This window comes from Toxotes jaculatrix, chromosome 19 (assembly GCF_017976425.1).
Source record: "Toxotes jaculatrix isolate fToxJac2 chromosome 19, fToxJac2.pri, whole genome shotgun sequence".
Taxonomy (NCBI): Eukaryota; Metazoa; Chordata; class Actinopteri; family Toxotidae; genus Toxotes; species Toxotes jaculatrix.
Window position 1 is genome coordinate 20,670,555 of NC_054412.1, and position 240,651 is coordinate 20,911,205.

Below are 240,651 nucleotides of genomic sequence, written 5' to 3' on the forward strand. Positions count from 1 at the left end.
AAAAAAGCCCCTAGAAATCAATAACGATCATACCTAATGCCTCAGAGATTCTTTGCATGTAGAAAGAGAATCCAGAGCCATGAAATGGTTGTGGACAGGAAGGATGCGGCCTGGAGTAATTATTTATTTGTTTTGTCAGCTCTTTCTTTTTTGAACTGAGAAAACACGTAGAATATTAAAACTGTAGCTGACAAACCTCTAGCAAAGCTTTACAGAAGCCTTAAGCCTTAAGAGCCCTCCTCCTCCTCCTCCTCCTCCTCCTCCTCCTCCTCCTCCTCCTCCTCCTCCTCCGTCTCCTCTCCTGGCTCCTCTGTTCTCTCTCTCCCTGCTTCACACTCTGATTAATGCTTGTGGCCTTATGCCATCGTCAGGAACTAAACAGGCCACTCCACAAATTGCCTTTTTGCAGCCTGAAGAGGCGGGGGTGTGGGGGTGTGTGGGGGGGGGGGGGGGGGGGCAAAACTTTTATCTCCCCGTGATAAGCACGGCCATAGGTTTCTCTGGACTTGGGCTTTGTTCCTATGAATTTGAAATGAATTAGCCGGTCCATGCAGATAACCTGAAATCAATTACACCCAGGCACAGGAGCAAGCAGCACACAAGCAACTGGCAACACCAGGCTACATCATTTCACTCCCAAGCCCAGGCAGCCAATTAGAACAGTGTAATGAACTGTAGCACAAGTTGTTGGAGAAGTACCGAACTTTTGTCCTGGAAAACAGCTTCATTTGTTTCAGCTCTGGTGACTAATTGGAATAAGGCCAATCCTGAGGTGATGAGGCTTTTGGTTCTGGACACGTTGAATTTTTTGGTTGCGTGTCAGATAAATGTCCTTTTGATGGTAGAATGTGACAGAAATTCTCCCGTCACAATGAGCAAGTGAACAAGTGAAGGGTCAAACACTCAAACACATATGAAGGATGTCATGTGGCAGATTTCTGCATGCGTGTAGCATGAACTCAGAATCTGTCCAACCAAGCAGCAAAATACATTTAGTTATGTTACTTTCACAGAAGCTCTCTATTGTATGTGACTGATGGGAATCCCACACACAGACCATTACAGCTCTCCAGAGCTTAATACCTAACACCCTTCCTTTGTGTTGTTGTTTCTGCCTCTAAGGACCGGTCCCCCCCCCACCCCCAGTTCCCTGTCTTGGGTTTTGCCAGGCCAGTCAGAAATGTGCTTCACTCCTCAGTCTTTCTTGCCTTGGGTTTTCTACTCATTTATTTATCACTGCGCCCAGAGCTCCCAGATCAGATGGACCCTCTGTTCACGGGCAGCAAGACAGATGGCTCTGAGAGATAAAGCCAATTACTGTTGACTGGCTAGTGGAGAGAAACTCCAGGGAATGTAAATGGAATTCCTTGATCCTCTTTAACAAAAAAAAAACGTGCACAGTGAACGTGCACGCTGTTTAGATGCTGATGGATAAATCATTTATAGCGTTTACTGTATCACTCCACTGTTTTCACAGCTGCCTCTGTCTTGAAGAGAGATATCAGTCCAGGGTGTTTACAGAGGGAAGCCTCTTTATCGTTGCACGGTAATTATCCTGCAGGTCTTAATTGTTTTTCCTGTCCTTGTTCAGGATGATCCCAGCCTCCAGCAAAGCCTTTTTGGTGACGAATCTGGTATCGGGGACTCGCTACGATCTGTGCGTGCTGGCAGCCTGGGATGACACAGCCACCACGCTCACGGCCACCAATGTCGTGGGCTGCACACATTTCTTCACCCAGGACGATTACCCGCAGTGCCAGTCTCTGCCCAGCCAGCTGCTGGGAGGCACCATGATCCTGGTGGTCGGGGGCATCATCGTGGCCACCCTGCTCGTGTTCATCGTCATCCTTATGGTGCGCTACAAAGCGGCAGATACTGAACCCCCCGTCGGGAAGCTGACCAGCGTCAGTGACACGCACTCTCAGACCAACGGGGGTCGACTAGGGCAAAATGGACTTCTCATGTCCCAGTCTCGGCCTCAGCCTCAGCAACAGCCTGAGCCGAAGTTCAAGGCCAAAGTGACTCTGCAGGACGAGGTTGTGGAGTTCAAGTGTGGCTCCCTCCAGAGCAGCCTCTCCTCTTCCTCCTCTTCTTCAGGTTCCACGGCTGGGGGGTCGTACAGCCCCAACAGCACACTTGCCAACATTTGGAGGTCAGCTCCCTCCAAGCCCCGGTCCAACCTGGACCACCTCCTCGGGGCCTTCACCTCGCTCGAGCTGCGTGGAGCGCAGGGCCGTGACCCGGGAGCCTCCGGTAGCACTTCGACGGCAGCGACGAAGCCACAAACAGACAGGGTGCCGCTGCTGGGCAGAACGCTGGACTCCAGCCTCAGCCGGCTCCTCATGCTACCTCTGGACTCCAAGCTGAAAAGGAGCCAGTCCTTCGACATGGGAGATGTAACAGGCGGCGGCAACTCCGCTCAGCTGTGCAACAAACCACGCAGGATCAGCAGTATCTGGACTAAGAGGAGCCTTTCTGTCAATGGCATGCTGCTGCAGTGCGAGGAGGAGGGGGACACGGGAGGGAGCAAGGGGACGATAGACAGCGCTGACTGGGTGATGGAGAGTACTGTGTAGGACCGTCATACTGTTAAACACAGCCCTGATGGATGGCCAACAGTCATGTCAAGACACAGCTGCTGATCGAAGAGCCTTTGTCCTGCATGAAACGCACTCATTTTCCTCTCCGCCGACACACTCTGAGCGGGACGAGGGGTTTACACCCTCACAGCCAAATACAAATGTTTGGAAATTAGACCTTGGATTACACTTTGTACAGAGATGACTGATCAGCCTGTAGAGCTGACAGAGAAATGACAGAGCAACGCCGCCTGTTACAGAAACGTGCGGTCGCGTCCATGGACCGCGACGATACTGTATACGCTCAAAGTTATGTTCTGAAATGAAAAGTTTTATATTTTTTATTTTGCTGGTCAAACACACAAATGATATATATATATAACTGGTCTCTGCTATGACAGGAGAGAGAGGCGGGACCAGAGGTTACACTATACAATCTTCTACTGTAAATTGATCCTCCTTTTAGTTCCCTACTTATGCAGTTGAACATTTTCGGACTGAATGGTGCCGTAGATGTGAAGCTTTGATCCATTAAGATTTATGGGGAAAAAAAAAAGAAAGAAAGAAAAAAGGATTTATTCACGTTTTGTGTGAATATATTTACTTTCTATACAGAGTATATATATTTGAGGGGGGTCGCTCTATGCTAATCATATCAAATTTTATGTGACTGCATAGATTATCAAAGTCCATCATCTCCTAAACTATGGTTGTATTATATGTGAAGACTTAGGTAATAGTTTAAAAAAAAAAAAAAAAAAGCCAAATTATTGAGGAGGAAACAGGTGCCGACATTAAGCCTGTTCAGTTTGTGTACATTAGATTAGATACATCCAGAAGTTAAATCATTTTTAACTCATTTTTCATTGGCTTTATTATAACTTTTTTTTTGTTTTAAAGATGGATTCCCTGTATTATTATAGCCCCCGTGTAATGAACATAATCAGGATGTATATTTTTAGGGAATAATTTTGGATTATTACAATTTGAGTCATTCTTCTATACTATTATTGGCCAGCATCTCTTTCATCAATGATAACACTGTACCCATCAAAGACACTGAGTATATGGACACATGGGTCATATCACGGGTCGAGAAACATGAGCAAGTCAGACCATCGGACAGGTCGGTTAATAAACTAACAGAATATCCAGATTATTTAAACCAAAAGTTCCTGATCTGACTCGAACTGAGCCGCAGAACAGTTTCCATCAGGCTGCAACAAGGAAACAATATGTTTTACCTCCCAAAAAAATTCAGTACGTATATTTTCCCTCATCACTTCATGTCACACCACCAGCGAAAAATATTCTAAATCTGACCCTAAACAGGTCCTAACCAGTCCATCATCACCAACCTTCAGCCTTTTAGCAAGGCAGGAATTCTGTGCTGCTGGTTTTCATAAGTAACCACAATCAAACTGGCACATCCCTGTCCAGGTTGTATAAAACTAGAATTACCCTTTGAACTCTGTTCATTTTTTTTTTTTTTTTTAATATTTGAAGTAACTAAAGTGTAATGTTCAGTATCTTTAAAATATACAGGTCAGGTTAATAAGTCTCTCATTTTGGCTACGAAGCTGTAAGTTTCCTACATCTGTCAACAAAAAAAAAAAAAAAAGCCCCAGAACTTGTTTTGAAGTTGTGTCATTTTGTATGAATACTAATGTCAGGATCACTTTTTTTTTTTTTTTTTTTTTTGGGAACTAAATTCCTCCATGTTCTCCTCACACTGCTCAGTGTTCATAGATATGGGCTTAACAACTGTTGAATTAGTTTAAAAGTGAAACTAATAATGAAAGTTCATTGTCAAGAGAGTTTCTGTTAAACACGAGGCTGTTTGTTTTAATTGTCAGATATTGCATGTTTCTGCTGAACTAACCCACGAGGCAGTTCGGTCCAGTGCAAGACACTCATGCTGTCACTTCTCATGTGTTCTCTGACTGACTTTTTTTTTTTTTTGGTGATATTTCTGATATGACTGCGTGTGTACAGTGTCTCTGTATATTGAATTTTTTTTTTTTTTTTTTTTTTTTTTTTTGTACCCTACTCCAGGTGGAATTTGTGTGGCAGTTGAACATCACAGCAGGAGCAGAGCTGAGGAGCAGCAGCTTCGTTGTGTTGTTATGATTCCAACTGTGGCGATTTCTTATCTGGAGCTGTAAAAGATATTTGTGTGGTCAAATATGTTGTTTTTGCTACTAAGATAAAACTAAAAAAAAAAAAAAAAAAAAATCTCCTGAGACAGCGATGTGACGTCAGAATATTTCTTCTATGACAGCAGGGTTATATTTAAAAAAAATCACACACACACCGTATCATACAGATTCATTCATTCATTTTCTACAGCTTAATCCGTCAGGGTGAGCTGGAGCCTATCCCAGCTGACTATGGGTGAGAGGCGGGGTACACCCTGGACTGGTCGCAAGTCAATCGCAGCGCTGATACACAAAGACAGACAACCACACACCTACAGGCCATTTAGAGTTGCCAATTAACCTAACCCATGCATTTTTTGGGGGGGGGGGGGGGGGTGTGGGAGGAAGCCATAGTACCCAGAGAGAGGCACAGGGAGATACCCCGATAGGGGTTCGAACCTGGAACCTGGAACCCTCTTGCTGTGAGTGCTAACCACTGCACCACCGTGCCGCCCATGTATCATTCAGATGAATATTGTAAATCCTGACAGAAGATCATCAAAAAATGCAACCAAGAGGGCAAGAAACACAAAGAGTCTGACACTCAGACAGGTTAGAAACGAAGCAACACTTTACCCACATCAAGCTGAAAGTGAGGGGAAAGTGTGGTCATAAAGAAGTCACCAGGTTTGGTACCATCATGTCTCTACAGAGTCCAAGTCCAAAATGTGTGCTCACAGATTCTGGCAACCCACGTTATCAAGAGATGCAGCGCAGAAGTTCTGGGCTCTGCTGGCTCACGCTGCAGCAGAGTGGAGACCGCACCAAAGCAGGAAGTGCACGTTTTAAATTGTCTGAAACGGAGTGAACACTCACATAGCAGACATGTAATGTGATCACACCTTTAGTCCGTGATGTTTACAGGTTTGGTATGTGACCAGTACCTTTGAACTCTGGACAGAGCTAAGCTAGCTGTTTCCCCCCTGCAACCATGCTACAGCAAGCTAGGCTAACCACGTCCTGACGCCAGCTGTCTTCTTAATACACAGGCAGAAGACATGTCAGTCCCCTTATCTCACTCACTCATGATCGGAAAAAAATCTTTATCACGTACAGTATAAATAATACAGTATATAACATATTATTTACCCACCCATGTAGCTGCTGTAGAAGAAAGACGTAAGAATAACGAGGAATAGGCTCACATGGTGCTTGTGTCATCACAGATCAGTAATATCCACAGACAGACCTTCACACACAGTGATGGTCTCTGGTGTGCGGGACATTATATTTCAAAGCAAGCTAAAGAGCTCCTTGAGCCAGCTCATTCTGACATTTCATTCAAGCGGTCGGAACAGAGAAGTGTAATTACTGGGGATAAAAAGGGACGTGGTCGGAGCTGAAACACGCTAACTGACTGCCCACCCAACGCAGATCCAATCAAAGGCTTAAGCCTGAGGTGATCAGAAGCTGCAGCTCTAATCAAAGGAATCTAAAATAGTCGTGGCCAATTTAATCAGTCACGCTGATATATGAAATATTCACAGCCATGTTCTGCTTTGTGTGAGATCCACGGGGGAAACAAATAAATCGGCCACTCAGAGCTGAAGACAATGAGGCAGACGTCCTGTGTGCAGAGAGCTGTGACTCAGCAGGGCGGCTGTGTATTAGATGACATGTGATTAGATTACAGCATTCTAAAAGCAAAAGGTCAGTAACCCCTGAGGAAGAAAGAAGAACCAAATGTGCAGTTACACTTATTCTGGTAACTGTACTGTTTGTTAATACTTCTCAGGAAGACTCGTTTAAAGTGAGAAATGGAATCAGACTGGTTCAAATGAAGAAATTAAAAAATATGACGTGCAGCCATCAAAGTGTTAGGTTTCTTATAGCTTTACATATTAAGGACTCTTTGAGGACCATCATTGTAATATGACTCTATTTGTTGAAGTTTTGTTTATCTGATGATTTTATGTTTTAACTCCATCGATGTTGCCCGAGACAACAGAGCCAACTCCATCTGCTGGGGAAGAGAAGTCTGAAAGTTCCTGAAATAGTAAAGAAGTGGAATGGGGGAAAGATTTTTCTGTCAAATTATATAAACTGTGCAATTAAAAGTAAAAAAAAAAAAAACTGAGAAGTTCAGAGAAGGTCCAGTTTGATCACATCTGTCTCTGCTCAGAGATAATCTGTCAATATCAGATATGAAAGTCATCCTTGCTGTTTCTATGGTTGTCCGCTGACTCTCTGTAGATGACCTTTAACCCTATCCGCTGAGGAAGGTCACGGGATGGCGCTGGAAACTTCCAGAACAACAGTAAGTTTACAGTTTACAGTCAATTAAACTAGTAATAATAATAATCCTACAACTACATTTAGTTAAAACATATTTGCTACTGCAGTTTAGTTGTATATACATGTAATTTCTAGAGGACGAAGTTGATTTCCCATGATGTTCAACCACTGTTTGCACAGATTGCACAGATGTCATTTCCACCTGGCTGAGATCTGAACTCAGTGCAGATGTGCTCTGGACTATCCAGTTGCATTACATATTAATATCAGGTGTAAATGGAAACATATGACTGACAAGTTTCTGTTTGGCCTTTGTATTTACAGTAACTGTAACAGTGAATTCAGAACTACAGTGAGTAACTCAAACAATACAGCAGACTGATGAAGCTGTTACACGGTTAGATTCTGCTCACACTGTATATTAGTCACTGTGTCTGAGTGTCATACATGTACGGGACAGTGGAAGTCCACGTTCAGTGGATCACTGCTGCCTCAGTGTGGTCAACAATGATTACTACACAACAAGTCACACACATTGTACTGCTCAGAGGACACACTGCAGGAGTCCACTCTACGTTTGGTGCTGAACATTTAAGTAGCATTTTAATGTTGCAACCACTCCGCATGCAAGTGCACATGCAGAAAGTTATTAGTAAAATTAGTTTTTTGTTTTTGTTTTTTTTTTCCTGCAGACACTAAATATGTGTGTGAATGATAATTCACATCCAACACACAGGAGCTTTAAAAGTTTTGGGGGAAAACTTTGATACTGTAGCTGATTGTTGCTATGTAGTTTTCCACTGGCTAAGAAGGACCTGTTGCAAATAACCTTCCTTTGTCATGTTCAATAGATTTATATTTTCATATACAGAAAAATAAGAGTGTCGCACCGTTCAGTCCATTACTGAATGGATCCATTGGGTATATATATATATATATATATATATATATATATATATATATATATATATATATATATATATATATATATATATATATATATATATATATATATATATATATATATAGTCAAAGCAATGTCCTAACAAAGATGTCTGCACCACTTTGTGAAACAACTTGGGGGGTTAAGACAAAGCTCTGTTTGTCAATAAAGTTTCCCAGACTCCTTAGACATTATCACGTTGTGCGCATGCGCCCTAGCTCGGCACTGCAGAGAGAGCTCAGCTGTCAGGAGCGTCCTGGAATGTGGGTCTGTCGCTTTATAAATCACTTTGAACACAGAGCTGTTGACTTGTCTTTGCTCATTGTTTTGTGAGTAAACATAATGATTGTATGTTCTGTCCATGTAACTCCGCAGGTCTTGGGGTAATGGCTCCAGAGCGATGAAGGACGCAGTTTAACCCGTTGCGGACATAAGTTACTCGGGTCGCCATGGCCTCTTTAACCGTCAGCTCGGCGGCTCGGAGCATCGAGAAGCATCGGAGGTCCTTCTCTCTGCTCTTCTACCGGGCTGTGCGGGACCTGAAGCCGGTCTGGATGCTGGAGGACATGCGGACTATGGAGACGTTTTACCAGGAGGAGGACGCCAGTCAGAGGATTTACACCCCGTCGGAGGCGCTGCTTTACGCTATAGTTCACGACCACCAAGCGTATGCCCAGTACCTGCTTAGCCGGCACACCGACGAAGCGTTAGCAAAGCCCGGGGAGCGTTTCTGCTGCTGCCCGTCCTCCGCCCCGCACCTTGCCATGGCTGTCCGCTACGACAGGCGCTACATTCTCGGCCTCATCTTACAGGAGACTCACAGAATGTCCAGCACGACCTGCTACACGAAGCGAGCCGGATGTTTTCACGCGGAGGACGGCAGAACCCCTTTACATCTGGCCTGCGAGCTCCTGCGGCCCGAGGCGGTTATTATGCTGCTGGGGAACGGAGCGTCCCCGCACGCCCAGGACCACAGCGGGCTGACCCCGCTGGATATAATTCTGGAGAAACTCAGGGACTCCAAGGACGTGAACGGCGGGGAGAGGAGGCAGTGTCTGGACAACCTGCTCATGTTCATGCCGAAGGTTCACTTTAAAATGAAAGGTGCTCTGGGCAGAGAGCCGGAGCGCTGGGGCAAGGTGCTGGGAGAGGACACGTACAAGTACCTGGCGGGAAGCACCCCGGCGCCGCTGGTTCTCACCGCCATGCAGACTGTTCTGAAGCAGCTGAGCCCCGCGACCTTCCCGGACAGCCTGCATGAGCTTCCCATCCCCTCCTCCCTCAAACCGCAGGGTCTGCCTGTGACCCAGCGGGGCAGGCAGAGGGTGGTGTAGCATCAGCATGACAGGATGCATGCTCCGCTGTATGAAACGTCTTCTGTGTTAGCATGGTGTGTGTGTGTGTGTGTGTGTGTGTGTGTGTTTTCCAAGAGCCTGGGCTATAAAAGCGGTAACACTTCATTATAGGGCTGCACAAATAAACACTAACAGCAGGGAACAAATGAAGCAAATCCAGCAATGTGACTTTAACCACAGTGTCAGTCAGCTGATGGAGGCAGCTGGAGGGAGCAGGATGATGCAGCCAGCTGTGGGCAGTTGTTACAGGGAATCAGCAGCCATACTCTTACATTTTCTACACTAATTCAGGCATTAATAATCCGTTTATTTGTCTAACCCTCATTCTAAAGTGTTACCTACTCATACTACAGCTGTATAAAGCCACTGTATCATATCAGAGGGGTAGACCGACACTGATGACACGTCTGTGTGAAGTGTGTTACTGTTGATTTTAATTTATTTGGGTTGTATTTAACGGTAAGGTTCAGGAGAATGAGCTCATAGATCATCTGAAAACAGGTGACTTGAAAAAAAACAAACTCTATGGGTGAATGATTCCTTTTAAATAAATAAGAATCTAAGTGATGATCTCATTTTGTCTTTCTTTACTCCTTCAGTTTGCCACTGAATATGTTATATCACTTAACTAAAATGTCTCCACAGTAAATGACTGAAGAATTCAAATTCTTTTTTTTTTTTGTGTAAGTACTTAGGACATTTTTAGTCATATATATACAAGTCAAGTGTACAAGCTCTTTATTTCAGCTGGGAGTGAGAGAGGCTGCTCATGGTCTGACTCCCTGACTTCTGTTCAAGTATCACACCTACAATATTATCTTTTATGAGTTGTTCATTTGGCCTGTGAGATAAGGATGTCAGTGGGCTGTACCCTGCACCTATGGCCAGCCATGACCAGCCTTCTGTATGAGTGAGGATTCTGGTATTTTCTCACAAATCGATCCATCTGCTCTCAACGGGCAGCTGCAGCAGGCAAAGCAGCCCAGAGAAGTGGTTTGAAAGGACCGACTGCGGGTGGAGTCTCATTCACTTCATACCTTAGGTGCAGCAAGGCCTTCCCCTGCAGCTACAGGGACAACACCCTACCTCCATCCTGGTAAGGCAGGAGGAGCCGGATCTGGTTTTACCTTGTGTCAGATGCGTCGGATGAAGGGGACGTTGATATCCTGTGGTTTGACTCTGAGGGTGAAGACCTCCACCCTGGTCGTGTGTGTGTGTGTGTGGAGGTAAAAACAGGTAGAGTAGGAGCAGGAGCAACCACCTCCCCTCTATTGCCAATTCATTGCTCGAGCCTCTCAAGCATTGGAAATCGAAATGCCAGCAGAGGTCAGAGGGTTTCCTGGGCACAAGGCAGCTGGATGTGTCCTGACATACCAGGCCTCCGGGACCACTGACCTTGGGTTCATGTCCTTCTTTCTTTCAAAGCTAGTCTGCAACCTGGCAGGCTAAGTGGCCATCCACCCATTCACAGCTGGCCTTAGCATCTGGTCGGGCCAGCTAAGCCTTGCTGGCATCTTGCACCCAGGCTGTGGGTGTGTGAAAAGTCTACTGTATATCTGTAAATCCTTTACAGGAGCACATGGCTGAGCACTCTGAGAGACAGGAACATTTAGACAGTCAAACAGATGAAGGGATTTGCATTTTGTTTTTCATTTCTAAATAAGTCCTTATTTCCTTATTAGATCTAAGTTTTCTGTTTTCCAAAAGCTTGTAAAAAAAAAAAGGGACACATACTGAGTAGAAACTGCAACATGTCCTCCTTCTGTCTGTCCCTCTGACCAAACAGCTGATATCCTCAGCTCATCTGCTGAGCCAGAACACACGCGCAGGCTGACCGCTCCTCTACACGTCACTGCTGCTGTGTCACGCTGCTCTAATCTCCTGATAACTGTAACAGGGGGAAAAAAAAAAAAAAGTTAACAAGGGACAACAACATGCACACATGGAAGAGACAGATAAGTGAAGCTGTCGTCTGTCTGCAGCAACTCCTTCTACTGTAAGTTGCCAGGAGAGGGCAACACTGTCCATGGTTTATCACCACTGTCCCTACGGGCTCATCATGATGCTGCTGAAATGAGCAGCTGTTCAGTGTAAGTTCAGTTTCGGGACTGTTACTAAACAGGAACTCACCACTGGCTTCATTAAAGAGCTTTTTTTTTAATGCATGAATGAATCTGAATCTTATAAAGGAAGTCAAATAAACACTAGCATGGAAAAAAATCAAGTGAACATTAACAGATCCGATAAAGAGAAAGACTTACTCTTCTTCGGCAGCTCTCATGGCTGATTTGAACAGTGTCGTTGGCCACATGTGTTTGGCCTCTGCCCTCTGATCTCTGTGTGTTTGTTGTCTTCTTTCCAGAGCACGAGTCAGTCAGTCTGTCCATTTATCTCTTTAATCCTGAGGAAGACACTGTATCCCAGCATCTACTGGTCAAAACGCTGCTCTGGATGTTTGTGGCAAATATTATTATTTCAATTTTACACAGTACAAGAATTGCAGATGTTTCCATACAGATGTTCTGCATCAAACAATGAAGCAAAAAAAAAAAAAAAAACCTGTCCTTTACAGTCAGCTGTACAGACATGTAGATATGTATTAACACACATTCCTTTGGTTTGTCAGCTGTTTGTTATTCAAAGTTGTGGTTGAAAGGTCTGTAGTGACACCACTCACAGACAAGATGTGTGTTTTGTCAATGGAAGTGCTTTGTGTGAACTTTGCCCAGCCAATTTTCTGTCAACGCCGTTCCTGTAAAGTGATTCTGCGTTAGTGACTTACATGCAATGCCAACATTCAGTGCTTATTTGGCATGCAGCGTCATATTCACATGGCAAAATGAGTTGTTTACATCTGACCTGGGGTTTTCCAGCTGACAGGTTCTAACCAAACAGGTTAGGTGGGAGTATGACAGTGGAAGTATGTGTGGCATTGTCTAAGCATGATGACATGACATGTGATTAAGTTTAGGCAGACTTTGCCACATCCTTGATGGGGTTGATTAACTGGTTGTCAAGTCAATTCTGGTAATTGTCAGTTTTGTTTCTGTAGCCTAATATCACAAATCACTCATAAAACTCTAATTATAAAGACGTCTTTCTGAATGTTTTACGGCGGTCTCTTGCATATGCTTATGTGTACGTTTATTGGAACAGAGATGAGACATGCTCACAGTCTGCATAAAGCCCAGGTGGCTGCCTTTATTGGCCAAAATCATGCTGGTCTGGATTAGTTTTGTAAGGAGCTACATCTTTCCTATGGCCTGGCCTTGGTTAGCAGATAGTGAGCTTCTCTCTCATGAGCAGTGAGCAAAAATTAGATGCTGATACATGAAAGTCGCACAGTGTGCTTAGACAGATGAAAGTAACAAAGGATTGATGTGAAATGTCCACAGCAATGGACAGATATGCCATCAACACGTCCTCCAACCTGAACAAAAACTTCTCATTCAATGTCAGCCAAACTGAGACCACCTGACCACTGTTGGTGGACTACTGGTGTGAGTTTTCTTTGTCTTTATAATATTGTTACACAGCCATGCATACAGGAGATACAGCCTTTAAACTCATCAACATGGGGGCCGACCGTGGTGCTGCAAGTTAAGAGCGCGGCTTTGGACTTTGGATCGTCTGGAGATCAAAGGGTTGCCAGTTCAATTCCTCGACCAAGCACAATGGATACGCACAATGGATATGGGTGGTGGTGAAGGGGACGTGTATTCTCGTTTAAAAAAAACTTCAGTATCAGTGTTCTGTTGGGTGAGTGGGTTGGTGTGCATGTTCTGTCTGAGTTTGTGCAAAGTGGTAACCCACTGTGACGTCATCCACTGGTCTGTGGACTGCTGTTTTGAAGTCTCCGGTGTGGCACTTTGGCCGTTGCCATATTGTTTTTTGTTTTGTTTTTTTTTCTTCTGGAATAAGAAATCCATATTTGGATAAGAGGGTGAAGCTGGGGAGGAGAGAGGGGCGGGTCTGTCCAAGAACCAGTGGACACCAGACACGCCCACCCATACCAGCAATCTGACTGCTCCAAGCTCTCGACCACACAATGCTAAAACACTAGAAAAGAAAGCATCTATGATGCATATAGGATTATATAAAAATTATAAGTGTTAAAGTAATCTTAGTGATTAATTACATTCATGTCTACATTTAGCAAATATTACATACATAACAAGTACCTGTCAGACATAACAAATTATATTATAATTATAATTTAAAACATTGGATTTACATTCAAACACTCTCTATTTCCACAGCTGTATTTTTATTTTTTTAAGTAGTCATTTAATTCATCAGTTTATTACATTCTTTTAAACACATTTTTCAACTACAATAACTGTAGTTGGGACTAAAACTAATCTACATGAGCTATACTGCTCTGACAGCATGTCAGTCAGAGTTTGTACCAGTTTGTACTGGTTTCCTCCTAAAGTCCAAAGACACACTGGCCTAAAAGTTTGGGCCTGTTACAAAATATATCCTTGTAAAGAAAGACAATCCAAACGTGATCTGAGAACAGTCAGAAAAGTCCCATTGCATGAGGAAACTTCTTGGACAGGCATCTGACTTAATCTTGTTTTGTTTTTTTTCTAGGCACAATATGACAGTAAAAACACACCAGAGTTAAGAAGAGATAAAGATGAACTACGCTGACGGGACAGAGTCATCACTCTGGACCAAATCCCACTTTTTCAGTGCTGTTGTTTGTTTTAAAAAGAGATTCAAATTTATCTTTGTGATCTGACCCCAGTCCATTCCTACCTGCAACAGCAGGCCAATACACTAAAAGACAGACTGCTTACAAGACACGGCAAAAAGTATTAACGTAAAACTGCTTGTGATGACAGGCTGATTTCATCATTTGACTATTTATTTCTATTCTTGTGTTGCCTTTTGTTGTGTAACCACCAAAAAAAAAAAAAAAAAAGCTGTCCAGAATCAGTAGGATGACTCTGACAACTGCTGGGAGGCTCGGGGTGGATGTGTGTTGCTTGGCATGGTGAGAATGTTGCTCCGGTCGCTGAGTTTTCAATAGCTCTGGAGAAAGATTTCACGTTTGTCTGCACAGGAGAGACAAGACAGAGACGATACAACAATTCACACATTATCTTCCAGTAACACGGGATTTATGCCCATCCCCGTGTAACTGTAACACACAGCAAAACACAGCAGCTTTTTTTTTACATATAACTCAATACTGTCCTCATCTTAAAACAAATATGCACTAGGCGTACTTTTGGACCAGAAATTGAAATTGAAAAGGACCCTACATGGTCCTGGTTTTAGAGGGAAAGCAGCTCCACAGCAGTTTGGCTGGGCTGGGCTCCACAGCAAGAAAACCATATACCGATATAACATTTCAAAAATACACAGCTATGAGCATCCTATAGTTTTGAGACAATAAAGAGCAAATAAAGACATATTTTGGGACTTAGGTTGATGGATTCTTTTGCTGAGACACTCACTCTCAAGGCCACCCAAGGTCTTTGATCCCCACAGGAGGAACGGCTGAAACAGGCGTTTTCATGATTCTGCCCCACAGTCGTGTCACGTAAAGAAATTCTTTGGTACCCTACTTTGCTGTGCTCGCGCCTGTCAGGGTTATAGTTTGTGGAATGTTATCTTTAGCCTGCTTATCATGTCTCATGCTTGTTGCCCTGCCAACACATTTTCTTGTCACACCTGATTTATGCCTGACCAAATCTGGTCTGACTGCACATCACACAGTATTTGGAGCGAAGCTCCACCCTCACACTTACTGGAAAGAAAAGAAGTAAAAAAAAAAACAAGGCATGAGACTAGCCAAGCAGAGGACGCAAAAAAGATGAGCATCCTATTGTTTTCAGGTATTGTTTGATTGGTTGATGCATTCTTTCATTCATGCACACTGAGACACTCACTCTCAAGGTTTCTCAAGGTCTCTGAACCCCACTTCAGGAACCACAGAGACCGCAGTCTTCATGATTCTGGCTGACAATTGTGTCAGTGAAAAAAATTCTTTGGGACTTTGCTCATTTGTCCTAGCACCTGTCAGACTGGGAAATGCCTGGAGGATGACATTTGATCTATAAAACATTCATTCCACTTCTGTTTTAAAACAGGTTTCTTGCATTCACCGTGTCTAGCACCTCCCAGATTCCAAGCGAGAAATTAAAAGGGTTCCTGTGTGTCCTCTAAGAACTTTTGTCACCTTACTCCAGTCAAGATGCAGACCTGTCGTCTGCTGTGCAGCCTCCTCTCGGCCTCGATGATTCTGAGCGGCATCCCGGCTTGTGTGGATGGATGTGACGTTGGTCAGTCCGTTTGCGGGGCCCACGCTCCTGGGGATGTTGTTATAGGCATAATGTTGCCGTGTCATCAGAAAGTGAAGGCCATACAGGAACGGATCAGACCTGAAAGCTTCCACTGCTCAGAGTGAGTATAAGACCTGATGAATTTACATTAGATAGTATTTGTGAATGTGTCAGGAAGTTACGAGTCTTTCTACATTTTTTTGGTAGAATGTAGTGTAGCTCGTGTAGCTCAACTCAGCTTGATTTGAATTTTCCACACTGCCTCAAGCACAGAATCGAATGTTTATTTTATTTTATTAATGCTGTCTATTCTCAGTTTTGATCTGCCATCCTTTCTGAAATCCTTGGCTACAATCCATGAAATAGAGGAAGTAAATGCAGCCGGTTTCCTCCCAGGAGTTCGTCTTGGATACTTGATGTGCGACACATGTGCGTATGCGAGCAAAGCGCTGCAGAATGTGGAGCACATGCTTGCTGTCAACAACTCCCTAAATGTAGAGTGCAACTACACCAACTTCAGGCCCCGAGTCAAGATTATCTTAGGAGCACTGTACTCTGAGGAGTCCGTTGCTGTGGCCAGACTGCTGAATGTGTACATGGTCCCTCTAGTAAGTCACAAACACTTGATGTTCTGCAAAGGCATTTTAATGTGTTTCCTGGATGTTATGTATTACTATGGGAGCCTTCAGCGTTTAAGCTCTGTGCTTAAGAAATGCTACAATATGTTAGGAAATGTAGTTGGTTTCTTGAAGGGAGTTGGATGATCATTTTAAATTCCTAGATCGCATGTTCAATGCAGGCCCAGGACATGTTTAACTTCCCTCAGCACAAACAGTGGAAGCAGAGGGAAACAGTTAGCTAACAGTTATCAAAGATGCCCCTCTAAAACTGCAAAGCTGTCACATTAACACATGCAGATTTTTTCATTGTTCAACAGCAGCTGGGCCCACACAGCACCTTATAAGTCATGTACTCCTTTTAAATTTGCCCCCTATCCACCACCCATTCTTTGTGCTAAGCTAAGCACATCTTGGAACAATTTGCAGTATTCTTAAAGAATTTGCAGTATTGTACACATTACTGATTATTTTAAGATTTAAAGATCTATATTGTGCTGTTGACATTCAAAACAGTGTGGTGAGTAAAAAGATGGGGAGTGTAACTTTAGAGTGTGTAATTCACAAAGTTAAGCCATCTATCCAATATATATATATATATATATATATATATATATATATATACATATACTGTGTTTTGTGTGTGTGTATTTGTCCCATATGTATACACTTACGTTTATTTAAAATTTCTCTTGTCTAATGTCATCTTATCAGCTGAGTGGTTCATCATCTTCACCAGAACTGAGTGATAAGCTGCGCTATCCAGTTTTCCTGCGGACTGTTCCCAGTGATGTTCATCAAACCAAAGCACTGGCCAAAATTATGAGTCACTATCGCTGGAACTGGGTTGGGGTCGTGTATGGGGACGATGAATACGGCAAAGCAGCTTTCCAGAGCTTCCTCAGGGATGCCGAGGCGAATGAGGTGTGTTTGGCCTACCAGGAGGTGCTGCCTCATTACCTCGATAATTCCAACAGTAAGCAACGTATCAAGCAGGTCGCTCAGCAGATCCGTTCCTCCAGTGCCAAAGTGGTACTGCTGATCCTCAAGGCAGAGCTGGTGGAGATCCTCTTTAAAGAAATGATCAGGACCAACACATCAAGGATCTGGATTGCCAGTGATGTCTGGTCCAGAAGCTGGCCCCTTACCCAGATGGATGACATTAACAATGTTGGGGACATCTTGGGTTTCACCTTTGTCACAGGCAAGAGTGAATCATTTGAAAATTATCTGAAGAACCTTACAGTAACGCCAGGAGGATACAACCACTTCATTGAAGAATACAAGAACCTGAGATTCAACTGTTCTGCTGAATGTTTGGCAGACAAACCTCCTGCCTATTGCCCCTCACCTGATCTGCTGAAGATAAAATCTGACGATGCATGCAAATTCAAGGATCCCCAAGAGCAAAATGATGATTATCTTGGGACAGCTGTGGACACAAGTGACACCTACACTAATAGAATTGCGGTGTGGGCCGTGGCACATGCTCTCAAAAAGCTACTAAAGTGCAACAGTACCTCATGCTCTGGAGAAATTAACTTCCCACCATGGATGGTAAGTACTGATATCATCTTCAGATGAGAACAGATTCAAATTTGAATGTGTAGCTTCCTTGTATTTAAGGAATTCCAGTGTCGTGTATGTTTCCTTAGAACAGTCTTGCCTTGTGCTTCAGCCTATTCCTTTTTCAGTTATTGACTGTGATGTTTGTGTGAAATGATTTGTCTTTGTTTATTTTCTAAGATGTGTGTAACCGAAAGAAATTTTTTTTAAATCTCTGCAATGGCCCAATTTCAACTGAAATTCTGCTCTTCTCGCTTTGCAGCTTCTCAAAGAATTGAAGGAAGTGAAGTTCAAGTTTGACAACCAGAACTTCTACTTTGACAAAAATGGTGACTTTGTAAATGGGTATGATCTGATCACATGGGAAAAGCATGGACGCCACAGAACATTTAAAAGAATCGGGCAATACCACGTCTTTGACGAACAAATAGAACTTGATGTGGAAAATTTGACCTGGCTTTCAACGGGCAGTGCCATGGTAAGAAAAAAGTTTTTGAAAAGTTATTTTTTGCTTATTTCAAGGTTTTGAGCAAATGCCTTTGGAGACACAGAAACACTGTAGTTGTTGAATGCTAACCACATGATCGCAATTTTGTGTTAGATCCTCATTTCTCTGAATATTATCATAAAACTCAAGTATATTTCAGCTCAGAAATACCAAGTTTAAGCGTAGCTACAGGTTACTGACTTGTTTTGCTCTCTCAGACACCTCAGTCTAGATGCTCGGACAGCTGCTCCCCTGGCTCGGTAAAGAAGATCTTGAATGTGTCCTGCTGTTACATCTGCACCCAGTGTGCTGAGGGAACCTACTCCGATGGGATAGGTATGCCTGATTGACATATTGACTTTCTATTCAATATTAGCTTTAAAATGTTAACCAACTTGAGACACTGGGGCTCTTGCAGACAACATTTTGACTTTGCAGTATGTCTAAATAGTGCTGTCCACATGAGGTCTGTCTTCAGAGTAAACTACTTTAAGAGGGCTCTACCTCTATCTCTGTGAATAGAATATTTGGTGGGTTGATGCAGACCTTAGCAAATCCGAATTGCCTTAATATGTATTTCACTGTTTTTCTTTAATAGATTTTAATGACTGCAAAAATTGTTCCAATGGAACTTGGTCTCTGAAGGGTTCGGATCACTGCGAGCCAAGAGAGGAATCCTACCTGCGATGGGACGAAGCCCATCCCATCACCATGATGGCAGCTTCAGCCTTTGGCATTTTGCTTTTGCTGGTTACATTCATTATCTTTTTGGTGTACAGAGATTCTCCACCTATGAAAAGAGCCGAGGTGAGATTGTCCTGTGTGATGATGGCTGGTCTGGCAGTGAGCTTCACAAGTGTGCTATGTTTCATGGGCAAGCCTAATGTACACCTCTGCCGGGCCCGTCAGGTCCTGTACGCCATGGGCTTCACCTTGTGTGTGTCCTGCATCCTAGTCAAGGCCTATCGTACCTTCCTGGTTTTCCTTCCGTTCGGTCAGATAACAAAGAGGCGACTACACAAACTTTACAAACCACCTGCAGTTGTCATTGTAATAACCAGTCTCCAGGGGCTCATCTGTCTTCTCTGGCTGATCTTTGATTCTCCTGATGTCGATGACACACCCCCATCCCCCCAAAGCATGAAATACACTATCCAGTGTCGTGAAGGTCGCACATACATAGGTTTTGGCATCATGTTAAGCTACATAGCTCTTCTAGCACTGATTGGCTTCCTCTTGGCCTTCAAAGGCCGGAAGGTTCCTCAAGAGTTCAGTGAGACAGGCTACATCATTTTTAGCATGCTGATGTACCTGTTTGTATGGGTGTGTTTTGTCCCAGTCTATATTACCAACAATGAAGAGCGCACTCCTGTGCAGGCTTCAGCCATTCTAGTATCCAGTTATGGCATCATCTTCTGCCATTTTTTACCCAAGTGCCATGAAGCACTTTGGGGGTCAAAGACTGATACGCTGGAGGGGATTCTGAGGAGATGGAGATTGCGATTCCACCAAAGTCCGAATCCTGATTCAGAGACGGGCACCGAGACAGGCACCGAGACAGGCACAGAGACGCACGTAGATGTCCCTGATGTAAGCGCGTCCTCACAAAAGAGTGTCAGGTTTTCAATATCAAGCATGTCAACTATATTATGGAGCTCGGGGACATTAAACGAGATCAGCCCTACTGATCCAGAGCCAGTCATAATGCCTGCACCCAGTGAACAGGGTCGTGACTATCCCCTGTTTAAGAGGCTAGGAACAACAGTTACAAGGAGAAGGAGGAGTGTATCCTTCTAGAAATGGTTTGATTTATGCTACCATTTTCCCTTTTTAAAGCCAGTCTTCATTAAGATATTTGGTGCTGGAAATCCATGTAAAGTTAAAATGTGTGTTCTACTGAAAACTGTTCTATTCTTCATTATACAGAAGACCAAAGATGACTCATTTGTATTATTATAAAACTACAAGTGCTAATAAAGCTTTTTAAGAACTTGTTGTAAGTGATTTATATCATATGTATGAACTTTTTTTTTTTTTTTTTAAACCTGGTAAACTGAATTTGGTCTCAAAGGTGTCAAGGTGATGAGAAGTGACACAGAAAAAACTGTTTTTGCTTCAGGTACTAGTGAGATAATGAAATACGATCCATGAAGTCCAGTTGGAACAACAGATTAATGCATTTACAGGCTTAAAGGTGTTCTCACAAACAAACACACAGAGAAAAGCAGACGATTTGGAGCCCTCTTACTGCAAGGCAGCAGTGCTAACCACTGCAGTAATGTGCCACCCTAAATAAAACTCAGCCATCTTTTATTTTACTATATGAATTTGTGCTTTTCCTGTTTGATTGCATGCCAGAGGCATTTACCCATGACACAGGAAGGAATTATTTGTGCCCTCAAGAAGTGGCCTATATGTGAGTGTGGAATGATAATGTTTGATCATCAGAGTCATGTTTGTCTTGTGTTTGGTGGAGTGAGTGAAAGGAGTGTTGACCCATAATGATATATTTTCACGCTGAATACATGTCACAAATACAGGAACATGTGTAACCATTCAGATTGAATTTTAAAGTAAAGATTTCCCCAGTTGATCTACAGGAGTGAGGTCAGAGCCAATCCATGCTAAATACTGCGACACAGTGCATATTATTTTACAGAGTTAAATACAAAGGCTGCTCCAGTTTAAACTGTGTAATGAAATAAAGCTACTTAAAATGGAAAAAAGAAATGAAAGGATAAACACAGCAGCTCCACAGCAGCACAAACCGTATATTTTGCAAATGCTATGATGTTGAACATGATCTAATCGTTGAATGGAGTCAGTCAGACGGCAGAGACATTGTTTACTGACTTGGTTTGAGTAAAACTTCAGCAAAGCTGTGACTTCACCGTTCACAATAGACAGAGCTGGAAGGGAACCAGCTGAGAATAGCCCAGTAATATCAGCCTGAAACTGTTACACAAGCGTCAGCCAATCACTGCTGATCCACCTGAAGGGTATTAAAGCCTCTTGTCCTGTCAACACACAGACACAGTGGCGATGCTCAGCTACAACTGTTGGCCTGTCCTCACTGATCAGAAGACATCGGAAAAACTGTTTGTTTCTTCTCACTTCCAGCTGTCTCACTCAGAGCTTTTCAGAGATGCAGCCTATTGATAGTCAGCATCCACAGAAATGTTGAACACTTCCTTGTGACGGCAATGACTGGATATCAACATTCTGTTGTTTCCGGATGTCCATAGTTTATTTTGCACGAGAGCTGCTGAAGACACAATGCAGCTATTGTTACCAAAAGTATCTTCCTGTTTCTGTTCTCACACATGGTTGAACCAAGAGATTTAATCAAGTGTTTCAGTGCAGGACTTATTTTTACCCTGGTGAGCACATAGCATTTCTAATCTCAGCCAGATCACTTTTACGACACCTGTGCATTTACCAGAGAATCTAAGATTCAGTATGTCAGTATGTCAGTTCACAGTTAAACAGCAAACTAAACACATTGAAGGATGGCTTTGTGGTTTTTACTAGAGACAGGACTGGTCCTGATGGTGATTGCAATCCAGTTAGATCAAAGGTACAAATTAGTTCATTAGATCAGTAACATGGAAAAGTGAATTCATAAAAGTATTAACTAGTTGCCAGATTAGTAATATTTTGCCTCATCAGTGAAAGATCAACATAAAGTTCTTAGACAAAGTACAACACAGTAATTTATCTAGTAAACAAATACGTCCGCTGGAGTAAAATATACAACACTCACCCCAACAGTGTCTTTATTCAGCAGTTGGCAACACATTAGTTGACATTAGCTGGTTGATTTTTGTGAATTACACAACAGATCACACACAATGGTGCATGTTGTTTATGCTGCACTGAAGCAACATCAGCAGAACAGGAAGAACAGAAAAGGCACCACTTATTCTGATTCAGGAGCATTCACACATCATTTCAAGGTGGTTTGATGATGTAACTCAAGGCTGGTGTATTTGCAGCCATTCTGACAATATTGATGACATATACTTCTTTTCATGTACATATATAAAATAAAAGGGTAGAGGTATAAAGTAACACAAAACCCATGTAAATCATGTGCGTCATTACTGCTGCTACTACTCCAAGCTAAAAGACAACACATTCAGCAGACAGCAGACCTTCAACAGCTTAAGCTCCTTCTGCTTTGTTGACCAACAGCTTGCACTGCTCCTGTTACTGTTATACACCTGGGCGTGGGTGGCAAGGATTACAGAGATGCTTTGAGTCAAGATAGCATGGGGTCAGGCTTTCTGGGATTCTGTGATGCTGTGATTACTCCCTATTTTTTTTTTTATATACTCAGTTAATCCACAGGAGAGCTGGGGAGGCTGTGTGTTTTCAGCAGAGGCCTGTCTGTGGGGTTTTGGGTTATCTTTTTTTTGGATATGTGTGAAAATAAACTGTCGAGGATAAGAGTCAAAGGGTAAACAAGCTGCATTTCTATGGCTCTTTTCTAGTCTTATCTACCACTCAAAGCACTTTCACATTCCTTCATACACAGCTTTTACTAACACACACACACACACTTTCATACAGCAAATGGATCGAGCCACCAACCTTCTGATCAGTGGGCGAACCTTGCAACAGATGGAGAGTTTATATTAGACCCTATTATCTAATCATAATTATTATTATTTAATGTTAAGTAATATATTACAATATATTTTGAGATTGTCTATATTTTTTACATATTGTTCTTAAAGCACAGTGATCATAATGCAGATACATGCACTGTAAGCCTTCTTGTATAAAGGTACCTGCTGTTTTCTGTCATTATTGTAAGCGCTTGTTATTTGGCCTATCTAAGACCTGTTCATCCCCAGAAACACAGGGCTGCTTTTAGGCCTGACTTCACTCCCTTAACAAAAACCTAACACACAGGCGTGCCTTTGGAAGACTGCTGTTTTGTTAACAGCAAACATAAGTATGGTCTTCCTGATTTCACTTTCTAAATCTGGCTGCATCTGTGACCTATTGAGTTGTTTGAGATCCTGAAGTGCAATTATCATATGAAGCTCAACAGGTTTTATTTATTTATTTATTTATTTTATTGTTACATGTATTCACACCTGACACACCTGCTGGGATGTGACTAATAATTAAGTCCCTTTGCTCAAGGCCAATATTTACATTCCCTTTATATGACCATCTAGAAACAGGCTGTATCTGGACAATCATTTGTTAATTAATGATTTATTACTATTTACAACTGTAGATTTTGATTGTTGAACAAACCCATTATTAAATAGTTTAATGTAAGTGTTAAGTATTAATGACTCTGCAGCCTGACAGATTTTTCACAACCTGGCATTGCAAAAGTTGTTTTCACAGCAGATTTCAGTGGCTCATCACAGGTATGTGAAACATTATTAAGTGTTTATTAAGCATTATTAAAGTCAAAGTGGTACCATATGTTTAATTCAAACCACATATTTTTATCTAAGAGGAAAATTCTAAATAAATGTTGTCTACCTTTGTTAAGCCACTCATGTTTTATCATGCAAACCAGATGTTCAATGTGAAGGTGTGGTTTCTGTTTTTTTTATACCAGGTGAGAAAAATGCTTTTGTTGACAGTGAAGCTGTGGTTAGTCATGTTTTAGGTATCTTCAAATGAGACAAACGGGAATTCCTGTTTAAATCAAGATTGCAAACAGTAGCTTTGACCTGGTTTCACATGACAGGTGAGGGTAGAGCAGTGATCACTATCTTATTAATGTTCTAATCTTCATTTTCTGAAACACCGCTCAGAGCCTGCACGTTCACCTGGCATTTACGGGAAAGGCTTCTTGTGATTATCTGTGATCATCTGTGTGTGTGTGTGTGTGTGTGTGTGTGTGTGTGTGTGCATGCAGATATGCGTGGGAGAAAAAAAATGTAAGATGGTCAGGATACGCAATAACCACAAATTCAAAGTTTCTACATTTACATGAATTTAGTAATTTAGAATTTCAGTTTAATTTACTCATATAAACTAAGTATAGCCTGATATTCCTGGCAGTCCTATCATTTCAGAAAACAGAGTTGTTTAGCTGTGGAGCAAACCCAGCAGTTGCATGTAAACTTCATCAACAGCACAGTGGATGAGGCTAAAAACACCACCTGACAAACTCGGCTCTGATTAACCTGATGAGCTTAAAGTCTTACATGTAAATGCTTGTGTGTGTGTATGTGTGTGCAAGCCTGTGTGTGTGCTGATGCACTTTACATGACCATCTGTGTATGCTAAAGGAGAGAGAGGGAAGAAACCCCCTCAATCCGTCTTATCCTCTCAGCTCCACACCATTGCAAGCCCTGGTAGGCAGTCAGTTCAGGCCACAGGTTGCAGGCGTCTTTCCTGCACAACATTTTGAGGGGAAACAGCATAAAATGACCAAAGAAACATATGGAAACTAACACATGACGGCTGGACTGCCAACACAAAGACACTGAGGATTTTCAAAGACCTTGTCTAAAGGACTACAGAGATTACTTATGGACTTACACTTTTTCTCCTGACTCATTTTTCTTCAAAGAAAGAGAATTTTTCAAGTTATTCTTGAATTCTGTTTAGATGCAAAATGGGCTGCTCTCCATCCAAAGGAAAGTTATTTTCGAAGCCAGAAGGCCCTGGGCCTCAAAAGGCTCTGCTGGCTGAGTCATCACTGGACAGTGTTGATTCGAGATCTGCAGAGGAGGTAAGCAAATGTTTGAAGACCGATGAGAAAAATAACGAACTTCCACTATCCACTGAAGAACATCTTGCAAAAGATGCTGCATGGTCTCAGTTGGCCTCAGACACAGCTGCCCAAAATACAGAGGATGTTAAAGACACGGGGGTGAATGTGACACCCCAGGAAAAAGTCAGTGAGGTTGTACAAATAGATAAAATTAAAAAGATAGAGAAAAGAAAGAAAAACAAAGGCAAGAGAAGGTCAACTGAGAAGCAGAGGAAGTCATCTATTATCCAGACAAAGGTGGATTTCCCTCCACACATGGTGAGGGCTCATCAGGCAGCCTACGCCTTTCTGAACCCAAATATCTCCAAATATGAGACCCTGTTGGGCCTGCTGGACCAGGCTGCCCAGACACAATTGTCCCTCCAACCCATGATGTCTGCTTTGGTGTTTCGCTTTGAGGAGATCAACCAAGCACTAGAAGAGATGGCTGAGGAGGGGGAGCTGATGCTAAAGGAGCATGGGGACTACTTTTCCTTGTCTTCTGGGATGATGAGCCCAGCTATTCTGCCAGCTAAACCAAGCACTGACACAGCCAACTTCCATGATCCACCACCAGATCTTTTACAGCAACTGCTCCAGCATTCAACAGAGAAAATGAGGCTCATGGGGGGCTCGGTCCAGGCACTGGGTGAAACCACACTTGAGGAGGCAGTGGAATATTTTTCTTCCCTCTCTAAACTGCTGGTTGAGAAGCTGCAGGCCAAGCAGGCAGCAGAGAAGAGGCTGACTCACTTGTTGGCACAGGTAGAGGGAGCTGCCATGAGGAAGTCTAACCCAGAGGATTCGGCACTACACAGTGAGGACAGTGGTATTGGGGGAGAGAATGAAAGTCTGACAGGGTCTGAGAGGCACCGCCGCCACCGAGGGAGTGCTGGATCTGGAAGTTGTGGGTCTGGAGTCAACATTCGCACTACATTTGATAATCTCGCCAATAATTTACCCAGCCTTGTAGGCCGTAACAAAGAGGATGAGGAGGAGGACGACGACGATGATGATGATGATGATGAGGATGATGAGTATGAGGATGATGAAAGTGATAGGCCTGGAAGAAAGAGGTCGAACTCCTCCCCACCAGATCCCAGTCAACCTCTTCTATACATGCATGCAAATGACACACAGGATCGGCAGCCTACAATTAAACGACCCTTGACTGCTATCACTGCAACCAAGCCTGAACACTCTTCATCCACCAGATGTGTAAACATAGTAAAGGAACTACAAAAGAGCCAGAGAGGCTTGGATCAACAAATGAAAAAGATGTCTGAAATCCGAAGAAACAAAGCCTTAGTAGGGCCTCATTATAATCTATATAGAGCTGGACTAAGACGGCATTCATTAGGTGGATCAGCAGGTGCACAAAAAGGCCCCTTGAGAACAAATCAATCACCTGTTTGCTTTCCAGTGTTAGCACCCCAACCACCCAAGAGCCACTCTGTCAGAAGGCTAATAAATACCTTTAGCCAAGGGGTTGATGGTAGACCAGGGCAGAGCCTTGCCAATATTCCACCTCATATCAGGAGACCCAGGAAAAGTGGGATTCTTCAGTTATCTGACACAGTAAATGGTAATGAGGGGGGTTTAGTCACCAACAACAATAACAACAACAGCTGGCCTGATGGCAAGGATGACCTGGATGTAGACAATCTACCACCTCCACCTCCAGAGGTTCTGATGGACAACTCTTTCCAGACTACTGAGAACATACAAGGTAATGAGGAAGGCTCGCAGGAACATTCAGTTCAGACTCTCCCAATGATAAATCAAAAGGCTGGAGTTTCCCAGCGCCTGAAGGCATCTGTGCAGAATGTGGAAGTTCTGCCAAATAGAACCAGTTTGAAGCCAAGGTCGATCAGTATCTCTCCTGCCCGTCCAGTCAGACAGGATGCTCTTATGGGGGCACAAGATGCAGAGCAGCAACCAGAAACTGATTTGGATCCAGAAATGGTGAAGGCTAACTGTTTCTACCAACAGGCACGCAAGATCATCCACCTGCGCAATGCAGCAGAATCTCCTGACAAGAGAACTATAGCAGAACTGAGTGGCCGAGCCAGAATGGGCCAGCGGTATGAAAGCAATGAATTCTGTGAGGGTGACATGTCCTCTTGCAGCCTTCCTGTGACAGCACCACCCGTCTCTAGAGTCCGCCTACCGCCATCTTGTCCTTCTGTGCGCCACAGATTTCCAAGCCCTCCTGTGTTCAGACCTCAGTCCACCTCTAAGCCCTCATCCCGCCCAAGTTCTCCAAGAACTGTGACACGTGCCACAGATAACAACACGGAGGAGATCATTCCTTTGGTTCCCTTTTGTGAGGCCCGTTCAGTCTTTTGTCGAAATGAGTCGCAAAACTCCCAGGCCTGCCTCCCGTCTGGAAGTTCTATGCTTCCCAGGCCATGGGGAGAGGTCTCCCGAGGCAGGCTACCCACAAGAGGGACAGACAACTCTACCCGTCGCACCCAATCAGAGCAGAGGCCTAGTCTGACTTCGCATTCAGCGTTTTCCAAAGATGGCAGTTCAGCCTCTGCTCAGGCCAAGGACAGTGATCCTGCTTCCACTAAATATAGGTAATATCACAAAGCTGTGGGTCTAGGTAAACCTTGCTGCTCTTTGTTCTTTATTGTTATAAAAACAAAGTACCACTTTTTCCATTTATGACTGTATTCTTACCAATAAAGGTCATACTTGGCAAAAGTGTGCATCAAGTCCATTATTAAAAACTGGCTTATCAAGTCTTGACTACTTGAGCGTTGAGACAGGCATTAGAAAACATTAGGAGAATCTCATATACATATATTTTGTATACTCATATACAACATAATTTTTCCTTAAGCCTCAATATAGCTAAAAGTTTTAAAAATACTGACAGAATTTGAGAGAATTGTTAACTGGAAACAAAAAGATGGTTAGATCCTTGTGATTAGGGTATCATTAGCACATTTAAGGCAAACCAGTAAGGTTAGTTTGACCTTTGCTGCTGGTTTATTTTGAACTCAGACAGTTGGCTTTTCACTCAGTCAGCTGCCCGGTTTACTGTTTGGCCATTTGCATTGCCAGCACCACATAAAACAGATCCATTCCCAGCAGACACAGCCATAACACTGGTTTATCTACCTGTTGCCCAACAGCATCTACAACACCTACTTTATTTGTAAATTAGCCCTCAAGTTTTCAGGAGCTCACACCAGAGCTTGTCTTTTCTTTGAAGTTATATTTCTAACTATATTAAGAACCAACAGCATGAGACAACATGATTACATGATTCTTGTAACAATGTCCTATTGTCAACAAGCCTCAGGTAATAACACTCTCCGAAACTGAGAGTGTTCAGCAGAGTGTCCAATTTGCTGTCTGCTTTTAAAATTCATTATACTTCATTATACAAATTATTAGATGCTATGTACGCGAGGAAGGGTGAGATATAGTTTTTACTGAGCACTTGATAGGAGAACAGAGTAGAGATGGGACAGGAGGTGGAGACATCAAATAGATATCCACACAAAAACAAACCAAAAAACAAACACAGACAAGATAACTGTGTGTTTATATCTTTGAGAGTTGGAGAGATATGTCAGTGTCTCTATTTGTGTGTCCAGTATGTAATGATACATATGTATATGAATGTATGTTTGATATACTGCATATGAAAGTGTGATACAGAACATCAGATCTTTACAGCATCTTTCATTAGACCCTCTCTGTCTCCCCAACTCCACAACCCAGCAGGTAATGGTAATGCAGGGTTTATGTTAAATTAAAAAAAAAAAAAAAGTCCAAACTGAGATAAGCTTGATGACATCACTGTGACATTACTCTCAGATTTTGATAAGATAAGATACACCTTTATTAGTCCCACAATGGGGAAATTGCGTAGCTCTGTTTCATGTGAAAATTTTATTTTACATTGCGCTCACTTGGTTTCTGGTCCTAAATAAACTTAATGATGCACATAACACCTGGGGCCAGGAGTACTAGCTGAAGAACTCAATGGATTCTCAGCCTCTGGGCATATAATGATTCTACTATGAATAGCCCGATGTCTGCTGTGTACTAAATGGGGATTTGGAGTCAGCGGGGTTCATTAATAATTCACAGAAGTCAGGAGGTTGTTAGGGATGAAGGGGGTCAGTGAAGGCCCAACAGCAATTTTTAGTCCCAGAGACTCCCAAGTTAATCTGACCTTGCATTTCAGAGAAGAGTCGGGAGTCTGCTTTATCTTTACTTATCAGTCTTCTTTATTTTGTTCGTAGCAAAGTAAATAAAATCTTAGGCTTACATACTTGTAGAGCTTTACTTCTGAAGAGATTAGCAGGCAGGATTGAGTCACTTATCTCTTTTAGTCACCAGTTATTTATCACACAGTGTTTAGATGCCACCAGAAAAAAAAAACTTTTCAAACAGTTTCACTTTAATTCAAACCTACAGCCAGAATGGCCACTTTTATGTTACCAGCTCACCACTAGTAGAAGCCACTTGGCCTAATCCAGATTGGATTAGCCCTCCTACCCCACTCTCCTCTCCTAAGGTTAGATAAACTCCTCAGCCCGCTACCCCACATAATCCACTCGTCTGCTAATACTCCTTTTCCCCTCCTTTCTTGCTCTCCTATAGGTCGGGAAGCCCTCCGATGGCAGGGGACGACAACCAGTTAGATCCAAGTGCCACTGTGATGACAGCTTAGAGCCTGACTGTGATTGGCCACGGTTTCTAAAGCGAAATATGATGTGGGAAGAGAATGGAGAAAGGGATTATGGATTATCAGGATTCTTTAGCCCCTTTCTCTTCTCTTTCCTTTCCTTGTAAAATAGGTTTGTTCCAGTAGTGGGTTATAGATACTATTGTAATACTATATTAATTGGAGTGGTGGTTTGTCTCTGTCTGTTTTTCAATACTTGCATACTTAATCCATGCTGAATGTTAAATCTATAAGCATCTACTTTGAATTAGTTGTAAGTTGGAGATACATGAACAGATTTTGCCATAGCAGTTATTGACAACCCCAAATGTCCACTTACCTTGCTGCTGAGTCTCAGAGCTTGGGATTTGGGGGGTGCTATTTTCTGCTATACCAAAATCAAAGAGTACTTTAAATGACATAATCATCAGATGTACTCTTCTTTGTGTTTGAACGGTTTGTTGTAGCCTCCTCTCTGTGTTCATCATGTTTTCTACCTCGATTGTGTCCCAATAAAAGAGGAAAACCTGCCTAAAGCCAGTCTCATTATTTTCTTCATCATCCCCGCCCTGTGTGTCATAAGAAACATGTTACGTCAGATATGGCTGCATCCCAGCTCCTAACCTTTGCCTTGTATCTTGCTGAAAATGGAAGCTGAGATGCAGGAAATTGTGTGAGAAGAGAGGAATCGAGGAAACACGTGTTTAGAGAAATGAGGCGTCCTTTCCTTCGACCCATCAGCTGGAGTGACATGATGACAGAGTAGCTGGATCAGCTTTTTGTTTGGCTCGGAGTTTGTGTTTCCCCATACACGCAAATCCAAATACTAATAAGGCCGCACAGTTACCACCATCTGCAACAAACATCTGCATATTTACTAAAAACTAGCATTCTGCTGTACTGAGATCAGTCAAACCATGGTATGAAATCACATGCACATGAACCAAGTCTGATCAGAGCAACTAGTTCATTGAATGTAATAAATATTTCAAGGTTATGAGTAAAAAAAAATGTCTAATGTTTTGTAGAAATGATTTATCAGACCAAATAGTCTAGACAAAGTGTAAATTATTTAAATATATCTCACATCAAACTATGTTTCCATTGGGGACACAGGGACTTTCATGGACAGTAAATTCTGCTAAATGGGACAACTGTGCCACCTGCTGTTAAAAATGTGTACCCCCTTTGAGTAGTCATAGGAAAGGATTATGGGTAATCCTCAGCACAATAGAGGACTTGCTACGAGGTAACATCCCAGCCAGCACACCTATGTGGGGCCCAAATGGGTTGCACCTGGGGCCCAGCCAACTTTGTTTTCAATGGAGGCCCCCCACGTGGGTTAACCCAGATGGGCTGATGATGGGACCCAGCTAAGTCTTATCTAGTTCTCTCATGAGCCACAGCAGGTATATCTATGTAGACTATACCTATGTAAACCCCCAAATACTACTTTAGGTCCTTTAAGAAAACCTTGAGACAGGGGGGATGGTTCACCTTTCAGCTTGACAATGACATAAAACATACAGCCAAGACAACTCTGGAGACACTTCCCATTCAATCTGAGATACAGAATGGTGCACCAAAAAAATGTCCACCAGCAGGCAGCACTATAATCAAGGGAAAGGGCATTTTGGCCAATAACTCCCACACTGTACATGTACATTCAAAAACCTTACGTGCACACATTCCCTGAATGTGTAGCTAAAGTCGTGATATAGGCCACACCTGTTTCTGTTTCTGCCTGTAATTTTTTTTTTTTTCAAAATATTCAAAATATACTTTTTCGAGCTCATCCTAGGCTGATCTTTACGAAATCTTTACAAAACTTCTGTTTTGAAATAGGTCACTTTCAATTTGCTGTAACTCAAGAACACGTTGAGATATCAACGTGAAATATGAGACTCATATCAAAGCATATTGTGTCTTACCTATGTGGGGGCACCACACTACATGGATATGTACGAAATTTGATTTGGACGATCTAGGGTCATAAAATCTAGTAATGAGTGATTAAAGTGTGTGGCTTAATACAAAAAACAACAACAACAATAATAACAACAACAACAACACACAGTTACTTGTTACCTTTATACAGATCCCTAGAGTTTTGTTTCACAAAAGTCCACCGCACAAAATTTAGGTATTTACATTAGATAATAAGAGATGTCACTGATGACATTTGCAGTTTCATGTTAGTGCACTGAAAGTGGTCTCACTGTGACTGTGACACTGAGAAAACGTGTCTTATTTCTGAGCGCAGCTTGAGGCTGACTTTGTTCAAATCTCTGGTAATTTCTCAGGTATTCTGTGTAATTGTGTGGCTTCACACAAGTGTGTCTGGGTTTGATTATATAGTAAGTCCTGCTATAGTCACACCATAGGTTTTGACTTCACCTGTTGATAGAACTAGTGGAACGCATATCATACTTCTATATATTTCCTTTCCTTTAGATTCTGATATATTTAACACTTATAAATTGAGACTTTGGCCTGATGGTGGCAATAGAGAAAATCCACCTTAAAACATATGAATTATTTCTCTGAGGTCCATGAATTTCCACAGCTGATTTCCAGTCACTTCGTCCCACAGCATTAGAGATTCTCTCAGATGTTCTCAATTCTCAATAGTTCATTGCAGGCAAATCCTTCAATAATGCAGGGTTTCAGTTCAGTAACAATGTTGGCTTTGTTACAGCAGGAAACATTAAAATGTAGCATTTGTTAGATGCTTGGAAAGAGACCAACTCGTCTTTGTGCTGCAGAGCATCCTGCTGAGCTTCTACACTGAGGGTGCTGATGAGTTTCTGCAGCCTCCTACTGTACATTAGCCACAAGCACATTAAAGCTCATCAAGCTCATTAAAATTAACTACAGAGTCAACAGTGTGTATGATGTTTGGGTTACAAAGCTTCTGGAAATGATAATGGGCTGTCAGCGAGAGGCGGTGGAGTGCTGTAGATACGACGTGTCTGCAGCGTTGCATTTTAAAATAAGACAGAAACAAGGCAACATTCAATTCATTCCCAACTTCCTTCAAGGCTGCAAGTCAAATTCAAAGTGAGTTGTACCTATTGCTAGAAATGCTAAAATTGAATTTAGTTTGTTTAAACATTTCTGCAAAACAATTATTGAGAACAATAATTATTTAATTATTGAGAACAAACTAACATAAAAAAAGATTAAACTGCTAAATAATTAATCTTATTGTTTAAACTTGGTGTCTGTGTTGGAACAGCTGAATTCCAATGAGATTTAGATAATTAATGAAGGCACCTGCTGTGTGAACTATAAAGTGATGCCCTGTCAGTCAAAAACTGGAGACTGATTCCACAAAGCTTTTCCCCCCTGATGATCTGAGGTGGTTAGAGTAGCTGAGAACTGCACTCACAGTGACGATGGATTCATCTCTGCTGGGTTATAAACTACGAGAGTTAACATTTGTTTCACTCACCAAAGTCTCACATTTACAGTTATACTTCTGACAGAAGATCAGGGTCAAGATGTTGTCGTGTATTTTGACCACACATGATGATGACAACGACGATTAAAAGATGCAATTGATTAGGCCTCACCTGTTTTGTTCTACTTTAGCTGATAATCTGATTTGATCCATCAAAATGTGTCATAATCCGGTTTCCAGACCTTCATTATTTCCTTCTTATGTTTGCATGTTGCACATTAGATAAAAACACTTCAGATCTTGGTGGGAGGTGTTAAAATGCAGAAAAAGCCAACACCTTGCACAGAGCTTGAGGAGCAGGCTGTTACAGTTAGAAGGGTTCAACATCTAATTTGTGCCCCAGCACCCCTGCAGGTATTAACCCAGACATGCACCTTGACACCTCAGCCTAAGTGACAGACAGCGGTGAGAAGGTGGAGCCTTCTGAGATGTTCCAGCTTTCACACGTTGTCCAACAGTGTGAGAGATGATTTTGTTAAAAGCACAAATTGCTCCCACTGTTAGCGGACACTCCGACGTTTCCAGTCTCACCGCAAAGAGGTGAGGAGGAAAGATGGGTGTCTCTACAGTGATTTAGTTTAGTTTAGTTTTTTTATATAAAACCGGGCAACTCACTTGTTCCTTCTTCTTCCCCTCTGTCCTTGCTAATATGTTCTGGGCCTGATGGTGTGGGTGGGTGGGTTTTCTGTATATTTTGATATTGAGGCCTCTTCCATCCTCAGTGTGCTCATGGTCAGTCTGAAACGGAATTCTAATCAAGAATAGACAATGGAGAAATATGTATTGCTTTCACAAGTGACTCAAGGGCCTGAACAGCTGCAGACTTGACAGCAGCTCTTCTGCCACATCTGTAAATAAACCACATCCTTAGTGAAGCCTGTGTATTTGTCCTCTGTTAAACTAGTTCAAAGTATTTGTAGTCATAGAGAGCACAGCAGCTGTTGGGTTTGCATGTTTGAGATATAAATTTCATTTTCTGTGTGTTTAGGTGTAACTGACTTCAGGCTTTTTTTTTCATCACTCCATGAAATACTATTATATACTAAATTATGCCCCAGTGGCATATTTCCCAAAATGAGCGGTGTCCTGTGTCCTGTCCTGCTCACCTACATGACAAACTGTACAGTTATATATCACTCTCTGGAATAATTTCATCAGCAGTGATACACTCACTGAACTCTCTCCACACTTTCTGTCAAGCAGAAGGGACTAAATCACTGGACTATGGTGAAATGATAACAGTGCTGACATCCAGGTACCACAGATGAGCTCTGGTGATGCAAGTGTGTGACCTTTAAAGGAGTGGATATTTCTGCCTGAACCAGGTGTGTGTGGTCATTTGGCTGCTGTGTCAGGCTGTTATACTTTCTAATATTAATGCTGCTACTTTTTGTAAAAGAAAAAAGGCTTTGAGAACCATACCAACCATTTTCTCTGTGTGATTTCTGTGTGACTGCTAAAATTTTGGACATGAGTTTGATGTGCTGATTAATTAACAAATATTCCATTATGACAGGCTAGGAATTCAACTGACAACTTCGATTTCAGGCTATTTACCACCCTGTCAAATTATTCATGTGCCCAGGAGAAGAGGTTCATTTTTTTTTTCCGACAGGACTCGAAGGCAGCAGCAGCAGCAGCAGCAGCGGAGAGTGACGCCAGCCTGGGGAGCGGAGCAGAGGAGCCAGTAGCCACAGAGCGGGGAACGAACCCGGTCTCAAGGAAGTTCTCCTGTCTGCTCTCAACAGGTGGATGGATCACAGGTGACTCGCTCCGCGGATGTTAGCACGCGGCCATCATAAGTTTATAGTTTAATGTCTGAGCATCGCGTGAAGTGAGCAGAGGAGTCTGAGCATCTGGAGCGTGAGACAACACCTCACATCTGTCTCTGAAGCTCACTGACAGACACTGGAGACGGTGAGAGACGACGGAGGCTTAGTGACTAAACATTAATGGTAAGTGAGCTGAACTGGGAGCGGGGGGCGGTTAAGTGCATGGGTAGATGATGTGGAGTAGGACGTGCTGGTGCTGCCACAGGTGCCCTCACAGCCCGCTGCTGTTCTGCTGTAATTCAGAAAAACAAGCCTGATACAGTCAGTCCCTCCTCCAGCTGCTGCTCTTCTCTCTAACGCCTCTGTTTTTTCCGAGGATGCATCAGGTACAGTCAGGTAATATTTTCCATGTTTCAGTAAAACCACGCAGCTGTTACTGTTTCTTACTGCGGCTTAAATCATCTAATGTCCTACTGTAATGAAGAAACAGGACAAATTCCCATAAACAGTCTAATGCTGCAGCTGCAACATATTGACCTGATCAGTCAGTTGATCATTTCTATTACCAATTTCATTCATCAGAGTGACAAACTGTGCTGGGTACTGCTTGAATAGCTTTAGGTTTGTGGACTTGATTGTGAGACACCTCACCTTCAGGCTGTGGCAACTCATCATGGCCGTTTCTCTTTCTTTAATAAATGATAAAAAATGAATCAGTACAGTGGTCTGTTACTGAAGCAAATGGCTGATGAGTCAAGTGAACTGTTTAGTCGATCAACAGAGAATTAAACGCTAACAATTTTGGTAATTTATTTATCTCCAAGGACACCATACATTCTCTGGTTCCAGCTTCTCTAATCCTCATATCAGAGAAGCTGGTTCCAGCTTCTCTGATATGAGGATTTCCTCTTGTATCACTTTCCTCTGTTTTCCAGCACTGAAAATTGAATGTCTAAGTTTTGGACTGTTGGTCAGACAGAAAAAAAAAAAAGCATGTTTGGATGGACCGCAGCAGCAGAATGCCTGATGCTGACTGACAGTTTCTATCTAAAGCATCATCAGGGGCTGTTTACAGGCAGAGTTTAGCACCTTTGTCACTAGATTTACAGACTTTTCAGATGCTTTTTGTGGCTTTTTTTTTTTTTTTTTTACCCAAAAAGCACCCACGGACAATTCTATCAACTTTCCCTCCTCAGGCACACCTCCCTGTGGGTCTCATTCAGCTGACATGCACAGGAATGAGCATCCAGGTTTCTCACTGGCTGATCATTTTACAGCCGTTGACTTTAACTCACGTGTGGTGATTCTGTCAGACGACGACTGATTTTAGCAGCAGTAGAGCGGCAGCTTGTATAAATGTCTTGAAGTGGCTGCTGGTGAACACGGATCTTAATGAGCCACTTTTCAGTCTCTGTTTCATACTTAACTTACGTAACAGAGTGAGAGCAGCTTTACTGTGAACTCAGCTGGATTAAATAAGAGAAGCAAACTGATAAAGGACTGAAACCAGCTGAAACTAGGCTGAATGCAAAAATGAAATGATGCCATGAATATGTTAATTGTCATATTGTGTTACTTAGTGACATTTAGAGACTTTTCAAGGAGGCTTTAGCTGTTTCCTATTCAAAGATTTCCACAACACTGTGTCCACAGCTTTGCTCACTGACCATACGTGGTCTGGTCATATACAAGGTTTTGCTCTAGTCTTGTTAAAATGTCAACTTGGATGATATATTCAAGGGATATATTCCAAGCCTCCACCCACAGATAAAATCCAGATGTCATTTGAGACATTTTCATTTACACTTGGCCTCATATCTGGATTTTTTTGTTGGTAACATTGCAAATTTGATCAGAATTCATCATTGTTTCCTCGGATACATGTAAATTACAGTCGGCCCTCCTCCAGTCTGGAGGTGGTGGTGGGCATGAAGCTGTTTGCTCCATCAAAACAGTATCTGCTGGATTAAAAAGTATGTAGGAACAGCTTTTTGTCCAGCCAAGCACTGATTACTTGATGATTAGAGGTTTTGTTGAGCTGACTCAGTCCGTCTCTGCGTTTAGTGGATCATGTCAGACTGAGGTGAGGAAGGTAAGAAGCTAAGCTGAATGATCACTCTCATGGTGTGGTGGATTCAGCAGTGTTGTGTGAATTGGTGTGAGTGGAGAGTGGGTGCACGAAGTCATGGTGTGTGTGTGTGAGGGAGACGGAGCAGAGGGAATGAGTAGGAAGAGAAGGCCACTATGTGAACTGCATATTTCTTTCATTCTTTACTCATTACTTTTTTTACTCTTATGTAACTGCTATCAGTGAAGCTGTGGTGTCAGCGTGTCAGTGTGCACAACAAGTCCATTCAGATACATCAGTATTTGTTTCAAGTCTGCCCATAGATATTATGGGTTCACCTGAGATATGTATGGGAGGGGAGGGGCACTGTGTGTGTGAAATCAGTGATGTGTTCATGTGTCTTGGACATGTTTAACAGGAGGCTGTTGTTGCTGTAGCACCAAGTAGCTACCTGAGCCACCTGCTTCCTATAACTTTGCTCTCTGAGGTTTCCTGGTGTTGCAGGATGTGGATTTCCAGATGGTTCTGGTGTAATTAGATGTACACAGATGTTGTTTCAGTTTGGTTGTGTAATTTCATTTTGTTTCCCTGATTGCAAACCTTAGTTCTGATCTTACTCTTACTGTATGTACTGTATTGTTGTTGGTATTGTTGCTATATTGAATGGGTCCCAAGTGGACTACATTCTCCATAGCGAAAATAAAATGAAACTGTATCTAGCAAAGTGATCTGCATATATATGCACTATTGAAAACATTTGTTGTTGTTGTTGTTTAGACACGTTGGCTAATGTTATATGATAAAATCTAAAATTGCCACAACAAATTTCCTGCTCTTTGAAACAATCAATGCATCACTTATTGTCTCCTCTTCATCATATGAATCACAATGAGGAGCCTGGGATGGAACATCCTAGCTGTTGTAGTAATTACATCAGGATAAAGAATGAAGTCAGGGGACGTTGTTATAGAACAACTAAGATGGTGGAGGTCAGGGTGGATGAATGGATTCTTAGGGCCAGTATCAATCACATGTTAATATCATTACAGTTCTGTAAAGTTCTTACACATTTTCACAGAAGGCTCCACTCTGAAGAAGCCGTCTACTTGTCAGCAGTGAGACGTTACAGGGGTTTTGGTACATTTAGAAAGGGACTTTTTCTATTTTCTGCAGTGTATTACAGTTGGATATTTGTTTTTAACCATGGCATAATGATGGTGTTACTGCTGGATTGGCTTTCAATCAATGAATATACTTTTGCAGAAAAGAAAATGTAAGAGAGGGTGAAACAGACAGAGAGGAGGACGACAAAGAGGGGGGTATGAGAAAATGACACCTGCTGAGATAAAAAAAAACAGCTATGATTTCTACAATCTGACGCGCAGTGACACACGACAACAAGCCTCTGTCATGTTTATGTGTGAACATATTTCAGAGCACTGCAGCATGCGTGCTGCCTGATCCCACAAACCTGTTTGCTGATGTTTAGGAGCTTCCTGAATTCCCCCACACATCAGAGCCTTAGAAAAATACCCCTCTGACGACAGAGTGTGAATTTTTCTCACATCATAGGGAAGGCAAAGGTATGCCAGTCTGTCCTCGCACTTGTGCTATCAGGGCGTACTCAAGCGCAGCTCATTAAATGTGAAAGAGCTGGGCAGAGTGGAATATAAATCAGAGCAGATGGGGTAAATCACTATCCCCTCAGCCTGTCTTCAAGCTGAGGGGATAGTGACTGATTTACCACCACAGCGACTGCCTCAATTTAAAACCTTTCCCCCAGCTTTTCAGAACACAGCAGAGCTTCATGAAAATAGTTCAGCCAATAGGCAACACGCTGTTCTTTTCAAGTGTGAATGTAACGTTAACAGCAAGATGTGAATATACAATATACAGACCTATTATATAGCTAAAAGTAGTGGGCTTTCAGCTAAATGAGGCACATTATGACTCTTCCACTCCCCTACAGCACCAACAGGGTGCAACACTAGCAAACGTTAGCTTCGAAATAGAGTGCGGTGATGACCATCTATTTCACTAACTGTCATCTAGCAAATTTATCTATGCTGACATTGCTGAGCCTCCTGATTAAAGACAAACAGCTGCTGATAAAGCTGGCTGGAGAGCTAACGCTAACATATTATATAAATGCAGTCAATGTATCATGCAGTGAGAATGGGATGAGTTCAACATCACCAGCCTTTATTGTGCTAACTAGCCAGCCGAAAATATTATCATGCTTTATAGATCCTATTTCAAAAAAATATATAGTCAAACTATATTCTTGCATAGCCAAACCTTTACGCTTCATTTTAGCGTTGTGCCAATGCTGGAGAGTCAAATACAGTCTATAGTCTCAAATATGTTTTAATGTCAAACTTAAGTCAAACTATATTAACTTTAGTTACTTCATCCATCAACATGATGCTGGTCAGTCAGATCTGGTCCATCACACTCTGTTCTGTATTTCATGTCACTGTTTTGGCCAATTTGTAAAAAAAAAAAATGTGTGTGAAAAAAATTCTATCAGTGGTGAGGTTACATAAAGGCACTGTGAAAAAAAGAAGTGCTGCGGTGAACATCTGTGTACAGATACAAAGCAGAGAACTGCAGTATGGTCTTTGCAAAGACAACAAATAAATGCAATCCACCACTGAACACTGCGTTATGAACACGCGATGGCCTTGCACGCTGCCTGTCTTCCTCCACAACAGCAACATACTGTCATTCTTTGATGTGACTTCCGATGAGTCACTGCACTTACTGAACGTACCGTTTCCTTTGCTAATTTAATTGTGTAGAAAGTCAAAAAGCAGCATTTACTGAGCCGTCAGACCGAAAGGCTCACTAGTTAACACAACAGCTGTGCAAATGAAACAGCAGGGACGCTGTTTTGTGTCATGGGTCCTGTGCCACAGTAGATCTGATTACTGTCTGTAATTCCAGGAATTAAAGGCAGAGTCCACAGATGAAATATTGTTGCTTCAGTCTTGAATTTGTTTGTGTCATGATTTATTGGATAGGAGCCAATTATCAATTTAATTGTCGCTGTATGGTACGGTATGTAAGCAAGGACAGATAAGTATGTATGTCAAGAGCTGTATAAGTGCAGATAATCCTGGCTCCCATACACTAAACATAATGCTTCAGTCAGCATGTTCCCTCAGGATACTGTGCACCTTTTATGTGCTCGGCGCATTAATGTGGAACATTTCTGTTTGAATATTTGAGACTGTCCAAGCACTTCGCAAGACTCCACACCTGCAGGGGTGAAAGCATCGAATCTTTGACAGTAAATTATCACTCGTCCTTTGTGGTGTTTCTCATTAAGGACTTTAAATGAAATGGCTGGTATTTTTCTTCTTGTTGATAATTCTAATGAACATACCAAAACCAGCAATGTGTTGGTGTGTGTGTGTCTCAACAGTTTCAGGACTTCCCTGCTCTGTCTATGGTTTTCAACTCCAAGCCCTTTGGGTCCTACTGAAGATGTAAATCTTTAAGAAAGGCTCAAATATGTAGCTTCACTTTTTTTTAAACTCTCAGTAATTTCATTAAACAGGTGATCTCTGTCATTTTTTATAAACATCACTCAAAAAACAGAAAGTAGTGTGTGAGAAAGGAGAGGATAGAGGGGGCGTCATACGCTGTTCAGTGATCCAATAGTGACTTTGAAGTGTACCGATATCTTTACTTTCAACCTCACTAAAGAACACATCACTTACTTCATTGGCATGATCACAGAAATGTATTCACTTGACCTAAATTGTGTTCTGCAGAATTGAGATACTTGAAATACTGAGCTGATAGTCGACTAGAGAGAAAAAGTGCCTCTTTTCATAGACTTCTGTTCAGCTTTCCGTATTTTTGTAGGGCTTTTGTACTGTAGTTCTAGTCTTCTGATCCCAGGTCTAATAGTTAGCCATTGGCTCTTTTGTGCTGTACTGTTTCTCTGATACTACTGTTAATGCATACTGAATACTCCCCACTTCACATGTAAAAACCTTCCACCCACAAACCACCAGAAGGCTTTTATTGTGAAGCAGCTACAGGAGGTCCAGTCACCAAGGTTACCAATAAACAGCTGTCTTCTCATTTAATTAAAAACTGGTCTATATCATGGTGTGGACATAGTTGTAAACAGTGCCCTCCCTACATCACACACTGGAAAAGAACCAAAACAATGTGGAGTTACAGATTTAGTGTCTGTCTGACTAATCAGACATTTACAGCACCTTACCTACGCCTCCTTCGAGGACATGAACAAAAATATTTTGGAAAAGGACAAGGACAAGTGGTTTGAAAGAGGAGTGAAAGAGACACGCATTAAAACAGGCCTTGTTTAGACCTGGAGTTTAGACCTGAAGCGGACAGCTCTAAGCATGTCGGTTCACGCCTGGCATTAAAATGCATCTTCATCTGCGTCTTCACTCATGATCAGAGCTCTCTTCCCCGCTTTATTCGAATAAACACGTACATTGTTTGTAAAGCCCAAATGAGTTGTTTTAAATCAGCAGGAGGCAGCAAAACAAGAAGACATCAAAACTATACAGATTGGGTCCGTTCCTTGTTTTGTTCCCGGCAAATCAAATCACCCAAGTCTTTAGGCAGAGTTGTCCCATATCTCCATGGCCTGTTTGAAATTCTCACCTCTGAATGTGGTCTGAGTGATCAAATCTCAAATGCGTCTTGCATGCATTCACACCTGTACTCAGAGCTGCCCACCTGCGATCAGATCACCAGAGACACATGTTAATGCCAGGTCTGGCCAGAGAAGTAGACAAACCATCCCTCAGTGAAGGAGGAGATCTATGATACTACTTATTCTCCACCTACAATGTCCGTCCCTTCATCCCTCCCCAGGAGAATAAGCAACCACTAACACTTGACCTTACATGACTCCAGAATCTTCCAACTGTTGTTTATACTTGGTCTCAGGTGACTCCAACAGCTCTAACCAACCTCTAACAACTGTCCTTACAACACTAATGAACCAAGTAACATCAATGGCCATGATAATGGCCCCACAGAGGTTAAATACCTGGGACTCCCCACCTGTCAGTCAGAACTAAAGAGGATGAGTTAAAGTTAAACAAGCTGCAACATGTTTATTAGTGAGCTATAGAGATATTGTTGTGTATTTTTACAATTTTTTTCCATGTCTCTCTGTTTCTACTCATTATGCCCAAAAATGATCCAGATAAAACCATTTTAGAGCAGCAGACTTCACCACAGCTGCATGCTGGGTCAAAACCAGAGGATGTGGAACCAAATCTAAAATTAGTCCCATCAGCACCACAGTTACATCAAACAACAGAGAGCAAATCACTGAAGCAGTGCTGTTGATTCTCCACATGATAAATGTAGCAGCCTGCGTGGGGCTTGTCCTGATTCCAACTCATTTTGCAGAGCAACAGTTAAGGACGGCAGGAAGGACAGGTTTATGTCTCTGTGTAGTAAAACCCTTCACTGTCACACACACTGTCTCTGTCTCTCTGCGTTCCATGCTGATCTGTACTGCTGTTATTGATGGTACCAAGGTGTCACGTCTGTTTGCGGCGTGTTGTTTAAAACGGAAATGTAGCTACGCACAAATCAAAATGAAATGCTCTCTTTGCTGTTACACCATATGACAACCACAAGATGAAAGTGCCAACATGTCGCAGCGCCTTACTCAGCGTTTAACTGACCAGCAGCGACAGAAAATATATGACTGAGTGTTTAACATGATGCTAAAATGAAAAATAAAGAAACAATCTCTTGAAGTTCCTACTGATTTAAAAATTATTGTGGTTATTGTGGCCGTGGCAACTGTCTGTGCCGAGAGAGAGATCCATGCACTGACCCATCCATCACACTGCAAATTACACCCTGAAAGCAACTGTCACTCAATGTCTGAGTGACAAATTGAATGGGAGTGTGATATTAGCCTCCGCCTGGAGCTCTCACCAGGGTCCTCATCCCCCAGACACAACATGATGAAGCAGAGAGCCAAATTTAGAGTTCCACCACGAGAAAAAAAACAGATGTAGTTTTACAAAAGGTTTTACACACACCAGACTACATCAGGGAATCTGGATAGTTAATATTTCATAGATATTGAATCATAATTTTTTTCTTTCTAAAAATGGATTGTGGTTTGAAAAAAGTTTTAATAAATTATCATGGCCTCACTGTAATGTTACCGTAGTGGAAATGCTATCACAGACTCTGCATTTCAGATTTAGCATTTTTTTTTGGCAACTTTGGCTGTAAAAACACAACATTAACACAAATACTGTGGCTTTAACATTAATGTTCTTAAATTGTTTAGGAACATGTTTATGGTCGACTACGCGTTTCCCTCCAAGATTCGGTTGTAGTCAGCTACAACCGTTTCCCGGCCCAGTAACTTCATGCTTAGTGTTTACAGAGTGGTCAATCAGCTCTATCAGGGCTCTATCAGTGTCCACCACTCAAACCCACACATACAGTGGCTTCAGAAAGGCTGCAGACTCCTTCACTTTTTGCAGACTTTATTGTGCTGTAGATTCAGTTTTAAATAGACAGAATTGGCCTTTGTGCCCATCAATCGGCTCGCAGTAACCCACGGTTCACACTGTATGTGAGGACAAAAATCAAGCTAGAAAGTCCAAGGAGCTCTCTGTAGATCTCTGCAATGAAACTGTGCTGAGTTATAGATCAGGGCAAGGGTATAAAACCATTTCTACAGCTTTGAGCACAGTGGCCTCAATGATTGTGAAATGGAAGACGGACTAGAACTGGCCGTCTGACTAAACTGAGTAACCTGGCAAGAAGGGACTTGGTCAGGGCAGTGACTAAGAACCCTAACAGATCTTCAGAAGTCCTCTGCAGCGATGGGAGAACCTTTATGGTAGAGAGGATAGAAGCCACTCTGAGTAAAAGGAATATGACAGCCTGCTGGAATTTGCCAAATAGCATTTAGAGGACTCTCCTGAGAGTTTCTTTCTTTCTTGTGTAGAAATTTAGTAGAAATTTTTACCTGATGGTAGCAACAGATGAAAGGATCGTTGAAAAGTTCTTAAGGTGTTAGCAACCCCACATGAGGTCAAATACCTGGGACTCCCCACAGGTGAGTCAGGACTGAAGAAGACTTTTGAATGAGAGGTGAAATAACTTCAAGAGCCTCAAGCAAGTCCAGCTGCCTTTCTACAGAAGATAGAAATCAGTTTCTCAGTTTTGTAGAACTTTTTCAGATGATGGCACAGTAAAATATAAAGTACCTCTCAGCTTTTGAACAGAGCCCCCCCTTTGCTCTCTTTGCCCTGCGCCTTCTCGCTCGTTATTTCATCTTCTGATCCATTGTGCCTCGAGCCTGCTCTTTATATAATAAAGATGGAGTGTCAGTAATACCTGCTTGTCAAAACATCTCATTTGATACGAAATGAAAGGGAGCTATACGTGACCCATCCTTTCATCTGTTTCAATCTGTCAATCCATGTTTCTCATGTCATTTCATCACTCCATCATACTGTTTGTTCCATATGAAGCGACAGCACCCTGCCTGCCTTTGTGTTCTCAATTTTCTGACCTGCTCTGCTCTAATGTCTCTTCCTTCCCTCAGTAACATGTTTAGGATTGTCACTTTACCAAATAGTTTAGTTAAATTCAGTCATCACTGAACTGAAATCAGAGCCTTTAAAGGTCAGGATAGACTGTCTGGACATGGGCGTGAATGGCATCCTGATGCCTGAATTGCAGACATGCCAGAATGCTGGCTGCTGTATGATGATGTGAAATCACCTCTGCAATCTCTGCTCTGGAAAGGTCATCCATTTTCCAGGTGAGATGACAGCTGAGTAATGGCCCTCTGTGGCGGACTCCACAAGGCGTGACTGGCTGCTCCTCCAAATGATTTAGGGCTGAAGTCCTTCAAGAATCGCTCTGAATTTATCATTGTTGTAAAAGCCACTGTCATATCAGACTTCTTCTGCTAGGTTTGCTCCTACAAGTATTTCTATTTTAAATATAAAACTAAATCTAATATGATGAATGCCCCTTGTTCATGAGAGGCTGTCCATTCGTAAAATTTGATCATTGGGATAATCAACGACCCAATACCTGTTCAAAGAACGACACAGCACAGGGCCTGACGTTTTACTGTTAGAAGTCAGCAAACAGAAACCGCAAATTTAGTGTCAGCATCAGTAGTAATATTAGTGGAGGTTAAAAGAAATGACAAACTGTTCCCATGACTGTCTTCTCTCCAATCATCACAGAACAGCACTGTAACAGAGAGAAAGAAGGGACATGACACGAAGTTCAAGGGGACATGTAACAGTTATCCTCTATATTCGTCTTTCCTTCACTACTTCCTACCTTTCCTACAACCCTTTTTGTCCTCCTCTACAAGCTCCCTTCCTTTTCTCCTCTTTCTCCTTTATTACCTCCACCTCTCCTCTGTCATTTTCTTGTTTCCTTCATTATCTCATAATTTTATCCCTTATTTTCTTCACTGATTTCATCCTTCTCCCTCTTCTGCTAAATCCCTCTATATTCTTCATCTACCTCTTGAAGTCTGTGCCAGTATTACCTTGTGTTGGCATGTATAGGAAATACATTTTTAATCAAAACATCTATTGTAAATTATCATTGCTGTTTAATACCAGCAACTTCAAATGAAGACGTGGGCTGTGCATGAAACTTCAGCTGGCTTTGATGAGTCATATCATGGACTCTTTCAGTTAACGATAAAGCTGCTTCATCAATAACAGATGTCCAGTTTTGATGATGGAGTGACATAATTGTCCCAGTAGGCTTCATATTGACCCTCACGCTCTCTCCCCTTTCAATCGTGTCTCCTCAAAGTTGCAAACTGGGAGGTAGAGGAGGAGGGGCTGGAGGAGGAGGAGTGACACAGCTTTGGGACTCAGCCCATGTCTTCAGCCATAACAACGAGAGTCTCTATTGCAGAGAGAAAGCAGGAAGCCCACACCTCCACAAAGCTCTCCTGCTGAATTGAGAGACACTTTGAGAGATAAGCCACTGATGACTCATCTTAGATTCAGCAGAGATGGGTTTTTCACTTCTTTCTCTGAATTCTGCCAAGCACATAAAATCTCACCATGACACGCACAAAAAGAAGACTGTGATGCAGGTATTCTTTGTTCAGTGATTTCCATTTTGTTTAGAGGACAAGGTCATCAGGATTTGTTGTTCATTCATGAAAAAGCTTTAGTCTACAAATTTGATTCATGGCTATCTACTAGTTACAAGTTCCATATGAGGGATAGTAGTACTTCTACATTGTTCTATTTTCTACTATGAGCATGTGTCTCCAGGTGCTGGGAGTGATAAAGCATGTTTGAAAAAGGTTGTGTAAAAAAAATCTGGGGGGGTGGAGATAGAAAGAAGGGAGCTAACCAGACTTACTGCTACTGGTGAGAGTCCAGATTGAGATATTGGTCTGTCTGGTCTCCGTCAGCCTTTATCTTAATGTTGAATGAAGCTGCCAGTATAAGAGCGGTGCATCAGGGTGGATGCTTTGTTGCTCATTCATGAACAATAAACATGAAAGAGCTTTAGTGAAGGAACCATAACGATACATCCCATGATGCTGCTTCCTGTGATGAACATGTCCCGTGAGATCAGCATCTGCCGTCTGCTCCTCCTGCTACTCTACTTTAGTTCTCGTCACTCTTCTTAATCTCTTCTGTTGTTATGTTATTTATCTTCAGCTAATCACTGTGTGCTGAATTCATATCATTTTAGACTTGCTACATTGGGTAGCCTGCTGCTGCCTGGATAGCTTAGCTTTTAGCCTAGCCAACCAGCTTATGTCTTCTGTGGGAAAGGGTACAATCAGTACAATCACTACTCTTTAGTAGTGATGTGAATATATTAATTTACATTATTCTAGTGAGATCTGCATAAAGATTTACCCCAAGATGTACTAGTTTAACAAGTATAGAAGTTGTACACTTTTGCCGTAGTTAATCGGGGCAGCACTGAGGAAGTGAGCGGAAGTTCAATCAGTCACAATCAGGGGATCTGTAATAAAAAAAAAAAAGAAGAAGAAAAACTTGTCACACAATCAGAGAAGATCAGACAACTCTACAGGTCAGACACCAGGCTGAAGTTTTACAATCAGCAGCTGTACAGTCTGAACAGTCTGCATCAGGCCAGAGATTTTTCACAACCTGGCAAACCAAAAGTTATTCTCATTAATGGCTTATTAATCAGTCTTTATCAGTGTTAGACATTAGATACAACAACCGTCATAAATGGTAATTTTTTTGAAAGCGGCATCCTGATTTAAGATTTAAATGGTATTTAGGCTTAGGCTTGTCAAGAGCACCCCAAACTAACAGACAGCCCTAACCCTGATCATATATATAATATCAGCTATTTTCTATAAACAACAGTTAACGGTGCACACTCTGATGTCACAAGACAAACGTTTTCCCTGTCTACACATCACAACACTGAAAACACAGTTTTCAAAAGCTACATCAGTGACCTAAAAAGCAGCATACGAGTGGACAAAAGGCCAAAATGCATAGAAAAAGCTGCATTTTAAAAAATGCCCGTGTACATGTGGACTAGGCCTTAAATGATTAAAGACCACAGAGTCCATTCCAGGTGTCCGTGTCTAAATTAGTCTCCTGTCAGTGTCAGGGTGCTTTTCCCCTGGGGAGATGGCTGTATTCACAGCGTGCTACTGCTCTGGCTCATCTGGCTGTGATTATTGATTCAGTTGATATGCGTTGAGGGTTTTGTGGAGGAGCAGCAGTCAACCATGTCCATGGTGACAGCTGCCACTGAGCTTCTATTGTCAGTGACACTCAACACGTAGACTTAGACTTGAATCAACATGAGGAAAAACAGCACAGGGAATAAACAAAAGGGATGAGGGAGAGACCGTCAGTTCCTAACATTTTAACCTCCACCAGCCTTATTAACCTTTTAACTACAACTCTTGTTCTTAAGTGGCAGATGTAGATGGATCAGGTGAGGTTTAGTTGGAGTAAGTCCATTGCCTGAAGACTGTGAGAGCTGAAGGAAAGTGAGAGTTGACAGTTGCAGTTGAAAGCTCTGGAAAAGCGAAAAGCTGGACTTTGATTTAGGTTCGTTTGTGAGATCATTTAATTGCTTTACTAATGCACACATTATGCACATTTACAGGTTCATAATTTTGTTCTCAGGGTGTGCTAGGATGTGTTTAGATGCTTTAATGTTCTGTACATTTCTGCAGCACCACCTTTTCACCCTCTGTCCGAAACGCTCCGCTTAAACTCCTGTCTCTTTAAGGCCTCCCTTCTCCTTGAACCCATATACTGCAGAACATCCACAACATCCTTCCTTTGCAGTCTCCATTCTTCTTGTAATGCATCACAGCAAGGTAAAGAAAATTGTAAAGATTTAAACATAAAAAAGCATAAACATAATTATACATGTTTCAGTATGTTTGAAGCCTAAAAAAATAGAATACTAAAGATAAAAAAATAATAAGTCTAATGCACTTGAACAAGTTGAAGGTCGATTGTGGTGTAACTGTCCATATGCATCACAGTGTAGGTACCATACTGAGCTGAGTATTCTACAGGAGAAATAACAGATGGTGGCAAAGGCAATTCAACACAAATTGGATGTGTAAGTTGGACGCGTTCCAAAATAGACCTGTAACAAAGTTACAGTTTTTTGGGGGTTTTTTTGGCTTTCCTAGTGAAGCTATATGCATGTTCTCATCAACTGCAACCTTCCCCCCGATGTAGTCTTTGAAGAACCTTCAGCTTATCTGTATTCCACTTGAATGAATATGCGAAAAATAGGTTTGAATAACCCATTTTAACAGACAAATAGAACAGGTGTGGCAATGGTAACAGGAATGGTAATAGTGATTCCTTTTCCAGTGGTACCAGGGGTACTTTCAACAAACATCTGGCTCCGCCACTGTCTGTAGTTCTTCACAATTACTTGCGTTCGGAAAAACATATTTCAAGTACAATGTTTTTAGCAAGCATCAGCGTAATGTAAGATCATAGCACTGATTACATTTCTAGTTGAAATTAGCATTTTGGTTTGATTAGACGACCTCTCTGTTGTTTCTAACACTTGACTGACACATGACACACAAGATGGATTTACACACATTTCAACAGTTTTCACTGAAAATACTGTTTTAGTACAGTTTTACTCAGTAGAGATGAGGCAGTTCATTTAAGTTTTGAACTTGTGCTAAGTGTTTCTAGCTGAGTCCACACACACACAGACACACAATGTTTAGATCGCATTTCAATAGATTTTAACAATGTAAACCAAAATACAGGATGGTAATTTTTAGGATACGTTGATTTAAAAAATCATATTTTTTTAAGCTGCCATTAATGCAGCTCAGTGTGTGTTACTTTTAAGATACCTTTGTCATGGAGGGTGGACTTTGACTGTCTCTGATGTACTATTTTCCTGTTCTGTTGTTTCAGACTGATCTTTGACCCCTGAGAGAACGCTGCTATCCTGCGAGGGAAGGGAGGGAGCTGCCGGCCCATGTCCAGGGATGGACTTGGAGAGCTACCCAGGGTGGAGCACCACGGGGCCCAACATCACAAACTGCACTGGCCCACCTGCCAGCAGCCTGCCGGCGGTCCAGTTCACAGATAGGATGGCAGTGATAGTGGTTGTACTTGGCCTCCTCACCCTTCTCACTGCGTTCATCAATGGCGCTGTCATCATCGCCATCTGCACCACCAAGAAGCTCCATGTGCCTGCCAACTACCTCATCTGCTCTCTGGCCATCACAGACTTCCTAGTGGCGCTCCTCGTGATGCCTATCAGCATCTTTTACATCACCATGGAGACGTGGTACCTGGGTCACGTGGTGTGCGAGGTGTGGTTGAGTGTAGACATGACCTGCTGCACCTGCTCCATCCTGCACCTGTGCGTTATAGCCCTGGACAGGTACTGGGCCATTACCAAAGCTATTGAGTACACTCGCAAGAGGTCACCCCGCCGCGCCGCCGTCATGGTGGGAACAGTCTGGGTCATCTCAGTTTTCATATCTATGCCGCCCTTATTCTGGAGGCAGAGGCCCAGTACCAACAACCTCCAGCGGTGCATCATAGAGCATGACCACTTGGGATACACCATATACTCTACTTTAGGGGCATTTTACATCCCAATGATCATCATTCTTATCTTATACTACAAGATTTACAATGCTGCCAAGACACTTTACCAGAAGCGTGGATCTTCTCGGCACCTGAGTAGTCGCAGCATGGGCAGTCAGAACTCTGTGGACCATTGCCGTGTCTCCCATACATTTTGTGTGTCAGACTTGTCAAACTCTGATCCCTCCCTGGCTACTGACAAACTCAACGCCACTATCCGCATCCCATCCTTCGAAACGGACATAGATGGGCAGGATGAGAAGAACCAGATTTGTACCTCACGTGAGCGGAAAGCAGCACGAATCCTTGGCCTTATCCTGGGGGCCTTCATAATTTGCTGGCTGCCTTTCTTTTTGAAGGAGCTTCTGGTGGGTCTGCAAGTTTTACAGCCTTCTCAGCTTATCTCAGACTTCCTGACTTGGCTTGGTTATATCAATTCTCTCATCAATCCCCTGCTATACACCAGCTTTAATGATGATTTCAAGCTGGCTTTTAAAAAGCTACTCAAAAGAAAAGACCATGCATAGGTCTGAGAGAATGTATACACTTAATCTTATTTGCTGTCTGTCCACTGTGCTCTTTCTGCTTCAAATGATGAATTAGAAAAGCTGATGCTTTTTTTTTTAATCCTCATTTTAATGCTGCACTAGTCAATGTTGTTGGTGTGACTACTGATGTATTAGGGTAGTGGTTAAGATCGCTTCTTGCTGTCTGAGTGATTAGGGTTCAGTTCTACTTGCGTTGAATTAAATTTGACACTCTGGTAAAATGTATGGTTTTTCTTGAAGATGTGAAGTCATCTATCTCTACATTTCAGCCCTTCACCTGTCCCACCCCGAAAAGGCCCTTTCCCCTGATCCCAAAGGTGCAACACCCACATCAGCATTATAATGCAGCATTATTAAGCAAAATCTCTCAGGCAAAATTTACTGACGTGTTGTGGCCAAAAGTGGACCTCCACTAATCCTTTCATCCTCGCACCTTGAATGGTTTGAGCCACAGAATTGCTTTTACACAAATATGATGGTTGTAGGCTTACAGCAATGATAATAACACTAAACTCAGCAGAAACAACAGGGTTCTTCCACCAATTAACATTTGTTAATTAGCACTAAACACAATGTACCACTGAGGCTGATGGAAATGTTAGTGGTAGTTAGTTTTGCAGTTATTTGTTAGTGGTTTGAATAACCAAATTTTGACCCGATTGTGGCTCTAGAGAGACATCCAGGGGGCCATGTGCATGTCTATGAAGTTTAATGTCAATCCATCCAATAACTGAGGAGACATTTCATTGGAATTAAAGGGTGACCCCCTTAGAACATCATACGCAGTACAGTGGGAAGCTAGAATGTTGTCCATTCATCCCCAGCTCATCCACCTGTTAAAGTGTCTCTGTGACACTGAACCACAAATTGCTCCTGATGCTCAGACCAGCACCTTTCATGGTAGCTTTCTGCCTTCTGTGTGTGTGTGTGTGCTTGAATGGGTGACTCAGAGGTGTGTAAGCGCTTTGGATAAAAGTGCTTGTCAGCCACATGTCACCGCGCCCAGTTTTACTGTATACTTACATTTTCAGGTGAGATGAAACATCCCTGACCTTTTCTTCTTTTTCCACAATTGTATCACCTTTAAACAGCTCATGTTAACAGAACAAAGCTCAGATGACAGCTAGCTCCAGGTGTAAATGCTGGTCTGAAGACAGACAGCAGAAGGTTTGCCTGTCTATAAGTTTAAAATTATATACAGTATATCATGCATCAAAGCATTAAATATCTCCAGCGCTCTCTTGATGTGAGCACTGGTGTCCAACACAGCTGACAAAGTTTCAACTGCAGATTATCTTCCCCAGTTAATATTAAATATATACATAGAAAATTAATTATAAAAGGGCACACCATCATTATTATCATCATGTGGACAGAAACATGACTCATCACTGCTAATGTTGCTCTGTGTCTGCTGGATCTGTAATATTGTTTAACCAACACATTGGCAACATCAACTTTAAAAGGCTTCTTCTGCTGCCCCCAAGTGGCTAAAAAAAGGAATGGCACTTTCAGGAGAGCATGAACACACCACAAAACAGTAAACTCACAACACAGCAGAAATGAGAGGATGTTTTAGACCTGAGTGTAAAAAGAGGAAACAACGTACACATAGTCACAGGCTAATAATTACACTGTTTGTGTACAATATTTAAACACAAAATTTAACTATATTTTTCATAATAGAGAAGCTTTGTGCACCTTAACAATAACTGTTTTCTAAGTCATTAATATGACATATCACAAACGAGGATTTTTTTTTTCCTTTTTGTGTAACAGTCCTGCACGTAACTCACTGAAGCAGATGAAAAGTTTGAAAAGCCAAGGTCTTTAGGCAAGTGGTCGTACACAAGTAGTCAGTCTGATACAGGCATCCAAAAATCTAAAAAACAAGTCAAAGTCACAAACCACGGAATCACATACAAGAGGATGCTGGAAGATGCTCATATGAAGTAGAACAAAGACAATCTTGCAAGGGAGCAGGAGAAGCAGGTAAGTGTAAATACAGGGGTTAACTGACTGGAGCACCAGAGGCAGGTAAGTGACTGGTTACAGGTGATCAAAGCTGGGGACTGATAGAAGTATTTTGAAATAAAACAAGAAACAATACATGAAACGTTTAACGGGACATTGCATTTTGGATGGATAGCTTCTTGGCAATATTAATTACAACACCAATTGCATAAACTCTAAAACAAAATGAATTAGTATTGGTATTGGTGTTACTGATGGCTACATCTTCACAGGTCATTGTGTGTAGCAGCAATGTATGTATGCAGCACTATCCTAGTTCCTCAGTATTTCTGCACCATTGTTGTATTCCCAAGAGTGTGGAGACGTTTTTGAAATCAATTAGACTTGTATGTTGTGGAATTAGCCCTGGGGGGGGGGGGGGGGGGGTGGACTCGTGGCCTCACTACAAATGTTTAAAACGGGAAAACTGTGGTGCCTAATCAACAGTCTGTTCATGAAAAGGGAAAAGTTAAATTCGTTTTTTTTTTCTTTTTTACAGAATAGTCACAATGTAAAATATAATTAACACCACTGTTACACTGGGGGATAAAATAGCTCTCGGCTGCACTAAAAACTAAAACGCAATTTATCAGGAAGGATCTGAACCAGTTAATATGGAAATCAATGACCTGCAGAAAACCTCATTCTGATTTTTTCTCCAATCTACTCAAAATTCGACAGGTTTTTATTTGTGCTACAATACTGCCATCTACTGGGAGCTTTTGCGAACACACCACATTCAGTGAAGAAGTTGAGAATGATATTGTGTGCAAGCTACATATTGTTCTCAATAAGTAACCAATAGCCCACAAAAAAAAAGCATTTGTCAGTAATGTCACCGTAAATCAGTGTTATTTCTTAAGCATAATTCAATCTATGTTGTTTCTTAATCTCAGTTCGTACATGATAGGCTGAGTGGGGAATTATTTTCTCCCTTGCAGTGATTGTTGGCTTGTGTAGGGTTCCCCTCAGAAACCTATCAATGTGTACGCCGAAATAGATGCATTATTCTAATGCGACTTGCATACTCCGCAGCATGACAGCGTTTGCATCACCACGTACGCTGCTTACGCTGTTACGTAGCGACGCAGTAGTGGTACGCGCTGGAGCTGGGTGTGAAGATGGCGGACGAGGAGGCCGAGCAGGACCGTAGTCCTGAGAACGGTATCAGTGAAACGATTTGGGAACTCAGACAACGGTTGCAAGAACTGCACGAAGTCGTGGTTAGGGAAAGCGAAGACTCGCCGGTCCAGTCCTCTTCCACGTATTGTCAGGAGTTTTGTAGGGTGAGTTTCCCCCTCACATAGCCACCAAGCTAGCTATTTACCACTAACAATAACTGTACGTCCTGGGTCCTGGAGAATCCTGTGAAAGGTTTGAGCTCAGGGCCGTATGTATGCTTGAAGTGCTGGCTGTTTGTTGTTAAGAGTTTTGCCTAGTAACAGAATGAGCACACGAGTAATGGGCACTAACTTTAATCGGTGAAGTAGAACCTATATATTGAACTCAATCTGACCGCTGACATGGCTAGCTCAGCTAGCTCACGCTAGCTGACAGCTGTGTTTGCAGGAGGTAGTCGACTGTAATGTTACATGCGTTAAAGTCTTTCGAGCGTCTATGTAGAGATCCGCAGTTGACTGACTCCAAGAGAATCGTAGCAGCCTGTTTATCAGTTTCCCTCAAGTTGGTGACATTTTCCAACTACATGTTAGCATACCAGCAACTAGCCTAACGTTAGCGGTTAGTCCTGTATGTTTGGCTACGTGCGCGTGCTCGTGAGACAATTTTTGCGGATTGTCTCCAATGGTAGCCAGGTTTTGCTAATCCAAGCCTTCGGGATAGCAAAACCAATCGGTCTTGCTGTGTAAGGATTTTTGTTGTAGCCTGTGCCCCAGATTTAACTGTCTGTAATAACGTATTCTTTGAAAGTTGGCTGCTTCGGCTGAAATGCAGCGAATATGATAAATAAGAACAGGAGAACGGTGAGGGTTAGTGAGTTTTCCCGCGATGGATTTCGTGTGTGTACGTGCCGAATGGAACGCACGCCTTTGCTGAAAAGACATGCTGTTTCCCACATCAGCTGCAAACATAAACCTGAACAACATTTACTTAGACTTTCTTGAGTTCTGTACGTTGCCCAGTAGCAAGCGAGCAAGAGCTGTGTGAAGTGTGTTATGCCTCTATATGAGAGTACGGGGAGGGCGGATCTGCGCCAAGCATCTCGACTCACATTGTAGTGGTCCTCTCGATTAGCGGATTTGGAGAAAGTGTTGTCTGTCTCCAGAACCATTCAGCAACCATAATTGCTGAGAGGTGGTCGATATTAGTCTGATGCACAGTGACTTTATCTTCATCAGCATGATAACTGTAATGACTTCCATTTGAAAGTAACATTAAAATGTACTGAAAATTCAGTAAGATTTCTTGATCAGGACTCAACATTAACTTTAACAGTATTAACTACAGTTATTCTGTTTGCAAATACAGAATGCAATGTTCAGGTAGACAAACAGTTGAAAGCCAACTGAACACATATCTATTATTCAGTTTAGGAACTTCATTTGTCTCTACACAGTGTGTAATGTGTTCACCTCAACAAATAAAGCACATATATAAACTTAATTTTTAACACATATAACCAGTGAATGAATTTTAAAACTCTTTTTATTTGCATTCAAGCCATTACTCCTTGACCCCATTAATGCACCAGGAAACATTCAAAGCACTTTGTACAGTCTATTTCAATATGGGCTCTAGAGATTAATAATAATAATTGATTGATATTACTGTGATGGTAGTTTACAGGTACATGTGATGAATTTGTAGTACAGGCAGTATATATAGCCACAGCCATGAGTAATGGTTCAAGATCAAGAGTCTTTATTGTCATTATGAGAACATAACAAAATTTTTGCAGAGGTTGACAGCTTAAAGGCACATATATAAATAACACAAACATTTTCAAAAAACATAAAGTGAACAAAGTGCAGCTTAGTGCCAGTCCCAATCTAAGAAATGCTGTGAGTGTGTGATTGTCTTACTGCTGGGAACTGGTGATCCGTTTGATTGTCAGCAGGGTGTGTGTGTTAGGTGAGTGTATGTCGCTGGAGGGGGGAGGGTGCATGTGTGAGGGTTCTGTAGGGGGATGGGATGTGAGTGTTTTCGTGGTTTCATGTAAGAGTGATTCTGCATCCATTGATGGATAATTGTGGGAATATAGACTGGAGCTAGTGCATTTGGGCCCATTTCCACAATGATTGGGATTTATAAAACAAGAGGCTTTCATATGTGTTGCTTTGTAAATCTCACAAAATTAATGTGTATTAGAGTTGGGCGGTATCCAAATTTTCATACCGTCAAAGCTCCTCCACATTTTACCCCGGTATGCGCTATTACCGTGACCTGGGTTTCCGTTAAAATCTGTCTGTGTTTTATAACCCCGCCAGTCAAAATGTCAGGTGAAAATATTCCCTACAAGTACAATTTGAATTACAAGTGAGGACAAGTTGGCTGCAGCTACAGCCACGCTCATAGATGCCACAAATGCGCAACAAGACGGCATCGCTTCTCTGTGATTATGGAGGCTTGAACTTCTCAACAGCATGCAAATTTCTCATTGGAGGTTTCAGCGAAATTTAGCCCCGGAGTGGGCTAAACTGGCCAAGATACTGTCCAGAACCCCATCCAAACAGCGCCTATGTCCTCACGTTCATAAACTTTATCAAACGTCTCCAAAAGTAAAACATATTATACTACCGAAGTAAAACTGAAAATCAGAATCAGAAACACTTTATTGCCAGGTATGTTACACATACAAGGAATTTGACGTGGTATTGTTGGTACAAAACAGACGAATTGGACTGACAAGTCCTATAACACACTCAGTTGAACAAGAAAAAAAATTTCATACTAAAATAAGAGAAAGAATAAAGAAGTACTAAGAGGAAGAAACAGTCTGTACAAATAATAATAGTAATAATGTGCAATGTTGCAAAATAGATGTAGTGCAAAGAGATAATAATACCATAGGAACCTTAATATAACACATGCAGAGCTGAAATTATGTTAATGTAACAATCAACCACAAAAGGCATTAAATAAATTATGTTTAATATTTAATCCTTATCTCCTATATAAGTGCATTGCATTTTATTTTTACTGACGGTTTTGCAACCGATACCGTTGCAACCCCACAGTGTACCTTATTACCGTCCAACCCTAATGTGTATGCATATTTCTGTCCTTGTGTGTACACATAGTTGTGAATCGGCACAAACTTTTGCCTACATTTTCTCAGTCAGTCGTCTTGTCTGTATGTTTACGTTTCTCCCATCCTAAACAACAGCTAATCTAATCTAATCTAAAACAGTGGCTCTCTATCATTATAATGTGTGTAGAATCATGCAATTGAGAGACACTGTTCTGACATACTGTTAGCATTCCTTTAAATATTCTGAAATCTACATCATAACCCGTGTTTTTCAAGTTCATTTATGTAAAAAGAAATCCATCTAACGCAACATGTTACTAACAAATGTTAGATTGTACAGTGCATGCAATAATGGAAATGGAATTATACACGCCTTTTTAACAACAGCAACATGATGTCAGCATTATATATTGACTAAAAGCCACCCTGCTCTCTAAAAACCAGTTTATGTTGGGTAACATGAGTTTAGCTCTCTCCCCCCTCCAGTTAGCTGTGTTTGTAGCTTAGCTAACCTCTGAGGGTATTTTTGGGTCATTGTGACTGGTTCAGTAAGAGTAGGTCACAATTCTCTAAGTTGGTGCTTAGCTAACAGCTAATAGTTATCATTATAGCATATAGTATTATATAGTATTAAGTATATAGTGTTATAGGGAATTGCACAGCTTGTAATGCTAGCTTTCTAAAGTAATTTGCTTGTCTGCCAGGTTGCGTTAGCCCTGGCAGACGCTTCAGAACATTACCCCTTCCTCATAACACACCCAGTCAAATCCATCTCTCCAGTTGTTCTTAAAACATTTCGTTCTGTTTACGACTTGTACAGTGCAGGTGTAACGTTTCTTCTTCTTGTTGCACTTGGCAGGGCTTGAAGGAACATTTTACTCTGTGCAGTACTTGGATCAGCTCCTAAAGAGTCAGTGAAGGCAATCAGAGTTGGATATATTGTGAAGAAAATGCGTTCCTTTCATACTGGTATTCTGAATCCAACAGTTTAACTAAGTAGCAGAGTATTGAGCGATACGTAAAGTGAAGATACACAGTATTTTTTTGTGTGATTTTTTTTTTTTTAACTTGTCCATTTTTCTCTCCAGCTTTCCCTACAAATAAAGCCTTAATGCTTAGCCTTGTTACTGTGATTGTCTTCCCCCTGTTTGGTGAGAGGAACATCATTACCATAGTTTTTGACTGGCCATGGTCAAGCGCTACATCCCCAAATGTCCATGAGTGATAAAGTTAAACCATGGTCGGACAGCCTCACTGCTCTTTCAAAATGAATTGGAGCAAACAGTTTCTTATACATCATCTGGGGAGTATTCGCAGGCAGTGTTGGCAGCCTTTGTCAATAGATTTACTGACTTTTCGGACCACTTAATCTGCTATTTTTCACAAAGCCCCTTGTGACTTTTTGGACAAACCTTAACCACAAACCTTGACGTGTGCCTCCAGTATTGCACCACAAGCTCGTGGTTTGGTTTTCCCTCTGCATGCCCACCTGTGCCTGTTCTCATTCATTTGTTTGCATGGCATCACTTCATGAATGAGCATCCAAGTTTGTCTCCGACTGATCATTTTACAAGTAAATATATCTGAAATCACAGCACAGCCCTTGTCTTTAATTTATGTGTGCTTGTCAGATGACGCTGTTATAAAATCAAGATTTTAGCAGAACAACAGCCATGATATGGCACGGAGTGTTTGCTGGTTAACACGTAGTCTTGATGGGCCACATTTCCGTCACTATTTCATATGTTTAACATTGGCAAACAGAAAAACATGTAAATGAGAACCGCTTTATTGGGAATTTGGCTGTGTTAAAATGCTATTTATGTGAGCACAGAAAGTTGGAGAGAAGCAGAAAGATAAGGGATGGTCCGACCATACACCAGGTTTTAATACATTAATTAAAAAAATCTACCCTGTAGTTTTCATATGTGCCTTTACTTTTTTCATTTAGAGGCACCAGAGCCCCCCAAAAATAAGTTAGCCCAGCATTCTGCACTGGTAAAAGTTGACAGTACAAACAGGGTCTCTTTAAATTGCTGTTTAGTAGGTCAGTGACTGTTCTTCCCTCTCTGTAGACACTGCTTGAGTATGCAGGGCGTTGGAAGACAGAGGAAGAGCCTCTGCCTCTGGTGGAAGTGTACATAGTTGCCCTGCTGAGTTACGCCCAGGCCTCTCCATACCTCTGCCTACAGTGTGAAAATGTTCCTCTTGTGGTTGAGAGGTTGTCACTGTAAGTATCATTAAAAATGTGATTAACTGCAGTTGTAGGGTTTATAACTACCCATAATGAGTGACTATTGTATTGAATGCAACCCTGTAACAAAAGCTAAATTACAGCTTTCCTGTTAAGTCTATTAAAGATTATTTAAAGTAGGGGCAAAAATCAGTGTCTTGTTTTTGTTGATTTCCTGTTTGTTCTGCAGGAGTTTCGTGGAGCTTCTGCTCTCGTTGAAGGTGGACGTTCCAGATGGCTTGTGGAAAGAGTTCAAGTCATCTGTGCAGGTAAAGATTGTCTTTTTAAGAAAGACGTGGATTTGAAAGGCCAGAACAAAAACTTAAATCTTGCACTCAATGACAAAGCACCATCAGTTCACAACTTCCTTTGTTTATACAGCATCAGAGGTACACTGTGTGAACTCTGCACACAGTGTTTACACAGTGTTACAGCGTTTTTACACAAATTTAGAGTTGAAATATTTGAAATATTTCATCTTTCAAAAATGTTTTATCTTTCAAAGTGTCCACAACCGGTGCTAAACAGTTCCAATTCAAGTGAGGAAACAGGACTTCAGACTGTCATATATGAATGGTTCATGGCCTTTAATTTAACAATTTAATTAAGTTTCCATACACTTGCTTTGAAATTGAAAGTCAAAATCTACCAAAACCCTGACTGAATATCCTCAAACATCAGACTGTCACATAAGTTGTGACTTAAAGTAACAGAGTTTTCCCTGTTGTGCATAGTTTGCTCACAATAAGCTGCAGGAGAATGGACTCACTCAGCTGTCCCTGCTCGCTGCTCTGGGTCAATATGACGGTGTTTGGACCAACAGGATCTTGCAAGGCCTTCTGTCCAACGAAAAACTACAGGCGGAACAAGGTAAGTCCCTGCGCTGCTTTTCAGAATACAGTTGCATATGTAAAAATCATTAAAGAGCAATTTATGAAATCAGAATAAATTATCTCTAACAATATTGTCACTGGTCTTCAGTTGAGGAGTTCCTGGTGCAAGAGGGACAGGTCCTGTTGGAGATGAGAGTGAAACAGCTAATGAAGGAGAAGCAGCTGGGGAAGGCTGCACTGCTGGCAAAGACGTGCTCGGAGTCTCCTGCTTTCCAAGGGAAGGGACCTTTCAAGCAGATGTACCTTGTCTGCCTTTGTGCTACCTCAGAACAGGATCAGCTCATGGATGAGGTAAGCATAGCTCCGTGTGTGTGTGTGTGTGTGTGTGTGTGTCTCTTACTACTTGAAAATGATTGGCTGATGAATTTCAGCTTTTGGGTGTTCCCTTAAAGCAATATGTATTGTTTCTAGTGAAACGTACTTACTGTATACATTGCATCAATCTGTACAGCTTTCAAAGGAGGACTGCCGTGACGCATTAGAGATGATCTGCAATCTGGAGTCAGACGGAGACGAGACAGCAGCTTTTAGCCTATGCTCAGCCTTCCTGAGCCGACAGCTTCTCCAAGGAGATACATACTGTGCTTGGTAAGAAAACACAAGCCACCCTGGTTCATGCTTTAGGGTTTCCTTGTTTTATGGAGGGGGAAGAAGATGTAGCCCCGACAGGGCAAAAACTATACCTGTCTCAGTATGAAGTTAAGATGAAATTAATGGCTGTAAGTTTGTCCCACAAACAAATATTTATGCACTTGTACTTGAATAAACAGATTTGTTGTAGTTGTTACAAATGACTAGCATGTTTTCTCGTAATTACTCTGTGAACAAACACCAGGAACATCATACCGAGGACTGTTTAAGTATAGTTCACAATTGATCTGCATATGTTCATGAGTTGACACAGCACATGATACATCAACTGCACAAAATCAACAGAGGTGTTGTTAGTAGGGAGGGGAATTGAGAACCCGTTTCAGCTCGTGTCTTTCTGACTGTTGCACACTGCAAAACCGTAACATCAAACTCTACTATTTTTTTTTTCCTAAGGAACACATCTGCTCCTTTATTGCACTGTTAAAAATTTATCAGTTCACATGGTTTTACAGTGATGTTACAGAGTAGCGGTTTGTCCCTCCCAAACTCCTCTTTCACAAGTGCTGACAGGGTCAAGCAGGGAGCACACAAACCGACAACCGCCAAGTTTAACTTAGGCCTGTCATCGGGTTACTGACAGAATTAAAATGAATTAGTGACAGATGATATGGCGTACCACCAGCGACGTTTGTCATTTAAACCACTGAAAGCAGCGCTCAGCACCAGCTAAAAGGAGAAGCAGCAGCTGAATGTCGCCTACACTGCTTTGCTAAGGATTATTAGCACCAGAGTTTAGTGAACCTAAGTATGTTTCCACCTGAGTGTCGCTCACTTCTGCACCCAATTAATATTTCACATTCACACATGCCAGTTTTCACTGCCTTATGCATCGGGATGCTGCACTGTAGAGTATAAACTGTATGAACAGTATAAATAAAGTTGTGACCGCGTCACTATTCCGATTTTATGCAGGCCTACTTTTCTCTCACATAGAAAATTGGTATTGGTATCAATAAAATCCATTCCTGTCCCTGCTTGTCAGTGCCCCCTCTGTGTCCTCAGCTGATACAGCTCTTCTGTTACCTGTTTGTATCATAGTGGGCTGTTAGTTATTAATAAATGAGGTCATCAACAGTATGAGCCTAAAAAGATAAATTGATACGTAATAAACAGACAAGAATTGGGCTGTGAATTCCCTTTCTTCCCTTTTCTTCAAACCAGGGAGCTCACTCTGTTTTGGAGCAAGCTGCTGAAGCGATTGGAGCCATCAGAGCAGGCCTTCCTTGACAAATGCCGCAAGATGTCCTTACTTTCCAAAACCGTGTACCACATCCTGTTCCTCATCAAGGTCATCCAATCAGAGGTCAGTAAACAGTCAGCCGTGATGGTATTATCAAAGTGTGGGCACCACCGAAAAACATAAGTTATCATCACCATTTACCTTTTAACTGTCATGTCTTGTTACACTCCACATAGAGTTCCAATACGTTTACTGTAGTCTGTGTTTAAAGCAGTCTTTTTTTAGTGTGAAATGCATAGACAACAGCAGCCATGGTCTGCTTTAAGTCACGTGACTTACAGTGGGGTGACCAAGCTTCAGCTCCTATGTAACTTACGTTATTGATCTGAGAAATTAACTCATCTACCAAATATAGTTAGTTTTATGTTACTGCTGGTAACTTTGCTTTGCTGTAAAGGGTTAATCCTGGTTTATTTTGGATTAGTGTAATTATGTTGCATCTGTGTGGCAGTTTTAATCGATTTGTCTTCCTCCTTTTTCATAGATTGACAGCGTTGGACTACCTGTGTGCATTGAAATGTGCATAAGGGCTCTGCAGATGGAATCAAATGATGGAAACACCAAGGCCACTGTGTGTAAGACTATTTCCTGTTTGCTTCCTACTGACCTAGAGGTCAAGCGAGCCTGTCAGCTGACTGAGTTCCTCCTGGAGCCTACAGTGGATTCATACTACGCAGTGGAGACTCTTTACAATGAACCAGATCAAAAGCTAGAGGAGGAGAATATGCCTGTTCCCAACTCGCTGCGCTGCGAACTCCTGCTGGTTTTTAAAACCCAGTGGCCTTTTGACCCAGAGTTCTGGGACTGGAAAACACTCAAGCGTCATTGTCTGGCACTGATGGGTGAAGAAGCTTCGATAGTGTCATCCATTGACTTACTGAATGATACTGAGAGCCCCGAAGAAGAGGAGGACGTCCTCAGTCAGGAGGGGTTTAAGAATATCCCAGACCATTTAGTCAGTGGAACGTATGAACTAAAAGACATCACAGACAAGAGACAGAAAAACAGAGAAATGAAGAAACTTAGAGAAAAAGGTTTCATATCTGCCAGGTTCAGAAACTGGCAGGCGTATATGCAGTACTGCGTGCTGTGTGACAAAGAGTTTCTCGGCCACAGGATTGTACGCCATGCACAGACTCATCTGAGCAGTGGAGTATACAGCTGCCCTATATGTGCGCAAACCTTTACCTCAAAAGATACGTTGATTCCTCATGTAACATCACATGTTAAGCAGTCGTGCAAGGAAAGGCTAACTGCAATGAAAACAAACAGGAAATTGGCTAATCCCAAAACAGCTGCCCCGGTTATCGCAGCGCTGAAGGCCAAGACAGAAAACAAACTAAATGAAAATGGTGATTCCCTAGGGCAGAATGGGGGGTTGATTACTAACGTTCAGGTCAGAGTGGAAAGGTATAACATAGAGAGTAGTGAGGAGAATGTGTGCCCTGTTGGAAAATGCAGGAGGAGTTTCAAATTTTTCAAAAACCTCATTGCACATGTTAAAGCTCATGGCGACGACGAGGAAGCAAAGAGTTTTCTTGAAATGCAAAGCAAAAAGGTCGTTTGCCAGTACTGCCGCCGCCACTTTGTCAGTGTCACCCATCTTAACGACCATTTACAGGTCCACTGTGGTGTGAAGCCTTACATCTGTATACAGCTGAACTGCAAGGCAAGTTTCGTGTCCAACACTGAGCTCCTTATACACAGGAAAACGCACACTGTTTTTAAAGCTAGATGCATGTTTCCCAATTGTGGAAAGATTTTCAATGAGGCCTTCAAACTCTATGACCACGAGGCACAACATTACAAAACTTTCACGTGTAAAGCGTTGGACTGTGGAAAGGTATTCCATTCACAGCAGCAGCTGGATTTGCACCAGGAGGAGCACGCCACTCGAGAGGAAAGCCCATCTTCTGAACAGACGTCACAAAATACACAGCCTGGCCCTTCACTCATTGAACAAATGCTTTCAAGTCACAGTGCCCTTAAACGAGATGATTACCAAGAGACCTGGAACACTGAAAGTGCTGATCCAGATCATGGAAGGCTGCCGGTGTCCATTGAGAGTTTGCTGAAGTCTTCACCAGCACCCGTGGAAACCTTTGGACAGTATAAAGTCAAACATGAACCAGAAAATACACCTTTCTCAACCAGTCAGACGCCCGTTTTAAATCATTCTGTGATTCAGCCTGTGAATTCCCACTTGTCTGATCCTGATAGTCACAGAGATGGTTCAGCTGCTCATTCTTTCGAACATGTGAGACCACCTCAACAGAATCAACCAGTACATCCATTTGAACCAAATTTAGATAACGTGTCACTTAGCTGTAATACACACATCTTACAAGAGCAGCCACAAATGTTTCCCAGTAATGTGAATACTGGATCAATGAGTTACAACTCTGACTGCAACCTGTCATGTCCACCACAACAGCGGCCAATGTGTAGCGGCAACCTTTTAACAGTATCAGCACCCCAGAAATCCACAGAGCCAGCAATGTCACAACCACTTCCTCCAACGGTAACCCCTCAGCCACTTGTGGGGAACAGACCAGAGAACTGTGTGCCGTCCTCTACTACCACAGGTGCCACCGCAGGACAGAGAGAGCGATTTCACTGTGCATTTGAAATGTGTACAAGACACTACAGCTCCTACAGAAGTGTCACCAAGCACATGAAGGCGGTTCACCCAGATTTCTACGAGCAGTGGAAAGTTGCTCGAACTAAAATCAAGATAACCTACACATCAGCACCAAGCACGCCGTCTGTCGGACATCTCAGTTCAGTCTCCTCACTTCAGAATCAGCACGGCAACAAACTGCCAGTTCATGGAGTTCAGAGGCAGAATGTTATCCAGTCACCTCCTTATACTAACATGGGTACAAGCTCGAACTTCAATACTCTGCATTCCCATTCTTCATCTGCCCACAACCACAATGCTTCGCTCCTGATGGAAAATGTTTTAAATCCCATTGTTCTCTCTCAGTTAGGAACGGATACCAATCCAATAACTACACAGTCTCAAGTTTCTGGTAGTCAAAATTGGCACTCAGCACCTGGAAGTGAACAAATGCAAAACTGTGGCCCTCCCCAAGTCTATCCATCTAACTTGCAGGCGATGCCTCACGTCAATTCTAGCAGCTCTGCTCTGCCGCTCAGTGTCCCATCTTGCTCTATGATTGGATCGACAGTCAACAGAGGAGCAGAGTCCATGCAGTCACCGCTTATGGAAAATGGGCCCCAGTCAGTTTTCACCTCATGCATGAATGGTGCAAAGGAAATGTCACAGCAAGCGGAAGACCTCCTTCCACCTTATACGTCACAGATGCAAAGCAGCTTAGTCCCAGGTGCTAAGACAGCAGACAAAACGTCACTGCAAAATCATGTACAGGCCAATTTTCCCTCTCCAGACAGCGCAGGCCAAAACAGCAGTGACAGCCAACCTCAGAATGGCCCGGGCATCTCTGACAACAACCCGGAAAATCAAAAGAGAGCCAGAAGAAACAAAAGAACCAAATGGCCTGCTATTCTTAGGGATGGCAAATTTGTTTGTTGCAGGTGTTTTAGACAGTTTAACAGTCCAAAATCCCTCGGAGGTCACTTGTCCAAACGTGCAATCTGCAAACCGTACGAAGAGTCGGAGCTGAACACAGACCTGCCAACATCATTTCTTGACCTCCTCAATTCAGAGCAGACAGTTAGCACCTCGCAGCCACAGCTCTCCTATAATCCTGCTGCTGTGTATCAGGAAAAGCCTCATCAGTCAGTAGCAGGTGCTTCGACAGCCACAAAAGATTACCCCACTGCCAATTATGCACAGGAGAATCTGTCAGCATATGGGAATGGTGAGTCAAATGATGACATCCTGAAACAAATCATGGCCGAATCCAACATGTCCGATCTTTTTGTGCCCACGCCTGCTCCCCAGCCATTGTTTCAAAACCCTTGTGTTCCCTATGGAGGCAGTGAGCGTTTGCTAGGGAACTCAGTCATACAACGTACAGATGTCCAGCTGAAAAGAGGGGAGGTGCAGGAGGACAACTCATATAGTACAACCCATTATCCTCAGCCAAGCATTGATACATTTGCTGAAAGTGAGTTCCCTGACCCATTTCTTTCTCATATCCTCACAGAAAACCCTTCCACTTCTGTTCTTGGCAGTGTTCCCACAAACCATGTGACTCCTGGGGAAATTCACAGCGAAGGGTATCACTCTGAGACGACCATTCAGACACCAGATACAAATTCAAACCCACTGACGCAAACAGTGCTACCTGACAGTCAATTTAGTCCAGCAACCGCAAGCACCAAGCAGGCTGAGACACAAAGGAAGACTACTGATCAGGACATTAAAAAGAGACTGCGGGAGCAGATTTTGGCTGGAGACTTTCAACGTAGAAACAGCTTGTGTTTTTCAGGCAATACTGACCCCAGTGCCAATTCAAAGAATCCCATGTCTTTTGGCCCAGTGTGTAGTCCTTCCAATAATTCTGGACTTCATCTGACGTCTCGTGATGCAAAGAGCGACTCAGGCAATCAAGGACAAATCATTAAAGAAAACTCTGTAAACCCAGGAACCTCTGGTGACATTGAACAACTGCTGAACACACACAGCTTTACTTGCTTCAGAGAGACCTCCACCCCACAGCAGGAGGTGCTCAGCCCCACAGGTAATGTGGCAAACGATGCAGATCTTGAACCCGCTCAGTTATCTGCCAGTCAGCAGCAGTGGATGACAGAAATTCAACGTGCATTTGAAAAGCTCGACCTGGTCAGAGAAATATCTGATCAGGTGTCAGCTTCTGTGAAACAAAACACAAATAGTGCAAATATCCCGACCGGGCCCACCAAGGTCTGTCCGCGGAGCTTGACTTCGCCGACCTTTGTCAAGCCGTTTTCCTGTGAGAACGAGAACTGCACATTTAGTTCTATGTCAAGTGAAGCTTTTTGGAAACACCTGTCCAAAACTCACAACTACACACTTGAGATGGTGAATGTGGTTAAAAAAAGATATGGCCTGTACGCTCCCTTCAAGTGTCAAATGTGTAGTAAAACTTTCACTCGTAACTCTAACCTTCGCACTCATTACCAGTCGGCTCACAAATTATCAGCTACAGAAATTGCAGATCTAGATATGAAGCGCAGGCTGGCCAAAGATGCTGCATCTGCTGCCATTCAGAAGTGGCCTGTTAGTACAAACCAGGTTCCACTGGCTCAGACTACAGTGGCAACTCATCCATCACTGGAGAACAGAGCACATCTATATTCAGTCCAAGATGCAGTAAAACGTGAATACCCATCACAGCCGTTCGTACCACACACTAACATGCATGTAACTAATCCGAAAATTCAAGATGACAATCGTTCCACAGTCATTCATCCCCATCAAACAGCCCCCGTGCACAACCAGGCAGCGATTCCACCGGCACAGGCCCAGACCTCCACAGGCCCTGTGTCACAGCAGTGTGCTATTAACAGGCAGCCAAGCATCGACATTAGCAAGAAGACAAAGGAGAAGAAGCCCAACTCTGGTGATGCTGTGAGTCCATACAGGCCATACCGCTGTGTTCATCAAGGCTGTGTGGCTGCCTTCACCATCCAGCATAATCTGATCCTCCACTACAGAGCTGTTCACCAATCCGCTCTGTCGGCGTTGGAGGTGAACAAGGAACAGGACCAAACTGAGGGACTGGATGAAGTAACGGAACACAATGAGGAGGAGCCAGAGGCAGAGATCCCACAGATCTCTGAATTCAGATGCCAAGTCAAAGACTGCTCCCGAGTTTTCCAAGAGGTTCCCAACCTTCTGCAGCACTACCTTCAGTTGCACGAATTCAGTCTTGAGAAGGTTGGCAACCTCTTGTCCGGCATCAAGCTCGGCAAGTTTGCTTGTGGCCACCAAGGATGCACAGCATCCTTCACTGCTCTCTGGAACTATGTTGGGCACGTCAAAGAACAGCATAAGGATGTAAAGCTGGCCAAACCCGTACAGTTAAATGGCTCCTTCAAGTGTGAAATTGAAGGCTGTGATCGTTCATATGCAACAAAGTCAAACCTGCTCAGACATGTCATGAAGAAGCACCAGGACCTGTACCAGTCTAAGCTAAAAAATCAACAGATCCAAGAAGATGGGATGAAACAGAACTCAAAGACTTTGCATTACCAACTTACCAAGACAAGTAATGGGAAGGAAAACATTGAGAGCAATAAAAAGATCATACAGAGGGGAAATGACACAAAGAGAGTGAACAAGTCGAAAAACAATCACTGGACAAAATATGGAAAACCCTCCTTGAAATCTAAAGTGGAGGCATCTGCAATGTGCACGAAGAAATTTCCTCTGCAGTACCCCTGTATGATCAAAGGCTGCGAGTCAGTCATGAAATCAGAGCGCAGCATATTGAAACATTACATGGGGCACGGGCTGTCGGAGAAGTATCTGGAGCAGCAAAGGAGTCACTTCATATTCTGCAAGAAGGTCCCCAGGCAGAAGTGCCGCTCCGTCAGGAGCGACGACTCCAAGTCAGACAACACTTCTGACCTGTCAGACAATGAGCTGACGGCAGACAGTGGCGTGGAGGGAGGAGGAGGAGGAGAATATGACTATTCAAAGCCTGTCCTGCGCAAAAGGACCACAGCGAGAATCCCCACCGCACTGTTCGACAGCAAAATATCACACGACGAAAGTTCCGACGGCTCAGTGGTACTCAAACGCAAACGAGGACGTCCGCGAAAACTGATCGAAAAAATAGTCAAACGCAAGAAAATCCCACGCACGACCAAGATGGACATAGTTTACGACAAGGACGACGAAGAATCGGACTCCTCTTGCCCAGCAATACTGCAGGGGGACGTGACCGAGTCGAGCGCTCCTCTGGCCTCCTTTAAACCTATGGGTTTTGAAATGTCTTTCTTAAAGTTCCTGGAACAGTCCAATAAATCTGAACACGGCCTCACGAGGAAGGTGGATGTGGCAGAAACGTGGAGAAAAACATCCAGTCTGAACACCAAAGACATCTGTGTCAGGTTCAGCAACCGTCAGAATCTGAAATCGCTGAGTAAGGTTAAAATCATCCTAGACGCCACCTTTTCGGGCGTCACCGACCTTATGTTGAAGCAGCTGCAGGCCATGCAGCCCACAGTGGTATTAGAAAAAAGTGACTAACAGTCTTTTGTTTGTTGTTGTTTTTTTTTTTTTAAAAGCAGAATCTCAGGACTTGAATGAGTAAAATCTGCTGCAGACTGGTGCCCTACATATGAAATGGGGTTTTTTTTACACATGCAGTAAAAGGAAAAAAAAAAAAAAAAGCAGTTGTTTGGAATTATACTGTAATATGATCTGTACGATTTGTCTTTTTTTTTTTTTTTTTTTATATAGAAAAGCGTATAGCATGTTTTTATTTATGGACTGTCAAATCATTAACAAAACATTTTGCTGATAATTAAAACCTGGCATAAGCTTCGGGTGTCTTAATTATCCCTGTGGGACTTACAGACAAATGGATTTTGAAATGGGTTCTGTTGTTGTGTGTAGTTTGTGATTCGAAGATGTTGATCCTTGTGCGTTGTGTATATAGTTTGAAATCACCCACTGCCACCAGCAGTCTTACTATTAAACAAACTTGTTTTTTTTAACCACTTCTCTGATCCTTTTCATCATTTTCCATTTTACACAGCAAGTCTTGGATTTTCTATTTTTATATTTTTATGTATTGGTGCAGTGTGTAGTTGTTGTTTTGTGTTGTTAGTTGTGCTGCAGTGATACGGCTTCTGAACCACATCACTGCTTTATCTGTATTCAATTCTCATTAGTATTTTATATGTAATTTTAAGTGTTTCCTAATGAACCGTGTGCTTTTCTTTGTGGCTAGCTAAGCTTAGCTTAGCCCAATACAAAGACAGGAAGTATACCTATCAACACCTCTATGACCCGCTAATCAGCACATTGTCTCATTTGTTTAATCCACACACAAAATGTCAAGATGGATATTTATGGGTTTTTCCCTTATGGGTTTGAGTGTTGCTTCCTTTTAGAGGATGAGACAACTAAACAAAAGACATGTACTCAGAGCTCTATCCTGCTTTAATACACAGTCTGACAAACTGTCAATCAAAGCAGCAGCTCAGGCAGAGAAGCTGCTAAATAATGTTTTAACGAGAGCAGAGAAGGAAGAGCAGGTTCAGTTCAGGGTGTGTGTAGAAATTCTACATTTATTATTGCACGAAACGTGTTCATAAGAAGAACAATTGTAGCATTTGAATTGCGTGAATGATCTAAAATGTAATTAGTCACAATTCTAAACAAACCCCTGATATAAAAAAGTTTGGTATACATTAATAAATATACATCCATCACACACAGTGATCAGTGCTATGTGTTGCTTTAGATTATATCCAAACAATCTGAATAAATAAAACCCAACATTTCCCCCTGAGCAGCACTTGGCAACAGTGGAGAGAAAAACGGCCTTTAACAGGTAGAAACCTTGAACAGAACCAGACAATAACACTAATAGGAATAAGACAATAATAGGAGTAGGAATAGGGATGGTTTTATTACTGTTGTTGATGGTCTTATTATTAGTCCTAATATCAGGAATAATAACAGGACCTGTCAGCAGCATTAGTCCGTCATGTAAACACAGATTTCATTGTGGTTTCGTTTTGAGTTGGGAACCTGAAGTGTGAGTCAGTCTCAGCCTTCTAGGACTGGACAGGCTGGTTTTCGGCAACAGCGGATGCAGGCTGCGAGGTCCTGTCCTCTGTGTTTTCTGCGGGCCCGGCGGAGGCAAACTTGTTGCCGATGGAAACATGCTGCCGACTGTGGCTGAGCGCGCTCTCCTCCACGGGGATGTACCGCCTGGTAAAACATTTCCACAGCCGCTTCCATATAATGTACATGAGCTCCACAAGATTCAGAGCGATACACAGCATGGAGGTGCAGCCCATGATGTAGAGGAATATCTTCTTCTCTTTGGCTTTGGCGATGTAACAGTCCACCGTGTTGGGACAGGGACTCTGGCTGCAGGGGAGCAGTATGGGCACCTCAAAGCCGTTGTACAGGAAGTAGAAAGCGAGCAGGGAGCCCACCTCGAAGGCGATCTTAAAGACCAGGCTGACTGTGTAGGTGCAGAACAGACCTCCATCAATGCTCCCTTTGTCCTTGTACAGTTTCCTCTTGTGTTTGGCCTCGCGATGCTCCCTGTAGGCCACGTGCAGGGCAACCAGCAGGGATGGGGTGGACACCATGATGAGCTGCAGAGCCCACAGACGCACCTGTGAGATGGGGAAGAAATGGTCAAAGCAGGCGTTCTCGCAGCCGGGCTGCTGGGTGTTACACACAAAATCCTTCTGCTCGTCCTTCCACACTTGCTCGGCCGCCGCCACGTACACCAGGATCCTGAAGAGGAAGACCACGGAGAGCCAGATCCTCCCGATCACAGTGGAGTACTTGTTCACGCCACTGAGGACGTTCTCCAGAAAGCCCCAGTTCATCTTCCTCTGAGTCTCCTGTCAGGGGATAAACCCAGGTGGAACCGAAGAACTGCAGAAACCAGGATAACAGAAATATATTTACTACAGATGACACCATTCATATATAACAGCTCTGATGACCAGCTTCCTGGAAACGTCCACCATGGTCAGGATCCCTTTACATGTCAGGTCTAATGGAAGACTTGTCTCCTGGCCCTCATCATTTAATTGGACAAACTGATTTGCAAATATTCAAAAGATGCTTTTCCAGCCATGATGAGGCTAGAGACAGTGTTCAGATCGTGTGGCCTGACAAGGAAATACTGCCACATCAAATGTATTGTATCCTACTGTACTCTTCTAGTTTGACAAACATGGTGCCTCCGCAATGTTTAAGTGGTGTCCATCCAGTTTTTGCTATCAAAGCTAATGCAGATTAAAATTAAATTAAAGCCAAATTAAAGTATGTTATGAAACATGTTAAAGGACGTTTGCAGAGTCAGTGTAGCTGATTTTCTTTATCTGATGGGTCTCACTGCTAGGTGAAACACCAGCCAGCGTAGGTAGGTTGGTAATATGAGAAGGTGTATGTGTGTGTGTGTGTGTGTGTATCAGCTCTGACATTAAAGCATCTGAAAACACTTAATTCTGTTTGATAAAGTTCAGATTTATTGATGTATGTGGTCTGTGATCTGTTTGTAATGATGTAACATTTAGCCTGTTGTATTTCTGAGGACAGAGCTGATCCGTTACAGTCCTTCAGTAATTATTTTTATTACATTTATTTTTTTTTAAGACACTAAAAACTCATCTAACGAAGCAGTAAATGCTTTCCTAAAAAGCTGTGGTGGCTCTGAGTTTACTCACCGAAGGTGCTCGGAGGATGTCTCGTCTGTTTCGTCTCGTGTTTCGTGTCCTTCTGCCTGCACACCTGCAGGGGACAGGTCTGTGCCACACCCTATCCAGCCAGACTCCCTCCAGTTGGCACGTTATGAGAGACACGTTATGACTCACATGCTTTCTCTTTTGTTTTGAGCAGTTTACTGTAAATTAGAAAACGAAGTGACCATAGAGCCTTCCTCCTCTGGTTCACCTGTTCAACACACAATAGAACACGTCACATGAAGAGTGTGTGTGTGTGTGTACACAGACAACATCACCATGGAGCTGCCTAATGCAAATACTGTCCTGTAGAGACAGTAGGGGGAGGAGTGTCAGCTGTGTTTATTTGTCTATTCTTCCGCCTGGACTGAAACATGTAACTTTGATGAGAGTCTGATCACATTACACAGCTGATGAATTAAACATGTAACCTGGTGGCTGTGTCTTTTTTTAAAATCAGCCTGTAACTGGTCTCCTGTGCTTCATGTACATCAGCTGAGTCCACACTGTCCTCAAGTCATTGCTCAGTTTACAGAATATCACTATATGTTTCTACAAGCTGATGCCATGTGTGTCTGTAGCAGGTAAAGTTGTGTAATACAAATGTAGAACTGATCAATCAGCAGCATCAGGATCTTTGCAGTAGGTTATTCCAACCACTGAGTGGCGCTGTTCTGGTCCAAATAATTCATCTGGGTAAAGTGAGGACAAGTGGGATCATTGTGAACGCCATCAGAACAGTTTGGTTAAGTGTTTTTAATAAATGGATTAAACTGTGTATATTAGGAATAGATCCAGACAATGAACCTACTCTTCTTCCTTTCTGAGTACATGTTGATTAACAGATCAGACTAACTAGCCTAACAGTCCACTGAGATGTGCGGCTCCTAACCAGTGGGGGCGCTGTGACCTTTCACATCACATGTCCCTCACTCTCCTCTTCCTCGTCTTTGACAGTGAAACATGGCCGCGTTCATGAAGACAGTGTCGTAGTCTGAAGTTCTGCCTTTATTCATGTTTCCAGGTTCACTGTCATATATTTCCAGTCGTTCTGAACTTTGACCGGACGATGTCAGATAAAGAGGCCGGTGAAGGGAAGCAGAGCTCCGGGGAGAAAGGTTACCGGACCCCCGGGCTGAGGGGGGCTCAGACCACCACTCTGTTCCGAGCTGTCAACCCTGAACTCTTCATCAAACCTGTAAGACTCAGACACACACACACAGTCTAAATCTGAGAGGTCAGATCCACAGAGGATCTGATGAGCCAGACCTGCTTACATGTGATTTCACAGCGGACACAGTGACAGTGTCTTGTAGTCATAGTGATAACACTGGAGAATCAGCTGAGAAAGGTCTCCCATTCATTTTCCCTTTAACATATGTGGACCTGTAAATCCATCCAGGCAGCTGTGGTGAGGAACCAGCTGTGAAACACTCCTGGGTTTAGAGTTAGTGGACTGTATCAGTGTTTCACCAGACTGATGTCTCTGTAACACAAAGCTGTGTTGTTTTGCAGAATAAGCCTGTGATGGCGTTCGGACTGGTCACCATCACTTTGTGTGTGGGCTACCTGGGCTACCTGCACGCCATGAAAGAGAACGACCAGCAGCTGTACGAGGCCATTGACAGTGAGGGGGAGAGATACACGAGGAGGAAAACTTCCAAATGGGACTGATGACACTACATGTTCTATAACACTGAGTGTGGGTGTGTGTTTGTTTGAGGACAGAGTGAATTAAAAACTGATAGGACTGAAACAATAACATCTGTCACATTTTCTCTAAATTCTTCCATTAAACTGTTTTTTTTTCTGTGAGGCACATGATCCCCACACATCAGTAAATTGTTCTCTGTGGTGATTCCCTGACCTTTGGTTCTCAGATGAGAGGATTTGACTACTTTTTCGCTTCTCACATCACTGTAAATCGAATATAATTGTTTTTAACTTGTCATGGACAGTTTTCACCATGATTGGCACCAATTAATGGACAATAAAAGTTTATATTTATTTACAGATTTGCCCCTAATTTGAATCAGAGCGCATTAAAACCAGTTACCAGCAACATGTCAGCTGTACTGGGAAACACCCAGGGCTGACACATAGAAATGATTTCTGGTTCTTTAAAAGTGTTTTTGTTTTATTTTATAATGACAATTAATTCCAATGAAACAAAATCTGACTCCTCTTTATATCATAAACTGTAAATTATTATAGCTTCTGAATTCACATGTGCTCATTCACTTCATAATGTGTTTATTTATGTGTGTTAGGCTGATGGGAAAGAAAGCAAAGGCAGTGAAACCTTTCACAGACTGTGTGTAATGACCTCAGGTTCAGTCAGCAGCTTCACCACATACACATTATGTTTTATTGAACATAAACAAAAAAAAAAAAAGCAGTGCAGTGTTTGTAAGGCATAGGCGTCAGCTCAGAGGAGAATGTCGGTGCTGCTCCGTTATTTGGCTTTTTCCTCCTGCACAGAGAAACACACAGTCGATCTGTTAGCAAACAGTCATTAGTCTTTTATAAATCGCAGCTGTCAGCAGCTGCGGTTTGATGGATGAGATGGTACCTTGATGACATTAGCCAGCTCTTGCAGTGTCTGTTCATATCGGGCTTCCATACTCTTGAGGTTCTCGGGTTTAACGATCTGCTTTTGAATCCTGGGGCTTCCTGCTTCCACCACCATCTGAAGGAAGTTCTTCTCCTGAAGTGAGCCAGAGGAAAAAAAACCTCAGCCTGATCCTCTCTGCAGACTATTACAACTGTTCGTTTGTCCCTTTCTTTGTTTGTGTACGTAGACGTGTCTCACCTGTACTCCCAGCAGGAAGGTGAAGGCCAGACCTGCTTTCCCTGCTCTAGCTGTTCTTCCAATCCTTAACAAAGAGAGAGAAACCAGGACAAAAACTCAGTCCGAGCACAGTAATGATGGAGGTTTACTTCTTCTGCAAACTCTTCAGTTCCGTAAACCATTAGACAGCAGTTGTATAGTTAGTCATATGTTATAAGGACAGCTCACCTGTGAATGTATGTCCTGACATACTGTGGTGCATCATAATTCACAACACATTTGACCCCGTTGATGTCGATGCCTCTGGCAGCTGCGTCTGTGCTGATCAACCTTCGGGATGATACGATTCATTCATTCACTCACAGGAATTTAGAACTACAACCACTGAAAACAAATCAATATCCAATAACTCTGAGCCAAGCAAAGGCAAAGGTTCGTTATTCACACCATAAGTATGCGAGCTACACACCTGTCTGTATAAAGGTACACAAACATCACACACACACACACAGACACTCACAGTTGGATCTTTCCTTGTTCAAACTCCTTCAGCGTCTTCTTCCTCTCCCCGGGAGAGAGTCGGGAGGAGAACTCGGCAGCATGAATTCCACCAAAGAGCTGCACCAGCAGGAAGAGCCTGATGAGGAAAGAAGCGGAGCACATACGGTCTGCACATGTTTGACTGTTAAAAATACACACCGGAAACTTCATGATGTATGTAACGTAATGTAATATGGTCTTAACAGCTGTCTCTGACCTGTGTGCGGTCTCTCTGGAGTTGGTGAAACAGAGGATGGGGCTGAGCTTCATACGGAGGATGAAGTGGAGGATGAGGAGGGGCTTTTTGCTCAGCGTGCAGGGAACATAATACTCCTACAAACACAAAGGTGCAATCGTTCACAAAGTGACCTCAGCGTCCGCTCATTTTTGATCATCATCTACATTGTTTGCATGTGCTCCTTTCCTGAAGGTCAAAGGTCATCTCTTACCGTGAGACCCTGTGGGAAGTCGAAGCGGTCTTGTTTCTGGGCGCTGGCTGCTGGCGTGGTGTTGGAGTGGCTGTGGATGGAGCTGAAGAGTCTGGGCTGGTGGAGGCCCAGCTGCTGCAGCTTCTCTGGGTTCTGCGTGAGTGTGGCAGAAAACAGCAGCTTCTGCAGAGGCATCTGAGGTGGAGAGAGACTGAGAAGACACACAGAACCAGCACAGGGTTACTCAGGTCTACCGAGTGACAGCAGGAGTATGGGTTTTTTTTTGTTTTCTTAAAATTCTCTAAAACAAAAAAGAAGAACACTGGTGTTAAATGTCTTGATATAGACTGTGAGGCTTCAGGAGACATTCTGTCTCACCTGGCTGCTGTGACATGTGCTGGCTCAGTCCTCCTGAAGATGGACATGTTCTCCGGTCCACTTCCTGACCTGTACACCGCCTTCACCACCTGACTAAGCCAAGACTGGTGCATGCTGTCAATCATTCTGTCAGCCTCGTCAATGATCTGTGATGGATGAGAGAATAAAAGCCACTTTAAAAAAAAACAGCACACAAATGACAGATGGCAACTGACTACAGTGTCAGCTGGAATGAAAATACTGGTTTAAGTTATGCAGGTTTTAAGAACTCACAAGGAACCTAAGGTGCTCCAGACAAAATCCTGAATTCTTGTTGATGTGATCAACCAGTCGACCTGGAGTGGCCACGACGATGTCTGCTAGACTGCGTCTCGTGCCCCCTCTGGAAGAAAAAAAAAAAAAAATCAGGATTAACAATCATGAAATGTTCAGCTCAGTGTTTTGTTTTGGGTTTTTTTTGCCCTGGATCCTGATCCAAGTCCTTCAGTACTGAGTACTGTACCAACACCAAGTTCTCACCTGTGTTCTGAGAGTAAAGCCTGCTCTGCAGCAAAGGACCTCTGACCAGCCAGCATCACCACTTTCAGAGGCGTTCCCTCAGCGTATGATGAGAACACTTTGCAAACCTGCACAGGAGAACGTGTCTGTTGAGCTGCTTTTTTTTTTTTTTTTTTTTTAACGTCACAACATAAGTGAATGTTTTGAACATTTCTGACCTGCTGAGCAAGCTCTTTGGTCGGCAACACAGCCAAAGCCCGGACTTCACACACCACCCGCTCCATCAGCACCTGGCGGTACAGATATCGTCCTTTAATCTGCTGAATCTGCTGAATCTTTCGACATATTACACCCTCTTCAATCGTGCACATGCAGTAGTGCCAGTAGAGCTTACCTGTATGACAGGTACGACAAATGCAAGAGTCTTTCCACTGCCTGTTGGTGCAGAAACACACATATCTCTGGGCTTGTAGCCACCACGTCCAATCAGCAGCCCTTGCTGATTGGACGCGCTCTCCAAGATGGCCGGGATGACCTCTGCTTGCACTGTGAAAAGGTCATAGCAACTGTAACTACACAGCCCTTCAAGCTAGCAGCACAGATATCTGTTAGAAGGGTTTATCTGAACCAACTACTAAAGCTAATAACATGGATGTAATATATCTAGCATATACACTGATAAGCCACAACATTAAAACCACTGACAGGTGAAGTGGATAACACTGATTATCTTGTTACAATGGCACCCAGGATAGATTAGGCAACAAGTGATGTATTGGAAATAGGAAAAAATGGGTGATGGCTGAACAGCCGGGTCAGAGCATCTCCAAAATGGCAGGTCTTTGGGAGTGTTCCCTACCAAAACTGGTTCAAGGAAGGCGAATTGGTGAACCGCCAACCCGGTGACAGGGTCATGGGAAACGAAAGCTGGCCCGTGAGGTCCAATCCCACAGCAGAGCAACTGTACCACAAATTTCTGAAAACCTTAATCTAGGCTATGACAGAACGCCGTCACAACGCACAGTGCATCACAGCTCGCTGCGTGTGGGACCAGTTACCTGACCCTTGTCCACCAGCGATAGCACCTACAGGAGGGCCATGGAAGAAGGTGGCCTGGTGGACAGCAGGGTGCGTGTGCATCATCTACCTGGGGTACAGATGGCAGCAGTGGCTGATCAGTGTATGAACTAACATCAGTATTAAGTGACATAAAAAAGGTCTATTCTCAATCACTTATGATGGGGGAAACCAGAAGCTGAACTCACGGGTTCATTTCCTGTGAAATTACCTGGGAAGAAGTGTTGTATTCCATTATTTTGTAGTTTTTTCACAAGTGGAGCACAGAGTCCTGAGACGTCAGATACGGGGACCAGGTTGTTTTTAATGTCCCTGTGAATCACATCGGGCTGAGCGAGCCACTGAGGCAGGACTCTGTGAACCTGTCAACACAGCAATAAACAAGCTGTTGATATTTATGGTTACCAGAATGGAAATACTAATGATAGTGGTAACTCCTGACCCTTCCTTTGACACCATCAACTGTACCTTTTGGACAGGTTTGTTCTCAAATCCGCCCACAACTGTGAATCCAGTTGGAGCAGAAATCGTCTCTGTTGTTTGTTTTGCTGGATCATTTTCTGTCTCTGCTTGTTCTTCTCCTCCCGCATCCTCCCATCCATCTCTTCCAGCTTCAGGAGAGTCTGAAAGACCCTCGAGTGAACTGCCTGAATTCCAAAGAAAGAGACATACTTCTGTTATGCCGGTAGCATGTACACTACCAGTCATATGTTTTAGAACACCACCATTGTTCCAGAGACAGTGGTGGGACAAACTGTGATACTACACCCTCTGAGGGCTGTACAGTATACTGCACTCAAGTAACAAAGATGATGACCCAAAACTTTAGAATAAAAGAAGCAGACGAAGGCTTCACATGATGAAGACCAGCATAGTCTTAAACCACATGGAGCTAATTTGGAATGAATTGGACAGAAGGTGAAAACAAAGCAGCCTGCAAATGCAACACATTTGTGGGGAACTTCTGCAACAGTGTTGGGAGAACTTTTCCTTTAATTTCCACTGAAGCAAGAACATCACAAGTGTGATCAAAATGTAGATTCAATTTAGGATTTAAGATTTCACAATTCCTTTTTTATCTATTTGTTCTATGGTTCTTGTTCTTTCATGAGGAAAGAGTTTGTGGGTTTTGTACATGCCACTGTTTGTGTGAGCAGTTTCTCCATGAAGCCCAATGAGCTGAAAGACAGAGTGGAGAGGACCTGCAGAGTTTGTGATAAATGTATACGAGCACACACCTGATTGATTCTTCTTCTTCTTCTTCTGTTTCTCATTTGCACCTTTCTTCTTCTTTTTCTCTTCAACAGGCTCATCGTGATTTTCAGAGTCCAAAACATCCAAAGGTTCTACTTCTAAATTCCTCTTTTTGTGGTGTTGAGGTTCTTGACTGCTGTCCTTGTCAGCTTTTCTTTTCTTTTTGACACCCTGCTGTACTGTGTGTTCTTCAGGCAGCTGCTGTCTCTGTTCTGTCAGACTCTGTTTCTGCTTCTCTTTTGCCTTCTGCTGCAGTTTAGCCAGTAACACCTGAGACCGAGACTCCTTTGAGATGCTCCCATCTTCCTCCTCCCCAAGATACCTGTGAGCAATATGACAAAATTTTTAATACATGTTACAGATTCTTCAGTCCACTTCTTCAACTGATTATCAGAAGATGAGATGAGATGGCAGTAAACAGATAAATAGACAGAGGCGCTTTTAGAACCTTTGATGTTTTCATCAGTTAAAGAGAACTTTACTGCACAACAGTTTAGCTCTCTGGTGCGAAATTTCATAAACTTATTATCTTAAAAACACACAAATAGAGCCTTGTAATGTCAGAGTCATGTGAAGAAAAACCAGCGATGTAAGACAGTACAGAAAACAAGCCTACCTGTTCACAAGAAACAGAGACATGTCAAAAGCAAGATGAAACTCCTTCTAACCGTTTTTTTTTAACTATCAACTATCACGCACGAAGGAAATATTAATACGGGCTATCTATTATCTCCGTCCATATTTGTGACTCTGGTCCTTTAAAGTTCTATAAACAGTGAGTCTCGTGAACTATAGGGACCACCATTTACTCATGTGTTGGTTTTCCCACACTACACCACGCGCGGTTTGATGACGCAAGCGCATGTTTTTTGCGTCACCAGTCGGGCGCTGCCATCAACAATGTTCAGATTTAATTTAAAACGCACTAAATCTCGATTTGGGAGCCATTTTACCATACGTATGATATTACGCATTTCGTTAAAATTGATTTTAAAAATACCATTACAACCAAAACGTAACCCAACCGTCATTTCCCCGCCGTCCCATATGGAACTGTCCATCGATGACGTTGACCAATCAAAACTAAGTGGCAGATTTTAAAATAACCAAAGGGAGTCCCTCCTAGTGCGCTTACAGCGGTTGTTTAGGGATATCTAGTTTTAGGTCATCTATAAAAATGAATTCGTTTGCCTGGTAATTTTAGTTTGTGGTGACCACCAGAAAGTAAAATGACTGAAGAGTCGGCTGTTAAAGTTTGTGTTCGAGTCCGTCCGCTTATTGCGAGGTAAGTTTGAGTCAGTAATTCATAAGTTAACTAGAAGCTAGCTTTAATATACCTGATGCTAACTGTCAACGTTACTCGCTGAACTAATGCTGGCATTTGTCGGCAACATTGTAACTTTTATTATAACTGTGTATCTCAGTTCAGTGATAAAAATGTATTTTGTACGTCTTCATTTTATGTAACGTCGTCTAACCTGAGGAAAGTGAGTGGTGAGGGGCCATAGGCATTTAGTTTAGTTATCTGTTTTTGTTACATTTTATCTGCGTCTGAATGCATTACAGAATCAACTATACTACGGATCATGTGTTTTGGTGGTTACTTTGTTTAAGCTACATTCACTGCAGTAATGAACGTTAGGATGGGAACGAAGGTGGCGCCGTTTGGCACCGGTTTTTGTCCCTGTCGGTCAGCAAAGCATCACCGCTGACGTTAGCGTCGCACCCAACAGTTGAGAAGAACTGAGGATACAAGACTGGACAACCGACTGTCAGTTTATTACACCTCTTATGTTTTATCACAGATATTGACATACAGGAGAAAACTGTGGCTTTTGTAAGAGATGAACTTAGATTGTTGATATTTTCGATAGCATAGTTGCTATGGGGAAAACCCCATGTTATTTTGGAAATCTTAGTATTGGAGAGGTGATTTCTGGGTTATATTACTAATGTATAAAGCAAAATACCACATTCATTAATGCAAATGTACAACTAAAAAGACTAATTTACTAATTTACAAACAAGGAAAAAATACTGTGACTCAGTTTGTTCTTTACAAATGCAATCAATTAGTTAAATTTATTTTTGGTATAAACTTTGTAGATATGTGATATGTCCTGTTTTTTTTTTTGTTTGTTTGTTTTTTTGGAGTCTAAGTTATGACTAAGTCTAAGTCAAGACTAAGGGCCTAACTTTTAATTTTAACTTCACAGTGGCACTAGGTGGATGGACAGTGGACCAACAAAGTTATTACAGTTCATCCTATGGGGGACATGAATGTCTATACCAAATGTATTACCAGTCCATCCAATAGTTCATGAGTTATTTCAGCCAGGACCAAATTGGTGGACTGTTTGGCCAACAGGCCCTACTGCCATGCTGCTAACGTAGCCTAAAAACTGTTAAGACAGACTCAAAACAGATTATGATATAAAATTAATCTCACAGGAAAAAAACCCCAAACATTTTCTCTTGAATGTGTTGTTGAGAAAGTCTATTAATTATGTTATTAATGTTTCAATATATATCTTGAATGTATGTCCTTGTTACAGGGAAGAAAGTGCTGGATCGGAGAATGCAGAGCCTGTCCAGCTGGTTTGGAGAGCTGATAAGAAATCAATCCATCAGATTGATGATGGGAATTCCACCAAGAGCTTTAGTTTTGGTATGTTTATGTGGCATTGTAGGAGATTAAGAAATGTGTTTAGTGGTTATCGTGATTCCTTTGAGCCATCTAGCGTAGCGTAATAGTGTTGCTGGTCATAGTAATGGAAATGTCCTTTACATTCTCTTTCCTCCTCTGTTGTTTGCAGATCGAGTGTTCACTGCTGAAGAAACAACCAATCAGCTCTACCTGGACATTGCAAAGCCTCTGGTTGTTTCCACTGTTGAGGGATACAACGGTATGTAATGGAAACTGAATGTAGTGAGACTTGTCTTGTGGTATCATGTTGTTCCATCTCACTCATTGTAGCTGAATGGTTTGTATTTTGTTTATATATCTGTTCTGTGTTTGAACCACAGGAACCATATTTGCTTATGGACAAACTTCTTCTGGAAAGACTTTCACCATGATGGGGAGCAACCATACTCCTGGAGTGATACCTCTCGCTGTAGAAGATGTCTTCCAAACCATTAAAACTGTAAGAACTGGATCACATGTTCGAAACATGCAGCAGTTTGTTGTTCAATCACTCTTTATTCTAACCACTGTTCTTTCTTCCAAAGTGTCCGAAGAAGGAGTTCCTTCTCAGGGTGTCTTACATGGAAATCTACAACGAGACTGTCACCGATCTGCTTGTTGACAGCTGGAAACGAAAACCACTGGAAGTCCGTGAGACAATAAATGTAAGTGAGCTATGTAGAAGTTTGGCAGAAACTGTTTTCAGTGACCGTCTGATTAATGCTCACAACCTGCAGCTACAGCTTGAAAATGAAATAAGCAGCATTAGATATGAAATTTTGATTAAATGTATCTGACATATTGTAAAAGCAAAATATTTTGCTACAATTAGGTCCTGTTTTATATTGACTGTGACACTGTCTTGATAATTACTGTGTGCAGAAAAACATCTATGTGGCAGACCTGACGGAGGAACTGGTTACATCTCCTGCACAAGCCCTAGCCTGGATTCGAAAAGGAGAAAGTAAGACCTGAGTTTATTACTGAACACGAGAACCATGCTGTGTGTAACAGACTGTTTGTAGTAACCAATGTATTTTCTGCAAAATCTGTAGAGAACCGCCACTATGGAAAAACAAAAATGAACCAGCGGAGCAGCCGCTCACACACCATTTTCCGAATGGTAAGCAAATGCACAACATTCAGTAATGTGTAGGATTCAGAGGAAACTTGGATTTTTCATGATCGTGATTTCCTTAGATCTTAGAGAGCCGAGAAAGGAGCGACCCAGCATCAGGTGAAAATGCGGATGGAGCCATTATTGTGTCTCATTTGGTAAGCTAGCACCTTTTTATTTTTGTTGTCTATCTTTCCACTAACTTGGCTTTCTGTGTCATAGCTTGTTTTGCAGTCATCATTTGTTCACTAACCACTTTTGCCTCCTCTTCTAGAATTTAGTTGATCTGGCTGGATCTGAGAGAGCGAGTCAAACAGGAGCTGAAGGTAAGGTGGAGTCAAAGCTATAGAGTGTTTTATCCATATGAAATACAAGCTGTACAAGACCTGATGTCAGAGATTACTGTGTATACACCACAGTATGTAGTGAGTTTACATTAATCCATCTGTTTTGATATCTAAGGCACACGTTTCAAAGAAGGTTGCAATATCAACCGCAGCCTGTTCACACTCGGCCAAGTGATCAAGAAACTGACTGATGAAAGCCAGAAGTAAGTAAACGACTGATATACAATACACTTATTACATTAAAAACACAACTAGTAATTTGAATTACATCATTGATGCATCCAGTAACGAGCATCACCATTTTCACGTAAATCTCAATAATCTCTTAAAGAAATAGTTCAACATTTTGGGGAGTGTGCTTATTTGCTTCCTTTCTGAGAGTGAAGTGAGAAGCTGGAACTATTTCTTTTGTGTATCCATCCACCGAGTGCCTCTGTGCAGCAAGTAGACTGTCAATACAGTCGGTGAGCACAGGTTTTGGTTTTGTCCTCTGGACAGGACTGGCTAGGATAAGACGTCTCTCAGAGGCTATGCACAGAAATGCAGCTATCTTTTGTTTCTCAAGAAATAGCTCCAGCACATAACTCCCCTGAATATATTGCCCCGGTGCATGTTGGGAGGTTTGGAAACAAATCGCATCATGGTTTCAGTCAGAGGTGTGGACACGAGTCACGTGACTTAGACTCAAGCCACATTAAGACAGGGCCCTGCTCTGTACATGACAATATCAGTCCTCTCATCTAACTCTTGGAGTGAATGTGTATATTCTAAAAATGTTGAACTATTCCTTTATAAATCCTCTTAAGTGATTGAAAAGGCCCTAGGCCTCTATGGAATTGCAGGCATGTTTTGGGTCTCCAGTTGTGTTATTTTGGAGTGAACAGTTCATGTTTACATAAAGGAAAAATGATGGGAGTAAAAACAATGATTTTTAAAATCAAATATTAATTATTATTTGTATGTTCTAATCATTCAATTCAAGGTGCTGACATTTGCCTAATGTTTTTTCTCTTCAGGGGTTTCACCAACTACAGAGACAGTAAGCTAACCCGCATCCTTCAAAACTCCTTGGGCGGCAACGCTAAAACAGTCATCATCTGTACCATCACGCCTGTCACTCTAGATGAGACCCTCAGCACTCTGCAGGTTGGTGGACTTCTGTCCTGCACAGCCCCTAACACTGCTACCTTGACATTTTAATGTTCAAATGTTATGTACAAATACTAAATGGTTCATTTTATAAGATTTGCTCCTTCGCTCTGTGCATTCATGTAAGATGAAACTCTACATCTGATCAAAGCAGACGATGCTTCACAAGATGTTTCTTTGTATTAGTTTGCCAGCACTGCAAAGAAAATGAAGAACGACCCGCATGTGACAGAGGTGTCTGATGACGGGGCTCTGCTCAAAAGATATCGCAATGAAATCGTAGACCTCAAACGACGACTTCACGAGGCAAGTGTTACCGCTCTTTGTTTTCCTTCAGCCATGTTCTGTTCTTTGTACCCACTGACCTGTGCATGTTCCTCCTACAGGTTTCTTCGAGGACGCAGACCACAGCGACTGAGAAGGAGGTTCTCGCCCAGCTGCTTCAAGAAAAGGATCAGCTCCAGAGAGAACAAGAGGACAGGATCAGAAACCTCACCAAACTTATCGTCACCAGCTCCAACCTCGTTCCTGTTAAAAAGGTATCGATGTCACCAAATAAAGCTGTAGTTCGACTACGGCTTTGTCTTCATTCTCATACTCTCTTATTCTGTTTTTAAGATGCCTAAGCGCAGAGTTACGTGGGGAGGAAAGATGCTCAGACTTGCCCGTCCATCTGCCTGTGATGGTGGCTCATCTGACCTCAGCTTTGCAGAATCTTTCACACGGAAGAGGAAAGCTGACCGCTCCTGTTTGATGGAGCTGTGTGAAGGTATGGATAATGAAGTGTAAAATCATTATATATATGTATGCATGTGTCACTTTATTAACGGGTTAAATGCATCCATGGCTTATTTTAACAGACGATGAGGACTTTGACTCTCACTGGGAGATTCCTGATGAGCCGTCAGATGAAATGGAGACGAGTCAGAGCTCTGTGACTGTCCGAAGCTTTGGAGACAGGTGAATGTCTTCCTAATAACAGTTACAGTAGTTGTCATTCTCAAGACAGCAAATGTAACACCTTTATTATTGCTTTATTTATCAAAATCTATAGCTTGTGGTGAGTTTGCTTTTTCTGTCTCTCAGGGAACTAAACTTGATGTATTGATTTTCTGATGGTGTGGTCACATTTGGTCTGCCTGATCATGCTTTGGATAAAAATAATCCAGATCTGCGAAGCGTTTCAGAGTTTCTGTCCCCTTAGACACCTTTTAGTCTAGCCATGATTTGACATTGAGAAAGTCTCTCTTTGCTTTGAACAACTTGACACCTGACACTTGGGTGAAGGGTGTACAGTTCAAATCTGGATGATTACAGTAGTCCTGGAGCAGCGACATCACGTGAGGTGGTACCTTGCTCCCTCTGGTAGGATAATTTTTTATATTAGACAGTGTTTTACACTGTATGTTCCAGCTAACTCATGTGGAGTAAAACCCTGGACTTTGAGTGTTTGGAGGTAGTTCACAGTTGTCGAACATATTAGTGATCTGTATGTTTTATCTCTTTGCCAGTCCCAAAGACTTTGTGTCTCCAGACCGGATGCGTGAGCTTTCAGGGAAAGTGTCCAACCTGGAGCTGCAGCTGGAAATGGAGCTTCAACAGAAGGAGGAGGCCATGAGCCAGGTAGAAACATTGGATGGCAGAGTGGCAGAGCTACAGCTGCAGCTGCAAACAGAGGCCCAGCACAAACAGGAAGCCCTGGAGAAAATACAGACAGCAGAACAGAGGGCTGCAGAGCTGGAGCTGCAGCAACAAACAGAAGCTCAGCAGAAACTGGAAGCCATGGAGAAGGTGGTGATGCTGGAGTTGAGAGTGGCAGACCTGGAGAGACAGCTGGGAGAGCACACTCAGACTGAAGAGCAGGTGTGCTGTGTTTAAACATACCTGTTCTCTGTACCTCTGTGTTAGCTTGTTTCAGGAGTAATCTTCATACCTTGTTTTCCAGATGAGAAGAGAGTTTGCAGACACCGTCCAGCTGTGTGAAACTCTGGCTTCAGAGAAGGTAAATGCCTGATGGAGCACATCTGCTCTGACTATAACTGATCTCACAACTCGGTAGCCTGTTTTTCAGATGTGAGAAGAGTTATCTTTTTAACTTTTTGTATGCATTTTTGGAATTAAAAAATTGTATTAAATAAACCAGGAGCATCATTTAATCTAGCATCTAGTTTTGTGGCTAAACTATCATTATCACGTAAAAGAAGGGAATCATTTCAACAACAAAAGGACAGACATGTACTCAAGCTGCTAGTGATTAAAAGGAACATTTGGGCAGTGAGATTCAAGTGTAAATGCTCTCTGATGCTTAAACTGATGAAATTGTCTATTTCTAGGACATGGTGGTTACTGAGCGAGAATATCTGAAAGAAGAGCTGGGGATGTTCATAGAGCAGACTGAAAGTCTGGAGAAAGAGAAGGCTACTCTGTTACAGGAGCTGGAGGAGAAGACCGAGATGGATGAATTCAAAACCCTGGAGGAGGAGTTCAGAAAGGAGCATGAGGTAAAGTTAGTTGTTTGATTTCATTCAGAATCCACTTACAGTAAGATGATTCAGGGATAGTAGAGTTAGATGTAATGGGGATGGGGGTTTTTTTTTCTTTTGTTTTTGTATTAAATATATTCATTTTTTATTATCATTTTATTATTATTTTGCCATTCCTGAATGATTTGATTTACAGAATTTACTCTTTTTTTTTTTTTTTTTTGGTGCAAACTTGCAGAACAAGTTGCAAAATGAAATATCCAGCCTGAAGAAGGCCATCGAATCCTCTGAACTCCAATGCCAGGAGCTCCAGGTAAGACAACATGCACCACCTTCGACACTTCACCTGTGTTGAATCATATTGTTTAGTGCGGAGTAGAACAGTCTTTCAGTCCACTATTGGGTCGCAGTTTTGTTACAACTCCAGCCATCAACTACACTGGTTACAACAAATGTCGCGGACTGTGTGTGTGTGTGTGTGTGTTGGGGTTGAAAGGGAGCTTTCACCAATCTGGCTTGTAATGTGTACAGTAATTTCAACTTGTGCCTACCTCACTGACCAGTTAATGTTAGGATATTGAGGAAAAAGTGATTCTGAAATTGAAAATGTTTGACTCCTATGATTATTAGAAGCTAAGCCTTTTTTTTTTATTTTTCAAGAAAAAACTGGAAACCCTGTCTGAGGAGCTAAAGAAGAAAACTGAATTTGCAGAGGAACTTCAGAGTATGGTATGTGTTTTTTTTTTTTTTAATCACCTGTAAGTTAAGGCCAGTCCATAAAATGCCTGTTTTAGTAGAGACAGCCAAATGCTGTTACAGTAAGACAGAGTTCCACAGGTAGATTGTGTCCTACAGTCATCAAGGGCCATGATAATAAACACCTCGGTTTTCTGAGAATCAGTTGAAGTGATCATTATAATAAGCAGGAGAATTCTGTCATGTTGCCTCCTTTCAGAGCGGCAAGGACCTGGTGCAGGAGGTGACAAAGCTCCGTCGCTCCCTGGATGATGCAGAGGGAGTCAGCAGAGACACGAAGAAGGAGTGGGCTGTCCTGCGCAGTCAGAGCATAGCTCTGGAAGAGATGAATGTGAGTGAATTTAACCTTTCGCAGCCTGAGAATCTATCTAGCAGCTGCCACACCCCTGAAGGGCTAGTGTGTGGGCCCCCTTCGTCACTGATTGCAGCTTTAATTTAATGTTCCTTGTCATACTCTCCTCTCCAGGTGACCCTGAGTGCCAACCATAAGAAGATGGAGGCTGAGGTAAACAGCCTGCGTTTTCAACTTGAGACAGAGAAGTCAAACTACAGGAAGATGCAGAGCGACCTCCAAAAAGAGCTGAACGTTGCCTTTGATGAGAACACCAAGCTCACCTCTCTGCTAGATGGCAAAGTTCCAAAGAGTAGGTTTAAAGTTAAGGTTGTGAGTGCAAATATTCAGTTCATTATATTTATTGCGCTCAGTCTACAGTGCACTCACACTGGAGTCTCCTTTCTCTTTCTCCAGATCTGATAGACAGTGTGGAACTTGAGAAAACAGTGACCAATCTGAATAAAGAGCTGACAGCATCTCGAGAAACAGAGGGAGCTCTCCGAGCTCAGCTGGAGGAGCTGGCTTCCTTTCAGACTCTTCCAGATAAGGTGGACAACTTGATGAAGCAGGTAAGTCCCCCAGACATCCTCAAGATTAGTGTCGGAGCATTACAAACGACATCGGTTGTATCACTTAATTTATTGTTATCTCAGGTTTGTGAGTTGACCGAGGAGTTGTGTACGGCTCAGACTGAGAGGGACGGCCTGCTCTCAGCCCAAGCTCAGTGTCAGGAGGAGGCTCAGCAGCTCAGAGACTCCCTGCAGACATCTCAGGATGAGATTCTGAAAATCCAAGCAGACCTTAGCGCCGCTGCTCAGAGGGAGACGGAGCTGAGTCAGCAGTGTGCGGATTTAGCACAGCAGCTGGATTCACTTCACGCAGACCTGGAGCGCTCTAATGCTGAGAGGAGTCAGCTCATGGCGAGCATTGAAGAGAAAGGCTTGAAAGTAAGTTACTATATATACATGATTATATTTTAAAATATTCCAAGGATATCTCTATTCATGCTTAATTTTTTTTTCATTCCAGCTTGAGGAGCAGGACCAGCATAGTGCATCACTGGTGGAGAAACTGAATGAGATGCAGCAGCTGATAAAAGATTTGGAGGAGAAGCTTGCTGACAGTGAGGTTTCCAGAACCACAGAGGAGGAGATCAGCAAAGAACTTCAAGAACAAGTATGGCACTGATGATACTTTGTTTGATTAAATCTTTTTTTTTTTTTTTTTTACAACTGATATTAATATTTTGTGAATTCTGATGTTGACTGTAAATTGTTTCATGCCTTTCTCTCTCTTTCACTCATAAATTGTTTCTGCAATTAAAAGTGTACATCAGTTAATGAGCATATACCATACATACATTTACTATAAATGTAACCTCAAGTCTTTTCTTTCTTTTTCTTTTTAACTTGGATATTTCTAGCTGAACCAGCTGACTGAAGAGCTTCGGTGTGTGCGAGCGGAGAAAGAAGCTCTCCTGTCTGAGCAGAATGCTGGTGCTCAGAGCTCTGCAGAGGAGATGGAGAAGCTTCTCTCTACAGTCACATCTCTGACTGCAGAGAGAGACCAGCTCAAGATGGACCTGCAGCAGAAGGAGGACATGGTGAGTGACTGCTTATTAAAATGCCAAGACCAATCTGTTGAGATCTCTTAAATATTTTTCTGATGTCGGCCATCCTCGCTCACAATTTTAATGAAACGCTTATACAAAGAAGTTTGTTTTGGGTGTTTCTTAAATGTTCTTTGTGCAATTATGTCAACATTTGTTCCATATAAGCTCTTGATCTGCAATTCTATTTGTGTTTTTCTAGCTAAACCAGCTTAACTTCCTTCCTTGCCAGTGTTCTAATACTTTGTTGGAAATCTTCCCATGTAAACAGATGTCGAGCCTGTCACAGGAGCTTCAGTGTGTGCGAGCGGAGAAAGAAGCTCTCCAGTCTGAGCAGAATGCTGGGGCTCAGGGCTCTGCAGAGGAGATGGAGAAGCTGCTGTCATCAGTCACATCTCTGACTGCAGAGAGAGACCAGCTCAAGATGGACCTGCAGGAAAATGTGGAGATGGTCAGTTATCATGTGACTGCTTTGCAAGTTCAAATTAGTTTTACAATGCATTAAATTCTTTCAGCTGTTTTGAGCTTGACATAACCCAAAGGAATTTTTTCTTTCTTATCAAACAGATGATTGAGAATCAGGAGGAGCTGAGGACAACTCTGGAGAAGAACCGTGAACAGAAGGAGAGGATCAGACAGTTGGAGTCTGCACAAACATCCGAACAGGTTGGTACTATGATTGAGATGAATGCACAGCTGGAGCCACTACAAACACATGTAAGACTTTCTTGATAGGTCAGGAAAACTGGGCCTTGTCTGTGGGATTTAATATGTCCTGAGCAAATAAATCCTGAATAGAAATGTTCACAGTTTTAGAGATCCTTGCATCATATTTCATTCTCATTTAGTTTACTTTATCAGAAGCACCCCTCTGACGTTCTTTTTTTCAAAATGTCAAACATTCTCTTATTTTCAGGTTGCAGAGGCTCAGTGTCTCCTACATTCCCTCCAAGAGGAGCTACAGGAGCAGAAACAGAAGAACTCAGAGCTGGTCAAACTGTGTGAACAGAACGAATCGGACTCACAGCAGCAGGTGAGTTAAACAGTTAGTGAAGGATACCTTTAAAACTGATCCTTCATCATCTGTGCTCTTACCGGTGTTTGGTATGTTGCCATTTAAACAGTCAAAGACTCTGACGGAGGAGCTTGAGAGTGTGCGAGCAGAGAGGGACGCCCTGTTGTTCGAGAAGGAGAGCAGCTGTCAGAGCGCCACAGAGGAGATGGAGAAGCTGCTGTGCAGAGTGACGTCTCTCAGTGAGGAGAGAGATCAGCTGCAGGAGATACTGGAGGGACTGAGACAGGAGAAGAACCAGCTCAAAGCAGAACTGGAGGACAGGATGGAGACGGTAAGTTAACATGGTTTTATTTGTGCGTCTGTATGTCTTTTCTTGGGATTTGTTGACATCCTTCGTCCAAACAGATGTCATATTTTTTGGGGTTTAAGTGTGATCACACTGTCTCACACATTCTTAGGCTACAGACATTCACAACCTTCAACCACTTCAAGAGCAGAATCAAACGGAAAATCTAAGCCAAGAGAGGCAATCTCAGCTAGAAGAAGAGGTTTGTTCCTTGCATATTTCACTCAAGCTGTGCATTTAGTTTACATTATCAGAAGGACTTTAGCCCCTTTGATTCTCTTTTTTTTTTTTCAAAATATCAAACATTCTCTTATTTTCAGGTTGCAGAGGCTCAGTGTCTCCTACATTCCCTCCAAGAGGAGCTACAGGAGCAGAAACAGAAGAACTCAGAGCTGGTCAAACTGTGTGAACAGAACGAATCGGACTCACAGCAGCAGGTGAGTGAAACAGTTAGTGAAGGATACCTGATACCTGACATCATACATCATCTGTGCTCTTACCGGTGTTTGGTATGTTGCCATTTAAACAGTCAAAGACTCTGACGGAGGAGCTTGAGAGTGTGCGAGCAGAGAGGGACGCCCTGTTGTTTGAGAAGGAGAGCAGCTGTCAGAGCTCCACAGAGGAGATGGAGAAGCTGCTGTGCAGAGTGACGTCTCTCAGTGAGGAGAGAGATCAGCTGCAGGAGATACTGGAGGGACTGAGACAGGAGAAGAACCAGCTCAAAGCAGAACTGGAGGACAGGATGGAGACGGTAAAAATTTAACTGAAAGCTGTAAATTGAGAAATTGAGAGAGTGGTAGCAAATCCAAGGAGAGTGGAGGGCCAGCCTTGCCCCAATTTAATCTCTCATTACTGAGCAACAAATATTATTAACATAATCTTGACCATAAATCTGGTTGGATGGCTCGCATCACCAAGCCAGTTGGCTAAAATTAGAAAGAGGGGATTGCTTACCTTTCTGTATAGGTGCAATTGTCACATCCCAGTACCACTGAGTAAGTTAACACGTGACCATAATCTTTTAATACATGATAACATTTGTCTCAGATTGAGAGACGTCTTTTCCCTTTTAGATGGAGCTTTCACCCAATGGAAGATTGACTGCTTCTCAACAACACTTACTCCTCAGCTGCTAGAAGCTTCTACAGGGGACGAGTTGCTAAAGAACTTAAATTCTGGAAAAAAGCTAAAGTTCCTCCTGAGGATCACAGAACTAACTGATACACTTAACACCTTGAGACAAGTAGCTTTATCTTGAATGATATACTGGGGTAATTAAAAATATATATATATGGTCACCATTTAATCCTTTTCTTGAACTGCATACAAACTGATTATAAACTTTAAAAAAAATTCACGTGCTGGGCAGGCAGGTGAACGGCTGGTTAAATGGTTAGATCCCCTTTTTTATCTTTCCCTTCCTTTTCTCTCTCTTTTATTTTACATCATGTTTATGAAGTGTGTGAAAATTGAAGCAATCCTCTGTTCTGTATAATTGTGAAATGCTTCCACTTCAAAATATTTGAAATGAAATCCTGAAAGTTATGATTTTAAAGATCCAGGAACACCTTCAGACCTCATACAAACTAATGTCACGTTCTCTCACGTGTTCTCTCCCTCCCATGATGCAGTGTGAGTTACAGCAGCAGCTCAGCTCTGAGCAGGAGGCTCAGCGACTTCTACAGGTTAGATCCTTTTATTCTCCTTGTTACACCACAGTGACATTTTTATTATTTCAAATTTGCTTTAGTTTCATTTCATTGTTCCATTATTCATTTTCTTCAGTTTATTCAGTTTCTGTTGTTGCTTAGCACATGAAGTCTTCACAAGATAACTTGAATAATTGAACATGTTAATGATTCAGAACCAACAGCTGGAGATGGATCTGGAGAAGAGCAAGGAGGAGGTGAGCCAGTTGAAGTCTGACCTTCAGGAGAATGTAGAACTGGTGAGTTGCCCCACCCTCACCACCATACCCTCATTTTCATTTGACACATTTGGGGGTTTCAATTTTCCTGTAAACTTCATTCATGCAGCTCAGATTTTTAGTGTAGTGATAACAGAGCACTACCTGAAATAAATTCTTATCGCAGACGGCAGAAGAGAAGTTTTGCCTAGTTTTGCAGCATCGGTTCATTCCTTGTCGCCAGGCAACAAGGGTCAGACATTGGGGCGGCTCAGCTGATGTAGCGACCTCACTCCAGGGTTGATGGAGCTGACTTTACAGTAAGGTTGATAATGGCTCTTTACAAGAAGGCAGAAGTTTGGAGGTGACACAGCTGTTGCTGACCTCTGAGTTCTGTTGTCATTGGAGTCTGATAAAACTCTGCTGCACTCACTTTCCCTGACTAGACTTGTTAAATAGTCTGGAAAGTAATTTTGCTGGCTGGACATCAAAACTTAAAAAATATGATCCAAGGGACTGCTGAAGTACAGAATCTTAAAAAAAAAAAAAGCTTTTAAAAAGCGCACTTCAGTATTGCATGACAAACCACTAATCCACTAATCAGTGAATCAACTATCTGTTGCAGCTTTATTAATGAGACAGCCCAAGACTTCCCTGGTTATTGTACAAAAAGGATTTGTACAGAAGAGATCTTCACTTGTAAACTCATGTGGTGGAAATGTCTTTCAGATGATCGAGAACCAGGAGGAGCTGAGGGTGTCTCAGGAGAAGATCAGAGTTCTCCAGGATGAGATTAACATTCTGCAGAGTCAGAAGGCAGAGCTGGAAAGCAGACCGAGCAGAGGGAGTGATGGAGAGAGTACTCTCCAGATACAAGAGCTTCAGAATCAGGCAGGACTTCTATACATGAAGATCACACACAGTGAACCTGCTGCCTAATGCTGGCTCTTCCCTGCTGAACAGATTGTTAACAGATTATTTAATCGCTGTCTAAACTTGTGTTGAATTTTGGCCAGATTGTTAAAAACGTTTTTAAACAAGCTTATTCACACATGGACATTACATTCATACCATTACCAATATTTGAAATTACAAGTGGGTCTTTCCTCTCAGATTCAGACTCTGGCTGAGGAGCTTGAGAGTGTGCGAGCAGAGAGAGACGGTCTGCTGTCTGAGAGGACAGCCAACACTAAGAGGTCCCAGGAGGAGATGGAGAAGCTGCTGTGCAGAGTGACGTCTCTCAGTGAGGAGAGAGATCAGCTGCAGGAGATACTGGAGGGACTGAGACAGGAGAAGAACCAGCTCAGGGCAGAGCTGGAGGACAGGATGGAAACACTACAGAGTGAGGTTTGTCAGTCAGCATCCATTGCACACCTGCATGCATGTTGGTGCACACAACAGCAACTGCAGTAGGACCTTTTGATTCATTTGAACCATGTGCACATTGATGGAAGGTGGTTTTATCCATCAGTAAGATAAATTTCAGGGCTTATACAAAAGACACTGGAAGTTTCCAAGCGTGTTTAAAGTTCTTTCCCATATGCTGTTAATATTTATACATTTTCAAATATTTGGCTCTCATCTGCTTCAACAGATAGCACAGCTGAATGCATCTCTACAGACTGTTACTGTGCAGAAGAAACAGCTGGAAGATGATCTGCAGCAGAAGCTGAACATGGTGAGGGAACTGCTCATCAGAAGTGATTTCAACTTCACTATAATCACACATTTTTCTGTCAAATTCTGTCTTTAGTATTTTCTTTTTGTTTTCTGTATTCTCATTCTTGTGAATTTTATTTTCCTAAAGTTTCTGCTCCGGGTGACATTTGTATGCTAGGCTGACAAAAGTTAATGTTTTGTTTAAGGCATCCACAACACAAGAGCTTCTACAGTCAGTGCAAGAGGAGCTGCGTGAACAGAAGCAGATGACCTCTGATCTGCAGAGGCTGAGTGAGGAGAAGGAGTCTTCTTTAGACCAACAGGTTCGTGTCTAATACCTCGCTTTCATTCGTGAAACTCATGTGAAATGTTTTGAGAGCAGAATGAGTCTTCAACTCCTCCATTCTCCACAGATGAGGACTCTAACAGAAAAACTGGAGAAGATTGAAGCAGAGAGAGACGGTCTGCTCTCTGAGAAGGAGAGCAGCTGTCAGAGCTCCACAGAGGAGATGGAGAAGCTGCTGTGCAGAGTGACGTCTCTCAGTGAGGAGAGAGATCAGCTGCAGGAGATACTGGAGGGACTGAGACAGGAGAAGCAGCAGCTCAGGGCAGAACTGGAGGACAGGATGGAGATGGTATGTTTGTGCAGTTTTACAGTCGCTGGTAATCTGGCAGCAGTTACTGAAACCAGCACTTTTGCGTTGTCAGTCAGTTCATTCTTCCTTCCATCTACAGATCTCAGCCATCCAGGAGAAACTGAGCGAGCAGGAGCAGCTGAACGTGCAGCAGCAGTCTGAGAGAGAAGAACACAAGGCCAGGCTGCAACAGGAAGTAGGTCCAAAGCATTTACTGCCAAGGTTTTAAAGGAATAGTTTGATGTTTTTGGACCATAGGCGTATTCTCTCTCTTGTCGCAAGCAGAAAAAATCTGCCAGCTCCTTTGCAGCTCATTAATTAATTTCGTTATATTGCATTTGTTTAATCTGTATAAAAACTGAAGGGTAAAAATGACAAAATTATGTGTCAGTTTATTTTCATGGCTCGGCGGAGTAACCCCCCCGGAGTCTCTGCTGGTTGCCTGGCAACCTCATGGTGACCACAAGCAGTGAGAGATCATGATCTCTAACAAGGCCCCTCTCTATTGGCATTGCTATTTGCTTTGATGCCCGTTCTGAATGACCCATCACTGTGTCTGTTGGTGCTGTCAGGTGCAGCAGATGGAGGAGCAGCTCCAAATGTACAGGGAGAGACAAACTAGTGCTAAAGCCGAAGCAGATGCCTTACAGCAGGTTCGTCTACAGTCCAACACGAGTCATTTGGGAGTTTTTTCTTACTCTCTTTGTTTGTTTTTTTTAATCTGGTATTATTTTTATCATCTGCTTTCAGGCCCTCAGTGAAGCCAACACAACCATCTCAGCCCTCAGAGAGCAGCTGAGTAATCTGAATCAGGGCACCACTGGAGTCGAGGAGGCAGTGTCGCCGAGGTTACACGACTCCGCTGAGCAGCTTCAGGTAAGGTCATCGGTGATTGATTGATTTAAATACATCGCTCAAAAGCAAAGACATTCTAACAAAGGAGTTCAATATACCTCTGATATCACTGCAGAAGTCCTTCACAAGATTCCAGCAGTTTATAGACACTTGCTCCAAGTATAACTCTGCATCCATGGACAAGGCTCTGAGAGCGCAGAGTTCCATGAATGACCATCATCTGACGTCTCTTCCAAAACCCACCATGGACGCCTACACCACTATCTGTCAGCTGGGACTGGAGACGGTTCAGAGTCTGGGGAACATTATAGTAAATATCAGTAATTTCTCAATTTGAAATTTCATAAAGGTGTCACTCTTTTGATCAGGCTGTAACTGAAAACTTCGTCGCTCTCTGCTTCCCCAGGCACGTCTACGGGCGCAAGCCCAAGCCTGCAAGCATCTGTTTGAGGAGCTGGTGAAGAAAGATTTGGCTGTTTTTGAGCAGAGGCAGCTGCAGGACGTGCTGCTGTGCCGAGCGCAGGCACCCAGCTACTCTGTCAGAGACGAGGGCTTCCACGTACTGCGGGAGAACAGACTGACTGAGCTGCTGAGCAAGAGGCAGCTCTACCAGCAGGTGAGAATGCATCTCAGGCTTTTCAAACAGGTTGTCTTCCACTTAAGTTATTTAGTAAATGTCTTTATCCAGAGCATGACATTCTACATTATGTGATTGTGTTGTTGTTCCTCATCATATAACATCTGTCCGACCGTTACTGTGCTGAAACTTTACGACGACTCTGCTGGCTTTGTAGAAAATGGCCAGCATTTTGGAGACGCTCTGGGCCAACATGGCTTCTTATCCCAGAGAACTGTCAGCTGAGATCACAGAGAGAGAGAAGTTCAAGGAGCAGCTGCAGGCCGTGCTCACCGCCCAGCCAATCAGCTTCAGCGCGCTCGACGGCATCCTGAGCCGTGAGCTAGACCGCAGGTCTGCAGTGGCTCACAGGAAGAAGATGACTCTGCAGGTAGTTTAACATTCACTTCTCTAATTATCTCTCCCACAGGTAGGAGGGAGGTACTGTGTGAGGGATGTCTCTGATGTTAATTGAAAAGCTAGTTTACCAAAATATACTTATTTCAATGCTGTTGCGTGCATTTCTAATGCCATATTATCCATGTTCCTCCTTCAGGGCATCAATGATGAGCAGAGTGCTCTGATTGAAGAGTTGAAGCTGCTGGAGGCTCAGGCTGATTCTCAGCTCAGAGAGGAGAAAAGCAAAAGTTCCACTCTGCTGCAGGCTCTGGAGGGAGCTCCTCCGAAAACAGAGCTCTCCCTGCTGAAGGACAACCAGCAGCTTGTTGTTCAGCTCCAGCAAACTGAAGAAAAAGTCGAAGTATGTCTGTTCTGTATGTTTTAAATGTACAGCTAGCACCAGGCACTAACAAAGTGATCTGTCTTCCCTTCCTCTCTAGTTTCTGGGGGGGAAAAGTGTCCATCACAAAATTAAAATCTCATGTTCTGGTCTTAATAGCTAGTAGCAGAGCTTGTACCTGTTGATTATCGGCTGGTGACAGAGACTTTCTTGTTTTCCAGGCTCTACGTATACAAAATGAGCAGCTGGAGGAGGCTCAGGCCAAAGCCAACCACAGGGTGTCCAATCATAAGCAGGCCACCCAGCTCCTGCAGACAGAGCTGCAGGACAGCCGTGCACAGATTGAGGAGAAAGAGAACGTGATCCAAACGCTCAGGAACAAACTGCGGGAGTCTGAGGTTTGTGTAATATCTCAGTTGTTTACGTTTAACTTGTTTACATTTAGGTTGAGCAGCTTATATTGAAAGGTTTGTCCTTTTCCATATCAGAAAAATGCAACACCCAGTGCTGCTGAGCTGGAAATACTCCAGACTAAACTGTTCAAAATGGAGGTGGAGCTGAGTTCAGCATCTGACAAACACCAACAAGAGTAAGAACCCTTGGGGTCTTTTGAACTCTGTCTTTTGTTCTTCGTTTGTTGTTTGTTCTTTGGCTGTACTTTGGTTTTCTGTAGCTGTTTTTCAATGTGTGTCAGCCGATGGTGAAAGAGCGTTCCTTGTCTTGTTAGAAATGTTTGATGAAAGGATTTTATTTTCTATTTATTTGTTCCTTGACTGGCTGTTCTGACCAGAGCTTTTCCTCTCTCAGGATCCAGAGGATGACCACAGTGCTGAAGGAAAAGGAAGATTCACTGAGGAAGCTGAGGGAGACTCTGAGGAGATCACAACAGCAAGGAGAGGAGTCATGTGAGTCAGCAATGTGTGTCTGTGTGTGGCTGTTTGTGGTTTTCTTTTCTTTATTGCATGAAAATGCATTTGTACTTCATGTAGAAGCTATATCACAGAATCAGAATGAAGCATCTCTACTAGAAATCATTTTCTTCCATCAAAACTTAATTAAGGAATTAGTTCAGTAATTGTCATAACAAACTCAAGATGAAATACAAACATTCGTAAGAGCTTGTACCATAAATTCCTCCTGTTACGGTAAATTGAAACTAATTCTAAAGTTTGAGTTTGTGCACATGCACAACACAGCAAATAGAGAATAATACTAATATAGTTACTTTGAATTCAGTCCTGCAGGGTGAAGACCTTCATGCTAAACTGACCAACCCCAGGGGTTTGATGATCAAGAGCAGCATTCTGGTGGAGAAGACCAAACTGGAGGAAGAAGTCAAAGAGCTTCAACTGAAAATAACTCAGCTGGAAAGGTAAAATGAACTAACCTGAGATTAGATCTCCTGGAATAGTTCATGTGGTAGCCTCTTTTAGTCCTGCTCTGACATCTGTCCCCCCTGTCTCTACAGCTTGGTGTCCACTCAGCAGGCAGAGATCAGCAAGTGGAAGAGCAGAGCCATCAAGCTGAAGGCAAAGGGCACAGTTGAAGTGGACAAGCCTTCATCAACCTGCACTCCCACCAAGAGGGGCCTTCCAATGTCCCTAGAGTCTCCCAGGAAGCTGTTGGACTCTCCAAAGGTCCCTCTGCTCGACTCGCCCAAAAGCAGATTCTTTGATGTGGGGGGCAGCTCAGAGCTGCTGTCCAGATCCTGTCCCAAGCAATTCTTTGATAACTCTAGCCTCGGCACCATTCCAGGTAAGCTCCCACCGAAGTTCACCTACATAGATCGTAGATTGCAGATGTTCTTAACATCATAAAGACCTAAAGCTGTTTGTTTTGCCAGAGGTTTCACATGCTCCTGATACGCCAGATGCAGAGATGGGTAACTGTAGCAATATCACAGTGTGTGTTTGGGGGGATCACTGAGGTTGTACTAACAGAAGCATGTGGTGATGGGTCTTCCACTGAGTCCAAAAACATGACTCAGCACTGATGCGCACCTTCCTCAACTCATGATTTCACTTTTTTTACACCATAAATTATTTACAAAAAAACCCTGAAAGTTTACAAAGATATACATAAGCTTATTTTCATACAGACAAAGTCTGTGTAATGTCTGATTGAGTCAGTCATTGTTTAGAGTGAGCGAGTGGGCATAATGCCTGTATCCTTCCCCCGGCTCACTCCATCAAGGCACTACCCCTCACCTAAACCAAACCAACTATCCAAACACAATCTCCAGCTGTGTTCTGCACGTGTGAAAGGACAGTTAGCTTCCAGTAGCTAAAAGTAACAGTCTAATCCTTCTGTCCTGTGATAAATCCTCCCTTCATGAAGGTTCTAGTGTTTTCACTTTTCGTATTTTCAACTATAGGGTGGTGCAAAATAAAGACACTGCATACAGATACAGACGCACCTGTATTCAGTACAAGTCAAAGTTTTTATTAAGTCATCGTTTTGAGATGGCAAGTTGAAACTGTGACAGCTTTACAAGATAAGATAAGAAGTAAAAATCAACTAACTAACTTATTACTTTAAATTTTTGACCTACCATTTCAAAATATGAGTTGGACTCTTTGACTTTTAACATGCTTTCAGAAAAAATTGATTTAATGAATCTGACAGTATTCATTAATTCTTCCTGTTTTTCTGGTGATATGGCCAGTATATAATTACCGCACCTAGTTTTGATTTTTAAGTTTTTTTTTTTGGCAGTATAAACAAACATGGCCTCTAAAATGTCAACCAGATTTCAGCCACTACTATAATGTCTTAATGAAAAAATGTTAACTATGTTTGGTATCATTAAATAGTGTGAAGCAGTACGCACATTGTCCTGTGATGGCATAACAAATTATATGTATTGATGTGACTTCAACATCATTATTGGCTTAATAACTGGAAGTAAACCGCAAACAGATAAAACACAGACTGATGAATGCCTGAAACTCTTGATTACACCCATTACTGGAACAGTACACAGGACAAATAATGGAAAACTAATTTTACTCACATGTGAAACAGGGGAACATCACAGCTGCTCAAAGACGGAGACCAGTACAAATCCTTTGATTATGTTTATATGTTACCTGAGTTTTCATGTGTGTGATAAAAGTCTGGTGTATTACAGATGCTGCTGCAGGTGCATCCAAAAAGGAGGAGTGGTGGCCTCAGTCTACAAATCAAGAGGATATGTGCAGAACCCAGTAAAACGTATCACGTGCAATATTTCTAAATGGCTTTGTCTTTTCATTATTTCTGGCTTTTATTGTTTGTTTGTTTTTTTCATGTTTTTCTTTGTTCATTTTATCCTACACTTTTAATAAACCTTCTCTTTATTGACTCTCTCTTTCACGTTTCAGTCCACTGACTTTGTTTCCAATAAACAGAAACTATAAATTGAAAAAACACTAGTTTTTGATACAAGCTCTAACGTTGTAAAATAATATGGGGATTTAGAAAAATAATACATTGCAGAGTGTGTACATATGTCAGACCACGGGATTCAGATACAGGATGTCATTGATGTCACATTGATTTGTGGGACATAGTCAGGATATTCTTTCAGTAGTCCAGAATATTCCGAAATAATAATGTAATAATTTCAGGTCATCCACTAATCAGAGGGTCAGTGGTTGGTTTCCCAGCTGCCCCGATCCTCATGTCAAAGTGTCCTTGGACAAAATACTGAACCCCAAATTGCCCCTGATATATCATCGGTGTGTGAGTGTGAAAGAGCAGAAAAGCACTGTGAATGAGTGAATGTGGCTTGTAGTGAAAACAGTTTTGAATGGCTAAGACCAGAAAAGAGTTAGATAAATGCAGTTCATTTACCATATTGCCATGACAACCAATCAAACAGTAGATGAAAAAAATCATGTTTCCTGCCCTGATAGAGAAACAGAGTCCTGTACCTGTATAGAAAACAAGTGGTGTAAACTAAAATAAAGATATGTAAACATGTCAATAAAGCAAATACTTCAATAAACAAACAATCAAAACAAATAATGAGAGAACAACAAAACAATAGATAGATCCTACACTGCCATTTTTGACACATTTTACGTCATGTCCGGATAAAAAAGAACTTCCTGTTAGAATTTTCAAAATTGTATCACTGAGCTTTTATTTTGAAGGATAGAGTATCTGCTTTTCTGTATTGGTCCTCACTTGACCAATCAGAGAAGCTGTGGGAGTCTAAAGGGCTGTCTTTACGTCCAGCGTCATTGCGTTTGATGTGCGTACTGCGCGCGGGATCTTTGGTTATCAAACGGCGGAGTTTGAAGGGAACAAGAAGTATTAGGTAGGTACCAGCTGCAATTTGTATGTCTATATAGGTTATGATAACAATTCACAGGTAAGACACTAGTATTCACATGTGTTGAACTTATCACCTGGTCATCCAGCCGTGTTGCCAGCAGGCTTGCGGGTTGCTAACTCTCGCTCCGCGGCTGAAATGCAGCGAGCTCAAATGCGAAAACAGCGCTAATGCTAACAAGCTAAGAGTTTTAGTAAATATGTTAAAATGCTAATGAGGTAAAGCTGGTTCTCAACAGAATACATCCTGTTAGGCCTTGTTTTATTGTTTTTACTGGTACGCTACGCTATTAGCTAGTGTATTCTGATGTAAAATTAGTTAACGTTAGTCTGTTTACTTACTATGTGTTTGCTGTTACCCAAGAGATCAGGAAACCAAAGTTACGGAATCATGAACAAATCCCTCACAGCAACATTTATTGTCATTACATCACTCAGCTCTTACATGATAATATCCCTATAGTCAACACAACTCTAATATTACCTGTCACACACAGGGTACTGAGCTTCCTCTTCCTCTTTGTGGACCAGATTTTCATACTCAGACCATGGCTATGAGAAGCGAGGCCAGGGTGGAGGCAGAGGTGGAGGAGGAAGAGAACTATGGACCACAGCCTTTGAGCAGACTGGAGGTTTGTAGTTTGAGTGCAGTTTGTTCCCTTTGAGCACTTTCTTACAAGCACTGAACTGTAAATTCCCAATTTTTCTGTCTGGGGGGACCATCTATAAAAACATGGATACTCAGTGAGCATTGCATTTAGCAGATCTGCAGCCATTTTACTGGAACTGTGTTTGAAATCAGAGGGAAGTGGTTTGGGTTAACTTTTATTTAAAGCCATGAAGCTGGTCAGGGACCTCTTGCAGGTTCAGAGTTATAGTGACTAGTGAGACAGTCTTGAAGATGGACATGTGAATCATGACCTATAATATTAGTTTCTGTGTTGATTCCTGTGAAAACATTCTTTTGCTGTGTTGACCCATCCTAATTAGGAGCACCTGGGGTTCAACTACAGCTCTGAGCTCTGTTTCTTGATCAGCAAGAGTGTTGCTAATACCCAACAGCTGGTGTCAGAAATAAGCCCATTATAATATATATAATGTTAATCTTAATCTGTGTGTGTGTGTTACAAGTTACAGCAGAGTGGTTTAGATGTCACTTCTTTGTAATACTCAAAGAAGTTGTCTTATAAATGATTTTTATTAAATTCCCTTTAAAGCTGGTCATAGAAGCCATTAAAGGTTTTTAGTTTACAAGTGATGTTCAACACCTCTGAACTAAAAGTGCATTGTGTTGCAGGAGGCTGTTCGTTCCAATTGAGATCTCCGAGGTTTGAATCTAAGGCAGCTGGACTGGTGTTGAAGATGTTTCGCCTCTCATCCAAGAGGCTTCCTGAGTTCTAACACCAGTCTAGTTGTCTTTTCATTTTTCTTCCGTTTACCTCAGTGAACGGAGCTGGAACCCTGGTTAAATGCTTCCCTGTCTCCTAGCGAATGTACATGCGACTGTCTCTCATTCTAATTCTTCCCCGCTGCAGCAATGTGGAATCAGTGCCAGTGACATCAAGAAGCTGGAGGATGCAGGTTTCCACACTATTGAGGCGGTGGCCTATGCACCCAAGAAGGAGCTGCTCAACATCAAGGGCATCAGTGAGGCCAAAGCTGACAAAATTCTAGTAAGAAAATTTGTAAACAAGGGGCTCATCCTCATTATGATCTGGCAAGGCCATGGATGAATTTGTCTGAAACAGAAATTGACTGATGATTGACAGTTGTTTTATAATTTCTTCCTTGGCAGGCTGAAGCAGCCAAACTGGTGCCTATGGGTTTCACCACAGCCACTGAATTCCACCAGAGGAGATCAGAAATCATCCAGATCTCTACAGGCTCCAAGGAGCTGGACAAGCTGCTACAAGGTCAGTGCTGAAATTGCGGGGGGTGGCATCATCTGGCAGAAACTGGGCCGACCACTGCTTGAAGTTGTATGTTAGACCCACATTATATTAGGTGAACTCAGTAATTACGGGGCCGGGGGGGGGGGGGCAAAACCATGCTCATTTGATTTCTGTTTCCCCCTGCAGGTGGGATTGAGACAGGCTCCATCACAGAGATGTTTGGAGAGTTTCGTACGGGGAAGACTCAGCTGTGCCACACACTTGCTGTCACCTGTCAGGTACGGTCCAAAGCGACTGCAGAGAGAGAGAAAGCCCCACAAGACGCTGTGTAGTGCACTTGTAGCAGTGTGTAAGACTGTGATGAGTTGTTACTGCACTGTCCTGTGTGTGTCCACAGCTGCCCATTGACCAGGGGGGTGGGGAAGGTAAAGCCATGTACATTGACACAGAAGGAACCTTCAGACCAGAGAGACTCCTCGCTGTAGCTGAGAGGTGAGTCAGCTCCTCTTCAGCTGTGTTGCTGGAGTTTCGGCCCCTTCAGGGAATAAAACTGGGGGTTTTAAGGGTTTGGATTTTAAAATAATAGAAATGTTTGATGTAACGTCCGTCTCTCTCTCTCTCTGTCCTCAGGTATGGCCTGGTGGGCAGTGATGTTCTAGACAACGTGGCATACGCCCGAGCCTTTAACACAGACCATCAGACCCAGCTGCTCTATCAAGCCTCTGCCATGATGGCGGAGTCCAGGTCAGTCTTTACAAAATGCTTTTGCTTTCCGAAGAGATACACACATTAAATGAAGGGAAGTACCTGCTACAGTTTCACTCTTTCACACACATTCTCTCTCTCTCCCTGTCCCTGTGTGTCAGGTATGCTCTGCTGATTGTGGACAGTGCCACTGCTCTGTACAGAACAGACTACTCAGGCAGAGGAGAGCTGTCAGCCAGACAGGGACACTTGGGACGTTTCCTCCGCATGCTGCTCAGGCTGGCAGATGAGGTAGGCAAGCTGGTCTGGGTGCAGGGGGGACTCTGAGAAGCTGTTTGGATTGTAAGATGTCCTGGTTGTCTGGACATGTCATGTGCAGGACACTGTGAAGACCCATTCATACTTTTTTCTTCTGGTTTGGTCACTTTCACTGTCTAATGGAACTTTGGCAACTTGCACTGAATCTGAACAGTCCACACATAGCTTCAAACTGTTTGTAACATGAGTATCTCTGTGTCACAACAGTTTGGCGTTGCCGTGGTGATAACCAACCAGGTGGTGGCACAGGTGGACGGGGCCGCCATGTTCTCTGCAGATCCTAAGAAACCAATCGGTGGCAACATTCTGGCTCATGCCTCCACCACCCGGTGAGCGATGCACAGTGATTTTATTTATATCCATGTTTAGAGCAGAGCTGGAGGTACAAAGGCCTTTAAATGTCCTCATCGCTGTAAGAAAACACTGTATTTAAAGCTGGTCTTATTCTTGCAGTCTGTACCTGAGGAAGGGTCGAGGAGAGACGAGGATCTGCAAAATCTACGACTCACCCTGCCTGCCAGAGGCCGAAGCCATGTTCGCCATTAACGCCGACGGAGTGGGCGACGCCAAGGACTGAGAGGGTACAGGGAGGCAGGAAGCAGCAGGGTGGAGGTTAAACGCACCGTCACTCCCGCCGACTGACTGGTCTCTTGGACTACAGCGTTGAATGTGCGACCTTCACACGAAGCCTCAGACTGATGGTGGGCTGATGGGATTTTGAGTTGGCTGCGTTGAGGCTGAGTCGATCAGATGGTCCAGGCTGAACATCTCAGTGATGCGACAGCAAGGTGAAACGTTTGGTTTTCTGCTCTCAACTAAAACAAAGCTGATGATTCTCATAATCTCATAATTACAAAAATATTATATCAACATGACATTTATTATGTAATTATCCCAAAAGCCCTCTCATAATTATGAGTTCATCACTCAATAATTAGACCTTTATTGTGTGAGATCTCATAATTAGGAGACACATTTCGAGAAAAGGACTCCAGTGTCTTTTGTTGAATGCAAAGCACCTCCTGCAGTTTCATCAGGGCAGGGGGTTAAAAAAAGAAAAACTATTTTAAATAGTTTGATATTTTCTTTTCTGGTGATTTTGTCTTGATGGTCTTTCTGTTGAGCGGCGTGTCTCTGGATGTCCGACAGTGAAGACGTCCTGAGAGTGAACATTCCTACAAAGATAAAACGCCACCGCTTTTCTGTTTTGTCTTTACCAGAACATTGTGTATGTTCACTTTGTAGCTAAAGTATATTTCTTTTAATATTAAATTTACGTGTTAGCATCATCATCATCATCATGGAAGGACTGTGTGCTGTGTCACCATGTCGTCGTCGTTCTTATGGATGGTTGATTACAAACGTACATTAACGGAGGAAAGGTGGTTTTAGGGTTTGGTTGTTAGATATAAATACAAAAAAAAAAAAAAAAAGAATTTTATGAAACTGAATCATGTGTCACTTAAGTGCATGATAACTTTTCACTGAGGGTCGGAATACTGTGGAAATATCACCATATCCACTGTTTGTCTCACAGCAGCGACTGCAACAGAATAAATTCAAGAGAACAGAAAACACTAGGTGCCATTAAAGTGACATCAGACTCCAAACTGACAGAATATACTGCAGCTTTAATCTCACTTCAGAAAATAATAGGAATGGGGGAAAAAAAACACTCAAAGGAAAACTGAGGATACAAAAATATTCGGATACTTTTCACAGTCACAACCAAACAGAAGGCTCCATGCACCGTGTCGGTTTACTGATGGCTGCAAAGTGCACATAGTCCAGTACAGTTGTTTTATACTCCACTAGGGGATTGTTAAATGATTTGAAGTTAGAGCTTAATTGAAAAGAAAAAAAAAAAAAAAAAAAAAAGCCGATCGTGTTTTAAAACAGATATTCTGATCAAAATACTACAATGGTATCACTACAGCTACATTAATGAAGAGTCATTCATCTCCACAAAACACATCTGACAAGGAGCAACCGAGCTGACCAGGATTAGAATCAAGGGTGAACAGTGCAAATAAGGACAACAACTTTGAATCCGTAAAGAGAGTAAAGTTCATTAGATTTATTTGCTGCAGTGATTTAAAATCCCCTCCTTCTCTGAAAGTTCTCACCCCTGAACAAACTCTTGATTTTTACTATCACATTTGTCAGTTTCAGAGAATCTTCGGGGTGGTGGCAAGTTGTTTCCAGATGTGTCCCACTGTTCGAGGAATTTCTCAACACTACAAAAAAAAAAGTTGTTTTTTTTTTTTTTTTTTTTTTTAAATGTGGCAACATGATCCTGTGTAGGCAGGTCTGAGTCCTACTGGTCCCTTGGAGATACCTTGAAATCATACTCATTGGACATGTCTTCCAAAAAAAAAAAAGACTGAACCAACCAAATTACAAAAAAATAAATAAATAAATATGATCAAGTGGTATTTAACCATGCGGATAGTTTTATTGGTCTGGGCTTTGAGATCAGATATCGCTCTCTAAACTTGGTCTCTGGACAAATAAATGCAAAACCATCTGCATGACCATATATCACTGGATTTTTGGTTTGTATTTTTTTTTTGTGTGAATGGATTTTGTTGCACTCAGAAGATGAAAAATAAAACTTGTGTTTAATTACTGATTTTCAGTTAGAAAGGCAAATAGTTAAAAAACAAACAAAAAAAAAACCATTAAGGATATCATATACACTACTCTCTCTATTACTCGCTGATACCGACTTAATTATGCCAGAATAAAGTTCGCAGAAAATAAATAAACATCAATAAACTCCATATCATTTCACAGTGACAGCATAACAAAGATATCCAACCAGTGAAGGGAAGGGAAAAATTAGTGTGCATTTTGTAAAGCACATTTGATTGGGTGATCGATCACAAACTGGCGGCCGGGCTGGCCAATCAGTGCCATCATCTGAGTGGCTCCCCCTGCTGGACCTCTGGAGAAATGAACTGTTCAGATCTTTCTCTCAGTTAAAACCTGAAGCTGAGCCTCCAGTTTAGATGTTTCTTCATCCTTGGAAATGAAAGAAAAGGCCGACAATAAGTACAAAGAATGGTGTTGAGTGCATGTTGTTGTTGTTGTTTAGTACACAACTAGTGTGGGGGTGTGCTCTTACATCCTTGGCGTTCGTGGGCATCTTCAGAGCCAGCTCGGTCCAGTTTCTGGCCTCAGAGATGTTTCCCAGCTCCTTGTGACACTACGAGCCAAACAATATGATGATCGGTTTTAGAATCACACGGCACACTGATGAAGTAACAGTGAGGGGAAAGATAGAAAACACATCCTGACATGTTAGACTTGCCCCCTCCCCCTGTGTCCCAAAGTTACACAAACCAGACTGATGAGACATTCTGATTATCAGTAAAGTAAAAAAAAATGTACAGATAGTGGAAAACATAAAATGGTAATATTCATGGATTTAGTTTCTCATGTTTTGTGATAAACATGTTACTTTTTAACTAGAGTTCCCATCATGCTTTGGGCTATTCAAACAAAACAAATAATGTGAGTATGATGCAGGCCTCACTCTAGTTTTTGGTTTGGTTTTTTTTTGTTTTTTTTTAATCAGCAGGATATAAGCAGGATTAAACAATGTGTGTGTGTGTGTGTGGATCAGATTGTTGTGATTGTTTACCTTCGCGATGTAAAGTCTCACTGTCTTGGAAAAGCCTGGACTGAGCTCCTCTGCCTGGAGGTTCATGCAACACACAGGATAAAGACCGAATGTAAACACTGTGTTTAACAATCACACGTCCATGTAGAATATTAATACAGCCACAGAACGCTAAGTTAAGTTCCAGTTGGCATTGTGGGTAATAGGTGTTTTGAGACCTGACCCCAGCGTTCCTGGTTTGATTCCTTTGTTCTCTCTCTGTCCTGCTGTCACTACTGGCTAAACACTATAAATAATATTTCAAAATACTTATTTTTAATCCCACAAGAAAAGCATTGTGGGATAGCAGATGGCAGGGGACTGACCACTGACGATGTTTCAGTCTGAATATAAAAACCTTTCCAGTGCCAGATACCATCTGTTAAACATCTCTTTATGCAACTGTATTTATCTGTAGGTCCTCTACCTTGAGGAAGTTCTCGAGGGCATCGTGCAGTGTGGAGGAGGGGGGGCTCTGGTACAGGGCAGCAGCTGCCTTCCTCTCCAACCAGTCCAGAGTGGCGACCTGCAGAGACGGGGACAAACCACAGAGACACTCTGACTGTAGATGTGATTTCCTTTAGCTGACAGATGAAAGGTGCATTGATGATCCTGGAGTCAACAATAGCAGCATGACACGGGGGCCCCTGTCTCACCTCATAGCACCATTTCCCGAGCAGCAAGAAACACATGGGGTCATCATCTCTGAGGGCGATAGCACGGTCCAGGTGCTCCTGTGTGGAGAAGGGATATCAAGTCAAGGTCTCTGCACAGTTCTGAAGATAAACCCAAGCACAATATAAAGCTTCCATACTCTCAGCCTGCAGTGTGCTGTGTTGTTTTGCATTTGCACAGAGTTAGAACCCTATTATTGTTATTAGTGGGGTTCTAACAACATGGGTTTAACCTACATCGGCGTGTCTATCTGGGTGGGGTGTGAATGTGCCTGCGTTACCTTCAGGATGTGGCTGCTCTTCAGTTTGCTGTGCATGCTCTCATGCTGGGAGGTCAGTCCTGTCAGCACAGCAAACCTGTGACATCAAAATATAACCCAACGGTCAGCAGAAACCCAGAGTGTTAAAGGTTAAAGGTCAGAGATGATGATGGTGATGGTGTTCATCATCTTACCATTTGTGACACTCAGCGTTCAGGCCGTTCTTCTTCAGGGCCAGCTCCGCCTCCTCAAGACCTGCAACACCAGCTCACTGTTCAAACCCAAACACGGCTGAAGATGCTAACTGCAAGGTTTCTCTCCGAGTAGGTTTGTGAATACAATTTATTTTTATTTATTGTCGTATTATTATTTTATTTTTATGTGTGTATGTCCATCACCTTGTTGTGCATAAGTCTTCTTCTCTTGTTTGTCCTCAGAGGAGTCATACATATCACTGTAGGCCCGAGCCAGTCTCCATAGAAACTCCCTGCTGTCTCCATACTGAGGACACACATTCAGCACCAGTCAGTGTTCAGGGTTATGTTACTGTAATCTGATTACTTATCCCATTCATTTTCAGATTAGCTCTAAATGAGGTTACCCTGGTTACTGATAAGTGAAAATGACTGTGATATAAGTAGAAAGACAATAAAACACTGTGGAGTATTTAGTTTGGAACTTAGATGGATTTTAGAGCATCCAACTGCACACTGAACATTTAATATTAAATAATACTAAGGCTTTCATGACTTAAAACTTAATAAACAGTATAATCTGTGTCAACTGTTCAAGTCAGGCTCTTCATGAAATATTAATCCAAGCTGGTCGGGTGACCTCTGGTGACATCTACAGACAGAGCTGCACAACTGTACCACAGATCTGCTGGTTACTCTACTGTCATTACTCAAAGACTGAAGGTCTCATTATCTGAGACAATATTTCAGACACAGGAAATGTATGTAAAAATATATTAGGCTTAAACCTGTGGCTGAAGCTACTTCATCGACAGAGGATGCAGCTATAAATTAGTTGTGATTACTTGGTTTGTCCGTGAAATGTCCAAAAACAAAGTTCCCATCATTCAGCAGATGTTTGGGATTTTTTTTTTTACTTGCTTTATTTATTATTATTATTATTATTATGGGCAAATGAATCCCATTTTTGAATCTAAAGATGCTTGAAAACATTTTTTTAACCACAGAGAAGGAGACCTTCACAATGCTAAGAATTGCAGTGTACAGCGGGTAAAAAAAAAGTATTGACCATTCCATTTTATTACACATAACTTCATCTCTGAACTTATTTGTTTTGTTTTCTTTGTATGTATGGATTACTTGGGTTGTTACTGACATCTGGTGAAAATTTCATGTCAATAGCACCTGTAAAAATACATTCACTCAGGAAAATGGTGACGTGTCCAATACTTATCACTCTGTGCTTTTACAAATTAGGCTACAACTAGCAAGTTAACCAACTCCACCATGACACACCTCCAGCACCCTCCCATGCACGTCGGTGTGAGGGCCCAATCATCACTGCTTACAGCTTCAATTTTGTCATTTGCTAATATCTTTGTGTTTGTGTGATCACTGATTCTCACAAGTGCTATATAAATAAACTTTATTCTGTTATTATTAATAGTTTCAGCACTAGTGCGGTGTCATGTAACCAATGAGTCCAGTAACTGACCTCTGCTCTGTTGTCCTGCAGCAGTCGGAAGCCCTCTGCCTTTAAGCTGGCATCTCCTGTGTGGAGGATGTCGCTCTGAGCCAGGAGGAGAGCCAGCTCCCCACTGGGAACTTCAGTCAGCAGCTGCAGATCCCCTTCATCGTCTTCCTGTTCATCTTCCTCCTCTAGCACCCGGTCTTCCTCCACGTCCTCTTCCTGAGAGTCCTCCTGGCGGAGGGTGAGGACAGTGGCGCAGCTCCTGTCCTCGTCTTCCTCTGACTCCTGCTCAGGCTCCCACTCGCCCTCCTCTCTGTCTGTGTCGCGGTCTGTGTAATCTGACTCAGCATAGGCTGTGGAGTACCTGGGACACATGTGGAGGTTTACCTGTTATTTATGTAGTGTTCATTTAGCTGATATAAACGTATTCAGGAAACCACACATGCAACGTTTGCTGCTGAAAGGGTTAATTCATCCAAACTGCAGAAAGACAGAGAGACAGTTTGGCTTTATTTGTCCAGGCTTTGAGACGTCTGTCTCTTTTTTTCTGCATCCACCTGTCAATCTGAACTCTCCATAGGAATAAAAACTCAGTCAGTCAGTTAGTGTCAGCCACACATGGCACCATTTAACTCTCTTACTGTCTCACAGGAATTAGCTAATTAAGCTTGTTAAAGAAGCCTAACAAGAACTCCCACAAGCTGAATCCAACCCGGATCTCAGCCTGACCTCGTCCTACACGGAGCTACTACTGAGAACACAACTGGACTCAGACACCATCTCTCCAGGTCTCATGTATCAAGGAGGCAAATGATGTTTGGCAGCTAATCTGTCCCCAAAACCAAAGACACAAAAACAAAACAAAAAAAAAAAAGAAAGAAAGAATAAAAGTCTCACTTGCCAGTATTTTCAAAGAGACAACAGATCAAATGACAATGAAAGAGCACAAGGATGTTACATAACACAGCTCTCTACTGGTCACTGGTCATTTTACACTATGTAGTATCATTGGTATAATATGAGAGGGTGACAGCAGAAAAACAAGATCAAAAATATGCAAAAACAAACAATGACTGCACTGCATTCCAGCGCCACCAACCCATGACATACCCTCCTTCGCTGGTCTCTTCATACGTGCTGGCCATGCCCTGGCTGGCGGTGAAATAGATGGAGCTGGAGCTGGTGGAATCGGTGCGCTCCCTGTGGACGATGTGACGGCGCCGTCGTACCCGCTGACTGTCCTCCACTCCCTTTCTGAATGTGGAGGAGGAGGAGGAACACATTTGCATCAGTCACACAATCCCAACAACCTGTCAAAGTGTTTGGTTTTTATTATGCTGTACTATCACTCACTTGACATCCTGGATGATTTGCAGGGCGATGTCCTGCAGGTTGCCCCTCAGCTCAGCGACCTCTGAGCGCAGCGAGGACACGCAGCTCAGCACCTGGTCCAGCTGGTTCCTAAGCTCCAGCTGCTGCTCCGGGGACAGTCCCTGTACCACTGCCTCCACTGCTGCCAGAGCCTGCTGCTGGGCCTCTGCCTCTGGAGGAAGACACAGGGAGACAGAACGTCATGTTTGCAATTTAGTCAGTCATGTACCCCTAAATGGGGAAAAGCTCGTAGAACCAAGGCAAGCGAGTCCCAGGTGAGCAGTCAAACTAAGAGTGGATCAGAACCCTTCAGGAACAGGAACTCTGGCACACAGCCACCTCAGGTTGGGAAGACAAGGGCCCCCAGGGCACTGAGCTCACTGTTCAGTGCCTAGTGGCTAAGCTTAGCCCAAAGGAGTAACATGAGGCTTCAGCTCTGTGGGCCAACTACATGCAACTTGAAAGGCTAGGCATGCTGACTCCCAGCTGCTTATGATAATTATTTAAGAGTTATCAAAGCTTTTAGGTACAGAAAAGAAACATCGTTTCAAACGTTGGTTTAAAAACACTGCTCACAAAAACGCCGATTTAAAAACGCCTCAAAACAACATGAAAAACTTAGTTTTGATAGAACCGATTACCCAGAGCATCCGCCCCCCCACCCCCAAACACACACACACACACACACACACACACACACACACACACACACACACACATCTTTTTTGACAAGCTAATGTCAGTGCCAGGCGGAGCAAAGCACAACTCACCCTGAGCATCGAGCGTCTCCAGCAGCAGCGCTGCTCCATCCGTCCTGTCAAACAGCCTTGGAGCCGGCCGGGCCTCCAGCACCAGTCTCTGGGATCTTCTCCTACTGATCTCTTTGTAAATTATGAAGGCGATCAAGCCCAAGCCGGCTGTAGCTCCGACAGCGAGCCCGATTAACCCGTTCCTGCTGAGCGGCGTGTTCATCTCTCCACGCTCTTCAGACGCAGCTCGTGTTTAACTAACATTAACGTCAGTTACTCACAGATGTCAACTCTCATGTCTCCCACCACGAGGGCCTGTAACGAGCCTCAGCGGACCAGCGACATGACGGCAGCCTCTGCACCTCAATAATCTTACCGAAGAAAATGTGCTTAATGCGGGGCACGCTCACTGCTAGCACGTTAGCCAAATGTCATTACCCTTTCGCTGGTACAGCGTTCACTGCCTAAAAGCACACAGACGACTCTCAATAAGTAAATGTTCAGATTCTCCTTCAAGACCTCACTTATATATTTCGACGACACTTTTTAAAGCAAAACGAGTCCGTTTATCGCATACGGAGACGGTCAAATGTCAGTTAGCTAGCAGCACTGATGCTATGAAGATATATAACGTAGCTACTTCACATCAGCACCACCCACGTCAACAAAGCTGGCGAATGGGGAAGCAACTTCCGGTTTAGACTTACAAAATAAAACGAGTTGACAAGCGCCCTGTAACGTAATGAAGCTCATTTCCGTCAGAAACGAGAAAAGTAATATATAGAAGACTCTTGGAAAGCTTTTTGTTCTTCAGACATTTGACATTAAATAACAGACATTACATTGACGTGTCAAGTCTCAGCTTTAATTTGAGCAGGGTTCCATCTGTGCAAGTATAGTTTTTTCAGACTACGCTCAGGCTGTAAGTGTGATCTGCATGAAAATGTGCACATATCATCTATGTATTGTCATGATCACATGATATTTTTATAGTCCTAAAAAAGAAAAGTTATAAAGGAAAGGCCTGGACTCATACAAAGGAGGTGATGTGGTATCTTTACATACACACAGATTCTGTACAAAACGCGGTGCATATTGGCCACTAGGTGGTGCTTTTACATAAAAAAATATGTGAAGCCTTATCCCAAACTTGGGGTAAGTGATCTTTTCATTTTCCCCCAAGTCTAGAGTTTTATGCCAGGCTAGATTAACCAAGCTTTATGGAATACCCCACTGAAATACCCCTCAGAAACATTCCAATTTCACTGGAATGTTTTCAAATCTCTGTACTGCTCTCAACATGAGACTTGAATCTCGTTTGTAGGCCTGCAGGTCCTACTTGCATCGCCTTGACAGCCCGCCAGATGCGAGTTGCTTGGATCCTGTTGGATTCCATTTATAGCTGCCTGCAGGTCTAGTTTTTTCCATTGTTTTGTTATCTATCATTACAGCAACAAATCATGTTTCTGGAAGCACATTACATGTTTGGTTTTTAGGTGTGAATTGTCTTAAAATAAATAATAAATAACATATTTAAGCCTTTTACATGTATGATTTAGTTATTTATTCAAAATAGCAGTCATCTCTATTAAAGATACCCACCAGACATGTCTTAAGACATTAAAAAATGCAGCTTGGAATATTAATTTGTGTCTAATGTTTCCCCAGAATAAAATAAAGGTTTGTTAGCAAATCAAATATTAGATACCAGTAACAGGTACATACTGACCGTTGTGGATCACCAGTTCATTGGTTAATGTTATGTTAAAAACACAGATGATTCTGATTATATTTTCATGTGATGACACAAGACATTACATATGACATATGGAATAATCAGTTATTTCCTCAGGATGGTCTGGGAACATTAGCAAGTTGGAGTAAATAATCAACTGCATTAATCACAACATGGAAGAGCTAGTTCATCTGATTACATTCTGAAAGTAACCACTTCACTCTTGTTTGTTTAGAGCCAGTGAGGCCAAGTGCTCACAGCAATAAAAAATGAGCCTATTGGTTTAATCACTGTGCCAGTGGGAGAGCTCTCTCAGCCTTTAAGGAAGCAGCGTGCTATCTGAACAACATCTTGGCTTCATGAGTCATAAGACTGAAGAGTCAGATAACCTCTAATCAAACTCAGACCACATAGTTTGGATTCAGCTTCATTCTCAATAACACATTCACCAGGGTGAAACATCTCCACACTGATGAAAACAATCTCTCATTATTTCCCAGTTTTTCTTTGGTCTCCTGATGAATGAACAGAAACAAAGCATTGATATTCCATTTTTCCACACCTTTTGAAATTGGCTGTGGTTTAACTGGAGCACTTTGGTTCTGATACTGAGCGGGAGATCTTAAGTTAGCTCAGACTGAATTGGTGAATGACTCTTGGATAAGTTAGACAAAGGGTGAATGATTTTCCCATGAGGTATGCGGTCAGACCAGTCCGTGTATTAGCAGAAATGTAAGACTTGGCCGTTCCCAGACAGGAAATGCTTGCAGGCATAAGTGACCTGAACAGCTGCTTAGGGCCTTAGAACTTAGAGCTCATCTTTTTGTCTTAACTGTCAGTTTTTGGCGTATTCTTTGATTACTCAGGCCTGGTACCTGTTACCATTCTCCTGCCGGCAGGTCCTTCTCAGTCTCAGTGAATCAGTTAAACCTAGGACTCTCAGTAAAGTTCCAGGTTGTCCTGCTGATGAAATTATTGTAATCGTTCTGAAAATCACTGCATCTCTCTATGTTGTTTATTCCCTCAAACACATGAACATCCAGGCTGTGTGTGTGTGTGTCTCTCTCTCTTCACTCAGGCTTTCTGTGCTGGACCATCAGCCTCCCTGAAACCTCTCTCTCTCTCTCCTCTGTCTATCAGTGCCTCATTACAGGTATTTTGGATCTGCCTCCTCCATGTCTCTCTCTCCCTCTCTGTATTTGTGTCCTTCTCCTGGTTGTGTGAATGATGCGCATGGTTTTGCCTCTTGTGTGTCTCTGTGTAGTCTGTCCTCTTTCAAGGTCTTCATGATGGAGAGGAGGTCGTCTGACTCTGGACTATTGGTGGCACCTGGAAGATGCTCCATGTTCTCCAAGACCATTTCCTTCATTAATGTTCACAATCTATAATGCCTGGGAGTATGGATGCTGTCACAGCCTCCAGTTCCAGAGCGAGCGCAGAACTAGGTGGGAAAAGGAATCAATTAAGCAAAAGCAGAGATGGTCCAAATTCAAATGAACAATTTCATGGATGAAACCAGAGGAGTTGGATCCCTCACTCTAGCCATAACCCCAGCCCAACTCCAGGAGGAGGAGGAGGAGGCCTCATTCCTCAGCCATCTGACCACAGGCAGAATACTGGAAGGGTTTGGACTCAGCCTGTTGTCCTACAGCTAGAGGAAGGTGGTGAAATCAAGCAGTATATGATGGCAATTGAGACATCTTGCAGCAAAAAAACAATGGATTCCATAGCAAAGGACGACTGGACTCCTCCTATCTCAGTAGGAGGGCCCAGAGTGCCCATGTGCCCATCTTTTTCATATATGAAATAAAAGAGGTATATGATGTAAAACCCCCTGTGAACTGTACAACCAGTTCACTGACTTGTACCAGAAATGGATTTGTTCGGAGGAAAAGCCCAAAGTGCAGGCTGTGGAAATCTTCTCTCTTGAGCGGTTTTACAGATGTCTGTCACCAGAGTTAAGGGTGTGGGTCCAGAAACATGCACCAGAGTGCAGAAAGATGGTCAGCTTGTGGAGACCTTCCTAGCCACCAGACAGGTACCTAACACCACAGCACGAGGTAAGTAAGTGAGCAAGGATAAACAGGAGGCAGAGTCAGGAAGAGGTCAGTGGTCAGCAACAGGAAGGAGAACCAGGCAAAATGAGGGTGAAGGAGAAGGAAAAGGCAAAGTCCACACAAAAAGGTAAGTTAGACTGGAAAACTTCAGCTTAGTGGGATGGCACAATGAACAACCTGGCAGAGTGGAAATGGATCCGTTCTGTAAAGTAACAGCTAACTAACAGCAGCACTTTGAGGGCCCCCCTCAGTGTATTAAGGCTTTAAAACTGAGACAGCATTTAGACCAGGGTTGAGAAATAAAGTCTGGTGAAATACATCTAACATTTAACTGAAAAAGTAAACCATTAAAATCAATAAAAAGGCTGTTTGTTTTTTGTGTGTGGGTGGGGAGGGGGTTGGCGGGGGCAAGGACCAGATTGCTAGAATCCTGGCTACGGCCCTGTTCAAGGGCAGCTACGTGGTTGGACTGGAGCCGACCTGCGGTCTGCTCTCTCTGCCCGTCCTCCTGTCTTTTCTCCGCCCTCTTTTGTTTATAAATGAACCGAGCAGCAATCCCGTCCCTGTCGGCGGGGTGAAGCACAGGCAGTCAGCCGCCTGCTTGAATGGACGCTACATGGCGGAGCTAGGCGGCGAGCAGACGCGGTCCATCCGGTCCTGTTTCCCAGCATTGTAAAAGTTCTGTGTCTTTTAGCTCTATGTCTCCGGGTTCAGAGTTGAAAGGGACAGTTTAACTTTAACGCTACAAGGGTGGAAACTGCTGTGTGAAATGATCCGCGAGTGAGGAACTCGAGATGAGCCGACGCACAACAGGTAGGAGAGACAAGTGCAGCTGTGCAACACGGTCTGAACCCGCAGGGACCAGCGTGGACAAAAACTTCGTATTTGACTCATGAAGTTCGTATAAATGTAAAAAAACAAAAACCAAAAACTTGGTGGCGTATGGGTGTTCATCACTCTGCGGGCTCCTGCCCATCAGACGCCCTTTTGAAAGGCGGGGAGGAATTTGCTGGATGGCGTCCTTCAGGGCGCACACAGTCAGGGGCCGTCCTTTCAATAAGAAAAAAAAAAAAAAAAAATAATAATAATCATTTCCTCCAAATCTTTCAGACGCCCAGGGGTCGGTGCAGGAGTGTGTCCCCTCCCCGCTGCTGCAGCTGCCTGCGGATCATGTGCTCAGCTCTGGAGCTGTGTTGTTCCCCGGTAGATATGAATCCACACCACTGTGCCCTGTCCAACACGGTTTCACATGTTCAACACAGTAAATGTGGTTTATACTGCAGCCAGTGACATGCTGAAAACGTTCCTGGACCGAATATTAACACGTAGACAATGATCATCTAACAGTTTTCAGTTGTGTTGACAATAAGAGAAAAAGACCAAAACCTTTTGTATGAAACACCAGTGCATGTGCCAGACCAGAAATAACTTTACTCACTAACGTATTTCATGTACAGATTCCAGTTATTTCCTGCCATGAACCCTGTGAACTTCAGGCAGTTTGTGTGTTACCTGTCTGTCCAGGTGCTTTTGATCAACATGGCTGCCCCTTGGTCGTGTTCCCGGTGGACGGACAAGCCAAACTCTCCTCAGAACTCAGCAAAGCAGAAGTGGTGGACTTCATAAATTACTTTCTGTGTCTGCACAAGTATGTGGAGTCAGATTGGCCTCTGTGTGTGTGTGTGTGTGTGTGTGTGAGAGAGAGAGAGAGAGAACTCGATGTACTGATGGGTGGTTTGTTCTCAACAGTAAGAAGCAGGAGAAGGAGAGCTTGGTGACGGCGGTGGCTGACCTGAGGCAGGCCTCGCTCCCTACGATCAGGTTCATCGCTGAGACTCTGCTTCTGCTCGAGGTAATGTCATGGCGGAGAGCACCATGTGCTGCTGCTGCTGCTGCTGTGGATACTGGCCTGCAGCATGTTTCCAGTGATGGTTTCTGATGAAAGTTTCTGGTGAAAGCTGCTCATCCTGCCCATCAAAAGCTCACATGTTGTCACCTTGATTTTTGGTTTGCCGCCATGCTGTGCAACCCCCTGTACTACATGCACAGTGTCTCTCTCTGACCTTTGCCAGCTTGGTCCTGCTTGACCCATTGATTTCACTTTGGAATAAAGTGACTGATGGTCAGGCTTTCACCTTTACCATTAATGCACAGCCACAAGCATGAGCTAGGACAAGATCAGTCATCCCCATGCTTTAAAATGGAAAGATGTGCTTAGTGGAAATGCTACAGCAACACTGTATTAATTGAGAAATGTTTCTCACTTCAGTCTTGTCATGTGGAGGCCCCATATCAGTCTAAATGTTAATAAAGAGGTATTTTTAAATGGCTGTCACACAGTGGGATTGCACATCACTGCCTTTTATAATACATAAACTTAAAGCTGCACTGGGTAACCTACCCCACCTACAACATTTTTACTTCACTTTCCCAAACTTAACAGCAGGGACGGCTCACTCACTGCTGGATGTTGCTCAGTTTTTGATTTGTCATTTCCTGTGGGTGGAGCAAAGCCCATCTCCAACACGAGAATTTTAATGTGGGCTCAGAAGATTGTCCCCATCCTGAAGAGACTCTTTTTTTTTTTTTTTTTTCCTCTGCTGCAGAAAATATGACTTGCATTGTCTTAAAGTGTTGTTTGAGTTCACTTCAGAAACGTTTAAGTACAGAGCTCAACATGTGATTGGCCTCTGGACTAGCAGAGCTTTTCTTAGAGCATAAACTTATGCAACATTGGTCCTGTTGATTCTGAGAGCTGTAGCCTGAATCGATATTCAAAGTACAGTTCTATGTGCGTCATTTCTGTGGCGGCCATAGTGGAATTCCTCTGTGTGTATCGGAGGGGAGGGGGGGGGGGCGGGGGGGATCACATGCATGACTGGTCACATGTTGGGTTATTTAATAGAAAAACCTCAGTGAAATGACATTAAATGAGAACAGTTATGTGGGGGATGCTGCACCTTTTGTGTTTAGCAGATCAACTGTTCTCCCAAAAAAAAAGTTTTCATAAACTTTTTATAGTTTCTGTGGTCTTAGCTGCTGGCCTGATGTCAACATGCATACTGACATGTTGACACATTTTATTTTGTAATTACAAACTGCTGTGATAGGGGGGGAAAAAAACCTCACACATAATTGCTATAAATCTTAATTTCAACTTGTGGTGATCTGCTGGAACTTAATGTGATTTTTAGTTCGTCTCACTTTTGATTTTTCTGTGAAAGATGCTTTCATTAACAACATTTTATTTTGTGTGTGTGTGCGTTTGTGGTAACAACCAACCAGACACAGGTGACGGCTCTGACGCCGTCCTCCCCCCGACAGGTTTACCTGGTCGTAGGTGAAGTGGCCACAGTTAGAATCGCGGGTCACTGAACACCAACCCAAAATCTTTGCAAGACCAAGTCTGAGAAAATATTTCCTGCTGATGTCAGGACTCACCTGGGCTGGGATTAGAAGGCTACAGTTTCTTTGGAGATCTGGAGTTTGAAGGATTTATTACGGATATCATTTATCAAGTATATGTCATTAATCTTAATTCCTCTGCTGACCTTTCTTTTCTAGCTGGACAAGCGGACAGTCCACAGTGTTTACATAATCCAGCCCAAAAAGAAGGATGGTGTCAAGCTTCTGCTGAAGCTCCTAACTCCAGCGAAGTCTCACGCTGCCTCGTTCAAGGTGAACGAAACGGTTCATTCTGTATCCACCTCTGTTTTTAGACCCGACCTCCGTGACTGACACGGAGTTCATCTTTTGCAGAAAGTCCTCTTGAAAGAAGTTTCAGAGCTCTCCAACTACATCGACCGCAGCCAGCTGATGGCGTCGCTGGGCGGTTACCTCATTTACTGTCACCAGAGCTGGGTCGCCTTCATTAAGGTAACGTAATGTATATTTTGGAAAATATTATTATTAATATTCTGTTGCTCTTCCGTGAAAACTGTAAGTGTGTAGCAGCTAAGGCCATAAAAATAGCTTTATTATAGAGTTATCTTTGACTTAACTGTCGCTAGCTCACAGGTTGGAGTTAATTATTCCACTGTTTAGTTTCTAGATATCAGGCCCCAGTGGAAACGGCTCCAATATTAACTTCATTGCTCACAAATAACAATCTACAGTTCTACAACTTGTACTGAAATCTACCACATAGATAATGATGGATGATGGATTCAAAGTCTGATTCAAAACAAAACCTCTGAAGGGGTCTTATGATCCATCAGAGGGATTAAACACAAAGTAACATTGTCCCGGCTCTCCTCAGCCTACTGTAGCAGTGTGCGCGCACACACTTCTACACACTCAGTTATTCTGCTTACGTCTGAAGTAGCACGCAAATATACTCTGTTTATCTGATGTACAATACTACAGCCCCAAATATTTATTCCAACTCGGTATTGGCTCTTTGTGATGGAGAGCGTGCGCGGGCTGGCTCGGTCAGGGGGGATGTTTTTATTAGTGAATCCATTCATTAGATCCGTCCAAGTGGCCCGCGTCTATTGTTTTGTTTCCGTGGTGAATCTTGTGCAAATGCCTCGTGTAATCAGCTGACCTGATTAGCAAGTGAAAGGAGCCCCTTCTTTCCATTAGATTATACATTCAGCCATTTCAGCTGGGGCATTTGGCCATGATGACAGGATTCATTAACCATCCCAGCTCTGTGCCTATAGGAGACCTATTTAGGATGCAACTACACAATCCTCCTCTAGATCTACATTTAGATCAGGGGTATTGAGCAATTACAGCAACTTCCGTCAAGTTAGTCCATCGTCAGCTTGGTTTGGTGACTCTGACCTTGTATCAAATTTAACATCTTGGTCTTCTTATGATTTTAAAGTTTTAATCTCTGGCTCTGTGCTGCTGCTCCCTGCAGGAGATCGATGCGTTTGTGCAGGAGTTCCTGTCCGTGGTCCAGCGGCTGCCCTCATCCATCTCCACCCTGCAGGCTCTGTCCAGGCTGCCGCTGCCCACCACCTTCGAAGAGCTCCAGCGCTTCTGCTCCACCAACGAGGCCAAGTTCCAGCAGCTCAGGAGGTCAGGCTCACAGCTGCTCTTCTACTCCTTCTACAAGCCAGCTTTTGGTTCATCGCTTTTGCTGTCCTCCCTCTATTTGATATGTGTATATATGTACAGTATATGTGTAACTGTAGCAAAAAAAAAAAGAACACAGACGAGGTGGGGTATTCCACATTAGCACCAGATTTCAGTACCAGAAAGACCTGTTTTTTTTTTTTTTTCAGAGCCTTACTTTGAGAAACGACAACGTTTTTCTTACATTAAATTGTGTCTAAACACAACACACAAGTTTTTGAGATTTCCTGTTATAGATGCCATTTGTGTCTTTACCAAAAAGGTACTGAGGTTGAATAACTAGTCCATGGAAACTATTTATTTATAGAGCTTTTCTAGTCTTATTGGCTACTCAAAGAGCTTTACAGTACAAGTCACATTCACCCATTCACACAAACACACACACACTAATGGGCACATCGGGGTGCCAAGGACACTTCAACACATGGACTGGAGGAGCCAGGGATTGAACCCTTCTGATTAGGGGACCCACTCCACCTCCTGAGCCACAGCGAACTTGAATCCTCACGTGAACACAAACTTATTCAGAGCATTGCAGAGTATTGAACCAAGGACCAGATAATATTTTCTTTTCCCCATGGCATTTATATAATTTTGTACTGTGTGTTGCGGGTGTGCAGGGAGCTGGGGCTGGATGAGCTGCTGAGGCACTGTGAGAGTGTGGTGGAGAAGCTGCGTTACCCTGAGAAGGAGCCCTGCTACCAGGCGATGGCGGGCACCGCCCTCTTCACCCACACCACCTTCGATATGCTCCAGAACCACAGCAGGTACTGCAGACAGCCACTTCCGTTACAGGAAAGAGAAACCTTTATCTAAATCCTCGGTAACAACATTCCCCTTGCATACCATGCAACAATGTTGCAATGGTGCCGTGTTGCACAAGAGCTTCAGCCCCAGTCGTTCTACTAATAAGGTTTTTGTAGGATGAAGAATGTCTCTGTTCATCTAAAGAATCAAACCTGAGAGATTATGGCAATTAAACTCTCCAAACAGCTTACAGTATTTATGTACCAGCTTTCAGTTAAATGTCCTTTTTTTTTTTTTTTTATGTCTTCTCCAGAATAACTGCAGCTGTGGAGAAAGTGGAGCTGCTGTGGCAGCAGACCTTTTCTCAGGCCCGTCTGCAGCTGCAGGTGTTCCAGCTGCGAGAAGATGCACTGCAGGTGAGACCGCTAAACCCAGGCAGCTGATACCTTAAAGTTTGCTGTGACAAATGCTTGTGCAGTACGATCGTCTGAGACCTTTAAAACGTCTTGGTGGATAAATAGCTGTGGTTAAAATGTCAGACGATGTTCACTGAACGTGTTTGCTTGTGTTCACAGATCACAGACCAGATCGAAGCCTTTCTTCAAGAGAAGCTCCAGCCGTACAAAATAGAGATCGCCAAGGACGCTGCAAAGGCGCAGATGCTGGTGTCTCACTTTGAGGCGTCCATTCACACTCCTGCCGTGGTACTGACTCAGCTGATGTGTTCTGTTTCTTTACTTTGTGTAACACTACTATAACTTTGTTATAGTAGCTGCTGTGTGGTGTGGCCTCAACCAGACTATACTGTGCTTCAGATGTTCACTATTGCCATTCTTATCCTGTCAGGCTCTTGTTCGCTGTGCTGAGGACGTGATCCACACGTTAGCAGAGATCCTGCGGGTTGACAGTCAGATCAGGGAGCACTGGGTTCCTGATCTGGAGAGACTGAAGGAGAAACTCCACTCTGCGGTGCACTTCATTCTCCAAACCCTCAGAGCAGTGTCCAACTACCATCGCTACTTCAACAAGGCAATTTCTCCGCTGTAGTCCAGAGATCGCTGGTCAACGATTTGAATTATGTATTGATCACATGATCAATCATTTTGAAGACGTATCTCCAAATCCTATCATGCCATCAGAATTGAAGCAGTAAAAGCAGATGAAGTGTGAGCTTAGAAAAGAAGTGGTGTTAAAAACTGAAAGCAGGTGAACTGTCAGTGATAAGAGACGAGACTTGTATTGTGTACAGTGCAGGCTAAAGCTCTGTGAATAGTTGGCACACAACATATCACGAACCTCTCAATTGTTCCCCCTACAGGCTAACACCTGGTACAGCCTGGTTCTCTGTGAGAACTTCCTCCAGGAGCTGCTGTCGGGTGTTCACGCAGACGGTGTCCCCCCACAGCAGCAGAGGAGGAAGTGGGGGACGATCCCCGCGTGGAGGCACAAACTCTCCACTTTCCTAAAGAAGAATCCCCCGCCAGATATGGAGGAGCTGCTTCATCTGGCTCATCTGTCTAAAGTCGTCCCAGATGATGTGATCCAGAAGGAGGGACAGCAGATGTCTCAGCGGTGAGAGAGAATCAAGCATATAAAGAGAAGCATATGGCAGCGTCTGTATGGCTGAATGAAACACAGCTGGGAAGCAAGTGTTTTTAACTCCAACAGGACTTAAACAACGTAGCCAGGGTGAACTTTAAAAGAAATAAAAAGGGATTTTATTTATTGTGCTAGAAAAATAAATCCTCCCACACTCAAAAACAGAAGACATTACATTCTGTTTATATGCAAACGTATCGTTTTCTAGCTTTATATATTTATTTATTTCCCTCTGCCTTTCTTCTGCCTTTCCACTGTATCACCCATCCTTTTTATTCATCAGGTGCATGACCCTGAGGAAACTTCTGATCTCTTCGGGCCCCGTGGCTGTGGGTCACCTTCAGCTGGCTTTACAGTGGCAGTATGAGCTGTTGCGGAGCGGTCGTGTCGATCAGTCCTCTGCCGACGGTGCTGCACACAGAACCACCACGGATGTTCAAGACAGCCCTTCAGAGTCCAACCTGACTAAATGTGAAAGTGGTAAGGAAGCGGTACCTGTTCTTGGAACGTCTCCTTCTGCTGCAGTTCCTGGGATGGTGTCCGCTGAGGGAAAACCCCCCTCTCTCAGCTCATTCGACTCGGGCTTTGATGGAGCTGGGAGCAGCCAGCTGGAGGCCTGGGGAGGGAGGGAAGGCGTGGAAGGTCTGTCTAGATTACCTGCGCCCAGGGACTCTGTGAGACCTGCCACGACTCATCCTCAAATCCACGAAGAGAATATCTCCAGTGTTTCCGATCCCGAGGATCACAGGGAGGAGTTTGACCTTGGCTCTGTGGGGGAGTCCTCCAGAGCCAGCATCCAGATCATCCCTAAAGTAACCAAGGATTCCCTCAACTTTGAGATCAAAGTGAAGCGCTCAGCCGCGCTGCCTAATAATCCTTGGCTCAGCTTGCCGGTAGACGATCTGGAAAACTCGTACACTGTCACCATCACGCGCAGTCCCACGCCACAGAGGACAGATCTGCAATTCAACAGTCCCTCAGACACCAACGCCAACCACTCCAGCAGGTCTCGAGGTCAGCCCACAAAGGCCGAGGTGTCGAGCAGCGTTCAGCCCAGTGGGCCACACAGCAGTGACTGGATACCACATTCACAAAGCAGCTTTGAGGATCCTGAGTTAAGTCCCATCCGCAACATACTCTCCAGCACTATTACAGACGGAAGAGACGTGTCCAGCTGCACCACGGAGGGGATTCCTACTCTGCTCTGGGATTCTTATGACCTCCATGACCAGACTCGGGAAGCTGTGGATGGGTAATGCTTCTGATCCCATTAAATATAATATATAAAGTGTTGCTACACCTCAAGCTTTTGGCTGATTAGAGCTCTTCTCAAGTCTTTTGTGGTGGTGGACAGACTGTTTGATTGAAGTGTCCCTCCCTGTCCTGTCAGCTTCACTGCACCTGTTTACACTGAAGAGTCTGGTGACCTCACACGCAGAGCATTGGTCTAATCAGCCAAAATAACCGGAAATACCTGTGTACCGGGGCGTGCAGGGCTTTTAACTCTGAGTTGGCCTGTCTTGCTTTTTTCCTCCTCTAGTTTGATTGGTATCTCCCAAAAGGACTGGGATGAGAAGGAGCAGGAGGGTTTGAGGGAGGTGGAGAAGATGCTAGGCAGAACTGATGAAATACTGGAGGTGAGAGACACACCATTTGAGTAAGAGGGTGGATGAAGTGCTGCAAAAAGAGATGATTTTAACTGATGGAATCTGTCACGTCAGCGCAAGTCAATACGGCCTGATCAGCAGTCTAATGTCTGACTCTGCAGGAAGAAGAAAACGTCCTGGCTCAGGAGGCTGTGCTGGACGCCCTGCTGAGGTCAGAGGACAGGCACAATCAGTGGCCACCGTGGGACAGTGAGCATGGAGTGGTATGTTAGTCACAGATCAAATCAAGGATGTAGATTATTATGTAAGGAAGATGACCTACATCATAACCCTTACGCTGACCAAAACCTGAGCCAAGTCTTAACCCTCCAACAGCCATTTAAAAGTGTGTCAGAAAGTGAGGACGGACCAAAATGTCCTCACTCCATAAGATCTATGCTTTCTGTGGTCCTCACAAAGATAGATGTACAAGTACACACACATACTGTAAATACTGTATATAATTAATATTATTTTTGTATATTGATAATGGGGAACAGTTTGTTTATACTATTATATTATTATCATCATGTTTGTTTACTTGTGTTTCTTTTTAAAGATGTCATCCAGTGAGTTGGCTGAAGCTGGTGTTCTTGGCCTTGAAGACAACCTTGACCCTTCAGAATACGACAACCTCAGTGAACCCAGATCAACTGGATCTGCAAGTGAAACTAAGGCTTCTGAAGATGACGGGCCCTGCACTGAAGCTGCAACAGAAGGAGAGACCGCAGCAGTTCATCACAGCAGACCGGACCTGCTGACCGAGCTAAGGACGGTCCACATTCTGGACGAGCTGATCATGGAGGAGAAACTGAAGATCCATGAGCTCCGGCAGTGTGAAGAAGTCCCCGACAAAGAACTCTCTGGGAACAAACCTTCAGACGCAAACAGATCATCAAGTACGGGCAAAGAGAGGGAGGCTTTCAGGCTACAGCTGGAAAAGGAGAAAAGGGAGGTGGAGAACCTTGAGAAGAGTTTGGACAAAGCTCTTAAAGTGAAGAAGCACAAGGACGGAGCTCGAAAGGTTGTGACGTGTTCCATAATGGACAAGGCTAGAATGGAGAGTGAGGAGGACCGAGCTCTGTGTGAAGAGCTTTTATCAGAGGGCTGTAACAGACCTCAGAGAACACGTTCCCCTTCTTTGGACCAGAATGAGGATACATGTAAGACTGAAAATATTCAAGCAGATCTGGTCCCTGGTGTTCCTGAAGAGGCTCCACCACATGACAGCGAGCCTCAGTGTCCAGAGCTGACTTACTCTGAGGCTGATCCATCTGGATGTAATAGAAGTACCTTCAATAATATCTCTGATTTGAGGCAACCTGCTGAAGAGTCGGGAATCCGACCTCAGGAATGTGTTTATGGGGAAGAATTAGACAGATCTGGGGAAAATGCTAACATATGCAAACCAGAAGCTTCTTTAACCCCTGGAATGAGGCTGGATGATCAAGTATTTGACTCGGGAGGAAACTCACTCCTTCCTCCTGTGCCAATGCCAAGAAAAGCTTCACTTCCTGTGAACGACAACAACCTTACAGAACACGAAAGTCCTCATTCCACAGAGCGGCTGAATTCAGCTCCGTCGTTATTAGGTCAAGATCCTGGTTTTGTGCAACTTGAAGATGAATCGCTTGAAGCGGCGCCAGAGAATGTGACTCCAGCCGTCAGTCACAACCTTCTCAATCCCCACGTAAAGGAACACAGCAGCAGCAATAACAACAACAATAACAACCCAGAGAAATGCAGGCTGTCATCAGACCAGTCATCTGATGCAACCTTTAAAACTGAAGAGGATGGATCAGGGGAACCTGCATGTTTACTACACACAGATTCACACCCAGCAGAGGAAATCCAGACTTTATCTCCTGCACATGAGTTAGCACCTCAGCTGGCTCCTGACCAGCCTCTGGAGTTTGACCCTGGTAGAGGAGATGAGCTGAATGAAGACTTGCCTGATGGACCCCTGAGCTCTGAGGTCTTGAGGATATCTGGCTCCAGGTCACCTGGGATTCAGGCCCAGCTCAACATCAACACCACAGAGGTACAAGTATGTAGTGGAATACATGGATCAGACACTTTTTAAGTTGGGTTCTCTGTGAGACCATTAGTTGACCATTAGAAAGTGGAGATCAGTCCGATGGAGCCGGATGGATGTTTTTGATTTGATTTGATTTATTTTATTCTAATGGATTTCTTTTTTTTTTTTTTCACTGTTTGATTGCAGATGATGGATTTTAAGACACCCATAGTATTGGACACTGGGTCTGGTTTGATGAAAGCAGGATTTTCAGATCAGGACTATCCAAACATTATATTCCCAACAATAATTGGAATGCCAAAATATGAGGTAAGGCTGCATTCTCGTTTCATTTATTCACCCAGAGTTTCAGAGGCATTTTTTTTTGTAGCGTGGCTTTGCTTCTTGCAAACCTGTGTGATTCGACGTTTGTTCTTTCTTTTGTCTTATGAAAGGAAATCATGAATGGTAACCTTGAAAGAGAGACCTACATCGGACATGAGGCTCAACACATGAGAGGGGTCCTGGCTCTGAAGCATCCCATAAAGAACGGGATCGTTCGGAACTGGGATGAAATGGAAAAGGTAAGGTGGAATTCAACTACAGAGCGTCCAACAGTCTTTGTAAATGATCAGAATGAAGAACAGGATGATTAGCAGCCTTCCTCGCTCTCTTCCTCTCTTTCACTTTATATAGATGCACACACACACACACACACACACACACCCATGTTTCTATGGTGTACAATTGTGTGCCCTTTAATGCACAGGAGACCTCTGTGATGTTGGTGTACTGTTGTAAAAGGCTTGGCCCTGCTGGAGAACTAGCACAGTGACTGTAATACTGCCAGTCAGTTTCCTTGACTAGCTTAAAACCTCGGGTGTAGGTTTGGGTTTGGACAGTAATGTCAAAGTGCTGTCCGATGTCCGATGATTTCACCGTTTTTATTGTGTTATTGGTTAGATCGATCTGTGCAGCGTTACCAGATTTGTGTGTTTTCTACAAAGCCCTGGTGATTATGATGAGGAGGGAGAGACAGGAATATGGGGGATACTTGCGTATGATTTGGCAACCCTCAGTTTCAAAGTGAATTAAGCTCTGCTGACCACCATTCTGGTGAATCTGAAACTACAAAACTACGAATCTGGTTCTACAAATCTACAGATTCTCAGGTAAAAACCTACAGACTTTTATACAATTACTTTCCTGTAACATTTTCTGGACAATCTATCACATTAGTTTGTAATATACATTTTAATCTTAGATTTACATTCATTTAGAATATGTTTAAAATGAGAAAATTCATGATACAGGTATGGTTTCAGGCAGGTTATATCAGCAGATACATATTCAACAAATGTGTTCACATGCACATGAATGAAAGGTCTACCAAAGAAAAAAAAAAAAACAAAAACCCAAACCTACACCCACTGATGAGTGTTTGGCTTTCAGATTTGGCATCACACGTTCCAGCAGCTGGGTGTGGATCCAGAGGATCACCCTGTTCTGCTGACGGAGGCAGCCATGAACCCCACAGCCAACCGGCAGCGCATGGTGGAGATCATGTTCGAGTGTTTCAGCGTTCCCCTCACCTACGTGGCCATGCAGGCAGTGCTGGCACTTTACGCTGCAGGCAGATCCACTGGTAATTTGGTCACTTAATCATTTAGCTTTCACATTGTGTCTATGTGTGTTTGCTATCAGATTTTTTGGGGGGAAAAAAAAAAATGAACACATTGTTCCGTGTAGGAGTGGTGTTTGACTCTGGAGATGGAGTGAGCCACAGTGTGCCTGTATTTGAGGGATACTCTCTGCCTCACGCAGTGCAGCGCTTCCCTCTGGCTGGTGTGGATGTTACAATGCAGCTTAAAAAGGTACTGAGCGACACATTGTTTGTTCTTTTCACGTTGTATAGGCAGTGCTGTGAATAACACGGTGAGAGGATTTATCTGTGTAAAGAATAAGGCTGGTGATACATAGTTTTTTCTTGTCTCCCAACAAGTAGGATCCTATTACTCGGTGAGTAGTCGAGCTCTGGACATGGAATTTCTTCCATGTGCAAAGACTAAGTGAATTTTCATGTGCTTCAAGCTTCTGCAGGAACAGGGGGTGAGCATGCGCACCACAGCGGAGATGGAGATAGTGAGGGAGATGAAGGAGAAGTGCTGCTGTGTGGCTCTCAACTACGAGGCCGAGCTCACTCAGGGGGGAGCTCCCTGCAGGGAGATGCATTACACCATGCCAGACGGGCAGATGGTCACCCTCACCACAGAGCGCTTCAGGTAACTGCACATCATGTCCGGGTTTACAGGGACACTCAGTCCACAGAAATAAATACAGGCACAAAAAAATTTGACAGTACAAACTCAGAGGATGCTGCGTTGTTACCGCTTGCAGACTGACAGCTGATCCAGCTGTGCAGTCGGCAGATAAAACGAGGAAAGGTGAGGAAAAGATGTCTCCTTTCTGTAAAAACGTTTCCTCGGTTACTCTCTCCTCGTATCTTTTTCTTGCATCTCATTCTTGTGTCTTACATGTAAGACGTAAGTGATTAAGACAAATGAGAAACCGTTTAGGACAAATGAGAAGCACCCTTAGTCTTATTGAATAATGTTTAATACCCACCTCAGACCCAGAGTACCACAGAGACTTTTCTCTGTCTCTTTTTAGAGCTGTCTCTTCAGGTGGGGCAGCTACCTTTCATAGCTGTCTACTGTTAAATGAATGAGTGTAAACACCCCCCCCCCCCCCCTCCCATTCATCCAGGGCCCCTGAGATTCTGTTTAAGCCGGAGCTGATTGGACATGAACATTACGGGATGCACGAGAGCGTTTTCAAGTCAGTCCTCAGCTCGGACATCGACCTGCGGCGCTGCTTACTGGGAAACATTGTACTGTCAGGTAAGAGTTAGTCTCTGTCTCAAAGATGAACTCCAGCTGTGCCTGTATGCTGTATGCTAGTGTTATTCCAGTTCATGCTATGATCTTTACTGAATTTTTATTTTTTTTTATTTTTTTTTCTTGCTCCAGGAGGGAACACTCTGCTGCCTGGCCTTCCTGAGCGGCTCCAGGCTGAAATCAAAGGCCTGGCACCAGCTGACACGGGGGAGGCTGTTCGCGTCACCAGCCCCAAAGACAGAGACTTCTCAGTGTGGAGCGGAGGAGCAGTGCTGGCCAACCTGCCCACCTTCAGCTCCGCGTGGATCAGGCGGGAAGAATACGAGGAGTTCGGCCCTCAAATCGTCTTCAGGAAGTGTTTCTGAGACAGACCGCTGTAAAGTCTGTGTAACGTACCACTTAAATGAATTGAAACCAAGTGCAATATACACATATCTCTCATGCAGTGCCATGGGTTTGTCTGAGCCATTTGAACCTCTTTTATGTGTCTCATGTATGGAGTCAGTTTTACCCTTGTCATCAGTGTGGATCTTGACCTGTGTGCTCAGATTTGACTCCAGCGGGTCCCTGTTCACCTGCTGCTTGCTTTATGCCTTAATCTGTTGAGATCCACCTATATGGCAAGGGTGAAACTGACCTTATCGCACCTCAAGAACCTTTTAACTGTCTTAACTTTCCCATTCTGGGGAATGTATTTCTGTGTCCTGAGAATTGAGAGTGTAAATATTATTGTCTGTGGTTAAGGGACTAGAATTGAAGCTGGCCTTTGATTAACCGATGTCTGCCCACTTTGTTTTCAGAGTGAGCAGTCGAGGGACACGTGGAGGAAACTCACTGTGCTGACTCCAAATTTAAATATTCATCTAATATCAAATAACTGTATTTATACAACAATTTAAAGTAAATTTGGTATAAGAAATGAGATTTTTATGTGTTAGACATGGTGAAAGTTGCGTTCATTTTTAAACGTCCAACTGGATTTTTTTTTTTTTATTATAACAGCACTGACTGATCTTAATGACGGGGCATTAAGGACACTGTTCAGGAAAAAAAAAGAGCGTCATTTTAGGACTTCTTTGTCAGCAAAATATTTTTTTCTAAAAATATTACAACTTTTTCCTTAAAATTACATTTTAGTCATAACATTACACCATTTTTCTTATTATTTTCACTATTGTAATGTTGACTTTTTTCCTTGTAATTATGATTTTTTTTTAGTCATAAATTTTTTCCCTCTAAATATTATGACTTTTTTCCCCAAAATATTCCTATTTTTTACTCATAGAACTTTTTGTCATAACATTACAACTTAAAATAAAAATAATAAGACTTATTCAGTAATATTATGACTTTCTTGGAACATTACAACTTTTTTCATTTCTTCTTTTTCACAGAATTGCCTGTTCATTCTTGAGCTCTTGTGTTTTTCCTAACAGTGGCCCTAATAGTCAAACAGTCAAGTCAAAAGCAAAAGATTACAGTACATGGATGTTTGCTGTTGTTGCAGTAATGTGACCCCCCCCCCCCCCACACACACACACACACATGTTGGCTTCTCCACCTGAGTCAGCTTCTCGTTAGTGAAGGTTTGTATGTAGTTGGTCAGAATGAAGTCAAAGTCCATGGTGAACAGAGTGAAGTGCAGTACTGGTCTGGTAATGCCCATCACCTTATTTCAGATGATGTTAAATGCTACTGCTGCAGGTACAGTGTTTGTCTGCTGTCTAAAGTTCTCTTTAATTATTGAGTGCAGTGTTTAGCCACAGTTTGTGTTTTTTTTTGTTTTTTTTGTATATCTTCTCATCTGAGAACGTTGGTTGTGTGGGATTTGAAACACCAGTAGCACAGTAGCGTTTATTTTTGGAAAGGTGTTCCAATGGTGCCAAAACTGCCGCCTCATCTTGTCACTGTGAATTCTGAAAAACCTTTCGTCAACCCTGTGTATTTATACTTTTTCTTTTTGCATGAAATTATGTGCTGCATGTACTTTAGTTGCACCTTTTCTTTGCATGTACTCCTTTGGCTGCATGTGTTTCTTCACTTTTTTTCCCTTGTCATCTGCCTCTATAAAGGCATGGGGTTGTCATGTGACCTAAAGCTCAGCTCTGAAGTGGAGATCACAGTGAAATGTGACTGTGAGAACTCCAGTGTGAGTGTGTGAGGCAGAAATGAGCGGCTCAGTCTGCCTTTGTTTACTGGGATCAGGTGTTTTTACCTGCCACAGCAAATGTACTGCAACCGTCTGGACTGAGTCTAAGCAAGTTTTCAGCTAAACCATGGTATTTATGTCATGTTTGTTTTTATAATAAATATTTTAATCGTTATGTTTTGTGTGGGCTCTTTTGGTCATTTCTTTGAGTAGTTTCCACTGCAGCATTCACTGGCCTGAATAAGGAGGAAATAAATGGCAAGTAGCTGTTAGAAGAATTTTTATTAATCCATTCATCATTGGATATAATGATCCCATTCCTGCTCACTGCATTTAAGCAATGAAGAACTGCACAATTCAAATGCCTTCTCTGAATATTTGGCTTAAAATGCTTCTCTCTGACTCACAAGCTCAGTGTAAGTAATCTGTATAAAATAAAAAAACAACTTTAAAGTTTAAATCAAGTCTCGGTACAGCACAGTACTCTTATTATTATTCCATTAATATATTTAATATTTTATTTGAATATATTTTATTTTTATATTTTATGTATATAACAAATCCTGGAGTCTTTCTAAAATATATATGCCTGTGTTTATAATTAGTTTCTGTGCTTCCATCTAATTCTAATGTGTAATTCTCCACCTCCTTCCAGCAGCTACAGAAGTGTCTTGCTTTAATGGTAGCGCCCTCTAGCGGACACGTCACCTTCACCTTTTACCATGGCAACCAGTCATCAACAGGCCGTTGAAGGCTGCAGTTCGCTGTGTGCTGTATCAGTGGTTAAGAGAAGATTTGGATACTTCCTGTCGGTAGAAATGTCTCGCTCTCACGCGGAAAGTGTGATTAAAAGCATCATCCGTGAAATAGTGCAGGAGTGTGCGGTGAGAGGGCATGCTGTGTCGGACACTTTGGTGGCTTTCATGGTCAGTAAACCCGAATTAATGTGCTGTCTGTAAACCTAGCTAGCTAACTGACGCTAGATGTTAATGCTCCATGGTTCACACGCGCGCTGTAAAGACATAGAGTAATAGGTTATGATACATAACTGATAGTCAAGAAATCCTTTTCAGAACTTCTTGGGATTAAAATATGGTGCTGTGCTTGTTGAACCCGGACTGACTGACTGTAAGCTCCGTTAAAAAAAATTTTTTTTTTTTCTTTTGAAATATCCTCAGGTGAAAGCTGTTGTGCTGGACCCAAGAAATGGGTTTAATGTTGACCGAACACTGACCAAACAAGATGTCCAAAAACTTCAGGAAGTAAGGTCCCCCCCCCCCCCACCTAAATACTCTGACCAAAAGCCACACATAAAATTTAACTTTTATTAAACTATTAAATAGTTTTAAAAAATGAACATTCATGGTATTCAGTTAACTGCTGAACAGTATTAACTGTAAATTTTATGTTGCACTTTACTGTTAGTCAAATAGTGTTTTGATTGTAAAATCCCTTGCACTGATAAAAGTCCCAGTCCCCCCCCCCAAAAAAAGAAATAAAATAAAATAAATAAAAAACCTCAGCCCTGTTTCTAATCTCCATCTGCAATATTTCTTCTAGCTGTGTCTGGATAAACTCATGGAAAAGTGCAGCCCATCCCTTGACACCATCAAAATGCAGGTGTATTTTGATATGAATTATACGTCCCGACGTAAGTAATGAAACCTGCATGTCCATTCCTGTCTTTGATTTCAGATTTCTTTTGAGTCTGAGTTATGTTGTCACATTAATTAAAGCAAAGAACTCCTGAGGTTTTTTTTTATATAAATATATTTTTTATGGATTTTTTATGGGTTTTTTTTTTCCTTATATTTTTCAGGACTCTGAGGGCCTGACACAGTTATTTTCTTTATCAATCAGTCTTTTTTTAGGTATTGATTAACTGTTTAACATTCTGTTTTTTTATGTTAAATAGTGAGAAGTGTCCACCACAAATTCCCAGACCTCCAGGTGTAAAGTCTTTTTTTCCTAACCAACAGTGCAAAACCCATAAACAATAAATCTTTTTTTTTCCATTATCTGTTGATTGATCAGTGGATTAATTGCCTGATTGTTTTAGCACTGCTTTCATCAGCTCCTAAAGTAGATTCTTTCCATTGTTCAGGGTAGATCATGAAAAATCATCATTTCATCATCACCTTTTAATTTAAACTGTCGAGAAAGATATAGTAGCATTGGTCCTGTTTTTATCCTGTAACATTAAACCCTTAAAATGAAATTTAATCCCAGTTTAAATGATTGAATCACTAATCTATTTCAGTCTAACAGCCTAAATCAATGAGCTGTAGACAGACTCACAGAACGATTTTTAGAACTAACAAACTGCAGCATATGATACACATTTTAGTGTTTTTACCCGACTGGCTGTTCATTTTCCACCTGATTTGAAATTTTTGTGGTCAGCGTTATAAGTACTACGTGTTCACACAAATGAGTACAAAAAAATTCTGTTATTAATCAGGTACTTTGCGTGTTTGTGCAGGTGAGTTTCTTGGGGAAATCCATCGGGTGCTGGAGTCCAGGCTCAGTCCAGTGAGCAGAGAGATCACTGACAGCAGAGTGAAAACACGGGAAGAATTAGATGCTCTGTACCGGAAAATCGTCACTTACATCCTGCTGCGCTCTGACATGGGCTCACCCACAGATGTCAACGCTGTTCGAGAAGCTACAGGTTTCACTCGAACTTTCTTTCTTTCACTGTTTCTAGGGAACTACTGTCATTAGAATTACACTGACAACTCTGAGTAGGAATGTAGGATAAAGGGCGATGCCACCAAAATTTAGCATTTGTGGTTGAATGGGAACCAATCCCTGCACATACTTTTAGCCACACAGTACACATTGTTATAAAGATGTGAATAATAAGTCATGATTTCTGTCTGTTCCAGCTGCCCTGCAGAGCGTCTTCCCTCAGACTGAACTGGGAGCCTTCATGGTGCTCTTAAAGAGGGATAAGGAGCAGCAACTCAATGAGCTCACCATGATTGTCACAGGGATCCGGCTCTTCAACAAAGCCAGCAAGAAGGGAGAGGAGACGGACCTTCATGAACTAAGTACAGTACATCAAGAGCACTGTGCTCACTGATCAGGAAAGTGCTATACATATGAAGTTTCTGTGTAAACAGACCACCTGATCAGATCACTGGGGATTAATCAGAAACAGGGATTGTCTTACACCCTGCTGACTGAGCAGGTCTACAGTCATCAGTCAGGTTAGCAGCCTTCAGTGTGCAGCTCAGGTTGTGGATCGTTATGTACCCATAGTGGAGAAGAGCTGTTAGCATCTCTACGACATGAGAATCCAGTTTAAAGCAACAACACATATCTGTGTCTTCACCTACATCATCAGGTTAGCTTATCTTCATTGATGCTACATGTAATAATTATAATACTTCCTTTCACGTTGCCTCTGCAGTGCCTGCGGCTCTTAATGAAGTTCTTCCAGTCATCAGTAAAAGTATCGAGAAGGAGCTGAGTGTCTCGCAGAGTTTGGCATGGAAGTACACAGCTGTGCTGGAGAAGCTGACAGACTCTGAGAGTCAGCCTGAAGCATGCGACGTGCCCAGCGTCTTACTCCGACAGGCTCTCTACAACGTCAGACAGCATGAAGTTTTCCTCAAAATGTTACTGGTGAGCTAACAGTAGCTGGTGATTATAGTTTTTGAGAACTGTAGTATTTTCATATATCAGTTTCCAGTATAATCAACACCCACTTTTTTTTTCGCAGCTTATTAAGTAAAAGAGAACAGGAGAAGTCATGTGTTATGTCCCTGAGTGAAATGCAGGTGTTTTTCTGTTATCACCAGGCTGATGCACGTTTATGTGCCAAGCATGTGGAGTTCCTGCAGGTGGAGCTCTCATCACAGATGAAGCTGCTGAAAGAAACGGTGCAGTCAAAGACAGCTGTACCCACTGTGAAGGTTTTTGTAAGTGTCTTGGTCATTGGTAATATGATGCTGTCGCTGTTATTGTGACCTGTCATGTCATCTCTTGAAGGAAGAATTCCACATTTTGAGGAAATTCACATATTAGCAACATTTTATTTGTTTCTGATATTTTTTTAGTTATTGTTTCTCCAGTATTTTTTTTTTACCAGTTGTGAAACATTACATATAACATAAATAAATAAATAAATAATTGCCTTTTTTTTGGTTATTTGCACAACTTCAGTTTTGCCATGTTTCATGTTCATGTTGTCTTTCAGCCACTGTTCAAGGCCCTGTCAAAGCTTTGGTCTGGACTTGGGGATGAGGCTGAGCTGCTGAACATCCTCAGTAACGTTGTGCTCAATCTGCAGCCCTTCCTCGCCTCGCAGGCCAAAATCTTTTCTCAAGCTTATCTGGATGGCCTGCTGGAGGCGTCAGAGGTGAAGACAGACGAACAGAGAATGGCTGAGTCTTCGGGTATGGCTGACGTCACCAACAGACCATCATCATGTCAGCCTCTAAAGTGGTTTTACATGTTGAACTTAAAAGCAGCTGTTTTTCTTCATTATGTGTTTTAGGTGAATGTATTGTTCCAGCTGAGATGAAGACACAGGAGTGGCTTCTGCCTGAACAAACAGTCAGTTTTAATGATTTGGTGCTACAATATAATGGAGTCTGTGGCTACACACTTGTGAACAGAGATGGGCTTCTTCTTCCAGGTACAGTTCTCATTATACACCAGTATCAGAAAGAGTATTTGGATGTTTCTTCTTTGTTAGATTCTGACTGGCCACCTGAAGGTGGGGCTTGCATCCCACTGCCTCCTCCATCTCCATCCATCCAGTTTTTCCGGATTCAGGTTGCAGTGTCAGCAGGTTGAGAGGCAGCTCAGATCCAGAGATCCAGCTCTTACTGAGGGATCCTGAGGTGTTCTCAGGCCAGAAGGGACTTATAATCCTTCCGGTGTCTGGGTCTACCATGGTGTCTCCTCATGCTTCATGCTTTCCAGCTGGGGGAAAGACAGAAGGCACACAAATTAGATGCCAGAACCACCTTAATGGACACATTTCAGTGTAAAGCTGCAGAAAAGAACGAAGACAATTCATTTTTGACACTTGTACAGATGATCTCATTCGGTTGGAGGTTGGAACCTAGACTGAGAGGTACATTGAACTTTGCCTTGAAGCTTAGCTCCCTGTTCATCCCTACAGTCAAGTACAAGCCTGCATTGCTGCGCCATCTGTCAATGTCCTGGATCATGTTACCCTCACATGACTCCAAGATACTTCAGGCAGTGAAAGGGGCAGTCCACCATTTTCAGGCAGGGTATGATACCTGCAGACTGCAGAAATGAAATCAGACACTCTTTGTCCACACAGTTAATGATACAGATGTGGTTCATGCTGTACACTTTCAGACAGTCTGTCCCTCAAGGCATTTATGGTAAAGGCTACAAAACGATGGGCATCCTTAATCTAGTCTGTATTTTGAATATTGGACACTTCTGTTGCAGGTAATCCACACATCGGGGTCCTGAAACACAAAGAAAAGCTCTACGTTTTTAGCTCTAAAAAGGCTGCCCTGAAATTTGCCTCCTGTCCAGACGACTTCATTGCAGAGGTTGCAGAAAAAGCGAAGCTCTCCCCTGAACTCATTCACCTCCTCAAACTCCACCAACAGTTCTCCACTGCCAGTCCATACTCTGAGGTGAGCAGTGTTCCCTGGGAAAACATTTCATTAAAGCCACTACTGGTAGGATTTCACAATTTGTCACTTTATCGTGATGTGGTGATAGTGACAGTGGTTTTTGACTTGTGTTTTTGCAGATACAGCCAGGAGAGAATTCACTGGTAAAGCCCATCGGTAAGTGTGAGAGCAGCACCCAGACTGACACGCACCCGGTGGAGACAAACATTGTCAAGTCATACGAGTGGAATGAGTGGGAGCTGCGACGAAAAGCTATCAAACTGGTGAGCCTGAGGAATTCACAAGATGCCGTTTTTGCCCACACTCGCTGTGTAGTTTTGGAAAGAGCTGTTTCCATCTCTGGTATCAAACCACATCCAGTATAATTAGGCAGGAGTTCAGACCGTGAAAAAAACCTGGTTCAGCTGAGGTAAACTCGTGACTGTTTACCTCATGATGGACATGACAAAAGATGAAACAGTTGTCATGGTGATAACTCTCCAGAGCTGTAAAATCCTGTCTGTTTTAGTGTGTGATAAGCCTTTAAATGCATTAATCTGTTATTCCAGTGGGACTTCTCTGACCATGTTTCAGGATTCACAGGTCCCTTAAACAGCTTCATTGTTTTAATTCAGAGTCGATTTAGGTCTAAACCCCAGATGTAGTTCATTGAAACTATATTAAGTTTAAAAAAAAAAAAAACTGTAAACATCTGTTTCGGCTCTGACATTAAGAAGCTTATTCATTTAAAGACAAATGTTTTGTATTTCATAATCCCAGGCTGACCTTCTGACCAAAGTGACGCAATCAACGCAGACTGACCTGAGCCACATGAGGCGGGAAAACGTCACTCAGACCTGGCTGCCCAAGGACGCTGCCTGTCAAAGCAAGACAGATGGTGAGAGCAGTGTGCCCAAGCCTCAGATCTACCTGGCAGGTCTGAGGGGACAAAGAGACGGACACTTTGTCAAAACAAACCTGACCAGGTCTGTGGATGAATAATCAAGGTGTTCAAAAAACAAAGTTTGCTGAGTAAAATAAAAGCCTATGTTTCCCATGTCATTGTTTTTTATTATTCTGCTCTTGTGTTACTTGTATATAGTATGTATGCTGGTCTTTAGTATGACATAGTATGTGAACTTTGTGTATCCAAGAAGTGCTGGCATGTACACGAGATTAGCAAGAACCTCTGAGTAATGTCATGAGCTTACTGGACATACTCAACTGCCCCATAATGCATTGCATGGGCAGTGTCTCCCCCCCCCCAAATCTCTGAAATAGTCACAGCAGATTTACAAAGAAGCTTTATTGAAATAAACTGACCACATGTTAGAAAACAACATGGTTACAGTCTCTCCTGAAGAAAAAAATCAGACTTGATGAAGAGACATATTAACAGCTGTTGTCAGAGTCGCTGTTGGTTGGTGTGAAATGCATTCTGGGATTTTGGCTGTGTGCTCAATGAGTAGGTCCTATGCAGTAATTTTTGTAATATTTTTAGACCTATAGTGTTTTGGTGAAAAAAAAAAAAAAAAAAAACCAATGTAAACAGTATTGCTTGGCTTGGACTTTGACTAAGGACAGGTCATATTGTGATAGTTATTGTGTCAAGCTGATCTGTGAGAAACTGTTCAAGCTGTGCTGACACGGTGCAGACTCATTTTTTGTTGTGTTGAGCCAATCAGTTTATTGCAAGGATTTGGTTAAGCTTTGGAAGTTACCAATCAGGACCACATCAGTACACAGTAGACTGACATTTCTCACACAGAGATTATTGTTTGTGGGCAGGCTATTTTGAAAGTAGACTGTCACAGATTTAGGCCTTGTGCTGGTGGCAAAGTTTCCTGTAAACTAATAATGAGTCTGCAGGACTCTGGCCTCAGAGGGAGACCTACATTTACGCTGTGTGTGTGTATATATAGCACCTTCCACAATCAAAATTGTCTCAAAGCGCTTTACAGAGACCCAGAGTCTGACCCCAGAGCAAGCACTTAAGGCGACAGTGGCAAGGAAAAGCTCCCTTTTAACAGGAAGAAACCTTGAGCAGAACCCGATTCATATGGGGGACCCTCCTGCCGATGGCCGGGCTGGGTGAAAGGAGGAAAAGGAGGAAGGTTCCTTTAATTCCAATGACATGTTCCAATCTTTCCAATAAGATACTACGATCAATAGTGTCAAATGCAGATCTCTAACAATCTTACCAAATGTACGTTTATCCTTAGCCAGCAGTTTTAAATACGATTCAACGTCGCCCGCTCTGTCCCCAGGAATGCATTTAACTATGGTCGCTGGAGTTTCTAACTTCACATTTCGCTAAATAGAGCTGCCAATAAGCAGAGTTTTTTTCTCAGCGGGTGTGTCGCTGATTGGGGAAAATGTGTTTGAAACGTGAAGCGGTTGCTGGTGAACCACGGGCCGTTGTTTCAGGCTATGTTTCCTTCAGACTGCCACCCAGCCGCCCTGGCTTCCCAGCTGCTCGGGAGCTGGCGGGGAACAGCTAACAGGAGCGAAAGTAGGACGGCTAGCTGAAGCTGGTCCAGACCAAGTACTGCGGACTGACTAGCTAGCGCTGCTACGGGGTGGTTATCTATGGTGCGGAGCCGAGCCTCTACTTCCCTCAGCCTCGCATCCAATGCTACAAAAATACTACATTTATTACACATACCATTATCGCTAAAGGAGGCAGAGGAGTGACTAAACATCTCACACACCGTGCAAGAGAGAGGAGAGAGAGAAGCCATTGCTAACAGCTAAGCTAGCGGACCAGCGATAGAGTGATTATATTCTAGTGTTAAATACCAAGGGGCCCGTGCACAACAGATGTTCAACTAAAGCAATATACGTGTGCAAGAATTCAGAGATTGAACACAGAGCACGACAAAGTTAATGTAGATTGATAAGCTAGGATAACTGCAAACACTCGTAGCACCACAGTGCAGAAGCAGCAAACAGGAAGTGACACAATACGTAACCAGCACGTCTGCACGTCTCCCAGCAGAGTCTAACCCCGCCCGCTCTGTGACATCATCCCAGACACACGATTGAACCTTTGATGACACTCACCATCATGGTGGAGGTCTGACGCCATCTGTAAGAGCCAATCAGAGAGCAGTGTCAATGAGCAGGTAGGACAGATCCTATATAAACCCACGGTCAAGTGTCTGGATCAGAAAGAAGAAGTTCTCAAAATGCGGCTCCAACAGACTATTGGAGGTTGGATTCAATAAGAACTGCTTTTCACTTACAATCACTTACAGCAGAAAGACGCAGACCTCACCTGTGGGTCCGGTGTGTGCAGTGGATCTCACCTGTCAGTCCAATGAGTCTGAGGGTAGGAGGGGCGACAGTCAGATCACAGTGATGCTGGTCCTAGGTGGTCCACGTCAGGACATCAGGTCTGTGGTTTCTGCTGAGGTGTAAAACTACAAAAGATAAATAAAGACTTTGTTTCCTGACTCACCTGATTCGGTGCAGCTTCCGCAGTAATGCGGTCAATGTACTGGTCCGTCGTGGTGAAGAAGGAGCGGAGTTTTTGCTCTCATGCTCTCAATTTACCGGTCGATGTACGTTCCTATTCTCACCTATGGACATGAGCTACAAGTGGCCGAAATGAGTTTCCTCCGCAGGGTGGCTGGGCGCTCCCTTAGAGATAGGGTGAGGCGCTCGGTAATCCGGGAGGAGCTTGGAGTACAGCCGCTGCTCCTCCACATCGAGAGGGGCCAGTTGTGTGGCTCGGGCATCTATTCAGGATGCCCCCTGGATGCTTCCCTAGGGAGGTGTTCCGGGCATGTCTCACCGGGAGGAGGCCCCGGGGAAGACCTAGGACACGCTGGAGGGACTATGTCTCTCGGCTGGCCTGGGAACGCCTCGGGGTTCCCCCGGAAGAGCTGGAAGAAGTGTCCGGGGAGAGGGAAGTCTGGGCGTCCCTGCTTAGACTGCTGCCCCCGAGACCCGGCCCAGAATATGCGGATGATGATGATGATGATGATGTGTCCTCCTTTCACCCAGCCCGGCCATCGGCAGGAGGGTCCCCCATCTGAGCCAGGTTCTGCTCAAGGTTTCTTCCTGTTAAAAGGGAGTTTTCCTTGCCACTGTCGCCTTAAGTGCTTGCTCTGGGGTCAGGCTCTGGGTCTCTGTAAAGCGCTTTGAGACAATTTTGATTGTGGAAGGCGCTATATAAATAAAATTGAATTGAATTGAATTGAATTAAAACTACAAAAGATAAATAAAGACTTTGTTCCCTGACTCACCTGCTTCATTCACTGTTAACTCTTCATCACTAACACACAGTCAGCGCTGTGTTAGTTAGTCCAGCAACAGGAAATTCATTTGCAACAACTGAGTAATTAACTATTTAAGCCATGTTTCAGATGTTCTGAGGTTTTATCCAGTTAGATGTGACACTTCACTGTTTGTCACATGACAGGAAATGAAAATCTTCACCGTTTGAACTGCTGTTAACACATTTCATACTGGGATCGATCAAGAAAATGAGCGTCACACCATCAATAATGAAATGAATCCTTAACTGCAGTGATATTTTTGATCAGTTATGTTGATTAAAGGGTCAGTTGGTCTAAAAGACATTTCTTCTTCCAAACAACCTAATGATGATGTGGTGTCAGGTTTTGTGCAATGTGTTTAGAATCCATCTATGCCTCACCCTTCTATGCTTCACCCATATCCATCTGTGTTCTGCTTATTCTAGACCTGATTCTCTGTCTTTCCACCACTCTGTCTCACACACACACACACTTCTACTATGTCTCCCACACACATCTCCACTATGTCTCTCATGTCTGATCATGTGTAAAGGCCACGTGCTGTACTTTTTAGGTATAGGATGGGAAGGGCTAAATTTTAGATATGAGTAGAATCATCCCAAAAATAACAGAAAAGAAGGAAAAGAAAGAAAAGAAAGAGCTGTTTATTCTTTAAGTAAGGTATTAATTCAGATGCAGCCTTCTGTGCACGCATACTTTGACAGGGACACTGGAGACAGACACGTATTAAGCCTACAGTGTAAATTATATGCACCTCAAAGGTCAGGTTAAAAGAAAATCGGTTCACATCAGGAGGGAAAAAAGAAGAGGAACCCCACCAGAGACCTCCACTTTAGCATTATGGACAGAGAACAGTGTATTTATGGTAATGACTTATTTTATCACCAGAAGCTTCTGCTCCGGGGTCAGCTGTTCAGATTTCTTCCACATAGCTGAAAAACAAGGGGCGAAGTCATTGGTAACTCCGTTTGAGACATACACACTAATACATGTCAAAAAGAAAGAACAGCTTTCGTCTTGTAGGACAGACCACAGTGTCTGACAGAAAACACAATACCTTCTCCTCTCCCACCACACCATCGTCGTTTCCTCCACTGTGATGGTTGATTTGCTCCAGAGCCTCCAACAGGTTGGCTGGTCTCCTCTGACTCTTCTGCACCTCACACTCATACTGAAGAAAGATCCTGGGCATCCCAGTGGCTCCAGTGTGTTCATCTGATCACAAAGACCAAACAAGAGCTTAAAAACACATTAAGGATTAACTTCTCCTCTGTGAACTGTTTCAGGATTTGAAGGAGTCATATATTCATACTCACTGAGCCTCCTCCTCTTCAGGCTGGGAAGGTGGGCATCCAGCACCTTGGCCTTCTGGGTGTGGGAGCTTTGGGAGTGTGAGCAGGAAGTGAAGCCAGAGGGCTGAATATCTGGCAAACACACTGCCCCACAGCTCTCTGTAGCAGTCTTCTTCTCTACCACAGGCCTCTGTTACATCCAAACACACACAGTCAGTACTGTTCAGGCAATTAATGGTCACAGCTCTGGATCAGACCTCTCAGCAGTAAACACAGTTGTACAGGTGTAGAGGAAGGAAATAAACACGCTGCTGAAAAAGCCTGAGGAGGCCACTCCACCTCTAAACTGGTCTGACTCATAGAAAATCCCACCTCTGAACTGCACTGGAGCTCTGCCTCACTTGCTGAATGTGCCTCCAGTTTCTGTCCCACACTGAGCTGAGTGCAGAGCGAGCTCCTGTCCCAGGAAACAAGGAGCTGAGAACACAGACTGTGGCTCCAAATTCATTTAGTAAATCTGACCCCCGATATACAATGAAGCACTGTTTTTCCATATTTGTTATGATTGCTATTGTTACACTTCTCTGAAAGACAGACACCTCCTGTGAGAGACATCTATCATTCATTTAAGAGACATTTATTCTGCTATACAACACTACAAGAAAAATATGAAATACATGTGACTCCAGTTGGTTTGGTCATCCTGGAGGACACTGTCCTGAGACTTGTACTGTAACTAGCCCTCAAGGACTTGAGACCTGAGTTGGACCAACTGGGACAAGTATTAGTGTGCAGAGAGATTAGACAGTTGATGGGTGTACTATATAAATTCCCCAACTATTAATCCTTTTTGTGAACTGTGTGCGTGCTGGGACCCACCATTTTATTTGCAACCCTGAAGAACTGAGAGACATCACGGACCACATTTCCAAAGCCATCATAAGGCCGCACATAAGGCCTAACCCACAATGGAAGCTGAGCCCGGGCATCAGAGGACTTAAACCTGTGGGAGAAGTCACACGTTATTTTATTTTAATCACCTTCATCATTGTTGAACAGATCAGTTCTTTCTGAATGATGTTAGTAAAGCTAAAAGTTTGTTTAATTACTCCACAGATTTTACACTTTAAGTTCAGGTTACTTGTCACAAGACTAGAATTATTAGTTCACTTTAGTTAAAAGTTTAAAGTTAAAACTTATTTCATGCATTTTCCTGATTGCTGGTTGCTAGATAGAAAAATATAATAACAGCAAATAGTCCTACTTTAATTTTAGGGGCTTTTAATGATTAATGCATCTTTTAATAACACAGTAGCAACATTAACAGAGTTTTTGTTGCCTATGACAACTTTCTTTTTCTGGCACGACTTGTTTTTCAAGACATTTTGTGCAACTTTATTATTATTATTACTTTATTATTCCAGCACTGACAATTTGGACTGCAGGGTAGACATGAGAATGAAAGCCATGCTAGGATGGCAGTGCATTTTCATATTCTTACCCTAACCTCTCTCTTCAAACTCTCTGAACTATACAAATAAATGGCTCCTTACAGCCTGATGAAAGCCACCTGTTAATGAGGAGATGCTTTCTCATGAGATTTCATTGTTTGCATAATTAATGTCTGTAAAACTGCTCGTTTTGAGAGCCTGGTTCATTCAAAAAAACATTAGCAAAGAGTAAAAAGAAAGAGCAAAAGATATTAAGTTCACTGTGATGAGAAAAGCTGGAAATTATTATTCCCACAGTGGAAGAAAATGAGCGAACGTTTGACATTCGCTCAGCGAAGACATTGTGTCTTTTGGATATAAAAGATAGGTGCCAAGGTAAAAAGAATATATTCTGAAGCATTTCTCCAGACTCCATGAAACCATAACAACCTCACCTTCCCTCGACACACAGCAAAGAAGGATCCCCCTTTGGATGCTGGATCGTTGACTTTGTTGTAGAATCCGTTCATGACCTGAAAAAGACTGTCTTTAGGGTTTGGACCTCTGTCTGGTGTGCACATTTAAACACTGGATCCAAGAGCCATTTCAATCATTTATTTTTGAAGGATGGATGGGTGAAGGGATGAATGGATGAATGGGTAAATGGATGATTTTCTGTATAAAGGAATACACAATTAAAATACTGCCATACATGTGACAACCAGCTAAGTGAACAAAGGAAATAATCTGCTTACATTTTTATGCATCCACCGAAGGCCTAAAAGGAGTAATACTCTGTTAAAGAATCTCACATCCAGAGAGTTTAGTTAGTGTGTGGGTGTGGGTGGAAAAGCTCACCACACTAATCGGGCCACAGGCCTGACATACTGTTTTCCATTAATGGTAACTACTGCAGTCCGTACTCTTCCATCTTTACCTGGCATCACCCGAGTTATTTTAGCAACAGGCCACAAACCCCTCGGTAACTGAGGGTCTATGCACAAGACAACTGCACCTTCTTCCATTTTGCAGGTGTCTCTTTGCCATTTATGACGAACTTGGAGACTGGGGAGGTAATCTCTGATGAAACGAGACCAAAACAGGTCTATTAATATCTGACTATGTCTCCATCGTCTTCTGCCAATGATCTCAGTGTTTGCATACACTGCCTGAGGGAGGGAGGCATCTCTTCTTCCCATGAGGAGGAGATTTGGTGTTACAGGGTCAGGATCTGCTACATCTGCAGACACATATCCAATGGGCTTGGAGTTTAGAATACCTTCTATTTCAGTCAGAACAGTGACAAGGACTTCTTCTGTAACAGTCTGATTGCTCAATACAACTCTTAGTGCTGATTTAATTGATCTCACTTCTCTTTCCCACATACCACCAAAATGAGGGGCATTTGGTGGATTGAATCGGAAATGTATCTGTTGTTTCTCCAGCTGTTCCCACCTTTTCCATGCTTGGCTCAGCTCACTGTCCTTTATAGGTGTATCCCATTCTTTGTGGTTGATCCAAAACTGTTGAAGTAGGACCTTTGCTCTTGTAGTGAAGGGCACAATATATCCCAGTGGATCATATTGTGAGGCTAGGATTTTATATATGTTTCTCAAGGTGAGATTGGAATACTTGACAGATCTATGTTTGAAGCCTAAGGAATCTGATGAATAATGCCAAATTAGCCCTAGAGCACCCTCTCTTGGATCTGAGTGGTCTTTATTTAGCCATAGCTCAGTGCTGTCTGACCGTGCTTCTGGTGGCAGGTCTTCCACCACAGACTGAAAGTTACTTGCCCACTGTCGGATCTCAAATCCTCCTGACATTAATAAGGAACGCAACTTCAAAAGGAGCTGTTTAGCTTCTTCTGGATGTGGGAATGACCGGAGGCAGTTATCAACATAAAATGACTGGGTTACCGTCTCCACAACATCTTCATTCTGTTCCTTGTGATCTTGGACGTGCCTCTGCACTGCATATGTGGCACAACACGGACTGCTGGTTGTTCCAAATGGAAGAACTTGCCATTCATACACATCTGGTAGGGTTTTACGTTCCATGTGGCGCCACAAGAACCTGAGGAGAGGCCTATCCTGAGGTAACAATCTCACCTGATGGAACATAGATTTGATGTCACCACTAATAGCCACTCTATGCTGGCGGAATCTCAGGAGTACACCAATCAGGGATGGACCTAGAGTAGGACCGGGGAGAAGCTGATTGTTCAGTACTTGGCCTTGATAGGAAAAAGAACAGTTAAAGACAATCCGATGTTTGCTATTGTGCTCTACAAGGTGATGGGGTATGTACCATGATTCAGAGGATTGAGAGACTTGGTCAGTGCTGAGTTTGGTGATGTACCCTGTTTGAATTAACTTATCTACTTCCTTATTGTAGATTTCGACCAGCTCTGGTTTCTTCTGTAGCTGCCGTTCAGCACTGCGAAGGAGAGGCATCACAGACTCTTTAGGAGCTTGGAGCTTTGGAGCATTTTTGGCTCGTAACAAGGGGGTTGCATAGTGTTCAATTCCATCCACATTGATCCTTATGGTTTTTGTTTCCAGCAGTTCCATAGCCTCTCTATCCTGTTTTGATCTAGTGATCAATTTCTCATTTCTGTAGGGGAGGATGTCAGCCTGCCACAGCTTCTCCACATCACGTTTTAGCTCTGCATAAGGGCTCATTATTGAGATAAATAAACACTGGGGTGAGTTTTGCAGTCCAGGTAAATTTGTAGGTCCCTGGAGAGCCCAGCCAAGCTTAGTGTTTACTGCAACAGGGGCTTTCTTCAGTCCAAATGGGAGGCGCACGGGTTCAATGGGGGTTATAAGGTGAGGGTTATCAGTTCCAATGAGGATCTGAGGCTGCACATTGGAAAAGGTCTCCAAGGGTACATCATGGAGGTGACTATAGCGTTGCTTAAGTGCCTTAACAGGATAAGTCTGTTCCACTAATGATAGTCTATTGGATGTAAATGCTCCTTGAATTGTAAATGTTAGGTTAGGATTGGATGCTGCAGCTATTTTTACACTGACTGACCTGCCATACATTGTGTCTGTCTCTTGTCTTACTGTCCGCAGGTCTAGTTTCTCAGCCGCCCCGTCAAGACCAAGGTACTCGGCTGCTGAAGGCAGTACAATAGTGCGTTCTGAGCCATCATCAAGGATTGCATATGTGTCAAGGATTCTATTCTTATTACTTAACCTTACCTTCACTACCTTCAGCAAGATTTTAGGAGATTTGTTTTGAGGATTCATATACAGCACTTTGGAGGCAGTGGCTTGTTTATTTACTTCATGGAGGATTCCCAAGTGCTTCCCGTTGCATTTAGGACAGGGTTTTCTTAGGTTGCAGCGTGCTGCCAAATGAGATTGTCCACATCTCCAGCATCTTCCTTGCTCTTTAATCCATTTTGTTACCTCTTCTGTACTGAGTTCCTTTAGTTCTTTGCAGTATGTCATGGAATGATCAGGGGACTGACAGTAGGAACATTTGAATTTGGGTGAGGACCTGTCTGAAGTTATTTTCCCATGAACAGCTTTTGAATTGGCACCATGGAGCACAGTAGCTGACAAAGGAGGAAACTTCGATTTCTGACTATACTCTCTACGGGGGGCTTGAGAAGAACTTATTTGAAGAGTGGATACCTGGGCTGCGACGGCTTGGCACTCTGATTCTTCTTGGAGCCATAGGGAGAAATGTACCAGATTATAGTGTTCATTAGGGTGAACTGTGCGAGCATATCTTGCATAGTTAGCCACAAACTCACTTGGTAACTTACTCAGCAACCGATGTACATGTGATGCGCAAGCAAGTTCTGCTCCCCCTTCTGGGCCAAGAGACTGTAACATGCCGACCATAGATCTCACTCTAACTGCAAACCTTTGAAAACTCTCTGCATTTCCAGCAGGAACTCTGGGAAGGTTCAGGATGGACTGTATTTCTTTTAGAGCATGGTGGTGTGGCTGACCATACTGCTGCTCTAAAGCTGCCAGAGCCATGGTATAGGGTCGTGGGTCATGAGCATATGAGAGAGCAATATGGCGGGCTGAACTCAGGTGCAGATGGTCTAATAGAATATGGTACTTGTAGAGTTCTGGTTCATCTGGAGGTAAGAGGTTGTTAAGTGCCATCTTCAACATTGCAAATTCATGGGGGTCTTCCTGCGTGAAGTTGGGGAATGAGGGTACTTCAATGCGTGAAGAATATCTGGGTCGGTCATTAAGCAAAGCTGGGGCTGGGGGAAGAGTAAGCTGGTGCTGATGCATGGGAACAAGCTGAGAAGGAGGAGCAGGGGCAGGCTGGGATAATTGTGATTGAGGGGGATATGCAGACTGGGATGAGTAAACATGAGGTTGCATGTGGGCAGTATGAGTGAAATGCCTGTACTCTGCCTGTAATGGGATTGGCGTATGCTGTACAGAGACCGGGGGGGCTTGAGTATAATGCACAAGGGGTAAGGATGGTTGGCTCTGGAGTGCACAGGTTGGAGGCAGTGTAGTTGGGTACACATGGGACCGTGGCACTTGAATTTGCTGCTGTTGGGCTACAGAGACCTGGGTAGAATATGGCACGCTGTGTAATACTTGGGAAGAGGCTGGAAAACTGGGGGGAGCATGTGTCTGGGCTGCCTGCCTGGAATATTTGCTGCCTGAGGTCCACTGGCCGGTAATTGTGTAAGCTGAGGGCATCACACTGGTGGATAAAGGAAGTTCAGGTAATGTAAGTGGAAGTTCTTGTGCAACCGATCTGTGGTATGGACCCTCAGTCTCCTTTATTTCAGGTTGGGTTATATTGTCGCCTGTGGTAGTTAATTGTGTGGTGACAGGCTGTAGTGGTCTCTCATGTCTCCCCTGACATTGCAGTGTCTGAACAGACTGGGAAATTCTCTCATGCCTGGGTTTCTGTACAGACTCTGATAATGCAGGCTCTGATTGTGACTTATATGTATATGGATCATGGGTTTCTGGATTAGAAGTCTTGTCCTGTTGTACACATGCTCCTTCACAGGATTCATCACCACTTTGCTCTTCAAATTCATCTCCTCCTGAAACACTCTGCTCATAGTGGTCAAGTCTGTGTCTGAGTTCTGCTACAATACCTTTCAGCTGTGCCAGTTCTTGCTTTAAAAGGACGGCTTCTGGAGGTGAAGGACAGGCTGCTCCATCCTGTGCAAGGGCCTGGCTGTAAAGCTGGGTTTGGTAGTCTCTGAGGTAACCAGGTGGTCTCCTCTCTCGTCGTGGCCTTCCATGTGCTTCTTCATCTGATCCGGCTCTAGGATCCATACCCAGTCTAGAGGTCGACTCCGGCTCGAAGGACCATGAAAAAGACTGTCTTTAGGGTTTGGACCTCTGTCTGGTGTGCACATTTAAACACTGGATCCAAGAGCCATTTCAATCATTTATTTTTGAAGGATGGATGGGTGAAGGGATGAATGGACGAATGGATGAATGGGTAAATGGATGATCTTCTGTATAAAGGAATACACAATTAAAATACTGCCATACATGTGACAACCAGCTAAGTGAACAAAGGAAATAATCTGCTTACATTTTTATGCATCCACCGAAGGCCTAAAAGGAGTAAATCTCTGTCACAGAATCTATTTAAACAAAGAAATTAATATACAACAAATGTTACTCAACAGAATTGGGTATAAATAAACTCAAATATAAGCAGAGGCAAACAAAACAGCAGATAACATAGAGTGTCTTACTGGTGTGGCAGCATGGCTGAGAACAAAGTGGGATCTGTGGAGAACACACAGCCTTTTATTACCTCCTTAGCTCCTCCCCTGTTCAGGTGAGCTTTTCCACCCACACCCACACACTAACTAAACTCTCTGGATATGAGATTCTTTAACATGACCTAAGAACAGACAAAGAGATCAGATATTGTTACCAACTCACACCATGTCCAGCTCATGAAATACTGTGAGACCTGTAAAGGTCTGGAAACCTGGACGTTGTCTAAAGAGTGGTTTCATAGCCATGCACACAGATATTTAATTAAACCACACTCACCTCAGTGAAGGTGCCCTTTCCTTTAGGTTCAACAAACATGGGCTTTATGCTGTCAATGCAATCTGCACGTCCATTAGCCTAATGAGAGAGAACACACACACTGTGGCCGATATTTCAACATTCAATTCAGAAATCATTTGGAACATCTCTAATACATAAATCAACAAAAATACAACACGATAAAAGCAATATATTTTCCTGAGAGCCACATTTCCACTTACTCTCCAGAATTCCAGGGTTTTTTCCATTAAAGGGAAGGAGGGAAAAAACACTAAGAGACCATGAGGAACCACATGGCTCAGGTTGGCTGAGGAGAGAACACAATAAGAAAGGTTCAAGGATCAAGGAACTTTTATTGTCATGCCAGTACATTTACATGTTATGGCACGAAATTAGTACTCAGGTCCCAGTTTAAGCCATCAAGAGCAAGATGTAAAGAGCCAAAATATAAATATAAACATAAGGGCAATAAAAATATAGACAACAGAGCAAAATATAAACATATAAACAATTAAATAAAATAAAATAAGGAAGCCGAGATTAGCATGTGCATAAACATGCATGTGCAAGTAGGAGGTAGTACTAGTGCAAAGAGGTAGTCCATATATTGCACCTATATGAACATGTTACCCTATGATGGCCAAGTATTGCACATAGTGGATGGTGTTGTAGTTCAAGTCAGTCAGTGTGTGGTGAGGAGGGGAGGGAGGGGAGGGTATCTACAGGGCAGGGCTAGAGTTCAGCAGTCTTACAGCTTCAGGGAAGAAGCTGTTCCTGAGCCTAGTGGTCCTGCACCGGATGCTCCTCAGCCGCCTGCCTGAGGGGAGGGGTTGCAAAAGTCTGTGTGCGGGATGGGTGGAGTTGTTCATGATGCGGAGGGCCCTCCCTCTGCATCATGCTGTGTAGTGGTCTGAGGTGGTGGGCAGGCTGTTCCCCACAGTCCTCTGTGCAGCCTTTACCACCCTCTGCAGAGCCTTCCTCTCAGCAGCAGAGCAGCTGCCATGCCACACAGTGATGCAGGTGCAGAGGACGCTCTCCAGCATCGCTAGCTTTCAGCAGAGCTAGGAGAAAGATATTCACATGAGGATGACGACAGAAATAATGAAGAATAAAAATATTTCCATACAGTACACATAGTATAATGTTTGACCTTACCAACAGTTTTGCCTAAAGATGCCATGTTTTCAGGAACAAACCTGTCACAGAAGGAAAGATCAGCAGCTTTAAATGAATCATCATTGTCATTGTAAAAGTTAAACTGTTTTAATATGAAAAAGTTGAAACATTACACTTCTCCAAAGGCCGAGTCCCATCAGGACATTACATGAGATGTAATAAAATAAAGCCAACACATCAGATACAGTTGGTTTATGGGAACATGGACATTTCTGTGTGAAAGACAGCTGGACTTCAGAAAGCTCAGCAAAAGATGAGCTGAATGGTGCCATGATGACTTTTCACAGCAGGACATTAAACTCCATCACAAGACAGATTCCAAAACAATGTGTACATCTGTCCAATCAATGGGCATGATTAAAAGTGTAGAAGCCTTTCTGAAGAAGAGAATACTGTAGAACAGGATCCTGAAGAATAGAATACTGTTGAATAGAACAGAATAATGTAGACTAGAACGTAGAATAGGGAAAACTGTCAAATGTTCAGCTTCTGTGCCATAAGTTAGTACAAGATGAAGAGTGTGATTAAAACGGTGAGTTGGTTTGTTAACATTTTGCAAGAAGCTGAGTCTAAATACTGAATAGAATGCAGTCTTAAGTCATTGTGGGTATCTACATGAATATTAAAGTCACCCACTATAATTGCTTTATCCGTACTAAGCACTAAATCAGATAAAAATTCAGTGAATGCAGAAAAAAACTCTGAGTAAGCAGCAGGTGGACGATACACCACAGCAAATAGGACTGGTTTTTCTGTCTTCCAGTTTGGATGTGAGAGGCTGAGGATAAGGCTTTCAAATGTGCTAGGCTAACTAGGCTTGGGTCTGGGATTAATTAATAAACTTGAGTGGTAGATTTCTGCCACTCCTCCTCCTCGGCCTGTGCCTCGAGGAATGTGATAATTAATATGACTAGCAGGGGTTGACTCAGTTAGACTGACATATTCTTCCTCCTGCAGCCAGGTCTCAGTAAGACAGAATAAATCAATCTGCTGATCCATTATCAAATGATTTACTAACAGAGATTTAGACAAAAGAGATCTAATGTTTAATAGCCCACATCTAATTGTGGTGTTTTTATTTTTTTTTTAGGTTTTTATGAATAACACCTCTTGCCTTTTCCAGTTGTCTATGAAGGCCACGTCGTTTGCTGGACACCACCTAGACAGCCAGTGACGGAATGATGACATGCGGCTAAACATGTCATTACTGGTCAAATCGGGCAGGAGTCCAGAGAAAACTACGAAGTCCGACACTGTTTTGGCAAAGTTACACACCGATTCCACATTAATTTTAGTGACCTCCGATTGGCGTAATCGAGTGTAATTACCGCCGACGTGAATAACAATCTTACCAAATGTACGTTTATCCTTAGCCAGCAGTTTTAAATACGATTCAACGTCGCCCGCTCTGTCCCCAGGAATGCATTTAACTATGGTCGCTGGAGTTTCTAACTTCACATTTGGCTAAATAGAGCTGCCAATAAGCAGAGTTTTTTCTCAGCGGGTGTGTCGCTGATTGGGGAAAATGTGTTTGAAACGTGAAGCGGTTGCTGGTGAACCACGGGCAGTTGTTTCAGGCTATGTTTCCTTCAGACTGCCACCCAGCCGCCCTGGCTTCCCAGCTGCTCGGGAGCTGGCGGGGAACAGCTAACAGGAGCTAAAGTAGGACGGCTAGCTGAAGCTGGTCCAGACCAAGTACTGGGGACTGACTAGCTAGCGCTGCTACGGGGTGGTTATCTATGGTGCGGAGCCGAGCCTCTACTTCCCTCAGCCTCGCATCCAATGCTACAAAAATACTACATTTATTACACATACCATTATCGCTAAAGGAGGCAGAGGAGTGACTAAACATCTCACACACCGTGCAAGAGAGAGGAGAGAGAGAAGCCATTGCTAACAGCTAAGCTAGCGGACCAGAGATAGAGTGATTATATTCTAGTGTAAAATCCCAAGGGGCCCGTGCACAACAGATGTTCAACTAAAGCAATATACGTGTGCAAGAATTCAGAGATTGAACACAGAGCACGGCAAAGTTAATGTAGATTGATAAGCTAGGATAACTGGAAACACTCGTAGCACCACAGTGCAGAAGCAGCAAACAGGAAGTGACACAATACGTTACCACTACGTCAACACGTCTCCCAGCAGAGTCTAACCCCGCCCGCTCTGTGACATCATCCCAGACACACGATTGAACCTTTGATGACACTCACCATCATGGTGGAGGTCTGACGCCATCTGTAAGAGCCAATCAGAGAGCAGTGTCAATGAGCAGGAAGGACAGATCCTATATAAACCCACGGTCAAGTGTCTGGATCAGAAAGAAGAACTTCTCAAAATGCGGCTCCAACAGACTATTGGAGGTTGGATTCAATAAGAACTGCTTTTCACTTACAATCACTTACAGCAGAAAGACGCAGACCTCACCTGTGGGTCCGGTGTGTGCAGTGGATCTCACCTGTCAGTCCAATGAGTCTGAGGGTAGGAGGGGCGACAGTCAGATCACAGTGATGCTGGTCCTAGGTGGTCCACGTCAGGACATCAGGTCTGTGGTTTCTGCTGAGGTGTAAAACTACAAAAGATAAATAAAGACTTTGTTTCCTGACTCACCTGCTTCGGTGCAGCTTCCGCAGTAATGCGGTCAATGTACTGGTCCGTCGTGGTGAAAAAGGAGCGGAGTTTTTTCTCTCATGCTCTCAATTTACCGGTCGATGTACGTTCCTATTCTCACCTATGGACATGAGCTACAAGCGGCCGAAATGAGTTTCCTCCGCAGGGTGGCTGGGCGCTCCCTTAGAGATAGGGTGAGGCGCTCGGTAATCCGGGAGGAGCTTGGAGTACAGCCGCTGCTCCTCCACATCGAGAGGGGCCAGTTGTGTGGCTCGGGCATCTATTCAGGATGCCCCCTGGATGCTTCCCTAGGGAGGTGTTCCGGGCATGTCTCACCGGGAGGAGGCCCCGGGGAAGACCTAGGACACGCTGGAGGGACTATGTCTCTCGGCTGGCCTGGGAACGCCTCGGGGTTCCCCCGGAAGAGCTGGAAGAAGTGTCCGGGGAGAGGGAAGTCTGGGCGTCCCTGCTTAGACTGCTGCCCCCGAGACCCGGCCCCGAATAAGCGGATGATGATGATGATGATGATGTGTCCTCCTTTCACCCAGCCCGGCCATCGGCAGGAGGGTCCCCCATCTGAGCCAGGTTCTGCTCAAGGTTTCTTCCTGTTAAAAGGGAGTTTTCCTTGCCACTGTCGCCTTAAGTGCTTGCTCTGGGGTCAGGCTCTGGGTCTCTGTAAAGCGCTTTGAGACAATTTTGATTGTGGAAGGCGCTATATAAATAAAATTGAATTGAATTGAATTGAATTAAAACTACAAAAGATAAATAAAGACTTTGTTCCCTGACTCACCTGCTTCATTCACTGTTAACTCTTCATCACTGAGACACAGTCAGCGCTGTGTTAGTTAGTCCAGCAACAGGAAATTCATTTGCAACAACTGAGTAATTAACTATTTAAGCCATGTTTCAGATGTTCTGAGGTTTTATCCAGTTAGATGTGACCCTTCACTGTTTGTCACATGACAGGAAATGAAAATCTTCACCGTTTGAACTGCTGTTAACACATTTCATACTGGGATCGATCAAGAAAATGAGCGTCACACTATCAATAATGAAATGAATCCTTAACTGCAGTGATATTTTTGATCAGTTATGTTGATTAAAGGTTCAGTTGGTCTAAAAGACATTTCTTCTTCCAAACAACCTAATGATGATGTGGTGTCAGGTTTTGTGCAATGTGTTAAGAATCCATCTATGCCTCACCCCTCCTCACCCTTCTATGCTTCACCCATCTGTGTGTACTTCAATGTACTACAATGAGGGAAATTCCATTGGTCGTTGCCCTTGCAGCACTTGTTGCTGCCTTGTGTGCCTCTCTGCCTGCTATTGCTGCATCGCAAGGAGTAATCACTCATGCTTTGTGTGCATGTGTTGGGTGCTTTAAAGGCACTGGTATTCTTCAATGTGTGCATATCCATCTGTGTTCTGCTTATTCTAGACCTGATTCTCTGTCTTTCCCCCGCTCTGTCTCACACACACACACACACACTTCTACTATGTCTCCCACACACATCTCCACTATGTCTCCCACACACACACCTCTACTCTGTCTCCCATGCACACATCCCCGCTCTGTCTCCCACACTGATCTCCATTGGAGTACAGTCTATCTTGCACCCGTGGCTGTCTTGGGCACCACTCTGTCTGTTACTGCTGTACTTCAAACTTGTAAATCTCCCTCCTGTCTGCTACTCTGTCCTGCTCCGAACACAGCTCTACCACAGCTCGACCACAGCTCCACCACTGATCCACATACACTACATACATAACACTGTCATGGGGAGGTGTGAGGAGGACGTTGTCAGTGTATGTAATACTGTCAGTGTATGTAACACTAGAAGAGAAAGTTTTTTTTAAAGAAAATGAGTCAACAACACTCCATATACCATGGAAAACCAAGTGTGGCTGATATGAGGTAAGGAGAAGGCAGCCGTCGAGCTCAGGCCTGCAACAAACAAGGGAGGGAAGATGGGATGAACACAAGGTTTGGTGCAGGTGGACAGCACACCAGCCAGGCGAGGGGAGATGGAAAGGAGCGGGCCCAGTTCCACCCAGACCTGTCCTTGAACCTGATCATGTGCAAAGGCCACGTGCTGTACTTTTTAGGTATAAGATGGGAAGGAAATTTTAGATATGAGTAGAATCATCCCAAAAATAACGTAGGAAAGAAAGAAAAGAAAGAGCTGTTTATTCTTTAAGTAATTAATTATTAATTCAGATGCAGCCTTCTGTGCACACATACTTTGACAGGGACACTGGAGACAGACACGTATTAAGCCTACAGTGTAAATTATATGCACCTCAAAGGTCAGGTTAAAAGAAAATCGGTTCACATCAGGAGGGAAAAAAGAAGAGGAACCCCACCAGAGACCTCCACTTTAGCATTATGGACAGAGAACAGTGTTTTACACAGTAACATTTATGGTAATGACTTATTTTATCACCAGAAGCTTCTGCTCCGGGGTCAGCTGTTCAGATTTCTTCCACATAGCTGAAAAACAAGGGACGAAGTCATTGGTAACTCCGTTTGAGACATACACACTAATACATGTCAAAAAGAAAGAACAGCTTTCGTCTTGTAGGACAGACCACAGTGTCTCACAGAAAACACAATACCTTCACATCTCCCACCACACCATCGTCGTTTCCTCCACTGTGATGGTCGATTTGCTCCAGAGCCTCCAACAGGTTGGCTGGTCTCCTCTGACTCTTCTGCACCTCACACTCATACTGAAGAAAGATCCTGGGCATCCCAGTGGCTCCAGTGTGTTCATCTGATCACAAAGACCAAACAAGAGCTTAAAAACACATTAAGGATTAACTTCTCCTCTGTGAACTGTTTCAGGATTTGAAGGAGTCATATATTCATACTCACTGAGCCTCCTCCTCTTCAGGCTGGGAAGGTGGGCATCCAGCACCTTGGCCTTCTGGGTGTGGGAGCTTTGGGAGTGTGAGCAGGAAGTGAAGCCAGAGGGCTGAATATCTGGCAAACACACTGCCCCACAGCTCTCTGTAGCAGTCTTCTTCTCTACCACAGGCCTCTGTTACATCCAAACACACACAGTCAGTACTGTACAGGCAATTAATGGTCACAGCTCTGGATCAGACCTCTCAGCAGTAAAACACAGTTGTACAGGTGTAGAGGAAGGAAATAAACACACTGCTGAAAAAGCCTGAGGAGGCCACTCCACCTCTAAACTGGTCTGACTCATAGAAAATCCCACCTCTGAACTGCACTGGAGCTCTGCCTCACTTGCTGAATGTGCCTCCAGTTTCTGTCCCACACTGAGCTGAGTGCAGAGCGAGCTCCTGTCCCAGGAAATAAGGAGCTGAGAACACAGACTGTGGCTCCAAATTCATTTAGTAAATCTGACCCCCGATATACAATGAAGCACTGTTTTTCCATATTTGTTATGATTGCTATTGTTACACTTCTCTGAAAGACAGACACCTCCTGTGAGAGACATCTATCATTCATTTAAGAGACATTTATTCTGCTATACAACACTACAAGAAAAATATGAAATACATGTGACTCCAGTTGGTTTGGTCATCCTGGAGGACACTGTCCTGAGACTTGTACTGTAACTAGCCCTCAAGGACTTGAGACCTGAGTTGGACCAACTGGGACAAGTATTAGTGTGCAGAGAGATTAGACAGTTGATGGGTGTACTATATAAATACCCAACTGTTAATCCTTTTTGTGAACTGTGTGCGTGCTGGGACCCACCATTTTATTTGCAACCCTGAAGAACTGAGAGACATCACGGACCACATTTCCAAAGCCATCATAAGGCCGCACATAAGGCCTAACCCACAATGGAAGCTGAGCCCGGGCATCAGAGGACTTAAACCTGTGGGAGAAGTCACACGTTATTTTATTTTAATCACCTTCATCATTGTTGAACAGATCAGTTCTTTCTGAATGATGTTAGTAAAGCTAAAAGTTTGTTTAATTACTCCACAGATTTTACACTTTAAGTTCAGGTTACTTGTCACAAGACTAGAATTATTAGTTCACTTTAGTTAAAAGTTTAAAGTTAAAACTTATTTCATGCATTTTCCTGATTGCTGGTTGCTAGATAGAAAAATATAATAACAGCATCCACAAACAGTCCTACTATAGTTTTAGGGGCTTTTAATGACGAATACATCTTTTAATAACACAGTAGCAACATTAACAGAGTTTTTGTTGCCTATGACAACTTTCTTTTTCTGGCACGACTTGTTTTTCAAGACTTTTGTGCAACTTCATTATTATTATTACTTTATTATTCCAGCACTGACAATTTGGACTGCAGGGTAGACATGAGAATAAAAGCCATGCTAGGATGGCAGTGCATTTTCATATTCTTACCCTAACCTCTCTCTTCAAACTCTCTTAACTATACAAATAAATGGCTCCTTACAGCCTGATGAAAGCCACCTGTTAATGAGGAGATGCTTTCTCATGAGATTTCATTGTTTGCATAATTAATGTCTGTAAAACTGCTCGTTTTGAGAGCCTGGTTCATTCAAAAAAACATTAGCAAAGAGTAAAAACAAAGAGCAGAGCGTGTGCAAGAATTCAGAGATTGACCACAGAGCACGGCAAAGTTAATGTAGGATAACTGCAAACACTCCACCACAGTACCACAGTGCAGAAGCCGCAAACAGGAAGTGACACAATACGTTACCACTACGTCAGCACGTCTCCCAGCAGAGTCTAACCCTGCCCGCTCTGTGACATAATCCCAGACACACGATTGAACCTTTGATGACACTCACCATCATGGTGGAGGTCTGACGCCATCTGTAATAGCCAATCAGAGAGCAGTGTCAATGAGCAGGTAGGACAGGCAAACTGATCCTATATAAACCCACCCACTGTCAAGTGTCTGGATCAGAATGAGGAAGTTCTCAACATGTGGCCCCCAACAAACTGTTGGAGACTGAATTCAGTAAGACCTTATTTTCATCACTTCCAGCAGAAAGACAGGTAAACGCAGACCTCACCTGTGGGTCCGGTGTGTGCAGTGGATCTCACCTGTCAGTCCAATGAGTGAGTCTGAGGGTAGGAGGGGCGACAGTCAGATCACACTGATGCTGATCCTAGGTGGTCCACGTCAGGACATCAGGTCTGTGGTTTCTGCTGAGGTGTAAAACTACAAAAGGTAAATAAAGACTTTGTTCCCTGACTCACCTGCTTCATTCACTGTTAACTCTTCATCACTAACACACAGTCAGCGCTGTGTTAGTTAGTCCAGAAAAAGGAAATTCATCCCAGACACACGATTGAACCTTTGATGACACTCACCATCATGGTGGAGGTCTGACGTCACTGAAGTCTGACGCCACCTGTCAGAGCCAATCAGAGAGCAGTGTCAATGAGCAGGTAGGACAGGCAAACTGATCCTATATAAACCCACCCACTGTCAAGTGTCTGGATCAGAAAGAAGAACTTCTCAACATGTGGCCCACAACAAACTGTTGGAGACTGGATTCAGAGAGACCTTATTTTCATCACTTCCAGCAGAAAGACAGGTAAACGCAGACCTCACCTGTGGGTCCGGTGTGTGCAGTGGATCTCACCTGTCAGTCTAATGAGTCTGAGGGTAGGAGGGGCGACAGTCAGATCACACTGATGCTGGTCCTAGGTGGTCCACGTCAGGACATCAGGTCTGTGGTTTCTGCTGAGGTGTAAAACTACAAAAGGTAAATAAAGACTTTGTTCCCTGACTCACCTGCTTCATTCACTGTTAACTCTTCATCACTAACACACAGTCAGCGCTGTGTTAGTTAGTCCAGCCAAAGGAAATTCATCCCAGACACACAATTGAACCTTTGATGATACTCACCATCATGGTGGAGGTCTGACGCCATCTGTAATAGCCAATCAGAGAGCAGTGTCAATGAGCAGGTAGGACAGGCAAACTGATCCTATATAAACCCACCCACTGTCAAGTGTCTGGATCAGAAAGAAGAACTTCTCAACATGTGGCCCCCGACAAACTGTTGGAGACTGGATTCAGTAAGAGCTCATTTTCATCACTTCCAGCGGAAAAACAGGTAAACGCAGACCTCACCTGTGGGTCCGGTGTGTGCAGTGGATCTCACCTGTCAGTCCAATGAGTGAGTCTGAGGGTAGGAGGGGCGACAGTCAGATCACACTGATGCTGGTCCTAGGTGGTCCACGTCAGGACATCAGGTCTGTGGTTTCTGCTGAGGTGTAAAACTACAAAAGGTAAATAAAGACTTTGTTCCCTGACTCACCTGCTTCATTCACTGTTAACTCTTCATCACTAACACACAGTCAGCGCTGTGTTAGTTAGTCCAGAAAAAGGAAATTCATCCCAGACACACGATTGAACCTTTGATGACACTCACCATCATGGTGGAGGTCTGACGCCATCTGTAAGAGCCAATCAGAGAGCAGTGTCAATGAGCAGGTAGGACAGGCAAACTGATCCTATATAAACCCACCCACTGTCAAGTGTCTGGATCAGAAAGAAGAACTTCTCAACATGTGGCCCCCAACAAACTGTTGGAGACTGGATTCAGAGAGACCTTATTTTTATCACTTCCAGCAGAAAGACAGGTAAACGCAGACCTCACCTGTGGGTCCGGTGTGTGCAGTGGATCTCACCTGTCAGTCCAATGAGTCTGAGGGTAGGAGGGGGGACAGTCAGATCACACTGATGCTGGTCCTAGGTGGTCCACGTCAGGACATCAGGTCCGTGGTTTCTGCTGAGGTGTAAAACTACAAAAGGTAAATAAAGACTTTGTTCCCTGACTCACCTGCTTCATTCACTGTTAACTCTTCATCACTAACACACAGTCAGTGCTGTGTTAGTCCAACAAGAGGAAATTCATTTGCAACAAATGAGTAATGAACTATTTAAGTCATGTTTCAGATGTTCTGAGGTTTTATCCAGTTAGATGTCACACTTCACTCTTTGTCACATGACAGGAAATGAAAATCTTCGGCTCTTTCAACCCCCAAGCGGCTCTTCAGATTGTTATGTTGATTGAATTAATTTACTGTCAACAACAATATAAAAATATGCACAAAATGAATTACTAATGTATTTTTAATTTATATATGTTTATTATATAAATATACCTTTATTTAGTCACTCTACATAAAAAATAAATTATTAAAAATACAAAAAACATCAGCCACCCGGTTAGCTCAGTTGGTAGAGCATGAGACTTAACTTCTCAGGGTCGTGGGTTTGAATCCCACTCCGGGTGACACCATCTCCCATGGGCTCACCACCCATGGAGGTGCCATAGGACTTCGGTGCATTGTGAATTGGGCAGGAACTGCCCCTGCGACCTGGGCCTAGACCCAGATAAGCGGCAGATGATGACATGACAAAAACAATATTAAACTTTTAAACAAATTTAAACTTTTCTTGCAGACTCTACACTCTGCCTTTGTATTATCAATATAACTGAAATGGTTCCAGATTTTGCTTCTTTTCCTGGTGTCACTCATTTTCTTAACTATACCCATAGACCAGAGATGTCAAAGTCAAATACACAGAGGGCCAAAAAAACAAATTTGCTACAAGCCAAGGGCTGATTCAATGTTTATTAAAACATATTGAAATTATTATACATAGCCTATTGAACCAATACCTAACAAGGTGTATACTATTTAGGCTAATGTTTAAATCCAGTATGTTTTATGGCTCTGTCAGTAATTTCCAGTGAAAACATTTTCAACAGGCACATAGACAAAAACAAACTTCCTTTAAAGAGAAATCACATGTCCTGTACATTAAATGAATAAAGCAATATTGTCTTATGGCTCTGTTAGTAATTTCAAACGTCCACCTTCCGTTTAGCCATTTTTTAGGGAGGGGGGTAGCTGAAAGTCGACATCTGCTCTGACTGCTGATGGATAATTAAAACGATGCCCGCTTGCTGCACTGCAATAGCGCGAAGAGTTTTGGTAGTCATGACAACCAGGCTAGCACTGCAGTGAGTCTGTTCGCTACCCTTGCATTGTGGATGTGGTATTGGCGCACGCTAAACGCCAGCGGGCCGGTTCTAATACTAATCAAATATCATCCCGGGGGCCATAGAAAATTCTTTTGCGGGCCGGATGTGGCCCACGGGCCTTGACTTTGACATATAGGCCATAGACTGTATAAGACATGGACGTAGCACCCGTGACGTCACCCATTGGTTTCGGGAGTCGGTTTTGTGACCAAACCATGGGCATTTGAGCTGCGCCATCTTGGATTTTAGTGGGACTGTACTTTCCATATTTGGCGAAGAGGCGGTTGCTCTACAGGTCAGCCGGGGTCAACCGGCCGAGAACCCGCCACTTAGCACGGAGCAACCGAGCTAGCCTAAGGCTAATCAGCTAGGCTAACAAGCTAAGCGGCAGCTACACGCAGCTACATCCACCACACGACAGTCCCCGAGTCCGACACAGAGCATACAACAGAGATCATAATGTTGCTGCTGTGTTTTAAACATGACTGTTTCAGATAGAGAGGTTTTAGATGGAGCTGCAGGGTTTGGTGGAGTTGTGGGGGGAAATTTATTTCTAGCCTGTTATTTAACTGTGAAACAATCATTATTATTTCATATTGATTAACTATATTAAAAGTTATTATTATTATTATTGTCATTGTCATTATTATTAATGATAAAGATCAAAATAATGATGATAATAATATATTAAAATGTTTAATATTTACCGGCTTTCACCGCTGCCTCCACCCACTATCCACTTACAGTTACAGCAGCACACAGCAGCCGCTTACTGACGGAGCTGCTCTGTCCATGCAATGTCGGCCTTTTTAAACAGAAAAATGAGACGAAATAAGATTGTAGAATAGTATTCCCACAATAAACGGACTCTGAGAGCACGGAACACACCGCAACAGCGTTCCTAACATTATCCGCTCGGTCCTCTATCTGTATCAGCAGCGACCATAAATCGGCAATTAAGTCATAAGCCAGTGGCAAAATATGCTAATACATGCTAATTAGTGCAAACATCCAGGTAAAATAGTGAGAAATTTACTTACCGAAAAAACTGCAACACAGACTCCTTAGACTGTCGGTTAGTACAGTCTACACTACAACAAGCCATACTGTCACAAAAACCTATCTGAACATTGGCAAACAAACACGGACACTGCAGTCCCTGTCAACCGCTGGAGGTAGCCGGAGGCCTCTGGATGTAGCCGCCTAGCCCAGCCAAATGCCTGTGCCTGTCTATGGGCTGTCACTCAGCGTAACCACGCCCTAATTTATTAAGCCTAAATAACACTAAAACGGTTGTGGTACAAAAAAATTCACCCCCACAAAAATTGTACCAGGCTGTAAATATATATATTTTTAGGCTGTAAAGTTGGCTATTTTAACATGGGGGTCAATGGAGAATTGCGACACATCACTACTTCCGTGGATGAATGTCAAGCCGTTAGCCAAAACAGCGCGTGCTAACGCGCTAATTTTGTTAGCACGAATTTATGGAAAACGTGCCAACTTTAAGGAGACTATGAAACAACACACATATTATCATGCCTGCAGACTCACCACAAGTGCTACTGTATGTCCTGTTTCACGTAAAATCATTAGACTGCCACTGTAAGCTAACTATAAAAGAGACTACTCTGAAGTAATTAGCTAGCTAAAAGCCAGATTTAGCTTAAGACACAGTTTCAGTTTTAGTGTTGTAAAAACGAATTATTGCACTGTTACTGATAGTAGCCTGTCTGTATTGAATAAAGAAAAGAAAGCTTGTTACTCACCAAATACTTTTCCCTAAATGATAACTCCTACAAACTCTGTTTACTCCTTCTGCAAAAGGCGGGGTCTGGCAGCCAAACGAGTCCGGGTAAACTGGCCGGGCACAGACATCTGAACAACCTGTGCCAACAGAATGAAGACCTCATGTATGGAGCAGAATATTTGCTGCCATTCATCTGTGGAGAAGGCAGACTGCATGGATGGATGCCAGAAAACCCAGATCCAGTTCAGCTTCCTCTGATGAAAGAACGGACCAGCTTTTTAGAAGTTTATTGTTCTCTGTCCCAAGTCTTCACAGGTACAGTTTTACGTCTTGGACTTCATCTCTGCTGTTGGTAGAGGCGATGCTAGTAAACAGGACTGAAAAAATATTAAACTGGAATTAAATGTGGAATCAGCTCTAGCACAGTCACCACTTTCATTAGTGAAAGTATTTCCCAATTTGATATCTGGCGAAGCAGAATTGTATTACAGGAGCCAAATGTGACTCCTGTAATAGATGTGTGCTGCTGTCACCACTGTAGAAGTATGTTTTAAAAAGACAAACTGTGTATTGAAGATACGACAGAGTTCAGATTAATTAGGTTAAATAGTTGATTTTGCTTGTCCTTGTATGTTTTTCATTTGATGGAGACTTCAAACTGTCAGTATAGTACAGCTCACATACATTAGTTTTATTCCAAACTACATTTATTCTAATTAAAAATGTATTTAATGTGCCTTATTAATTTTCTGATCACAGTTTTCTGTTATATTGAATTTCAAATAAACCTACTGTAAGGTAATGGCACTGAGTGCATTTTCTATGAACTACAGAGCACTCGCCAGGTTTTTCCAAATTTACCATAAATCTCATGATGAATCTAACAAGATGCTTTGTTGAATTAGTGTTTTCAATGTCATTAAAACTTGGTAAGTAGTTTTTAATATGTTTGATTGTTGTCAGGGGTCAAGGACAGCAACATTAAATACAAAATTCTATTATTTATGTCATTGATTAAAGCTAATGTAGAAATACACTTGTAATTCATTATAAATTCATTATAAATAAAAGTGTGTTCTTTGATGATTACAGTAGTATGCATAATAGATATATGAAAAAAATCAACAAACTTAGAGTAGAGCTTCATAATTACCTTTATTGCACATTAAAAATGACTCATTTCAACAATTATATTAACCATCAATATCACAAGAAAGGTGTATAAAAGAATGTAATGAATTGATGAATTAAATAACCAGTTATTTAAAATGATTAAAAACTATATAGCTGTATATAATATGAAAGTGGAAATAGGAGAGCGTGCAGGAGACAAAGAACTGCATAGCCAAGGCTGGACAGTATTATGGCCACAAGTATTAAAAATATACTTTTTAATACTAAGGTGCATGGAGAGCGATAAAACCAACCATGGCTACTTAGTTTGTTCAGTACAACTGTATTTATGCATATTAGAGCAACTGAATGCTGCAGCCTGCCACCCAGATCAACAGATACGCACACAAAAGGCAGAAAAAGAAAGAAAGTCATAAGTTGCATCAACATCCGTTTCACAACAAGCATGTAATGTTTCATTTAAAATTACTGGTCATGAGACATTTGCATTATTTTGACTGCACCCTCAGCATGTTCCATTTTCCGCATATTTATTTGAATGTTTGTGAAGATTCTCAGTCATCCAGGTCATGATACTTCAAAGTGCTATATGAAGGCACCTGGACTTGCTTGAGGTTCTTGAGGACGTCACCTCTCATCCAAAAGGCTTCCCCAGTATTAACACAAGTTATCTCAGAAGGTTAGATGCCAGCAATCATTATAAATCTCAACAGAGTGAAAGAGTTTAAGCTTATGTCCTGTACATTTCCACCTAACTTTCGTGGAGGCTTGAGGAGATGAAGGGTTGAAATGACAAGATAGTGTTCTTTTGTTTCAGTTATACATTTAATAACTGGTTGATTAATTGTTGATTAAACCTATAAGCTCTTGGCATTTTGTTGTTTGTTGTTGTTGTTATACCATGTTGGATAATTAATAATTGAATAATTAACTGAGAAAAATTAGTATTTGCAGTCCTGAACCTCAAGACCAAATCTCATAGCGAATTTCATTCGAATTTTAGTTATTTTAAGATGGATTTGTTTATTTCATCTAATTTCATCTTCTTATTTCATGTTCTACATGTTGTAGCTGAGCAAACAGTCTGTAGTTGTTTTTAGCTTGTACTGGAATTAACCAACTTTAAAATGTAAAGAAATGAGTAAGACTTGGGGATTTTGAGATCCGTGGAGAGGCAGCTGGGCGGTGGAGGCCGAGCTGGGGAGCAGCTGCAGGTCTCTGGCTTCTTCTCCGAACTCAGTCGGAGCTTAAGCAACGTCGTTATTTAATTATTTATTTAAGAATTAAAAACTGAAATAGGTGGACTTGTTCTCCATTGACTGGGGTGTTAATAATCAGTAATGGAGGAAGCACTCAGATCTTTCACTTCAGTAAAAGAAGGCTACAAATACCACAATGTAAAAATACTCCATTACAAGTGAGGAGCAAGGCAAAGGGTTGTAGTTTCTCATTGATTTATTGATCTTTACATATATACATATATACACAGGTGTGTGCAGATATACATTTATGCACACAGTTACAGACATTTTTAAAGTGAAAGAGGGGGAAAGGGGAGAAGGGGGGGTAGGGAAAAGGGGAAGTGAGAGGGAGAAAAGAGAGGGGTGGGGGTAAGTAGTGGATACACAGCTGTTTTCACCTTGTGAGTGTGTGTGTGTGTGTGGGGTTTGGCGTCATTTGGTAAATGTTTCTACAATCTGTGGTCATCATAACTTAATATTGCCGTACCTTCAGCCCTGGTTGGTGCCCTGCTCCTCTGCCTCTTCCTCTTTCTGCCCTATACAAAAACAAACACACTTGACTTTCCACCTGATATCAGCTGATAAAAACTCTTTTCCAGGATTGTGTCGTTTCATCTACTGTAATGATGCAAACATGCAGGAGTTGTATCTGAGCATAGTGTACATACATAATTGTCCCTGGAGGACCACTCAGGGAATTGCTGTGCATGGAGCCTCCTCTCCTTTTCAGCCTCTACATAATATTTGGCCTGCTCCTCCTTCGACAAAGAGTTCCACTGTGGACACACAATAACACACTGTCAGTGCACACATTGACACACGGCTACATGCAGCGACAGGCCGACTAGTCCACAAACACAAACATTAAAAACATATTCCAATCATTTCCTTTCAAGAAAAGAACAAAAATTACTGCCAAGATGTGAAGCTTTATGGTTAGAGTGTTGCCTCAGACACTGATCAGTGTATGACTTTGACCAAATTGTCATAAAGTTTGTGTGACACAGTGTTTCAAACAGACAGAGTGAGGACACTTACCCTCTGTCCAAGGACAGTGTTTACTGTGGCACTGTCCCTGATGTTCAGTTCGGCCACAACGTTTGCTCGCTGTTCCTTCCTGAACAACATGAAGGCATTGGACGGCTTCTTGATGTAGGGCTGATTGTCTTTCTCCTGGCTCTCACACCTCCTCTTTCTACGGAAATACAGAAAAGAAACAAAGAACAGAATAAGAGCATGTATTACCACTGTGTACAACTGTGAGGAAAGAAGTATTTTACAAACAAGCAACAAAGTCAGCTGGGATCTTGGTAGCTGCAAGAAATGAAATCAAAAGTGACTATGATTTGATTATAGGTCAGGCTTTGTTATGGTCTTCCAGTTGGTGACCACTGCCACAGAACATGAGCCAGTCAGGCTGACTTACTTTGATGTGGAGGGGCCGCAAAAGCAGGAGCACATCCATCTGTGGCAAACATGTACACCACCTCTCCATTCCTTCATAAATAACATCAGAAACATACATCAGACAACAGAGAAACAGTTTGAAGATAAAAACAAAGGTTCGTACTTGTGTACACTCATGTGTTTGTTTGCATTAATGTGTGTGTTACTTACATCATACCAACAGGAACCAGGTCCCCCGTGCTCGGATGAAGTCTCACCACCGGCACATTTTGATACTGCAGATACAAACATGCACAAATACATGCAATTAGACAAAGTGCATAATCTGTGTCATCTGTCCATCAGGTGTCAGAATAGCCATTCACTAAACCACCACAGAGCAAATCTTCAGCATTGGATTTATCTGAAGAGATTGTGTTTGCTTATTTCTAACCTATATTTAGTATCTCACCTGTCCCTGGCTGTTAGCACCTGTCTGGCTGTTCAGGTGACCTGACTGCATGTGATAATATGCTGGCTGAGGGTGGGTGTCAAACCTCAGCTCAGCAGTGACAGCAGGGGCGGCAGGAGGAGGTGGAGGTGGAGGGATGGGTGAGTCTCCCAATCAGCCAATCAGAGAGCAGTGTCAATGAGCAGGTAGGACAGATCCTATATAAACCCACCCACTGTCAAGCGTCTGGATCAGAATGAAGAAGTTCTCAAAATGCGGCTCCAACAGACTGTTGGAGGTTGGATTCAATAAGAACTGGTTTTCACTTACAATCACTTACAGCAGAAAGACGCAGACCTCACCTGTGGGTCCGGTGTGTGCAGTGGATCTCACCTGTCAGTCCAATGAGCTGAGGGTAGGAGGGGCGACAGTCAGATCACATTGATGCTGGTCCTAGGTGGTCCACGTCAGGACATCAGGTCCGTGGTTTCTGCTGAGGTGTAAAACTACAAAAGGTAAATAAAGACTTTGTTCCCTGACTCACCTGCTTCATTCAATGTTAACTCTTCATCACTAACACACAGTCAGCGCTGTGTTAGTTAGTCCAGCAACAGGAAATTCATTTGCAACAACTGAGTAATTAACTATTTAAGCCATGTTTCAGATGTTCTGAGGTTTTATCCAGTTAGATGTCACACTTGACTGTTTGTCACATGACAGGAAATAAACACGCTGCTGAAAAAGCCTGAGGAGGCCACTCCACCTCTAAACTGGTCTGACTCATAGAAAATCCCACCTCTGAACTGCACTGGAGCTCTGCCTCACTTGCTGAATGTGCCTCCAGTTTCTGTCCCACACTGAGCTGAGTGCAGAGCGAGCTCCTGTCCCAGGAAACAAGGAGCTGAGAACACAGACTGTGGCTCCAAATTCATTTAGTAAATCTGACCCCCGATATACAATGAAGCACTGTTTTTCCATATTTGTTATGATTGCTATTGTTACACTTCTCTGAAAGACAGACACCTCCTGTGAGAGACATCTATCATTCATTTAAGAGACATTTATTCTGCTATACAACACTACAAGAAAAATATGAAATACATGTGACTCCAGTTGGTTTGGTCATCCTGGAGGACACTGTCCTGAGACTTGTACTGTAACTAGCCCTCAAGGACTTGAGACCTGAGTTGGACCAACTGGGACAAGTATTAGTGTGCAGAGAGATTAGACAGTTGATGGGTGTACTATATAAATACCCAACTGTTAATCCTTTTTGTGACCTACCATTTTATTTGCAACCCTGAAGAACTGAGAGACATCACGGACCACATTTCCAAAGCCATCATAAGGCCGCACATAAGGCCTAACCCACAATGGAAGCTGAGCCCGGGCATCAGAGGACTTAAACCTGTGGGAGAAGTCACACGTTATTTTATTTTAATCACCTTCATCATTGTTGAACAGATCAGTTCTTTCTGAATGATGTTAGTAAAGCTAAAAGTTTGTTTAATTACTCCACAGATTTTACACTTTAAGTTCAGGTTACTTGTCACAAGACTAGAATTATTAGTTCACTTTAGTTAAAAGTTTAAAGTTAAAACTTATTTCATGCATTTTCCTGATTGCTGGTTGCTAGATAGAAAAATATAATAACAGCATCCACAAACAGTCCTACTATAGTTTTAGGGGCTTTTAATGACTAATACATCTTTTAATAACACAGTAGCAACATTAACAGAGTTTTTGTTGCCTATGACAACTTTTTTTTTCTGGCATGACTTGTTTTTCAAGACATTTTGTGCAACTTTATTATTATTATTACTTTATTATTCCAGCACTGACAATTTGGACTGCAGGGTAGACATGAGAATGAAAGCCATGCTAGGATGGCAGTGCATTTTCATATTCTTACCCTAACCTCTCTCTTCAAACTCTCTTAACTATACAAATAAATGGCTCCTTACAGCCTGATGAAAGCCACCTGTTAATGAGGAGGTGCTTTTTTGTGAGATTTCATTGTTTGCATAATTAATGTCTGTAAAACTGCTCGTTTTGAGAGCCTGGTTCATTCAAAAAAACATTAGCAAAGAGTAAAAAGAAAGAGCAAAAGATATTAAAGCTGCAAGCAGCGATGACGGGCCCTCGCACCCCTTGCGACCCGCGGGAGTCGCAGCCGGCGCAGCCAAGAGTACCAGAGTCCTCCTATGTCCTCTCCTCTTCTCCCCAGTACACGTCATAGTACAAACAGGTTATTTCCTGTTACCAGCAGGGGGCGCCACGAGTAAGGCGGGAGTTTGACATAAGGAGGCGTTCAGGGCAGAGCCCTCATCATGCTCATGAAGTTTGAAGATGTTTGGATAAAGTATGTGGACGTGAGAGCCATTCAAAATGTCATGGCAAATTCACCAAACGCCACCGAACTTTGGCGAGCCACAGAGGCCACGCCCTTTAACTTAGAGAAAAGCCTTTGATAACTTTTGATCATCATGGTCTTGAGGTGAGGTCCACCAGATATGAAGTTGATCGGGTGAAATCCCTAGCACGAGTTCGTCCGCATACCAATGGTGGAAAGCACTGAAATTTGGCCGCCAAAAACAAAATGGCCGACTTCCTGCTAGGTTGAGGTCATGGTGTCAAGAGACTTTTTTGTGCGTCAGGAAGTGTTCTTTATGTGTACCGATTTTCATCTTCGTACTCCAAAAAAACCCATATGGAGAGGGGTATTTTAAATCTTCAAGGGGGCGCCGTTGAGCCATTTTGCCCCGCCCAATTACAAAAACCCCATCAGAGTCTAGGACCAGCCCCCAAGAACGTGTGTATGAATTTTTAGGATCATAGGAGGTGGTTAAGGTCATTACAAATCCAAACGTAATTTCACGGCGAGGGATCGTCAGTTGCCGCGCCGCCACACAGATGCCATTGCACCCAGCTTCACGGCCTTTATAATGTAGCTTCACCAAGTAGTTGGGAAGGTTGTAGAGCAGAAACCAAGCCGATGGTGTCAACTATTAAGGAGCAGTACACTTCAGAGTAAAAATAGGTCATTTCCTGTTACCAGCAGGGGACGCCACGAGTAAGGCGGGAGTTTGACATATGGAGGCGTTCAGGGCAGAGCCCTGATCAAGCTCATGAAGTTTGAAGATGTTTGGATAAAGTATGTGGACGTGAGAGCCATTCAAAATGTCATGGCAAATTCACCAAACGCCACCAAACTTTGGCGGGCCACAGAGGCCACGCCCTTTAACTTAGAGAAAAGCCTTTGATAACTTTTGATCATCATGGTCTTGAGGTGAGGTCCACCAAATATGAAGTGGATCAGGTGAAATCCCTAGCACGAGTTCGTCCGCATACCAATGGTGTATTTCGCCAAAATCGCCAACTTCCGACCACAATGGCGGACTTCCTGTTGGGTTGAGGTCATGGTGTCAAGAGACTTTTTGGTGTGTCTCGGTATGATCAACATGTGTACCAATTTTCATGCACCTATGACAAACTAAGCCCAATGGGAGGGGGGTTTTGAAAATTTCAAGGGGGCGCTGTGGAGCCATTTTGCCCCCCCCATTTACAACGACCACAAAATATCAAATTTTTCACCAGACCTGATGAGTGTGCAAAATTTCAGGCGTTTTAGAGCATGGGAAGGGGTTGAAAAATGCAGTTGTTTGGGAGGAATAATAATAATAATAATAATAATAATAATTAAAGCTGCAAGCAGCGATGACGGGCCCTCGCACCCCTTGCGACCCGCGGGAGTCGCAGCCGGCGCAGCCAAGAGTACCAGAGTCCTCCTATGTCCTCTCCTCTTCTCCCCAGTACACGTCATAGTACAAACAGGTTATTTCCTGTTACCAGCAGGGGGCGCCACGAGTAAGGCGGGAGTTTGACATATGGAGCCGTTCAGGGCAGAGCCCTCATCATGCTCATGAAGTTTGAAGATGTTTGGATAAAGTATGTGGACGTGAGAGCCATTCAAAATGTCATGGCAAATTCACCAAACGCCACCGAACTTTGGCGAGCCACAGAGGCCACGCCCTTTAACTTAGAGAAAAGCCTTTGATAACTTTTGATCATCATGGTCTTGAGGTGAGGTCCACCAGATATGAAGTTGATCGGGTGAAATCCCTAGCACGAGTTCGTCCGCATACCAATGGTGGAAAGCACTGAAATTTGGCCGCCAAAAACAAAATGGCCGACTTCCTGCTAGGTTGAGGTCATGGTGTCAAGAGACTTTTTTGTGCGTCAGGAAGTGTTCTTTATGTGTACCGATTTTCATCTTCGTACTCCAAAAAAACCCATATGGAGAGGGGTATTTTAAATCTTCAAGGGGGCGCCGTTGAGCCATTTTGCCCCGCCCAATTACAAAAACCCCATCAGAGTCTAGGACCAGCCCCCAAGAACGTGTGTATGAATTTTTAGGATCATAGGAGGTGGTTAAGGTCATTACAAATCCAAACGTAATTTCACGGCGAGGGATCGTCAGTTGCCGCGCCGCCACACAGATGCCATTGCACCCAGCTTCACGGCCTTTATAATGTAGCTTCACCAAGTAGTTGGGAAGGTTGTAGAGCAGAAACCAAGCCGATGGTGTCAACTATTAAGGAGCAGTACACTTCAGAGTAAAAATAGGTCATTTCCTGTTACCAGCAGGGGACGCCACGAGTAAGGCGGGAGTTTGACATATGGAGCCGTTCAGGGCAGAGCCCTGATCATGCTCATGAAGTTTGAAGATGTTTGGATAAAGTATGTGGACGTGAGAGCCATTCAAAATGTCATGGCAAATTCACCAAACGCCACCGAACTTTGGCGGGCCACAGAGGCCACGCCCTTTAACTTAGAGAAAAGCCTTTGATAACTTTTGATCATCATGGTCTTGAGGTGAGGTCCACCAAATATGAAGTGGATCAGGTGAAATCCCTAGCACGAGTTCGTCCGCATACCAATGGTGTATTTCGCCAAAATCGCCAACTTCCGACCACAATGGCGGACTTCCTGTTGGGTTGAGGTCATGGTGTCAAGAGACTTTTTGGTGTGTCTCGGTATGATCAACATGTGTACCAATTTTCATGCACCTATGACAAACTAAGCCCAATGGGAGGGGGGTTTTGAAAATTTCAAGGGGGCGCTGTGGAGCCATTTTGCCCCCCCCATTTACAACGACCACAAAATATCAAATTTTTCACCAGACCTGATGAGTGTGCAAAATTTCAGGCGTTTTAGAGCATGGGAAGGGGTTGAAAAATGCAGTTGTTTGGGAGGAATAATAATAATAATAATAATAATAATAATAATAATAATAATAATTAAAGCTGCAAGCAGCGATGACGGGCCCTCGCACCCCTTGCGACCCGCGGGAGTCGCAGCCGGCGCAGCCAAGAGTACCAGAGTCCTCCTATGTCCTCTCCTCTTCTCCCCAGTACACGTCATAGTACAAACAGGTTATTTCCTGTTACCAGCAGGGGGCGCCACGAGTAAGGCGGGAGATTGACATATGGAGCCGTTCAGGGCAGAGCCCTCATCATGCTCATAAAGTTTGAAGATGTTTGGACAAAGTATGTGGACGTGAGAGCCATTCAAAATGTCATGGCAAATTCACCAAACGCCACCGAACTTTGGCGAGCCACAGAGGCCACGCCCTTTAACTTAGAGAAAAGCCTTTGATAACTTTTGATCATCATGGTCTTGAGGTGAGGTCCACCAGATATGAAGTTGATCGGGTGAAATCCCTAGCACGAGTTCATCCGCATACCAATGGTGGAAAGCAGTGAAATTTGGCCGCCAAAAACAAAATGGCCAACTTCCTGCTAGGTTGAGGTCATGGTGTCAAGAGACTTTTTCGTGCGTCAGGAAGTGTTCTTTATGTGTACCGATTTTCATCTTCGTACTCCAAAAAAACCCATATGGAGAGGGGTATTTTAAATCTTCAAGGGGGCGCCGTTGAGCCATTTTGCCCCGCCCAATTACAAAAACCCCATCAGAGTCTAGGACCAGCCCCCAAGAACGTGTGTATGAATTTTTAGGATCATAGGAGGTGGTTAAGGTCATTACAAATCCAAACGTAATTTCACGGCGAGGGATCGTCAGTTGCCGCGCCGCCACCCAGATGCCATTGCACCCAGCTTCACGGCCTTTATAATGTAGCTTCACCAAGTAGTTGGGAAGGTTGTAGAGCAGAAACCAAGCCGATGGTGTCAACTATTAAGGAGCAGTACACTTCAGAGTAAAAATAGGTCATTTCCTGTTACCAGCAGGGGACGCCACGAGTAAGGCGGGAGTTTGACATATGGAGGCGTTCAGGGCAGAGCCCTGATCAAGCTCATGAAGTTTGAAGATGTTTGGATAAAGTATGTGGACGTGAGAGCCATTCAAAATGTCATGGCAAATTCACCAAACGCCACCAAACTTTGGCGGGCCACAGAGGCCACGCCCTTTAACTTAGAGAAAAGCCTTTAATAACTTTTGATCATCATGGTCTTGAGGTGAGGTCCACCAAATATGAAGTGGATCAGGTGAAATCCCTAGCACGAGTTCGTCCGCATACCAATGGTGTATTTCGCCAAAATCGCCAACTTCCGACCACAATGGCGGACTTCCTGTTGGGTTGAGGTCATGGTGTCAAGAGACTTTTTGGTGTGTCTCGGTATGATCAACATGTGTACCAATTTTCATGCACCTATGACAAACTAAGCCCAATGGGAGGGGGGTTTTGAAAATTTCAAGGGGGCGCTGCGGAGCCATTTGGCCCCCCCCATTTACAACGACCACAAAATATCAAATTTTTCACCAGACCTGATGAGTGTGCAAAATTTCAGGCGTTTTAGAGCATGGGAAGGGGTTGAAAAATGCAGTTGTTTGGGAGGACAAATAATAATAATAATAATTAAAGCTGCAAGCAGCGATGACGGGCCCTCGCACCCCTTGCGACCCGCGGGAGTCGCAGCCGGCGCAGCCAAGAGTACCAGAGTCCTCCTATGTCCTCTCCTCTTCTCCCCAGTACACGTCATAGTACAAACAGGTTATTTCCTGTTACCAGCAGGGGGCGCCACGAGTAAGGCGGGAGTTTGACATATGGAGCCGTTCAGGGCAGAGCCCTCATCATGCTCATGAAGTTTGAAGATGTTTGGATAAAGTATGTGGACGTGAGAGCCATTCAAAATGTCATGGCAAATTCACCAAACGCCACCGAACTTTGGCGAGCCACAGAGGCCACGCCCTTTAACTTAGAGAAAAGCCTTTGATAACTTTTGATCATCATGGTCTTGAGGTGAGGTCCACCAGATATGAAGTTGATCGGGTGAAATCCCTAGCACGAGTTCGTCCGCATACCAATGGTGGAAAGCACTGAAATTTGGCCGCCAAAAACAAAATGGCCGACTTCCTGCTAGGTTGAGGTCATGGTGTCAAGAGACTTTTTTGTGCGTCAGGAAGTGTTCTTTATGTGTACCGATTTTCATCTTCGTACTCCAAAAAAACTCATATGGAGAGGGGTATTTTAAATCTTCAAGGGGGCGCCGTTGAGCCATTTTGCCCCGCCCAATTACAAAAACCCCATCAGAGTCTAGGACCAGCCCCCAAGAACGTGTGTATGAATTTTTAGGATCATAGGAGGTGGTTAAGGTCATTACAAATCCAAACGTAATTTCACGGCGAGGGATCGTCAGTTGCCGCGCCGCCACACGGATGCCATTGCACCCAGCTTCACGGCCTTTATAATGTAGCTTCACCAAGTAGTTGGGAAGGTTGTAGAGCAGAAACCAAGCCGATGGTGTCAACTATTAAGGAGCAGTACACTTCAGAGTAAAAATAGGTCATTTCCTGTTACCAGCACGGGACGCCACGAGTAAGGCGGGAGTTTGACATATGGAGGCGTTCAGGGCAGAGCCCTCATCATGCTCATAACGTTTGAAGATGTTTGGATAAAGTATGTGGACGTGAGAGCCATTCAAAATGTCATGGCAAATTCACCAAACGCCACCAAACTTTGGCGGGCCACAGAGGCCACGCCCTTTAACTTAGAGAAAAGCCTTTGATAACTTTTGATCATCATGGTCTTGAGGTGAGGTCCACCAAATATGAAGTGGATCAGGTGAAATCCCTAGCACGAGTTCGTCCGCATACCAATGGTGTATTTCGCCAAAATCGCCAACTTCCGACCACAATGGCGGACTTCCTGTTGGGTTGAGGTCATGGTGTCAAGAGACTTTTTGGTGTGTCTCGGTATGATCAACATGTGTACCAATTTTCATGCACCTATGACAAACTAAGCCCAATGGGAGGGGGGTTTTGAAAATTTCAAGGGGGCGCTGCGGAGCCATTTGGCCCCCCCCATTTACAACGACCACAAAATATCAAATTTTTCACCAGACCTGATGAGTGTGCAAATTTTCAGGCGTTTTAGAGCATGGGAAGGGGTTGAAAAATGCAGTTGTTTGGGAGGAATAATAATAATAATAATTAAAGCTGCAAGCAGCGATGACGGGCCCTCGCACCCCTTGCGACCCGCGGGAGTCGCAGCCGGCGCAGCCAAGAGTACCAGAGTCCTCCTATGTCCTCTCCTCTTCTCCCCAGTACACGTCATAGTACAAACAGGTTATTTCCTGTTACCAGCAGGGGGCGCCACGAGTAAGGCGGGAGTTTGACATATGGAGGCGTTCAGGGCAGAGCCCTCATCATGCTCATGAAGTTTGAAGATGTTTGGATAAAGTATGTGGACGTGAGAGCCATTCAAAATGTCATGGCAAATTCACCAAACGCCACCGAACTTTGGCGAGCCACAGAGGCCACGCCCTTTAACTTAGAGAAAAGCCTTTGATAACTTTTGATCATCATGGTCTTGAGGTGAGGTCCACCAGATATGAAGTTGATCGGGTGAAATCCCTAGCACGAGTTCGTCCGCATACCAATGGTGGAAAGCAGTGAAATTTGGCCGCCAAAAACAAAATGGCCGACTTCCTGCTGGGTTGAGGTCATGGTGTCAAGAGACTTTTTTGTGCGTCAGGAAGTGTTCTTTATGTGTACCGATTTTCATCTTCGTACTCCAAAAAAACCCATATGGAGAGGGGTATTTTAAATATTCAAGGGGGCGCAGTTGAGCCATTTTGCCCCGCCCAATTACAAAAACCCCATCAGAGTCTAGGACCAGCCCCCAAGAACGTGTGTATGAATTTGTATGATCATAGGAGGTGGTTAAGGTCATTACAAATCCAAACGTAATTTCACGGCGAGGGATCGTCAGTTGCCGCGCCGCCACACGGATGCCATTGCACCCAGCTTCACGGCCTTTATAATGTAGCTTCACCAAGTAGTTGGGAAGGTTGTAGAGCAGAAACGAAGCCGATGGTTTCAACTATTAAGGAGCAGTACACTTCAGAGTAAAAATAGGTCATTTCCTGTTACCAGCAGGGGACGCCACGAGTAAGGCGGGAGTTTGACATATGGAGGCGTTCAGGGCAGAGCCCTGATCATGCTCATGAAGTTTGAAGATGTTTGGATAAAGTATGTGGACGTGAGAGCCATTCAAAATGTCATGGAAAATTCACCAAACGCCACCAAACTTTGGCGGGCCACAGAGGCCACGCCCTTTAACTTAGAGAAAAGCTTTTGATAACTTTTGATCATCATGGTCTTGAGATGAGGTCCACCAAATATGAAGTGGATCAGGTGAAATCCCTAGCACGAGTTCGTCCGCATACCAATGGTGTAATTCGCCAAAATCGCCAACTTCCGACCACAATGGCGGACTTCCTGTTGGGTTGAGGTCATGGTGTCAAGAGACTTTTTGGTGTGTCTCGGTATGATCAACATGTGTACCAATTTTCATGCACCTATGACAAACTAAGCCCAATGGGAGGGGGGTTTTGAAAATTTCAAGGGGGCGCTGCGGAGCCATTTTGCCCCACCCATTTACAACGACCACAAAATATCAAATTTTTCACCAGACCTGATGAGTGTGCCAAATTTCAGGCGTTTTAGAGCATGGGAAGGGGTTGAAAAATGCAGTTGTTTGGGAGGAATAATAATAATAATAATAATAATTAAAGCTGCAAGCAGCGATGACGGGCCCTCGCACCCCTTGCGACCCGCCGGAGTCGCAGCCGGCGCAGCCAAGTACCAGAGTCCCCCTATGTCCTCTCCTCTTCTCCCCAGTACACGTCATAGTACAAACAGGTTATTTCCTGTTACCAGCAGGGGGCGCCACGAGTAAGGCGGGAGTTTGACATATGGAGGCGTTCAGGGCAGAGCCCTGATCATGTTCATAAAGTTTGAAGATGTTTGGATAAAGTATGTGGACGTGAGAGCCATTCAAAATGTCATGGCAAATTCACCAAACGCCACCAAACTTTGGCGGGCCACAGAGGCCACGCCCTTTAACTTAGAGAAAACTCTGTGATAACTTTTGATCATCATGGTCTTGAGGTGAGGTTCACCAAATATGAAGTGGATCGGGTGAAATCCCTAGCACGAGTTCATCCACATACCAATGGTGGAAAGCACTGAAATTTGGCCGCCAAAAACAAAATGGCCGACTTCCTGCTAGGTTGAGGTCATGGTGTCAAGAGACTTTTTTGTGCGTCTGGAAGTGTTCTTTATGTGTACCGATTTTCATCTTCGTAATCCAAAAAAACCCATATGGAGAGGGGTATTTGAATTCTTCAAGGGGGCGCCGTTGAGCCATTTTGCCCCTCCCAATTACAAAAACGCCATCAGAGTGTAGGATCAGCCCCCAAGAACGTGTGTATGAATTTTCATGATCATAGGAGGTGGTTAAGGTCATTACAAATCCAAACGTAATTTCACGGCGAGGGATCATCAGTTGCCGTGCCGCCACACAGATGCCATTGCACCCAGCTTCACGGCCTTTATAATGTAGCTTCACCAGGTAGTTGGGAAGGTTGTAGAGCAGAAACCAAGCTGATGGTGTCAACTATTAATGAGCAGTACACTTCAGAGTAAAAATAGGTCATTTCCTGTTACCAGCAGGGGACGCCACGAGTAAGGCGGGAGTTTGACATATGGAGGCGTTCAGGGCCGAGCCCTGATCATGCTCATAAAGTTTGAAGATGTTTGGATAAAGTATGTGGACGTGAGAGCCATTCAAAATGTCATGGAAAATTCACCAAACGCCACCAAACTTTGGCGGGCCACAGAGGCCACGCCCTTTGACTTAGAGAAAACTCTGTGATAACTTTTGATCATCATGGTCTTGAGGTGAGGTCCACCAAATATGAAGTGGATCGGGTGAAATCCCTAGCATGAGTTCGTCCGCATACCAATGGTGTAATTCGCCAAAATCGCCAACTTCCGACCACAATGGCGGACTTCCTGTTAGGTTGAGGTCATGGTGTCAAGAGACTTTTTGGTGTGTCTCGGTATAATCGACATGTGTACCAATTTTCATGCACCTATGACAAACTAAGCCCAATGGGAGGGGGGTTTTGAAAATTTCAAGGGGGCGCTGCGGAGCCATTTTGCCCCCCCCATTTACAAGGACCACAAAATATCAAATTTTTCACCAGACCTGATGAGTGTGCAAAATTTCAGGCGTTTTAGAGCATGGGAAGGGGTTGAAAAATGCAGTTGTTTGGGAGGAATAATAATAATAATAATAATTAAAGCTGCAAGCAGCGATGACGGGCCCTCGCACCCCTTGCGACCCACGGGAGTCGCAGCCAGCGCAGCCAAGAGTACCAGAGTCATCCTATGTCCTCTCCTCTTCTCCCCAGTACACGTCATAGTACAAACAGGTTATTTCCTGTTACCAGCAGGGGGCGCCACGAGTAAGGCGGGAGTTTGACATATGGAGCCGTTCAGGGCAGAGCCCTCATCATGCTCATAAAGTTTGAAGATGTTTGGATAAAGTATGTGGACGTGAGAGCCATTCAAAATGTCATGGCAAATTCACCAAACGCCACCGAACTTTGGCGAGCCACAGAGGCCACGCCCTTTAACTTAGAGAAAAGTCTGTTATAACTTTTGATCATCATGGTCTTGAGGTGAGGTCCACCAGATATGAAGTTGATCGGGTGAAATCCCTAGCACGAGTTCATCCGCATACCAATGGTGGAAAGCACTCAAATTTGGCCGCCAAAAACAAAATGGCTGACTTCCTGCTGGGTTGAGGTCATGGTGTCAAGAGACTTTTTTGTGCGTCCCGAAGTGTTCTTTATGTGTACTGATTTTCATCTTTGTATTCCAAAAAAACCCATATGGAGAGGGGTATTTTAAATCTTCAAGGGGGCGCCGTTGAGCCATTTTGCCCCGCCCAATTACAAAAACCCCATCAGAGTCTAGGACCAGCCCCCAAGAACGTGTGTATGAATTTTTAGGATCATAGGAGGTGGTTAAGGTCATTACAAATCCAAACGTAATTTCACGGCGAGGGATCGTCAGTTGCCGCGCCGCCACACAGATGCCATTGCACCCAGCTTCACGGCCTTTATAATGTAGCTTCACCAAGTAGTTGGGAAGGTTGTAGAGCAGAAACCAAGCCGATGGTGTCAACTATTAAGGAGCAGTACACTTCAGAGTAAAAATAGGTCATTTCCTGTTACCAGCAGGGGACGCCACGAGCAAGGCGGGAGTTTGACATATGGAGGCGTTCAGGGCAGAGCCCTGATCATGCTCATAAAGTTTGAAGATGTTTGGATAAAGTATGTGGACGTGAGAGCCATTCAAAATTTCATGGCAAATTCACCAAACGCCACCAAACTTTGGCGGGCCACAGAGGCCACGCCCTTTAACTTAGAGAAAACTCTGTGATAACTTTTGATCATCATGGTCTTGAGGTGAGGTCCACCAAATATGAAGTGGATCGGGTGAAATCCCTAGCACGAGTTCGTCCGCATACCAATGGTGTAATTCGCCAAAATGGCCAACTTCCCACCACAATGGCGGACTTCCTGTTGGGTTGAGGTCATGGTGTCAAGAGACTTTTTGGTGTGTCTCGGTATGATCAACATGTGTACCAATTTTCATGCACCTATGACAAACTAAGCCCAATGGGAGGGGGGTTTTGAAAATTTCAAGGGGGCGCTGCGGAGCCATTTTGCCCCCCCCATTTACAAGGACCACAAAATATCAAATTTTTCACCAGACCTGATGAGTGTGCAAAATTTCAGGCGTTTTAGAGCATGGGAAGGGGTTGAAAAATGCAGTTGTTTGGGAGGACAAATAATAATAATAATAATAAACATTAGAATTACAATAGGGCCTTCGCACCACTCGGTGCTCGGGCCCTAATAATAAACATTAGAAAAACAATAGGGCCTTCGCACCACTCGGTGCTCGGGCCCTAATAATAATAATAATAATAATAATAATAATTAAAGCTGCAAGCAGCGATGACGGGCCCTCGCACCCCTTGTGACCCGCCGGAGTCGCAGCCGGCTCAGCCAAGTACCAGAGTCCCCCTATGTCCCCTCCTCTTCTCCCCAGTACACGTCATAGTATAAACAGGTTATTTCCTGTTACCAGCAGGGGGCGCCACGAGTAAGGCGGGAGTTTGACATATGGAGCTGTTCAGGGAAGAGTCCTCATCATGCTCATAAAGTTTGAAGATGTTTGGATAAAGTATGTGGACGTGAGAGCCATTCAAAATGTCATGGCAAATTCACCAAACGCCACCGAACTTTGGCGAGCCACAGAGGCCACGCCCTTTAACTTAGAGAAAAGCCTTTGATAACTTTTGATCATCATGGTCTTGAGGTGAGGTCCACCAGATATGAAGTTGATCGGGTGAAATCCCTAGCACGAGTTCGTCCGCATACCAATGGTGGAAAGCAGTGAAATTTGGCCGCCAAAAACAAAATGGCCGACTTCCTGCTAGGTTGAGGTCATGGTGTCAAGAGATTTTTTTGTGCGTCAGGAAGTGTTCTTTATGTGTACCGATTTTCATCTTCGTACTCCAAAAAAACCCATATGGAGAGGGGTATTTTAAATATTCAAGGGGGCGCCGTTGAGCCATTTTGCCCCGCCCAATTACAAAAACCCCATCAGAGTCTAGGACCAGCCCCCAAGAACGTGTGTATGAATTTTTAGGATCATAGGAGGTGGTTAAGGTCATTACAAATCTAAACGTAATTTCACGGCGAGGGATCGTCAGTTGCCGCGCCGCCACACGGATGCCATTGCACCCAGCTTCACGGCCTTTATAATGTAGCTTCACCAAGTAGTTGGGAAGGTTGTAGAGCAGAAACGAAGCCGATGGTTTCAACTATTAAGGAGCAGTACACTTCAGAGTAAAAATAGGTCATTTCCTGTTACCAGCAGGGGACGCCACGAGTAAGGCGGGAGTTTGACATATGGAGGCGTTCAGGGCAGAGCCCTGATCATGCTCATGAAGTTTGAAGATGTTTGGATAAAGTATGTGGACGTGAGAGCCATTCAAAATGTCATGGAAAATTCACCAAACGCCACCAAACTTTGGCGGGCCACAGAGGCCACGCCCTTTAACTTAGAGAAAAGCCTTTGATAACTTTTGATCATCATGGTCTTGAGATGAGGTCCACCAAATATGAAGTGGATCAGGTGAAATCCCTAGCACGAGTTCGTCCGCATACCAATGGTGTAATTCGCCAAAATCGCCAACTTCCGACCACAATGGCGGACTTCCTGTTGGGTTGAGGTCATGGTGTCAAGAGACTTTTTGGTGTGTCTCGGTATGATCAACATGTGTACCAATTTTCATGCACCTATGACAAACTAAGCCCAATGGGAGGGGGGTTTTGAAAATTTCAAGGGGGCGCTGTGGAGCCATTTTGCCCCACCCATTTACAACGACCACAAAATATCAAATTTTTCACCAGACCTGATGAGTGTGCCAAATTTCAGGCGTTTTAGAGCATGGGAAGGGGTTGAAAAATGCAGTTGTTTGGGAGGAATAATAATAATAATAATAATAATTAAAGCTGCAAGCAGCGATGACGGGCCCTCGCACCCCTTGCGACCCGCGGGAGTCGCAGCCGGCGCAGCCAAGAGCACCAGAGTCCTCCTATGTCCTCTCCTCTTCTCCCCAGTACACGTCATAGTACAAACAGGTTATTTCCTGTTACCAGCAGGGGGCGCCACGAGTAAGGCGGGAGTTTGACATATGGAGCCGTTCAGGGCAGAGCCCTCATCATGCTCATGAAGTTTGAAGATGTTTGGATAAAGTATGTGGACGTGAGAGCCATTCAAAATGTCATGGCAAATTCACCAAACGCCACTGAACTTTGGCGAGCCACAGAGGCCACGCCCTTTAACTTAGAGAAAAGCCTTTGATAACTTTTGATCATCATGGTCTTGAGGTGAGGTCCACCAGATATGAAGTTGATCGGGTGAAATCCCTAGCACGAGTTCGTCCGCATACCAATGGTGGAAAGCACTGAAATTTGGCCGCCAAAAACAAAATGGCCGACTTCCTGCTAGGTTGAGGTCATGGTGTCAAGAGACTTTTTTGTGCGTCAGGAAGTGTTCTTTATGTGTACCGATTTTCATCTTCGTACTCCAAAAAAACCCATATGGAGAGGGGTATTTTAAATCTTCAAGGGGGCGCCGTTGAGCCATTTTGCCCCGCCCAATTACAAAAACCCCATCAGAGTCTAGGACCAGCCCCCAAGAACGTGTGTATGAATTTTTAGGATCATAGGAGGTGGTTAAGGTCATTACAAATCCAAACGTAATTTCACGGCGAGGGATCGTCAGTTGCCGCGCCGCCACGCAGATGCCATTGCACCCAGCTTCACGGCCTTTATAATGTAGCTTCACCAAGTAGTTGGGAAGGTTGTAGAGCAGAAACCAAGCCGATGGTGTCAACTATTAAGGAGCAGTACACTTCAGAGTAAAAATAGGTCATTTCCTGTTACCAGCAGGGGACGCCACGAGTAAGGCGGGAGTTTGACATATGGAGGCGTTCAGGGCAGAGCCCTGATCAAGCTCATGAAGTTTGAAGATGTTTGGATAAAGTATGTGGACGTGAGAGCCATTCAAAATGTCATGGCAAATTCACCAAACGCCACCAAACTTTGGCGGGCCACAGAGGCCACGCCCTTTAACTTAGAGAAAAGCCTTTGATAACTTTTGATCATCATGGTCTTGAGGTGAGGTCCACCAAATATGAAGTGGATCAGGTGAAATCCCTAGCACGAGTTCGTCCGCATACCAATGGTGTATTTCGCCAAAATCGCCAACTTCCGACCACAATGGCGGACTTCCTGTTGGGTTGAGGTCATGGTGTCAAGAGACTTTTTGGTGTGTCTCGGTATGATCAACATGTGTACCAATTTTCATGCACCTATGACAAACTAAGCCCAATGGGAGGGGGGTTTTGAAAATTTCAAGGGGGCGCTGCGGAGCCATTTGGCCCCCCCCATTTACAACGACCACAAAATATCAAATTTTTCACCAGACCTGATGAGTGTGCAAAATTTCAGGCGTTTTAGAGCATGGGAAGGGGTTGAAAAATGCAGTTGTTTGGGAGGACAAATAATAATAATAATAATAATAATAAACATTAGAATTACAATAGGGCCTTCGCACCACTCGGTGCTCGGGCCCTAATTAAAGCTGCAAGCAGCGATGACGGGCCCTCGCACCCCTTGCGACCCGCGGGAGTCGCAGCCGGCGCAGCCAAGAGTACCAGAGTCCTCCTATGTCCTCTCCTCTTCTCCCCAGTACACGTCATAGTACAAACAGGTTATTTCCTGTTACCAGCAGGGGGCGCCACGAGTAAGGCGGGAGATTGACATATGGAGCCGTTCAGGGCAGAGCCCTCATCATGCTCATAAAGTTTGAAGATGTTTGGACAAAGTATGTGGACGTGAGAGCCATTCAAAATGTCATGGCAAATTCACCAAACGCCACCGAACTTTGGCGAGCCACAGAGGCCACGCCCTTTAACTTAGAGAAAAGCCTTTGATAACTTTTGATCATCATGGTCTTGAGGTGAGGTCCACCAGATATGAAGTTGATCGGGTGAAATCCCTAGCACGAGTTCGTCCGCATACCAATGGTGGAAAGCACTGAAATTTGGCCGCCAAAAACAAAATGGCCGACTTCCTGCTGGGTTGAGGTCATGGTGTCAAGAGACTTTTTTGTGCGTCAGGAAGTGTTCTTTATGTGTACCGATTTTCATCTTCGTACTCCAAAAAAACCCATATGGAGAGGGGTATTTTAAATATTCAAGGGGGCGCAGTTGAGCCATTTTGCCCCGCCCAATTACAAAAACCCCATCAGAGTCTAGGACCAGCCCCCAAGAACGTGTGTATGAATTTTTATGATCATAGGAGGTGGTTAAGGTCATTACAAATCCAAACGTAATTTCACGGCGAGGGATCGTCAGTTGCCGCGCCGCCACACGGATGCCATTGCACCCAGCTTCACGGCCTTTATAATGTAGCTTCACCAAGTAGTTGGGAAGGTTGTAGAGCAGAAACGAAGCCGATGGTTTCAACTATTAAGGAGCAGTACACTTCAGAGTAAAAATAGGTCATTTCCTGTTACCAGCAGGGGACGCCACGAGTAAGGCGGGAGTTTGACATATGGAGGTGTTCAGGGCAGAGCCCTGATCATGCTCATGAAGTTTGAAGATGTTTGGATAAAGTATGTGGACGTGAGAGCCATTCAAAATGTCATGGCAAATTCACCAAACGCCACCAAACTTTGGCGGGCCACAGAGGCCACGCCCTTTAACTTAGAGAAAAGCCTTTAATAACTTTTGATCATCATGGTCTTGAGGTGAGGTCCACCAAATATGAAGTGGATCAGGTGAAATCCCTAGCACGAGTTCGTCCGCATACCAATGGTGCATTTCGCCAAAATCGCCAACTTCCGACCACAATGGCGGACTTCCTGTTGGGTTGAGGTCATGGTGTCAAGAGACTTTTTGGTGTGTCTCGGTATGATCAACATGTGTACCAATTTTCATGCACCTATGACAAACTAAGCCCAATGGGAGGGGGGTGTTTGAAAATTTCAAGGGGGCGCTGCGGAGCCATTTGGCCCCCCCCATTTACAACGACCACAAAATATCAAATTTTTCACCAGACCTGATGAGTGTGCAAAATTTCAGGCGTTTTAGAGCATGGGAAGGGGTTGAAAAATGCAGTTGTTTGGGAGGACAAATAATAATAATAACAAGCAGCGATGACGGGCCCTCGCACCCCTTGCGACCCGCACGAGTCGCAGCCGGCGCAGCCAAGAGTACCAGAGTCCTCCTATGTCCTCTCCTCTTCTCCCCAGTACATGTCATAGTACAAACAGGTTATTTCCTGTTACCAGCAGGGGGCGCCACGAGTAAGGCGGGAGTTTGACATATGGAGCCGTTCAGGGCAGAGCCCTCATCATGCTCATGAAGTTTGAAGATGTTTGGATAAAGTATGTGGACGTGAGAGCCATTCAAAATGTCATGGCAAATTCACCAAACGCCACCGAACTTTGGCGAGCCACAGAGGCCACGCCCTTTAACTTAGAGAAAAGCCTTTGATAACTTTTGATCATCATGGTCTTGAGGTGAGGTCCACCAGATATGAAGTTGATTGGGTGAAATCCCTAGCACGAGTTCGTCCGCATACCAATGGTGGAAAGCAGTGAAATTTGGCCGCCAAAAACAAAATGGCCGACTTCCTGCTAGGTTGAGGTCATGGTGTCAAGAGACTTTTTTGTGCGTCAGGAAGTGTTCTTTATGTGTACCGATTTTCATCTTCGTACTCCAAAAAAACCCATATGGAGAGGGGTATTTTAAATATTCAAGGGGGCGCCGTTGAGCCATTTTGCCCCGCCCAATTACAAAAACCCCATCAGAGTCTAGGACCAGCCCCCAAGAACGTGTGTATGAATTTTTAGGATCATAGGAGGTGGTTAAGGTCATTACAAATCCAAACGTAATTTCACGGCGAGGGATCGTCAGTTGCCGCGCCGCCACACAGATGCCATTGCACCCAGCTTCACGGCCTTTATAATGTAGCTTCACCAAGTAGTTGGGAAGGTTGTAGAGCAGAAACCAAGCCGATGGTGTCAACTATTAAGGAGCAGTACACTTCAGAGTAAAAATAGGTCATTTCCTGTTACCAGCAGGGGACGCCACGAGTAAGGCGGGAGTTTGACATATGGAGGCGTTCAGGGCAGAGCCCTGATCAAGCTCATGAAGTTTGAAGATGTTTGGATAAAGTATGTGGACGTGAGAGCCATTCAAAATGTCATGGCAAATTCACCAAACGCCACCAAACTTTGGCGGGCCACAGAGGCCACGCCCTTTAACTTAGAGAAAAGCCTTTGATAACTTTTGATCATCATGGTCTTGAGGTGAGGTCCACCAAATATGAAGTGGATCGGGTGAAATCCCTAGCACGAGTTCGTCCGCATACCAATGGTGTATTTCGCCAAAATCGCCAACTTCCGACCACAATGGCGGACTTCCTGTTGGGTTGAGGTCATGGTGTCAAGAGACTTTTTGGTGTGTCTCGGTATGATCAACATGTGTACCAATTTTCATGCACCTATGACAAACTAAGCCCAATGGGAGGGGGGTTTTGAAAATTTCAAGGGGGCGCTGCGGAGCCATTTGGCCCCCCCCATTTACAACGACCACAAAATATCAAATTTTTCACCAGACCTGATGAGTGTGCAAAATTTCAGGCGTTTTAGAGCATGGGAAGGGGTTGAAAAATGCAGTTGTTTGGGAGGACAAATAATAATAATAATAATTAAAGCTGCAAGCAGCGATGACGGGCCCTCGCACCCCTTGCGACCCGCGGGAGTCGCAGCCGGCGCAGCCAAGAGTACCAGAGTCCTCCTATGTCCTCTCCTCTTCTCCCCAGTACACGTCATAGTACAAACAGGTTATTTCCTGTTACCAGCAGGGGGCGCCACGAGTAAGGCGGGAGTTTGACATATGGAGCCGTTCAGGGCAGAGCCCTCATCATGCTCATGAAGTTTGAAGATGTTTGGATAAAGTATGTGGACGTGAGAGCCATTCAAAATGTCATGGCAAATTCACCAAACGCCACCGAACTTTGGCGAGCCACAGAGGCCACGCCCTTTAACTTAGAGAAAAGCCTTTGATAACTTTTGATCATCATGGTCTTGAGGTGAGGTCCACCAGATATGAAGTTGATCGGGTGAAATCCCTAGCACGAGTTCGTCCGCATACCAATGGTGGAAAGCAGTGAAATTTGGCCGCCAAAAACAAAATGGCCGACTTCCTGCTAGGTTGAGGTCATGGTGTCAAGAGACTTTTTTGTGCGTCAGGAAGTGTTCTTTATGTGTACCGATTTTCATCTTCGTACTCCAAAAAAACCCATATGGAGAGGGGTATTTTAAATCTTCAAGGGGGCGCCGTTGAGCCATTTTGCCCCGCCCAATTACAAAAACCCCATCAGAGTCTAGGACCAGCCCCCAAGAACGTGTGTATGAATTTTTAGGATCATAGGAGGTGGTTAAGGTCATTACAAATCCAAACGTAATTTCACGGCGAGGGATCGTCAGTTGCCACGCCGCCACACAGATGCCATTGCACCCAGCTTCACGGCCTTTATAATGTAGCTTCACCAAGTAGTTGGGAAGGTTGTAGAGCAGAAACCAAGCCGATGGTGTCAACTATTAAGGAGCAGTACACTTCAGAGTAAAAATAGGTCATTTCCTGTTACCAGCAGGGGACGCCACGAGTAAGGCGGGAGTTTGACATATGGAGGCGTTCAGGGCAGAGCCCTGATCAAGCTCATGAAGTTTGAAGATGTTTGGATAAAGTATGTGGACGTGAGAGCCATTCAAAATGTCATGGCAAATTCACCAAACGCCACCAAACTTTGGCGGGCCACAGAGGCCACGCCCTTTAACTTAGAGAAAAGCCTTTGATAACTTTTGATCATCATGGTCTTGAGGTGAGGTCCACCAAATATGAAGTGGATCAGGTGAAATCCCTAGCACGAGTTCGTCCGCATACCAATGGTGTATTTCGCCAAAATCGCCAACTTCCGACCACAATGGCGGACTTCCTGTTGGGTTGAGGTCATGGTGTCAAGAGACTTTTTGGTGTGTCTCGGTATGATCAACATGTGTACCAATTTTCATGCACCTATGACAAACTAAGCCCAATGGGAGGGGGGTTTTGAAAATTTCAAGGGGGCGCTGCGGAGCCATTTGGCCCCCCCCATTTACAACGACCACAAAATATCAAATTTTTCACCAGACCTGATGAGTGTGCAAAATTTCAGGCGTTTTAGAGCATGGGAAGGGGTTGAAAAATGCAGTTGTTTGGGAGGAATAATAATAATAATAATAATTAAAGCTGCAAGCAGCGATGACGGGCCCTCGCACCCCTTGCGACCCGCGGGAGTCGCAGCCGGCGCAGCCAAGAGTACCAGAGTCCTCCTATGTCCTCTCCTCTTCTCCCCAGTACACGTCATAGTACAAACAGGTTATTTCCTGTTACCAGCAGGGGGCGCCACGAGTAAGGCGGGAGTTTGACATATGGAGGCGTTCCGGGCAGAGCCGTCATCATGCTCATAAAGTTTGAAGATGTTTGGATAAAGTATGTGGACGTGAGAGCCATTCAAAATGTCATGGCAAATTCACCAAACGCCACCGAACTTTGGCGGGCCACAGAGGCCACGCCCTTTAACTTAGAGAAAAGCCTTTGATACCTTTTGATCATCATGGTCTTGAGGTGAGGTCCTCCAGATATGAAGTTGATCGGGTGAAATCCCTAGCACGAGTTCATCCGCATACCAATGGTGGAAAGCAGTGAAATTTGGCCGCCAAAAACAACATGGCCGACTTCCTGCTAGGTTGAGGTCATGGTGTCAAGAGACTTTTTTATGCGTCAGGAAGTGTTCTTTATGTGTACCGATTTTCATCTTCGTACTCCAAAAAAACCCATATGGAGAGGGGTATTTTAAATATTCAAGGGGGCGCCGTTGAGCCATTTTGCCCCGCCCAATTACAAAAACCCCATCAGAGTCTAGGACCAGCCCCCAAGAACGTGTGTATGAATTTTTATGATCATAGGAGGTGGTTAAGGTCATTACAAATCCAAACGTAATTTCACGGCGAGGGATCGTCAGTTGCCGCGCCGCCACACAGAAGCCATTGCACCCAGCTTCACGGCCTTTATAATGTAGCTTCACCAAGTAGTTGGGAAGGTTGTAGAGCAGAAACGAAGCCGATGGTGTCAACTATTAAGGAGCAGTACACTTCAGAGTAAAAATAGGTCATTTCCTGTTACCAGCAGGGGACGCCACGAGTAAGGCGGGAGTTTGACATATGGAGGTGTTCAGGGCAGAGCCCTGATCATGCTCATGAAGTTTGAAGATGTTTGGATAAAGTATGTGGACGTGAGAGCCATTCAAAATGTCATGGAAAATTCACCAAACGCCACCAAACTTTGGCGGGCCACAGAGGCCACGCCCTTTAACTTAGAGAAAAGCCTTTGATAACTTTTGATCATCATGGTCTTGAGGTGAGGTCCACCAAATATGAAGTGGATCGGGTGAAATCCCTAGCACGAGTTCGTCCGCATACCAATGGTGTAATTCGCCAAAATCGCCAACTTCCGACCACAATGGCGGACTTCCTGTTGGGTTGAGGTCATGGTGTCAAGAGACTTTTTGGTGTGTCTCGGTATGATCAACATGTGTACCAATTTTCATGCACCTATGACAAACTAAGCCCAATGGGAGGGGGGTTTTGAAAATTTCAAGGGGGCGCTGCGGAGCCATTTTGCCCCCCCCATTTACAACGACCACAAAATATCAAATTTTTCACCAGACCTGATGAGTGTGCAAAATTTCAGGCGTTTTAGAGCATGGGAAGGGGTTGAAAAATGCAGTTGTTTGGGAGGAATAATAATAATAATAATAATTAAAGCTGCAAGCAGCGATGACGGGCCCTCGCACCCCTTGCGACCCACGGGAGTCGCAGCCGGCGCAGCCAAGAGTACCAGAGTCCTCCTATGTCCTCTCCTCTTCTCCCCAGTACACGTCATAGTACAAACAGGTTATTTCCTGTTACCAGCAGGGGGCGCCACGAGTAAGGTGGGAGTTTGACATATGGAGGCGTTCCGGGCAGAGCCGTCATCATGCTCATAAAGTTTGAAGATGTTTGGATAAAGTATGTGGACGTGAGAGCCATTCAAAATGTCATGGCAAATTCACCAAACGCCACCGAACTTTGGCGGGCCACAGAGGCCACGCCCTTTAACTTAGAGAAAAGCCTTTGATAACTTTTGATCATCATGGTCTTGAGGTGAGGTCCACCAGATATGAAGTTGATCGGGTGAAATCCCTAGCACGAGTTCGTCCGCATACCAATGGTGGAAAGCAGTGAAATTTGGCCGCCAAAAACAACATGGCCGACTTCCTGCTAGGTTGAGGTCATGGTGTCAAGAGACTTTTTTGTGCGTCAGGAAGTGTTCTTTATGTGTACCGATTTTCATCTTCGTACTCCAAAAAAACCCATATGGAGAGGGGTATTTTAAATTTTCAAGGGGGCGCCGTTGAGCCATTTTGCCCCGCCCAATTACAAAAACCCCATCAGAGTCTAGGACCAGCCCCCAAGAACGTGTGTATGAATTTTTAGGATCATAGGAGGTGGTTAAGGTCATTACAAATCCAAACGTAATTTCACGGCGAGGGATCGTCAGTTGCCGCGCCGCCACACAGATGCCATTGCACCCAGCTTCACGGCCTTTATAATGTAGCTTCACCAAGTAGTTGGGAAGGTTGTAGAGCAGAAACCAAGCCGATGGTGTCAACTATTAAGGAGCAGTACACTTCAGAGTAAAAATAGGTCATTTCCTGTTACCAGCAGGGGACGCCACGAGTAAGGCGGGAGTTTGACATATGGAGGTGTTCAGGGCAGAGCCCTGATCATGCTCATGAAGTTTGAAGATGTTTGGATAAAGTATGTGGACGTGAGAGCCATTCAAAATGTCATGGAAAATTCACCAAACGCCACCAAACTTTGGCGGGCCACAGAGGCCACGCCCTTTAACTTAGAGAAAAGCCTTTGATAACTTTTGATCATCATGGTCTTGAGGTGAGGTCCACCAAATATGAAGTGGATCGGGTGAAACCCCTAGCACGAGTTCGTCCGCATACCAATGGTGTATTTCGCCAAAATCGCCAACTTCCGACCACAATGGCGGACTTCCTGTTGGGTTGAGGTCATGGTGTCAAGAGACTTTTTGGTGTGTCTCGGTATGATCAACATGTGTACCAATTTTCATGCACCTATGACAAACTAAGCCCAATGGGAGGGGGGTTTTGAAAATTTCAAGGGGGCGCTGCGGAGCCATTTGGCCCCCCCCATTTACAACGACCGCAAAATATCAAATTTTTCACCAGACCTGATGAGTGTGCAAAATTTCAGGCGTTTTAGAGCATGGGAAGGGGTTGAAAAATGCAGTTGTTTGGGAGGACAAATAATAATAATAATAAACATTAGAATTACAATAGGGCCTTCGCACCACTCGGTGCTCGGGCCCTAATAATAATAATAATAATAATAAACATTACAAAAACAATAGGGCCTTCGCACCACTCGGTGCTCGGGCCCTAATAATAATAAACATTAGAATTACAATAGGGCCTTCGCACCACTCGGTGCTCGGGCCCTAATAATAATAATAATAATAATAATAATAATAATAATAAACATTACAAAAACAATAGGGCCTTCGCACCACTCGGTGCTCGGGCCCTAATAATAATAATAATAATAATAATAAACATTACAAAAACAATAGGGCCTTCGCACCACTCGGTGCTCGGGCCCTAATAAAAATATTTCCATACAGTACACATAGTATAATGTTTGACTTTACCAACAGTTTTGCCTAAAGATGCCATGTTTTCAGGAACAAACCTGTCACAGAAGGAAAGATCAGCAGCTTTAAATGAATCATCATTGTCATTGTAAGAGTTAAACTGTTTTAATATGAAAAAGTTGAAATATTACACTTCTCCAAAGGCCGAGTCCCATCAGGACATTACATGAGATGTAAGATGTAATAAAATAAAGCCAACACATCAGATACAGTTGGTTTATGAGAACATGGACATTTCTGTGTGAAAGACATCTGGACTTCAGAAAGCTCAGCAAAAGATGAGCTGAATGGTGCCATGATGACTTTTCACAGCAGGACATTAAACTCCATCACAAGACAGATTCCAAAACAATGTGTACATCTGTCCAATCAATGGGCATGATTAAAAGTGTAGAAGCCTTTCTGAAGAAGAGAATACTGTAGAACAGGATCCTGAAGAATAGAATACTGTTGAATAGAACAGAATAATGTAGACTAGAACGTAGAATAGGGAAAACTGTCAAATGTTCAGCTTCTGTGCCATAAGTTAGTACAAGATCAAGAGTGTGATTAAAACGGTGAGTTGGTTTGTTAAGATTTTGCAAGAAGCCGAGTGTAAATACTGAATAGAATGCAGTCTTAAGTCATTGTGGGTATCTACATGAATATTAAAGTCACCCACTATAATTGCTTTATCCGTACTAAGCACTAAATCAGATAAAAATTCAGTGAATTCAGACAAAAACTCTGAGTAAGCAGCAGGTGGACGATACACCACAGCAAATAGGACTGGTTTTTCTGTCTTCCAGTTTGGATGTGAGAGGCTGAGGATAAGGCTTTCAAATGTGCTAGGCTAACTAGGCTTGGGTCTGGGATTAATTAATAAACTTGAGTGGTAGATTTCTGCCACTCCTCCTCCTCGGCCTGTGCCTCGAGGAATGTGATAATTAATATGACTAGCAGGGGTTGACTCAGTTAGACTGACATATTCTTCCTCCTGCAGCCAGGTCTCAGTAAGACAGAATAAATCAATCTGCTGATCCATTATCAAATGATTTACTAACAGAGATTTAGACAAAAGAGATCTAATGTTTAATAGCCCACATCTAATTGTGGTGTTTTTATTTTTTTTTAGGTTTTTATGAATAACACCTCTTGCCTTTTCCAGTTGTCTATGAAGGCCACGTCGTTTGCTGGACACCACCTAGACAGCCAGTGATGGAATGATGACATGCGGCTAAACATGTCATCACTGGTCAAATCGGGCAGGAGTCCAGAGAAAACTACGGAGTCCGACACTGTTTTGGCAAAGTTACACACCGATTCCACATTAATTTTAGTGACCTCCGATTGGCGTAATCGAGTGTAATTACCGCCGATGTGAATAACAATCTTACCAAATGTACGTTTATCCTTAGCCAGCAGTTTTAAATACGATTCAACGTCGCCCGCTCTGTCCCCAGGAATGCATTTAACTATGGTCGCTGGAGTTTCTAACTTCACATTTGGCTAAATAGAGCTGCCAATAAGCAGAGTTTTTCCTCAGCGGGTGTGTCGCTGATTGGGGAAAATGTGTTTGAAACGTGAAGCGGTTGCTGGTGAACCACGGGCCGTTGTTTCAGGCTATGTTTCCTTCAGACTGCCACCCAGCCGCCCTGGCTTCCCAGCTGCTCGGGAGCTGGTGGGGAACAGCTAACAGGAGCGAAAGTAGGACGGCTAGCTGAAGCTGGTCCAGACCAAGTACTGCGGACTGACTAGCTAGCGCTGCTACGGGGTGGTTATCTATGGTGCGGAGCCGAGCCTCTACTTCCCTCAGCCTCGCCCCCAATGCTACAAAAATGCTACATTTATTACATATACCATTATCGCTAAAGGAGGCAGAGGAGTGACTAAACATCTCACACACCGTGCAAGAGAGAGGAGAGAGAGAAGCCATTGCTAACAGCTAAGCTAGCGGACCAGAGATAGAGTGATTATATTCTAGTGTAAAATCCCAAGGGGCCCGTGCACAACAGATGTTCAACTAAAGCAATATACGTGTGCAAGAATTCAGAGATTGAACACAGAGCACGGCAAAGTTAATGTAGATTGATAAGCTAGGATAACTGGAAACACTCGTAGCACCACAGTGCAGAAGCAGCAAACAGGAAGTGACACAATACGTTACCACTACGTCAGCACGTCTCCCAGCAGAGTCTAACCCCGCCCGCTCTGTGACATCATCCCAGACACACGATTGAACCTTTGATGACACTCACCATCATGGTGGAGGTCTGACGCCATCTGTAAGAGCCAATCAGAGAGCAGTGTCAATGAGCAGGTAGGACAGATCCTATATAAACCCACGGTCAAGTGTCTGGATCAGAAAGAAGAAGTTCTCAAAATGCGGCTCCAACAGACTATTGGAGGTTGGATTCAATAAGAACTGGTTTTCACTTACAATCACTTACAGCAGAAAGACGCAGACCTCACCTGTGGGTCCGGTGTGTGCAGTGGATCTCACCTGTCAGTCCAATGAGTCTGAGGGTAGGAGGGGCGACAGTCAGATCACAGTGATGCTGGTCCTAGGTGGTCCACGTCAGGACATCAGGTCTGTGGTTTCTGCTGAGGTGTAAAACTAGAAAAGATAAATAAAGACTTTGTTTCCTGACTCACCTGATTCGGTGCAGCTTCCGCAGTAATGCGGTCAATGTACTGGTCCGTCGTGGTGAAGAAGGAGCGGAGTTTTTACTCTCATGCTCTCAATTTACCGATCGATGTACGTTCCTATTCTCACCTATGGACATGAGCTACAAGCGGCTGAAATGAGTTTCCTCCGCAGGGTGGCTGGGCGCTCCCTTAGAGATAGGGTGAGGAGCTCGGTCATCCGGGAGGAGCTTGGAGTACAGCCGCTGCTCCTCCACATCGAGAGGGGCCAGTTGTGTGGCTCGGGCATCTATTCAGGATGCCCCCTGGATGCCTCCCTAGGGAGGTGTTCCGGGCATGTCTCACCGGGAGGAGGCCCCGGGGAAGACCTAGGACACGCTGGAGGGACTATGTCTCTCGGCTGGCCTGGGAACGCCTCGGGGTTCCCCCGGAAGAGCTGGAAGAAGTGTCCGGGGAGAGGGAAGTCTGGGCGTCCCTGCTTAGACTGCTGCCCCCGAGACCCGGCCCCGAATAAGCGGATGATGATGATGATGATGATGTGTCCTTTCACCCAGCCCGGCCATCGGCAGGAGGGTCCCCCATCTGAGCCAGGTTCTGCTCAAGGTTTCTTCCTGTTAAAAGGGAGCTTTTCCTTGCCACTGTCGCCTTAAGTGCTTGCTCTGGGGTCAGGCTCTGGGTCTCTGTAAAGCGCTTTGAGACAATTTTGATTGTGGAAGGTGCTATATAAATAAAATTGAATTGAATTGAATTGAATTAAAACTACAAAAGATAAATAAAGACTTTGTTCCCTGACTCACCTGCTTCATTCACTGTTAACTCTTCATCACTGAGACACAGTCAGCGCTGTGTTAGTTAGTCCAGCAACAGGAAATTCATTTGCAACAACTGAGTAATTAACTATTTAAGCCATGTTTCAGATGTTCTGAGGTTTTATCCAGTTAGATGTGACCCTTCACTGTTTGTCACATGACAGGAAATGAAAATCTTCACCGTTTGAACTGCTGTTAACACATTTCATACTGGGATCGATCAAGAAAATGAGCGTCACACTATCAATAATGAAATGAATCCTTAACTGCAGTGATATTTTTGATCAGTTATGTTGATTAAAGGTTCAGTTGGTCTAAAAGACATTTCTTCTTCCAAACAACCTAATGATGATGTAGTGTCAGGTTTTGTGCAATGTGTTAAGAATCCATCTATGCCTCACCCCTCCTCACCCATCTGTGTGTACTTCAATGAGGGAAATTCCATTGGTGGTTGCCCTTGCAGCACTTGTTGCTGCCTTGTGTGCCTCTCTGCCTGCTATTGCTGCATCGCAAGGAGTAATCACTCATGCTTTGTGTGCATGTGTTGGGTGCTTTAAAGGCACTGGTATTCTTCAATGTGTGCATATCCATCTGTGTTCTGCTTATTCTAGACCTGATTCTCTGTCTTTCCACCGCTCTGTCTCTCACACACACACATACACACATCTCTACTATGTCTCCCATCAGGTAAATCTCCCTCCTGTCTGCTACTCTGTCCTGCTCCCCACACTGCTCTACCACAGCTCCACCACAGCTCCACCACAGCTCCACCACTGATCCACATACACTACATACATAACACTGTCATGGGGAGGTGTGAGGAGGACGTTGTCAGTGTATATAATACTGTCAGTGTATGTTACACTAGAAGAGAAAGTTTTTTTTAAAGAAAATGAGTCAACAACACTCCATATACCATGGAAAACCAAGTGTGGCTGATATGAGGTAAGGAGAAGGCAGCCGTCGAGCTCAGGCCTGCAACAAACAAGGGAGGGAAGATGGGATGAACACAAGGTTTGGTGCAGGTGGACAGCACACCAGCCAGGCGAGGGGAGATGGAAAGGAGCGGGCCCAGTTCCGCCCAGACCTGTCCTTGAACCTGATCATGTGTAAAGGCCACGTGCTGTACTTTTTAGGTATAAGATGGGAAGGGCTAAATTTTAGATATGAGTAGAATCATCCCAAAAATAATGGAAAAGAAGGAAAAGAAATAAAAGAAAGAGTTGTTTATGCTTTAAGTAATCATCAAAGGTCAGGTTAAATGAAAAACGGTTCACATCAGGAGGGAAAAAAGAAGAGGAACCCCACCAGAGACCTCCACTTTAGCGTTATTGACAGAGAACAGTGTTTTACACAGTAACATTTATGGTAATGACTTATTTTATCACCAGAAGCTTCTGCTCTGGGGTCAGCTGATCAGATTTCTTCCACATAGCTGAAAAACAAGGGACGAAGTCATTGGTAACTCCGTTTGAGACATACACACTAATACATGTCAAAAAGAAAGAACAGCTTTCGTCTTGTAGGACAGACCACAGTGTCTCACAGAAAACACAATACCTTCTCCTCTCCCACCACACCATCGTCGTTTCCTCCACTGTGATGGTCGATTTGCTCCAGAGCCTCCAACAGGTTGGCTGGTCTCCTCTGACTCTTCTGCACCTCACACTCATACTGAAGAAAGATCCTGGGCATCCCAGTGGCTCCAGTGTGTTCATCTGATCACAAAGACCAAACAAGAGCTTAAAAACACATTAAGGATTAACTTCTCCTCTGTGAACTGTTTCAGGATTTGAAGGAGTCATATATTCATACTCACTGAGCCTCCTCCTCTTCAGGCTGGGAAGGTGGGCATCCAGCACCTTGGCCTTCTGGGTGTGGGAGCTTTGGGAGTGTGAGCAGGAAGTGAAGCCAGAGGGCTGAATATCTGGCAAACACACTGCCCCACAGCTCTCTGTAGCAGTCTTCTTCTCTACCACAGGCCTCTGTTACATCCAAACACACACAGTCAGTACTGTACTGTGCAGTTAATGGTCACAGCTCTGGATCAGACCTCTCAGCAGTAAACACAGTTGTACAGGTGTAGAGGAAGGAAATAAACACGCTGCTGAAAAAGCCTGAGGAGGAGCGAGCTCCTGTCCCAGGAAACAAGGAGCTGAGAACACAGACTGTGGCTCCAAATTCATTTAGTAAATCTGACCCCCGATATACAATGAAGCACTGTTTTTCCATATTTGTTATGATTGCTATTGTTACACTTCTCTGAAAGACAGACACCTCCTGTGAGAGACATCTATCATTCATTTAAGAGACATTTATTCTGCTATACAACACTACAAGAAAAATATGAAATACATGTGACTCCAGTTGGTTTGGTCATCCTGGAGGACACTGTCCTGAGACTTGTACTGTAACTAGCCCTCAAGGACTTGAGACCTGAGTTGGACCAACTGGGACAAGTATTAGTGTGCAGAGAGATTAGACAGTTGATGGGTGTACTATATAAATACCCAACTGTTAATCCTTTTTGTGACCTACCATTTTATTTGCAACCCTGAAGAACTGAGAGACATCACGGACCACATTTCCAAAGCCATCATAAGGCCGCACATAAGGCCTAACCCACAATGGAAGCTGAGCTCGGGCATCAGAGGACTTAAACCTGTGGGAGAAGTCACACGTTATTTTATTTTAATCACCTTCATCATTGTTGAACAGATCAGTTCTTTCTGAATGATGTTAGTAAAGCTAAAAGTTTGTTTAATTACTCCACAGATTTTACACTTTAAGTTCAGGTTACTTGTCACAAGACTAGAATTATTAGTTCACTTTAGTTAAAAGTTTAAAGTTAAAACTTATTTCATGCATTTTCCTGATTGCTGGTTGCTAGATAGAAAAATATAATAACAGCATCCACAAACAGTCCTACTATAGTTTTAGGGGCTTTTAATGACTAATACATCTTTTAATAACACAGTAGCAACATTAACAGAGTTTTTGTTGCCTATGACAACTTTTTTTTTCTGGCATGACTTGTTTTTCAAGACATTTTGTGCAACTTTATTATTATTATTACTTTATTATTCCAGCACTGACAATTTGGACTGCAGGGTAGACATGAGAATAAAAGCCATGCTAGGATGGCAGTGCATTTTCATATACTTACCCTAACCTCTCTCTTCAAACTCTCTTAACTATACAAATAAATGGCTCCTTACAGCCTGATGAAAGCCACCTGTTAATGAGGAGATGCTTTCTCATGAGATTTCATTGTTTGCATAATTAATGTCTGTAAAACTGCTCGTTTTGAGAGCCTGGTTCATTCAAAAAAAACATTAGCAAAGAGTAAAAATAAAGAGCAGAGCTGCCTGAAATCTGCAAAAAAAAAACAAAAACGGTGTGTCAGGTGTCATATGAGAGGACCTGAAACTGTTAGAAATTATTAATAGCATATCCATGGATATACATGGATGTATGTTTATGATCCTCATAAATAAATGTGCAGTGTCTGAGAAGTCTGACCTCTGATCACACAGGAAGATGGCTCCATAGTCCTCCTTAAGGAAAATGACTCTGCCGATGGCCTGGTTCACAGCCATGAAAGCCTGCTGTCTGTACCACTCCTGCCCAGACAGGTACTGTCCACACACACACACACACACACACACAGAAGAAGACACATCCAAGAACTGCATCTTCAGGATGACTCGAGGGTCCAACTTTGGAAGGAAGGGAAGGCCGATAACGATGACACCCCGACCTGTGGTGTCTGCAAAATCCAGACCCTCACTGGCCTGGCATAGGAATATGTTAACCGAAGTTCATTTACAGATGGATGCATTTGTGTAATGTTACAGCTGATATAAAGGAAATTACAACTCGTATGCAAACAGAGGGGTTCCTGTCAAACCTGCATAGGTGTAATAGCAATAGAAAGTTACTGGCTTGTGGGTAAAACAGAGGGATTTTGACAATAGCAAAGTGACAATGACTTCCAGTAATGAAGCCAAAAACTAAACGTTTAGCCTGATGGTGACACAAGAGGAGAGGTGATGGGGACACTGAAGACATTGTGTCTTTTGGATATAAAAGATAGGTGCCAAGGTAAAAAGAGTATATTCTGAAGCATTTCTCCAGACTCCATGAAAACATAACAACCTCACCTTCCCCCGACACACAGCAAAGAAGGATCCCTCTTTGGATGCTGAATCGTTGACTTTGCTGTAGAATCCGTCCATAACTGAACAGACAAAGAGATCAGATATTGTTACCAACTCACACCATGTCCAGCTCATGAAATACTGTGAGACCTGTAAAGGTCTGGAAACCTGGACATTGTCTAAAGAGTGGTTTCATAGCCATGCACACAGATATTTAATTAAACCACACTCACCTCAGTGAAGGTGCCCTTTCCTTTAGGTTCAACAAACATGGGCTTTATGCTGTCAATGCGATCTGCACGTCCATTAGCCTAATGAGAGAGAACACACACACTGTGGCTGATATTTCAACATTCAATTCAGAAATCATTTGGAACATCTCTAATACATAAATCAACAAAAATACAACATGATAAAAGCAATATATTTTCCTGAGAGCCACATTTCCACTTACTCTCCAGAATTCCAGGGTTTTTTTCCATTAAAGGGAAGGAGGGAAAAAACACTAAGAGACCATGAGGAAGCACACGGCTCAGGTTGGCTGAGGAGAGAACACAATAAGAAAGGATCAAGGATCGAGGAACTTTTATTGTCATACCAGTACATTTACATGTTATGGCACAAAATTAGTACTCAGGTCCCAGTTTAAGCCATCAAGAGCAAGATGTAAAGAGCCAAAATATAAATATAAACATAAGGGCAATAAAAATATAGATAACAGAGCAAAATATAAACATATAAACAATTAAATAAAATAAAATAAGGAAGCCGAGATTAGCATGTGCATAAACATGCATGTGCAAGTAGGAGGTAGTACTAGTACAAAGAGGTAGTCCATATATTATAGTTATAGTCCATATATTGCACCTATATGAACATGTTGCCCTATGATGGCCAAGTATTGCACATAGTGGATAGTGTTGTAGTGCAAGTCAGTCACTGTGTGGTGAGGAGGGGAGGGAGGGGGGGGTATCTACAGGGCAGGGCTAGAGTTCAGCAGTCTTACAGCTTCAGGGAAGAAGCTGTTCCTGAGCCTAGTGGTCCTGCACCGGATGCTCCTCAGCCGCCTGCCTGAGGGGAGGGGTTGCAAAAGTCTGTGTGTGGGATGGGTGGAATTACATTACATGAGATGTAAGAGTAAACCCTGATGTAACAAAATAAAGCATCAGATACAGTTAGTTTATGAGAACATGGACATTTCTGTGTGAAAGACAGCTGGACTTCAGAAAGCTCAGCAAAAGATGAGCTGAATGGTGCCATGATGACTTTTCACAGCAGGACATTAAACTCCATCACAAGACAGATTACAAAAGAATGTGTACAATCAATGGACATGATTAAAAGTGTAGAAGCCTTTCTGAAGAAGAGAATACTGTAGAACAGAATGAAGAACAGGATACTGAAGAATAGAATACTGTTGAATAGAACAGAATAATGTAGACTAGAACGTAGAATAGGGAAAACTGTCAAATGTTCAGCTTCTGCGCCATAAGTTAGTACAAGATCAAGAGTGTGATTAAAACGGTGAGTTGGTTTTTTTAACATTTTGCAAGAAGCCGAGTGTAAATACTGAATAGAATGCAGTCTTAAGTCATTGTGGGTATCTACATGAATATTAAAGTCACCCACTATAATTGCTTTATCCGTTCTAAGCACTAAATCAGATAAAAATTCAGTGAATTCAGATAAAAACTGAGTAAGCAGCAGGTGGACGATACACCACAGCAAATAGGTTTTTCTGTCTTCCAGTTTGGATGTGAGAGGCTGAGGATAAGGCTTTCAAATGTGCTAGGCTAACTAGGCTTGGGTCTGGGATTAATTAATAAACTTGAGTGGTAGATTTCTGCCACTCCTCCTCCTCGGCCTGTGCCTCGAGGAATGTGATAATTAATATGACTAGCAGGGGTTGACTCAGTTAGACTGACATATTCTTCCTCCTGCAGCCAGGTCTCAGTAAGACAGAATAAATCAATCTGCTGATCCATTGTCAAACGTAGACTGTATAAGACATGGACGTAGCACCCGTGACGTCACCCATTGGTTTCGGGGAGTCGTTTTTGTGACCGAACCATGGGCATTTGAGCTGCGCCATCTTGGATTTTAGTGGGAGTGTACTTTCCATATTTGGCGAAGAGGCGGTTACTCTACGGGTCAGCCGGGGAGCTCGGGAGCTGGCGGGGAACAGCTAACAGGAGCTAAAGTGGGACGGCTAGCTGAAGCTACTCTAGGCTGGTCCAGACCAAGTACTGGGGACTGACTAGCTAGCGCTGCTGCGGGGTGGTTATCTATGGTGCGGAGCCGAGCCTCTACTTCCCTCAGCCTCGCATCCAATGCTACAAAAATACTACATTTATTACACATACCATTATCGCTAAAGGGGGCAGAGGAGTGACTAAACATCTCACACACCGTGGAAGAGAGAGAAGAGACAGCAGGAGAGAGAGAAGCCATTGCTAACAGCTAAGCTAGCGGACCAGAGATAGAGTGATTATATTCTAGTGTTAAATACCAAGGGGCCCGTGCACAACAGATGTTCAACTAAAGCAATATACGTGTGCAAGAATTCAGAGATTGACCACAGAGCACGGCAAAGTTAATGTAGGATAACTGCAAACACTCCACCACAGTACCACAGTGCAGAAGCCGCAAACAGGAAGTGACACAATACGTTACCACTACGTCAGCACGTCTCCCAGCAGAGTCTAACCCTGCCCGCTCTGTGACATAATCCCAGACACACGATTGAACCTTTGATGACACTCACCATCATGGTGGAGGTCTGACGCCATCTGTAATAGCCAATCAGAGAGCAGTGTCAATGAGCAGGTAGGACAGGCAAACTGATCCTATATAAACCCACCCACTGTCAAGTGTCTGGATCAGAAAGAAGAACTTCTCAACATGTGGCCCACAACAAACTGTTGGAGACTGGATTCAGAGAGACCTTATTTTCATCACTTCCAGCAGAAAGACAGGTAAACGCAGACCTCACCTGTGGGTCCGGTGTGTGCAGTGGATCTCACCTGTCAGTCCAATGAGTCTGAGGGTAGGAGGGGCGACAGTCAGATCACACTGATGCTGGTCCTAGGTGGTCCACGTCAGGACATCAGGTCCGTGGTTTCTGCTGAGGTGTAAAACTACAAAAGGTAAATAAAGACTTTGTTCCCTGACTCACCTGCTTCATTCACTGTTAACTCTTCATCACTAACACACAGTCAGCGCTGTGTTAGTTAGTCCAGAAAAAGGAAATTCATCCCAGACACACGATTGAACCTTTGATGATACTCACCATCATGGTGGAGGTCTGACGCCATCTGTAAGAGCCAATCAGAGAGCAGTGTCAATGAGCAGGTAGGACAGGCAAACTGATCCTATATAAACCCACCCACTGTCAAGTGTCTGGATCAGAATGAGGAAGTTCTCAACATGTGGCCCCCAACAAACTGTTGGAGACTGAATTCAGTAAGACCTTATTTTCATCACTTCCAGCAGAAAGACAGGTAAACGCAGACCTCACCTGTGGGTCCGGTGTGTGCAGTGGATCTCACCTGTCAGTCCAATGAGTGAGTCTGAGGGTAGGAGGGGCGACAGTCAGATCACACTGATGCTGATCCTAGGTGGTCCACGTCAGGACATCAGGTCTGTGGTTTCTGCTGAGGTGTAAAACTACAAAAGGTAAATAAAGACTTTGTTCCCTGACTCACCTGCTTCATTCACTGTTAACTCTTCATCACTAACACACAGTCAGCGCTGTGTTAGTTAGTCCAGAAAAAGGAAATTCATCCCAGACACACGATTGAACCTTTGATGACACTCACCATCATGGTGGAGGTCTGACGTCACTGAAGTCTGACGCCACCTGTCAGAGCCAATCAGAGAGCAGTGTCAATGAGCAGGTAGGACAGGCAAACTGATCCTATATAAACCCACCCACTGTCAAGTGTCTGGATCAGAAAGAAGAACTTCTCAACATGTGGCCCACAACAAACTGTTGGAGACTGGATTCAGAGAGACCTTATTTTCATCACTTCCAGCAGAAAGACAGGTAAACGCAGACCTCACCTGTGGGTCCGGTGTGTGCAGTGGATCTCACCTGTCAGTCTAATGAGTCTGAGGGTAGGAGGGGCGACAGTCAGATCACACTGATGCTGGTCCTAGGTGGTCCACGTCAGGACATCAGGTCTGTGGTTTCTGCTGAGGTGTAAAACTACAAAAGGTAAATAAAGACTTTGTTCCCTGACTCACCTGCTTCATTCACTGTTAACTCTTCATCACTAACACACAGTCAGCGCTGTGTTAGTTAGTCCAGAAAAAGGAAATTCATCCCAGACACACGATTGAACCTTTGATGACACTCACCATCATGGTGGAAGTCTGACGTCACTGAAGTCTGACGCCACCTGTCAGAGCCAATCAGAGAGCAGTGTCAATGAGCAGGTAAGACATGCAAACTGATCCTATATAAACCCACCCACTGTCAAGTGTCTGGATCAGAAAGAAGAACTTCTCAACATGTGGCCCCCAACAAACTGTTGGAGACTGGATTCAGAGAGACCTTATTTTCATCACTTCCAGCAGAAAGACAGGTAAACGCAGACCTCACCTGTGGGTCCGGTGTGTGCAGTGGATCTCACCTGTCAGTCCAATGAGTGAGTCTGAGGGTAGGAGGGGCGACTGTCAGATCACACTGATGCTGGTCCTAGGTGGTCCACGTCAGGACATCAGGTCTGTGGTTTCTGCTGAGGTGTAAAACTACAAAAGGTAAATAAAGACTTTGTTCCCTGACTCACCTGCTTCATTCACTGTTAACTCTTCATCACTAACACACAGTCAGCGCTGTGTTAGTTAGTCCAGAAAAAGGAAATTCATCCCAGACACACGACTGAACCTTTCGATGACACTCACCATCATGGTGGAGGTCTGACGCCATCTGTAAGAGCCAATCAGAGAGCAGTGTCAATGAGCAGGTAAGACAGGCAAACTGATCCTATATAAACCCACCCACTGTCAAGTGTCTGGATCAGAATGAAGAAGTTCTCAACATGTGGCCCCCAACAAACTGTTGGAGACTGGATTCAGTAAGAGCTCATTTTCATCACTTCCAGCGGAAAAACAGGTAAACGCAGACCTCACCTGTGGGTCCGGTGTGTGCAGTGGATCTCACCTGTCAGTCCAATGAGTGAGTCTGAGGGTAGGAGGGGGCGACAGTCAGATCACACTGATGCTGGTCCTAGGTGGTCCACGTCAGGACATCAGGTCCGTGGTTTCTGCTGAGGTGTAAAACTACAAAAGGTAAATAAAGACTTTGTTCCCTGACTCACCTGCTTCATTCAATGTTAACTCTTCATCACTAACACACAGTCAGCGCTGTGTTAGTTAGTCCAGAAAAAGGAAATTGATCCCAGACACACGATTGAACCTTTGATGACACTCACCATCATGGTGGAGGTCTGACGTCACTGAAGTCTGACGCCACCTGTCAGAGCCAATCAGAGAGCAGTGTCAATGAGCAGGTAGGACAGGCAAACTGATCCTATATAAACCCACCCACTGTCAAGTGTCTGGATCAGAAAGAAGAACTTCTCAACATGTGGCCCCCAACAAACTGTTGGAGACTGGATTCAGAGAGACCTTATTTTTATCACTTCCAGCAGAAAGACAGGTAAACGCAGACCTCACCTGTGGGTCCGGTGTGTGCAGTGGATCTCACCTGTCAGTCCAATGAGTCTGAGGGTAGGAGGGGGGACAGTCAGATCACACTGATGCTGGTCCTAGGTGGTCCACGTCAGGACATCAGGTCCGTGGTTTCTGCTGAGGTGTAAAACTACAAAAGGTAAATAAAGACTTTGTTCCCTGACTCACCTGCTTCATTCAATGTTAACTCTTCATCACTAACACACAGTCAGCGCTGTGTTAGTTAGTCCAGAAAAAGGAAATTGATCCCAGACACACGATTGAACCTTTGATGACACTCACCATCATGGTGGAGGTCTGACGTCACTGAAGTCTGACGCCATCTGTCAGAGCCAATCAGAGAGCAGTGTCAATGAGCAGGTAGGACAGGCAAACTGATCCTATATAAACCCACCTACTGTCAAGTGTCTGGATCAGAAAGAAGAACTTCTCAACATGTGGCCCCCAACAAACTGTTGGAGACTGAATTCAGTAAGACGTTATTTTCATCACTTCCAGCAGAAAGACAGGTAAATGCAGACCTCACCTGTGGGTCCGGTGTGTGCAGTGGATCTCACCTGTCAGTCCAATGAGTGAGTCTGAGGGTAGGAGGGGGCGACAGTCAGATCACACTGATGCTGGTCCTAGGTGGTCCACGTCAGGACATCAGGTCTGTGGTTTCTGCTGAGGTGTAAAACTACAAAAGGTAAATAAAGACTTTGTTCCCTGACTCACCTGCTTCATTCAATGTTAACTCTTCATCACTAACACACAGTCAGCGCTGTGTTAGTTAGTCCGGAAAAAGGAAATTCATCCCAGACACACGATTGAACCTTTGATGAAACTCACCATCATGGTGGAGGTCTGACGTCACTGAAGTCTGACGCCATCTGTCAGAGCCAATCAGAGAGCAGTGTCAATGAGCAGGTAGGACAGGCAAACTGATCCTATATAAACCCACCCACTGTCAAGTGTCTGGATCAGAAAGAAGAACTTCTCAACATGTGGCCCCCAACAAACTGTTGGAGACTGGATTCAGAGAGACCTTATTTTTATCACTTCCAGCAGAAAGACAGGTAAACGCAGACCTCACCTGTGGGTCCAGTGTGTGCAGTGGATCTCACCTGTCAGTCCAATGAGTGAGTCTGAGGGTAGGAGGGGCGACAGTCAGATCACACTGATGCTGGTCCTAGGTGGTCCACGTCAGGACATCAGGTCTGTGGTTTCTGCTGAGGTGTAAAACTACAAAAGGTAAATAAAGACTTTGTTCCCTGACTCACCTGCTTCATTCACTGTTAACTCTTCATCACTAACACACAGTCAGCGCTGTGTTAGTTAGTCCAGAAAAAGGAAATTCATCCCAGACACACGATTGAACCTTTGATGACACTCACCATCATGGTGGAGGTCTGACGCCATCTGTCAGAGCCAATCAGAGAGCAGTGTCAATGAGCAGGTAGGACAGGCAAACTGATCCTATATAAACCCACCCACTGTCAAGTGTCTGGATCAGAAAGAAGAACTTCTCAACATGTGGCCCCCAACAAACTGTTGGAGACTGGATTCAGAGAGACCTTATTTTCATCACTTCCAGCAGAAAGACAGGTAAACGCAGACCTCACCTGTGGGTCCGGTGTGTGCAGTGGATCTCACCTGTCAGTCCAATGAGTCTGAGGGTAGGAGGGGGGACAGTAAGATCACACTGATGCTGGTCCTAGGTGGTCCACGTCAGGACATCAGGTCCGTGGTTTCTGCTGAGGTGTAAAACTACAAAAGGTAAATAAAGACTTTGTTCCCTGACTCACCTGCTTCATTCACTGTTAACTCTTCATCACTAACACACAGTCAGCGCTGTATTAGTTAGTCCAGCCAAAGGAAATTCATCCCAGACACACAATTGAACCTTTGATGATACTCACCATCATGGTGGAGGTCTGACGTCACTGAAGTCTAACGCCACCTGTCAGAGCCAATCAGAGAGCAGTATCAATGAGCAGGTAGGACAGGCAAACTGATCCTATATAAACCCACCCACTGTCAAGTGTCTGGATAAGAAAGAAGAAGTTCTCAACATGTGGCCCACAACAAACTGTTGGAGACTGGATTCAGTAAGACCTTATTTTTATCACTTCCAGCAGAAAGACAGGTAAACGCAGACCTCACCTGTGGGTCCGGTGTGTGCAGTGGATCTCACCTGTCAGTCCAATGAGTCTGAGGGTAGGAGGGGCGACAGTCAGATTACACTGATGCTGGTCCTAGGTGGTCCACGTCAGGACATCAGGTCCGTGGTTTCTGCTGAGGTGTAAAACTACAAAAGGTAAATAAAGACTTTGTTCCCTGACTCACCTGCTTCATTCACTGTTAACTCTTCATCACTAACACACAGTCAGCGCTGTGTTAGTTAGTCCAGAAAAAGGAAATTCATCCCAGACACACGATTGAACCTTTGATGACACTCACCATCATGGTGGAGGTCTGACCCCATCTGTAATAGCCAATCAGAGAGCAGTGTCAATGAGCAGGTAGGACAGGCAAACTGATCCTATATAAACCCACCCACTGTCAAGTGTCTGGATCAGAAAGAAGAACTTCTCAACATGTGGCCCCCAACAAACTGTTGGAGACTGGATTCAGTAAGAGCTCATTTTCATCACTTCCAGCGGAAAAACAGGTAAACGCAGACCTCACCTGTGGGTCCGGTGTGTGCAGTGGATCTCACCTGTCAGTCCAATGAGTGAGTCTGAGGGTAGGAGATGGCGACAGTCAGATCACACTGATGCTGGTCCTAGGTGGTCCACGTCAGGACATCAGGTCTGTGGTTTCTGCTGAGGTGTAAAACTACAAAAGGTAAATAAAGACTTTGTTCCCTGACTCACCTGCTTCATTCAATGTTAACTCTTCATCACTAACACACAGTCAGCGCTGTGTTAGTTAGTCCAGAAAAAGGAAATTCATCCCAGACACACGATTGAACCTTTGATGACACTCACCATCATGGTGGAGGTCTGACGCCATCTGTAAGAGCCAATCAGAGAGCAGTGTCAATGAGCAGGTAGGACAGGCAAACTGATCCTATATAAACCCACCCACTGTCAAGTGTCTGGATCAGAAAGAAGAACTTCTCAACATGTGGCCCCCAACAAACTGTTGGAGACTGGATTCAGAGAGACCTTATTTTTATCACTTCCAGCAGAAAGACAGGTAAACGCAGACCTCACCTGTGGGTCCAGTGTGTGCAGTGGATCTCACCTGTCAGTCCAATGAGTGAGTCTGAGGGTAGGAGGGGCGACAGTCAGATCACACTGATGCTGGTCCTAGGTGGTCCACGTCAGGACATCAGGTCTGTGGTTTCTGCTGAGGTGTAAAACTACAAAAGGTAAATAAAGACTTTGTTCCCTGACTCACCTGCTTCATTCACTGTTAACTCTTCATCACTAACACACAGTCAGCGCTGTGTTAGTTAGTCCAGAAAAAGGAAATTCATCCCAGACACACGATTGAACCTTTGATGACACTCACCATCATGGTGGAGGTCTGACGCCATCTGTAAGAGCCAATCAGAGAGCAGTGTCAATGAGCAGGTAGGACAGGCAAACTGATCCTATATAAACCCACCCACTGTCAAGTGTCTGGATCAGAAAGAAGAAGTTCTCAACATGTGGCCCCCAACAAACTGTTGGAGACTGAATTCAGTAAGACCTTATTTTCATCACTTCCAGCAGAAAGACAGGTAAATGCAGACCTCACCTGTGGGTCCGGTGTGTGCAGTGGATCTCACCTGTCAGTCCAATGAGTGAGTCTGAGGGTAGGAGGGGCGACAGTCAGATCACACTGATGCTGGTCCTAGGTGGTCCACGTCAGGACATCAGGTCTGTGGTTTCTGCTGAGGTGTAAAACTACAAAAGGTAAATAAAGACTTTGTTCCCTGACTCACCTGCTTCATTCACTGTTAACTCTTCATCACTAACACACAGTCAGTGCTGTGTTAGTCCAACAAGAGGAAATTCATTTGCAACAAATGAGTAATGAACTATTTAAGTCATGTTTCAGATGTTCTGAGGTTTTATCCAGTTAGATGTCACACTTCACTCTTTGTCACATGACAGGAAATGAAAATCTTCGGCTCTTTCAACCCCCAAGCGGCTCTTCAGATTGTTATGTTGATTGAATTAATTTACTGTCAACAACAATATAAAAATATGCACAAAATGAATTACTAATGTATTTTTAATTTATATATGTTTATTATATAAATATACCTTTATTTAGTCACTCTACATAAAAAATAAATTATTAAAAATACAAAAAACATCAGCCACCCGGTTAGCTCAGTTGGTAGAGCATGAGACTTAACTTCTCAGGGTCGTGGGTTTGAATCCCACTCCGGGTGACACCATCTCCCATGGGCTCACCACCCATGGAGGTGCCATAGGACTTCGGTGCATTGTGAATTGGGCAGGAACTGCCCCTGCGACCTGGGCCTAGACCCAGATAAGCGGCAGATGATGACATGACAAAAACAATATTAAACTTTTAAACAAATTTAAACTTTTCTTGCAGACTCTACACTCTGCCTTTGTATTATCAATATAACTGAAATGGTTCCAGATTTTGCTTCTTTTCCTGGTGTCACTCATTTTCTTAACTATACCCATAGACCAGAGATGTCAAAGTCAAATACACAGAGGGCCAAAAAAACAAATTTGCTACAAGCCAAGGGCTGATTCAATGTTTATTAAAACATATTGAAATTATTATACATAGCCTATTGAACCAATACCTAACAAGGTGTATACTATTTAGGCTAATGTTTAAATCCAGTATGTTTTATGGCTCTGTCAGTAATTTCCAGTGAAAACATTTTCAACAGGCACATAGACAAAAACAAACTTCCTTTAAAGAGAAATCACATGTCCTGTACATTAAATGAATAAAGCAATATTGTCTTATGGCTCTGTTAGTAATTTCAAACGTCCACCTTCCGTTTAGCCATTTTTTAGGGAGGGGGGTAGCTGAAAGTCGACATCTGCTCTGACTGCTGATGGATAATTAAAACGATGCCCGCTTGCTGCACTGCAATAGCGCGAAGAGTTTTGGTAGTCATGACAACCAGGCTAGCACTGCAGTGAGTCTGTTCGCTACCCTTGCATTGTGGATGTGGTATTGGCGCACGCTAAACGCCAGCGGGCCGGTTCTAATACTAATCAAATATCATCCCGGGGGCCATAGAAAATTCTTTTGCGGGCCGGATGTGGCCCACGGGCCTTGACTTTGACATATAGGCCATAGACTGTATAAGACATGGACGTAGCACCCGTGACGTCACCCATTGGTTTCGGGAGTCGGTTTTGTGACCAAACCATGGGCATTTGAGCTGTGCCATCTTGGATTTTAGTGGGACTGTACTTTCCATATTTGGCGAAGAGGCGGTTGCTCTACAGGTCAGCCGGGGTCAACCGGCCGAGAACCCGCCACTTAGCACGGAGCAACCGAGCTAGCCTAAGGCTAATCAGCTAGGCTAACAAGCTAAGCGGCAGCTACATCCACCACACGACAGTCCCCGAGTCCGACACAGAGCATACAACAGAGATCATAATGTTGCTGCTGTGTTTTAAACATGACTGTTTCAGATAGAGAGGTTTTAGATGGAGCTGCAGGGTTTGGTGGAGTTGTGGGGGGAAATTTATTTCTAGCCTGTTATTTAACTGTGAAACAATCATTATTATTTCATATTGATTAACTATATTAAAAGTTATTATTATTATTATTGTCATTGTCATTATTATTAATGATAAAGATCAAAATAATGATGATAATAATATATTAAAATGTTTAATATTTACCGCTGCCTCCACCCACTATCCACTTACAGTTACAGCAGCACACAGCAGCCGCTTACTGACGGAGCTGCTCTGTCCATGCAATGTCGGCCTTTTTAAACAGAAAAATGAGACGAAATAAGATTGTAGAATAGTATTCCCACAATAAACGGACTCTGAGAGCACGGAACACACCGCAACAGCGTTCCTAACATTATCCGCTCGGTCCTCTATCTGTATCAGCAGCGACCATAAATCGGCAATTAAGTCATAAGCCAGTGGCAAAATATGCTAATACATGCTAATTAGTGCAAACATCCAGGTAAAATAGTGAGAAATTTACTTACCGAAAAAACTGCAACACAGACTCCTTAGACTGTCGGTTAGTACAGTCTACACTACAACAAGCCATACTGTCACAAAAACCTATCTGAACATTGGCAAACAAACACGGACACTGCAGTCCCTGTCAACCGCTGGAGGTAGCCGGAGGCCTCTGGATGTAGCCGCCTAGCCCAGCCAAATGCCTGTGCCTGTCTATGGGCTGTCACTCAGCGTAACCACGCCCTAATTTATTAAGCCTAAATAACACTAAAACGGTTGTGGTACAAAAAAATTCACCCCCACAAAAATTGTACCAGGCTGTAAATATATATATTTTTAGGCTGTAAAGTTGGCTATTTTAACATGGGGGTCAATGGAGAATTGCGACACATCACTACTTCCGTGGATGAATGTCAAGCCGTTAGCCAAAACAGCGCGTGCTAACGCGCTAATTTTGTTAGCACGAATTTATGGAAAACGTGCCAACTTTAAGGAGACTATGAAACAACACACATATTATCATGCCTGCAGACTCACCACAAGTGCTACTGTATGTCCTGTTTCACGTAAAATCATTAGACTGCCACTGTAAGCTAACTATAAAAGAGACTACTCTGAAGTAATTAGCTAGCTAAAAGCCAGATTTAGCTTAAGACACAGTTTCAGTTTTAGTGTTGTAAAAACGAATTATTGCACTGTTACTGATAGTAGCCTGTCTGTATTGAATAAAGAAAAGAAAGCTTGTTACTCACCAAATACTTTTCCCTAAATGATAACTCCTACAAACTCTGTTTACTCCTTCTGCAAAAGGCGGGGTCTGGCAGCCAAACGAGTCCGGGTAAACTGGCCGGGCACAGACATCTGAACAACCTGTGCCAACAGAATGAAGACCTCATGTATGGAGCAGAATATTTGCTGCCATTCATCTGTGGAGAAGGCAGACTGCATGGATGGATGCCAGAAAACCCAGATCCAGTTCAGCTTCCTCTGATGAAAGAACGGACCAGCTTTTTAGAAGTTTATTGTTCTCTGTCCCAAGTCTTCACAGGTACAGTTTTACGTCTTGGACTTCATCTCTGCTGTTGGTAGAGGCGATGCTAGTAAACAGGACTGAAAAAATATTAAACTGGAATTAAATGTGGAATCAGCTCTAGCACAGTCACCACTTTCATTAGTGAAAGTATTTCCCAATTTGATATCTGGCGAAGCAGAATTGTATTACAGGAGCCAAATGTGACTCCTGTAATAGATGTGTGCTGCTGTCACCACTGTAGAAGTATGTTTTAAAAAGACAAACTGTGTATTGAAGATACGACAGAGTTCAGATTAATTAGGTTAAATAGTTGATTTTGCTTGTCCTTGTATGTTTTTCATTTGATGGAGACTTCAAACTGTCAGTATAGTACAGCTCACATACATTAGTTTTATTCCAAACTACACTTATTCTAATTAAAAATGTATTTAATGTGCCTTATTAATTTTCTGATCACAGTTTTCTGTTATATTGAATTTCAAATAAACCTACTGTAAGGTAATGGCACTGAGTGCATTTTCTATGAACTACAGAGCACTCGCCAGGTTTTTCCAAATTTACCATAAATCTCATGATGAATCTAACAAGATGCTTTGTTGAATTAGTGTTTTCAATGTCATTAAAACTTGGTAAGTAGTTTTTAATATGTTTGATTGTTGTCAGGGGTCAAGGACAGCAACATTAAATACAAAATTCTATTATTTATGTCATTGATTAAAGCTAATGTAGAAATACACTTGTAATTCATTATAAATTCATTATAAATAAAAGTGTGTTCTTTGATGATTACAGTAGTATGCATAATAGATATATGAAAAAAATCAACAAACTTAGAGTAGAGCTTCATAATTACCTTTATTGCACATTAAAAATGACTCATTTCAACAATTATATTAACCATCAATATCACAAGAAAGGTGTATAAAAGAATGTAATGAATTGATGAATTAAATAACCAGTTATTTAAAATGATTAAAAACTATATAGCTGTATATAATATGAAAGTGGAAATAGGAGAGCGTGCAGGAGACAAAGAACTGCATAGCCAAGGCTGGACAGTATTATGGCCACAAGTATTAAAAATATACTTTTTAATACTAAGGTGCATGGAGAGCGATAAAACCAACCATGGCTACTTAGTTTGTTCAGTACAACTGTATTTATGCATATTAGAGCAACTGAATGCTGCAGCCTGCCACCCAGATCAACAGATACGCACACAAAAGGCAGAAAAAGAAAGAAAGTCATAAGTTGCATCAACATCCGTTTCACAACAAGCATGTAATGTTTCATTTAAAATTACTGGTCATGAGACATTTGCATTATTTTGACTGCACCCTCAGCATGTTCCATTTTCCGCATATTTATTTGAATGTTTGTGAAGATTCTCAGTCATCCAGGTCATGATACTTCAAAGTGCTATATGAAGGCACCTGGACTTGCTTGAGGTTCTTGAGGACGTCACCTCTCATCCAAAAGGCTTCCCCAGTATTAACACAAGTTATCTCAGAAGGTTAGATGCCAGCAATCATTATAAATCTCAACAGAGTGAAAGAGTTTAAGCTTATGTCCTGTACATTTCCACCTAACTTTCGTGGAGGCTTGAGGAGATGAAGGGTTGAAATGACAAGATAGTGTTCTTTTGTTTCAGTTATACATTTAATAACTGGTTGATTAATTGTTGATTAAACCTATAAGCTCTTGGCATTTTGTTGTTTGTTGTTGTTGTTATACCATGTTGGATAATTAATAATTGAATAATTAACTGAGAAAAATTAGTATTTGCAGTCCTGAACCTCAAGACCAAATCTCATAGCGAATTTCATTCAAATTTTAGTTATTTTAAGATGGATTTGTTTATTTCATCTAATTTCATCTTCTTATTTCATGTTCTACATGTTGTAGCTGAGCAAACAGTCTGTAGTTGTTTTTAGCTTGTACTGGAATTAACCAACTTTAAAATGTAAAGAAATGAGTGAGACTTGGGGATTTTGAGATCCGTGGAGAGGCAGCTGGGCGGTGGAGGCCGAGCTGGGGAGCAGCTGCAGGTCTCTGGCTTCTTCTCCGAACTCAGTCGGAGCTTAAGCAACGTCGTTATTTAATTATTTATTTAAGAATTAAAAACTGAAATAGGTGGACTTGTTCTCCATTGACTGGGGTGTTAATAATCAGTAATGGAGGAAGCACTCAGATCTTTCACTTCAGTAAAAGAAGGCTACAAATACCACAATGTAAAAATACTCCATTACAAGTGAGGAGCAAGGCAAAGGGTTGTAGTTTCTCATTGATTTATTGATCTTTACATATATACATATATACACAGGTGTGTGCAGATATACATTTATGCACACAGTTACAGACATTTTTAAAGTGAAAGAGGGGGAAAGGGGAGAAGGGGGGGTAGGGAAAAGGGGAAGTGAGAGGGAGAAAAGAGAGGGGTGGGGGTAAGTAGTGGATACACAGCTGTTTTCACCTTGTGAGTGTGTGTGTGTGTGTGGGGTTTGGCGTCATTTGGTAAATGTTTCTACAATCTGTGGTCATCATAACTTAATATTGCCGTACCTTCAGCCCTGGTTGGTGCCCTGCTCCTCTGCCTCTTCCTCTTTCTGCCCTATACAAAAACAAACACACTTGACTTTCCACCTGATATCAGCTGATAAAAACTCTTTTCCAGGATTGTGTCGTTTCATCTACTGTAATGATGCAAACATGCAGGAGTTGTATCTGAGCATAGTGTACATACATAATTGTCCCTGGAGGACCACTCAGGGAATTGCTGTGCATGGAGCCTCCTCTCCTTTTCAGCCTCTACATAATATTTGGCCTGCTCCTCCTTCGACAAAGAGTTCCACTGTGGACACACAATAACACACTGTCAGTGCACACATTGACACACGGCTACATGCAGCGACAGGCCGACTAGTCCACAAACACAAACATTAAAAACATATTCCAATCATTTCCTTTCAAGAAAAGAACAAAAATTACTGCCAAGATGTGAAGCTTTATGGTTAGAGTGTTGCCTCAGACACTGATCAGTGTATGACTTTGACCAAATTGTCATAAAGTTTGTGTGACACAGTGTTTCAAACAGACAGAGTGAGGACACTTACCCTCTGTCCAAGGACAGTGTTTACTGTGGCACTGTCCCTGATGTTCAGTTCGGCCACAACGTTTGCTCGCTGTTCCTTCCTGAACAACATGAAGGCATTGGACGGCTTCTTGATGTAGGGCTGATTGTCTTTCTCCTGGCTCTCACACCTCCTCTTTCTACGGAAATACAGAAAAGAAACAAAGAACAGAATAAGAGCATGTATTACCACTGTGTACAACTGTGAGGAAAGAAGTATTTTACAAACAAGCAACAAAGTCAGCTGGGATCTTGGTAGCTGCAAGAAATGAAATCAAAAGTGACTATGATTTGATTATAGGTCAGGCTTTGTTATGGTCTTCCAGTTGGTGACCACTGCCACAGAACATGAGCCAGTCAGGCTGACTTACTTTGATGTGGAGGGGCCGCAAAAGCAGGAGCACATCCATCTGTGGCAAACATGTACACCACCTCTCCATTCCTTCATAAATAACATCAGAAACATACATCAGACAACAGAGAAACAGTTTGAAGATAAAAACAAAGGTTCGTACTTGTGTACACTCATGTGTTTGTTTGCATTAATGTGTGTGTTACTTACATCATACCAACAGGAACCAGGTCCCCCGTGCTCGGATGAAGTCTCACCACCGGCACATTTTGATACTGCAGATACAAACATGCACAAATACATGCAATTAGACAAAGTGCATAATCTGTGTCATCTGTCCATCAGGTGTCAGAATAGCCATTCACTAAACCACCACAGAGCAAATCTTCAGCATTGGATTTATCTGAAGAGATTGTGTTTGCTTATTTCTAACCTATATTTAGTATCTCACCTGTCCCTGGCTGTTAGCACCTGTCTGGCTGTTCAGGTGACCTGACTGCATGTGATAATATGCTGGCTGAGGGTGGGTGTCAAACCTCAGCTCAGCAGTGACAGCAGGGGCGGCAGGAGGAGGTGGAGGTGGAGGGATGGGTGAGTCTCCCAATCAGCCAATCAGAGAGCAGTGTCAATGAGCAGGTAGGACAGATCCTATATAAACCCACCCACTGTCAAGCGTCTGGATCAGAATGAAGAAGTTCTCAAAATGCGGCTCCAACAGACTGTTGGAGGTTGGATTCAATAAGAACTGGTTTTCACTTACAATCACTTACAGCAGAAAGACGCAGACCTCACCTGTGGGTCCGGTGTGTGCAGTGGATCTCACCTGTCAGTCCAATGAGCTGAGGGTAGGAGGGGCGACAGTCAGATCACATTGATGCTGGTCCTAGGTGGTCCACGTCAGGACATCAGGTCCGTGGTTTCTGCTGAGGTGTAAAACTACAAAAGGTAAATAAAGACTTTGTTCCCTGACTCACCTGCTTCATTCAATGTTAACTCTTCATCACTAACACACAGTCAGCGCTGTGTTAGTTAGTCCAGAAAAAGGAAATTGATCCCAGACACACGATTGAACCTTTGATGACACTCACCATCATGGTGGAGGTCTGACGTCACTGAAGTCTGACGCTATCTGTCAGAGCCAATCAGAGAGCAGGTAGGACAGGCAAACTGACTTTCCTGACTCACCTGCTTCGGTGCAGCTTCCGCAGTAATGCGGTCAATGTACTGGTCCGTCGTGGTGAAGAAGGGGCAGAGTTTTTGCTCTCATGCTCTCAATTTACAGGTCGATGTACGTTCCTATTCTCACCTATGGACATGAGCTACAAGCGGCTGAAATGAGTTTCCTCCGCAGGGTGGCTGGGCGCTCCCTTAGAGATAGGGTGAGGCGCTCGGTCATCCGGGAGGAGCTTGGAGTACAGCCGCTGCTCCTCCACATCAAGAGGGGCCAGTTGTGTGGCTCGGGCATCTATTCAGGATGCCCCCTGGATGCCTCCCTAGGGAGGTGTTCCGGGCATGTCTCACCGGGAGGAGGCCCCGGGGAAGACCTAGGACACGCTGGAGGGACTATGTCTCTCGGCTGGCCTGGGAACGCCTCGGGGTTCCCCCAGAAGAGCTGGAAGAAGTGTCCGGGGAGAGGGAAGTCTGGGCGTCCCTGCTTAGACTGCTGCCCCCGAGACCCGGCTCCGAATAAGCGGATGATGATGATGATGATGATGTGTCCTCCTTTCACCCAGCCCGGCCATCGGCAGGAGGGTCCCCCATCTGAGCCAGGTTCTGCTCAAGGTTTCTTCCTGTTAAAAGGGAGCTTTTCCTTGCCACTGTCGCCTTAAGTGCTTGCTCTGGGGTCAGGCTCTGGGTCTCTGTAAAGCGCTTTGAGACAATTTTGATTGTGGAAGGCGCTATATAAATAAAATTGAATTGAATTGAATTGAATTAAAACTACAAAAGATAAATAAAGACTTTGTTCCCTGACTCACCTGCTTCATTCACTGTTAACTCTTCATCATTAACACACAGTCAGCGCTGTGTTAGTTAGTCCAGCAACAGGAAATTCATTTGCAACAACTGAGTAATTAACTATTTAAGCCATGTTTCAGATGTTCTGAGGTTTTATCCAGTTAGATGTCACACTTGACTGTTTGTCACATGACAGGAAATAAACACGCTGCTGAAAAAGCCTGAGGAGGCCACTCCACCTCTAAACTGGTCTGACTCATAGAAAATCCCACCTCTGAACTGCACTGGAGCTCTGCCTCACTTGCTGAATGTGCCTCCAGTTTCTGTCCCACACTGAGCTGAGTGCAGAGCGAGCTCCTGTCCCAGGAAACAAGGAGCTGAGAACACAGACTGTGGCTCCAAATTCATTTAGTAAATCTGACCCCCGATATACAATGAAGCACTGTTTTTCCATATTTGTTATGATTGCTATTGTTACACTTCTCTGAAAGACAGACACCTCCTGTGAGAGACATCTATCATTCATTTAAGAGACATTTATTCTGCTATACAACACTACAAGAAAAATATGAAATACATGTGACTCCAGTTGGTTTGGTCATCCTGGAGGACACTGTCCTGAGACTTGTACTGTAACTAGCCCTCAAGGACTTGAGACCTGAGTTGGACCAACTGGGACAAGTATTAGTGTGCAGAGAGATTAGACAGTTGATGGGTGTACTATATAAATACCCAACTGTTAATCCTTTTTGTGACCTACCATTTTATTTGCAACCCTGAAGAACTGAGAGACATCACGGACCACATTTCCAAAGCCATCATAAGGCCGCACATAAGGCCTAACCCACAATGGAAGCTGAGCCCGGGCATCAGAGGACTTAAACCTGTGGGAGAAGTCACACGTTATTTTATTTTAATCACCTTCATCATTGTTGAACAGATCAGTTCTTTCTGAATGATGTTAGTAAAGCTAAAAGTTTGTTTAATTACTCCACAGATTTTACACTTTAAGTTCAGGTTACTTGTCACAAGACTAGAATTATTAGTTCACTTTAGTTAAAAGTTTAAAGTTAAAACTTATTTCATGCATTTTCCTGATTGCTGGTTGCTAGATAGAAAAATATAATAACAGCAAATAGTCCTACTTTAATTTTAGGGGCTTTTAATGATTAATGCGTCTTTTAATAACACAGTAGCAACATTAACAGAGTTTTTGTTGCCTATGACAACTTTCTTTTTCTGGCACGACTTGTTTTTCAAGACATTTTGTGCAACTTTATTATTATTATTACTTTATTATTCCAGCACTGACAATTTGGACTGCAGGGTAGACATGAGAATGAAAGCCATGCTAGGATGGCAGTGCATTTTCATATTCTTACCCTAACCTCTCTCTTCAAACTCTCTGAACTATACAAATAAATGGCTCCTTACAGCCTGATGAAAGCCACCTGTTAATGAGGAGATGCTTTCTCATGAGATTTCATTGTTTGCATAATTAATGTCTGTAAAACTGCTCGTTTTGAGAGCCTGGTTCATTCAAAAAAACATTAGCAAAGAGTAAAAAGAAAGAGCAAAAGATATTAAGTTCACTGTGATGAGAAAAGCTGGAAATTATTATTCCCACAGTGGAAGAAAATGAGCGAACGTTTGACATTCGCTCAGCAAAGACATTGTGTCTTTTGGATATAAAAGATAGGTGCCAAGGTAAAAAGAGTATATTCTGAAGCATTTCTCCAGACTCCATGAAACCATAACAACCTCACCTTCCCTCGACACACAGCAAAGAAGGATCCCCCTTTGGATGCTGGATCGTTGACTTTGTTGTAGAATCCGTTCATGACCTGAAAAAGACTGTCTTTAGGGTTTGGACCTCTGTCTGGTGTGCACATTTAAACACTGGATCCAAGAGCCATTTCAATCATTTATTTTTGAAGGATGGATGGGTGAAGGGATGAATGGATGAATGGGTAAATGGATGATTTTCTGTATAAAGGAATACACAATTAAAATACTGCCATACATGTGACAACCAGCTAAGTGAACAAAGGAAATAATCTGCTTACATTTTTATGCATCCACCGAAGGCCTAAAAGGAGTAATACTCTGTTAAAGAATCTCACATCCAGAGAGTTTAGTTAGTGTGTGGGTGTGGGTGGAAAAGCTCACCACACTAATCGGGCCACAGGCCTGACATACTGTTTTCCATTAATGGTAACTACTGCAGCCCGTACTCTTCCATCTTTACCTGGCATCACCCGAGTTATTTTAGCAACAGGCCACAAACCCCTCGGTAACTGAGGGTCTATGCACAAGACAACTGCACCTTCTTCCATTTTGCAGGTGTCTCTTTGCCATTTATGACGAACTTGGAGAGTGGGGAGGTAATCTCTGATGAAACGAGACCAAAACAGGTCTATTAATATCTGACTATGTCTCCATCGTCTTCTGCCAATGATCTCAGTGTTTGCATACACTGCCTGAGGGAGGGAGGCATCTCTTCTTCCCATGAGGAGGAGATTTGGTGTTACAGGGTCAGGATCCGCTACATCTGCAGACACATATCCAATGGGCTTGGAGTTTAGAATACCTTCTATTTCAGTCAGAACAGTGACAAGGACTTCTTCTGTAACAGTCTGATTGCTCAATACAACTCTTAGTGCTGATTTAATTGATCTCACTTCTCTTTCCCACATACCACCAAAATGAGGGGCATTTGGTGGATTGAATCGGAAATGTATCTGTTGTTTCTCCAGCTGTTCCCACCTTTTCCATGCTTGGCTCAGCTCACTGTCCTTTATAGGTGTATCCCATTCTTTGTGGTTGATCCAAAACTGTTGAAGTAGGACCTTTGCTCTTGTAGTGAAGGGCACAATATATCCCAGTGGATCATATTGTGAGGCTAGGATTTTATATATGTTTCTCAAGGTGAGATTGGAATACTTGACAGATCTATGTTTGAAGCCTAAGGAATCTGATGAATAATGCCAAATTAGCCCTAGAGCACCCTCTCTTGGATCTGAGTGGTCTTTATTTAGCCATAGCTCAGTGCTGTCTGACCGTGCTTCTGGTGGCAGGTCTTCCACCACAGACTGAAAGTTACTTGCCCACTGTCGGATCTCAAATCCTCCTGACATTAATAAGGAACGCAACTTCAAAAGGAGCTGTTTAGCTTCTTCTGGATGTGGGAATGACCGGAGGCAGTTATCAACATAAAATGACTGGGTTACCGTCTCCACAACATCTTCATTCTGTTCCTTGTGATCTTGGACGTGCCTCTGCACTGCATATGTGGCACAACACGGACTGCTGGTTGTTCCAAATGGAAGAACTTGCCATTCATACACATCTGGTAGGGTTTTACGTTCCATGTGGCGCCACAAGAACCTGAGGAGAGGCCTATCCTGAGGTAACAATCTCACCTGATGGAACATAGATTTGATGTCACCACTAATAGCCACTCTATGCTGGCGGAATCTCAGGAGTACACCAATCAGGGATGGACCTAGAGTAGGACCGGGGAGAAGCTGATTGTTCAGTACTTGGCCTTGATAGGAAAAAGAACAGTTAAAGACAATCCGATGTTTGCTATTGTGCTCTACAAGGTGATGGGGTATGTACCATGATTCAGAGGATTGAGAGACTTGGTCAGTGCTGAGTTTGGTGATGTACCCTGTTTGAATTAACTTATCTACTTCCTTATTGTAGATTTCGACCAGCTCTGGTTTCTTCTGTAGCTGCCGTTCAGCACTGCGAAGGAGAGGCATCACAGACTCTTTAGGAGCTTGGAGCTTTGGAGCATTTTTGGCTCGTAACAAGGGGGTTGCATAGTGTTCAATTCCATCCACATTGATCCTTATGGTTTTTGTTTCCAGCAGTTCCATAGCCTCTCTATCCTGTTTTGATCTAGTGATCAATTTCTCATTTCTGTAGGGGAGGATGTCAGCCTGCCACAGCTTCTCCACATCACGTTTTAGCTCTGCATAAGGGCTCATTATTGAGATAAATAAACACTGGGGTGAGTTTTGCAGTCCAGGTAAATTTGTAGGTCCCTGGAGAGCCCAGCCAAGCTTAGTGTTTACTGCAACAGGGGCTTTCTTCAGTCCAAATGGGAGGCGCACGGGTTCAATGGGGGTTATAAGGTGAGGGTTATCAGTTCCAATGAGGATCTGAGGCTGCACATTGGAAAAGGTCTCCAAGGGTACATCATGGAGGTGACTATAGCGTTGCTTAAGTGCCTTAACAGGATAAGTCTGTTCCACTAATGATAGTCTATTGGATGTAAATGCTCCTTGAATTGTAAATGTTAGGTTAGGATTGGATGCTGCAGCTATTTTTACACTGACTGACCTGCCATACATTGTGTCTGTCTCTTGTCTTACTGTCCGCAGGTCTAGTTTCTCAGCCGCCCCGTCAAGACCAAGGTACTCGGCTGCTGAAGGCAGTACAATAGTGCGTTCTGAGCCATCATCAAGGATTGCATATGTGTCAAGGATTCTATTCTTATTACTTAACCTTACCTTCACTACCTTCAGCAAGATTTTAGGAGATTTGTTTTGAGGATTCATATACAGCACTTTGGAGGCAGTGGCTTGTTTATTTACTTCATGGAGGATTCCCAAGTGCTTCCCGTTGCATTTAGGACAGGGTTTTCTTAGGTTGCAGCGTGCTGCCAAATGAGATTGTCCACATCTCCAGCATCTTCCTTGCTCTTTAATCCATTTTGTTACCTCTTCTGTACTGAGTTCCTTTAGTTCTTTGCAGTATGTCATGGAATGATCAGGGGACTGACAGTAGGAACATTTGAATTTGGGTGAGGACCTGTCTGAAGTTATTTTCCCATGAACAGCTTTTGAATTGGCACCATGGAGCACAGTAGCTGACAAAGGAGGAAACTTCGATTTCTGACTATACTCTCTACGGGGGGCTTGAGAAGAACTTATTTGAAGAGTGGATACCTGGGCTGCGACGGCTTGGCACTCTGATTCTTCTTGGAGCCATAGGGAGAAATGTACCAGATTATAGTGTTCATTAGGGTGAACTGTGCGAGCATATCTTGCATAGTTAGCCACAAACTCACTTGGTAACTTACTCAGCAACCGATGTACATGTGATGCGCAAGCAAGTTCTGCTCCCCCTTCTGGGCCAAGAGACTGTAACATGCCGACCATAGATCTCACTCTAACTGCAAACCTTTGAAAACTCTCTGCATTTCCAGCAGGAACTCTGGGAAGGTTCAGGATGGACTGTATTTCTTTTAGAGCAAGGTGGTGTGGCTGACCATACTGCTGCTCTAAAGCTGCCAGAGCCATGGTATAGGGTCGTGGGTCATGAGCATATGAGAGAGCAATATGGCGGGCTGAACTCAGGTGCAGATGGTCTAATAGAATATGGTACTTGTAGAGTTCTGGTTCATCTGGAGGTAAGAGGTTGTTAAGTGCCATCTTCAACATTGCAAATTCATGGGGGTCTTCCTGCGTGAAGTTGGGGAATGAGGGTACTTCAATGCGTGAAGAATATCTGGGTCGGTCATTAAGCAAAGCTGGGGCTGGGGGAAGAGTAAGCTGGTGCTGATGCATGGGAACAAGCTGAGAAGGAGGAGCAGGGGCAGGCTGGGATAACTGTGATTGAGGGGGATATGCAGACTGGGATGAGTAAACATGAGGTTGCATGTGGGCAGTATGAGTGAAATGCCTGTACTCTGCCTGTAATGGGATTGGCGTATGCTGTACAGAGACCGGGGGGGCTTGAGTATAATGCACAAGGGGTAAGGATGGTTGGCTCTGGAGTGCACAGGTTGGAGGAAGTGTAGTTGGGTACACATGGGACCGTGGCACTTGAATTTGCTGCTGTTGGGCTACAGAGACCTGGGTAGAATATGGCACGCTGTGTAATACTTGGGAAGAGGCTGGAAAACTGGGGGGAGCATGTGTCTGGGCTGCCTGCCTGGAATATTTGCTGCCTGAGGTCCACTGGCCGGTAATTGTGTAAGCTGAGGGCATCACACTGGTGGATAAAGGAAGTTCAGGTAATGTAAGTGGAAGTTCTTGTGCAACCGATCTGTGGTATGGACCCTCAGTCTCCTTTATTTCAGGTTGGGTTATATTGTCGCCTGTGGTAGTTAATTGTGTGGTGACAGGCTGTAGTGGTCTCTCATGTCTCCCCTGACATTGCAGTGTCTGAACAGACTGGGAAATTCTCTCATGCCTGGGTTTCTGTACAGACTCTGATAATGCAGGCTCTGATTGTGACTTATATGTATATGGATCATGGGTTTCTGGATTAGAAGTCTTGTCCTGTTGTACACATGCTCCTTCACAGGATTCATCACCACTTTGCTCTTCAAATTCATCTCCTCCTGAAACACTCTGCTCATAGTGGTCAAGTCTGTGTCTGAGTTCTGCTACAATACCTTTCAGCTGTGCCAGTTCTTGCTTTAAAAGGACGGCTTCTGGAGGTGAAGGACAGGCTGCTCCATCCTGTGCAAGGGCCTGGCTGTAAAGCTGGGTTTGGTAGTCTCTGAGGTAACCAGGTGGTCTCCTCTCTCGTCGTGGCCTTCCATGTGCTTCTTCATCTGATCCGGCTCTAGGATCCATACCCAGTCTAGAGGTCGACTCCGGCTCGAAGGACCATGAAAAAGACTGTCTTTAGGGTTTGGACCTCTGTCTGGTGTGCACATTTAAACACTGGATCCAAGAGCCATTTCAATCATTTATTTTTGAAGGATGGATGGGTGAAGGGATGAATGGACGAATGGATGAATGGGTAAATGGATGATCTTCTGTATAAAGGAATACACAATTAAAATACTGCCATACATGTGACAACCAGCTAAGTGAACAAAGGAAATAATCTGCTTACATTTTTATGCATCCACCGAAGGCCTAAAAGGAGTAATACTCTGTCACAGAATCTATTTAAACAAAGAAATTAATATACAACAAATGTTACTCAACAGAATTGGGTATAAATAAACTCAAATATAAGCAGAGGCAAACAAAACAGCAGATAACATAGAGTGTCTTACTGGTGTGGCAGCATGGCTGAGAACAAAGTGGGATCTGTGGAGAACACACAGCCTTTTATTACCTCCTTAGCTCCTCCCCTGTTCAGGTGAGCTTTTCCACCCACACCCACACACTAACTAAACTCTCTGGATATGAGATTCTTTAACATGACCTAAGAACAGACAAAGAGATCAGATATTGTTACCAACTCACACCATGTCCAGCTCATGAAATACTGTGAGACCTGTAAAGGTCTGGAAACCTGGACGTTGTCTAAAGAGTGGTTTCATAGCCATGCACACAGATATTTAATTAAACCACATTCACCTCAGTGAAGGTGCCCTTTCCTTTAGGTTCAACAAACATGGGCTTTATGCTGTCAATGCGATCTGCACGTCCATTAGCCTAATGAGAGAGAACACACACACTGTGGCCGATATTTCAACATTCAATTCAGAAATCATTTGGAACATCTCTAATACATAAATCAACAAAAATACAACACGATAAAAGCAATATATTTTCCTGAGAGCCACATTTCCACTTACTCTCCAGAATTCCAGGGTTTTTTCCATTAAAGGGAAGGAGGGAAAAAACACTAAGAGACCATGAGGAACCACACGGCTCAGGTTGGCTGAGGAGAGAACACAATAAGAAAGGATCAAGGATCAAGGAACTTTTATTGTCATGCCAGTACATTTACATGTTATGGCACGAAATTAGTACTCAGGTCCCAGTTTAAGCCATCAAGAGCAAGATGTAAAGAGCCAAAATATAAATATAAACATAAGGGCAATAAAAATATAGACAACAGAGCAAAATATAAACATATAAACAATTAAATAAAATAAAATAAGGATGCCGAGATTAGCATGTGCATAAACATGCATGTGCAAGTAGGAGGTAGTACTAGTGCAAAGAGGTAGTCCATATATTGCACCTATATGAACATGTTACCCAGTTCGCCTACAGAGCAAACCGGTCCACAGAGGACGCCATAGCCACAGCACTCCACACTGCACTATCACACCTGGAGCAGCAAGGGAGCTATGTGCGGATGCTCTTTGTAGATTACAGCTCTGCATTCAACACCATCCTCCCTCACAAGCTAGTGGTCAAACTGGGGGACCTGGGGCTTCCACACTCAATCTGTATGTGGATAGACAGCTTCCTCTCTGACCGCAGACAGAGGGTCAGAGTGGGCCACCACACATCCACAGCCCTAAGCCTCAGTACTGGCTCTCCCCAGGGCTGTGTGCTGAGTCCCTTGCTCTACTCCCTCTACACACATGACTGCTCCCCTGTTCATCACAGCAACAAAATGGTGAAATTTGCAGATGACACTACATTGGTGGGACTCATCTCCGGGGGTAGGGGGGAGTCTGCCTACAGAGATGAGGTGGAGCAACTGTCAACATGGAGCAGGGCAAACAACCTGCTCCTAAACACCTCAAAAACCAAAGAGCTCATCATAGACTTCAGGAGAAAGAAAACAGAGATCACACCTTTAACCATCAATGGGGACTGTGTGGAGAGGGTGGCAGACTTCCGCTTCCTGGGTGTCCACATAGAGGAGAGTCTATCCTGGAGCGTGAACACCTCTGAGCTGCTGAAAAAGGCCCAGCAGAGACTGTACTTCCTGAGGATACTCAGGAGGAATAACATCACCCAAAGACTGCTGGTATCTTTTTATCGTGCCTCCATTGAGAGCATACTAACATACTGCATGTGTGTATGGTACACCAGCTGCACAGCGGCTCAGAGGAAAGCACTCCAGAGGGTCATCAACACTGCCCAAAAGATAGTCGGCTGCCCTCTCCCCACACTGGAAGAACTACACAGTTCTCGCTGTTTGAAAAAAGCACAGAATATTATAAAGGACACCCACCATCCCGGTCACTTCCTGTTTGAACTATTGCCTTCAGGCAGAAGGTACAGGTCAATAAATGCAAGGACAAACAGATTCAAACACAGTTTTTATCCAACCGCAATAACAACCCTCAATACTGTAAAAAAATAATATGCAATACTCTGTTTTTAAGCAATGATTTGGTGCGTATGACTGCGTGTGTATGTCTGTTGTGTATGCTGCTAATGTTACTATATGTTCTATATGTTTTATTTATTTATTCTTTTTAATATTTTTCTTAATGCACTGACTGGAGAGCACTTTAAATTTCGTTGTACCTGTGACAATGACAATAAAAGATCTATTCTATTCTATTCTATGATGGCCAAGTATTGCACATAGTGGATGGTGTTGTAGTTCAAGTCAGTCAGTGTGTGGTGAGGAGGGGAGGGAGGGGGGGCTATCTACAGGGCAGGGCTAGAGTTCAGCAGTTTTACAGCTTCAGGGAAGAAGCTGTTCCTGAGCCTAGTGGTCCTGCACCGGATGCTCCTCAGCCGCCTGCCTGAGGGGAGGGGTTGCAAAAGTCTTTGTGCGGGATGGGTGGAGTTGTTCATGATGCGGAGGGCCCTCCCTCTGCATCGTGCTGTGTAGTGGTCTGAGGTGGTGGGCAGACTGTTCCCCACAGTCCTCTGTGCAGCCTTTACCACCCTCTGCAGAGCCTTCCTCTCAGCAGCAGAGCAGCTGCCATGCCACACAGTGATGCAGGTGCAGAGGACGCTCTCCAGCATCGCTAGCTTTCAGCAGAGCTAGGAGAAAGATATTCACATGAGGATGACGACAGAAATAATGAAGAATAAAAATATTTCCATACAGTACACATAGTATAATGTTTGACCTTACCAACAGTTTTGCCTAAAGATGCCATGTTTTCAGGAACAAACCTGTCACAGAAGGAAAGATCAGCAGCTTTAAATGAATCATCATTGTCATTGTAAGAGTTAAACTGTTTTAATATGAAAAAGTTGAAATATTACACTTCTCCAAAGGCCGAGTCCCATCAGGACATTACATGAGATGTAAGAGTAAACCCTGATGTAATAAAATAAAGCCAACACATCAGATACAGTTGGTTTATGAGAACATGGACATTTCTGTGTGAAAGACATCTGGACTTCAGAAAGCTCAGCAAAAGATGAGCTGAATGGTGCCATGATGACTTTTCACAGCAGGACATTAAACTCCATCACAAGACAGATTCCAAAACAATGTGTACATCTGTCCAATCAATGGACATGATTAAAAGTGTAGAAGCCTTTCTGAAGAAGAGAATACTGTAGAACAGAATGAAGAACAGGATACTGAAGAATAGAATACTGTTGAATAGAACAGAATAATGTAGACTAGAACGTAGAATAGGGAAAACTGTCAAATGTTCAGCTTCTGTGCCATAAGTTAGTACAAGATCAAGAGTGTGATTAAAACGGTGAGTTGGTTTGTTAAGATTTTGCAAGAAGCCGAGTGTAAATACTGAATAGAATGCAGTCTTAAGTCATTGTGGGTATCTACATGAATATTAAAGTCACCCACTATAATTGCTTTATCCGTACTAAGCACTAAATCAGATAAAAATTCAGTGAATTCAGATAAAAACTCTGAGTAAGCAGCAGGTGGACGATACACCACAGCAAATAGGACTGGTTTTTCTGTCTTCCAGTTTGGATGTGAGAGGCTGAGGATAAGGCTTTCAAATGTGCTAGGCTAACTAGGCTTGGGTCTGGGATTAATTAATAAACTTGAGTGGTAGATTTCTGCCACTCCTCCTCCTCGGCCTGTGCCTTGAGGAATGTGATAATTAATATGACTAGCAGGGGTTGACTCAGTTAGACTGACATATTCTTCCTCCTGCAGCCAGGTCTCAGTAAGACAGAATAAATCAATCTGCTGATCCATTATCAAATGATTTACTAACAGAGATTTAGACAAAAGAGATCTAATGTTTAATAGCCCACATCTAATTGTGGTGTTTTTATTTTTTTTAGGTTTTTATGAATAACACCTCTTGCCTTTTCCAGTTGTCTATGAAGGCCACGTCGTTTGCTGGACACCACCTAGACAGCCAGTGACGGAATGATGACATGCGGCTAAACATGTCATCACTGGTTAAATCGGGCAGGAGTCCAGAGAAAACTACGAAGTCCGACACTGTTTTGGCAAAGTTACACACCGATTCCACATTAATTTTAGTGACCTCCGATTGGCGTAATCGGGTGTAATTACCGCCGACGTGAATAACAATCTTACCAAATGTACGTTTATCCTTAGCCAGCAGTTTTAAATACGATTCAACGTCGCCCGCTCTGTCCCCAGGAATGCATTTAACTATGGTCGCTGGAGTTTCTAACTTCACATTTGGCTAAATAGAGCTGCCAATAAGCAGAGTTTTTTCCTCAGCGGGTGTGTCGCTGATTGGGGAAAATGTGTTTGAAACGTGAAGCGGTTGCTGGTGAACCACGGGCCGTTGTTTCAGGCTATGTTTCCTTCAGACTGCCACCCAGCCGCCCTGGCTTCCCAGCTGCTCGGGAGCTGGCGGGGAACAGCTAACAGGAGCGAAAGTAGGACGGCTACCTGAAGCTGGTCCAGACCAAGTACTGGGGACTGACTAGCTAGCGCTGCTACGGGGTGGTTATCTATGGTGCGGAGCCGAGCCTCTACTTCCCTCAGCCTCGCATCCAATGCTACAAAAATACTACATTTATTACACATACCATTATCGCTAAAGGAGGCAGAGGAGTGACTAAACATCTCACACACCGTGCAAGAAAGAGGAGAGACAGCAGGAGAGAGAGAAGCCATTGCTAACAGCTAAGCTAGCGGACCAGAGATAGAGTGATTATATTCTAGTGTTAAATCCCAAGGGGCCCGTGCACAACAGATGTTCAACTAAAGCAATATACGTGTGCAAGAATTCAGAGATTGAACACAGAGCACGGCAAAGTTAATGTAGATTGATAAGCTAGGATAACTGGAAACACTCGTAGCACCACAGTGCAGAAGCAGCAAACAGGAAGTGACACAATACGTTACCAGCACGTCAGCACGTCTCCCAGCAGAGTCTAACCCCGCCCGCTCTGTGACATCATCCCAGACACACGATTGAACCTTTGATGACACTCATCATCATGGTGGAGGTCTGACGCCATCTGTAAGAGCCAATCAGAGAGCAGTGTCAATGAGCAGGTAGGACAGATCCTATATAAACCCACGGTCAAGTGTCTGGATCAGAAAGAAGAACTTCTCAACATGTGGCCCCCAAAAGACTGTTGGAGACTGGATTCAGTAAGACCTTATTTTCATCCCTTAGACTCCCTTTGGGTCATGACTGAAAGGACAAGATCTCGGATACAAGCGGCCGAAATGAGTTTCCGCCGCAGGGTGGCTGGGTGCTCCCTTAGAGATAGGGTGAGGAGCTCGGTCATCCGGGAGGAGCTTGGAGTACAGCCGCTGCCCCTCCACATCGAGAGGGGCCAGTTGAGGTGGCTCGGGAATCTATTCAGGATTCCTTTATATAGAATCAGGCAAACTGATCCTATATAAACCCACCCACTGTCAAGTGTCTGGATCAGAAAGAAGAACTTCTCAACATGTGGCCCCCAACAGACTGTTGGAGACTGAATTCAATAAGACCTTATTTTCATCACTTCCAGCAGAAAAACAGGGAAACGCAGACCTCACCTGTGGGTCCGGTGTGTGCAGTGGATCTCACCTGTCAGTCCAATGAGTCTGAGGGTAGGAGGGGCGACAGTCAGATCACACTGATGCTGGTCCTAGGTGGTCCACGTCAGGACATCAGATATTTCTGCTGAGGTGTAAAACTAGAAAAGATAAATAAAGACTTTGTTTCCTGACTCACCTGATTCGGTGCAGCTTCCGCAGTAATGCGGTCAATGTACTGGTCCGTCGTGGTGAAGAAGGAGCGGAGTTTTTTCTCTCATGCTCTCAATTTACCGGTCGATGTACGTTCCTATTCTCACCTATGGACATGAGCTACAAGTGGCCGAAATGAGTTTCCTCCGCAGGGTGGCTGGGCGCTCCCTTAGAGATAGGGTGAGGCGCTCGGTCATCCGGGAGGAGCTTGGAGTACAGCCGCTGCTCCTCCACATCGAGAGGGGCCAGTTGAGGTGGCTCGGGCATCTATTCAGGATGCCCCCTGGATGCTTCCCTAGGGAGGTGTTCCGGGCATGTCTCACCGGGAGGAGGCTGCGGATGATGATGATGATGATGATGTGTCCTCCTTTCACCCAGCCCGGCCATCGGCAGGAGGGTCCCCCATCTGAGCCAGGTTCTGCTCAAGGTTTCTTCCTGTTAAAAGGGAGTTTTCCTTGCCACTGTCGCCTTAAGTGCTTGCTCTGGGGTCAGACTCTGGGTCTCTGTAAAGCGCTTTGAGACAATTTTGATTGTGGAAGGTGCTATATAAATAAAATTGAATTGAATTGAATTGAATTAAAACTACAAAAGATAAATAAAGACTTTGTTCCCTGACTCACCTGCTTCATTCACTGTTAACTCTTCATCAATAACACACAGTCAGCGCTGTGTTAGTTAGTCCAGAAACAGGAAATTCATTTGCAACAACTGAGTAATTAACTATTTAAGCCATGTTTCAGATGTTCTGAGGTTTTATCCAGTTAGATGTGACCCTTCACTGTTTGTCACATGACAGGAAATGAAAATCTTCACCGTTTGAACTGCTGTTAACACATTTCATACTGGGATCGATCAAGAAAATGAGCGTCACACTATCAATAATGAAATGAATCCTTAACTGCAGTGATATTTTTGATCAGTTATGTTGATTAAAGGGTCAGTTGGTCTAAAACATATTTCTTCTTCCAAACAACCTAATGATGATGTGGTGTCAGGTTTTGTGCAATGTGTTTAGAATCCATCTATGCCTCACCCCTCCTCACCCTTCTATGCTTCACCCATATCCATCTGTGTTCTGCTTATTCTAGACCTGATTCTCTGTATTTCCACCGCTCTGTCTCACACACACACACACACTTCTACTATGTCTCCCACACACATCTCCACTATGTCTCTCATGTCTGATCATGTGTAAAGGCCACGTGCTGTACTTTTTAGGTATAGGATGGGAAGGGCTAAATTTTAGATATGAGTAGAATCATCCCAAAAATAACAGAAAAGAAGGAAAAGAAAGAAAAGAAAGAGCTGTTTATTCTTTAAGTAAGGTATTAATTCAGATGCAGCCTTCTGTGCACGCATACTTTGACAGGGACACTGGAGACAGACACGTATTAAGCCTACAGTGTAAATTATATGCACCTCAAAGGTCAGGTTAAAAGAAAATCGGTTCACATCAGGAGGGAAAAAAGAAGAGGAACCCCACCAGAGACCTCCACTTTAGCATTATGGACAGAGAACAGTGTTTTACACAGCAACATTTATGGTAATGACTTATTTTATCACCAGAAGCTTCTGCTCCGGGGTCAGCTGTTCAGATTTCTTCCACATAGCTGAAAAACAAGGGACGAAGTCATTGGTAACTCCGTTTGAGACATACACACTAATACATGTCAAAAAGAAAGAACAGCTTTTGGCTTGTAGGACAGACCACAGTGTCTCACAGAAAACACAATACCTTCTCCTCTCCCACCACACCATCGTCGTTTCCTCCACTGTGATGGTCGATTTGCTCCAGAGCCTCCAACAGGTTGGCTGGTCTCCTCTGACTCTTCTGCACCTCACACTCATACTGAAGAAAGATCCTGGGCATCCCAGTGGCTCCAGTGTGTTCATCTGATCACAAAGACCAAACAAGAGCTTAAAAACACATTAAGGATTAACTTCTCCTCTGTGAACTGTTTCAGGATTTGAAGGAGTCATATATTCATACTCACTGAGCCTCCTCCTCTTCAGGCTGGGAAGGTGGGCATCCAGCACCTTGGCCTTCTGGGTGTGGGAGCTTTGGGAGTGTGAGCAGGAAGTGAAGCCAGAGGGCTGAGTATCTGGCAAACACACTGCCCCACAGCTCTCTGTAGCAGTCTTCTTCTCTACCACAGGCCTCTGTTACATCCAAACACACACAGTCAGTACTGTACAGGCAGTTAATGGTCACAGCTCTGGATCAGACCTCTCAGCAGTAAACACAGTTGTACAGGTGTAGAGGAAGGAAATAAACACGCTGCTGAAAAAGCCTGAGGAGGAGCGAGCTCCTGTCCCAGGAAACAAGGAGCTGAGAACACAGACTGTGGCTCCAAATTCATTTAGTAAATCTGACCCTCGATATACAATGAAGCACTGTTTTTCCATATTTGTTATGATTGCTATTGTTACACTTCTCTGAAAGACAGACACCTCCTGTGAGAGACATCTATCATTCATTTAAGAGACATTTATTCTGCTATACAACACTACAAGAAAAATATGAAATACATGTGACTCCAGTTGGTTTGGTCATCCTGGAGGACACTGTCCTGAGACTTGTACTGTAACTCAAGGACTTGAGACCTGAGTTGGACCAACTGGGACAAGTATTAGTGTGCAGAGAGATTAGACAGTTGATGGGTGTACTATATAAATACCCAATTGTTAATCCTTTTTGTGACCTACCATTTTATTTGCAACCCTGAAGAACTGAGAGACATCACGGACCACATTTCCAAAGCCATCATAAGGCCGCACATAAGGCCTAACCCACAATGGAAGCTGAGCTCGGGCATCAGAGGACTTGGGAGAAGTCACACGTTATTTTATTTTAATCACCTTCATCATTGTTGAACAGATCAGTTCTTTCTGAATGATGTTAGTAAAGCTAAAAGTTTGTTTAATTACTCCACAGATTTTACACTTTAAGTCACAAGACTAGAATTATTAGTTCACTTTAGTTAAAAGTTTAAAGTTAAAACTTATTTCATGCATTTTCCTGATTGCTGGTTGCTAGATAGAAAAATATAATAACAGCATCCACAAACAGTCCTACTATAGTTTTAGGGGCTTTTAATGACTAATACATCTTTTAATAACACAGTAGCAACATTAACAGAGTTTTTGTTGCCTATGACAACTTTTTTTTCTGGCACGACTTGTTTTTCAAGACATTTTGTGCAACTTTATTATTATTATTACTTTATTATTCCAGCACTGACAATTTGGACTGCAGGGTAGACATGAGAATAAAAGCCATGCTAGGATGGCAGTGCATTTTCATATTCTTACCCTAACCTCTCTCTTCAAACTCTCTTAACTATACAAATAAATGGCTCCTTACAGCCTGATGAAAGCCACCTGTTAATGAGGAGATGCTTTCTCATGAGATTTCATTGTTTGCATAATTAATGTCTGTAAAACTGCTCGTTTTGAGAGCCTGGTTCATTCAAAAAAACATTAGCAAAGAGTAAAAACAAAGAGCAGAGCTGCCTGAAATCTGCAAGAAAAAAAAACAAACGGTGTGTCAGGTGTCATATGAGAGGACCTGAAACTGTTAGAAATTATTAATAGCATATCCATGGATATACATGGATGTATGTTTATGATCCTCATAAATAAATGTGCAGTGTCTGAGAAGTCTGACCTCTGATCACACAGGAAGATGGCTCCATAGTCCTCCTTAAGGAAAATGACTCTGCCGATGGCCTGGTTCACAGCCATGAAAGCCTGCTGTCTGTACCACTCCTGCCCAGACAGGTACTGTCCACACACACACACACACACACACACACACACACACACACACACACACACACACACACACAGAGGAAGACACATCCAAGAACTGCATCTTCAGGATGACTCGAGGGTCCAACTTTGGAAGGAAGGGAAGGCCGATAACGATGACACCCCGACCTGTGGTGTCTGCAAAATCCAGACCCTCACTGGCCTGGCATAGGAATATGTTAACCGAAGTTCATTTACAGATGGATGCATTTGTGTAATGTTACAGCTGATATAAAGGAAATTACAACTCGTATGCAAACAGAGGGGTTCCTGTCAAACCTGCATAGGTGTAATAGCAATAGAAAGTTACTGGCTTGTGGGTAAAACAGAGGGATTTTGACAATAGCAAAGTGAAAATGACTTCCAGTAATGAAGCCAAAAACTAAACGTTTAGCCTGATGGTGACACAAGAGGAGAGGTGATGGGGACACTGAAGACATTGTGTCTTTTGGATATAAAAGATAGGTGCCAAGGTAAAAAGAGTATATTCTGAAGCATTTCTCCAGACTCCATGAAAACATAACAACCTCACCTTCCCCCGACACACAGCAAAGAAGCATCCCCCTTTGGATGCTGAATCGTTGACTTTGCTGTAGAATCCGTCCATAACTGAACAGACAAAGAGATCAGATATTGTTACCAACTCACACCATGTCCAGCTCATGAAATACTGTGAGACCTGTAAAGGTCTGGAAACCTGGACATTGTCTAAAGAGTGGTTTCATAGCCATGCACACAGATATTTAATTAAACCACACTCACCTCAGTGAAGGTGCCCTTTCCTTTAGGTTCATCAAACATGGGCTTTATGCTGTCAATGCGATCTGCACGTCCATTAGCCTAATGAGAGAGAACACACACACTGTGGCCGATATTTCAACATTCAATTCAGAAATCATTTGGAACATCTCTAATACAAAATATTAAACAAATACTAAACAAAAATACAACACGATAAAAGCAATATGTTTTCCTGAGAGGCACATTTCCACTTACTCTCCAGAATTCCAGGGTTTTTTCCGTTAAAGGGAAGGAGGGAAAAAACACTAAGAGACCATGAGGAACCACATGGCTCAGGTTGGCTGAGGAGAGAACACAATAAGAAAGGATCAAGGATCAAGGAACTTTTATTGTCATACCAGTACATTTACATGTTATGGCACGAAATTAGTACTCAGGTCCCAGTTTAAGCCATCAAGAGCAAGATGTAAAGAGCCAAAATATAAATATAAACATAAGGGCAATAAAAATATAGATAACAGAGCAAAATATAAACATATAAACAATTAAATAAAATAAAATAAGGAAGCCGAGATTAGCATGTGCATAAACATGCATGTGCAAGTAGGAGGTAGTAGTAGTACAAAGAGGTAGTCCATATATTATAGTTATAGTCCATATATATGAATATGTTGCCCTATGATGGCCAAGTATTGCACATAGTGGATAGTGTTGTAGTGCAAGTCAGTCACTGTGTGGTGAGGAGGGGAGGGAGGGGAGGGTATCTACAGGGCAGGGCTAGAGTTCAGCAGTCTTACAGCTTCAGGGAAGAAGCTGTTCCTGAGCCTAGTGGTCCTGCACCGGATGCTCCTCAGCCGCCTGCCTGAGGGGAGGGGTTGCAAAAGTCTGTGTGTGGGATGGGTGGAATTACATTACATGAGATGTAAGAGTAAACCCTGATGTAACAAAATAAAGCATCAGATACAGTTGGTTTATGAGAACATGGACATTTCTGTGTGAAAGACAGCTGGACTTCAGAAAGCTCAGCAAAAGATGAGCTGAATGGTGCCATGATGACTTTTCACAGCAGGACATTAAACTCCATCACAAGACAGATTACAAAAGAATGTGTACAATCAATGGACATGATTAAAAGTGTAGAAGCCTTTCTGAAGAAGAGAATACTGTAGAACAGAATGAAGAACAGGATACTGAAGAATAGAATACTGTTGAATAGAACAGAATAATGTAGACTAGAACGTAGAATAGGGAAAACTGTCAAATGTTCAGCTTCTGCGCCATAAGTTAGTACAAGATCAAGAGTGTGATTAAAACGATGAGTTGGTTTGTTAACATTTTGCAAGAAGCCGAGTGTAAATACTGAATAGAATGCAGTCTTAAGTCATTGTGGGTATCTACATGAATATTAAAGTCACCCACTATAATTGCTTTATCCGTTCTAAGCACTAAATCAGATAAAAATTCAGTGAATTCAGATAAAAACTGAGTAAGCAGCAGGTGGACGATACACCACAGCAAATAGGTTTTTCTGTCTTCCAGTTTGGATGTGAGAGGCTGAGGATAAGGCTTTCAAATGTGCTAGGCTAACTAGGCTTGGGTCTGGGATTAATTAATAAACTTGAGTGGTAGATTTCTGCCACTCCTCCTCCTCGGCCTGTGCCTCGAGGAATGTGATAATTAATATGACTAGCAGGGGTTGACTCAGTTAGACTGACATATTCTTCCTCCTGCAGCCAGGTCTCAGTAAGACAGAATAAATCAATCTGCTGATCCATTATCAAACATAGACTGTATAAGACATGGACGTAGCACCCGTGACGTCACCCATTGGTTTCGGGGAGTCGTTTTTGTGACCGAACCATGGGCATTTGAGCTGCGCCATCTTGGATTTTAGTGGGAGTGTACTTTCCATATTTGGCGAAGAGGCGGTTACTCTACGGGTCAGCCGGGGAGCTCGGGAGCTAGCGGGGAACAGCTAACAGGAGCTAAAGTGGGACGGCTAGCTGAAGCTACTCTAGGCTGGTCCAGACCAAGTACTGGGGACTGACTAGCTAGCGCTGCTGCGGGGTGGTTATCTATGGTGCGGAGCCGAGCCTCTACTTCCCTCAGCCTTGCATCCAATGCTACAAAAATACTACATTTATTACACATACCATTATCGCTAAAGGAGGCAGAGGAGTGACTAAACATCTCACACACCGTGGAAGAGAGAGGAGAGACAGCAGGAGAGAGATAAGCCATTGCTAACAGCTAAGCTAGCGGACCAGAGATAGAGTGATTATATTCTAGTGTTAAATACCAAGGGGCCCGTGCACAACAGATGTTCAACTAAAGCAATATACGTGTGCAAGAATTCAGAGATTGACCACAGAGCACAGCAAAGTTAATGTAGATTGATAAGCTAGGATAACTGCAAACACTCGTAGCACCACAGTGCAGAAGCCGCAAACAGGAAGTGACACAATACGTTACCACTACGTCAGCACGTCTCCCAGCAGAGTCTAACCCTGCCCGCTCTGTGACATAATCCCAGACACACGATTGAACCTTTGATGACACTCACCATCATGGTGGAGGTCTGACGTCACTGAGGTCTGACGCCATCTGTAAGAGCCAATCAAAGAGCACTGTCAATGAGAAGGTAGGACAGATCCTATATAAACCCACGGTCAAGTGTCTGGATCAGAAAGAATAAGTTCTCAACATGTGGCCCCCAAAAGATTTTTGGAGACTGGATTCAGTAAGACCTTATTTTCATCACTTCCAGCAGAAAGACAGGTAAACGCAGACCTCACCTGTGGGTCCGGTGTGTGCAGTGGATCTCAGCTGTCAGTCCAATGAGTGACAGGGGTAGGAGGGTAGGAGGGGCGACAGTCAGATCACACTGATGCTGGTCCTAGGTGGTCCACGTCAGGACATCAGGTCTGTGGTTTCTGCTGAGGTGTAAAACTACAAAAGGTAAATAAAGACTTTGTTCCCTGACTCACCTGCTTCATTCACTGTTAACTCTTCATCACTAACACACAGTCAGCGCTGTGTTAGTTAGTCCAGAAAAAGGAAATTCATCCCAGACACACGATTGAACCTTTGATGACACTCACCATCATGGTGGAGGTCTGACGTCACTGAAGTCTGACGCCATCTGTAAGAGCCAATCAGAGAGCAGTGTCAATGAGCAGGTAGGACAGGAAAACTGATCCTATATAAACCCACCCACTGTCAAGT

At 43.5% G+C, this 240,651-nt stretch overlaps 19 protein-coding genes, 1 long non-coding RNA gene and 2 other non-coding genes across 26 annotated transcripts in view; 12 read left to right on the forward strand and 10 right to left on the reverse strand.

Moving 5' to 3' along the window:
- The window catches only part of lrfn2b (leucine rich repeat and fibronectin type III domain containing 2b), a 7,839-nt gene extending 5,263 nt beyond the window's left edge, over nt 1-2,576 (forward strand). The window contains exon 2 of the mRNA XM_041064522.1: nt 1,592-2,576. Within this exon, the coding sequence (XP_040920456.1) occupies nt 1,592-2,576 (985 nt within the window). The remainder of the gene's footprint in view (nt 1-1,591) is intronic.
- Nucleotides 2,577-8,171: 5,595 nt separating this feature from the next.
- Nucleotides 8,172-9,880, forward strand: zgc:112001 (uncharacterized protein LOC550384 homolog). 2 transcript variants are annotated; one of them, XM_041063758.1, is made up of 2 exons: nt 8,172-8,222; nt 8,331-9,880. In XM_041063758.1, the coding sequence occupies exon 2, from the start codon at nt 8,405-8,407 to the stop codon at nt 9,287-9,289; it is 885 nt and encodes a 294-aa protein (XP_040919692.1). In that variant the 5' UTR covers nt 8,172-8,222; nt 8,331-8,404; the 3' UTR covers nt 9,290-9,880. The 2 variants fall into 2 exon arrangements, with proteins under 2 accessions (XP_040919692.1, XP_040919693.1); XM_041063759.1 differs by having other exon boundaries at nt 8,176-8,218.
- A 5,625-nt stretch (nt 9,881-15,505) lies between these two features.
- On the forward strand, nt 15,506-20,783 carry LOC121200048 (G-protein coupled receptor family C group 6 member A). The gene is made up of 6 exons (XM_041065095.1): nt 15,506-15,727; nt 15,923-16,214; nt 16,938-17,780; nt 18,052-18,267; nt 18,495-18,612; nt 18,875-20,783. Exons 1-6 carry the CDS (start codon nt 15,519-15,521, stop codon nt 20,071-20,073), a joined length of 2,877 nt encoding a protein of 958 aa, XP_040921029.1. The 5' UTR covers nt 15,506-15,518; the 3' UTR covers nt 20,074-20,783.
- Nucleotides 20,784-49,519: 28,736 nt separating this feature from the next.
- On the forward strand, nt 49,520-50,656 carry LOC121200002 (5-hydroxytryptamine receptor 1E). Its single transcript, XM_041065028.1, has one exon. The coding sequence runs from the start codon at nt 49,520-49,522 to the stop codon at nt 50,654-50,656; it is 1,137 nt and encodes a 378-aa protein (XP_040920962.1).
- Nucleotides 50,657-53,806: 3,150 nt separating this feature from the next.
- Nucleotides 53,807-69,553, forward strand: znf292b (zinc finger protein 292b). The gene is made up of 8 exons (XM_041064041.1): nt 53,807-53,976; nt 58,976-59,130; nt 59,324-59,402; nt 59,868-60,003; nt 60,115-60,317; nt 60,478-60,614; nt 61,842-61,983; nt 62,405-69,553. Exons 1-8 carry the CDS (start codon nt 53,812-53,814, stop codon nt 69,083-69,085), a joined length of 7,698 nt encoding a protein of 2,565 aa, XP_040919975.1. The 5' UTR covers nt 53,807-53,811; the 3' UTR covers nt 69,086-69,553.
- A 413-nt stretch (nt 69,554-69,966) lies between these two features.
- gjb7 (gap junction protein beta 7) lies at nt 69,967-72,409 on the reverse strand. Its single transcript, XM_041065203.1, has 2 exons — nt 72,262-72,409; nt 69,967-71,464 (listed from the first exon to the last, which is right to left on the reverse strand). The coding sequence occupies exon 2, from the start codon at nt 71,413-71,415 to the stop codon at nt 70,624-70,626; it is 792 nt and encodes a 263-aa protein (XP_040921137.1). The 5' UTR covers nt 71,416-71,464; nt 72,262-72,409; the 3' UTR covers nt 69,967-70,623.
- Nucleotides 72,410-73,210: 801 nt separating this feature from the next.
- Nucleotides 73,211-74,035, forward strand: smim8 (small integral membrane protein 8). The gene is made up of 2 exons (XM_041065204.1): nt 73,211-73,474; nt 73,792-74,035. Exons 1-2 carry the CDS (start codon nt 73,346-73,348, stop codon nt 73,948-73,950), a joined length of 288 nt encoding a protein of 95 aa, XP_040921138.1. The 5' UTR covers nt 73,211-73,345; the 3' UTR covers nt 73,951-74,035.
- Nucleotides 74,036-74,322: 287 nt separating this feature from the next.
- ddx51 (DEAD (Asp-Glu-Ala-Asp) box polypeptide 51) lies at nt 74,323-80,066 on the reverse strand. Its single transcript, XM_041065199.1, has 16 exons — nt 79,859-80,066; nt 79,227-79,564; nt 78,457-78,635; nt 78,200-78,350; nt 77,306-77,457; nt 77,130-77,201; nt 76,933-77,039; nt 76,687-76,795; nt 76,414-76,559; nt 76,057-76,246; nt 75,825-75,940; nt 75,588-75,704; nt 75,296-75,397; nt 75,089-75,152; nt 74,849-74,983; nt 74,323-74,749 (listed from the first exon to the last, which is right to left on the reverse strand). Exons 1-16 carry the CDS (start codon nt 79,879-79,881, stop codon nt 74,732-74,734), a joined length of 2,019 nt encoding a protein of 672 aa, XP_040921133.1. The 5' UTR covers nt 79,882-80,066; the 3' UTR covers nt 74,323-74,731.
- A 329-nt stretch (nt 80,067-80,395) lies between these two features.
- cenpe (centromere protein E) lies at nt 80,396-100,841 on the forward strand. Of its 3 annotated transcripts, XM_041065195.1 has the most exons (54): nt 80,396-80,527; nt 81,798-81,910; nt 82,059-82,148; nt 82,270-82,388; nt 82,474-82,593; nt 82,811-82,892; nt 82,984-83,051; nt 83,129-83,203; nt 83,320-83,371; nt 83,508-83,595; nt 84,409-84,538; nt 84,728-84,847; nt 84,928-85,080; nt 85,160-85,310; nt 85,402-85,501; nt 86,053-86,404; nt 86,487-86,543; nt 86,875-87,042; nt 87,263-87,337; nt 87,685-87,753; nt 87,980-88,111; nt 88,247-88,424; nt 88,529-88,683; nt 88,768-89,061; nt 89,144-89,290; nt 89,538-89,717; nt 89,995-90,174; nt 90,291-90,389; nt 90,640-90,756; nt 90,848-91,069; nt 91,197-91,286; nt 91,405-91,521; nt 91,614-91,835; nt 92,716-92,769; nt 92,949-93,032; nt 93,720-93,881; nt 94,104-94,337; nt 94,585-94,668; nt 94,856-94,972; nt 95,063-95,284; nt 95,385-95,480; nt 95,857-95,937; nt 96,035-96,160; nt 96,255-96,449; nt 96,546-96,755; nt 96,934-97,146; nt 97,312-97,515; nt 97,716-97,892; nt 97,983-98,083; nt 98,302-98,399; nt 98,731-98,866; nt 98,963-99,249; nt 99,338-99,376; nt 100,625-100,841. In XM_041065195.1, the coding sequence occupies exons 1-54, from the start codon at nt 80,472-80,474 to the stop codon at nt 100,702-100,704; spliced, it is 7,371 nt and encodes a 2,456-aa protein (XP_040921129.1). In that variant the 5' UTR covers nt 80,396-80,471; the 3' UTR covers nt 100,705-100,841. The 3 variants fall into 3 exon arrangements, with proteins under 3 accessions (XP_040921129.1, XP_040921130.1, XP_040921131.1); XM_041065196.1 differs by lacking the exon at nt 99,338-99,376; XM_041065197.1 differs by lacking the exons at nt 91,197-91,286; nt 91,405-91,521; nt 91,614-91,835.
- Nucleotides 100,842-101,730: 889 nt separating this feature from the next.
- On the forward strand, nt 101,731-106,250 carry rad51 (RAD51 recombinase). 2 transcript variants are annotated; one of them, XM_041065202.1, is made up of 10 exons: nt 101,731-101,797; nt 102,309-102,443; nt 103,347-103,484; nt 103,607-103,724; nt 103,890-103,981; nt 104,101-104,195; nt 104,334-104,447; nt 104,570-104,699; nt 104,934-105,055; nt 105,180-106,250. In XM_041065202.1, exons 2-10 carry the CDS (start codon nt 102,360-102,362, stop codon nt 105,301-105,303), a joined length of 1,017 nt encoding a protein of 338 aa, XP_040921136.1. In that variant the 5' UTR covers nt 101,731-101,797; nt 102,309-102,359; the 3' UTR covers nt 105,304-106,250. The 2 variants fall into 2 exon arrangements, with proteins under 2 accessions (XP_040921136.1, XP_040921135.1); XM_041065201.1 differs by having other exon boundaries at nt 101,732-101,797; nt 102,343-102,443.
- A 686-nt stretch (nt 106,251-106,936) lies between these two features.
- On the reverse strand, nt 106,937-113,755 carry rmdn3 (regulator of microtubule dynamics 3). Its single transcript, XM_041065200.1, has 12 exons — nt 113,131-113,755; nt 112,343-112,532; nt 112,100-112,243; nt 111,014-111,353; nt 109,723-109,825; nt 109,519-109,579; nt 109,346-109,421; nt 109,047-109,124; nt 108,818-108,916; nt 108,373-108,426; nt 107,854-107,934; nt 106,937-107,750 (listed from the first exon to the last, which is right to left on the reverse strand). Exons 1-12 carry the CDS (start codon nt 113,330-113,332, stop codon nt 107,691-107,693), a joined length of 1,488 nt encoding a protein of 495 aa, XP_040921134.1. The 5' UTR covers nt 113,333-113,755; the 3' UTR covers nt 106,937-107,690.
- Nucleotides 113,756-117,480: 3,725 nt separating this feature from the next.
- On the forward strand, nt 117,481-131,965 carry LOC121199473. The gene is made up of 23 exons (XM_041064194.1): nt 117,481-117,714; nt 118,012-118,104; nt 118,426-118,549; nt 118,651-118,753; nt 120,466-120,579; nt 120,661-120,777; nt 121,769-121,929; nt 122,607-122,753; nt 123,047-123,149; nt 123,309-123,437; nt 123,580-123,762; nt 124,052-124,305; nt 124,616-125,584; nt 125,873-125,969; nt 126,101-126,202; nt 126,538-128,019; nt 128,203-128,325; nt 128,451-128,579; nt 129,448-129,640; nt 129,745-129,869; nt 130,087-130,277; nt 130,762-130,895; nt 131,025-131,965. Exons 1-23 carry the CDS (start codon nt 117,696-117,698, stop codon nt 131,255-131,257), a joined length of 5,325 nt encoding a protein of 1,774 aa, XP_040920128.1. The 5' UTR covers nt 117,481-117,695; the 3' UTR covers nt 131,258-131,965.
- A 1,894-nt stretch (nt 131,966-133,859) lies between these two features.
- cfap206 (cilia and flagella associated protein 206) lies at nt 133,860-139,655 on the forward strand. Its single transcript, XM_041064722.1, has 12 exons — nt 133,860-133,967; nt 134,220-134,303; nt 134,602-134,692; nt 135,524-135,712; nt 135,930-136,094; nt 136,457-136,671; nt 136,848-136,967; nt 137,246-137,444; nt 137,546-137,686; nt 138,481-138,674; nt 138,794-138,937; nt 139,434-139,655. The coding sequence occupies exons 1-12, from the start codon at nt 133,860-133,862 to the stop codon at nt 139,653-139,655; spliced, it is 1,872 nt and encodes a 623-aa protein (XP_040920656.1).
- A 2,022-nt stretch (nt 139,656-141,677) lies between these two features.
- LOC121200004 (regulator of telomere elongation helicase 1-like) lies at nt 141,678-146,152 on the reverse strand. Its single transcript, XM_041065031.1, has 6 exons — nt 146,114-146,152; nt 145,108-145,231; nt 144,253-144,418; nt 143,994-144,151; nt 141,931-142,022; nt 141,678-141,741 (listed from the first exon to the last, which is right to left on the reverse strand). Exons 2-6 carry the CDS (start codon nt 145,108-145,110, stop codon nt 141,678-141,680), a joined length of 483 nt encoding a protein of 160 aa, XP_040920965.1. The 5' UTR covers nt 145,111-145,231; nt 146,114-146,152.
- A 1,730-nt stretch (nt 146,153-147,882) lies between these two features.
- LOC121200005 lies at nt 147,883-151,244 on the reverse strand. The gene is made up of 5 exons (XM_041065032.1): nt 151,209-151,244; nt 149,629-151,128; nt 148,730-148,806; nt 148,043-148,522; nt 147,883-147,894 (listed from the first exon to the last, which is right to left on the reverse strand). Exons 2-5 carry the CDS (start codon nt 150,941-150,943, stop codon nt 147,883-147,885), a joined length of 1,884 nt encoding a protein of 627 aa, XP_040920966.1. The 5' UTR covers nt 150,944-151,128; nt 151,209-151,244.
- Nucleotides 151,245-157,819: 6,575 nt separating this feature from the next.
- LOC121199956 (regulator of telomere elongation helicase 1-like) lies at nt 157,820-159,376 on the reverse strand. The gene is made up of 4 exons (XM_041064979.1): nt 159,198-159,376; nt 158,343-158,508; nt 158,084-158,241; nt 157,820-157,958 (listed from the first exon to the last, which is right to left on the reverse strand). Exons 1-4 carry the CDS (start codon nt 159,198-159,200, stop codon nt 157,932-157,934), a joined length of 354 nt encoding a protein of 117 aa, XP_040920913.1. The 5' UTR covers nt 159,201-159,376; the 3' UTR covers nt 157,820-157,931.
- A 3,251-nt stretch (nt 159,377-162,627) lies between these two features.
- Nucleotides 162,628-162,700, forward strand: trnal-uaa. Its single transcript has one exon. It is a non-coding gene; the product is annotated as a tRNA-Leu (tRNA).
- A 2,565-nt stretch (nt 162,701-165,265) lies between these two features.
- Nucleotides 165,266-169,051, reverse strand: LOC121200006 (transcription factor 7-like 2). The gene is made up of 6 exons (XM_041065033.1): nt 169,008-169,051; nt 168,620-168,776; nt 168,250-168,357; nt 168,069-168,117; nt 167,489-167,586; nt 165,266-165,460 (listed from the first exon to the last, which is right to left on the reverse strand). Exons 1-6 carry the CDS (start codon nt 169,040-169,042, stop codon nt 165,266-165,268), a joined length of 642 nt encoding a protein of 213 aa, XP_040920967.1. The 5' UTR covers nt 169,043-169,051.
- Nucleotides 169,052-199,190: 30,139 nt separating this feature from the next.
- On the reverse strand, nt 199,191-218,202 carry LOC121200007. The gene is made up of 23 exons (XM_041065034.1): nt 218,159-218,202; nt 217,771-217,927; nt 217,401-217,508; nt 217,220-217,268; nt 211,229-211,280; nt 211,001-211,025; nt 210,472-210,496; nt 210,170-210,221; nt 209,942-209,966; nt 209,645-209,736; nt 209,135-209,151; nt 208,606-208,626; nt 208,029-208,080; nt 207,488-207,535; nt 207,244-207,284; nt 206,942-206,993; nt 206,697-206,738; nt 206,168-206,208; nt 201,812-201,888; nt 201,171-201,442; nt 200,187-200,310; nt 199,468-199,633; nt 199,191-199,366 (listed from the first exon to the last, which is right to left on the reverse strand). The coding sequence occupies exons 1-23, from the start codon at nt 218,191-218,193 to the stop codon at nt 199,191-199,193; spliced, it is 1,749 nt and encodes a 582-aa protein (XP_040920968.1). The 5' UTR covers nt 218,194-218,202.
- trnal-uaa lies at nt 211,799-211,871 on the forward strand. The gene has a single exon. It is a non-coding gene; the product is annotated as a tRNA-Leu (tRNA).
- Nucleotides 218,203-234,592: 16,390 nt separating the features above from the next.
- LOC121199957 (regulator of telomere elongation helicase 1-like) lies at nt 234,593-235,653 on the reverse strand. Its single transcript, XM_041064980.1, has 3 exons — nt 235,582-235,653; nt 234,870-235,035; nt 234,593-234,768 (listed from the first exon to the last, which is right to left on the reverse strand). Exons 1-3 carry the CDS (start codon nt 235,582-235,584, stop codon nt 234,593-234,595), a joined length of 345 nt encoding a protein of 114 aa, XP_040920914.1. The 5' UTR covers nt 235,585-235,653.
- A 1,499-nt stretch (nt 235,654-237,152) lies between these two features.
- On the reverse strand, nt 237,153-237,753 carry LOC121199967. Its single transcript, XR_005896481.1, has 3 exons — nt 237,682-237,753; nt 237,448-237,525; nt 237,153-237,294 (listed from the first exon to the last, which is right to left on the reverse strand). It is a non-coding gene; the product is annotated as an uncharacterized LOC121199967 (long non-coding RNA).
- Nucleotides 237,754-240,651: the final 2,898 nt, after the last annotated feature.

Coding starts and splice junctions, on each gene's coding strand:
- cenpe (XM_041065195.1), top strand. CDS start 80,472: ATGACTGAAGAGTCGGCTGTTAAAGTTTGTGTTCGAGTCCGTCCGCTT. Junction 88,425..88,528: donor AGATGGCAAAGTTCCAAAGA/GTAGGTTTAAAG, acceptor CTCTTTCTCCAG/ATCTGATAGACAGTGTGGAA. Junction 96,450..96,545: donor AGAGTCTGGGGAACATTATA/GTAAATATCAGT, acceptor CTGCTTCCCCAG/GCACGTCTACGGGCGCAAGC.
- LOC121199956 (XM_041064979.1), bottom strand. Junction 158,242..158,342: donor CCTGAAGAGGAGGAGGCTCA/GTGAGTATGAAT, acceptor CTTTGTGATCAG/ATGAACACACTGGAGCCACT. Junction 157,959..158,083: donor GTGTGGTGGGAGATGTGAAG/GTATTGTGTTTT, acceptor CTTGTTTTTCAG/CTATGTGGAAGAAATCTGAA.
- LOC121200005 (XM_041065032.1), bottom strand. CDS start 150,943: ATGGATCCTAGAGCCGGATCAGATGAAGAAGCACATGGAAGGCCACGA. Junction 148,807..149,628: donor AGCTTTAGAGCAGCAGTATG/GTCAGCCACACC, acceptor ATGATGGCTCAG/AACGCACTATTGTACTGCCT. Junction 148,523..148,729: donor AGAAACTAGACCTGCGGACA/GTAAGACAAGAG, acceptor TCCAATGTGCAG/CCTCAGATCCTCATTGGAAC.
- LOC121200007 (XM_041065034.1), bottom strand. CDS start 218,193: ATGTGCTCCTGCTTTTGCGGCCCCTCCACATCAAA. Junction 211,281..217,219: donor GGCACCAACCAGGGCTGAAG/GTACGGCAATAT, acceptor TCCTACCCTCAG/ACTCACTCATTGGACTGACA. Junction 206,739..206,941: donor TGCACACACCGGACCCACAG/GTGAGGTCTGCG, acceptor TGGCTCTTACAG/ATGGCGTCAGACCTCCACCA.
- ddx51 (XM_041065199.1), bottom strand. CDS start 79,881: ATGTCTCTGTTTCTTGTGAACAG. Junction 78,351..78,456: donor AGAACAAACCTGTCCAAAAG/GTACAGTTGATG, acceptor CTGTGTTGACAG/GTTCACAGAGTCCTGCCTCA. Junction 77,202..77,305: donor TTGTCGTACCTGTCATACAG/GTAAGCTCTACT, acceptor CTGTACCGCCAG/GTGCTGATGGAGCGGGTGGT.
- rmdn3 (XM_041065200.1), bottom strand. CDS start 113,332: ATGAACACGCCGCTCAGCAGGAACGGGTTAATCGGGCTCGCTGTCGGA. Junction 111,354..112,099: donor GAAGAGACCAGCGAAGGAGG/GTATGTCATGGG, acceptor CATGTGTCCCAG/GTACTCCACAGCCTATGCTG. Junction 107,935..108,372: donor TGAGACTTTACATCGCGAAG/GTAAACAATCAC, acceptor TTTGGCTCGTAG/TGTCACAAGGAGCTGGGAAA.
- smim8 (XM_041065204.1), top strand. CDS start 73,346: ATGTCAGATAAAGAGGCCGGTGAAGGGAAGCAGAGCTCCGGGGAGAAA. Junction 73,475..73,791: donor CTGAACTCTTCATCAAACCT/GTAAGACTCAGA, acceptor GTTGTTTTGCAG/AATAAGCCTGTGATGGCGTT.
- cfap206 (XM_041064722.1), top strand. CDS start 133,860: ATGTCTCGCTCTCACGCGGAAAGTGTGATTAAAAGCATCATCCGTGAA. Junction 136,968..137,245: donor TACCCACTGTGAAGGTTTTT/GTAAGTGTCTTG, acceptor GTTGTCTTTCAG/CCACTGTTCAAGGCCCTGTC. Junction 137,687..138,480: donor AGATGGGCTTCTTCTTCCAG/GTACAGTTCTCA, acceptor CTTCTGTTGCAG/GTAATCCACACATCGGGGTC.
- LOC121200002 (XM_041065028.1), top strand. CDS start 49,520: ATGGACTTGGAGAGCTACCCAGGGTGGAGCACCACGGGGCCCAACATC.
- LOC121199473 (XM_041064194.1), top strand. Junction 118,550..118,650: donor TACTTTCTGTGTCTGCACAA/GTATGTGGAGTC, acceptor TGTTCTCAACAG/TAAGAAGCAGGAGAAGGAGA. Junction 124,306..124,615: donor GGACAGCAGATGTCTCAGCG/GTGAGAGAGAAT, acceptor TTTATTCATCAG/GTGCATGACCCTGAGGAAAC.
- LOC121200006 (XM_041065033.1), bottom strand. CDS start 169,042: ATGTGCTCCTGCTTTTGCGGCCCCTCCACATCAAA. Junction 168,777..169,007: donor TGCGGCCCCTCCACATCAAA/GTAAGTCAGCCT, acceptor GTATTTCCGTAG/AAAGAGGAGGTGTGAGAGCC. Junction 168,358..168,619: donor ACACTGTCCTTGGACAGAGG/GTAAGTGTCCTC, acceptor GTGTGTCCACAG/TGGAACTCTTTGTCGAAGGA.
- rad51 (XM_041065202.1), top strand. CDS start 102,360: ATGGCTATGAGAAGCGAGGCCAGGGTGGAGGCAGAGGTGGAGGAGGAA. Junction 103,725..103,889: donor GCTGGACAAGCTGCTACAAG/GTCAGTGCTGAA, acceptor TTCCCCCTGCAG/GTGGGATTGAGACAGGCTCC. Junction 104,196..104,333: donor CTCCTCGCTGTAGCTGAGAG/GTGAGTCAGCTC, acceptor CTCTGTCCTCAG/GTATGGCCTGGTGGGCAGTG.
- gjb7 (XM_041065203.1), bottom strand. CDS start 71,415: ATGAACTGGGGCTTTCTGGAGAACGTCCTCAGTGGCGTGAACAAGTAC.
- LOC121199957 (XM_041064980.1), bottom strand. Junction 234,769..234,869: donor CCTGAAGAGGAGGAGGCTCA/GTGAGTATGAAT, acceptor CTTTGTGATCAG/ATGAACACACTGGAGCCACT.
- zgc:112001 (XM_041063758.1), top strand. CDS start 8,405: ATGGCCTCTTTAACCGTCAGCTCGGCGGCTCGGAGCATCGAGAAGCAT.
- LOC121200048 (XM_041065095.1), top strand. CDS start 15,519: ATGCAGACCTGTCGTCTGCTGTGCAGCCTCCTCTCGGCCTCGATGATT. Junction 16,215..16,937: donor ATGTGTACATGGTCCCTCTA/GTAAGTCACAAA, acceptor TCATCTTATCAG/CTGAGTGGTTCATCATCTTC. Junction 18,268..18,494: donor TTTCAACGGGCAGTGCCATG/GTAAGAAAAAAG, acceptor TTGCTCTCTCAG/ACACCTCAGTCTAGATGCTC.
- LOC121200004 (XM_041065031.1), bottom strand. Junction 142,023..143,993: donor GTGTGGTGGGAGAGGAGAAG/GTATTGTGTTTT, acceptor TGGACCACCTAG/GACCAGCATCACTGTGATCT. Junction 141,742..141,930: donor TGCACACACCGGACCCACAG/GTGAGGTCTGCG, acceptor TGGCTCTTACAG/ATGGCGTCAGACCTCCACCA.
- znf292b (XM_041064041.1), top strand. CDS start 53,812: ATGGCGGACGAGGAGGCCGAGCAGGACCGTAGTCCTGAGAACGGTATC. Junction 59,131..59,323: donor GTGGTTGAGAGGTTGTCACT/GTAAGTATCATT, acceptor TTTGTTCTGCAG/GAGTTTCGTGGAGCTTCTGC. Junction 60,318..60,477: donor AGGATCAGCTCATGGATGAG/GTAAGCATAGCT, acceptor CAATCTGTACAG/CTTTCAAAGGAGGACTGCCG.